Source organism: Dryobates pubescens, chromosome 17 (genome assembly GCF_014839835.1).
Source record: "Dryobates pubescens isolate bDryPub1 chromosome 17, bDryPub1.pri, whole genome shotgun sequence".
NCBI lineage: Eukaryota > Metazoa > Chordata > Aves > Piciformes > Picidae > Dryobates > Dryobates pubescens.
Window position 1 is genome coordinate 23,761,713 of NC_071628.1, and position 277,606 is coordinate 24,039,318.

General features: G+C 58.5%; 5 protein-coding genes across 10 annotated transcripts in view; 3 read left to right on the forward strand and 2 right to left on the reverse strand.

Moving 5' to 3' along the window:
* The window catches only part of ADPGK (ADP dependent glucokinase), a 16,715-nt gene extending 15,245 nt beyond the window's left edge, over positions 1–1,470 (forward strand). For both annotated transcript variants that reach the window (XM_054168832.1, XM_054168834.1), the window contains exon 7: positions 1–1,470. This exon is cut by the window's left edge. In XM_054168832.1, coding sequence (XP_054024807.1) covers positions 1–348 — 348 coding nt within the window. In that variant the 3' untranslated portion in view covers positions 349–1,470.
* Positions 1,471–12,768: 11,298 nt separating this feature from the next.
* On the reverse strand, positions 12,769–92,406 carry BBS4 (Bardet-Biedl syndrome 4). The gene is made up of 16 exons (XM_054168835.1): positions 92,328–92,406; positions 89,604–89,649; positions 57,620–57,699; positions 51,710–51,773; positions 42,726–42,837; positions 40,796–40,868; positions 40,444–40,497; positions 36,535–36,662; positions 34,076–34,130; positions 27,729–27,797; positions 23,106–23,258; positions 22,473–22,644; positions 21,116–21,185; positions 14,966–15,107; positions 14,448–14,658; positions 12,769–12,975 (listed from the first exon to the last, which is right to left on the reverse strand). The coding sequence occupies exons 1-16, from the start codon at positions 92,349–92,351 to the stop codon at positions 12,824–12,826; spliced, it is 1,605 nt and encodes a 534-aa protein (XP_054024810.1). The 5' UTR covers positions 92,352–92,406; the 3' UTR covers positions 12,769–12,823.
* Positions 92,407–95,874: 3,468 nt separating this feature from the next.
* ARIH1 (ariadne RBR E3 ubiquitin protein ligase 1) lies at positions 95,875–190,364 on the reverse strand. The gene is made up of 14 exons (XM_054169059.1): positions 189,901–190,364; positions 143,422–143,489; positions 134,796–134,940; positions 126,855–126,947; positions 126,451–126,506; positions 119,490–119,556; positions 117,965–118,071; positions 116,618–116,660; positions 114,950–115,021; positions 105,516–105,646; positions 105,365–105,422; positions 102,097–102,357; positions 100,601–100,713; positions 95,875–96,355 (listed from the first exon to the last, which is right to left on the reverse strand). The coding sequence occupies exons 1-14, from the start codon at positions 190,261–190,263 to the stop codon at positions 96,271–96,273; spliced, it is 1,662 nt and encodes a 553-aa protein (XP_054025034.1). The 5' UTR covers positions 190,264–190,364; the 3' UTR covers positions 95,875–96,270.
* Positions 190,365–204,194: 13,830 nt separating this feature from the next.
* Positions 204,195–225,989, forward strand: HEXA (hexosaminidase subunit alpha). Its single transcript, XM_054169153.1, has 14 exons — positions 204,195–204,474; positions 214,876–214,974; positions 216,683–216,748; positions 216,890–216,936; positions 217,280–217,390; positions 219,340–219,441; positions 219,899–220,031; positions 221,024–221,204; positions 221,817–221,903; positions 222,174–222,246; positions 222,998–223,178; positions 223,481–223,571; positions 224,590–224,694; positions 225,185–225,989. Exons 1-14 carry the CDS (start codon positions 204,195–204,197, stop codon positions 225,246–225,248), a joined length of 1,620 nt encoding a protein of 539 aa, XP_054025128.1. The 3' UTR covers positions 225,249–225,989.
* Positions 225,990–230,401: 4,412 nt separating this feature from the next.
* The window catches only part of CELF6 (CUGBP Elav-like family member 6), a 55,316-nt gene continuing 8,111 nt past the window's right edge, over positions 230,402–277,606 (forward strand). Inside the window, exons 1-12 of one of the 5 annotated variants that reach the window (XM_054168729.1) lie at positions 230,402–230,694; positions 235,452–235,534; positions 263,298–263,346; positions 265,461–265,586; positions 265,718–265,797; positions 266,293–266,436; positions 267,023–267,167; positions 267,264–267,413; positions 269,286–269,348; positions 270,365–270,445; positions 270,561–270,704; positions 273,536–273,691. In XM_054168729.1, coding sequence (XP_054024704.1) covers positions 230,436–230,694; positions 235,452–235,534; positions 263,298–263,346; positions 265,461–265,586; positions 265,718–265,797; positions 266,293–266,436; positions 267,023–267,167; positions 267,264–267,413; positions 269,286–269,348; positions 270,365–270,445; positions 270,561–270,704; positions 273,536–273,663 — 1,452 coding nt within the window. In that variant the 5' untranslated portion in view covers positions 230,402–230,435 and the 3' untranslated portion in view covers positions 273,664–273,691. Of the gene's footprint in view, positions 230,695–235,451; positions 235,535–256,934; positions 257,044–263,297; positions 263,347–265,457; positions 265,587–265,717; positions 265,798–266,292; positions 266,437–267,022; positions 267,168–267,263; positions 267,414–269,285; positions 269,349–270,364; positions 270,446–270,560; positions 270,705–273,535; positions 273,692–277,606 lie in introns of those variants that run through there. The other 4 variants (XM_054168727.1, XM_054168728.1, XM_054168730.1 and 1 more) reach the window with 4 other exon arrangements.

Genomic DNA, 277,606 nt, shown 5'->3' on the forward strand with positions numbered 1-277,606 from the left:
CACACCCTGGCCTACCACATCCTGGCCACGGTGGACGGCTTCTGGGGCAACCAGGCTGCCGCCGTGGCGGCCGGCGCCAGAGCCGCGGGGACCCAGGCCTGCGCCACCGAGACCATCGACGCCAGCAGAGTCTTCCTGAAGGCTCCCCTGGAGTTTGTGACCTCCCAGCTGGAGGCCCCTGCCAGAGTGTCTTTGAACCCTGACGAGCCGGTGGTGAGCTGGCAGAGGGAGGGCATCTCCTTCCATTTCACCCCCGTGCTGGTCTGCAAGGACCCCGTGCGGACCGTGGGCCTGGGGGACGCCATCTCGGCGGAGGGACTGCTCTACTCCGAAGCATATCCTCAATAGAAGCCTGAGAGCCTCCTTCCTCTCCACTGTGTATGGTGTCCAATAAGCAGGGACTGGGATTGCAGCCAGTGGTGGCACTGAGCAAAACCAGGGTGTGCTGTGTTCTCTGGCTGGGACTGAAAGAGCCAAAGAGTAACTCCAGGCAGCAGCTGTCAGACGCATTCCAGTCGCCTGGGCAGGGGCTCCAGGGCTTCACTTGGAGGTGCACAATGTGAGAACTGGCTTTGCTTTGTCTAAGGATGCTGGGAGGGAGAGGAACATCCCCAGCCCTGCTCAGCCTGGGTGTGCTGGTTGTAACTGAAGGGGCTGTGTGTCTGCCAGCACTGGGAAGTGCAGCAGCCAGGAGAATTCCCTGCCAGGGATCCCAGGGAGAGCTCAGCAGCACTCAGCCCTCTCCCTCTGATAAATCACCAATATTATCTCCTCACAGCACGTTGCTCTGTGGCAAGGGCTGCTCCTTCTGCTTGCTTGGTGTGATGATAGGTGATGAAACCCTTTTACTGATGAAAAATTACCTCTCAGCCTCAGTGCCCCCCCGCCCCCCCCCCCCCCAGCACTGGAGGAAGCCAGAACCCCAAAATGTGATGCACACTGTTACCTACTTGACACTTGGATTATTTGGGGTCTCTCTAGGACTTAGGGCATTTAACTGAGCCTGAGTAACTTCAGTTTCTGTGCAGCTGGAAGTGAAGATAATCAGGGGTTGTATTGAGTGAGACAGCTTTATTTTCTTGCTAGGTAAAGCACAAACCTCTCCCTCTGCTTGCTGTGTGCTGAATACCAAGAGCTGCAGCTGAGGGGCTCCCAGCTGAGGTGCAGTTTGCCCATGGTAGGTGCTTGGATCTGGGTGGGGCTGGAGACTCTCTTTGTTGTTGTTTGAGGATGGCTGTGCAATTTTCTGCCCTCCATTCAGAAGGGCTTCTGAGTTAGAGAAGATCCCAAATGTGCAGCAGCATTTTCCAGGTGAGACTGGAAGAGCTACTTTTAGGGTTTGGGGGTTTGTTGTTTGTTTTTTTAATCTTTGGGTAGGTCACTGAAAGCTTCTTTGCTCTGACAGCCTTTGACATTAAAGAAGTACAACTGTGTGTCCTTGGTAAATGTGTTGCTTAGATTTTGCTTTCCTCCCCCCCAGCTTCATAGTGCCACCAGAATTCATTTTGCTTGTTTGTTTCCAGCATGCTTTTGTCCCCTTCAAGATCTTCAGGCCTAGCTGCACAGGGACCAGACCCATTTTGTCAGCAGCAGTGGAGTCAGTGCTGCACCAGAATTCAGAGGAGGTTGCTTTAGGTCACTCTTTGCACCTGAAGAAAGGTGAGGAGGGTCCCTGGCACTTAGGCTGCAGTGATCCCCTGCAGTAATGCTGTCTGTCAGTGATGTTGGAATGGAATGGTATAGAACAGAATGAACCAGGTTGAAAAAGACCTTGGAGATCACCAAGTCCAACCTATCACCCAGCACCATCTGATCAACTCAACCATGGCACCAAGGGCCTCAGCCAGGCTCTTCCTAAATACCTCCAGTGATGGTGACTCCACCACCTCCCTGGGCAGCACAGCCCAATGGGCAATCATTCTCTCTATGAAGAATTTCTTCCTAACCTCCAGCCTAAACCTCCCCTGGCACAGCTTGAGACTGTGTCCTCTTGTTCTGGGGCTGGGTGCCTGGCAGAAGAGACCAACCCCCAGCTGGCTCCAACCTCCCTGCAGGGAGTTGCAGAGAGCAAGAAGGTCTCCCCTGAGCCTCCTCTTCTGCAGGCTAAGCAAGCCCAGCTCCCTCAGCCTCTCCTGCCAGGGCTGTGCTCCAGACCCCTCCCCAGCCTCCTTGCCCTTCTCTGGACACCTTCAAGTCTCTCAATGGCCTTCTGAAACTGAGGAGCCCAGAGCTGGACACAGGACTCAAGCTGTGGCCTAATCAGTGCTGAGCACAGGGGGAGAGTGACCTCCCTGCTCCTGCTGGCCACACACTTCCTGCTGCAGGCCAGGATGCCCTTGGCCTTCTTGGCCCCCTGGGCACACTGCTGGCTCATGTTCAGCTGCTGTCCACCAGTACCCCCAGCTCCCTCTCTGCCTGGCTGCTCTCAGCCACTCTGCTCTGCTGCTGGGAAATGCCTCCCTGAATGCTCTGGGAGGATGACAATTGGCAGCTGTTGTAACCTGTCCTTAGCACACAGTGCTGGCTCTCCGTGTATTTGAACTGCTGCTTTCCCTCTGAGCAAAGCCTTCTGCTGTGCTCCCCTGCAGCTCATCCCAGCCTCAGCTTGTGCTGGCTCAGCATTGTGTCTGGGAGTCAAAGCATTTCTATCCAGATGACTTTTTTATTAGTACAGAGAAACTGCAGCACAGGACTTGGAGTTCTGCTTTAGTCTTCCTACAGAAAATGGAAATTAAAAACTCCTTTCAGCCAGCTTAGAGCTCTGAGGCCCTCAGCAAGGTCATTTTGCAGCCCTTGGTTGCAGCCTTCTGGCACATTCCCCTCTGGGAGCACCAAAGCCCACACACATCCTGCCAGCTGGGGATCTAATCCTTTGCTTATGCTAGGTCCTGCTTTCCTGAGCCTGGGCCAAGCTCTCTGGATTCTCCAGCTGGAAACCAAACAGAACTAAATACACACAAGCTGTCACCAGCAAGGGTCCTGCTGCTGTCCTTCACTGCTCTGCTCCAAAAACCACTCACAGGGTGGTGAGGCTGATTGGGCTCTGGCACAGCCACGTGGCCAAGTAAGATCAGAACTTGTCCAAGGGTAACTTAACAGCAGTGTTGATTAGTTAGCCCTAAATAGTCTCTTAGTTTCTCTTTGATCTTCCCAGTGAGAGTGGTGAAATACTGCAAGAGGCTGCCCAGGGATGTGGTGGAGGCCACATCTCTGGAGACATTCAACATCAGACTCAGTGTGGCCCTGGGCAGCCTGATCTAGTTGGAGCACCCCAAGTCCTTCTCTCTAGGGCTTCTCTCCAGCTCTTCATCCTCAGCCTGCTTACTGCAGATGACCTTTGAGGGTCCCTTCCAACCCAATGCAATCTGTGAAGCTGTGAAGATAGCTGCTGTGAACAAGGAGGGCCAAGGGGTTTATTGCTCAGGGTTCACAGAGTCGTTTGGGTTGGAAAAGGCCTTCAAGGCCATCCAGTCCAACCATCAGCCCAACACCATCATGACCTCTAAGCCAAGCCCCAAAGCTCCATAGCTAGATGGCTTTTGAACCCCTCCAGGGCTGGGGACTCCACCACCTCCCTGGGCAGCCTCTTCCAACCCCTGACCGCTCTTGCAGCAAAGACACTTTCCCTCATCTCCAACCTCTCCGCCAGGACCCCGGAGACCGCTGGACGCGCCGCGGGGCTTGGCGCAGCCGTCTGCGGCTCGTGATCCCGGCGGCGGCGGCGGCTCGCGCGGCTTCCGTTTCGGCGGGAAGCTCTCCCGCCTCCTAGCCCCTCGTGCTCTGGCTCGGCAGCCACCGCGCGTGGCTGGTCTTTCTGGCCAGCAGGTGCTGTGGCCAGGGCCAGCCGTGGTTGTAACTCACAGCAAAAACGCCCTCAAAACATCAGTGTCGACCCAGACTGAGGTAGAACACAAGCAGGTAGCTGTCCAGGTATCTGGCTGTAGAGAGCGCTGGAGCCTGGCTCTTGAGATGCAGGGTAGTGGGGGCAACTCTTGCATAAGGTGTGAGCAGATCGACTGTCTGCTTAATCTGGTGGCCAGGCTGAAGGATGAGGTTGCCAGCCTTAGAAATGTAAGGGAATGTAGGAAAGAGATGAACCAGAGTAAGCAGGCCCTGCAGGCTCCCCCAGCAGAGGCTGGTTACCCAAAAAGCAGAGGGGAATGGATGCAGGTTGCTCTCAAAAGACACAAAGTAAAACCTCCTTGCCTCCCCTCACCTTCCCCACTGCCCTTGGAAAACAGGTATGGGGCACTGGAGGTCAAGGGTGAGGTGATTCTGATGCTGGAGGACACACCATCTGGGGTTTTCCCTGAGGCTAAACAGCCTAAGGCAAAGCAGCCTCAGGTCAAACAGCCTTCCCCTGGCATCAGGACCTGCTCCCTCAAAAAGAGAGGAGGGTAATTGTTATTGGTGATTCCCTTCTGAGGGGAACAGAGGGCTCCATATGTCGGCCAGACCCTTCTCACAGGGAGGTTTGCTGCCTCCCGGGAGCTCAAGTAAGAGATGTTACCAGAAGGCTGCCTAGCCTGGTGCAGCCCTCTGACTGCTATCCCTTACTAGTTATGCAGTTAGGGAATGATGATGTTGCAACCAGAGCTCCCAGGGCTATCAAGAATGACTTCAGGGCCCTGGGGGATCTCGTTGAGGGGTCAGGGGCACAAATAGTTTTTTCCTCAATACCCTTAGTTGCAGGAGGGAACACCATAAGGAACAGGACAGCAGCCATAGACAACAAGTGGCTTATTGGCTGGTGCAGCCAAAAGAATTTTGGAGTTTTCAATCTTGGAGAACTTTCTACTGCACCAGATCAGCTGGCAACAGCTGGAGCACATCTGTCCCAGAGGAGGGGAAAGATCAGAGTGTACGAGAATGGCCTGGCCCTCAAAGGGAAAAAGGTTCTAGGAAGGGAACAGGCAGGTCTCATAGATAGGGCTTTAAACTAGATTTGAAGGAGGAAGGGGCTGGAACCAGTCCCCCCAGGCAGGAGTCTGGGGGTGATAAGCTGGAGCCAGGGGTGAAACCAGCAGCCCAGGTGAAGTGCATGTACACTAATGCATGAAGTATGGGCAACAAACAAGAGGAGCTGGAAGCCTTGCTGCAGCAGGAAAGTTATGATGTAGTTGCCATCACAGAGACGTGGTGGAGTGACTCACATGAGTGGAGCACTGCAATTGATGGCTACAGGCTCTTCAGGAGAGACAGGCAGGGAAGAAGGGGTGGAGGGGTGGCCCTGTACATCAGGGAGGCACTAGATGCCGTTGAGGTGGAGATCAGGGATGATCTGTTTGAGTGCCTGTGGGCAAGAATTAGAGGAAAGACCAACAGGGCTGACATCCTGGTTGGAGTCTGTTACAGACCACCCAACCAGGAAGAAGAAGTTGATGAAGCATTCTATAGGCAGCTTAAGGCTGTCTCAAGATCTCCTGACCTTGTCCTCATGGGCGACTTCAACCTGCCTGACATCTGCTGGGATCTCAACACAGCAGAGAGGAGACAGTCCAGGAGGTTCTTGGAGTGCATGGAGGACAGCTTCTTATCCCAGGTGCTGAGTGAGCCTACCAGGGGCAAGGCTCTGCTTGACCTCCTCTTCACCACCAGGGCAGGGCTGGTGGGGATGTGGTGGTCGGAGGCTGTTCAGGGGCCAGCGACCACGAGATAATTGAATTCTCAGTACTCAGTCAAGCTGAGAGGCAGCAAGAAGACCTCCACTCTGGACTGCTGGAGGGCAGACTGCAGGTTACTCAGGGAACTAATTCAGAGGGTTCCTTGGGAGAAAGCCCTTAAAAATAAAGGGGTCCAGGAGGGCTGGACCTGCTTCAAGGAAGAACTGATGGAGGCGCAGGGACAGGCTGTGCCAATGTGCCAGAGATGAGCCCCGGGGCAGACGGCCAGCCTGGATGGGTGATGAGCTTCTAATAGAGCTAAGGGAAAAAAAGAGGGTGTATCATCTTTGGAAGAAAGGGGAGGCAACCCATGGAATGTTTAAGGATGTTGCTAGGTCTTGTAGGAAGAAAATTAGGGAGGCAAAAGCACATTTGGAGCTTAGACTGGCCTCTGCTGTGAAGGACAACAAAAAGTCCTCCTATAAATACATTAATAGCAAGAAGAAGGGCAGGGACAACCTCCACTCCTTGGTGGACATGGAGGGGAACATTGTAACAAAGAATGAGGAGAAGGCAGAGTTACTTAACACCTTCTTTGCCTCAATTTTTTCTATCAGGACAGAATGTCTTCCAGACAGCTGGCCTGCAGAGCTGGCAGAAGGAGCCAGGGAGCAGCATAGTTTCCCTATGTTCCAAATTGGGGTAGTTGGTGATCTGCTTAGTCACTTGGATCCCCACAAGTCCATGGGACCAGATGGGATCCATCCCAGGGTGCTGAGAGAGCTGGCAGATGAGCTGCCAAGCCACTCTCCATCATTTTTCAGCAGTCCTGGCTCACTGGAGAGGTCCCAGAGGACTGGAAGCTGCCAACGTGGTGCCCATCCACAAGCAGGGCTGGTTGGATGAGCCAGGGAATTCCAGGCCTGGCAGCCTGACCTCAGTGCCAGGCAAGGCCATGGAACAGGTCATCCTGAGTGCAATCACACAGCACTTAGAGGATGGCCAAGGGCTCGGGCCCAGCCAGCATGGATTTAGGAAGGGCAGGTCCTGCCTGACCAACCTGACCTCCTTCCATGCCCAGGTGACTGCCTGGTGGCTGTGGGGCAGCCTGGGGATGGAGTCTGCCTGGACTTCAGCAAGGCCTTTGCCACCATCCCCCACAGCAACCTCCTGGGCAAGCTGTCAGCCCCTGGCTGGGACAGCAGCTCTCTGAGCTGGGTGAGGAACTGGCTGGAGGCTGAGCCCAGAGAGTGGTGGTGAATGGTGCCACAGCCAGCTGGCAGCCAGGCACCAGTGGTGTGCCCCAGGGAGCAGTGCTGGGCCCCATGCTCTTTAACAGCTTTATTGATGATCTGGATGAGGGCATGGAGTCCATCAGCAGTAAATTTGCTGATGACAGCAAGCTGGGGGCAGGAGTTGAGCTGCTGGAGGGTAGAGAGGCTCTGCAGAGGGACCTTGCCAGGCTGCACAGATGGGCAGAGGCCAAGGGCAGGAGATTGAACACAGCCAAGTGCCAGGGGCTGCACTTTGGCCACAGCAACCCCAGGCAGTGCTACAGGTTGGGGTCAGAGTGGCTGAGAGCAGCCAGGCAGAGAGGGACCTGGGGGTGCTGGTCGATGGTAGGCTGAACATGAGCCAGCAGTGTGCCCAGGGGGCCAAGAAGGCCAATGGCATCCTGGCCTGCATCAGGAAGAGTGTGGCCAGCAGGAGCAGGGAGGTCATTGTGCCCTGTACACTGCACTGGTTAGGCCACACCTTGAGTCCTGTGTCCAGTTCTGGGCCCCTCAGTTTAGGAAGGAGGTTGACTTGCTGGAAGGTGTCCAGAGAAGGGCAACAAGGTTGGGGAGGGGTCTGGAGCACAGCCCTGTGAGGAGAGGCTGAGGGAGCTGGGGTTGCTTAGCCTGGAGAAGAGGAGACTCAGGGGTGACCTTATTGCTCTCTGCAACTGCCTGAAGGGAGGTTGTAGACAGGCAGAGGTTGGTCTCCCAGGCACCCAGCACCAGAACAAGAGGACACAGTCTCAGACTGTGCCAGGGGAGGTTTAGGCTGGATGTTAGGAAGAAGTTCTACACAGAGTGATTGCCCTTTGGAATGGGCTGCCAGGGGAGGTGGTGGAGTCCCCATCCCTGGAGGTGTTCAGGAGGAGACTTGATGGGGTGCTTGGTGCCATGGGTTAGTTGTTTAGGTGGTGTTGGATTGGTTGATGGGTTGGATGTGATGATCTTGAAGGTCTCTTCCAGCCTGGTCTATTCTAAACCCTCCCCTGGCACAGTTTCAGGCCATTTCCTCTCCTCCTGTCACCTGAGATCTCTGCCTAAAAGCTAGACTCTAATTATTAGCATCATTATTATCATCATGAATTCCTCCTTCCTGCCCTTTCCCACCAGCTCATATTTCTCCTTGGCCTGCTGTCAGTGTGCTGTGAGTGGCTGGCACCAGGAGCCCCTGCTCAGGTGACAGCAGCTGGTGGTGGCCAGACTGCTGCCCTGTCCATTCATCTGCCAGGAGCAGGCAGGTGGAGCCCCCCAGCCCCACTTGCCAAGGACAGCTCTTAGCAGGTGTGAGCTGTCTCTCAGCTATGCTCCCTGATGGAGCCTGGAAACAATCTGTGACCATAAAGCAACCCAGCAGCCTGGGCTGGCTTCGTGTCCCACAGGCTGCCAACGTGCTCAGCCTTCCTCTGCCTGCCCAACTCACCCAGGGCTGCAGAGGCTCCTTGCATCCTGCCTGGCCAGACTGCCCCACACTACCCAGCAAAGTGAATCACAGAATCACCAAGCTTGGAAGAGCTTGGAACTCCAACCTCTCACCACAGACCCCATGACTAAACCATGGCTCCAAGTGCCACATCCAATCCCCTCCTGAACACCTCCAGGGATGGGGACTCCACCACCTCCCTGGGCAGCACATCCCAAGGGCTAACAACTCTCTCAGTGAAGAACTTTCTCCTCACCTCCAGCCTAAACTTCCCCTGGCACAGCTTGAGACTGTGTCCTCTTGTTCTGGTGCTGGTCGCTTAAGAGAAGATACCAACTCCCTCCTGGCTCCAACCTCCCTTCAGGTAGTTGTAGAGGGCAATGAGGTCTCCCCTGAGCCTCCTCTTCTCCAGGCTAAGCAAGCCCAGCTCCCTCAGCCTCTCCTCACAGGGCTGTGCTCAAGGCCTCTCCTCAGCCTTGTTGCCCTTCTCTGGACACCTTCAAGTCCTCTTTGTCTTGGGCAAACCTTCCTGAACAGCAGGGAATAGTTAATGGGGGGTGGGTTGGGTCTGTTTGGAGCACCTCTGCTACAAGGACAGGCTGAGGGAGCTGGGGGAGTTCAACCTGGAGAAGAGAAGGCTCCAAGGAGACCTTAGAGCAGCCTGCCAGGACCTGAAGGGGCTCCAAGCAGGCTGCAGAGGGACTGTTCCCAAAGGCCTGCAGGGACAGGACCAGGGACAATGGTTTGAAATGAGAGCAGAGCAGATTGAGATTGGATGTGAGGAACAAGTTCTGCAGCAGGAGGCTGCTGGAACACTGCAGCAGGTTGCCCAGGGAGGTGGTTGAGGCCCCAGCCCTGGAGATATTCAAGGTGAGGCTCAATGAGTCCCTGGGCAACCTGAGCTAGTGGAGGCTGTCCCTGCTGAGTGCAGAGGGGGTTGGACTGGGTGACATTCAGAGGTCCCTTCCAACCCAGACCCATCTATGATTCTGTGCATAGGAGGCACAAAACCAAAGGAGTGACATTTCTGTCAGCTGTGGCCTTTGGTTGGGGCTGGTTCTAGTCAAACAAAGAACTTGTGGGCAGGTGAGGGATTTGTAAGTGAATGTCTCTCATGGCTATAAAAACTCAGCCCTCTTGCACCAGGAAGGAACAGAAAGATTGCCAGAACCCCAAAGCTTCAAAACCAGGCTTGGAGTGATCTCTGCCTTCCCCTGATGCTAGATTGAGACTGGAGAGGAGGAGGAAATTCTTTGCAGTGAGGGTGGGGAGACTCTGGCACAGGCTGCCCAGGGAGGCTGTGGCTGCCTCCTCCCTGGAGGTGTTGAAGGCCAGGCTGGATGAGGCCTTGAGCAACCTGCTGGTGGAAGAGGTCCCTGCCCATGGCAGTGGGGTTGAACCTGGATGATCATGAAGGTCCCTTCCAACCCAACCCATTCTATGAACTCTGCTTGTGCTCCTGTGTTGCTCATGCCTCCAAATCCACTGTGCTGGGTGAGTCAAAGCTCAGCTGGCCCTGTGCAGCCCAGCAGAGGCTGGCACTGCTGAAGATGAGCTCATGCTTGTGAGAGCAGTGGCTCCCTGGACTGGAGCTGCTGCAGCCACCTTGGGTTTGGATTTCTGTCCTTCCCTTGATGACACCTGAGCAGCTTCCCTATTTTCTCCAAGTGTGTTGCTTACTGAAGGTAAGTGGTGGCCTGTTTGGGATGTGTGCCCCACAGCAGGCTGGCAGACTTTGACTGGAGAGGTTTTTCCTCAATGGGAGGAGAAGCTTCTTTAGTCTGAGGGGGCTGGAGCCCTGGAGCAGGCTGCCCAGAGGGGTTGTGAAGGAAAGGCTGAGAGCCCTGGGGCTGAGAGCCTGGAGAGGAGCAGCCCCAGAGGGGATCTGAGCAATGCTCAGCAGGAGCTACAGGGTGGGGGGCAAGAGGCTGGGGCCAGGCTCTGCTCAGTGGTGCCCAAGGACAGGACAAAGGTAATGTGAATAAACTTGAACCCAGGAGGTTCCATCTGAACAGGAGGAGAAACTTCTTTGGTGTGAGGCTGCTGGAGGCCTGGAGCAGGCTGCCCAGAGAGGCTGTGGAGTCTCCTGCTCTGGAGAGCTTCCAACCCCCCCTGGCCATTGTGATCCTGGGCAAGCTGCTGTGGGTGCCCTGCTCTAGCAGGGGTGGTTGGACTGGGTGACCTCCAGTGGTCCCTTCCAGCCCCCCCTTACCCCCTCCTTTGCTCTTTGAACTCTGAGTGAGAAGGGGCAGAAGAAAGCTGTTTGGTGTAGTGGGCAGAGGAAAGTCCTTTGGTGTAGTGTATCCCTTGGCCTGCCCTCATCACTCCTGGCTGCTTTCTGCTCCAGCAAAACCAGCTCTCAGCAAACTCTTGAGTAAAACTTGGTCTTGGACATCAGAGCAGTGATTGTTCTCCTTTCTGCTCAGGGATGATACTGGAAGAAGACCTCATTGTGGCCCTCCAGGATCTGCAGGGGGCTCCAAGAAAGCTGGGGAGGGACTCTTGAGGGTGTCAGGGAGGGATAGGACTGGGAGGGATGGAGCAAAACCAGAAGTGGGGAGATTGAGATTGGCTGTGAGGAAGAAGTTGTTGCCCAGGAGGGTGGTGAGAGCCTGGCACAGGCTGCCCAGGGAGGTGGTGGAAGCCTCCTGCCTGGAGGTGTTTGCAGCCAGGCTGGAGGTGGCTGTGAGCAACCTGCTGTGGTGTGAGGTGTCCCTGCCCAGGGCAGGGGGTTGGAGCTGGCTGGTCCAACCCTGATAATTCCAGGGTTCTGAGAGAGGGGTGGTGGCTCAGATGCATTGGTGTCCCTCTGGCCTATGGCAGCCAACCACAGAGCACTGCTGAAGGATGCTGGGGTCTCCAGAGCCTGGCTCACACTGCTTTGACCTGCTGGCTCCAGAGAGGTTTCCTTGCTGTGGTGGACTGGTGAATTCTGGAGGGGGCCAAGGCAGCAGTGCAGAACTAAAAGCAGGAAGTAGATTCTGGGCAGCCTAAAGTACAAACAGAGCTGAGCCTGAAGGCCCAGCCTGGCTGGGGAAGCGCTTCCCTCCTGGTGGTGTCAGCTTTGTGTGCTTCCCAGTGCCCAGAGGAGGAGGAAAATCAGCTAGATCCAGCTCTGCCATGGCTGGGGGGTGGAAGTGGAGGATCTTTAGGCTCCCTTCCCACCCAAACCATTCTGTGTTTCTGTGAAGTCCTCCCTGTGGCTCCCAAAGTTTTGAGGACCTGTGTCAAGCTCTGCAGCAATCCCAGAGGCAACAGGCTGAGAGCAGCAGGAGGCCAAGACCTTCTCTAGCATCACCTGGGCACTGCACTCCCTTGCCCTGCTCACCCTTGGCTGCTTTCCTGCCTTGGAGCTACCAGAACTGATTTCTCCTAGACTGCAGCTGCAAGGAGGGCACAAGGAAGTCGCTCAGGGCATAGCTGCTGCCAGAGCCAAGCAAGTGAAATCCACACTGGAGCTGACCCTCCTCTTTTCCAAGCTGTTTGCTCTTATTTGCCCTGCAAACCAACCTCTCCCTCTCTGCTGGCCAGCACCAATTCCCAGGGAGAGCTGCAGGCTCACCAGCAGAGCCTCCCTGAGGCTCTCATGCACTCTGCTTCTCAGCAGCAAGCAGGGATGTGGCTGAGCCCTTTGCTGCTGCAGGGAGGCTGCTTGCAGGAGAGCACTTAGCCTTGCTGGGGGCACCTTTGCAACTAGAAGCTCATCCCTGAAGAGAGGCTGGTTTCAAGAAAGAGCTCAGAAGGTGGCCAGTCCCAAAGAGCCAGGCTCAGCTGGCTGCCCCCCACACAGCTGGCAGCAGCTCTGCTTTGGCCACCCACCCTCTGCCAGGCTGCCTGGGACCAGAGCCATCACCTCCAGCCCAACCCCACCGTGCTGAGGGAAGGGTGGGTTTGGAAGTGCCTCTGGTGCCCTGTGTCCAGGACACTGCCCTGCTCAGGAATGCCAGCTCCCAGCTGTTCCAGCTCCTGCTGTCCCCAGCTCCTGCCCTGGAGCAGCAGGGTCTGATGAGCTCCTGTTCCACAGAGAGCCAGGCCGTGCTCTCCAGGCTCTGCACTTGCCCTGCTGAGCTCTGCTACCCTCACCCCCTCTCCCAGTGGCTTCCCACTGCCCTTCCTACAGCCTCTGCAGGCCTTCCTCAGCCACTTAACAAGCTGCAGTGTTTGATGCTCTGTGGGGTCAGGGATGCTAAGTCACTACTGCCAGAGCCTCTAACCCCACTGGGCACCTCAGCATCCATCTGGAGGGCTTACACCCACACAACAGAAACTGCCAACCCTGTGGAGAGATGGAGCTGCAGTCCTTGGTAGTAAGCTCTGACCTAGCAGTAGCTACACAGCAACCTCTTCAGAGTGCTGGAACAACCACCTGGGACAAGGCAGAGACCAAGAGCTACGATCAGGAACAGAAGAGCTGCATTGACACTAACTGGGGCTGAGGCCACCGTGGGGCAGGGGGCAGGGCAGCTGCCTTGCCCCACAGAGCAGGAGGCAGCTCTGGAGATGCTCCTGCACCAGAGCCCATCCTACTCCTCTGCCTCCTGGCTCTGGTGCTTCTCCTTCCTCCCCTCTTCAGCCTCTGTTGGTGCCGAGGTCTCCTCGGGGCTCGTTTCTGAGCCTGATTCTGGCTCCAGCGGCAGCGAGGGAGGCTTGGCAGGAGGAGCTGCAGCTCCAGCACCTGGGGAGAGGACACAGAGTTACTGCATGGGGTCTGGCTGTTCCTTTTGCCCTTCAGGCAGCAAGGGGGTGCAGGACAGCCACAGCTAGGAGAGACCCTCAGCTTTCTCTGCCTAGCAGTAGCTTATCCCAGCTCTTCTGAGAGTTACTCAGCCAGCAACCACACAGTCCCTGCGGTGTGGGGAGAGCCTGGCACAGGCTGCCCAGGGAGGCTGGGGATGCCTCCTCCCTGGAGGTGTTCAAGGCCAGGTTGGATGAGGCCTTGAGCAGCCTGGGCTGGTGGGAGGGGTCCCTGCCCATGGCAGGGGGGTGGAGCTGGATGATCTTTAGGGTTCCTTCCAAGCCAAACCCTTCTGTGACTCCCTGAGTCTCATGCAGCTGCGAGCAGCCACTGCCAGCCTGGGAATTAACTCCTGTCCTGGAAGGGAAAACACTTCCCCTGAAGCTGGTTTATGCTCAAGCTAGAGTCCAGACCACAGCAGTGTTCTCAGTCCACAGCTCTGGCAAACTCAGGAGGAGTTTTCAGGCAGTCAAAGTGGCTCCTGGCAGAACAAAACCAACACAGAACCCTCCCATGCTGAAGCTGTTCCTACACTTAGCTTCAGGCTGACCACTGCTGCTCTGAACAGTGATGCTCTTCTCTGATATGGACAATAAAGCCCTCCAGGCAAACCCTAAACTCCTGCCCCCATTCATTTTCCAGCTTTTCTGGCCAAGCCCTCCCTGCAGGGAAAGGTTTTGGGTTTTTCCCATGCATGAGAGATGGAACAGGTCCTCAGGAGTGCCAAAGAACCAGGCCTGGATTGCACAACCTCTCTCCTGGTTCAGCCCCCAGGCAGCAAGACTCAGAGGGACAGAAAATGAGCAGGATGAGCAACAGCCCAAGCACATTCCTCTTGGAAGCCAAGGGCTGAGAGGAGGTCAGGCACTGGCTGGGGGCTCGGGAGATGGCTGCAGCAGGTACAGCTACCAGCAAAAGCCACCTAAGGCTGAGGCTATCTCCCGAGCAACCTTCAGTGGCCTGCACTAAAGGGCACCCAGCAGGGGAGGGAGCTGGCTGGCTGGCTTCAAAGCAACCCAGCTGCTGTTAATTAATGATAAAGCACTTCAGAAGTGTCCTTCATTTCCCCTCTCTGTGCACTCAGCTCCTGGGCTCTGGCGAAGGAGGCCAAGAGGCTTCTGAAACCAGAGCAAGAGCTCAAGCCCATGCTAATGGGAGCCTTGCCCAGTGTGAGCCAGACAGGGAGACTGTGAGCCAGGCTCCAGTGGCTCTCCACACCCTGCAACTGCACCAGGAGGAGCATCTTCCTTCCACACCTCCTGAGCTCAGGGATCTGCCAAAGCTGTGACCAAAGGCTGAGCTCGCTGCCGTGCCAGCAAACTGGCACCCCCCTAGCACCTGCTGGCTCTGCTCAAAGGAAGAGAGAGGTCTCCCCTCCCCCAGCCCTGCTAAGAGGAGCACAAGAGAGGTACCTGTGGGCAGCTGCATGGTTTTCCCATAGCCTGCAGCTGAGGACATGGCTTGACCCAGGGCCTGGTTAGAGCCCAAAGGCTGCTGAGTGCTGGAGGATTTCCCTGAGCCTGCAGCTTTCTGCTTGGCTTTAGTCTCTTTAGGAGGCTTTGTCCAGAGCAGGCTCTCCCCAGCCTGCAGGGCAATTCCCATCTTCTGGGCAACTTCCACCATCTTCTCAAGAAGCAAAAGAAGAGGAGACCATTGTAACCAGGAATACTGCAGACAGCAACAAAGCCAACCCCACACAACCCAGCCCTAGGACCCCAGAGCTGTGCAGAGGTGCTCCAGGGACACAGCTCTGCTCATTCACTCCCTTAATGAAGAGGGAATCTTGTCTGGCTGGGTGCTGATTGAAGGATTGGGCTTCAAGGAGCAGAAATGCAGCAGCAGCTTTCAGCAGGCTCCACTCAGGGAGCAGAACTTCTGCCCCCATCACTGGGCTGCAGAGTCTCAGCTCCTCCCCATCTGCTGCACCTACCTCAGGGTCAAAGTCAGGAGTGCTGCTCTCCTTCAGGGCATTGACCTTCCTCTCCATCTCCTGGTACTGGCAGAGGGCTCCCTTCTTGTCGCCCTGGTTGTAGAGCAGCACGGCGTAGTTGAGGTTGATGAGGGGGTTGGACCTGCAGCAGGCACACAGAGGGCATCACTGCTCCTCCCTTGAGGAGTGTCAAGGGGCACAGCCTGCACTGGGCTGGAAGGGATCCTCAAAGCTCACCCTGTCCAAACCCCTGCAGGCACCAGGAACACCTCCAACTAGAGCAGTCTGACCTTGACTGTCTGCAGGGATGGGGCCTCCACCACCTCCCTGGGCAGCCTGTGCCAGGGTCTCCCCACTCTCACTGTGCACAGCTCCCTCCTGATGTCCAACCTAAATCTCCCCTGCTCAAGGTCCAAACCACTGCCCCTGGTCCTATCCCCACAGGCCCTTCTGAACAGTCCCTCCCCAGCCTCCCTGCAGGTCCCCTTCAGATCCTGAAATGCAGCTCCAAGGTCTCCCTGGAGCCTTCTCTCCTCCAGACTGATCAGCCCCAATGCTTTCAGCCTGTCCCCACAGGAGAGGAGCTCCAGCACTCTGAGCATCCTGGTGGCCTCCTCTAGACCCTCTCCAGCAGGTGCTGTCCCCGAGCAGCCCAGCCTGGGGACACAACAGAGTCCCACATGCTTGGGGAGGGACCTGGTGCCTGGGCTCAGCAAAGCAGCCCCACATCAGTGACTGCAGATGGCCTCACCCCTGCCAGGCTCTCCTCTGCAGCAGCCACTTTGCATGTAGGAACCATCCCAGGACTGTCTCTGGCGAGTGCCAGGTCACATTCAGGTGAGGTTAAGTGAGAGCTGAGCTCTGCTCTGTCTTCTGGGGGAGCAGCTTGGCATGGACAGAGCACAACAAGCCCACACAGACCACGTTTTCCACAGGAGCTGTTGTCTTCACTAGGACACAGCAGCCCTGCCCAGCAGCTTCCCTTCTGCCATAGCCAGGAGTGTGAGCAAACCACACCAGAGGGGAAGTCTGCAAGTGGCAGCAAGCTGGGAGAGAGTGCTGAGCTGCTGGGGGCCTGGGAGGCTCTGCAGAGGCACCTGGCCGGGGTGCATCAATGTGCCAAGGCCAGTGGGATGAGGTTCAACAAGGCCAAGTGCTGGGTGCTGCACCTGGGTCACAACAACCCCATGAAGGCTCCAGGCTTGGGGCAGAGAGGCTACAAAGCTTCCCAGTGGAAAGGGACCTGGGGGTGTTGGTCAACAGGCAGCTGAAGATGAGCCAGGTGGCCACCAGCATCCTGGCCTGGAGCAGCAATGGTGTGGCCAGCAGGGCAGGGATTGTCCCCCTGCACTCAGCACTGCTGAGCCCACTCCTCAAATCCTGTGTCCAGCTCTGGGCTCCTCAGGTTAGGAAAGAGGTTGAGCTGCTGGAAGGTGTCCAGAGAAGGGCAACAAAGCTGGGGAGGGGTCTGGGGCACAGCCCTGGCAGGAGAGGCTGAGGGAGCTGGGGTTGCTTAGCCTGCAGAAGAGGAGGCTCAGGGGAGACCTTCTTGCTCTCTGCAACTCCCTGCAGGGAGCTTGGAGCCAGCTGGGGGTTGGGCTCTGCTCCCAGGCAGGCAAGCAGCCCCAGAACAAGAGGACACAGTCTCAAGCTGTGCCAGGGGAGGAGGTGGAGGTGAGGAAAAAGTTCTTCCCAGAAAGATAAATTTGCCATTAGGCTGTGCTGCCCAGGGAGGTGGTGGAGTCCCCATGCCTGGAGGTGTTGAAGAGGGGACTGGATGAGGCACTTGGTGCCATGGTTGAGTTGCTCAGATGGTGCTGGGGGAGAGGGTGGACTGGATGAGCTCAAAGGCCTCTTCCAACCTGGTCTATTCTATTCTATTCTATTCTATTCTATTCTATTCTATTCTATTCTATTCTATTCTATTCTATTCTATTCTATTCTATTCTACTCTACTCTGTCCTATTCCTATTCCAGTTCCATTCCATCCCTCAGCACTCTGGATCCCAGCCTGGTTGTGCAGAAGCAGAATGTCACTGGCCCCAGCCCAGGAGCTGGGGTGGAGCTCGTCCAGGCTGCAGGCTGTGCTGGCAGGGCAGGGGCTGGGGCTGGGGCTGGGCAGGGCAGGGCAGGGCAGGGCAGGGCAGGGGCTGGGGCTGGGGCTGGGCAGGGCAGGGCAGGGCAGGGCTGGGCAGGGCTGGGCAGGGCAGGGCAGGCCTGTTGCAGGGCGCAGGGAGGAGCTGCTGCCTGGGCACAGCCGCGGCCGCGGCTCACAGCTCGGAGCTGCTTTGTGCTCTGCTCAGCCAAGGCCAGCGAGCAGCTGGTGCCCTCTCCTGGAGCAGGCCTGGGATCGCTGGAGCCAGCCAAGCACTCCAGCACCCGCGCCCGGGGCCGGCCCCCAGGGGCAGCATCCGGGCGGGGAGTGCAGGAGGGAAAGCTGCTGCTGCCTGCTGCTCAGTCAGTGCAAAGTGTCACCTGCAGGCCATGGTGACCCTCCCTCGGGAAGCCATCACAGGATCACAGACCACAGGGTGTTAGGGGTTGGAAGGGACCCCTGGAGATCCCCAAGTCCAACCCCCTGCCAGAGCAGGAGCAGAGAACCCAGCACAGGTCACACAGAGCACACCCAGCTGGGGCTGGAAAGGCTCCAGAGAAGGAGACTCCACAACCTCTCTGGGCAGCCTGCTCCAGGGCTCTGTGACCTCACAGTGCAGAAGTTCCTCCTCCTGGTGAGGTGGAACCTCCTGTGCTGCAGTTTGTATCCACTGCCCCTTGTCATACAGAATCCCAGACCCCTGGAGCTCAACCAGTCCAAGCTGCTGCTAAAGCACAGAACCCAGCACAGGTCACACAGGAGCACACCCAGCTGGGGCTGGAAAGGCTCCAGAGCAGGAGACTCCACAACCTCTCTGGGCAGCTGAGGTTGGAAGAGACCTTTGAGATCAGCAAGTCCAGCTGCTGGCCTAGGGCTCCCAATCTCAGCCCACTGCTTCTCAGCCACCAAACCACATCCCTCAGGCTTTTGAATCCCTGCAGGGGGCATGGTGACAGCACTGCAAGAAAGCAGAGATCTGACAGCAGTTGTAACTGCTGGCTTGTCCCCAGCTGGAACACTGAGCCCACCACACAAACCCTCCTCACTGCCTTTGCTCATGGACAAGCAGCTGAACAGGAGCCAGCAGTGTGCCCAGGGGGCCAAGAGAGCCAAAGGCCTCCTGGCTGGGATCAGCAATGCTGAGTCCAGCAGCAGGGAGGGGATTGTCCCCTGGGGCTCAGCTCTGGGGAGGCCACACCTGGAGCACTGCATTCAGCTCTGGGCACCTCAGTCCAAGAGAGCTGTGGAGGTGCTGGAGCCAGGGCAGAGGAGGGCAAGGAAGCTGGGAAGGGCCTGGAGAAGAAATCTGCTGGAGAGCAACTGAAGGAGCTGGGGATGGTTGGTGTGAAACAGAGGAGGCTGAGGGGAGGCCTCCTGGCTGTCTACAGCTACCTGCAAGGAGGTTGTGGAGAGGCTGCTGCTGGTCTCTTCTCCCAGGTAATTAGTGCCAGAACAAGAGGGAATGGCCTCAGGCTGCCACTGGGGAGGTTTAGACTGGACAGCAGGAAGAATTTGTTCCCAGCAAGAGTGGTCAGGGGTTGGAATGTGCTGCCCAGGCAGGTGGTGGAGTCACCAACCCTGGATGTGTTTCAAGGTGGTTTGGATGTGGTGCTCAGGGCTATGGTTTAGGGGTGAGCCTTGCAGAGCAGGGTTCTGGGTTGGACTTGGTGATCCTGAGGGTCTGTTCCAGGCTGAATGTTTCTGTGACTGTGAAAGGAAGTAACACATGGTGGGGGGAGAAAAGAGAAACAATCCAAAGCCTCTTTGCTAAAAGGGGGGAAAACCACAGCAAACCCACAAAAAAATTGCCCAGAGCTCCCCAGAGAGGACTGAAGAGCACAGTCCTGGGAACAGCCAGCTCCCAGTCCAGGGAACACCACTAAGCTGATGTGAGGAGCACCATGGCAGAACCACAATCAATAGCTAAAGGAGGCACAGAGAGAGAGGGAGCTAGAACCAGCCCTGAGCAACTCCTTCTTACCAGGAGTCTACCAGGATGCTTCCCAGGCCAGCCCCCAGCAGGGTGCCCAGGCCTGAGGTCCCAGCCCTGCTCTAGAAGTGTTTCTGGCAATGGAAGCAACCATGGCCATGGGCAGCCAGCCAGAGGGCTCAGAACCTGCTAGCTGAGCAAGGTTGTGGGGACAAGAGAGGCTGTGTCCCCAGCAGGGGATTCTGCCCTCTGCTGTGCTCTGCTCAGACCCCCCTGCAGTGCTGGGGCAGCTCTGGAGCCCTCAGCACAGACAGGGACCTGGTGGAGCAGAGCCAGGGGAGGCCACAGCAGTGCTGGCAGGGCTGGAAGCCCTCTGCTGGGAGCCAGGCTGGGAGTTGGGCTTGGGCAGCCTGCAGGGAGAAGGCTCCAGGGAGACCTTGTGGTGGCCTTTGAGTGCTTCAAGAGGGATCAGAGAGCTGGGGGCAGTCTCTGAGCAGGGCCTGATGGGACAGGACAAGGGGGGATGGTTTGAACTGAAAGAGGGAGACTCAGACTGAAGATGAAGAAGAAATGTTTGCCCCTGAGGGTGGTGAGAGCCTGGCCCAGGAGGCTCCATCCCTAGAGCCATGGCCAGTCAAGTTGGTTGTGGCTCTGAGCAACCTGCTCTAGCTGCTGGCTGCAGGGATGAGCTTTAAAGGTGCCTTGCAGCCTGTGGTCCCATGCCCTGGATTCAGGCACACAGAGACAGCTGCAGCAGCCCTGCCAGGCCTGCCCACGGCTCCCAGAGGCACTGCCACCTGCCACTCCCTCTGCCTCTGGGGAGCTTTGACTTTCCCAGGCAGACTGTGGAGCTGCAGCATCAGGGAACTGCCAAAGGCTTCAGCAAAGCTCTGGAGCTGAGCTTGTCCCCATTCTCCAGGAACAAAGCACACTCACCACGGAATGCTCTGAGCAGCCTCCAAGGTCCTGCAGAGCCTTGAGAGCTGTGGGAGGTTGATGAGGAAAGCCAAGGAAAGGAGACAGTGAATCACAGAATGGTGGGGTTGGAAGGGACCTCCAAAGCTCACCCAGTCCAACCCCCTGCACTCAGCAGGGACATCCTCCACTAGATCAGGTTGCCCAGAGCCCTGTCCAGCCTCACCTTGAGTATCTCCAGGGCTGGGGTCTCAGCCACCTCCCTGGGCAGCCTGCTGCAGTGTTCCAGCAGCCTCCTGCTGCAGAACTTGTTCCTCACATCCAATCTCAATCTGCTCTGCTCTCATTGCCCTCTGATGGTGCAGAACTTGCTCCTAACAAGTCAGATGCACTTTGTAATGTTGGTAGGAATGACCAAAGCATAACTTCAAAACTGTCTTTAATCTGTGAGCCCTGGAGCAGGCTGCCCAGATGGGTGGTGGAGACTCCTTCTCTGGAGAGATTCCACAGTCTCACAGTATCACTAAGGTTGGAAGAGACCCCAAGGAGTCCAACCTGTCCCAACAGACCTCACAACTAGCCCATGGCACCAAGTGCCACATCCAATCCCCTCTTGAACACCTCCAGGGACGGTGACTCCACCACCTCCCTGGGCAGCACATCCCAATGACGAACGACTCAGTGAAGAACTTTCTCCTCACCTCGAGCCTAAACCTCCCCTGGCACAGCTTGAGACTGTGTCCTCTTGTTCTGGTGCTGCTTGCCTGGGAGAAGAGACCAACCCCCTCCTGGCCACTGTGATCCTGGGCAAGCTGCTGTGGGTGCCCTGCTCTGGCAGGGGTTTGGACTGGCTGAGCTCCACAGGTCTGGGAGTCTGTAGGCCAAGGGGCAGTGGATGGAAACTCCAGCACAGGAGGTTCCACCTCACCAGGAGGAGGAACTTCTGCACTGTGAGGTCCCAGAGCCCTGGAGCAGGCTGCCCAGAGAGGTTGTGGAGTCTCCTTCTCTGGAGCCTTTCCAGCCCCAGCTGGATGTGTTCCTGTGTGACCTGTGCTGGGTTCTCTGCTCCTGCTCTGGCAGAGGGGTTGGGCTCGAGGATCTCCAGGGGTCCCTTCCCACCCCTAGCATCCTGTGAGCCTGTGAGAGCAGAGCAAGGCACAAAGGCTGCAGGGGGAAGCAGGCAGAGGGAGGCCAGCAGCTGCCAGCTTACCTGTCCAGGGCTGCAGCTTGCTCGTAGGAACGTTTGGCGTTCTCAGCGTCGTCCAGGTTGGTCAGAGCCACTGCACCAAAGCACAACACACACACCTGGCTTGCTGCTGCACAAGGGCATCCCTGGCAGGCTGGGTCTGAGTGCTGGTGGGGCTGCAGGCACTGCTGCTTCTGTCTTGCTCCATCCCAGACAGGCCCAGTGCTGGAAATCCACAGCCACTGCTCAGGCAACCCAAACTCCTAGGTGAAGGGAGGCTTCCCCAGTGTTCAACCTGCAGCTGACTGCAGCTGAACCTTCCTCTTCACCACAGCCTCTTTGTGCCTCTCAGTGAGCTGCTCAGTGCAGCCTTCATCTGATTTCTGTCTACTTCTGCCTCCAAAACCAGAGTCATCGAATCATTTGGGTTGGAAAAGCCCTTTCAGATCATCCACTCCAACCTTTCCAATCTCTAATCCTCTTCTAATCTCCAACCTAAACTTGCCCTGGTGCCACTTAGAATCATAGAATTAGAATCACAGAATGTCAGGGCTGGAAGGGACCCCAAGGCCCAGCCAGCCCCAACCCCCTGCCATGGGCAGGGACACCTCACACCACAGCAGGTTGCTCACAGCCACCTCCAGCCTGGCTGCAAACACCTCCAGGCAGGAGGCTTCCACCACCTCCCTGGGCAGCCTGTGCCAGGCTCTCACCACCCTCCTGGGCAACAACTTCTTCCTCACAGCCAATCTCAATCTCCCCACTTCCAGTGCTGCTCCATCCCCCCCAGTCCTATCCCTCCCTGACACCCTCCAAAGTCCCTCCCCAGCTTTCTTGCAGCCCCCTGCAGATCCTGGAAGGCCACCAGAAGGTCTCCTGGGAGCCTTCTCTTCTCCAGCCTGCACAGCCCCAACTCCCTCAGGCTGTGCTCACAGCAGAGCAGCTCCAGCCCTCTGCTCCTCCTCCTGGCCCTGCTCTGGACACCTTCCAGCCCCTCCAGAGCCTTCCTGGCACAGAGGCTCCAGAGCTGGCCCCAGAGCTCCAGCTGTGGTCTCAGCAGAGTGGAGCAGAGGGGCAGAATCCCCTCCCTGCCCTGCTGGCCACACTTCTCTTGCTGCAGCCCAGGCTCTGCTTGGCTCTCTGGGCTGCAAGTGCTCCCTGCTGGCTCCTGCTGAGCTTCTCCTCCCCCAGCACCCCCAAGGCCTTTCCTTCAGGGCTGCTCTCCAGCCAGTCCCTGCCCAGCCTATAGCAGTGCCTGGGATTGCCCTGACCCAGCTGCAGGACCTTGAGGCCATTTCCTCTTGTGCTATCAGTTGTTCCAAGGGAGAAGAGACCAGCCCCCAGATGCTGCATGCCCCCCTGGGTGCACACAGCTGCATACCTGCAAGCAGCATGTAGAGCTCTCCCATCCTGGGCTTGAAGCTGATGGCAGCACTCAGGAAGTGGAAAGCTGAGGCATACTGCTGCATGGTGAGGTGGACCAAGCCCAGGTTGTACAAGATCTTCCAGTCAAAGGGAGCCAGGTAGTTTGCCCTCTTCAGGCAACTGATGGCCTTCAAGGAAGGAACAGATGTGCTGTAACACAGCCCACCCACCAGAGCAGCCCAGGTGGCCAAGAAGGCCAATGGCATCCTGGCCTGCATCAGGCATAGTGTGGCCAGCAGGAGCCACTACCCTCTAACAGATCAGCTCCTGCCCCCAGCTTGGTGTCCTCTGCAAATTGACTGCTGATGGACTCCATCCCCTCCTCCAGATCCTCAATAAAGATATTGACCAGGCTGGGGCCCAGCACTGATCCCTGTTTACAAAGGGTTGCAGGTCTTGTGGGAATGAAATAACACAGATGACACTTTCTGGTCTAGCCCTGGACCTTCCTGGTCCTCCTGCCAGGTCCTCAGCTCTGTGGCTCTTAAAGGCATCCAGCCTTAGCCCCACGACACCACCCTATGAATCTAGGAGCCATGGTTCTTGCAGCAGGCTCCAGCTGGCAGAGGAAAGGGAGTCAGACACTCACTGCCACGTATTTCTTCTTCCCATAGAAGCACATCCCAATGTTGTTCCACAGCGGGGGGCTCTCGGGCACCGCGCCGGCCACGGCCTTGTACTTGGAGAGGGCAACCTCGAAGTCTCCGTGGGCCTGCATCATGCTGCCAGCTGCCAAGGTAGCCTTGGAGAGAAGAGAAGGGTGGCCAGGTGAGGACCTGTGCCCCCCAGGCACAGCACCAAGATAATGGGATAGCATAGAACAGCACAGAATAGCATAGAATAGCATAGAACAGAATAGAATTCACCAGGTTGGAAAAGACCTCAGAGATCACCAAGTCCAACCTCTCGCCCAGCACCATCTGAGCAACTCAGCCATGGCACCAAGGGCCTCAGCCAGGCTTCTCTTAAACACCTCCAGGGATGGGGACTCCACCACCTCCCTGGGCAGCACATCCCAATGGCCAAACTCTCCCTCTGGGAAGAATTTCTTCCTCATCTCCAGCCTAAACCTCGAATCTTGTCCCAGCATGTGGATGAGTTCCCCTCCTTCAGGAGGCAGACAGAAGCCAAGGCATTAGCCAGGCCAGCAGGCACCCAGCGCAGGCAGTGCTGGTGCAGACACCAAGGATGGCATCATTCTAGCGTCATGCTTTGTATAGGCTGGAGCCAGTTGTCTATGAGAGTGCCCACTGGTCAAACCCAGCCTTGAGGAACCAAGCCTCGAGGCTTGGTGCCATGGGTTAGTTGTTTAGGTGGTGTTGGACTGGTTGATGGGTTGGATGTGATGATCTTGAAGGTCTCTTCCAACCTGGTTTATTCTATGTATTCTATAAGTGTCACCCCAGTTGGCAAACAAGTTGCCCCCTCTTCCACTTTGTCTCTGTGCTTGCTCGAGAGAGCAGCTCTCGAGCCGCAGCCTCTGCCACTGAGCTGATTGTTGTTAGCTTCTGCCATACCTGCACGATACTGAAAGCCTCTGCATGGTGAGAAGCAGTTGGAGAATCATCTCCACAGAGGAGGACCTTCGCTGAGCCCGAGGAGCCCAGCGTCGCCACAGCCAGCCGTACCGACCGGGAGAGCCCACCGTGCCCCCGGAGGAGCCACCGTGCCCCCAGAGGAGCCACCGTGCCACCGGAGGAGCCCACCGTGCCCCCGGAGGAGCCACCGTGCCCCCGGAGGAGCCCACCGTGCCCCTGGAGGAGCCCACCGTGCCCCCGGAGGAGCCACCGTGCCCCCAGAGGAGCCACCGTGCCCCCGGAGGAGCCCACCGTGCCCCCAGAGGAGCCACCGTGCCCCCGGAGGAGCCCACCGTGCCCCCGGAGGAGCCACCGTGCCACCGGAGGAGCCCACCGTGCCCCCGGAGGAGCCACCGTGCCCCCAGAGGAGCCACCGTGCCCCCGGAGGAGCCACCGTGCCACCGGAGGAGCCCACCGTGCCCCCGGAGGAGCCACCGTGCCCCCAGAGGAGCCACCGTGCCCCCGGAGGAGCCACCGTGCCCCCGGAGGAGCCACCGTGCCCCCAGAGGAGCCACCGTGCCCCCGGAGGAGCCCACCGTGCCCCCGGAGGAGCCACCGTGCCCCCGGAGGAGCCCACCGTGCCCCCGGAGGAGCCACCGTGCCCCCGGAGGAGCCCACCGTGCCCCCGGAGGACTGGACCAACCCCCGAGGGTAAGACCTGCCCAGCTGCCGGGGAGAAGGGACTTGATCGAGACCGAGTCCACAGATGCCCAGCCCCGCCGTAGCGGGAGAGGAGCCGCCGCGTGTGCCGCTCTGAGCCCTGTGACGCTCGGGGAAGACCAAAGCACTGTTCGTGCCTACACTGCACCGATCCCGGCACCGCTCCGAGCGTCCTGCTGTTCCTTTAAGCTCAGCAAACGAGAAGCTGCCGCGTAACGCACCGGCAAGCGCCGCGCCGCCCTGCCGTGCCGGCCGACTCCTGCGGGCCGACCCCACGGGCCGACCCCGACCAGGACCGATCCCTGTCGTCTGGAGGGAATCCACCGAGTCCTGAAGGGAACCTGCTTCTGAGCTAAGCCCAGGTTCCATCATTCCCTCTCCACTGCTGCAGAGAGGAGACAATAACCCAGCGCCGCCAACCAACTCGACCGGGAACCAGCCCAGCGACAGTCTCACAGTCTCAGAGTATCACCAAGGTTGGAAGAGACCCCAAGGATCATCAAGTCCAACCTGTCTCCACAGACCTCATGACTAGACCATGGCACCAAGTGCCACATCCTATCCCCTCTTGAACACCTCCAGGGATGGGAACTCCACCACCTCCCTGGGCAGCACATCCCAGTGACGAACGACTCGCTCGGTGAAGAACTTTCTCCTCACCTCCAGCCTAAACTTCCCCTGGCACAGCTGCAGACTGTGTCCTCTTGTTCTGGGGCTGCTTGCCTGGGAGAAGAGACCAACCCCCAGCTGGCTCCAAGCTCCCTGCAGGGAGTTGCAGAGAGCAAGAAGGTCTCCCCTGAGCCTCCTCTTCTGCAGGCTAAGCAAGCCCAGCTCCCTCAGCCTCTCCTGCCAGGGCTGTGCTCCAGACCCCTCCCCAGCCTCCTTGCCCTTCTCTGGACACCTTCAAGTCTCTCAATGTCCTTCTGAAACTGAGGGGCCCAGAACTGGACACAGGACTCAAGGTGTGGCCTAACCAATGCCGAGTCCAGGGGCACAATGACCTCCTGCTGGCCACACTGTTCCTAATGCAGGCCAGTCGCCTGCTGGACCTCCACCTTGCTACAAACAACAGCCACGGAGTATCCCCCACGTGCTGTCCATCCCCTGGCACTCAGTTCAAAGCACCCACGTCCAGCAGAGCAACCTCTGACGCAGAGAGATTATAGCAGTGCTGTGCAGCGCCGGGAGCCGCCCGCGTCCCGCCGAGTCGCCGTCTAGTGGCCAAGCGGCGGAACTGCACCCTGCGTTACATGAACATGCAGATCAGTGAAGCTCTGATCGTAACACTAAGCCACTTGTGGAATGCATTTCACGGAGGGGCACTGGAGCATGCAGATAAGCTGGTGGTTCATTGGTTAGTACTAGTTTGATAATTAAGAAAATATTTTCAGAATTCATATTTCATGCTCATAAATTTAATAACCTCTTCACAACACCTCCCCTGGCACAGCTTGAGACTGTGTCCTCTTGTTCTGGGGCTGCTTGCCTGCCTGGGAGAAGAACCCAACCCCCAGCTGGCTACAACCTCCCTGCAGGCTCCCCTGAGCCTCCTCTCCTGCAGGCTAAGCAAGCCCAGCTCCCTCAGCCTCTCCTCACAGGGCTGAGCTCCAGACCTCTCACATCCTTACCTCCCAGCAGACAGGACAAAAAAGGCAGAGGGAAACTCAGGATGCCTAAAAAAGGGAAGCAGCTTCACCATCAGGAAGGAAAGCCAGATGCCAGGCTCAGCTTCCCAAGCCAGAGCCCAGGAAAATGAAGCAGTGTCTAGAAGCCCTTTCCTTCCAAAGGAAATTCCAGTTGTTAATCCCACCTGGCTCTGCTGCTGCAGGTTAAAGACCAAAGGGATCAATTTCACCCCCAAGTGCTGCCTCCTCCCTTGGCCCTGCCTCCACACATCCCCAAAATGGTAGAGGTTGGAAGGGACCTCTGAAGATCATGAAGTCCAACCCCCCTGCCAGAGCAGCCCACCCAGAGAAGAGCCCCAGAGAGGGACTTCAGAGAAAGCTTTCTGGGAATCCTCCTTTCCAGCCTCTCCAGGATGAGACCAGGATGGCATAGCCCTGATGCTGGAAGGAGCTTTAAGAGCTCACAGAATCACAGAGTGCCAGGGGCTGGAAGGGAGCTCCAAAGCTCATCCAGTCCAAGCCCCCTGCCAGGGCAGGAGCACCCAGGGCAGGTCACACAGGAACACAGCCAGGTGGGGTTGGAATAGCTCCAGAGAGGGAGACTCCACAGCCCCCCTGGGCAGCCTGTGCCAGGGCTCTGTCACCCTCACAGGGGAAAAATTCTTCCTCCTGTTTCCATGGAGCTTCCTCTGCCTCAGCTTCCACCTCTGCCCCTTGGGCTGGCATTGGGCATCCCCCAGCAGAGCCTGGCTCCAGCCTCTGGGCACTCACCCTGCACAGCTTCAGCACCAGCAATGAGGTCACCCTCAGGCTCCTCCTCTCCAAGCTCCAGAGCCTCAGCTCCCTCAGGCTCTCCTCATGAGGAAGATCTTCCACTGCCTTCCTCATCTTTGTGGCTCTGTGCTGGACTCTCTCAAGCAGTTCCCTGAGGTCCTTCCTGAACTGAGGGGCCCAGAACTGGACACAAGATTCCAGCTGTGGCCTCAGCAGGGCAGAGCAGAGGGGGAGGAGAACCTCTCTGACCTACTCCCCACAGCCCTTCTCATCCACCCCAGGATGCCCTTGGCCTTCTTGGCCACCAGAGCTCATTGCTGGCTCACGGTCAACCTCCCACCCACCAGGACCCCAAGGTCCTTTTCCCCTTCCCTGCTCTCCAGCAGCTCAGTGCCCAACCTCTCCTGCTCCATGGGGTTGTTCTTTCCCAGGTGCAAGACTCTGCCCTTGCCCTTGTTGAATTTGCTTCCATCTCTCCCTGCCCAGCTCTCAGCCTGCCCAGGCCTGGCTGGAAGGCAGCACAGCTCTCCTCCAGCCATCAGCATTGAGCTGCTCCCTTTCCACTCCTCAGCATACCTTGTAGTTGCCTGGGTCGTAGGTCAGGGCATTCCCAAGGTGTTCAAAGGCCCTCTGATAATCCCCAAGCTGGGAAAAAGAAGCAAACAAGGATCAGCAACTCAGCATCAGGGAGGGTGGGAAGCAGGGCTGGGGGGGGTCAGGAGCAGCCCCAGACTGCCTGGTTCAGGTGTAACAAATGTTCAGAGCAGTGAATTTCCCCCTGCTGCCATCCCACACAGCTGCTCTTGCTAGCTGAGCTGGAAGATGCAGCCTGAAGCTGTGGCTTGCTGGCCTGGGTTTGCTGTGCTGACCAAAGCAAACATTTCCATGCACTTGGGACTCTTCCTTTTGCCCCACAGGAGCAAGCTCTGAGCTGACAGTCAGAGAATCACAGAATGGTCTGGGTTGGAAGGGAAGTCCAAAGCTCACCCAGTCCAACCCCCCCTGCACTCAGCAGGGACAGCCTCAGCCAGATCAGGTTGCCCTGACCCCAGCCAGCCTCACCTTGAGTACCTCCAGGGATGGAGGCTCAGCCACCTCCCTGGGCAACCTGCTGCAGTGTTCCAGCAGCCTCCTGGTGCAGAACTTGTTCCTCACATCCAATCTCAATCTGCTCTGCTCTGGTTTGAAGCCATTGCCCCTGGTCCTGTCCCTGCAGGCCTTGGAAAACAGTCTCTCTGCAGGAGCCCCCTTCAGGTCCTGGCAGGCTGCTCTGAGGTCTCCCTGGAACCTTCTCTTCTTCAGGCTGAACTCCCCCTGCTCCCTCAGACTGTCCTCACAGAAGAGGTTTCTCCAGAACTCTGATCATCCTTGTGGCCTCCACTGGACCCTCAGCATCAGGTCCATGTCCTTCCTGTGTTGAGGGCTCCAGAGCTGGATGCAATACTCCACATGAGGTCTCACCAGGAGCCTCTCCTGCCAGGGCTGTGCTCCAGACCCCTCCCCAGCCTCCTTGCCCTTCTCTGGACACCTTCAAGTCTCTCAATGGCCTTCTGAAACTGAGGAGCCCAGAGCTGGACACAGGACTCCAGGGGTGGCCTAAGCAGTGCTGAGCCCAGGGCACAATGACCTCCCTGCTGCTGCTGGCCACACTCTGCCTGCTGCAGGCCAGGATGCCCTTGGCCTTCTTGGCCCGCTGGGCACACTGCTGGCTCCTGTTCAGCTGCTGTCCACCAGTACCCCCAGGTCCCTCTCTGCCTGGCTGCTCTCAGCCACTCTGTCCCCAGCCTGCAGCACTGCCTGGGGTTGGTGTGGCCAAAGTGCAGCCCCTGGCACTTGGCTGTGTTCAATCTCCTGCCCTTGGCCTCTGCCCATCTGTGCAGCCTGGCAAGGTCCCTCTGCAGAGCTCTGCTGCTCTCTGACAGCTCAACTCCTGCCCCCAGCTTGGTGTCCTCTGCACATCTCCTGCTGCTGGACTCCATCCCCTCCTCCAGATCATCAATCAAGATATTGAGCAGGCTGGGGCCCAGCACTGCTCCCTGGGGCACACCACTGGTGCCTGGCTGCCAGCTGGCTGTGGCACCATTCACCACCACTCCCTGGGCTTGGCCTCCTCCTTCCTACCTGTGGAGCAATCAGCTCCTCCTTCCCTCACACCCTCCAGCCCCAAGTGCTGAGTTTGCCTTTGTTATTTCAGGGGCTCTCCATTTTCTCCTCTGCTGCCCCTGGATCAGGAAGCCTTTCACTGCTGCCTTTGTTGGAGGGTAACTTACCTCACAGTCACTGCCTCCCTGCCACTGCCTCAATACTACTGCATCACAGCCACTGCCTCACAGTCACTGCCTCACTACCACTGCCTCACAACCACTGCATCACAACCAATGATTCACAGTCACTGCCACACAACCACTGCATCACAGCCACTGCCTCACAGCCACTGCCTCACAGTCACTGCCTCACAATCACTGCCTCACAACCACTGCCATCACAACGAATGATTCACAGTCACTGCCACACAACCACTGCCTCACAACCACTGCCTCACAGTCACTGCCTCACAACCACCGCATCACAACCAATGATTCACAGTCACTGCCACACAACCACTGCCTCACAACCACTGCATCACAGCCACTGCCTCACAGTCACTGCCTCACTGCCTCACAACCACTGCCTCACAACCACTGCATCAAAGTCACTGCCTCAAACTACTGCCTCACAGCCACTGCCTCACAGTCACTGCCTCACAACCACTGCCTCACAGCCACTGCCTCACAGTCACTGCCTCACAACCACTAGATCACAGCCATTGCCTCACAACCACTGCTTCACAGTCACTGCCTCACAACCACTGCAGTCTCACAGTCTCACAGAATCACCAAGGTTGGAAGAGACCTTGAGGATCATCAAGTCCAACCTGTCACCACAGACCTCATGACTAGCCCATGCACCAAGTGCCATGGCACATCCCTCTTGAACACCTCCAGGGATGGGGACTCCACCACCTCCCTGGGCAGCACATCCCAATGACGAACGACTCGCTCGGTGAAGAACTTTCTCCTCACCTCGAGTCTAAACCTCCCCTGGCACAGCTTGAGACTGTGTCCTCTTGTTCTGGTGCTGATTGCCTGGGAGAAGAGACCAAACCCCTCCTGTCTACAACCTCCCTTCAGATAGTTGCAGAGAGCAATATGGTCACCCCTGAGTCTCCTCTTCTCCAGGCTAAGCAACCCCAGCTCCCTCAGCCTCTCCTCACAGGGCTGTGCTCCAGACCTCTGCATCACAGCCACTGCCTCATAACCACTGCCTCACAGCCACTGCCTGACAGCCACTGCCTCACAATCACTGCCTGACAACCACTGCCTGACAGCCACTGCCTCACAGTCACTGCCTGACAACCACTGCCTCACAATCACTGCCTGACAACCACTGCCTGACAGCCACTGCCTCACAGTCACTGCCTCACAGCCACTGCCTGACAGCCACTGCCTCACAGTCACTGCCTCACAGTCTCTGCCTGACAGCCACTGCCTCACAGTCACTGCCTCACAATCACTGCCTGACAACCACTGCCTCACAGTCACTGCCTCACAGTCACTGCCTCACAGTCACTGCCTGACAGCCACTGCCTCACAGTCACTGCCTGACAACCACTGCCTCACAGCCACTGCCTCACAGTCACTGCCTCGCAATCACTGCCTCACAACCACTGCCTCACAGTCACTGCCTCACAGTCACTGCCTCAAACCACTGCCTCACAGTCACTGCCTCACAGTCACTGCCTCACAACCACTGCCTCAGTCACTGCCCCACAACCACTGACTGTCTCAAAACCACTGCCTCAAAACTACTGCCTCACAACTGCTGTCTCACAGTCCCTGCATAACAACCACTGCATCACAGTCACTGCATAACAACCACTGCCTCAAAACTACTGCCTCACAGTCAGTGCCTCACAGTCACCGCCTCACAACCACTGTCTCACAACTACTGCCTCACAGTCACTGCCTCACAACCACTGCCTGGCAAGGTCCCTCTGCAGAGCTCTGCTACCCTCTGACAGCTCAACTCCTGCCCCCAGCTTGGTGTCCTCTGCACATCTCCTGCTGCTGGACTCCATCCCCTCCTCCAGATCATCAATCAAGATATTGAGCAGGCTGGGCCCAGCACTGCTCCCTGGGGCACACCACTGGTGCCTGGCTGCCAGCTGGCTGTGGCACCATTCACCACCACTCCCTGGGCTTGGCCTCCTCCTTCCTACCTGTGGAGCAATCAGCTCCTCCTTCCCTCACACCCTCCAGCCCCAAGTGCTGAGTTTGCCTTTGTTATTTCAGGGGCTCTCCATTTTCTCCTCTGCTGCCCCTGGATCAGGAAGCCTTTCACTGCTGCCTTTGTTGGAGGGTAACTTACCTCACAGTCACTGCCTCCCTGCCACTGCCTCACAACCACTGCATTACAACCAATGCTTCACAGTCACTGCCACACAACCACTGCATAACAATCACTGCATCACAGCCACTGCCTCACAACCACTGCATCACAGCCACTGCATAACAACCACTGCCTCACAGTCACTGCCTCACAGTCACTGCCGCACTACCACTGCATCACAGTCACTGCCTCACAACCACTGCCTCACAACCACTGCCTCAAAATCACTGCCTCAGTCACTGCCTGACAACCACTGCCTCCCGGTCATTGCCTCCCGGTCATTGCCTCACAGTCACTGCCTCACAACCACTGTCTGACGACCACTGCCTCACAGTCACTGCCTCACAGTCACTGCCTGACAACCACTGCCTCACAACCACTGTCTCACAGTCACTGCCTCACAACCACTGTCTGACGACCACTGCCTCACAGTCACTGCCTCACAGTCACTGCCTGACAACCACTGCCTCACAACCACTGTCTCACAGTCACTGCCTCACAGTCACTGCCTCACAGTCACTGCCTGACAACCACTGCCTCACAACCACTGTCTCACAGTCACTGCCTCACAGTCACTGCCTCACAATTACTGCATCACAGCCACTGCCTCACAACTGCTGCCTCACAGTCACTGCATAACAACCACTGCATCACAGTCACTGCCTCACAGTCACTGCCTGGCAAGGTCCCTCTGCAGAGCTCTGCTACCCTCTGACAGCTCAACTCCTGCCCCCAGCTTGTTGTCAGCTGCACCTCTCCTGCTGCTGGACTCCATCCCCTCCTCCAGATCATCAATACAGATATTGAGCAGGCTGGGGCCCAGCACTGCTCCCTGGGGCACACCACTGGTGCCTGGCTGCCAGCTGGCTGTGGCACCATTCACCACCACTCCCTGGGCTTGGCCTCCTCCTTCCTACCTGTGGAGCAATCAGCTCCTCCTTCCCTCACACCCTCCAGCCCCAAGTGCTGAGTTTGCCTTTGTTATTTCAGGGGCTCTCCATTTTCTCCTCTGCTGCCCCTGGATCAGGAAGCCTTTCACTGCTGCCTTTGTTGGAGGGTAACTTGCTAGGCTGCTGCTGCAGAAGGAAGGCAAAGCCTGGTGGTGTTTTGTTAGACTTGGAGGATTTAGAACAGAATTAGGCTGCCTGCCAGCCTGAGTCCCTGCTCTGGCTCAGCTCCAACTTGCTTCTAGCAGCAAAAAGAAGGGAAAACAAAATAACCCCAGAAGATAGAGGGAAACAACTCTGGTGTGGCAAATGTGGTCTGCAGAGAAAAGTGTGCAGGTCAGAGCAGCACTGAATTGCTTGGATTGGAAAAGGCCTCTGAGATCTTCCCCTCCAACCACTCCCTAACTCTTCCAAGGCTGCTGCTAAACCATGGCCCTCAGCACCACCCAGAGAAGTTGTGCAGGCTCCAAGCCTGGAAACCTTCCAAGCCAGGTTGCCTGGGGCTTGGAAACTCCTATTTTAAACCAGCTCCAGGGATGGGGGATTCAAGCACCTCCCTGGGCAGCCTGTGCCACGCTTTGACAACCCTTCCAGTGAAGAAGTTTCTTCCCATGTCCAATCTAAACCTCCCCTGGTGCAACAGTTCCTCTTTTTCCTGGGGAGAAGAGACAGACACCCAAGTCACAGGGAGGTGGATAGAAAGCAACTCCAGCCAGCATCCCTTGGGCCATTTAGATCAGAGAAGAGCAGATTTGGAGGGGATGTTAGGAACAAGTTCTGCACCGTGAGGCAACAGGCTGAGCTTGAGACCCCAGCCCTGGAGATATTCCAGGTGAGGCTCAGCAAGGCTCTGAGCAACCTGAGCTAGTGGAGGATGTCCCTGCTGAGTGCAGGGGGGTTGGAGTGGATGAGCTTTGGAGGTCCCTTCCAACCCAAACCCTGCCAGGATTCTATGTACAGGAGAGACAAAACCAAAGCAGTGACATTTGTCAGCTGTGGGGTTTGTGGTCTGGGTGGTTTGGGGCTGGTTAAAGTTCCTGTAAGAGAGAAGAGTCCTCCCCAGGGCAGGAAGGGTCTGGAGGTTGCTGGAAGGTGTCCAGAGAAGGGCCAGGAGGAGGAGCAGAGGGCTGGAGCTGCTCTGCTGTGAGGACAGACTGAAGGAGTTGGGGTTGTGCAGGCTGGAGAGGAGAAGGCTCCCAGGAGACCTCATTGTGGCCTTCCAGGATCTGCAGGGGGCTGCAAGAAAGCTGGGGAGGGACTTCTGAGGGGGTCAGGGAGGGATAGGACTGGGGGGATGGAGCAAAACCAGAAGTGGGGAGATGGAGATTGGCTGTGAGGAAGAAGTTGTTGCCCAGGAGGGTGGTGAGAGCCTGGTACAGGCTGCCCAGGGAGGTGGTGGAAGCCTCCTGCCTGGAGGTGTTTGCAGCCAGGCTGGAGGTGGCTGTGAGCAACCTGCTGTGGTGTGAGGTGTCCCTGCCCATGGCAGGGGGTTGGGGCTGGCTGAGCCCTGAGCTCCCTTCCAGCCCTGCCAGCTCTGTGACTCAGTACCTGCAGGTAGAGCAGGCCCAGCCTTGTGAGCAGCTCTGTGTTTTCTGGAGAAAACCTGCAAGACAAAAGCCAGGGAGGTTAGAAGCTGCTTCTGAGCCCTTCAGGGGCAAGGGCAAAGAGAGGGATGAGGCTGCTGGCTGCACTGGGTACCACTGCAGGAAAGCAGCACTGCCATGCTGGGGCAAGGCTACACCTCAGCCTTCCAAATGCCTTCTGCACAGAGGTGGGAAGTGAGCACAGCTCTCTGAAACAGAGCTGGATGCATAATGAGATCATCTCAAGCTTCAAATGGAGCCTGCACCAGGGACCTGGAAACACAAAGCTCCCAGAAGCCACCTGCTAAATCCATCCCAAGCCTCTTGGGCCATGGAGGACAGGCAGCCTTCAGCAGTTCTGATGGGTCCTACACACACTCAGCATCAGGCTTTGTATTCACAGCCTCACAGGATGCCAGGGGGTGGAAGGGACCCAAAGAGATCACTGAGTCCAACCCCCTGCCAGAGCAGGAGCAGAGAACCCAGCACAGGTCACACAGGAACACATCCAGATGGGGCTGGAAAGGCTCCAGAGCAGGAGACTCCACAACCTCTCTGGGCAGCCTGCCCCAGGGCTCTGGGACCTCACAGTGCAGAAGTTCCTCCTCCTGGTGAGGTGGAACCTCCTGTGCTGCAGTTTCCATCCATTGCCCCTTGGCCTATCCCAGGGTGCAGTGAGCAGAGCCTGTCCACTCCCTCTTGCCCCCCAGCCCTCAGATATTTACAAACATTGATTAAATCTCCTCTCAGTCTTCTCCTCTCCAGACTAAAACCCCTCAGCCTCTCCTCCCCAGGCAGTGCTGCAGTCCCCCCTGGCAGCCTCTCCAGCAGATCCCTGTCCCTCCTGAACTGGGGAGCCCAAAACTGAGAGCAGTACTCAAGATGAGTTCTCACCAGGGCAGAGCAGAGGGGGACCAAGAGATCCCAGAGCTGGGTTGCCAGCCCAGCTTCAGGCTGCTCTGTGCTCTGCAGCAGCCCCACAGGGCAGGCTGCTGAGACAGCCTCTGCCCCTTCCCTCCTCCCTGCCCAGGCACACCAGGGGAGAAGCACAAAGAAATTACAAGCCAGGGGTGAGGGAAGAAGGGAGGGCAGGGAGGGCACTGAGGTGAGAGATGGGAAGCTGGTAAGATGCTTAGCAAGGATTATTTATGTCATGAATGCTCTAGATTAGACCAAATGTCTGTCCAGCCCCAAGCTGCTGCACACAGCAGCCAAAAGCAGAGGTGGAAGGATGAACTGGAGAGCCTCCAGGGCCTTCCACCGTGCTCCTGCTGCTCCCTGCTGCTGGCCTCCAGCACACAACTACATTCTAACAGCAGTGGTCAAGCAGAGGCTCAGGAATGCCCTAAAGCAAGAGACACTGGTGCTGAGACATGGTGTCAGGGAGGCTGCAAAGCTGCTGAGGGGCCTGGAGCAGCTCTGGGGCTGAGAGCCTGGAGAGGAGCAGCCCCAGAGGGCAGCTGAGCAGTGCTCAGTGAGAGCTAAAGGCTGGGGGGCAAGAGGCTGGGGCCAGGCTCTGCTCAGTGGTGCCCAGGGACAGCACAAGGGGCAGTAGGCACAAAGTGGAACCCAGGAGGTTCCATCTGAGCAGGAGGAGAAACTTCTTTGTTGTGAGGGTGCTGAAGGCCTGGAGCAGGCTGCCCAGAGAGGTTTGGAGTCTCCTGCTCTGGAGAGCTTCCAACCCCCCCTGGGCATTGTGCTCCTGGGCAGGCTGCTGTGGGTGCCCTGCTTGAGCAGGGGGTTGGACTGGGTGAGCTCCAGAGGTGCTTCCAACCCCCCCTGGCTACTGTGCTCCTGGGCAGGCTGCTGTGGGTGCCCTGCTTGAGCAGGGGGTTGGACTGGGTGAGCTCCAGAGGTGCTTCCAACCCTCCCTGGGCATTGTGCTCCTGGGCAGGCTGCTGTGGGTGCCCTGCTTGAGCAGGGGGGGTCGGACTGGGTGAGCTCCAGAGGTGCTTCCAACCCCCCCCACGCTGGGATTCTGTGGGGGAAGCTCACTGTGCACCCACCCCTTTCAAGGCTTCCTCCTCAGCCACACTCAAACCAAGTGCACAGAGCACCTGAGACCCTGCAAGTGATTTCTGAGAGCCAGCCAGGCCCAGGGAGAGCCCTGGGGTCAGATCTTTTTGGTAGATAGCCCTCTGGGACTCACCCAGGCAGTGCTGGGCAGCTTTGCCCCCAGCCATCTGTGTCCATTTGCTTCCCTGCCTTTGTGGGGGGTTTTGCTGGCAGGCCTTCAGGGAGCTGCCCTTCCTCCCTGACACTGTCAGCAGGAGGAGGACTACAGCTGGGAGCAGAGGCAGCTGAAGGGCTCCAAAGTGCCAGCTCTGCACAGAGACACTATCATTATCATGAGGGCTGTTCCAATCATGGCCTCAGCCAGCTCAGCTTCCTCCTGGCACAGGAGGGCAGAGGACTCATCCTTACTCCACAGCTTTCTTGTAGACTTCAATGGCTTTATCTGTCTCCCCCTCCAAGAGGTGAATCTTCCCCAGCATCATGTAAGTCAGATCATGCCTGTTCAGCTCCAGGGCAGTGTTCAGCTGGTCCTGGGCCTGAAAACACACAGCACAGGGAATAACATGAAGTGAAAGCAGTGATTACAGAGACCCCAGCGAAGCAACAGCCCCAGAGCCAGCCCCAGCAGCCAGCAAAAGGCAAGAGCCAGCACCCCCTGAGCTGGGGGGCAGGCTGAGAGCTGGGCACAGGGGAACCAAATGAGGTTCAACAAGGATGAGAGCAGAGTCCTGCCCCTGGGCAGGAAGAATAAACTGCAGCAGTGCAGGCTGGGAGGGGATCTGCTGGAGAGCAGCCCTGGGGGGAAGGAGCTGGGAGTGCAGGGGGGCAGCAAGCTCTGCATGGGGCAGCAATGTGCCCTGGGGGCCAAGAAGGCTAAAGGGGTCCTGGGCTGCATCCAGAGGAGTGTGGGCAGCACGGCCAGGGAGGTTCTCCTCCCCTTCTACTCTGGCCTGGGGAGGCCACACCTGGAATACTGCATCCAGCCCTGGGCTGCCCAGCTCAGGAGGGACAGGGATCTGCTGGAGAGAGTCCAGGGGAGGGCTGTGAGGATGCTGAAGGGACTGCAGCACTGCCTGGGGAGGAGAGGCTGAGAGCCCTGGGGGTGGTTAGCCTGGAGAGGAGAAGGCTGAGAGGGATCTGATCAATGGCTATCAATAGCTGAGGGCTGGGGGTCAGGAGGCAGGGAACAGGGCCAGGCTCTGCTCTCTGTGGCCTGGGATAGGCCAAGGGGCAGTGGATGGGAACTGCAGCACAGGAGGTTCCACCTCACCAGGAGGAGGAACTTCTGCACTGTGAGGTCACAGAGCCCTGGGGCAGGCTGCCCAGAGAGGTTGTGGAGTCTCCTGCTCTGGAGCCTTCCCAGCCCCAGCTGGATGTGTTCCTGAGCTAGATTGTATGGTCCTGCTGGGGCAGGGGGGTTGGACTGGATGATCTCTGTGGGTCCCTTCCCTGACATCCTGGGAGCCCAGAGAGCCCTGCTGGCAAAACCCAGCCCAGAGAAGGGTTGAAACAAGCCCTGCAAGGAGAGCCAAGTGCTGTGAGGGGCAGGAAAAGGCAAGATGGCTTCAAGCCAAGCCAAAGGCAGTGACCTCCCAAGCAGGAGAGGAGCACAGGCCTGGTCCTGCCTTGGAACTGGGTTGGTGTGAGGACAGCTGCAGCTGCAGTGTGTTAGGGCAGCAAGCACACTGCAGTTCAGTCTCCAATGCTGCTTCCAGCAGTGAGCCTGGGTTGACAAGGAGGCAAGAGCAGTGAATCAGCTCCTGGCAGGCACACACCCAGCCCCTCCAGCAGGAGACAGTGGGAGGCACATCTTCCTCTTGCCTCCTCAGGCCTGGCCAGCAGGACAGCAAAGTGTTCTCTGTCTCTGAAATGCTGACACAGGAGAGGAGTTCTGCACTCAGGGGATTCCTGCCAGCAGCTGTTGCCAAGAGCCAGCCCCAAAGGCTTCACTGTCCTTTAGACATCCTCATGGGCATAGATTCACAGATTGGTTTAGGCTGGAAGGGACCTTCAAGATCATCCAATTCCAGCCCCCTGCCATGGGCAGGGACAGCTCCCACCAGCCCAGGCTGCTCAAGGCCTCATCTGTGTGTTCTTTATTAGCTACAAAGCTGAGGAAGTTGGTGCTGCCCACACTGCAGCTTTGCTCTGCTGGGGCTTTGGCTCCAGGCATGGTGCAGAAGGAGCTCCAGGCACAGAAGCAAATCCCTTCCATGGGGGGGAAAAAGATCCCTGCTGCACCTCCAGCAAATCAAGCCCACAACTCTTCCCTGAATCCTGCCAGACCCAAGGGGCTGCAAGTTGCATTCACAGAACCATAGAGAACCACAGGGCTGGAAGGGAGCTCAAGGCTCAGCCAGCCCCAACCCCCTGCCATGGGCAGGGACACCTCACACCACAGCAGGTTGCTCACAGCCACCTCCAGCCTGGCTGCAAACACCTCCAGGCAGGAGGCTTCCACCACCTCCCTGGGCAGCCTGTGCCAGGCTCTCACCACCCTCCTGGGCAACAACTTCTTCCTCACAGCCAATCTCAATCTCCCCACTTCTAGTTTTGCTCCATCCCCCCCAGTCCTATCCCTCCCTGACACCCTCCAAAGTCCCTCCCCAGCTTTCTTGGAGCCCCCTGCAGATCCTGGAAGGCCATCAGAAGGTCTCCTGGGAGCCTTCTCCTCTGCAGCCTGCACAACCCCAACTCCCTCAGGCTGTGCTCACAGCAGAGCAGCTCCAGCCCTCTGCTCCTCCTCCTGGCCCTGCTCTGGACACCTTCCAGCCCCTCCAGAGCCTTCCTGGCACAGAGGCTCCAGAGCTGGCCCCAGAGCTCCAGCTGTGGTCTCAGCAGAGTGGAGCAGAGGGGCAGAATCCCCTCCCTGCCCTGCTGGCCACACTTCTCTTGCTGCAGCCCAGGCTCTGCTTGGCTCTCTGGGCTGCAAGTGCTCCCTGCTGGCTCCTGCTGAGCTTCTCCTCCCCCAGCACCCCCAAGGCCTTTTCTCCAGGGCTGCTCTCCAGCCAGTCCCTGCCCAGCCTGCATCAGTGCCTGGGATTGCCCTGAGCCAGCTGCAGGACCTTGCCCTTGGTCCTGTTGAACCTCCTGAGGTTGTCCTGGGCCCAGGATTTACATTCAGGAACTCTCCTCACAAGGGGCAGCAGTTTGAGCTGAGGAAATGGTCTGGGCCTTTCCCACCACACTTCTCTTTCTCCAAGGAGATGGAAGTGATAAGCTCTGTGGACTGCTGCTCCTCACAAAGCCAGCACTGCTCATGGGCCTGGCTGGAAGAGGCTCAGAAGCAGAAGCAGCTCTTGCTGGAGCACAGCTGCTTCTCTGCCTGCTTGGAGCCTGCTCCTGAGGTTTCTCCAACATCCCCTTCAAAAGCAGGAATGTGCTCTGAAAGATCCCAGCTCAGAGAAAGCCACAGAATCACAGAATTCTTGAGGCTGGAAGAGACCTCTGAGCTCCTCAAGTCCACCCTGTGACCCAGCACCACCACAGCAGCTCAACCATGCCCCAAGTGCCACATCCAAGCTGCTCTTAAACACCTCCAGGGATGGCAACTCCACCACCCCCCTGGGCAGCACATCCCACTCCTGACAAGGCCAAGCACCCTTTCACTCCTCCCCACCTCCACTACCTTGCAGCTGAAGTAACCCAGCAAGAAGGATCTGGAGGGGCTGGAAGGTGTCCAGAGAAGGGCCAGGAGGAGGAGCAGAGGGCTGGAGCTGCTCTGCTGTGAGCACAGCCTGAGGGAGTTGGGGCTGTGCAGGCTGGAGAGGAGAAGGCTCCCAGGAGACCTTCTGATGGCCTTCCAGGATCTGCAGGGGGCTCCAAGAAAGCTGGGGAGGGACTTTGGAGGGTGTCAGGGAGGGATAGGACTGGGGGGGATGGAGCAAAACTGGAAGTGGGGAGATGGAGATTGGCTGTGAGGAAGAAGTTGTTGCCCAGGAGGGTGGTGAGAGCCTGGCACAGGCTGCCCAGGGAGGTGGTGGAAGCCTCCTGCCTGGAGGTGTTTGCAGCCAGGCTGGAGGTGGCTGTGAGCAACCTGCTGTGGTGTGAGGTGTCCCTGCCCATGGCAGGGGGTTGGGGCTGGCTGAGCCTTGAGCTCCCTTCCAAACCCTATCTGTTCTATGATTCCAGCATGCAAATGAACACAGAGACAGCTCACAAAGCTCTGCTCCCAGAAACAGGCCCAGGAGCACAAAACTGCCCTGATGCCTATGCCTGCAAGCACTGAGCCCCTTCCAGCTGCCCAAGGAGGCAGGGAAGTTCCTGGGAAGCCTGCTGCCCATCTCTCAGGGAGGTAGGAGGAGCCCTGTGCATTACCTTGTTGAAGTGTTTCAGGTACATGTAGCACACACCCAGGTTGTGGCTGATCTCCTGCAGGGGAAGAAGAAGAAGCACAAACAAAACCAAACCTGGGGTGAGGCATCAGGTCCAGAGCCTGCCAGTGAGAGCAGCCACCAGGAACCTGCATGAGGAGACTCAGCAGCAGAGAACTGTTTGGCTGCTCCTGTGCCTCACTTCTGGGCTCCAAAGCCAAGGCTGCTTTGGATCCTGATGATGCCTCCCAGCCCAGCAGCTGCTGGGCTGCTCAGTCTGCAGGCAGCATGAGCTCCTCTCTGCCTGCACCAAGCCCCCAGAGCCAGCACCACCTGCAGCCCAGCACCACACTTACCCAGTCCTTCTCATCCAGCTTGGCTGCTTCATTGTACACTTCAATGGCTGCCTTGTGCTTCCCCAGGAGAAACCTGCAAGAGCATGGCCAGCTTGATTGCCCCTGCCCTGCAACCCTGCTGGGCAGCCACCACCTCTGCCAGGGAGGAATGCTGCTGCCTGCAGAGGGCTGCCCTGGGAAGCTCCACTCTCAGCAGGTATTGCACTGCTCCCTTCCAGGCCATCACCCCTGAGAGATGCTGAGGCTCTGGGGATGCAAGGAGTGAATTCCCAGGGCTTTGTCCCATAGAATCACAGAGTTGTCAGGGCTGGAAGGGAGCTCAGGGCTCAGCCAGCCCCAACCCCCTGCCATGGGCAGGGACACCTCACACCACAGCAGGTTGCTCACAGCCACCTCCAGCCTGGCTGCAAACACCTCCAGGCAGGAGGCTTCCACCACCTCCCTGGGCAGCCTGTGCCAGGCTCTCACCACCCTCCTGGGCAACAACTTCTTCCTCACATCCAATCTCAATCTCCCCTCTTCCAGTTTTGCTCCATCCCCCCCAGTCCTATCCCTCCCTGACACCCTCAGAAGTCCCTCCCCAGCTTTCCTGGCGCCCCCTGCAGATCCTGGAAGGCCACAAGATGGTCTCCTGGGAGCCTTCTCCTCTCCAGCCCCAGCTCCCTCAGTCTGTCCTCAGAGCAGAGCAGCTCCAGCCCTCTGCTCATCTCCATAGGCAGGTCAAGAAAAAAGGATGATAGGGAAAAAAAAGAGGAGCTCCACCAGGGCACTCAGAGGCAAAGAGGAGGCTGTAGAGCAGGTTTCCACCTCTCAAGTCAGCACCCTTAGCTCTGCACCCCAAAATCAGTGTGTGACCTCTCTTGCAAAGACAGCACCACAGCAGCCAGGCAGGTAACAGAGGGTTGGCTCCTGAGGGTTGCCCACAACTCTGGAAGTCAACTCCAGTGCTGGTAAGAATAGAACAGAATTCACCAGGTTGGAAAAGAACTTTGAGATCATCCAGTCCAAGCTGTCACCCAGCACCATCTGATCAACTCAGCCATGGCACCAAGGGCCTCAGCCAGGCTCTTCCTAAACACCTCCAGGGATGGGGACTCCACCACCTCCCTGGGCAGCACATCCCCAGGGCCAATCTCTCTGGCTGGGAAGAATTTCTTCCTCCCCTCCAGCCTCAACCTCCCCTGGCACAGCTTGAGACTGTGTCCTCTTGTTCTGGGGCTGCTTGCCTGCCTGGGAGCAGAGCCCAACCCCCAGCTGGCTCCAACCTCCCTGCAGGGAGTTGCAGAGAGCAAGAAGGTCTCCCCTGAGCCTCCTCTTCTGCAGGCTAAGCAAGCCCAGCTCCCTCAGCCTCTCCTGCCAGGGCTGTGCTCCAGACCCCTCCCCAGCCTCCTTGCCCTTCTCTGGACACCTTCAAGTCTCTCAATGTCCTTCTGAAACTGAGGGGCCCAGAGCTGGACACAGGACTCCAGGGGTGGCCTAAGCAGTGCTGAGCCCAGGGCACAATGACCTCCCTGCTGCTGCTGGCCACACTCTGCCTGCTGCAGGCCAGGATGCCCTTGGCCCTCTTGGCCCCCTGGGCACACTGCTGGCTCATGTTCAGCCTGCTATCAACCAGCACCCCCAGGTCCCTCTCTGCCTGGCTGCTCTCAGCCACTCTGTCCCCAGCCTGCAGCACTGCCTGGGGTTGCTGTGGCCAAAGTGCAGCCCCTGGCACTTGGCTGTGTTCAATCTCCTGCCCTTGGCCTCTGCCCATCTGTGCAGCCTGGCAGGGTCCCTCTGCAGAGCCCTTCTGCCCTCTAAGGAGAAAGCATGTTTGGAATTAAGCTGCCTGGGACTTCACATGATGCCTGGGAGGACAAAACCACCACCAAACCAAACCATGGAAGGTGCTGGGTGGCACAGGGAAGAGAAGCAAGGAACCCCCACTCACAGGGACCGTGCCACCTGCTTGAGGTTGTCAGCACTCCGAGGGTTCAGAATGGAACAGGTCTGGAACAGCTCCAGAGATTCCTGGATCTTCCCCTCCAGGCGAAAGATCAAAGCTGGAAGACAACAGAGAGCAGGAAAAGTCCTCCAGGGTCACAGTCACAGAACTGTCAGGGCTGGAAGGGAGCTCAAGGCTCAGCCAGCTCCAACCCCCTGCCATGGCCAGGGACACCTCACACCACAGCAGGTTGCTCACAGCCACCTCCAGCCTGGCTGCAAACACCTCCAAGCAAAGGCTGCCTCTGACAGCAGGGCTGAAGTGGGGGTACAGGCAGGGGATAACAACACCCAACTGACAGCAGCTGTCTCTGAGGGCCAGGAGAACAACACAAGTGAAGGACCTGTGCATGCCTGCAGACATAAAATAGGTTGGGTTGGAAGGGACCTCAAAGCTCATCCAGCTCCAACCCCCTGCCATGAGCAGGGACCCCTCCCCCCAGCCCAGGCTGCTCAAAGCCTCATCCAGCCTGGCCTTGGACACCTCCAGGCAGGAGGCAGCCACAGCCTCCCTGGGCAGCCTGTGCCAGAGTCTCACCACTCTCACTTCAAAGAATTTCTTCCTCCTCTCCACTCTCAGTCTCCTCTCTCCCAGCTCAAAGCCATTTTTCCTCATCCTGCCCCTCCCAGCCCTTGTCCAAAGTCCCTCCCCAGCTCTCCTGGAGCCCCTTCAGGTACTGGAAGGCTGCTCTAAGGTCTCCCTGGAGCCTTCTCTTCTCCAGGCTGAACAGCCCCATCTCTCCCAGCCTGGCCCCACAGGGGAGGTTCTGCAGCCTCTGATCATCCTGGTGGCCTCCTCTGGACCACTCCAGCAGTTCCAGGTCCCTCTTGTGCAGGGGGAACCAGAGCTGTGCTTCAGGTGGATTCTCACGAGAGCAGGGGGGAGCAGAGCTTATTCCTGAGCCCCATTTCTGGGTTTAGGAACAAAGGCAGCTTTAAACCCTGGCCAGCTGCTCTTTGGGATGCAGCCTGCAGTTCTCCTCTGCCCTGCAGCTTGTACAGGCTGCAGGATGTCCTTGGTCAACAACCTCAGCTGCTCCCCACCACAGGACACTGAACACCAAGTTTGGAGGCACAGCTTTTGAGGGCAGGACAGGAGGAGCAAGAGCATGCTGAAAGCAAAGCACTCAGACTACCAGCACCTGAGGCAGGCAGGATGAGGCCTGGAGCAGCCTGGGCTAGCAGAAGGTGTCCATGGCAGGAGGGTTGGAACTGGAGGATCCTGAAGGTCCCTTCCAACCTAAACCTTTCTGTGAGTCTGTGGTCGTTTGAGGCTGTGCCTTTAAGAACAAACACTGCTGGAACACCCTGGCTAATGTTTTTGGTACTAGAACCAAAACATTCTGATATTCTAAACGAATTTCATTGGTTGATAAACAAAAATTCAGCTTTAGATTGTGAAGCGGTTGGAAAATTTTTTTTTTCCCAGTTCAGTTCGGTTTGGGAGTTGGGGGAGTTTGGTGTTTCAGCCTGTTCTCCCTGCCTGCTTCTTCTGCGAACTGCTGGACTTGGCCTTCAGATAAGCAAACACTAATCCTGCATGGGCTTTTGAAGCTTGCTAACAACTCTTTTCCTTAGTAACTTGCCTTTCTCTCTCTCTAACCCCTTTTTGGGGAAAAAGGGAGGTAAGGGGGGGAGAGAGGGGGTTCCAAAGAGGGGATCCCTCCCTGAGGGAGGGATTTTTGTTGTGTTATTTGTCTTTGCTGTGTATTTCTGTGTATATATTGTAAATACCTGTATATATTGTGTTATATATAACCTGCTTTCCATATATGCTTGTAAATATATAGCTTTTGCTCTTCCACTGAGTTAGCTGTGGTTTCTTACTCTGTGGAGGAGGGAGAGCTAAGCCCTCTCTCAACCTACCACATTTATTGGCTGCCCAACTGGGGGCTTGCTGACAAATTAGTTTGATTTATTGCTTGCTTAAGTCGAACGAGCAAACATGAAGGTGTTTTGGCTTTTTGAGCGTCTGTTCTTCTCGGTCTTTGGTGTATTGATCTACAAGTATTGCCTGGGTATGATTATCGATAAGATAGGTAAATATATAATGCAAAAATTATATTTGTGGTTTAAGTACAAGATTCGGCTTCTGTATGATCAGTGCCTGGAATTCTTTTATGTTAAAAAGTACAGGAATGTTACATCTAGCACACTCCCTATTGAGATAAAAGAGTTTAAGATTCCGCTCGGTGAAAGGGTAATTTTAAGTGATGGCTGGGATCCAAAGCTGATTTTCTTGATGTGTGTAGTCCTGCTGATGATGATAATTAATGTGTATTTGTTGGTAGCACTGTACCGGGAGAAAAAAGTGTCCAAGGCATGTTTTGTTATAAAACGGAGGGTTAAGAGACGAAAACGCCACCCTGGCTCTGTTTCAGGAACATCCAGTGAGGATGATAATGGAGAATCTGTGTCAGTTAAAGATAAAGCTAAAAAGTCAATCGGCAAGGCAGCTCTGAATAGCAATGGTGATGATTCTGGCAAGCAGCCAGGGGCTACAGTAGCCCCAAACATGGCGGCTCCTGTGTCCCAGGCAGCCACCATTAACGAGGCAAAGTCATTTCCTCCTTCTTCCATGGCAGGAGCGGAAGCGTCCTCCAAAGCAACTAATCTGTCTCAAAGCTTATCAGCTTCTGATAATAAGGCAGCTGGAAACCCAAACACAGCTCCAGTAAAGCAAGTAGCAGTTTTAACAACAAGGAAGGGTAAGACTAAAGCTGATTCAGGAGCTGACGGGGATGCACAGCAAGGTTCTTCTGCTGGGGAGGAAGAGAAAATCTGTCTTAAAAATATAGCTGAGTTATTGAGATCATCAGAGGATCGAGATGCATCTCTTGGTAGGACAGCAGCTAGTGGTGGTGCCTCTCAGCTTAGAGGGATCCTTGAGAGGTTGTTGGGACCACAAGTTGAGGAACAGGAGGCAGAGGAGCAAGAACAAGATGACATAACCGACTGCTCTTCACCACGTGAGGAGCTTAGAAATGTAAGAAAAGACTATCTCAGAGCAGATAAGGAGCCAGTTCTCGCTTGGCTTGGTAGATGCTATGATACAGGTGCTCCAGCTCTAATGGTTGGAGACAAGTCAGCAGCCCAGCTAGGAACTCTCTCAAAGGATAATGGAATAGATAGACATCTAGGCAAGGCTCTCGGTAAGGTTAATCTGTGGATACGCCTTCTAATGGCGGTTCTCATGAGATACCCTTCCCGAGATGATCTTCCATGGAATCCTAAGCCCTGGACTACCATAGATGAGGGAATCAAGCGTCTGAGAGAATTTGCTGTTAGAGAGGTACTCTATGGTGAACATGAATCTCTGAATCCTGATGATGTTCCTGTAGGAAATGGTCTTACTAAAAAGCTCATCAAGCTTGCTCCTTCCAATTATGCAAACATTCTGGCAAGCAGAATTGTAGCAAGAAATTATGGTGGAGCTCCTCTTACGGTTGGCCAATTCACTGATCAATTGAGACAATTGGATGATAGCATGACACGTGTTTCTTTGGTTTCAGCCATTGAAACTCTGTCTGGAAAACTGGAGAATTGCATGAAAGAGCTGAAGGATGAATTTAAAAACACCATCTCCCAATTGGCACAAAGAGATGATTCCAATTCTTCCTCCAGGTGGGTACAGGTTTCATCTGTGAGGAATAGACATCCTCCAAGGAGGTCATTCCAAAACAGATCAAACCAAAACAGACCACCAAGGCAGTCACGTAGGACTATTTGGATTACCCTGCGTGATCAGTTTGGTGAGAACATGAACAGGTGGGATGGTCAACCAACTTCTAATCTTTTCAGGAGACTGAGAGAACTGCAAAGTGGCAGAACCCGAGGTAGCAATACCAGAAGGGTAGCTGTTACTTCTACAGTTCCCCAGGACAACTCTAGTAGCTCCAACAGTGGCTCCAGTTCTAACACTGCACAGTGTGCTCGTTGCACCTGTGGACATGTTCCCCATAACTAGGGGTGCCCTGCCTCCCGCCAGGGGGAGGAGAGGGGTAATACAGATAACAGAATCTATTGGGATGTGTACATCCAGTGGCCTGGCACTTCACACTTTCAGAAGTACAGGGCCTTGGTTGACACAGGAGCTCAGTGCACCATATTGCCATCAAATTATCAGGGATCAGAGTCCATAACTATTCTGGGAGTCACTGGTGGATCTCAAGAGTTAAGTAAAGTGGAGGTTAATATAAGCTTAACTGGTAAACAATGGAAAAAGCATACAGTTGTGACCGGACCTGATGCACCTTGTATTTTGGGAATTGATTTTCTGAGAGAAGGGCGTTTCAAAGACCCTAAAGGTTACAAATGGGCTTTTGGAGTAGCTTCTGTAGAAATTGATGGACAAAAGCTGAAGCTGTCTGCTAGACCTGAACTCTCTGATGAATCTGCAGTTGTGGGACAACACAAGATTCAGGACATTAAGTTGCCGGTTGCTTCTCGGACTGTGCATCACAGACAATACAGAACCAACCGTGACTCTTTGTTGCCCATTCAGAATCTGATTCGTCAGTTGGAGAGTCAGAAAGTCATCAGCAAAACTCATTCACCTTTCAACAGTCCAGTGTGGCCTGTGCGAAAGCCGAATGGAGACTGGCGTCTGACAGTGGACTACCGAGCCCTGAATGAAGTAACTCCGCCTATGAGTGCAGCAGTACCAGACATGATGGAACTCCAGTATGAGCTGGAATCCAAAGAGGCCAAATGGTATGCTACCATAGACATTGCTAATGCCTTCTTCTCTATTCCCATAGCAGAGGAATGCAGGCCTCAGTTTGCTTTCACCTGGAGAGGAATCCAGTACACTTTCAACAGACTGCCAATGGGCTGGATCCACAGCTCCAGTATCTGTCATGCAGTAATCCATGATGCTCTGGAGGAAGGTGGTGCTCCAGAACACATCCAGTTCATCGATGATATCATCGTCTGGGGTAAAACTGCTGAGGAAGTCTTCGAGAAAGGTAACAAAATCATGGACATTCTCCTGAATGCAGGTTTTGCCATCAAGAGAGACAAAGTGAAAGGTCCTACCACAGAGATCCAGTTTCTGGGAGTGCAGTGGCAGGATGGACGCCGACACATTCCAGTGGATGTGGTAAATAGAGTCTCTACCATGGCAAATCCCACGAACAAGCAAGAAACTCTACGTTTCTTGGGGATAGTGGGATTTTGGAGACTACACATTCCTGGATACAGTCAGATTGTGAAACCTCTGTATGATGTGACTCGAAAGAGGAACAGTTTCCACTGGGGACCTGAACAACAAGCAGCCTTTGACCAGATAAAGCAAGAAGTAGTCCAAGCAGTGGGTCTGGGACCTGTGCGAGATGGTCCAGACATTAAGAACATTTTGTACACGGCTGCAGGTGACAATGGTCCGACCTGGTGCTTGTGGCAAAAAGCTCCAGGTGAGACACGTGGATGACCTCTTGGTTTCTGGAGTCGAGGTTACAGAGGTTCAGAGGCTAATTACACTCCAACAGAGAAAGAGATTCTAGCTGCCTATGAAGGAGTGAAAGCAGCTTCTGAAGTAATTGGAACTGAGTCACAACTTCTCTTAGCTCCCAGATTGCCAGTTTTGAATTGGATGTTCAAAGGCAAAGGTTCCACACCACATCATGCTACAGATTCCACCTGGTCTAAGTGGATGGCCCTGATAACACAGAGAGCTCGAATGGGAAATCTTGAAAGACCTGGTCTGGTGGAGGTGATCTCAAGTTGGCCTGAAGATACCAACTGTGCTAAACCTCCAGAGGAGAGAGTAACTCGTGCTGAGGAAGCTCCTCCTTACAATGACCTTTCTGATGATGAGAAGAAGTATGCTTTGTTCACAGACGGTTCCTGTTGTCTCGTCGGGAACAAGCGAAGGTGGAAGTCTGCCGTGTGGAGTCCAACACGCCGAGTTGCAGAGGCGAAGGATGGAGAAGGAGAATCCAGTCAGTTTGCAGAGGTAAAAGCTGTCCAGCTAGCTCTCGACGTGGCTGAACGTGAGAGATGGCCAAAGCTTTATCTCTACACCGACTCATGGATGGTAGCCAATGCTCTATGGGGTTGGCTAAAGAACTGGAAAAAGAATGGCTGGCAGAGGAAAGGAAAACCCATCTGGGCAGCTGAACTGTGGCAAGACATTGCTGATCGAATCGAGAGAATTCCAGTGAAAGTGAGACACATTGATGCTCACATTCCCAAGAGCAAAGCTACTGAGGAACAGCAGCACAACCATCAGGCAGATCTAGCTGCAAGAGTTTCTCAAGTAGACAAGGACTCTGAACTTGATCTCGACTGGAAACACCGAGGTGAGATATTCTTAGCTCGGTGGGCTCACGATTCGTCAGGACATCAAGGCAGAGATGCAACCTACCAATGGGCTCGTGACAGATCCATAGACATTTCCATGGATGCCATCACACAAGTCATCCATGACTGTGACATTTGTGCTGCTATTAAGCAGGCAAAGAGAATTAAGCCCTTGTGGTATGGTGACAGATGGTCCAAGTACAGGTATGGTGAAGCTTGGCAGATTGACTATATCATTCTACCACGTTCTCGTTCGGGTAAGCAGTACGTGCTTACTATGGTAGAGGCGAACACCGGATGGCTGGAAACTTACGCAGTCCCACATGCAACTGCACGCAACACCATTCTCGGTCTGGAGAGACAGATCCTGTGGAGACACGGAACTCCAGAGAGGATTGAGTCAGACAACGGAACTCACTTCAAGAACAACCTTGTAAAGAGCTGGGCAAAAGAGCACGGTATTGAGTGGATTTTCCATATTCCTTACTATGCACCAGCTGCAGGGAAGATTGAACGCTACAACGGTTTGTTGAAGACCACTCTCAAAGCCATGGGAGGTGGAGCTTTGAAAAACTGGGAGAAACATTTAGCACAAGCAACCTGGCTGGTGAATAGTAGAGGTTCAGTGAACCGAGCTGGACCTGCACATTCTGATCTGCTACAGAAAGTAGAAGGTGATAGAGTTCCTGTTGTTAGGGAAAAGAATCTGTTAGGTAAAACTGTTTGGGTATTTTCGCCCTCAGGAGAGGCTAAACCTGTCCGAGGGGTGGTTTCAGCAGAAGGTCCGGGTCACACTTATTGGGTAATGCAAGAGAATGGTGAAATTCAGTGTATTCCACAACGAGATTTAACTTTAGCTGAGAGAGTTTAATTTCAGAATGTTGTACAGCTACAGCGCGTCCAAAGGAAAGAGTCCCTGAGGAATCTACGGTGCACGAACCCTGAGAACCCTGAGAGCCCTGAGTCAACTGAGAGTCCCTGAGTCCCTGTTTCCCTTTTTCTTCGCTTCGTCTGCGGAGAGACAAACTGTTTTCCATTTTCTTGATTTTGGATTTTCTTGGACTTCTGAATCATCTACATCTGAGTATAGCCGGAATGGACGATGAACTTAACTTACAAACTGTAAATATTGTTCTGGATTGGATGGACAGTACGAACAGCCAATGAAATTGTTTAGAAAGGGGTGGACTGTGGTCGTTTGAGGCTGTGCCTTTAAGAACAAACACTGCTGGAACACCCTGGCTAATGTTTTTGGTACTAGAACCAAAACATTCTGATATTCTAAACGAATTTCATTGGTTGATAAACAAAAATTCAGCTTTAGATTGTGAAGCGGTTGGAAAATTTTTTTCCTCAGTTCAGTTCGGTTTGGGAGTTGGGGGAGTTTGGTGTTTCAGCCTGTTCTCCCTGCCTGCTTCTTCTGCGAACTGCTGGACTTGGCCTTCAGATAAGCAAACACTAATCCTGCATGGGCTTTTGAAGCTTGCTAACAACTCTTTTCCTTAGTAACTTGCCTTTCTCTCTCTCTAACCCCTTTTTGGGGAAAAAGGGAGGTAAGGGGGGGAGAGAGGGGGTTCCAAAGAGGGGATCCCTCCCTGAGGGAGGGATTTTTGTTGTGTTATTTGTCTTTGCTGTGTATTTCTGTGTATATATTGTAAATACCTGTATATATTGTGTTATATATAACCTGCTTTCCATATATGCTTGTAAATATATAGCTTTTGCTCTTCCACTGAGTTAGCTGTGGTTTCTTACTCTGTGGAGGAGGGAGAGCTAAGCCCTCTCTCAACCTACCACAGAGTCCCTGAGCTGTAAGAGAGGAGCTGCCACTGTAACACAACCCAGAACCACAGCATGGGAGTGCCTGGAAGGGACTTCCAGAGACCATCCAGTCCAAGCCCCTGCCAGAGCAGGAGCACCCAGGGCAGGGCACACAGGAGCACAGCCAGGTGAGGCTTGAAAGTCTCCAGAGGAGGACACTCCAGTACCTCCCAGGGCAGCCTGCTCCAGGGCTCTGCCACCCTCACAGTGAAGTTTCTCCTCATGTTGATGTGGAACCTTCTGGGTTCCAGCCTGTTGTTCCTTGTGGGCACCTCTGCACAGAGCCTGGCACCTTCCTCCTGACCCCCACCCTCAGCTATTGATAGACACTGATCAGATCCCTCTCAGCCTTCTCTCCACACTAAACAGCCCCAGGGCTCTCAGTCTCTCTTACAGGGGAGATGCTGAAGTCCCCTGAGCATCCTCCTGGCTGTCCCTTGGACTCTCCCCAGCAGGTCTCTGTCCCTCTTGAACTGGGGAGCCCCAAACTGGACACAGGATTGCAGCTGTGGTCTCAGCAGGGCAGAGCAGAGGGGCAGCAGAACCTCCCCAGCCCTGCTGGCCACAGTTCCCTTGCTGCCCCCCAGGCTCCCCTTGGCTCTCCTGGCCCCCAGGGCACATTGCTGTCCCATGCAGAACTTGCTGCCCACCAGGATCCTGAGCTCCATGGAGCTGCTCTCCAGCAGGACTTCCCCAAGAATGTGCTGGTGCCTTATGATTCAGTCAGCTCTTCCCCCTGCTGCTGGCCACTGTCTCAGAGCTGCAGGAGCTTTGCTTAGCAGCCCTGGGGAGGCTCCTGCCACGTACCTTGAACGTAGACTGCATATTCACACAGCCCATGAGACTCCTGCAGCTGCTCCCTGATCACAGCCTGAAAGGACAAAGAGCAGACACCAAAGGCAACCTCCCTCATTCCAAAGCCTGTTAGCTGCTTCCCCTTTCCCCCCACCCCCATCACTAATCTGCAGCCCAGCAGCTTTCAGATCCATGGCATGAACCCATGACAGTTAAGAACCATTAAAGGTTGGAAGGTCTCCAAGATCATGGAGTCCACCTGCTAGCCAGGCACTGCCAAGTCACCACCAAGCCATGGCCCTGAAGTGCCACATCCACACAGGACTGGTAAGAACCAGAACCACAGAACCATAGAATCAACCAGCTTGGAAAAGCCCTCAGAGATCACCAAGTCCAAGCTGTCACCCAACACCTCCTGACAGCTAAGCCATGGCTCCAAGGGCCACATCCAATCCCCTCTGCAACACCTCCAGGCATGGGGACTCCACCACCTCCCTGGGCAGCACAGCCCAAGGGCCAATTCCTCTTGCTGGCAAGAACTTTCTCCTCCCCTCCAGCCTCAACCTCTCCTGGCACAGCTTGAGACTGTGTCCTCTTGTTCTGGTGCTGCTTGCCTGCCTGGAAAAAGAACCCAACCCCCAGCTGGCTCCAACCTCCCTGCAGGGAGTTGCAGAGAGCAAGAAGGTCTCCCCTGAGCCTCCTCTTCTGCAGGCTAAGCAAGCCCAGCTCCCTCAGCCTCTCCTCCCAGGGCTGTGCTCCAGACCCCTCCCCAGCCTCCTTGCCCTTCTCTGGACACCTTCAAGTCTCTCAATGGCCTTCTGAAACTGAGGAGCCCAGAGCTGGACACAGGACTCCAGGGGTGGCCTAACAAGAAGAATATAAACCCAGCAGGTCTTCCAGTCAGGGCAATGCAATGGAGCTGGTGTCTGACTGACCAAACACCTGGATGTGGAGAGTGCTGCTGTGTTGTGCCTGGGCCCTAAAATCACTCAGATTTCAGTGTGGGGATGGACACAGCAATAGTGATGGACACAGTGGTGGTGATGGACAGAGTGGTGGTGATGGACACAGTGATGGTGATGGACACAGTGATGGTGATGGACAGGGGCTGCACGTTGGCCACAGCCACCCCAGGCAGTGCTGCAGGCTGGGGACAGAGTGGCTGAGAGCAGCCAGGCAGAGAGGGAGCTGGGGGGAGTGGTGGACAGCAGCTGAACAGGAGCCAGCAGTGTGCTCAGGGGGCCAAGAAGGCCAAGGGCATCCTGGCCTGCAGCAGGCAGAGTGTGGCCAGCAGCAGCAGGGAGGTCATTGTGCCCTGGGCTCAGCACTGCTTAGGCCACACCATGAGTCCTGTGTCCAGCTCTGGGCTCCTCAGTTTCAGAAGGCCATTGAGAGACTTGAAGGTGTCCAGAGAAGGGCAAGGAGGCTGGGGAGGGGTCTGGAGCACAGCCCTGGCAGGAGAGGCTGAGGGAGCTGGGCTTGCTTAGCCTGCAGAAGAGGAGGCTCAGGGGAGACCTTCTTGCTCTCTGCAACTCCCTGCAGGGAGGTTGGAGCCAGCTGGGGCTTGGGCTCTTCTGCCAGGCAGGCAAGCAGCCCCAGAACAAGAGGACACAGTCTCAAGCTGTGCCAGGGGGAGGTTGAGGCTGGAGGTGAGGAGAAAGTTCTTCCCAGCAAGAGGAATTGGCCCTTGGGATGTGCTGCCCAGGGAGGTGGTGGAGTCCCCATGCCTGGAGGTGTTGCAGAGGGGATTGGATGTGGCCCTTGGAGCCATGGTTGAGTTGCCAGGAGGTGTTGGGTGACAGCTTGGACTTGATGAGCTCTGAGGTCTTTCCCAACCTGGTTGTTTCTGTGATTGATGACCTTGGAGGTCTTTTCAAACCTTTGTGATTCTGTGATTATGGAGAGCATTCAATTGCCAGAAAGGAAACTGTGGAGAGGAAGGGCAATGGAGAACAAGCCCAGGCTGCTCTCCCCCTGATGACTGATGTTTGACCCAGACATAACCAAGCATGGTCTGAACATGGATGCTCTTTATTGCTCCATCTGCAGAAAGCTGGTGTCTGGGAGCAAGAGAGGGCAACAGAGAGCTATCTTTCAGTCAGATCTGATTAATTCCATAAGCCCTAAAAAAAATCCCTGAGCAAAAGGCCCTGAGCTGGGAAATCTGAGCTGTAATCCCAGGCTCGGGGTTTTCCCTTCCTCCCAAGTTTATTTAACTGGCTGACAGAATTCAGACATCCTGGCAGCAGCCCAAGCAGCCTCAGCCATTTCCATTAATTAAAAGCATCTGCTAATTGCAATAATTCCTTCCTCACAGAGAGGAGAAGCAGCAGAGCTGAGGGGCTTTGCATGCACAGAGATGAGATGGGCGAGGATGGCTGCCGCAGGGCCTGGCCCCGCTCTGCCCTGGCTCCCCCCTGCCTCTGCTGGCCAGGAGAGGCTGCAGGCTCGGCAGGGGATCTGCCCACAGCCCTCCCTGGCAGGAGAGGGCAAGGGAGCAGCCAGGGTTGGGAATCTCTTGCTGTAACAATAATCACAGAACCACAGAACTGTCAGGCTTGAGCTCAAGGCTCAGCCAGCCCCAGCCCCCTGCCATGGGCAGGGACACCTCACACCACAGCAGGTTGCTCACAGCCACCTCCAGCCTGGCTGCAAACACCTCCAGGCAGGAGGCTTCCACCACCTCCCTGGGCAGCCTGTGCCAGGCTCTCACCACCCTCCTGGGCAACAACTTCTTCCTCACAGCCAAGCTCAATCCCCCCACTTCTAGTTCTGCTCCATCCCTCCCAGTCCTATCCCTCCCTGACACCCTCACAAGTCCCTCCCCAGCTTGCTTGGAGCCCTCTGCAGATCCTGGAAGGCCACCAGAAGGTCTCCTGGGAGCCTTCTCCTCTGCAGCCTGCACAACCCCAACTCCCTCAGGCTGTGCTCACAGCAGAGCAGCTCCAGCCCTCTGCTCCTCCTCCTGGCCCTGCTCTGGACACCTTCCAGCCCCTCCAGAGCCTTCCTGGCACAGAGGCTCCAGAGCTGGCCCCAGAGCTCCAGCTGTGGTCTCAGCAGAGTGGAGCAGAGGGGCAGAATCCCCTCCCTGCCCTGCTGGCCACACTTCTCTTGCTGCAGCCCAGGCTCTGCTTGGCTCTCTGGGCTGCAAGTGCTCCCTGCTGGCTCCTGCTGAGCTTCTCCTCCCCCAGCACCCCCAAGGCCTTTTCTTCAGTCTGCTCTCCAGCCAGTCCCTGCCCAGCCTACAGCAGTGCCTGGGATTGCCCTGACCCAGCTGCAGGACCTTGCCCTTGGCCTTGTTGAACCTCATGAGGCTGCCCTGGGCTCAGCTCTGCAGCCTGTCCAGGTCTCTCTGGATGGATCCCTTCCCTCCAGCTGCCTGCTGCCCCACACAGCTGGAAGTGTGCATTCAAAGAGGGCAAAAGCTTGGTGGCACCAAAAGAGATGCAGGAGTAGCACTGGGTATTTAATGCCTTTGCTCTGGGGAGCTCATGGATTCACACAGGGGCTTGGGTTGGAAGAGACCTTCAAGATCACCCAGTGCCAAGCCTCTGACACAAGCAGGGACACCTCCCACCAGCCCAGGCTGCTCAAGGCCTCATCCAGCCTGGCCTGGAACACCTCCAGGCAGGGGACATCTAGATGGGAATGTCCCTGCTTACTGCAGGCTGGTTTGATGAGATGACCATTAAAGGAATGGCTTTGAGCTGGAAGAGGAGAGATGGAGACTGGAGATGAGGAAGCAATTCTTGACAGTGAGGGTGGGGAGACTCTGGCACAGGCTGCCCAGGGAGGCTGTGGACGTCCCCTCCCTGGAGCTGTTCAAGGCCAGGCTGGATGAGGGCTGGGAGGTCTCCCTGCCCATGTTGTGGGGGTTGGAGCTGGATGAGCTTTGAGGTCCCTTCCAACCCAACCCCTTCAACAATCACAGAATCAGCCAGGTTGGGAAAGACCTCCTGAATGCTTTCCTGCTTTGGAATGAACATAGGCTGCCTCCTGTCTCCCCTCTTCCCTTCTCCACACAGGCCAGTGAGGTCCTTCTGATAGAGCAGACTAGACTAGACTAGAGTAGAATTAACCAGGTTGGAAAAGACCTTTGAGATCATTAAGTCCAACCTATCACCTATCAACCAACACCTCCTGACAACCAAACCATGGCTCCAAGTGCCTCATCCAGTCCCCTCTGCAACACCTCCAGGGGTGGGGACTCCACCACCTCCCTGGGCAGCACAGCCCAAGGGCCAATTCCTCTTGCTGGGAAGAATTTCTTCCTCACCTCCAGCCTAAACCTCCCCTGGCACAGCTTGAGACTGTGTCCTCTTGTTCTGGTGCTGGGTGCCTGGGAGAAGAGCCCAAGCCCCAGCTGGCTCCAACCTCCCTGCAGGGAGTTGCAGAGAGCAAGAAGGTCTCCCCTGAGCCTCCTCTTCTGCAGGCTAAGCAAGCCCAGCTCCCTCAGCCTCTCCTGCCAGGGCTGTGCTCCAGACCCCTCCCCAGCCTCCTTGCCCTTCTCTGGACACCTTCAAGTCTCTCAATGGCCTTCTGAAACTGAGGAGCCCAGAGCTGGACACAGGACTCCAGGGGTGGCCTAAGCAGTGCTGAGCCCAGGGCACAATGACCTCCCTGCTGCTGCTGGCCACACTCTGCCTGCTGCAGGCCAGGATGCCCTTGGCCTTCTTGGCCCCCTGGGCACACTGCTGGCTCATGTTCAGCCTACTATCAACCACTCCCCCCAGGTCCCTCTCTGCCTGGCTGCTCTCAGCCACTCTGTCCCCAGCCTGCAGCACTGCCTGGGGTTGCTGTGGCCAAAGTGCAGCCCCTGGCACTTGGCTGTGTTCAATCTCCTGCCCTTGGCCTCTGCCCATCTGTGCAGCCTGGCAAGGTCCCTGTGCAGAGCTCTGCTGCCCTCTGACAGCTCAACTCCTGCCCCCAGCTGGGTGTCCTCTGCACATCTCCTGCTGCTGGACTCCATCCCCTCCTCCAGATCATCAATACAGATATTGAGCAGGATGGGGCCCAGCACTGCTCCCTGGGGCACCCCACTGGTGCCTGGCTGCCAGCTGGCTGTGGCACCATTCACCACCACTCTCTGGGCTCAGCCTCCAGCCAGTTCCTCACCCAGCTCAGAGAGCTGCTGTCCCAGCCAGGGGCTGACAGCTTGGCCAGGAGGTTGCTGTGGGGGATGGTGGCAAAGGCCTTGCTGAAGTCCAGGCAGACCACATCCCCAGCCTGCCCCACAGCCACCTGGGCATGGAAGGAGGTCAGGTTGGTCAGGCAGGACCTGCCCTTCCTAAATCCATGCTGGCTGGGCCTGATCCCTTGGCCATCCTGCAGGTGTGCTGTGATTGCCCCCAAGATGACCTGCTCCATAATCTTGCCTGGCACTGAGGTCAGGCTGCCAGGCCTGGAGTTCCCAGGCTCCTCCATCTGACCCTTCTTGTGGATGGCCATCACACTGGCCAGCTTCCAGTCACCCAGCTGTGCCAGGGGAGGCTCAGGCTGGATGTTAGGAAGAAATTCTTCCCAGACAGAGAGATTGGCCCTTGGGATGTGCTGCCCAGGGAGGTGGTGGAGTCCCCATCCCTGGAGGTGTTTAGGAAGAGCCTGGCTGAGGCACTCAGTGCCATGGTTGAGTTGATCAGATGGTGCTGGCTGATAGGTTGGGCTTGGTGATCTCCAAGGTCGTTTCCAACCTGGCTAATGCTGTGCTCTGTGTTGTGTATCTGGGACCTCTGCAGTGATTCTGTGATCCTGAAGGCTGCCAAGGACTTGAGGGCATTTCAGCTACTTCTTGGTATTTTCCCTTAGTCCTTTATTGCACAAGCAGCCAGGACTGAAGGGTGGTTTGGGAGCTGGCCTGAAAGCTGCCACCCCCTGACCTCACTCAGAGACCTCCTAGTGCCAAGCCCCCGCAGCAGCTCTCACCTTGCACTCCTCGTAGTCCTGGCGGACATAGAGCAGGTAGATCAGCCAGTTCTTCCTCTCCAGGATGGGCAGGTCTGGGGCTGGAAAAGGAAAGCAGACCAGAAGATGGCACAGCAGGCTGAGGAGCAGAGAGCCTGGGCACAGCACCAGGCGGCTTCTGCACCACCTGCCGTGGAAGCTCAGCGCAGCTCCTTCAAGAACCGTGCCTGCGCTGCCTGCTGCAACTCATCAGCTACTGGAAGCCTGGAGTGTGGAGCTAGCAGCAGGGCCTGCTTTTGTTTCACTCCTCACCCTGATGGACAGAATGCCTGCTGCAAGGCAGCAGCAGAAAACCTCTGCCTCAGAAGCCTTGGGCACCGCGCCGGCCACAGCCTTGTACTTGGAGAGGGCAACATCAAAGCCTCCCTGGGCCTGCACCATGCTGCCAGCTGCCAAGGCAGCCCTGGAGAGAAGAGAAGGGTGGCCAGGTGAGGACCTGTGCCCCCCAGGCACAGCACCCAGACAATGGGATGGGATGGGATGGGATGGGATGGGATGGGATGGGATGGGATGGGATGGGATGGGATGGGATGGAATGGAATAGAATAGAATAGAATAGAATAGAATAGAATAGAATAGAATAGAATAGAATAGAATAGAATAGAATAGAATAGAATAGAATAGAATAGAATAGAATAGAATAGAATAGAATAGAATCAACCAGGTTGGAAAAGAACTTTGAGATCATCAAGTCCAAGCTATTACCCAGCACCATCTGATCAACTCAGCCATGGCACCAAGCACCTCATCCACGCTCTTCCTAAACACCTCCAGGCATGGGGACTCCACCACCTCCCTGGGCAGCACAGCCCAAGGGCCAATCTCTCTGTCTGGGAAGAACTTCATCCTACCATCCAGCCTAAACCTCCCCTGGCACAGCTGCAGACTGTGTCCTCTTGTTCTGGGGCTGCTTGCCTGCCTGGCAGAAGAGACCAACCCCCAGCTGGCTACAACCTCCCTTTAGAGAGCAAGAAGGTCTCCCCTGAGCCTCCTCTTCTGCAGGCTAAGCAACCCCAGCTCCCTCAGCCTCTCCTCACAGGGCTGTGCTCCAGACCCCTCCCCAGCTTTGTTGCCCTTCTCTGGACACCTTCCAGCAGCTCAACATCTTTCCTAAACTGAGGAGCCCAGAGCTGGACACAGGACTCCAGGTGAACTAACTCAAGAAGAATGAACTGAAGCCATCTCAGGGGCAAGCAGTCAGCTTCTCCAGGGGCTTTCTTTGAGGGGCTGCCCAGACCAACAGTGAGGAGTAGCTGAGGACTGCAGAATCACCCAGTGAGGGAAAGAAGAGATCTGAGTCCGCTGCTTCCTGCACTGTCCTGATCATAACGTGCCACAGCACTGCTGCAAGGTGACCAGCACCAAAACACCACCACCTCCAAAGCCTTGGGGCATCAGCTGCTTCTGGTGCAGGTACTGCAGCAAGCAGCTCCAGGCAGATCTTACTGAGCCCCAAACACCTGCACAGACTCCTTCTGCTGGATGGAGCTCACCAACTCCTTCAGTACTCCAGCAGAAAAGTGGAGGAGGGCCACAAAGGGCTGGACCTGCTGGAAAGCAGCTCCATGGAGAAGGACCTTAAGAGTCCTGGTGGACAATAAACTATCCACAGGGCAGCAATGTGCCCTCATGGCCAAGAAGGTCAATGGTGTCCTGGGGTGTATGAGGAAGAGTGTGGCCAGCAGGCCAAGGGAGATCCTCCTACCCCTCCACCCTGCCCTAGGGAGGCCACAGCTGGAGGACTGTGTGCAGTTCTGGGCTCCCCAGTCCAAGAGAGACAGGGAACTGCTTACACAGCTGCTGTGGGGCCTGGAGCAGCTCTGGGAGCAGCAAAGGCTGAGAGCCCTGGGGCTGAGAGCCTGGAGGAGAGCAGCCCCAGAGGGGAGCTGAGCAATGCTCAGCAGGAGCTGAAGGGTGGGGGGCAAGAGGCTGGGGCCAGGCTCTCATCGGTGCCCAGGAACAGGACAAAGGGCAAACACTGGAACCCAGGAGGCTCCATCTGAACAGGAGGAGAAACTTCTTTGGTGTGAGGGTGCTGGAGGCCTGGAGCAGGCTGCCCAGAGAGGTTGTGGAGTCTCCTCTGGAGAGATTCCAACCGCCCCTGGCCATTGTGGTGCTGGGCAGGCTGCTGTGGGTGCCCTGCTTTAGCAGGGGGTTGGACTGGCTGAGCTCCAGAGGTGCTTCCAGCCCCCAGCACGCTGGGGTTCTGCCATTTCAACGCTGGTCTGGTGGAATTGGTTCTTTCACACAGCCAAGAGGCAGCCTGGGGGAAATGAGCTGGATTCATGCTTTGGCACTGGGGCAGAAGAATCAAAGGCCTTTAAACTGAACCTCAGTGAGCGGATGAGCGAACTGGGCAATGCACACAACCAGCAGGTTTCAGAGCTGTCACCAGGCTGAGGGTGTAAATGACTGAAGGGGTCACAGCTCAGCTCTTTGAGCCTGCAGAGGGGCTGTGCAGCACCACAGCTCTGAGCTGCTGCTGAGGAAAACACATTTGGTGCGGTGGAGGAGAGAGACTTGGTGGGCCAGCCCTTGCCTGGCGAGGAGCTGGCAGCAGCGGTGACGGCAGATCAGGACTGGATGTTGCTTAGCGATGAATTCACCTCGGGTTGAAAAGTTGAGCAGGCTGCTGTGCATCTCATTAGGGCTGGAAAGGCAGCGAGTGCCTCTGCCCGGGCTGGGCAGCCGAGGGGTAACCATGGCAACGAAAAACCAGCCCCGGGCCGGCAAGTCAGAGCGGCGGCACCAGCGGAGAAGCCAGCGCCGGGCCCGAGGCGGGCGGCAGGCGGGGCCCGGCCCCACCGACACACACAGCCAGCCCCGGCGGGCCGGGCCGCGGCGGGACGGGCAGCAGCTCAGAGCCGCCCCTGCCAGCCGGTGCCAGAGGTCAGCATCCGCCGCAGGAGGCTGCGGCTGGCAGGAGGGAGTCAGGCTGGGAGCCCGGAGCCGTGCGATCGGCATGGAGAGAGGCTGAGCTCTCCTCCTGCCTCTGCCTGGCCACACACACAGCTCAGGCACAGCACCACTGCCAGGCCTGGCAGCGCTGAGAGCACTCAGAACGACCCAAAGTGTGTCCAGAGACGGGCAAGGAGGCTGGGGAGGGGTCTGGGGCACAGCCCTGGCAGGAGAGGCTGAGGGAGCTGGGCTTGCTTAGCCTGCAGAAGAGGAGGCTCAGGGGAGACCTTCTTGCTCTCTGCAACTCCCTGCAGGGAGCTTGGAGCCAGCTGGGGCTTGGGCTCTTCTGCCAAGCACCAAGCCCCAGAACAAGAGGACACAGTCTCAGGCTGTGGCAGGGGAGGTTTAGGCTGGAGGGGAGGAGAAAGTTCTTGCCAGCAAGAGGAATTGGCCCTTGGGATGTGCTGCCCAGGGAGGTGGTGGAGTCCCCATCCCTGGAGGTGTTCAAGAGGGGATTGGATGTGGCCCTTGGAGCCATGGTTTGGTTGTCAGGAGGTGTTGGGTGACAGCTTGGACTTGATGAGCTCTGAGGGCTTTTCCAAGCTGGTAGATTCTGTGATTCTATGCCTCTGAACCTCCTGTGGTGCTGAGGAGCTGTGAAGCCACTGTCCCCTTTGGCAGCTTGTGCAGGGCCCTCACACAGCAGCCTGGCTCTGCAGGGCCCCCGGCACAGCCCTTGCTACCGTGGCAGCAGTGCACACAGATGCTGTTGTTCTCTCTCCACCCGCTCCAGGGCTGCTCCAGGAGAAGACAATTATCCAAAACCTTGGTATCTACAGCAAGAAGAGTTCCCAGCTCCCATCATTCTCCCTTGGCCTCTCTTCTGTGGGGTTACAAAAGCCTGCTCTCATTAAAACAGGGAGCAGGAACCATACAGGTGCTTCAATAGCTGAGCCAAGAGGCAGCCAGCTTCTTTCCAGAGTGTCTTGATTGAATTCCAAGGGGAATCCAGCTGACCCCCCCCTTCCCCAGTGGCCACTGATTGATTGCCCAGCCCTCACCCCAGCAAGGTGATTTTTCTTTCTGACAATGTTCCTTGAAGGAAGCCACTGGAGCAGAAACCCTGACAGCATCAGAGTGAGATCATCAGCTCTGGATCTGTGCTGCACCAGCAGCACTCTTCCCTTCAGTCATCCTCTCAGAGATTGTCCCAAGGGGCTGGGGACAAACCAAACAGCAAAACCCACGATAAAAATCAGCTGCTCCCCTTGGTGCAAACCTCCCTAGGAAATGATTTGGTGTTTGGCATCTCCAGAGTGGGCAACTGGGAGTTAGCAAGCAGGGGGGGTTGGGTTTCACAGAAGGGTTGTGAAACTGCTGCAAGGAGAGAGGAAGGGGAGAAAAGAGGCCCCAGAAGGCTGCTACCATAAAATAACACAATGGGTTGGGTTGGAAGGGACCTTCAAGATCACCCAGTTCCAACCCCCTGCCATGGGCAGGGACACCTCACACCAGCCCAGGCTGCTCAGGGCCTCATCCAGCCTGGCCTTCAACAGCTCCAGGAAGGAGGCAGCCACGAGATGCTGGAGGTGCTGGAAGGTGTCCAGAGCAGGGCCAGGAGGAGGAGCAGAGGGCTGGAGCTGCTCTGCTGTGAGCACAGACTGAGGGAGTTGGGGCTGTGCAGGCTGGAGAGGAGAAGGCTCCCAGGAGACCTTCTGGTGGCCTTCCAGGATCTGCAGGGGGCTCCAAGAAAGCTGAGGAGGGACTTTTGAGGGTGTCAGGGAGTGATAGTGTAGTGTGAGGTGTCCCTGCCCATGGCAGGGGGGTTGGAACTGGATGATCCTCGAGGTCACTTCCAGCCCTGACAAGTTTGTGCTTTCAGCACCCCTGCAGCCATCTGGCAGGTTGTCACCTCAGTTTCTCCAGCCTACAAACTGTCCTCAGCCTGCAGCACCCCAGTGCCCTTCCTGTGGAAAGCACAGGAGAGAGCTGTGGCTCTCTGAGGTGGAGAAGGAGCTCAAGCACACACCTGAATTCTCCAACTGAAAGCCAACAGATTAGACCCCAGCTCTTCTTCCACTCCAGCTCACTGGGAAGAACCTGAGCCTCACTTCACTCCCTGCACCTCCAGCTTTGCAGCCTGGCCTGCTGCAGACTTTGCTGGAACAGTGCAGAGAGGGCAAGGAGGCTGGGGAGGGGTCTGGAGCACAGCCCTGGCAGGAGAGGCTGAGGGAGCTGGGCTTGCTTAGCCTGCAGAAGAGGAGGCTCAGGGGAGACCTTCTTGCTCTCTGCAACTCCCTGCAGGGAGGTTGGAGCCAGCTGGGGCTTGGGCTCTTCTGCCAGGCAGGCAAGCAGCCCCAGAACAAGAGGACACAGTCTGCAGCTGTGCCAGGGGAGGTTTAGGCTGGAGGGGAGGAAGAATTCTACACAGAGAGATTGGCCCTTGGGCTGTGCTGCCCAGGGAGGTGGTGGAGTCCCCATGCCTGGAGGTGTTTAGGCAGAGCCTGGCTGAGGCCCTTGGTGCAATGGCTGAGTTGCTCAGATGGTGCTGGGGAGAGGTTGGACTCAATGATCTCCAAGGTCTTTTCCAACCTGGTGAATTCTGTTCTGTTCTATTCTAAGCAGGAGGAGCAAGCAGCTTGAAGGAAGAGCAGAGAAGCAAAGGATTCAAGCAGAGAGAGAGAAGAACCTGACAGCAGAGCAAAACCCAGAATGACCTAACCCAGACACAAGACACAGCACAAGGAGAGGACAGACAACTCTCCAGAGCAGGCATTAAACTCTGCTCTTTCTGGCTCCACTGTGGCAGGTACCACACACGTGGTGGGGTAAGGCCAGACAAAGAGTCTCATTCAGATCCTGATTCAATTGTCCCTTCCCCAGCTCTGAGTAAAAACTGCTGGCTGGAAAGCAGCCTTCAGGGCTGCTCCAAATTAGTGAACAAGAAGCTCCCTTGCAATATTTTGTAATCATAGATTTGTCAGGGCTGGAAGGGAGCTCAGGGCTCAGCCAGCCCCAACCCCCTGCCATGGGCAGGGACACCTCACACCACAGCAGGTTGCTCACAGCCACCTCCAGCCTGGCTGCAAACACCTCCAGGCAGGAGGCTTCCACCACCTCCCTGGGCAGCCTGTGCCAGGCTCTCACCACCCTCCTGGGGAACAACTTCTTCCTCACAGCCAAGCTCAATCTCCCCACTTCTAGTTGTGTTCCATCCCCCCCAGTCCTATCCCTCCCTGACACCCTCAGAAGCCCCTCCCCAGCTTGCTTGGAGCCCCCTGCAGATCCTGGAAGGCCACCAGAAGGTCTCCTGGGAGCCTTCTCCTCTCCAGCCTGCACAGCTCCAACTCCCTCAGGCTGTGCTCACAGCAGAGCAGCTCCAGCCCTCTGCTCCTCCTCCTGGCCCTGCTCTGGACACCTTCCAGCCCCTCCAGAGCCTTCCTGGCACAGAGGCTCCAGAACTGGCCCCAGAGCTCCAGCTGTGGTCTCAGCAGAGTGGAGCAGAGGGGCAGAATCCCCTCCCTGCCCTGCTGGCCACACTTCTCTTGCTGCAGCCCAGGCTCTGCTTGGCTCTCTGGGCTGCAAGTGCTCCCTGCTGGCTCCTGCTGAGCTTCTCCTCCCCCAGCACCCTAAGGCCTTTCCTTCAGGGCTGCTCTCCAGCCAGTCCCTGCCCAGCCTATAGCAGTGCCTGGGATTGCCCTGACCCAGCTGCAGGACTTTGCCCTTGGCCTTGTTGAACCTCCTGAGGTTGCCCTGGGCTCAGCTCTGCAGCCTGTCCAGGTCCCTCTGGATGGATCCCTTCCCTCCAGCTGCCTGCTGCCCCACACAGCTGGAAGTGTGCAATAAAGTAGGGCAAAAGCTTGGTGGCACCAAAAGAGATGCAGGAGTAGCACTGCAAAACTTCCAGGGATGAGGCTTCCACCACCTCCCTGGGCAGCCTGTGCCAGGCTCTCACCACCCTCCTGGGGAACAACTTCTTCCTGACAGCCAATCTCAATCTCCCCACTTCCAGTTTTGCTCCATCCCCCCAGGCCTATCCCTCCCTGACACCCTCAGAAGTCCCTCCCCAGCACCAAAGAGCAGGAGGTTAGAGTGCATCTTCCCCTGAAGAAATGAACCTCTCTGTATGCAGGGACCTGTTGGAGTGGAGCCAGAGGCTGCCATAATGCTGGCCTGGGAGGCCAGGCTGAGAGTTGGGGTGGTTCAGCCTGGAGAAAAGGCTCCAGGGAGACCTTGTGGTGGCCTTTCAGTGCTTCAAGGGGGATCAGAGAGCTGGGGACAGGCTTTTGAGCAGGGCCTGATGGGACAGGACAAGGGGGGATGGTTTGAACTGAAAGAGGGAGATTCAGAAGGAAGAACTGTCTGGCTCTGAGGGTGGTGAGACCTGGCCCATGCTGTCCAGAGAGGTGGGAGAAGCCTCATCCCTGCAACCACTGCAGGTCAGGTTGTTTTGGGGCTCTGAGCAACCTGCTCTGGCTGTAGATGTCCCTGCTGGCTGCAGGGGGGTTGGATCAGATGATCTTTAAAGGCTCCTTCCAGCCCAGTGCAGTCTGTGATTGTATGAAGCCACAGAGGGAAGCTTTGCTGCAGCTAAAGCAGGAGGTTATCATCTCCCATCAGCAGGCAAGGCTTGCTCTGAGGCACAGAAGCAGGATTGATCTTTTGGGTCAGAGATTAACTTCCCATTTTCAAGTAATGCTTCCCATCAGCTTAACAGCAAGCTGGCAGCAGCATACAGACAAGTCACTGCAGGAGAGCCTCACATCTGAGAGCCAGCACAGGAGAGTCTCTCAGGTCCAGCAGCCACTCAGTTCCCAGCTCAGCCTCCTGGAGACATTTGCTGAGGGCATGGCCAGGGTGACATTGATGCCCCTTGCAGTGCCTGGGGAAGGCACAGAGTGGCTCAGGGAGTGGTTTAGGTTGGAAGGGACCTTCAAGATCATCCAGCTCCAACCCCCCTGCCATGGGCAGGGACCCCTCCCCCCAGCCCAGGCTGCTCAAGGCCTCATTCAGCCTTGAACACCTCCAGACAGGGGACATCCACAGCCTCCCTGGGCAGCCTGTGCCAGAGTCTCCTCACCCTCAATGCAAAGAATTTCCTCCTCATCTCCAGTCTCAATCTCCCCTCTCCCAGCTCAAAGTCAGTGTGCCTCATCCTGGCACCCCCAGCCCTCGTCCAAAGCCCCTCCCCAGCTCTCCTGTAGGCTGTTTTCAGCCAGCTGTGTTTTCAGCCCAAAGCAAAGCTCAGTGACCTCAGAGCCACATTAAATAAACACTGAGAGGAAGGGGAAGATGAAAGCAGTTGTGCACCATCTCCTATTTGCCTTGAGCCTCACATGGTGAGGAATTAGGCTCCCATCTGCAGGGAGGTGCCAGGGAGGTACTGAGCATCTCCTGAACAAATAGAACTCACAACCATGAGGCCCCCAAGAGCTGCCACAAACCAGTGCAGTGCTGCCAGGGAACTGTCTGTGCCCAGAGGAGGCAGGAATAAGGCACAGGCAGTATTTTTAAGCTCTAATATCAAGGGGTTTAGATTTCAGAGTAACAGGCAGAGGAGCATCCTACAAACCCCTCTCCAGGCTTGTGAACAGAGAAATCATAGACTCAAGAAGGCTGGAAAAGACCTCAGAGATCATCCAGTCCAAGCTATCACCCAGCACCATCTGATCCACTCAACCATGGCACCAAGTGCCTCAGCCAGGATCTTAAACACCTCCAGGCATGGGGACTCCACCACCTCCCTGGTGGCCCAAGGGCCAATTCCTCTTGCTGGCAAGAACTTTCTCCTCACCTCCAGCCTAAACCTCCCCTGGCACAGCTGCAGACTGTGTCCTCTTGTTCTGGGGCTGCTTGCCTGCCTGGCAGCAGAGCCCAACCCCCAGCTGGCTCCAACCTCCCTGCAGGGAGTTGCAGAGAGCAAGAAGGTCTCCCCTGAGCCTCCTCTTCTGCAGGCTAAGCAAGCCCAGCTCCCTCAGCCTCTCCTGCCAGGGCTGTGCTCCAGACCCCTCCCCAGCCTCCTTGCCCTTCTCTGGACACCTTCCAGCAGCTCAACCTCTTTCCTAACCTGAGGAGCCCAGAGCTGGACACAGGACTCCAGGTGTGGCCTAACCAAAACCAACCAAACAAAAACTCCTCTTCCTCCCTCAGACACTCAAAGGCTTTCACCTCTGATAGAGTGCTGAGCGTGCTTATGACCCCCCCTTAGCCAGAGGTGTTTCTCTGCCCCCTTTCCTCTGCCCTGGTGAGAGCACATCTGGAGGATTGCATCCAGTTCTGGGCTCCCCAGCTCAGGAGGGGCAGCAAAATCCTGGAGAGTGTCCAGTGGAGGTCATGAGGAAGGTGAAGGAAAGGCTGAGAGCCCTGGGGCTGTTTATCAGAGAAGAGAAGGCTGAGAGGGGATCTGACCAATGTCCATCAGTATCTGAGGGCTGGGGGTCAAGGGGACAGGCTCTTTGCAATGGCCTCCTGTGACAGGACAAGGAGCAATGGACACAAAGTGGAACCCAAGAGAAACTTCTTTGCTGTGAGGGTGTTGGGGGCCAGGAGCAGGCTGCCCAGGGAGGTTGTGGAGTCTCCTGCTCCGGAGACTTTCAAGCCCCACCTGGCTGCGTTCCTGTGTGAGCTGCCCTGGGTGACCCTGCTCTGGGCAGGGGGTTGGACTCAGTGATCCCTTCCAGCCCCTTCCATTCTGTGCTCAAGCCCAGCCACTAACCCCACAAGGCTGCCAAGCCCACCCCACCACATCCAGAAGCCTTTGAAATCCCTCCAGGGCCGGTGACTCAAGCACCTCCGCGGGCAGCCTGTGCCAACAGCGAGGTAAAGCAGAGCAGAGAGCTCTCTGCTGCTGCCTTTCCCCCCTCTCTCTCTTTAATCCCCCTCCCTCTCTCCCCCTGGGCTCCCCCTTTGCAAATCGCTGCTGGGATCCCTTTCAGTCAAGCAATAAACCCACACAGGTCCCTTGCTGCTTCCACTTGGCTGGGGTGAACCAAACTGCTCACCCCCGGCCCTGGTGCTGGCACGGAAGCCACCAGAGCGAGCTGGGATCTTCCTACCCCGGGGTAATGGCTGCAGGACAAGGGGAGGGAGGCTGGGAACCAGCAGCAGGCTTCAACAGCGATGGAAAGGAGGGGGAAAAACATAACCAACCCAACATTACTGACTCTGCACCTCCCCCTGCAGGAGAATTGACCAAGGCCGGAGGGAAGAGCTTAAAATTGTGTCTGGAAGCTGATTCGTAGAGCAGGGTGAAAGGGGCAGGGGTGGGGGGTGGGGGGAAAGGCAATTTCCCACAGCCTCTCTGGGCAGTCTCCAGTCTCACCACCCCTGTACTGAAGAACTTCTCCCTCAGCTCCAGTCTAACCCTGCCCTTCCTCAGCTTCAAACCATTGCCCCTTGGCCTGTCTCTAGACACCCTCAGGAACAGTCCCTCCCCAGCCTTCCAGCAGGATCCCTTCAGGCACTGGATGGCAGCTCTAAGGTCTTCCTTAGGGGACATCCACAGCATCCCTGGGCAACCTGTTCCAGTGCCTCACCACCCTCACCTCCAGGCTCAGACTCCCCTCTCCCAGCTCAAAGCCATTGTCCCTCCTCCTATCATAGAATCAGAGAACCAGAGAATCCCAGGATCAGCCAGGTTGGAAAAGACCTCAGAGCTCATCCAGTCCAACCTATCACCTAATACCTAACACCCCCTGACAACTAAACCATGGCTCCAAGAGCCACATCCAATCCCTTCTTGAACACTTCCAGGCATGGGGACTCCACCACCTCCCTGGGCAGCACAGCCCAAGGGCCAATTCCTCTTGCTGGCAAGAACTTTCTCCTCACCTCCAGCCTAAACCTCCCCTGGCACAGCTGCAGACTGTGTCCTCTTGTTCTGGGGCTGCTTGCCTCCCTGGGAGAAGAGCCTAACCCCCAGCTGGCTCCAACCTCCCTGCAGGGAGTTGCAGAGAGCAAGAAGGTCTCCCCTGAGCCTCCTCTTCTGCAGGCTAACTCCAGCCCTTCTCAAAAGTCCCTCCCCAGCTCTCCTGGAGCCCCTTCAGGTACTGCAAGGCTGCTCTAAGGTCTCCCTGGAGCCTTCCCTTCTCCAGGCTGAACAGCCCCAGCTCCCTCAGCCTGTGCCCACGGGGGAGGTGCTCCTCTGACCATCCTGGTGCCTCCTCTGGACTCCCCCCAGCAGTTCCATGCCCTCCTCACGATGGAGCCACTAGAACTGGACACAGTATTCACGGTGGGCTCTCCCATGTGTGCTGCTCTGGTTTAACCTTAAGTGGGGGAACTGGTAAACAAATACCCTCGTGGGACTTCCCTAAAGCTCCCAGTGAGGTTCCCAGCAGCAGAGCCAGCCTGGTTGCTGGGAAATCTCTGTTAGCAGCAGGTGAGATACCAGACTGCAGGCCTGAGAGTGGGGAGTTAGAGACATGAGCAGAGGCCACTGGATTGATCATCCCCAAAACTGCATTGTGCCTCTCTCCTTCACTCTGCTGAGACCCCACCTGCAGCACTGCCTCCAGTTCTGCTGCCCCCAGCACAAGAAGGACCAGGAGCTGCTGGAGAGGGTGCAAAGGAGGCCATGCAGATGGTCAGAGGGCTGCAGAACCTCCCCTCCTTGTGCTGGGGGCACCAGAACTGGACACAGATCTGCTGAGACCTGTTCCATGTCAGAGACACAACTCAGGAGCATTAATTCTTCCACATTCAAATTTACTACTTCCACAGCAGGAGTTTTGCATTCAGGACAGGAGAGGCCAGGTTATCTCTAGGGGTGTCCCCCAGGGAGCAGTGCTGGGCCCCAGCCTGCTCAATATCTGTATTGATTACCTGGAGGAGGGGATGGAGTCCAGCAGCAGGAGATGTGCAGAGGACAGCAAGCTGGGGGCAGGAGTTGAGCTGTCAGAGGGTAGCAGAGCTCTGCAGAGGGACCTTGCCAGGCTGCACAGATGGGCAGAGGCCAAGGGCAGGAGATTGAACACAGCCAAGTGCCAGGGGCTGCACTTTGGCCACAGCAACCCCAGGCAGTGCTGCAGGCTGGGGACAGAGTGGCTGAGAGCAGCCAGGCAGAGAGGGAGCTGGGGGGAGTGGTGGCCAGCAGCTGAACAGGAGCCAGCAGTGTGTCCAGGGGGCCAAGAAGGCCAAGGGCATCCTGGCCTGCAGCAGGCAGTGTGGCCAGCAGCAGCAGGGAGGTCATTGTGCCCTGGGCTCAGCACTGCTTAGGCCAGCCCTGGAGCCCTGTGTCCAGCTCTGGGCTCCTCAGTTTCAGAAGGCCATTGAGAGACTTGAAGGTGTCCAGGGAAGGGCAAGGAGGCTGGGGAGGGGTCTGGAGCACAGCCCTGGCAGGAGAGGCTGAGGGAGCTGGGCTTGCTTAGCCTGCAGAAGAGGAGGCTCAGGGGAGACCTTCTTGCTCTCTGCAACTCCCTGCAGGGAGGTTGGAGCCAGCTGGGGCTTGGGCTCTTCTCCCAGGTACCCAGCACCAGAACAAGAGGACACAGTCTCAAGCTGTGCCAGGGAAGGTTTAGGCAGGAGGTGAGGAAGAAATTCTTCCCAGACAGAGAGATTGGCCCTTGGGCTGTGCTGCCCAGGGAGGTGGTGGAGTCCCCATGCCTGGAGGTGTTTAGGAAGAGCCTGGCTGAGGCACTTGGTGCCATGGCTGAGTTGATCAGATGGTGCTGGGGGAGAGGTTGGACTGGATGATCTCAAAGTTCTTTTCCAACTTGGTGAATTCTATTCTATTCTATTCTATTCTATTCTATTCTATTCTATTCTATTCTATTCTATTCTATTGCATTCCATTCCATTCCATTCCACTCCACTCCACTCCACTCCATTCCATTCCATTCCATTCCATTCCATTCCATTCCATTCCATTCCATTCCATTCCACTCCACTCCATTCCATTCCATTCCATTCCATTCCACTCCACTCCATTCCATTCCATTCCACTCCACTCCATTCCATTCCACTCCACTCCATTCCATTCCATTCCATCTGGAGGCAGCAAGCCAACAAACCCAAGGCTGAATGCTGAAATACACAAAAGACCCCTGGCCACCTCCCAGGCCTTGCAGAGCAACTTCCAAAGATAAATGTGCCAGTTTAGAGGTGGCAGTAAGTGGCAAGGGGACAGCCAGGTCCTGTAAAGCTGAGCTGCTGTGCTTCACCCTCCTCCTGATCCTACAGCAGCCTCAGACTAGCTCTTGATCACCAAATTATCACAGGACACTGAGATGATGAAGGCTCCCCACAAGAGGTGGCACTTGCATGGCCCTCATGATGTGTGCACCGGGCTGAAGCATGGGCACAGATTGTCCTCTTTGCACATGGTGCCTGCAAAGGACTCTCTGCTCCTGCAGCCCCACAGCTCAGTGCCCACACAAGTGGGCAGAGCTGTGCCAGCACCACTGGGCTGCTGTCTGGAGGAGAAGAGGATGAGATGCTCTGCTGAGAGCTCACCTGCAGCACTGCCTCCAGTTCTGGTGCCCCCAGCACAAGAGGGCCCTGGAACTGCTGGAGAGGGTCCAGAGGAGGCCACCAAGATGATCAGAGGGCTGCAGAGCCTCCCCTGTGGGGACAGGCTGAGAGCTGGGGCTGTTCAGCCTGGAGAAGAGAAGGCTCCAGGGAGACCTCAGAGTAGGCTTCCAGTACCTGATGGGCTCCAGAAAAGCAGGGGAGGGACTTTGGACAAGGGCTGGGAGTGCCAGGCTGAGGGGCAATGGCTTGGAGCTGGGAGAGAGGAGACTGAGACTGGGGATGAGGAAGAAATTCTTGCCAGTGAGGCTGGGGAGACTCTGGCACAGGCTGCCCAGGGAGGCTGTGGCTGCCTCCTCCCTGGAGGTGTTGAAGGCCAGGCTGGATGAGGCCTTGAGCAACCTGTGCTGGTGGGAGGTGTCCCTGCCCATGGCAGGGGGTTGGAACTGGGTGATCTTGGAGGTCCCTTCCACCCAACCCACTGCATGAATCTCTGCAGTCTAAGACCCCATCTAATTACCCTCCCCCCTCCCCCCAAAAAAGAATATATAATTGCTTTTTGCTTTCCCAGCCTCACTGCTGCAAACCAGAGTGCTGCCAGCTCCTGAGCACAGCCACCCCCCTCAGCTGAGAGCTGAGCACATCACTTTCTCCCCTCTAAAGCAGCAACGCAGTCACCAAATGACCAACTAACCCTCCTGCTGGAGGAACCACTTCCCCCCCTCAAGGCTGGAGGTTCAAGGGGGCTCAAAGGCCTTGGCTTGCAGGGGGCCAAAGGGCAATGACTTGGGAGAGAGAGGAACTGCCCCTGCTCTCCCCCAGCCCTGACATCTCCCCCAAGGCCTTTTCTCTCTGACACACTTGAAAGTATTCATTAAGTTAACTCACGGGGGTAGGGTTTTATCTGGATGGCTCAGGCAGCTTCCCGCGCCCCCGGTTCAAAGGCAGCTTTGAAGCCAGCTCAGAGGATGGATTTGTGTTGATTGCAGGAACGGGAGCAGGGGTTTGGAAATGCGCAGTGCTGCAAGGGCCCAGAGGCACCCCCTCGGGGCATGGAGGAGTCAGAACCGCTGCATCAGAACCGCTGCATCAGAACCGCAGCAGCAGAACCACAGCATCAGAACCGCAGCAGCAGAACCACAGCATCAGAACCGCAGCAGCAGAACCACTGCATCAGAACCGCTGCATCAGAACCGCTGCATCAGAACCGCAGCAGCAGAACCGCAGCATCAGAACCACTGCATCAGAACCACTGCATCAGAACCACTGCATCAGAACCGCAGCATCAGAACCGCAGCATCAGAACCGCAGCATCAGAACCACTGCATCAGAACCACTGCATCAGAACCGCTGCATCAGAACCACAGCACCAGAACAGCAGCATCAGAACCACTGCATCAGAACCGCAGCATCAGAACCGCAGCATCAGAACCGCTGCACCAGAACCGCTGCACCAGAACCGCTGCACCAGAACCGCTGCATTAGAACCGCTGCATCAGAACCACTGCATCAGAACCGCTGCACCAGAACCGCTGCATTAGAACCGCTGCATCAGAACCGCTGCATCAGAACCACTGCACCAGAACCGCTGCATCAGAACCACTGCACCAGAACCGCTGCATCAGAACCACTGCATCAGAACCGCAGCAGCAGAACCACAGCATCAGAACCGCAGCAGCAGAACCACTGCATCAGAACCGCAGCATCAGAACCACTGCATCAGAACCGCAGCATCAGAACCACTGCATCAGAACCACTGCATCAGAACCACTGCATCAGAACCACTGCATCAGAACCGCAGCATCAGAACCGCAGCATCAGAACCGCAGCATCAGAACCACTGCATCAGAACCACTGCATCAGAACCGCTGCATCAGAACCACAGCACCAGAACCGCAGCATCAGAACCACTGCATCAGAACCGCAGCATCAGAACCGCAGCATCAGAACCGCAGCATCAGAACCACTGCACCAGAACCGCTGCACCAGAACCGCTGCACCAGAACCGCTGCATTAGAACCGCTGCATCAGAACCACTGCATCAGAACCGCTGCACCAGAACCGCTGCATTAGAACCGCTGCATCAGAACCGCTGCATCAGAACCACTGCACCAGAACCGCAGCATAAGAACCACTGCACCAGAACCGCTGCATCAGAACCACTGCATCAGAACCGCTGCATCAGAACCGCTGCATCAGAACCACTGCACCAGAACCGCTGCATCAGAACCACTGCATCAGAACCGCTGCATCAGAACCGCTGCATCAGAACCGCAGCATCAGAACCACTGCACCAGAACCGCTGCATCAGAACCGCTGCATCAGAACCGCTGCATCAGAACCACTGCACCAGAACCGCAGCATCAGAACCACTGCACCAGAACCGCTGCATCAGAACCACTGCATCAGAACCGCAGCATCAGAACCACTGCACCAGAACCGCAGCATCAGAACCACTGCACCAGAACCGCAGCATCAGAACCACTGCACCAGAACCGCTGCATCAGAACCACTGCATCAGAACCGCTGCATCAGAACCGCTGCATCAGAACCGCAGCATCAGAACCACTGCACCAGAACCGCTGCATCAGAACCGCTGCATCAGAACCGCTGCATCAGAACCGCAGCATCAGAACCGCTGCATCAGAACCGCAGCATCAGAACCACTGCATCAGAACCGCTGCATCAGAACCACTGCATCAGAACCGCAGCATCAGAACCACTGCATCAGAACTGCAGCATCAGAACCACTGCATCAGAACCGCTGCATCAGAACCACTGCATCAGAACCGCTGCACCAGAACTGCTGCATCAGAACCGCAGCATCAGAACCACTGCACCAGAACCGCTGCATCAGAACCACTGCATCAGAACCGCTGCATCAGAACCGCAGCATCAGAACCACTGCACCAGAACCGCTGCATCAGAACCGCAGCATCAGAACCACTGCACCAGAACCGCTGCATCAGAACCGCTGCATCAGAACCACTGCACCAGAACCACTGCATCAGAACCACTGCATCAGAACCGCAGCATCAGAACCACTGCATCAGAACTGCAGCATCAGAACCACTGCATCAGAACCGCTGCATCAGAACCACTGCATCAGAACCGCTGCACCAGAACCGCTGCATCAGAACCGCAGCATCAGAACCACTGCACCAGAACCAGTGCATCAGAACCGCTGCATCAGAACCGCTGCATCAGAACCACTGCATCAGAACCACTGCATCAGAACCGCTGCACCAGAACCGCTGCATCAGAACCGCAGCATCAGAACCACTGTACCAGAACCAGTGCATCAGAACCGCTGCATCAGAACCGCTGCACCAGAACCGCTGCATCAGAACCGCTGCATCAGAACCACTGCATCAGAACCGCAGCATCAGAACCACTGCATCAGAACTGCAGCATCAGAACCACTGCATCAGAACCGCTGCATCAGAACCACTGCATCAGAACCGCTGCACCAGAACCGCTGCATCAGAACCGCTGCATCAGAACCACTGCACCAGAACCGCTGCATCAGAACCGCTGCATCAGAACCAGTGCATCAGAACCGCTGCATCAGAACCACTGCATCAGAACCACTGCATCAGAACTGCAGCATCAGAACCACTGCATCAGAACCGCTGCATCAGAACCACTGCATCAGAACCGCTGCACCAGAACCGCTGCACCAGAACCGCTGCATCAGAACCACTGCATCAGAACCAGTGCATCAGAACCGCTGCATCAGAACCACAGCATCAGAACCACTGCATCAGAACCACTGCATCAGAACCGCTGCATCAGAACCACAGCATCAGAACCACTGCATCAGAACCACTGCATCAGAACCGCAGCACCAGAACCGCAGCATCAGAACCACTGCACCAGAACCGCTGCATCAGAACCGCTGCATCAGAACCGCTGCATCAGAACCCCTGCATCAGAACCGCAGCACCAGAACCGCAGCACCAGAACCGCAGCATCAGAACCGCTGCATCAGAACCCCTGCATCAGAACCGCAGCATCAGAACCGCAGCATCAGAACCGCTGCATCAGAACCCCTGCATCAGAACCGCTGCATCAGAACCGCTGCATCAGAACCGCAGCACCAGAACCGCAGCATCAGAACCGCTGCATCAGAACCGCTGCATCAGAACCGCAGCACCAGAACCGCAGCATCAGAACCGCAGCATCAGAAGCGCAGCACCAGAACCGCAGCACCAGAACCGCAGCATCAGAACCGCTGCATCAGAACCGCTGCATCAGAACCGCAGCATCAGAACCTCAGCACCAGAACCACAGCACCAGAACCACAGCATCAGAACCACAGCACCAGAACCGCAGCACCAGAACCGCAGCATCAGAACCGCAGCATCAGAACCGCAGCATCAGAACCGCAGCATCAGAATCGCAGCATCAGAACCTCAGCACCAGAACCACAGCACCAGAACCACAGCATCAGAACCACAGCACCAGAACCGCAGCACCAGAACCGCAGCACCAGAACCGCAGCATCAGAACCGCAGCACCAGAACCGCAGCACCAGAACCGCAGCACCAGAACCGCAGCATCAGAACCGCAGCATCAGAACCGCAGCATCAGAAGCGCAGCACCAGAACCGCAGCACCAGAACCGCAGCACCAGAACCGCAGCATCAGAACCGCAGCACCAGAACCGCAGCATCAGAACCGCAGCATCAGAACCGCAGCATCAGAAGCGCAGCATCAGAACCTCAGCACCAGAACCACAGCACCAGAACCACAGCATCAGAACCACAGCACCAGAACCGCAGCACCAGAACCGCAGCATCAGAACCGCAGCATCAGAACCGCAGCACCAGAACCGCAGCTTCAGAACCGCAGCATCAGAACCGCAGCATCAGAAGCGCAGCATCAGAAGCGCAGCATCAGAAGCGCAGCATCAGAAGCGCAGCATCAGAACCGCAGCACCAGAACCGCTGCATCAGAACCGCTGCATCAGAACCGCAGCACCAGAACCACAGCATCAGAAGCGCAGCATCAGAAGCGCAGCACCAGAACCGCAGCACCAGAACCACAGCATCAGAACCACAGCATCAGAACCGCAGCACCAGAACCACAGCACCAGAACCGCAGCACCAGAACCACTGCATCAGAACCGCAGCACCAGAACCGCTGCATCAGAACCGCAGCATCAGAACCGCAGCACCAGAACCGCAGCATCAGAACCACAGTATCAGAACAACTGCATCAGAACCACTGCATCAGAAGCGCAGCACCACAACCGCTGCATCAGAACCGCAGCACCAGAACCGCAGCATCAGAACCACTGCATCAGAACCGCAGCACCAGATCCACAGCATCAGAACCGCTGCATCAGAACCAGAGAATCAGAACCTCTCCATCAGATCCACTGCATCAGAACCGCAGCATCAGAACCACTGCATCAGAACTGCAGCATCAGAACCACTGCATCAGAACCGCTGCATCAGAACCGCAGCATCAGAACCGCAGCATCAGAAGCGCAGCATCAGAAGCGCAGCATCAGAACCGCAGCACCAGAACCGCTGCATCAGAACCACTGCACCAGAACCGCTGCATCAGAACCGCTGCATCAGAACCAGTGCATCAGAACCGCTGCATCAGAACCACTGCATCAGAACCACTGCATCAGAACTGCAGCATCAGAACCACTGCATCAGAACCGCTGCATCAGAACCACTGCATCAGAACCGCTGCACCAGAACCGCTGCACCAGAACCGCTGCATCAGAACCACTGCATCAGAACCAGTGCATCAGAACCGCTGCATCAGAACCACAGCATCAGAACCACTGCATCAGAACCAGTGCATCAGAACCGCTGCATCAGAACCACAGCATCAGAACCACTGCATCAAAACCAGTGCATCAGAACCGCTGCATCAGAACCACAGCATCAGAACCACTGCATCAGAACCACTGCATCAGAACCGCAGCACCAGAACCGCAGCATCAGAACCACTGCACCAGAACCAGTGCATCAGAACCGCTGCACCAGAACCGCTGCATCAGAACCACTGCATCAGAACCAGTGCATCAGAACCGCTGCATCAGAACCACAGCATCAGAACCACTGCATCAGAACCAGTGCATCAGAACCGCTGCATCAGAACCACAGCATCAGAACCACTGCATCAGAACCACTGCATCAGAACCGCAGCACCAGAACCGCAGCATCAGAACCGCTGCACCAGAACCGCTGCACCAGAACCGCTGCATCAGAACCGCAGCATCAGAACCGCTGCATCAGAACCGCTGCATCAGAACCCCTGCATCAGAACCGCAGCATCAGAACCGCAGCACCAGAACCGCAGCATCAGAACCGCTGCATCAGAAGCGCTGCATCAGAACCGCTGCATCAGAACCCCTGCATCAGAACCGCAGCACCAGAACCGCAGCACCAGAACCGCAGCACCAGAACCGCAGCATCAGAACCGCTGCATCAGAAGCGCTGCATCAGAACCGCTGCATCAGAACCCCTGCATCAGAACCGCAGCATCAGAACCGCAGCATCAGAACCGCTGCATCAGAACCGCTGCATCAGAACCGCAGCATCAGAACCGCTGCATCAGAACCGCTGCATCAGAACCGCAGCATCAGAACCGCAGCACCAGAACCACAGCACCAGAACCACAGCACCAGAACCGCAGCACCAGAACCACAGCATCAGAACCGCAGCACCAGAACCGCAGCACCAGATCCGCTGCATCAGAACCGCAGCATCAAAACCACAGCATCAGAACCGCTGCATCAGAACCCCTGCATCAGAACCACAGCATCAGAACCGCAGCACCAGATCCGCTGCATCAGAACCGCAGCATCAGAACCGCAGCACCAGAACCGCAGCATCAAAACCACAGCATCAGAACCACTGCATCAGAACCACTGCATCAGAAGCGCAGCACCAGAACCGCTGCATCAGAACCGCAGCACCAGAACCGCAGCATCAGAACCACTGCATCAGAACCGCAGCACCAGATCCACAGCATCAGAACCGCTGCATCAGAACCAGAGAATCAGAACCTCTCCATCAGATCCACTGCATCAGAATCGCTGCACCAGAACCACTGCATCAGATCCACTGCATCGGAACCACTGCATCGGATCCACAGCATCAGAACCACTGCATCAGAACTACAACATCAGATCCACTGCATCGGAACCACTGCATCGGATCCACAGCATCAGAACCAGATCATCAGAACCTCTCCATCAGATCCACTGCATCAGAACCTCAGCACCAGAACCACAGCATCAGAACCACAGCATCAGAACCCCAGCACCAGAACCACAGCACCAGAACCGCAGCACCAGAACCACAGCATCAGAACCGCAGCATCAGAACCACAGCACCAGAACCACAGCATCAGAACCCCAGCACCAGAACCACAGCATCAGAACCACAACACCAGAACCACAGCATCAGAACCGCAGCACCAGAACCGCTGCATCAGAACTGCAGCATCAGAAGCGCAGCATCAGAACCGCTGCATCAGAACCGCAGCATCAGAACCTCAGCACCAGAACCACAGCACCAGAACCGCAGCACCAGAACCGCAGCATCAGAACCGCAGCATCAGAACCTCAGCACCAGAACCACAGCATCAGAACCACAGCATCAGAACCACAGCACCAGAACCGCAGCACCAGAACCGCAGCACCAGAACCGCAGCATCAGAACCGCAGCATCAGAAGCGCAGCATCAGAACCGCAGCATCAGAACCGCAGCATCAGAACCTCAGCACCAGAACCACAGCATCAGAACCGCAGCATCAGAACCGCAGCACCAGAACCGCAGCACCAGAACCGCAGCACCAGAACCGCAGCATCAGAACCGCAGCATCAGAACCGCAGCATCAGAAGCGCAGCATCAGAAGCGCAGCATCAGAACCGCAGCACCAGAACCGCAGCATCAGAACCGCAGCATCAGAACCTCAGCACCAGAACCACAGCATCAGAACCACAGCATCAGAACCACAGCACCAGAACCGCAGCACCAGAACCGCAGCACCAGAACCGCAGCATCAGAACCGCAGCATCAGAAGCGCAGCATCAGAACCGCAGCATCAGAACCTCAGCACCAGAACCACAGCATCAGAACCGCAGCATCAGAACCGCAGCACCAGAACCGCAGCACCAGAACCGCAGCATCAGAACCGCAGCATCAGAAGCGCAGCATCAGAACCGCAGCATCAGAACCGCAGCACCAGAACCGCAGCACCAGAACCGCAGCATCAGAACCGCAGCATCAGAAGCGCAGCATCAGAACCGCAGCATCAGAACCGCAGCACCAGAACCACAGCATCAGAAGCGCAGCATCAGAAGCGCAGCACCAGAACCACAGCACCAGAACCGCAGCATCAGAACCACAGCATCAGAACCGCAGCACCAGAACCACAGCACCAGAACCGCAGCACCAGAACCACTGCATCAGAACCGCAGCACCAGATCCGCTGCATCAGAACCGCAGCATCAGAACCGCAGCACCAGAACCGCAGCATCAGAACCACAGCATCAGAACCACTGCATCAGAACCACTGCATCAGAAGCGCAGCACCAGAACCGCTGCATCAGAACCGCAGCACCAGAACCGCAGCATCAGAACCACTGCATCAGAACCGCAGCACCAGATCCACAGCATCAGAACCGCTGCATCAGAACCAGAGAATCAGAACCTCTCCATCAGATCCACTGCATCAGAATCGCTGCACCAGAACCACTGCATCAGATCCACTGCATCGGAACCACTGCATCGGATCCACAGCATCAGAACCACTGCATCAGAACTACAACATCAGATCCACTGCATCGGAACCACTGCATCGGATCCACAGCATCAGAACCAGATCATCAGAACCTCTCCATCAGATCCACTGCATCAGAACCTCAGCACCAGAACCACAGCATCAGAACCACAGCATCAGAACCCCAGCACCAGAACCACAGCATCAGAACCGCAGCATCAGAACCACAGCACCAGAACCACAGCATCAGAACCCCAGCACCAGAACCACAGCATCAGAACCACAACACCAGAACCACAGCATCAGAACCGCAGCACCAGAACCGCAGCATCAGAACTGCAGCATCAGAAGCGCAGCATCAGAAGCGCAGCATCAGAAGCGCAGCATCAGAACCGCAGCATCAGAACCACAGCACCAGAACCGCAGCACCAGAACCGCAGCATCAGAACCGCAGCATCAGAACCGCAGCATCAGAACCGCAGCACCAGAACCGCAGCACCAGAACCGCAGCATCAGAACCGCAGCACCAGAACCGCAGCATCAGAACCGCAGCACCAGAACCGCAGCATCAGAACCGCAGCACCAGAACCGCAGCATCAGAACCGCAGCATCAGAAGCGCAGCACCAGAACCGCAGCATCAGAACCGCAGCATCAGAACCGCAGCATCAGAACCGCAGCACCAGAACCGCAGCATCAGAACCGCAGCACCAGAACCGCAGCATCAGAACCGCAGCATCAGAAGCGCAGCACCAGAACCGCAGCATCAGAACCGCAGCATCAGAACCACTGCATCAGAACCACTGCATCAGAAGCGCAGCACCAGAACCGCTGCATCAGAACCACTGCATCAGAACCGCAGCACCAGAACCGCAGCATCAGAACCGCTGCATCAGAACCGCAGCACCAGAACCGCAGCATCAGAACCGCAGCATCAGAACCACTGCATCAGAACCACTGCATCAGAAGCGCAGCACCAGAACCGCTGCATCAGAACCGCAGCACCAGAACCGCAGCATCAGAACCACTGCATCAGAACCGCTGCACCAGATCCACAGCATCAGAACCGCTGCATCAGAACCAGAGAATCAGAACCTCTCCATCAGATCCACTGCATCAGAATCGCTGCACCAGAACCACTGCATCAGATCCACTGCATCGGAACCACTGCATCGGATCCACAGCATCAGAACCACTGCATCAGAACTACAGCATCAGATCCACTGCATCGGAACCACTGCATCGGATCCACAGCATCAGAACCAGATCATCAGAACCTCTCCATCAGATCCACTGCATCAGAATCGCTGCACCAGAACCACTGCATCAGAACCACTGCGTCAGATCCACAGCATCAGAAACACTGTGTCAGAACCACTGCGTCAGAACCACTGCCTCACAACTACTGCCTCACAAGCACTGCATCACAATCACTGCCTCACAGCCACTGCCTCACAGTCCCTGCCTCCCCACCACTGCATCATTCTGCTCAGCAAAGCCCTCTGACATCATCCAGCCCAACCATTCTCTGCCTCTGCCAAAGCCACTGCTAAACCCTGGCTCTCAGGACCTCACCTACACCGCTCTGAGCCCCCCAGGGTTGGGGATTCCTCCTCCTCCCCGGGCAGCCTGTGCCAGTCTTTAAGAACCCTTTCAGTGGAGCTGATTCTGATTTCCAACCTAAACCTACCCTGGGGCACCTCGAGGCCATTTCCTCTTGTCCTGTCCCTTGTTATGAAGCAGAGCCCAACCCCCACCTGGCCCCAACCTCCTCTCAGGGAGCTGTGGAGAGCAATGAGTTCTTCTCTCACCCTCCTCTTCTCCAGCCAAAACCCCCCCAGCTCCCTCAGCTGTTCCTCCCCAGCCCTTTTCCCCAGTCCCTTCCCCAGCTTGGTTGCCCTTCTCTGGGCCCACAGTGGCCTTCCTGCCCTTCAGAGTGCTCAAGGTGTTAAGATACTCACTGGATCCCCTAAAATCCCTGCAGGAGCAGAGGGATCCTCACTGGTCCATGGTGTGAGCAACAGCTGCCCAGAGAGAGAGAGCAAGAGCTCTTTGCAGAGGGCACATCCACAGAAGCCACTTATCTTCTAGTGCTTAAGCCAGGAGTTATTTGTTATGCAGCAGCCACACTTGGCCTTCAGCAGAGCCAGACCTTGTCTGGATGACTCCAGGCTTGGGAACCCCCATAGGACTTTTGTCTGCTTTGCAGGTGAGTTCCACTTCCGACTTGCCAGTGAGGGTGGGGAGACCCTGGCCAGGTTGCCACGGGAGGCTGTGGATGCCTCCTCCCTGGTGGTGTTGAAGGTTAACTCTGACATCCTTGAGTGTGGTGCCTCTGCCTTTACAGAAGCCCAGCATGGGGTTTGGGGGTGGGAATCACCTCTGCACATCACCCAGCCCAGCCCCCCTGCTCAAGCAGGGCACCCACAGCAGCCTGCCCAGCGTCACAGTGCTCAGGGGGGGTTGGAAGCTCTCCAGGGAAGGAGACTCCACAACCTCTCTGGGCTGCCTGCTCTGGGGCTCCAGCAGCCTCAGAGAAGTTTCTCCTCCTGTTCAGGGGGAATCTGCTGTGCTGCATTTTGTGCCTGCTGCCCCTTGCCACCCCTCAGGGAGGTGGTTGGTCTCCATCCTGTTCTCTAAAGGTTATGATGCTGATCTCTCCTCATCCTCAGTACCCCCCAGCTTGCTCTGCCTCGCTGTGCAAGTCTCACCTGGGACATTTGGGCCCAGTGTGCATTTGCAGTGTTTGAATTAAACAGCAGGCTGGAGGTGTCTGCCAGGAGCAGCCTTCCAGGGCCTGAAGGGGCTACAAGAAGGGCTGGGGAGGGACAATGGAAAAGGGCTGGGGGTGACAGGAGAAGGGACAGTGGATTGAAACTGGGAGAGGGCAGATTGAGACTAAAGGTGAGGAAGAAATTCTTTGCAGTGAGAGTGGTGAGGCTCTGGCACAGGCTGCCCAGGGAGGCTGTGGCTGCCTCCTGCCTGGAGGTGTTGGAGGCCAGGCTGGATGAGGCTTTGAGCAGCCTGGGCTGGGGGGAGGTGTCCCTGCCCATGGCAGGGGGTTGGAGCTGGCTGAGCTTGAAGGTCCCTTCCAACCCAACCCATTCCATGGATCTATGAATTCTGGATTCTCCTTCTTCACAGTCTCATGGGTTTCTAGCCCAAGTTCTTCCCAGTGAGTGAAGTGAAATCCCCTTTCTGTGCCTTCAACCTGTCACTCTCTAGGTATGGAGGAATCTGCCCTGCTATTAAAAAGCCATCCCTCTGCCTCAGCAAACCAGAGGCCTAATATTTGTGTGGGAAGCCAGATGGGTTTCAAATTGCTCCATTAACCTCTGGACTGTTATTAGACTCACAGGAGCCCACAGCTTCGTTGCTGAACACCTGATTTTTTTCACCCCCCCCCGTGATAAAGAGAAGTAAACTCCTGTTCCATAAAGCCCAGCAACACAAGCTGGTAAAAGCACATCACCACAGCACTGTCAGCTCCCCTGAGCTGGGCTAGGAACTGGCTGGAGGCTGAGCCCAGAGAGTGGTGGTGAATGGTGCCACAGCCAGCTGGCAGCCAGGCACCAGTGGTGTGCCCCAGGGAGCAGTGCTGGGCCCCAGCCTGCTCAATATCTTGATTGATGATCTGGAGGAGGGGATGGAGTCCAGCAGCAGGAGAGGTGCAGCTGACAGCAAGCTGGGGGCAGGAGTTGAGCTGTCAGAGGGCAGCAGAGCTCTGCAGAGGGACCTTGCCAGGCTGCACAGATGGGCAGAGGCCAAGGGCAGCAGATTGAACACAGCCAAGTGCCAGGGGCTGCACTTTGGCCACAGCAACCCCAGGCAGTGCTGCAGGCTGGGGACAGAGTGGCTGAGAGCAGCCAGGCAGAGAGGGACCTGGGGGGAGTGGTGGACAGCAGCTGAAGAGGAGGCAGCAGTGTGCCCAGGGGGCCAAGAAGGCCAAGGGCAGCCTGGCCTGCAGCAGGCAGAGTGTGGCCAGCAGCAGCAGGGAGGTCATTGTGCCCTGGGCTCAGCACTGCTCAGGCCACAGCTGGAGTCCTGTGTCCAGTTCTGGGCTCCTCAGTTTCAGAAGGCCATTGAGAGACTTGAAGGTGTCCAGAGAAGGGCAAGGAGGCTGGGGAGGGGTCTGGAGCACAGCCCTGGCAGGAGAGGCTGAGGGAGCTGGGCTTGCTTAGCCTGCAGAAGAGGAGGCTCAGGGGAGACCTTCTTGCTCTCTGCAACTCCCTGCAGGGAGCTGGGAGCCAGCTGGGGCTTGGGCTCTTCTGCCAGGCAGGCAAGCAGCCCCAGAACAAGAGGACACAGTCTGCAGCTGTGCCAGGGGAGGTTGAGGCTGGAGGGGAGGAAGAAATTCTTCCCAGACAGAGATATTGGCCCTTGGGCTGTGCTGCCCAGGGAGGTGGTGGAGTCCCCATCCCTGGAGGTGCTTAGGAAGAGCCTGGCTGAGGCCCTTGGTGCCATGGCTGAGTTGATCAGATGGTGCTGGGGGACAGGTTGGACTCAATGATCTCCAAGGTCTTTTCCAACCTGGCTAATTCTAGTCTAGTCTAGTCTACTCTATCAGACACTAGAGAAGGACCTCACTGGCCTGTGTGGAGAAGGGAAGGGGGGAGACAGGAGGCAGCCTGTGTGCATTCCAAGCAGGAAAGCATTCAGGAGGGTTTCTGATTAATTGCAAGTGCAGCAGGCAGGTTAGGAGCTCATCTTTGCAGGCTGATGTTTCCACTGCTCCAAGGAGCAGAGCTCCCTTGCTCACAAAGGCCTGCAGGGACAGGACCAGGGCCAATGGCTGCAAACTGGAGAGGGCAGATCGAGATTGGATGTGAGGAACAAGTTCTTTACTACTTGAAAATACAACTCAAATAGAGAAGAGGCAAATCACTGCACCACAGAGCTCCCATGGGGTGTCTGCAAATGGCACCTGGAAGGAAGCTGAGCAGCAGGCCTCCAGCAGAGCTGATGGAGATCTGCCTGGCCCCTCAAAGCTCACTGCCAAATGAAAGCAGGGACACAGAATCATGGATTTGTTTGGATTGGCACAGACCTCCAAGATCACCCAGTCCAACCATCAGCCCAACACCACCATGACCATCAAACCATGGCCCTGAGTGCCGCATGGCTCTTGGGAACCCAACTACCAGGACCACTGTGCTAGATCCTGAAGCACCACACCTGCAGCAGTGCTGACTCCACCACCTCCCTGGGCAGCCTCTGCCAATCCCTGACCCCTCTTGCAGCAAAGAAATCTTTCCTCCTCTCAACCTAAGCCTCCCCTGGCACAATTTCAGGCCACTGCCTCTCCTTCCATCACCTGAGAGCAGAGAGCAGAGCCCAGCCCCCAGCTCACTGCAGCCTCCTCTCAGGGAGCTGGAGACAGCAATGAAGCATCCTCTGAACCTCCAACCCCAGTTCCCTCAGCTGCTCCTCACCAGCCCTGCTCCCCAGACCCTTCACCACCTCTGCTGCCCTGCTCTAGCCCCTCAGTGCTCTTCTTGTGGTGAGGGGCCCAAAACTGAAGCCAGGACTCAAGGTGTGGCCTCCCCAGTGCCGAGCACAGGGCACAGTCACTTCTTTATTCCTGCTGACCACACCATTGCTGATCCAGGCCAGGCTGCTCGTGGCCTTCTTGACCCCCTGGGCACACTGCTGGCATCCAGCAGCCCCAGGCCCTTCTCTGCACAATGAGGCACTTCATGGATGATCTACACCAACCCTATTCAAACAAAGCCCCACAACAGCCATGGGCAAACTGCTGCTGTCCTCTCCTGCCAAACGCCCCCAAAGCAGAGGTGCCACCACCTGTGCTTCCTGCCCCCCTCCCCTGCGTGCCCCCAGCACACAGCCAGGCACCAAGGACACTGTTACATCACTCCCTGTTGCAAAGCTTGCTGCTGCCCTCATTTCCTAAGAGATTAACCCTCAGGCAGCTCAGAGCAGCTTTTGCCCCCTGGATGAAAGGCAGCAGAGTCCAAGAGGAGCTGGCAGAGCAGAAGGGCTGCCGAGGCTCCGCGTCTCAGCGCGAGCCCAGGGCTGCCAGGCACTGGAGGTGCCTCAGCGTCCCCAGACAGAGCACAGAGCTACAAAAGTCACTGCCCAGAGTCCTTTGCCTTCTGCACAGCTAATTCTGAGCTAAGGCTTGTGTAGGAAGAGACATCCAGAGCCACAAGGAACTGCATCCCACGGACCGCTTCCTCCCCTTTGGCATCCAGCTGGAGCAACACCAAAGCCAAATGAAGGCTTCAGCAGCACTGGCTGGGGATGGAGGCAAACCCATTCCCTGCCAGCCTGGGACTTGCAGCCTTAAAAGCTGAGCAAGTGCTGGTGGCAGCATCCATCCAGCTTGGCTTCAGGGCTTCTGATGCAAAATGCTGGAAGGTGTCCAGAGCAGGGCCACGAGGAGGAGCAGAGGGCTGGAGCTGCTCTGCTGTGAGCACAGACTGAGGGAGCTGGGGTTGTGCAGGCTGGAGAAGAGAAGGCTCCCAGGAGACCTTCTGGTGGCCTTCCAGGATCTGCAGGGGGCTCCAAGAAAGCTGGAGAGGGACTTCTGAGGGTGTCAGGGAGGGATAGGACTGGGGAGGATGGAGCAAAACTGGAAGTGGGGAGATTGAGATTGGCTGTGAGGAAGAAGTTGTTGCCCAGGAGGGTGGTGAGAGCCTGGCACAGGCTGCCCAGGGAGGTGGTGGAAGCCTCCTGGCTGGAGGTGTTTGCAGCCAGGCTGGAGGTGGCTGTGAGCAACCTGCTGTGGTGTGAGGTGTCCCTGCCCATGGCAGGGGGTTGGGGCTGGCTGAGCCTTGAGCTCCCTTCCTGCCCTGACAGTTCTGTGATTCTATGCTGAAGAAGGCACAGAAAGGGGATTTCACTTCACTCACTGGGAAGAACTTGGGCTAGAAACCCATGAGACTGTGAAGAAGGAGAATCCAGAATTCATAGATCCATGGAATGGGTTGGGTTGGAAGGGACCTTCAAGATCACCCAGCTCCAACCCCCTGCCATGGGCAGGGACACCTCCCCCCAGCCCAGGCTGCTCAAGGCCTCATCCAGCCTGGCCTTGAACACCTCCAGGCAGGAGGCAGCCACAGCCTCCCTGGGCAGCCTGTGCCAGAGTCTCCCCACCCTCACTGCAAAGAATTTCTCCCTCCTCTCCAGTCTCAATCTCCCCTCCCCCAGCTCAGTGTCATTGTGCCTCATCCTGTCACCCCCAGCCCTTGTCCAAAGCCCCTCCCCAGCTTTCTGAGGATGAGGAGAGATCAGCATCATAACCTTTAGAGAACAGGATGGAGACCAACCACCTCCCTGAGGGGTGGCAAGGGGCAGCAGGCACAAAATGCAGCACAGCAGATTCCACCTGAACAGGAGGAGGAACTTCTCTGAGGCTGCTGGAGCCCCAGAGCAGGCAGCCCAGAGAGGTTGTGGAGTCTCCTTCCCTGGAGAGCTTCCAACCCCCCCTGAGCACTGTGACGCTGGGCAGGCTGCTGTGGGTGCCCTGCTTGAGCAGGGGGGCTGGGCTGGGTGATGTGCAGAGGTGCTTCCCACCCCCAAACCCCATGCTGGGCTTCTGTAAAGGCAGAGGATTAGCCTTCTCTGTGCAGCCTTCTCTGTGCAGCCTTCTCTGTGCAGCCTCTCTGTGCAGCCTCTCTGTGCAGCCTCTCTGTGCAGCCTTCTCTGTGCAGCCTTCCTGTGCAGCCTTCCTGTGCAGCCTTCCTGTGCAGCCTTCTCTGTGCAGCCTCTCTGTGCAGCCTCTCTGTGCAGCCTTCTCTGTGCAGCCTTCTCTGTGCAGCCTCTCTGTGCAGCCTCTCTGTGCAGCCTCTCTGTGCAGCCTCTCTGTGCAGCCTCTCTGTGCAGCCTCTCTGTGCAGCCTTCTCTGTGCAGCCTTCCTGTGCAGCCTCTCTGTGCAGCCTTCCTGTGCAGCCTTCTCTGTGCAGCCTCTCTGTGCAGCCTCTCTGTGCAGCCTTCTCTGTGCAGCCTTCTCTGTGCAGCCTTCTCTGTGCAGCCTCTCTGTGCAGCCTCTCTGTGCAGCCTTCTCTGTGCAGCCTCTCTGTGCAGGAGTCTTTATTTAACTAATTCATGGCCATGCTGGTCTCAGGCTGCTGCTTGGACTTGCTGGCTTTGGAGGCCTTTCCCAGCCAAGGCAATTCTCTGATTCTATGACTACATGCTGGACAACATCCAGCCCATCACTGAGTCTGGCCCCAGCCTCTTGCCCACACCCTGTAGCTCTTGCTGAGCATTGCTCAGCTCCCCTCTGGGGCTGCTCCTCTCCAGGCTCTCAGCGCCAGGGCTCTCAGCCTTTGCTCCTCCCAGAGCTGCTCCAGGCCCCTCAGCAGCTCTGCAGCCTCCACTGGAATCTCTCCAGTAGTTCCCTGTCCATCTTGAACAGGGGAGCCCAGAACTGGACTCAGTACTGCAGATGTGGCCTCACTGGGGCAGAGTGGAGGGGCAGCAGATCCTCCCTTGCCCTGCTGGCCACACTCTTCTTAATGCACTTCTTACAACACTGCAGAGAGGGAAATCCACACACACAAAACCCAACCAAACCTGACTGCAATCAGGCACAGAAGTCTGGTGAGTGAGCAGAGCCACACTGGGAAGGTGAGCTGGGACAGGAGAGCAGGGGAAGGGAGAGGCTGCCACACCAAGTCCTGCTGCAGGCTCTCGTGGATCCCTCACCACCCAGATCTGTGTCAAGTGTTTGGAACTGGCAGCTCAAATTGTGCCTGCTCCACTTCAGATTTCAGAACAACTCCAGCAGAGCCAGGGAGGTTCTCCCCCTCTGCTCTGCCCTGCTGAGACCTCACCTGCAATAATGCAGCCAGTTCTGGGCTGCCCAGGTCAAGAGGGACAGGGATCTGCTGGAGAGAGTCCAAGGGAGGGCTACCAGGATGCTGAAGGGACTGCAGCACTGCCTGGGGAGGAGAGGCTGAGGGCCCTGGAGGGGCTTAGTCTGGAGAGGAGAAGACTGAGAAGAGATCTGATCAATGTCTATCAATAGCTGAGGGCTGGAGGTCAGGAAGGAAGGGACAGGGACAGCCTCTGCTCACTGTGCCCTGGGATAGGACAAGGAGCAATGGATGGAAACTGCATCCATCTCACCAGGAGGAGGAACTTCTGCACTGTGAGGTCCCAGAGCCCTGGAGCAGGCTGCCCAGAGAGGTTGTGGAGTCTCCTTCTCTGGAGCCTTTCCAGCCCCAGCTGGATGTGTTCCTGTGTGACCTGTGCTGGATTCTATGCTCCTGCTTTGGCAGGGGGTTGGACTTGGGGTCTCCAGAGGTCCCTTTCTAACCCCTACCACCCTATGATCTGTGTAATTAACTTCACTGTCGGTGTGAAGACAAAGCAAGCAAACCCAAACCAGCCCCAGCTAAACAAGCTGCAGGCTGAGCAGCCTGAGCTTACCTTCAGACCTCAGAAAATGTGAGGATGATGCTCTTGGGAGCCAAACACTGAGCCTCCTTCCTCTGCCAAGCAAGGAGGCACACAGAGTGTTTGCTCCCCAAGAGCATTCCTACGTCCAGACACTGCTCTGAAGAACTCCAGCCAACAAACTCCTCTTAACATCGGGGCAGCTGAAGGAGCACCCCAGCCAGCAGCAGCTCAGGCAGTGTGTACAGGAGAAAACCAGCGGATTCTGAGCACAAGGGATGCAGGCTGCAACAGCCCAGAGAGCATCATACAGACCCAAGGCACAAGGCCTTGTGCTCAGCAGCTTCCAGCCTGCAGCCTCCTCCTTGCCCGTGGGTGTCTCAGTCCTGCTGAGCAGCTGCACCGCAGCAGGAAGCCAACCCTGCAGCCAGGCTGCCCCGACAGGAAACCATCTCTTGGAGCATACCTTTCTTAGGACGGGGCCGTGGGGGCTCTGAGGCTGCTGGGGAGATCTGAAAAGACAGCAAAGAGGAGCAGTAAATCCCTCAGGCAAGAGCTGGTGGGTGGCTGGTGAGGAGCGGCGGTCACCAGGGGACAGCTCTCTGTAGGATCTCCATCAGTGCTCTGGGGGAGGGGATGAAGGCAGCCTCAGCCAGGCTCTGAGAGACACCAAGCTGGGTGGCAGTGTGCATCTACCCTAGGGTGGGAAGGACCTACAGAGGGGCCTGGCCAGGCTGGATTGCTGTGCCAAGGCCAATGGGATGAGGTTCAGCAAGACCAAGTGCTGGCTGCTGCACCTGGGTCACAGCAACCCCATGAAGGCTCCAGGCTCGGGGCAGAGTGGATGGAATATGCCCTGGTGGGAAAGGACCTGAGGGGGTTGATTGACAGCAGCTGAAGATGAGCCAGCAGTGTGCCCAAGTGGGCAAGAAGGCCACCAGCAGCCTGGCCTGGATCAGCAATGGTGTGGGCAGCAGGAGCAGGGAAGGGATTGTCCCCCTGGACTCAGCACTGATGAGGCCATGCCTCAAGTGCTAGGCTCAGTTTTGGGCCTCTCACTCCAAGAAGGACATTGGGGGGCTGGAGGAGGTCCAGTGAAGGGCAACAGAGCAAGCTGAAAGCAGAGATCTTGTGAGGAGCAGGTGAGGGAAGTGGGGTGGTTTAGCCTGGAGAAAAGGAGGCTGAAGGGAGACCTTCTGGCTCACTACAACTCCCTGAAAAGAGGTTGGAGCATGGTGGGGATTGGTCTCTTCTCCCAAGGAACAAGTCACAGGACAAGAGAAAACAGCCTCCAGTTGCCCCAAGGGCATTCAGGTTGGCCATGAGGAACAATTTCTTCCCTGAAAGGGTTGCCAAGCCCTGGAACAAGCTTGCCCAGGGCAGTGGTGGAGTCTCCATCCCTGGAGGGATTGAAAAGCCCTGGAGATGGGGTGCTGAGGGACATGGTTCAGTGGTGACCTGGATGGAGACTCCATGATCTTGGAGGCCTGTTCCAACTTTAATGATTCTCTGATTCTAGTCTAGAAAACAACCAGCCAGGACAAGTGGCAACCCCCAGAGGAGAGGATGAAACCAGCACCTTGGCCGCTAGGCAAGCTCTGCCCTGCCAAGGGCTGCTCTCCCCTGGCCACAGCTAGGCAGAGATTTTTATCAGGCCTCCAGACAGTGACCACTGCCCTGTAGAAAACACTGAGTCCCTCAGCCTTTTCCTCACCCTTGGCCACTATGCTCCCCCCTGCATCCAGCAAAGGACAGAGGCCTCCCCTCAGCCCTCCTTTTGTCACTGATCTACTTGCAGAAGCGTTTAACAGCTGGACCCAGATGAGTTTCCAGTTGGGCTCTGGCCCTTCTCATTTTCTGCTTGCACAGCCCCAGGACAGCTCTGCAGTCCTCCCAAGTCCTGTTGCTGTTTCACACCAGCCAGCTGGGGGTTGGGCTCTGCTCCCAGGCAGGCAAGCAGCCCCAGAACAAGAGGACACAGTCTCAAGCTGTGCCAGGGGAGGTTTAGGCTGGAGGGGAGGAGAAAGTTCTTCCCAGCAAGAGGAATTGGCCCTTGGGCTGTGCTGCCCAGGGAGGTGGTGGAGTCCCCATCCCTGGAGGTGTTGCAGAGGGGATTGGATGTGGCCCTTGGAGCCATGGTTTGGTTGTCAGGAGGTGTTGGGTGCCAGCTTGATGAGCTCTGAGATCTCCTCCAACCTTATTGATTCTATGATTCTATGACTGAGAGCCAGAACCCAGGCTGCACAGCCCCCAGCCTGCCTGGCAGGCAGAGCCAGGGCGCTCTGCATGTGCTGGAGGCTGAGAAAGGTTTGAGGTTCATGGGTTCACAGAATGGTTTGGGTTGGAAGGGACCTTCAAGATCACCCAGTTCCAACCCCCTGCCATGGGCAGGGACACCTCCCCCCAGCCCAGGCTGCTCAGGGCCTCATCCAGCCTGGCCTTCAACACCTCCCAGGCAGGGGACATCCACAGCCTCCCTGGGCAGCCTGTGCCAAAGTCTCCCCTCACCCACTGCAAAGAATTTCTTCCTCATCTCCAGCCTCAATCTCCCCTCCTCAAACCTCAATCCATTCCCTCTTGTCCTATCTCTCCAAGGCCTTGTCAAAAATCCCTCTCCACCTTTCTTGTAGGCACTCTTCAGGCACTGGAAGGCTGCTGTAAGGTCCCCCTGGAGCCTTCTCTTCTCCAGGCTGAATAGTCCCAACTCTCCCAGCCTTTCACCAGATACACAGACAGACATGAGAGGGGGAGAAGGAGAGGGAGAGGGAGGGGGAGAAGGAGAGGGAGAGGGAGGGGGAGAAGGAGAGGGAGAGGGAGGGGGAGAAGGAGAGGGAGAGGGAGGGGGAGAAGGAGAGGGAGGGGGAGAAGGAGAGGGAGGGGGAGAAGGAGAGGGAGGGGGAGAAGGAGAGGGAGGGGGAGAAGGAGAGGGAGGGGGAGAAGGAGAGGGAGGGGGAGAAGGAGTAAAAGAAAGAGAAGGAAGGAGGGAAAGTGGGGGAGGGAGAGGAGAGAAGGAGAGGAGGCAGAGCCACCACACGTCGGCATTTCCGCCGGCTCCTCAGCCAGGAGCGCACAGGCTCAGACCTCCGTCCCGGCAGCATCCCCTCGCCTGCCCTCAGCCCCCCCGGCCCCACCACCGCCACCCCCCAGCGCTGCCGGGCCGGGCGGGGGGCGGCGGCGGGGAGGAACTCACCGCTGGGTCCCGCGGCTCCGCCATGGCTCCGCTGCCGCCGCGGCGCCGTTACCGCGGGGACGACCTCCGAGCGCTTCCGGGCCAGGCACCGCGGCGCGGGGCCCGACGGGAAGGCACCGGGAGCCCGGAGCCGGCAGCCGGGAGCCCGGAGCCGGCAGCCCCCCGCGCCGGGCTGCGAAAAGCAGCGGAGTGACCGCGCCGGCACAAACCAGACGTTTGTCGGCGGGGCTGGGGGCTCGGATCCCCGCCGCGGCTGCTGCTGCCGCAGCGATCCCAGGCGCCCGAGGCGGCCCCGGCCTGCCGCGGGCTGAGCTGCCGCCGCCCCCGGACGGAGCAGGGAGGCAGGGCTGGGAGGAGATGGTTCTCCATCAGCTTTTGCACAGGGGAGGTCAGGGAGCTGCCGGCCGCGGCGGCTGTGGGTAGGGACGGTGCTGGCGTCCCGCGGGAGGGCTTGGGAGCTGGAGGAGAGCAGCGGCAGCGGCGGGTGGCTGCCGCAGCTCAGGGCCTTCGCAATGCTTCGCTCCAGGCTTGCAGAAGAGCCCTCGGAACTGAAGGCACCGCAGACCTTTAGGTTAGGGCCTGCCCCACTTGCTCCGCGCATGCAGTCGAAAGCCAAGGCGAGGCAAGGCTCCGCGCTTGCAGCCCACCGCGCTCCAGCAGGGCATACAAGGACTGGATGTCATCTTCCGAGCCCCCTTCCAGCCCCTAGCGCTCTGTGATCCTGTGACACGGGGCCGTCAGCAGCACTTTCACACCTGCCGAGCCAAGGGGAAGCCCAAGGAGCCGTGGCTTGCAGGGAGGGACTTGAGAGCAAGCAACGATCCCCTCCACGCAGCCCTGCTCCCATCCCAGCCCTTGCCAGCAGGGAAGTCCCGGGGGCAAGCAAGGTCGGGGCAGGGGCTGAAGGGGAAAGCAGGAACAGAGAAGGGAGCGAACCGTCGGTGTTCCATCAGCGAGGGCGCTGAAGTGACCGAGAGAGATGCCAGCCGGAAACAGCCTTTGGTATCACAGAGCTGCCTGCGACCTGCCTCTTTCCAGCCACCCCCTTCCCAGCTGGCGTCTCCCCCCTTGGGAGCCGGCGGGAGCGGCCGAGGGCTCCGGAGGGGGCTGGCGAAAAATACCACAGGAGGAGTTCCTATACAGGAGTAAATTTAATAAAACCACCACCAATTGTTTACTTTGACATAGCTCTTGTTACAGAAATCATAAAAATGGACTCAGTAGCTAGCTCGTTAGTTCTTGTCCCCCTTTTGAACTGAAAAGAAACACAAAAACCCCCACCCCCAAAACAAAACGAATGCCCCCAACTGCTTGCAACTTCTACTGCACTAGGATGGAGTGTTAAATATTTTGCCAGGACAGGATGCCCAGGAATTGAGCCCCCAAAAAACAAACCCCGAAACACAAAAGACAGTTCCATCATCTTTGCCGTGGTACGACTCGAGTGATCATGTTACGTGAGACAGAACAGCGAGGAGCGGTCCGGTGGGCAGGGGAGAGGGCAGGGGAAGGGGGGAGGAGGGAGAGGAGATCCACAGCCGAAATCTTGCCCTCGAGTCTTTCGAGCAGCGGTGCAGAAAAACCCTCTCCTTTTCCTGCCTCGGAACCAACGAGATGGAAGAGCCGCGGGCACGCAGCCCTCCGCGGCTGTTTGCGCGGCTGGCTACAGCAGGGGTGGGGTTGGGGCAGGCAGCGATGATCCAGGGCCAAAACAAAGGCAAAGCATCCTGAACGGCAGCGTGCGCCGGGCGGGAGCTCCGCACCGGCCGGGAGCTGTGCACCGGCTGGGAGCTCACACCGGGCGGGAGCTGCACACCAGGGAGGAGCTCACACCGGGCGGGAGCTCCGCACCAGGCGGGAGCTCACACCAGGCGGGAGCTGCACACCAGGGAGGAGCTCACACCGGGTGGGACCTCACACTGGGCACAAGCTCCGCACCAGGCGGGAGCTGTGCACCGGCTGGGAGCTCACACCGGGCGGGAGCTGTGCACCGGCTGGGAGCTCACACCGGGCGGGAGCTCCGCACCAGGCAGGAGCTCACACCGGGTGGGAGCTCACACTGGGCACAACCTCCGCACCGGGCGGGAGCTCTGCACCGGGCGGGAGCTCGCACCGGGCGGGAGCTCGCACCGGGCGGGAGCTCCGCACCGGGCGGGAGCTGCGCAACGGGCAGGAGCCCACACCGGGCGGGAGCTCACACCGGGCGGGAGCTGCACACCAGGGAGGAGCTCACACCGGGTGGGACCTCACACTGGGCACAAGCTCCGCACCGGGCGGGAGCTCCGCACCGGGCGGGAGCTGCGCAACGGGCAGGAGCCCACACCGGGTGGGACCTCACACCGGGCAGAAGCTCCTCGCCGGGCGGGAGCTGCGCGCCGGGGGACAGGGCGATGCCTAAACACACAGCAAACCCTGGAGGCCGTGGAAGAAAAGAAGTGCAGGAAGAGGAGAACCCCCAACTTCTCCGGTAGAAGCCTTCTAAAAAAAAACCCCAAAACAACCCCAAAAACCCCAACCCCCAAAAGCCCAAAGAATATGCTCACTACAGCAGCAGCAGCACACGCTCCCCACCCCCATCCCTCCCCACCCCCCGGCCCGGGGCGGAGCGGGGGCGCGGGGGGGGGGCGAGAGAGAGAACCAAACGAAAACCCATCCAGAAAGAAAACCAAACCCAAACGAAACCAAACCAAACCCAAAGGAAGCAAGAAAGCAAAACGAAACGGTTAAAAACAAAACCAAGGGAAAACAACCAAAAGGGAACAGAAAGAAACTGCACAGCAAGTCGACGTCAGCTGGAAGGTTTTTAAAGAATAAATATTTTTTTCTCCTTGTCATTAAACATTATGCAAACACGTGCCACGCTTGCTCTTTGTCCATGCAGATGAGCTATATACAACTCTGAAAAATACTTGTGGTGTCCTCTGTCTGCTTTAAAAGTCATATACAAAGGGGGGGGAGGGGAGGTTGGGTTTCCTCTCTCTTTTGTGTTTTCTCGGTGGGTTTCATAGGTTTTTGTTGTTTGTTTTCCTTGCTGCGTGCCTCCCTCCCCCCCCCCCCCCCACCTCCTTTCTCCCTCCACTTCCCCCTCCCCCCTAAGAATCACCTTTCCAAGGAGCCGATCCACATTCCTCCCTGCAAGGGGGGGCAGAGAGAAAGAGGAGAAGGGGAGGGTGGAGAAGCAGGAGAGAGCCACATCTCCCCCCCCCCCCCCCCCCCGCTCCCCACCCCTCTTCCAAAGCGGATCCAAAGGGTTGGTTTGGACACGAAAAGAGGTGTCAAGAAACTTGGTTTCAATTTCATCTGTTACTACACACAGGAAAAGAGGGAGGGGGGAGGGGAGACCAACCCAAAACAACCCCAAAAAGATAGGAAAGAAGGAGGAGAAGGAGGGGGGTGGAGAAGCAGGAGGGAGCCACATCTCCCCCCCTGCTCCCCACCCCTCTTCCACAGCGGATCCCAAGGGCTGCTTTGGACACGAAAAGCAGTGTCAAGAAACTTGGTTTCAATTTCATCTGTTACTACACACAGGGAAAGGGGGGGAGGGGGGAGGGGGAACCAACCCAAAACAACCCCAAAAAGATAGAAAAGGAAGAGGAGAAGGAAGCTACAGGTTACAAGGTTAAAGTCGGAGGAGGGCTTGGTTGTTTGGTTTTGCTTTCAGCGCCTCTGTCCCACTCCGGCTGGCCGCCTAGAATACTGCTGCACGATGCTGTTATCTACCTCGGGTGCTTGGGTTGGTTGCTTGCTCGCTCCTTGCTTTTTATTTCGATATAATTTACTTCAATTTCCTCTTAACAAAAGAAAAACAAAACGAAAAAAACCACCAAAAGAGCCTCCCGGTGCTACAGACCAGCAGGGGGTGGGGCGGCAGGCGGGAGCGCCTCGGCTGCGGCTTTGATTTGAATCCGGCTGGGAAAGGGGTCTCAGAGTTCGTGTGCCAGGCTCAGTCCTCGATGTACTCCCACAGGTCCTTCTCGTAGCCTTCGTGCACATGCTGCAACAAGACCTTCCGCCGGCTCTCGCAGTATCTGCGGGCGGAGGGGGACACACCGCAGGGGCAGGTGAGGAACCGCAGCAGGCACCGCGGCGCCAGGACCCGGCGCAGATCCTCCCCCGCCACGCCGAGCGGGCACAGGGCATTTGCACCCCATTAACAGCGCTCATTAAGACTTCGTCGGCTCCGGGCACTCAGCTCCGGGGCCCTAATGGAAAAGACCTCAGAGACCATCAAGTCCAAGCTGTCACCCAACACCTCCTGACAACCAAACCATGGCTCCAAGGGCCACATCCAATCCCCTCTGCAACACCTCCAGGGATGGGGACTCCACCACCTCCCTGGGCAGCACAGCCCAAGGGCCAATTAATCTTTCTGGGAAGAACTTTCTCCTCACTTCCAGCCTGAACTTCCCCTGGCACAGCTTGAGACTGTGTCCTCTTGTTCTGGTGCTGCTTGCCTGGGAGCAGAGCCCAACCCCCCTCTGGCTACACAGCCTGCAGATTCAGAGGCTCCCCTGGAGAAGTGCCCCTCCAGTCCCCAGGGCTCTGGAGTCTCACAGAGTGTTAGAGGCTGGAAGGGACCTCCAGAGGCCATCGAGTCCAACCCTCCTGCCAGAGCAGCATCACCCAGGGCAGGTCACACAGGGACTCATCCAGGTGGGTTTGGGAAGTCTCCAGAGGAGACTCCACAACCTCTCAGGGGCTGCAGTTTGCAAAAGCCAAAGCATGGGAGAGCAGTGACACCTGAGGCAGAATGGTTTGGATTGGAAGGGACCTTCAGGATCGTCTACTCCAAGCCCCTGCCGTGGGCAGGGACACCTCCCAGCAGCTCAGGTTGCTCAAGGCCTCATCCAGCCTGGCCTTCAACACCTTCAGGGAAGGGGCATCCAGCACCTCCCTGGGCAGCCTGTGCCAGAGTCTCCCCAGCCTCACTGGAAACAATTTCTTCCTCATCTCCAGCCTCAGTCTCTCCTCTCCCAGCTCAAAGCCACTGCTCCTCATCCTGTCACAACAAACCCCTGTCCAAAGTCCCTCCCCAGCTTTCTTCCAGGCAGAAGATGTAGGAGGAGGCTCTCCTCAGCCATGGGCTGGTGCCTCCTCTGAGCCTTGATTGGGAGCTTGGATGGGAAAAACCTCAGGGCGCTGCCCCCATTTTATTCTCCCCCAAAGCAGTATCCTGGCCTGGCTCAGCAATGCTGTGGCCAGCAGGAGCAGGGAAGGGATTGGCCTCCTAAACTCAGCACTGCTCAGACCACAGCTTGACTTCTGGAGTCAGTTCTGGGGCCTTCATTCCCAAGACATCGAGGGCTGGAGCAGGTCCAGAGAAGGACAACAAATCTGGGGAAGGGTCTGGAGAACAGGGCTGGGGAGGAGCAGCTGAGGGAGCTGGGGGTGTTGAGCCTGGAGCAGAGGAGGCTGAGGGAGACCTCAGTGCTCTCTGTAGCTCCCTGAGAGGAGGTTTGGAGCCAGGTGGGGCTTGGTCTCTTCTCCCAAGTAACAAGTCACAGGACAAGAGGAAATGGCCTCAAGTAGCACCAGGGGAGGTGTAGGTTGGCCACAAGGAACAATTTCTTCCCTGAACAGGGTGCCAAGCTCTTGAACAGGCTGCCCAGGGCAGTAGTGAAGTGCCCATCCCTAGAGGGGATGCCATGGGGATGTGGTGCTGAGGGCCATGGCTCAGTGGTGACCTGGCAGTGCTGGCTGAACTGTTGGACTCAAAGCTCTTAAAGCTCTTTTCCAACTGTAATGGTTCTCCAAACCCCCAGTGGAGACTGAAGCAGCCAAGCTGGCTCCAGACAGGGCTCCTGGTGTGGCTGAGCACAGGTTCTACCTCACATCACACCTCCAGGGGCTCAGAGGGGCACTGCAGCCTGCAGGCCCTCCCCACCCACAGTCCTTTAAACAAAGCTGCAGCTGACCCTGAGGCCAGAGCTGGGCACAGTCCTACCAGCATCTCTGGCACCAAGCACCAGTGCCACCCCAGGGACACAGCAGGAGATGCCACATCCGCTTCAGGGGTGCAAGCAAGTGAGGAGACAGAAGCAGAGCGTTCAGGTTCCAAGAGCAAATCACAGCTAAGCAGCAGGCACTGCTGGCTTAACCCCTGCCCAGCAGGGCACAAGCCTGAGCAGCAGCTGCCCAGGCTCCAGGCTCAGCTGGGCAGCGGACACAAGGTTTGGCAGTGGCCAGCCTGCAGCAGTGTGCTGGGACAGCACAAACTGGAAGCCAGAGCTGAGTTACTGGCTCCTGCTGGGAACTGTGAGGTTGTTTCCAGACATGTGTAGGACAGGGGCCAAGGGGCTCTTGCAGGGGGCAGTGGCCACACAAATCCATCTCCTCCTCTGCACCTGGCTGGAGTGAGCCATCTTGTCCCAGCAGAAAGCTCTCCTTGCTGTCACTGCACACCAGCAGCCTTAGCCTGCAGCCCTCACACTGCTCTCATTCAGTATCTGAGCAGATTTATCTGAACAGCAGTGGTGGCTCTTCTCCTCCCCCTCTGCTCTGCCCTAGGGAGGCCACAGCATCACTCCTGGGTTCCCCAGTTCAAGAGAAACAGGGAACTAACTGGAGAGAGTGCAATGGAGGCTGCAAAGCTGCTGAGGGGCCTGGAGCAGCTCTGGGAGGAGCAAAGGCTGAGAGCCCTGGGGCTGAGAGCCTGGAGCAGAGCAGCCCCAGAGGGGATCTGAGCAATGCTCAGCAAGAGCTAAAGGCTGGGGGGCAAGAGGCTGGGGCCAGGCTCTCTTCAGTGCTGCCCAGGGACAAGACAAAGGGCAATGGGCAGAAACTGGAACCCAGGAGGTTCCAGGAGAACAGGAGGAGAACCTTCTTTGGTGTGAGGCTGCTGGAGGCCTGGAGCAGGCTGCCCAGAGAGGCTGTGGAGTCTCCTGCTCTGGAGAGCTTCCAGCCCCTCCTGGCCATTGTGCTCCTGGGCAGGCTGCTCTGGGCTCAAGCCCCTCCTGAAGTCAGACTGAATGATCTCCAGAGGTCCCTTCCAACCACCACCAGGCTGGGACTCTGGGATTGTCACTGCCCTGAGCCACTGCACACAGTGCCTGTGTTTTCCTGAGGCTTAATCCTGCTTTCTGGAAGGGTTTTTGCAAGCTGAGAGATGAAAACCAAAGGAGTGAGGAGGTCAGGGGCCTGGCAATTTCCAAGAGCTCTTTAAACCCACCACTGTGGAACCAGATGATCTTTAAGGTCCTTTCCAGCCCAAGCCACTCCAGGATTCTGTAACAAATGCAGTGACTCTGGCAAAGTGCCTCAGAGCCAGGAGCCATAATCCTGTGACTCATCCACATCTACAGCTTTGTATTTTTCCACTCTGCAGAAGCAATCCCCCTGGGACTGTAGGAAGCATTGGCATCTGTGCCACCTGCACCCCAGTGCTTCTGGCTCTCCTCCCCTCATCTGGGCAGGTTCCTCTCCCCTCCTTCTTTAAGGGCAGCTTTTCTACACCCACATTTTGCACCAAGGGACCCAACAGGTAAACAGTAAGAGCTGACTGCTCCCTCATGGCCTCTTCTCCCAGGTAACAAGTGATAGGTTGAGAGGAAATGGCCTCAAGTTGCACCAGGGGAGGCTGAGGTTGGACACAAGAAGAACACTTTTCCCTGAAAGGGTTCCCAGGGACTGGCACAGGCTGCCCAGGGAGGTGCTTGAATCCCCATCCCCTGAGGTGTTTCACAGAGCCAGAGCTGTGGTGCTGAGGGCCATGGGTTAGCAGCAGCCTTGGTAGAGTTAGGGATGGCTGGACTGGGTGACCCAACCAAAACCACTCTGTGATTCTATGGCAACTCATCCCAGGCCAAAGCTGTCAGCTTGGACCAAGGAAGTCCCTCCTTGCTCTTTGGCCCTTGCTAGGCAGGTCCCATCTTGCTGCTGGCCATTGCCAGATCCTCCTCCCCAGCAGCACACGAAAAGCTTTTGGCCACAACACTGTTCAGGTGCAGGACTGAATCTCTAGCTACTGCTCAGCAGAGCAGGGCTGGGAGCCCCTCCTTGCAGGCTCTCACCTCCCTGGAGGGCTGCTGCCAGCAGGGGCACAAAAGCACGCTGCCAGCATCGGCGTGAGGGGCTGGCAGGGGACACTGCTGCTGCTCTCAGGGCCTGGCTGATGACCGCAACGCACGGCAGGAGGCCAGCAGCAAACAGCTTCCCAGGGACACGACTGTGGAGCAGACTGTAGCCTGGTGAGTACATGTGCCACCAGCTGACACAGGGGCTGGCTACAAGGGCAGCTGGGGAGCTGTGAGATGGAGGATTAGTGACAGACCAACCTGTACTTGTCCTGCACTTTCTGCTTTATGTCTTGCAGCGAGTCTTGGGATATATCCCGCTCCAGGTACCCAGAAAGCACCTCTGTAGCATTCTCTAAGTCTGCTTGGTTATTCTGCAGAGACCAAACAAAGAGAGAGAAAGGGGTTATGCTGGGGGGAGAAGGAAAGCAAGAGGTCATTTCCAGTCAGTCCTGCAACAAGCAGAGATCTGAGGTGCACTGCGTCACACTGGCAACCTGCTCTGAGCAGCGGGGGAAGCAGCTGCAACCTCCTCATTTCCTCAGCAGAGAATCTCAGAGGAGAATCTGCACATCCTCCCTGAGCCACAAGGCCCTGGCAAGCCCAAAGCAATCCCTTCCCCACCGGGGGCACAGCTCCTCCCCCGCTCAGGCCCTGTCTGCTGTTTTCAGCAGCGCTGGCAAAGCCTCTGCTGACTCCTGCTCCACACAGCAGCAGAGCAGAGCTCACTGCTGCTCAGCACTTCCCTCTGCCCTCTGCTGAGCATCCTGCTTGGTTCTGCACAGAGACCAGCCAAGGCCTGCGCTGAGCCACGGCCACTGTCACCTGTGAAGCACACTGGACCGCTGTGCTTGGACCTTCAAGTGCAGTTTAACAGGAGTGCCCTTGTGTCCTGCTTTGAGGCCAGGCAGATCCTCTCTTGCCCCCAAACAGGAGCAAAAAATGAGACTCACACAAATGGATTGCAGAAGTGATGGGGAGTTCAAGTGGAAAAGCAGGGAGTGTTGTACAGAGAGTACAAGCACAGGGACAAAAGAAACCCAAAGCACAGGGTCCCTTACAGCATGCCCCAAAGCCTCCCAGCACTTCCCTTCCCCCTACCAGAGGGTACACCCAAAACCCCCAGGGCTCTTTCTTCCTCCCCTCCACTCTTAGGCTAATCTCAGCTGGCCAGATCTGAGACTGCCCTTCCCCCTTCTCCTCTTGGCATTAGGCCTAGCCAGGCCTAAGAGGCCTTGAGATGCTCCCCCACCATTACCAGACAGGGAGCATCTCTGACAGGAGTAGGGAGAGAAGAAAGAGGAAGAGAAGGACTTTGCAGGTGGATTTACAGGGAGCAGGATATTATGGGTATGAAATACACTGCTCCCTGTGTCCAGCTGCTGGGCTGGGCCCTCGGGGCACCGGAGGTGTAACTGGTGTGGCAGCAGCAGGAGGCAGCCAGCCTGAACTGCCACACCTTGGCAAAAGAGGCAACAGCAGGGCAGGTCCAACAGCCAGACTGCAGCTTTAGTGCCTGCCCTGCCAGCTCAAGACAGAGCAGAGCCTCTTGTGTGTTGGAGGGCAGCAGCTGGTTCCAGCCGTCCCTGCGGCGCGCAGCAGCGCCCGGCGCCAGCACGGCCTCCGCCTCCGGCGTTAACAGGGGCCCTGGGGTAAAACCCGGGGGGCACGAGCTCCCCCAGCAGCAAACCTCCCCTGCACAGCTCAGCTCCTTCCCCTCAACTCCTGCCAGCCCCGGGGGGAGGGGGTGCTCCTACCTCGAAGATAATGGACTGATTATTCTTTTTGAGGTAGAAGGCAAAGACGTAAGTGTACATGAGAGTGGCACGGCACTGGCAGAGGACGTCCACCGCTTTCTTCAGGAACTGCACCTCGATCCAGGACATGTTGTGCTGCTGCATCTCCTCCATCTTCTGCTTCACCTGGGCGTAGAGCTTGTGCTCGAAGCGCAGGCTCTGCATGTGGTTCATGTAGCGGTTGCAGTAGAACAGGTACCTCTGCAGGGCCGCCCGGGAGCGCTGCGCCGGCCCCGCCGCCCGCGAAGGAAACACAGCGTGAAAACGCGGCAGACAGCCCCGCGCCCCCAGCGGCCCTGCCGGAGCTCTTCCCTCTCCCCTCACACAGAATCACAGAATCCACCAGCTTGGAAAAGGCCTGGGAGATCATCCAGTCCAACCTGTCCCCCAGCACCACCTGAGCAACTCAGCCATGGCACCAAGGGCCTCAGCCAGGCTCTGCCTAAACACCTCCAGGCATGGGGACTCCACCACCTCCCTGGGCAGCACAGCCCAAGGGCCAATCTCTCTGTCGGGGAAGAATTTCTTCCTCCCCTCCAGCCTCAACCTCCCCTGGCACAGCTGCAGACTGTGTCCTCTTGTTCTGGGGCTGCTTGCCTGCCTGGGAGCAGAGCCCAACCCCCAGCTGGCTCCAACCTCCCTGCAGGGAGCTGCAGAGAGCAAGAAGGTCTCCCCTGAGCCTCCTCTTCTGCAGGCTAAGCAAGCCCAGCTCCCTCAGCCTCTCCTGCCAGGGCTGTGCTCCAGACCCCTCCCCAGCCTCCTTGCCCTTCTCTGGACACCTTCAAGTCTCTCAATGGCCTTCTGAAACTGAGGGGCCCAGAGCTGGACACAGGACTCCAGGGGTGGCCTAAGCAGTGCTGAGCCCAGGGCACAATGACCTCCCTGCTGCTGCTGGCCACACTCTGCCTGCTGCAGGCCAGGATGCCCTTGGCCTTCTCAAGTTGGCCAGGCTGGGATGGTGCTGCTCTGTTAACCCTGACACAGTGTGGAGGTGAAAGGCCAGGCCCAGGGCAGCTCACTGCCATGCAGGGGCCCTCCTAGCACAGCTGGGACCTTCTCAACTCCCAGCCTTTACAGGAAATCAGAACCAGGTTCCTAAAGCCTGATCAGGTTTGAGTTTCAGCCTCTCAGCTGCAGTTACAGGCCTTAAATGCAGGACTGGCTGGCACTGGGGAGGCCTCACCTCCAGCACTGTGTGCACCTCTGGGCCCTCACTGCAAGAGAGATCCTGAGGTGCTGGAGCAGGTCCAGAGGAGAGCAATGAGACTGGGGAAGGGACTGGAGGGAAAGTCTGGTGAGGAGAGGCTGAGGGAGCTGCGGGTGTTCAGCCTGGAGGAGGCTCAGGGGGGACCTTCTCACACTCTACAACTACCTGAAGGGAGGTTGTAGTCAGGTGGGGGCCAGGCTCTGCTCCCAGGCAACTTGTGACAGGACAAGAGGCCATGGCCTGAAGCTGTGCCAGGGGAGGCTTAGGTTGGATGTTAGGAAGCACTTCCTGATGGAAAGGGCACTGGGATGTGCTGCCCAGGGAGGTGGTGGAGTCCTCATCCCTGGAGGTGTTCAAGGAGAGGATGGATGTGGCAGTCAGTGCCATGGTCTGGTCAGTGTGGTGGTGCTGGGGCACAAGCTGGACTTGATGATCTCAGAGGCCTGCTCCAGCCTCAAAATTCTGTGATGCTGTGACTCAGTATCAGGACAAACAGCAAGAAGCTGAGTCTCTTTTTCCCCCTTTTTTCCCCCATTTCTGCTAATAAGGGGTTAATTAATTACTGTGCCTGTGCTAAGAGGACCACCTTAGGCTGCTTACAGAGCAGGGGAAAGATGCCATGTGCTAAGTAGTAGGAGAGAACAGGGATGACTCAACACAGCCATTAATCATTTTTTTCTCACTCAGATCAGCTAGGGGAGACAAAAAGACACCATGGGCATGGCTAAACTTGCACCTTCTGGAGGTACAAAGGCAGCACCCAACAGGCAAAGCCAGCCCTGGCTGCAGGGAACACTTTGGTTCTTGGCCATAAGGCAGGACAGAGGCAGGAAAGGGATTTCTGCAAGCTGCAGCCTGCAGTCCCTCCCCCTTCAGAAGGGGTCTGGCTCCATCCACGTTCACAAGGCCAATTCAACAGAGCTGCAACCTCATCTGCAGCTCCCTCTGCCTCAGGCCACCAAGTAGAGTCAGTGGCACAGCAGCAGCCTGGTTTGTTCACATTCAGGTGGTCTGCTGTGCTTAAACACCTCAGCATCCACATGAAGAACTCTGTGACCAAGAGCATTTGCTGAAGGCTGTGAAGATTGTTGCCTCAGACCCACCCCATTATGATGACTTCATGGGAAGGGCTGCTACAGAGCAGGCAAGGCAGCAGGGCAGCTAACAGCTGAGTTAATGCTCTAGAAGCAGGGGCAAGGTGGCTTGGAACTGGGGCAAAGAGGCTCGAAATTGGGGCAAAAAGGCTTGGAACTGGGGCAAAGAGGCTTATCAGAGAGCTGGAACACCTCTGCTGTAAGAACAGAGAGAGCTGGGGTTGTTCAGTCTGGAGAAGAGAAGGCTCTGAGGAGACCTAATTGTGGCCTTCCAGTATCTGAAGGGGCTACAAGAAAGCTGGGGAGGGACTTTGGAGGGTGTCAGGGAGGGATAGGACTGGGGGGGATGGAGCAAAACTAGAAGTGGGGAGATTGAGCTTGGCTGTGAGGAAGAAGTTGTTGGCCAGGAGGGTGGTGAGAGCCTGGCACAGGCTGCCCAGGGAGGTGGTGGAAGCCTCCTGCCTGGAGGTGTTTGCAGCCAGGCTGGAGGTGGCTGTGAGCAACCTGCTGTGGTGTGAGGTGTCCCTGCCCATGGCAGGGGGTTGGAACTGGCTGAGCCTTGAGCTCCCTTCCAACCCTGACAACTCTGTGGTTCTATGAGGTCTGTGGGGACACCAAGGTCTGCAGGTGTGGGGGGTGCCAGGGTGATGAGGTCTGTGGGGACACCACGGTAACAAGGTCTAGAGACACCAAGGTGACCCAGGCTTTGTGAGGTCAGGGGGGTTGGGACTGGCTGATCCTTGAGGTCCCTTCCAACCCTGACAGTTCCATGAGGCTATGAATTGGGCCAGAGAGGCTCATGTCCAAAGCCCCAGGGGAACTTAACTGTGTTCTGGAATTGTGCCTGTATCCAGGGAACTCTTCAGAGCTGAGAAAGCAGCCCAGCAGGGTGGGTGATGCCCCTGATCACCAAAGGTTGTGGGCTCACCTCCTGTGCATCCCTTGCTGCCTTTGCATCATCCTCATTGTAGCGATTGCAGTTGTACCTGTAAGGGGGACAGCGACGGCACAGATCACTCCACAGCGGTGGCCTCCGCCCTGTGCCTTCCTGCCCTGGCCAGCAAGGTTCCTCTACTCACCAGGCAGATCCATGGGGCTCCCAGGGGCCCAGACACACCCAGCAGAACTCGGCTTTGCAGTTCTGGTTCCGGCAGACCATGTGGTTGCAGCCCCCATCCTTCTCGATGGTGACGTGGCATTTGGGGCACTCCTGTGGGCAGGACAGAGCAGGGTCAGCCGGGCAGCACAGCTGGGGCAGCAAGAGAGCATGGCAGCAGAGCATGTCTGGATTGGAAGGCAACTTAAAGCTCATCCAGCTCCAACCCCCTGCCATGGGCAGGGACCCCTCCCACCAGCCCAGCTTGCCCAAGGCCTCATCCAGCCTGGCCTCCAACACCTGCAGGCAGGAGGCAGCCACAGCCTCCCTGGGCAGCCTGTGCCAGGCTCTCCCCAGCCTCCATGCAAAGAATTTCTTTCTCATCTCCGGTCCCAATCTCCCCTCTCCCAGCTCAAAGCCATTGTCCTTCATCCTGTCACCCCCAGCCCATGTCCAAAGTCCCTCCCCAGCTCTCCTGGATCCCTTCAGGTACTGGAGGGCTGCTCTGAGGTCTGCCTGGAGCCTTCTCCTCTCCTGGCTCAACAGCTCTAACTCTCCCAGCCTGTTCTCCCACAGGGGAGGTTCTCCAGCCTCTGATCACCTTGATGGCCTCCTCTAGACCTGCTCCAACAGCTGGATGCCCTTATGTCAAGTGAAACATATCACTGACTTCCTTCTGATCATTGAGCTGCTCTCCTGAGTCAGGCCTTAAAGCATGTCCAAACCTGGAGCAGCCAGCCAGTGAAGAAGCCCTCAGGAACAGCACGTTTTGTCCCTGCTGCTGTCACACTGGAGGGATGATTTCATGACCTCCTCCCAACACCACAGGGTTGTAAACACCCAGAGGAAGGCATCTGCCTTTCCTCACCAAAAGGGTTTGTTGGTCCACTTCAGCGCTCAGACTGAGCAGCACCTAGCAGGGAGCTGGCCTCCTGCTGTTAGCAATCCCAGCCACCTGCAGCTGTAAAATGCCACCCAAAAAAGCACCTGCAAGCATGCAGCAAGGATCTGGCAGGCTTCAAAGGAGCTCCTCTCAGCTAAAAGGACACTGCTCCTCCCAGGGCATTGCCACATTCCCATCAGGTCCTTGCTGGTTTGTTTTCTCCTCTTTTGCTGAAGGCTTCTCTCCCCCAGCCCACGCAGGGCTTCCCTGCCAGGTGTGAGGCCTTGGACAAACAGGAGGACATCAAAAGCAGCACTGCACAAGGGCTCTCTGGGGAATGGGGACTTCTTTCTAACACCAAGAGCACTCTCATCCATCAGCAGCATATGGCTCCTTCAAAGCCTGCTCAGCTCACATGGAGCAGCAAAGACCTTCCTGCAGCATCCCGAGGAGTGCGGGAAGCAGGAATCCGCTGAGCTGCCTCTGCAAGCCCAGGAAGCCAAAGCAGCCCTCCCCTTGCATTGCTCCTGGCCATGGGGCACCTGCCTTGTGCCAGGGGACACATCAGGTTAAAGTCAGGCATCAAATGTAGAGGTTACAACAAAAACCAAACTCAAAACCGAAACCATCTTGGCAGTGGTGCCCAGGGACAGGACAAGGGGCAAGAGACACCAACTGCAACCCAGGAGGTTCCATCCCAACAGGAGGAGAAACTTCTCTGGTGTGAGGCTGCTGGAGGCCTGGAGCAGGCTGCCCAGAGAGGCTGTGGAGTCTCCTGCTCTGGAGAGATTCCAGCCCCCCCTGGGCATTGTGCTGCTGGGCAGCCTGACCTGGGTGACCCTGCTTTAGCAGCGGGGTTGGACTGGATCAGACTGAGGGAGTTGGGGTTGTGCAGGCTGGAGAGGAGAAGGCTCCCAGGAGACCTTCTGGTGGCCTTCCAGGAGCTGCAGGGGGCTCCAAGAAAGCTGGGGAGGGACTTTGGAGGGTGTCAGGGAGGGACAGGACTGGGGGGGATGGAGCAAAACCAGAAGTGGGGAGATTGAGATTGGCTGTGAGGAAGAAGTTGTTGCCCAGGAGGGTGGTGAGAGCCTGGCACAGGCTGCCCAGGGAGGTGGTGGAAGCCTCCTGCCTGGAGGTGTTTGGAGCCAGGCTGGAGGTGGCTGTGAGCAACCTGCTGTGGTGTGAGGTGTCCCTGGCCATGGCAGGGGGTTGGAGCTGGCTGAGCCTTGAGCTCCCTTCCAGCCCTGACATTCTGTGGTTCTATGAGGTCTGTGGGGACACCAAGGTCTGCAGGTGTGGGGGGTGCCAGGGTGATGAGGTCTGTGGGGACACCATGGTAACAAGGTCTAGAGACACCAAGGTGACCCAGGCTTTGTGAGGTCAGGGGGGTTGGGACTGGCTGATCCTTGAGGTCCCTTCCAACCCCAGGGGAACTTAACGATTCTGTGGTTGTACAATTCTAATTTCCAGGTCCCTGCCATGTCCCACCTTGCTGGGAGTCTGTGCAAAAGCCTCTAACTACAGCCCTTTTGTTCCAGGGAATGTTGGCCTTTGAAGCTATCTGTGCCTGACAAGCACCAGGAAGGGACATAGAACAGAACAGAATTCACCAGGTTGGAAAAGACCCTGGAGATCACCAAGCCCAACCTCTCACCCAGCACCATCTGAGCAACTCAGCCATGGCACCAAGGGCCTCAGCCAGGCTCTTCCTAAACCCCCCCAGGGATGGGGACTCCACCACCTCCCTGGGCAGCACAGCCCCAGGGCCAATCTCTTTTTCTATGAAGAATTTCTTCCTAACATCCAACCCAAACCTCCCCTGGCACAGCTTGAGACTGTGTCCTCTTGTTACATTACAGAGGTTGCTGCACAGCTGCACCAAGCTGTGCAGAAGCTGCATATTAACAGCAACTAAGGAAAAGCCAACAGGAAGAACATAGCCAAAAAAAGAAGGCTGGAGAAGGGAAGGCTCCAGGGAGACCTCAGAGCAGCCTTCCAGTACCTGAAGGGATCCAGGAGAGCTGGGGAGGGACTTTGGACAAGGGCTTGGAGTGACAGGATGAGGGGGGTTGGCTTTGAGCTGGAGGAGGGGAAATTGAGACTGGAGATGAGGAAGAAATACCAGCACCAGAACAAGAGGACACAGTCTCAAGCTGTGCCAGGGGAAGTTTAGGCTGGAGGTGAGGAGAAAGTTCTGCACAGAGAGAGTCGTTCGCCATTGGGATGTGCTGCCCAGGGAGGTGGTGGAGTCCCCATGCCTGGAGGGGTTCAGGAGGGGATTGGATGTGGCACTTGGAGCCATGGTTTAGTCATGGGGTCTGTGGTGACAGGTTGGACTTGATGATCTTTGAGGTCTCTTCCAACCTTAGTGATACTGTGAGACTGGGGAGACACTGGCACAGGCTGCCCAGGGAGGTGGTGGCTGCCTCCTGCCTGGAGGTGTTTGCAGCCAGGCTGGAGGTGGCTGTGAGCAACCTGCTGTGGTGTGAGGTGTCCCTGCCCATGGCAGGGGGTTGGAACTGGCTGAGCCTTGAGCTCCCTTCCAGCCCTGACAGTTCTGTGATTCTAATTTCCACATGTCAGAACAAATGTAGGACTTGGGAAAGTGCAGAGGCAGAGCATGTTCAGGCATCACAAAGTGACCTCAGAGGAAGAGCTCTGGGTTCCTGCCATTGAACTTGCTGAGAGGAGGAAAAAACAGCCAGCAGCTTTGTTTTTTTGGAGGAAGAAAACCTGCCAGTTTGCTCAGAATCACAGAGTGTTAGGGGCTGAAGGGACCTCTGGACATCATCCAGTCCAACCCTCCTGCCAGGGCAGGTCACACAGGAACACAGCCAGGTGGGGCTGGAATAGCTCCAGAGACAGAGACTCCACAGCCCCCCTGGGCAGCCTGTGCCAGGGCTCTGTCACCCTCACAGGGGAAAAATTCTTCCTCCTGTTTCCATGGAGCTTCCTCTGCCTCAGCTTCCACCTCTGCCCCTTGTGCTGGCATTGGGCATCCCCCAGCAGAGCCTGGCTCCAGCCTCTGGGCACTCACCCTGCACAGCTTCAGCACCAGCAATGAGGTCACCCTCAGGCTCCTCCTCTCCAAGCTACAGAGCCTCAGCTCCCTCAGGCTCTCCTCATGAGGAAGATCTTCCACTGCCTTCCTCATCTTTGTGGCTCTGTGCTGGACTCTCTCCAGCAGCTCCCTGAGGTCCTTCCTGAACTGAGGGGCCCAGAACTGGACACAAGATTCCAGCTGTGGCCTCAGCAGGGCAGAGCAGAGGGGGGCGAGAACCTCTCTGACCTATTCCCCACAGCCCTTCTAATCCACCCCAGGATGCCCTTGGCCTTCTTGTCCCCAAGAGCACATTGCTGGCTCATGGCCATCCTTCCATCCTCCAGGACCCCCCAGGTCCCATTTGCCTTCAGTGCTCTCCAGCAGGTTTTGTGCACAGGCACTCCAGGCCTGTCAAGGCCAGGAGATGATGAGCTGGTGCCATGCCAGGAGCCAGCAGCTCAGAGGCAGGGGCACTTTTAGTATCAGATAAACAACTTTCATCAACACCAATTTCCCTGCAACAGAAGCAGAGCCCTGGGTGAAGCCTGGCACCATCAGTTATCTCTGTTCCTCTTCCTTCAGCAGTGCAGGCAGCAGAAAGTGCAGCACCACTGAAACTGCACCTCGGAGCCTGCACCTCTGGCCTCGGCCTCGGGGCCTGCACCTGGTTTCCCTTCCTCCTTTCAGGCTCCTCTCAGTCAGCCTGCACAGAATCACAGAATCACCCAGGTTGGAAGAGACCTCAGAGCTCAGCAAGCCCAAGCTGGCACCCAGCACCTCCTGACAGCTCAACCATGGCTCCAAGGGCCACATCCAATCCCCTCTTGAACACCTCCAGGGATGGGGACTCCACACAGAGCACAGGAGCCCCAGATTACTGCACAACTCCAAGCTTTCCACATTCCCTACTCCTCTGAGTGCCCACTGAACAGAAATGGTGGCTGTGGTCTCCACCTAAGCAGACTCCACAGCCTGTGTGGGCAGCCTGCCCCGGGGCTCTGTCACCATCACAGTAAAGCAGTTTCTCCTCCTGCTGAGCTGGGTGCCAGCTGCTGCCTCCTGGCACTGGGCACTACCAAAAAGCAAGTGGCCCCTTCAGCCTGACCCTCCACCTTCCTCTTGTGACAGCTTGGACTTGATGACCTCTGAGGTCTTCTCCAACCTTCTTGATTCTATGGGCAAGGAGGCTGGGGAGGTGTCTGGGGCACAGCCCTGGCAGGAGAGGCTGAGGGAGCTGGGGTTGCTTAGCCTGCAGAAGAGGAGGCTCAGGGGAGACCTTCTTGCTCTCTGCAACTCCCTGCAGGGAGGTTGCAGCCAGCTGGGGGTTGGGCTCTGCTCCCAGGCAGGCAAGCACAGAATTCTTGAGGCTCCACTCTCCTCATTGTGCTGCCACGACCAGCCCAGCGCAAGGACAGATGCAGCTGCGCTCCAGCTCTGCCACTCCTGGCCTCCTGCATCGCCAGGGCCTCCCACAAAGGCAGGGAGGGATTTCCCTCTGCTCCTCTCCCAGCACAGCAGGGTTGTGCTGCTGGCTAACAGGCCCTTGGGTGTCTCCAGGCCTCTGGCCAGGGGCCAGCAGGCAGCTGAGGCAAGAGGAGGTGGTGGCTGGCAGCCCCGCAGCGCTGGGCCCATCTGCTGCTCTCCGGCTGCCAAGCCCTGCTGGCATGTGCTCCACTCCCACTCAGCCCTGCAGCACTGGCAGAGGCACAGAGCAACACAGGCCTGCAGTGGGCTGGGTTGGAAGCTCCAACCCCGCTGCCAGGGGCAGGGACACCTCCCACCGGCCCAGCCTGGAGCCTGGCCATGCTCACAGCTCCTGGCCACGTCCAGGACCCTGCTCCCTGCTGAGAGGTGGGGAAAGAAGACAAGGCTCAGCTCATTCACTGAGTGGTTTGGGTTGGAAGGGACCTTAAAGATCCAGTTCCAAACCCCTGTCATGGGCAGGGACACCTTCCACTAGACCAGGTTGCTCAAGGCCTTGAACACCCCCAGGCAGGAGGCAGCCACAGCCTCCCTGGGCAGCCTGTGCCAGAGTCTCCCCAGCCTCACTTGCAAAGAATTTCTTCCTCATCTCCAGTCTCAGTCTCCCCTCTCCCAGCTCAAAGCCATTGCCCCTCAGCCTGGCACTCCCAGCCCTTGTCAGTCCCTCCCCAGCTCTCCTGGAGCCCCTTTCAGGTACTGGGAGGCTGCTCTAAGGTCTCCCTGGAGCCTTCTCTTATCCAGGCTGAACAGCCCCAACTCTCTCAGCCTGGCCCCACAGGGGAGGCTCTGCAGCCCTCTGGTCATCTTCACAGCCTCCTCTGGACCACTGCAGCAGTTCTCTGTCATTCTTGTGCTGAGGGCCCCAGCACTGGATGCAGTGCTCCAGGTGGGATCTCACCAGAGCAGAGGGGCAGAATCCTCTCCCTGCCCTGCTTGTCACACTGCTTTGGATGAAGCCCAGGATACAAACTTCCACATCCTGCTGCCCACAAGAAGGGAGGGATGATGGCAGGGGTGGGCTGCTTTTCCTGCCAGCCCTCCCATCAGCTGTCCCTAGTGGCAGTCTGGGGAGGGCAGAGCTGCAGTACTGGCCTTGAGGTGACTCAGCCAGCATGGAGGCTGGAAGGCTCCAGGACAGCTGGCTGGCTCAGGTGCCTGGGGTCACTACCCTGATGTTGTATTTCTTCCCACTGCTGCTCTGCAGCTTGGGCTCCAGTGTCTTTTCTTGCTGCAGGAGCATCTCATATGGTATGAGGGGAAGCAGCTCAGGCAGTCATGTCCAAGGACACCAGCTCTGCTGCTGCCACCAGCCTACAGGCACTAACAGATAAGCTGGGCTGATGCCAGCAGGGCTTGCCCATGCTCCTTTCCCTCCCCCCTGCCCTCTGGATGGCTGCCTCCCATAAAAGTCATCTGATCCAGAGTCTGAGTTATGCCCAACCCTCAGCATGGCTCTTGCCTGACAAAGTCTGCTTAAGAACCACAAAACACCCAAGAAGGCTGACACCTTGACAACGTTTCTGCCCATCCTCAGGCCTCTGGGCAAGGGGGCAGCAGACACTGGCACCCTCCTGTCTGACAAAAGGGGCAAGGAGCTACCTGTCTCCAGAAGCCAGCACTGGTGGTACCTCACTCATGTTTGGCCTAGGTGACACAGACACCTGCAGCACTGCAGCCTCCTCAGTAGGCACAGAACCCAGCATGGGAGTGGTTAGAAAGGACCTCCAGAGATCATCCAAGCCAAACCCCTGCCAGAGCAGGAGCCCCCAGGGCAGGGCACACAGGAACACAGCCAGGTGGGGTTTGAAAGTCTTCAGAGGAGACTCCACAAGCTCTCTGCAGCCTGCTCCAGGGCTCCAGCAGCCTCACAGCCAAGAATTTTCTCCTCCTGTTCAGCTGGAACCTCCTGGCTTCCAGTCTGTGCCTGGTGGCCCTGGTCCTGTCAGAGGACACCACTGAAACCCTGGACTTTGGCAGCACAAGCCACAGAAGATGGAGAGTCCCTGTGCCACAGAGCCACAGAATGGTTTGGGTTGGAAAAGACCTTTGAGATTTGAGTCCAACCATCCTCTGCCTCTGGCAAGGCTGGTGCTGAACCACGGCCCTCAGCACCACATCTCTGCCTCTCTGAAACACCTCCAGGGATGGGGATCAACCACCTCCTGGGTAGTTTGTTCTAGTCCTTGAGAACCCTTTCAGTGAAGAAGTTTCTTCTGATGTCCAACCTAAACCTCCCTTGGTGCAACTTCAGGCCAGTTCCTCTTGTCCTAGCGCTTGCCATGACCAAGGTCACACCCCTGAGGGGCAGCAGCAGCTCCTCAGCTGACTTTATAGAGGCTGAACAGGGCTGTGACCATTCTGCCTTCCCCAACATTCCATACCCGAGGCTAAAAGCTGCTCTGCATGCTCCAACCCTCAGCCTCCCCAGGCTACTCAGCTGCTCTTCCTCAGCCTTAGCAATACCTGAAACCCAAGCAAAGCTGGAGCAAATCTCACAGAGTCACAGAATCAGCCAGGTTGGAAAAGACCTCAGAGCTCATCCAGCCCAAGCTGGCACCCAGCACCTCCTGACAGCTCAACCATGGCTCCAAGGGCCACATCCAAGCCCCTCTGCAACACCTCCAGGCATGGGGACTCCACCACCTCCCTGGGCAGCACAGCCCAAGGGCCAATTCCTCTTGCTGGCAAGAACTTTCTCCTCCCCTCCAGCCTAAACCTCCCCTGGCACAGCTTGAGACTGTGTCCTCTTGTTCTGGTACTGCTTGCCTGGGAGAAGAGACCAACCCCTTCCTGGCTACAACCACCTTTCAGGGAGCTGCAGAGAGCAATGAGGTCACCCCTGAGCCTCCTCTTCTGCAGGCTAAGCAGCCCCAGCTCCCTCAGCCTCTCCTGCCAGGGCTGTGCTCCAGACCCCTCCCCAGCCTCCTTGCCCTTCTCTGGACACCTTCAAGTCTCTCAATGGCCTTCTGAAACTGAGGAGCCCAGAGCTGGACAGAGAGGGGCCCAGAGCTGGACAAAGTTCTCCTGCACTTCCTGAGCCCCAAAGTCTCCTTTGAACACAGCCAGCTCAGCCAAAGTCATCCTCACTGCACTGAGCACCTCCAGCCTGCCAGCAGGGCCCAGGCAAGCCTCAGCCCAGAGAGCTGCAGCGTTGCAGGCTGGCTGGGAGGGCTCCTTGCAGCCTGCTGGGTGTGTTTCTGATTGCACCACCATGCAACATTCCAGCTGAATGAAAAGCAGGCAGCCAGCCCCAGAAAGCTGCAGCCTGCTCCAAACAATACCATTAACCACTTACACAACACAGCTAGGGAAACAAAGCAGCCATTTCCTCCTGCTCTCCTCCCCACCTTCTCCCCCCGCTCCTGGATGGGCAGTGGTGAGACCCAGGCCTGCTCCTAACCCCCCTGCTGGCACCTGCTGCTTTTGTTCCCCAGCCCCCAGGCCAACCTCTGCTTTCCTTTGTCCCCAGCCCAGCAGTGCTGATGTTTCAGGCAGCAGTGGGCTAGCCACCAGGCAGGCCCTTACAGAACAGAATCTTCCCAGCTGTTGTGCCAGCTTCTCTCTGTCCCTGGAACCCTGCCCAGCAGCAATGAGCCACTCCTCCAGAGGCCAGCCCAGGGGGTGAAAGGCAGATGGAAATCCTCCCAGCCAACCCAAGCCATGGCTGGCAGGGACACCTTTCACACTCAAAGCAAGGCACAGATCTGCTCAGGGGAGCCACCAGTGCCAGACAGGAGCACACAGACTTCAAACCTGAGCTTCCTCTGGGTCTCCAATGAACTCTTTCTTACAGGAGCAAACTCCTCTTCCCCTGGTCACCTCAGCTGACTGGAGGCAGCAGCCCCTATTTGCTCTTCCAATGGAGAGTGCTGCAGTGTGCTGGGGATTTGGAGGCTTGCCCTGAACTCCTGACATGCAGCAGGAGGAACAAGCCCAGCACAGAGGAGCTAAGCTGCTCCTTGCATGGGAGAAAGCTGCAGAGGAGCCAGCCCCCAGGCCTGCCCCTCACCTTTGTGTTGGCTGCAATCCAATTGGAAGTCTCGCTGTCGTCATCACACTTCTTAATCCATTTCTTCAACCACTGCCAGGAAAAAGTGAAGGAAGAAGAGAGTTACTTTCAGACAGAGGAGCCTGAGGTGCTCCCACACAGCTGCTCACACTCAGGCAAGGTCCACAGCACCCCAGGGGAGGGCTGGAAAGCACTGTGAACAGCACCATCCCGACCCAGGGAGCACAGTCCCCCACACAAGCACTTCAGGCAGCAGTCTGCAGCCCCTCAGTCCATAGGATCACAGAATGGCTCAGGTTGGGAAGGGATCTCAGAGATCAGCTACTGCCCCTGCCATGGGCAGGGATGCCTCTTAACTAGACTCAGCTGCTCAAGGCCTTGGACACCTCCAAGGAAGGGGCAGCCACAACCTCTCTGGGCAGCCTGTTCCAAGGCCTCACCACCCTCACACTGAAGAACTTCTTCCTCAGCTCCAGTCTGACCCTGCTCTGCCTCAGCTTCAAACCATTCCCCCTTAGCCTGGCTCTAGACACCCTCAGGAGCAGTCCCTCTGCAGCCTTCCTGCAGGATCCCTCCAGCTATTGGAAGGCAGCTCTGAGGTCCCCCCAGAGCCTTCTCTTCTCCAGGCTGAACCCCCCCAGCTCCCTCAGCCTGGCCTCAGAGCAGAGCTGCCCCAGCCCTTTGTGGCCTCCTCTGGACTGGCTCCAACAGCTCTGTGTCCTCCTGCTGCTGGGGACAAGAGCAGTGGGTGCAGTGTTCGAGGCTGGGGTCTCACCAGAGCAGAGTAAAGGGGAAGAATCCTCTCCCTTGCCTGTCCTCCTCCAGCTGCAGCCCAGGAGACCACAGTTGAAGCAACACAAACTTCACCTGGGATCTGAACTGCTAAGGCTGCTGTGAGAGGGCTCTGCAGCCAGCAGCCTCCTGTGAAGCTCAGCTTTACTTCACACCAGGTTTCCCTCCAGCTCACAGCACTCTCTCCATGCTTGGCTGTGCTTCCACCTTACTGAGCACGTGGCCACAGGCACTGAGTGCCAAGTCCTCAAAGCACTTGTCAGACAATCCACTGACCACATGGAGCCTGCAAAGATCAGCTAAACCCCACCAGAGGTTTCCCTCCCCTCTGCCCAGGGAGGGGGTGGTGGTTGGGTTTATTCCTCACTAGGAATGCAGGCTGCTCTGTCCCCAAGGCATGAAGTGTGGCTGGCTGTGAGCTCTGCACAGGCCACAGGATCCCAGGCTTGGATACAGCTTCTGACAGCTGCACCAACACTTCCCAAGCTCACTGCACAGCAGCAGGTCCCAGGACCAAGTTCATTCCTGCAGCACAACAAATCACACAGCCCAGAAGCACTGAGCACCCAGAGAAACACCCAGGGCAGGAGTGCTTGCTGGGAAGTGAAACATCCACTCCTGAAGCCCCTTCAATCCTCTTCAGAGGTCCCAGCTGTAACCACCTCCTCCAGACATTTCCCCCTCTGGCCCAGGCACTGCTCCTTCCCAAGGTCCAGCTCTGAGGCACCCAGCAGGGACTGCATGGATTCTTTCCAGGCTATGGTCTGCAGAGGTGAGCTGCAGCAAAGCAGGCTGCTGCAGCCCCACATCTTGCCCTGCAGCTGGCCTCAGACACTCCCCAGTCATGCATTCAGCCAAGCCCTCAGAGGTGCTCACCTTGCACTTCACAGGATCGTGCCAGTTCTCCCCACAGTTAAAGCTGGAAGCAAAAGAAAGGGCAAAGTAAGCCAGGAGGGCAGGGCAGGACACTGGGACTGAGCCAGGGGGACAGCAGCAGGGTGCTCTTCCTGGGCTGCTCTGCTGAAGCCAACCCCAAGCAAGCAGGATTCACATCAAAGCAACAGCCCCCAGCTCTCAAAGCTCTCAGTGGCCATTTCCCAGCAGAGTTCATCCTGATCCATCTGGATTCCCCACGGTGCCTGCAGCCAAGGACCTCACCTGGTCTGAAACCACTCAGCTCAAGGCCACCTCTCAGTGACATTCAGTCTGCTTCCATGGCAAAGGAGGCCCAAGAACCAGAGAATGGGTTGGGCTGGAAGGGACCATCACCATCCTCCAGCTCCAACCCCCTGCCATGGGCAGGGACACCTCCCACCAGCACAGGCTGCTCCAGGCCTCATCCAGCCTGGCCTTCAACACCTCCAGGCAGGAGGCAGCCACAGCCTCCCTGGGCAGCCTGTGCCAGAGTCTCCCCACCCTCACTGGAAACAATTTCTTCCTCATCTCCAGTCTCAAACTGCCCTCTCTCAGTTCAAAGCCACTGCCTCTTTTTCTGTCCCTCCCCAGCTCTCCTGGAGCCCCTTCAGGTACAGCAAGGCTGCTCTGAGGTCTCCCTGGAGCCTTCTCTTCCCCAGGCTGAACAGCCCCAACTCTCCCAGCCTGGCCCCAGAGGGGAGGTTCTCCAGCAGCATCTACCTGGTGATCCACACAGCTCTTCAACTACCTCCAGCTAATCCTGGCTGACCATCTCAGAGAGTCACAAAATCAACCAGCTTGGAAAAGACCTCAGAGATCACCAAGTCCAAGCTGTCACCCAACACCTCCTGACAGCTCAACCATGGCTCCAAGGGCCACATCCAATCCCCTCTTCAACACCTCCAGGGATGGGGACTCCACCACCTCCCTGGGCAGCACAGCCCAAGGGCTAATTCCTCTTTCTGGGAAGAACTTTCTCCTCACCTCCAGCCTAAACCTCCCCTGGCACAGCTGGAGACTGTGTCCTCTTGTTCTGGGGCTGCTTGCCTGCCTGGGAGCAGAGCCCAAGCCCCAGCTGGCTCCAACCTCCCTGCAGGGCGTTGCAGAGAGCAAGAAGGTCTCCCCTGAGCCTCCTCCATGCCAAACACCCCCAGCTCCCCCAGCCTCTCCTCGTGGGGCTTGTGCTCGAGCCCCTCCCTGTGCTGCTGGCCTCACCCCAAGCTCATCCCAGCACAAGCCCTGAGAGAACACAGCCTGCTACAGCCCAAGGCAGTGCCTAAAAAGCCCCCTGCCCCCCTTGCTTCTCACCAGAACTGGCGCCCGCATTTGCAGCGCACAGGCTTCGCATCCGGGTACTGCACTTTGACGACGTGGTGGCAGTCTGGGGCAGGACACCACTTTAACAGTCGATTACACTGGGGGAGAGAGCACACAAAGGGACCCAAAGTAGTAAAAGCCCAGAAGCACAGAATGGTAGGGGGTGAAGGGACCCCTAGAGATCACCCAGTCTGACCCCCAGCCCTCGCCAGAGCAGGATCACCCAGGGCAGGCCAGACGGGAACACAGCCGGGGGGGTTGGGAGCTCTCCAGAGCAGGAGGCTCCACAACCTCTCTGGGCAGCCTGCTCCAGGCCTCCAGCAGCCTCCTGTTTCAGATGGAACCTTCGGGGTTCCAGTTTGTGCTCATTACCCTTTGTCCTATCACTGGGCACCACTGGCTCCAGCCTCTTGCCCCCCACCTTGTAGCTCCTGCTGAGCATTGCTCAGCTGCCCTCCGGGGCTGCTCCTCGCCAGGCTCTCAGCCCCAGGGCTCTCAGCCTTTGCTCCTCCCAGAGCTGCTCCAGGCCCCTCAGCAGCTTTGGACCCTCCCCTGGACTCTCTCCTGCAGTTCCCTGTCTCTCTGGAGCTGGGGAGCCCAGAATTGGCCTCAGTCCTGCAGCTGTGGCCTCGTTCGGGTGTAGGAGAACCTCCCTTGACCTCCCTTGGCCACACTCCCTCACGGACCCCAGGAGAGCATTTGCCTTCCTGGTCACAAGGGCACACTGCTGGCCCAGGGGGAACTTCTTGTGCCTCAGGATTCCTAGCTGCTTTCCAGCAGCTCCCCCCTCAGCTGCACTGCTGGCTGGTGCAGGACCCTACACTTGCCCCTGCTGAAGCTCATGAGGTTCCCCCCGCCAGCTCTGCAGCCTGTCCAGGCCTGCAGCGCCTGAGGGGGTGTCAGGCTCCCTTCCCACCAGCAGCTGGCTGAGGGACCACTCCTTCCCTTCATCCTGGTGGCTGATCAAATGCTCCACAAGACTGCACCCAGGTCTGACCCCTGGGGACCACCATAAGTGACAGGCCTCCAGCTGAGCTGCCCAGCCCAACTCTGATCCCTGTCCTTCAAGCAGTTCTCATCCACCTCCCTTCAGCCACCCCACGCTTCCTGAGCTCACCTGTGAGGATGTTAAGGGAGAGGGCACCAAAAGCCTTGCTGAAGTGGGGGTGCACACCATCCACTGCTCTCCCTCAAGTCCCACCATCAGAGGAGGCCACTGGCCAGTCTGGCAGCCTGCCCTGCTGCTGTCACCAGCTGGGGAGGTGAGGGGACACCAGTGGATGCTGCTCACTGCAGCAAGGCCTCTGACCTCGGCTGTCTGCAGCTGCTTGCTGCCATTCAAGGCCTTGTGGCCTGCAGGTGAAGTGCTTTGCTGCAGCTGCAGCCAGAAGGGCTGCAAAGAATCAGCCCTGCAAAGCCCTGCTCTGCTCCTAGGAGCAGCTCCACTTGTGTGGGCTGCCTCAAGCATCAGGCAAAGCCAAGGCAGAAGGCACCCAAGCCTGGGAGGAACACTCACCTCTACAAAACTATTGGTTATTAAATGCTGGTACTTTAATTTCACCTTGGAGTCTGTGATCAGACGCCTGTGGGAGGCAAGAAACAGACACATTAATGCAGTGGGAAACTCCTTTCCTCCAGGGCCACTCAGTTCAGGCAGGGAAATGGGGCTGGGTGGCTGCTCCCAGGCTGGCAGGGCCCCTGTGCACTTACCTGCTCTCTCTCAGACCAGCCATTAGCAACACCACAGAGTGGAGTTAACTTCTACCCTGGCTTCAGAATCACAGAGCAGAGAGCTCTTTGGCTTGGAAAAGCTCTCTGGGCTCACCCAGTCCAGCCAGCACCCCAACCCCCCCATGGCCACCAAGCCCCAAGTGCCATGGCACACCCAGGGATGGGGCCCCCACCACCTCAGGCCAGAGCTGCTCCCCAGAGCTGCTCCTAACTCACTGCGATGGCAGTGTGTGCAGGCAGGCTGGGAGCACAGGGCAGCTCAGGGGCAGTGCCTCACTGCTGCCCTTGCCTTGCCTGAGAGCAGCCCCCAGAGCCTCACCTTGGCTATGGAACAGCAGCCCAAGCCTCTCACTGCTGCCTCCTTCCCTCTGCCCTGCTGCCTCCTTCCCTCTGCCCTGCTGCCTCCCTCTGCCCTGCTGCCTCCCACCTTCCCTCTGCCCTGCTGCCTGCCTCCCTCTGCCCTGCTGCCTCCCTCCTTCCCTCTGCCCTGCTGCCTGCCTCCCTCTGCCCTGCTGCCTGCCTCTGCCCTGCTGCCTCCCTCCTTCCCTCTGCCCTGCTGCCTGCCTCCCTCTGCCCTGCTGCCTGCCTCTGCCCTGCTGCCTCCCTCCTTCCCTCTGCCCTGCTGCCTGCCTCCCTCTGCCCTGCTGCCTCCCTCTGCCCTGCTGCCTCCCTCCTTCCCTCTGCCCTGCTGCCTGCCTCCCTCTGCCCTGCTGCCTCCCTCTGCCCTGCTGCCTGCCTCTGCCCTGCTGCCTCCCTCCCTCTGCCCTGCTGCCTGCCTCTGCCCTGCTGCCTCCCTCTGCCCTGCTGCCTGCCTCCTTCCCTCTGCCCTGCTGCCTCCCTCTGCCCTGCTGCCTGCCTCTGCCCTGCTGCCTCCCTCCCTCTGCCCTGCTGCCTGCCTCTGCCCTGCTGCCTGCCTCCCTCTGCCCTGCTACCTGCCTCCCTCTGCCCTGCTGCCTCCCTCTGCCCTGCTGCCTCCTTCCCTCTGCCCTGCTGCCTCCCTCTGCCCTGCTGCCTGCCTCCCTCTGCCCTGCTGCCTCCCTCTGCCCTGCTGCCTCCCTCCTTCCCTCTGCCCTGCTGCCTCCCTCTGCCCTGCTGCCTGCCTCCTTCCCTCTGCCCTGCTGCCTGCCTCCCTCTGCCCTGCTGCCTCCCTCTGCCCTGCTGCCTCCCTCCCTCTGCCCTGCTGCCTCCCTCTGCCCTCCTGCCTGCCTCCCTCTGCCCTGCTGCCTCCCTCTGCCCTGCTGCCTCCTTCCCTCTGCCCTGTGCCTGCCTGCCTCTGCCCTGCTGCCTCCCTCCCTCCCTCCGCCCTGCTGCCTGCCTCCCTCTGCCCTGCTGCCTCCCTCCTTCCCTCTGCCCTGCTGCCTCCCTCTGCCCTGCTGCCTCCCTCCTTCCCTCTGCCCTGCTGCCTGCCTCCCTCTGCCCTGCTGCCTCCCTCTGCCCTGCTGCCTGCCTCTGCCCTGCTGCCTCCCTCTGCCCTGCTGCCTGCCTCCCTCTGCCCTGCTGCCTCCCTCCCTCCCTCTGCCCTGCTGCCTCCTTCCCTCTGCCCTGCTGCCTCCCTCTGCCCTGCTGCCTCCCTCTGCCCTGCTGCCTCCCTCCCTCTGCCCTGCTGCCTCCCTCTGCCCTGCTGCCTGCCTCTGCCCTGCCAGCTGGGGCTGTGCTGTCCCCAGAGTGCTGTTAATCCTTCCCTCCTGTGCCCCCAGAGCAGCTGGGTAAGCTTGAAGCAGCAGCTCTTGGAGGTGGCAAGCAGGGGCAGCAGCCAGCCCAGCTCCTTGTGCCAGTGCCTGCTGCTGCCATTGCCTCCCTTGGAAATCAGCACTTCTGGGCCCCCCTGCTGCAGCTCAAGGCACTGAGAGCCACCCCTCACAGCTGCCTGTGAGCTGCCAGTGCTGCTCTCTGCATGACCAAGGCTCCTTCCACAGAACCAGAGGATGGTTTGGCTTGGAAAAGCTCTCTGAGCTCACCCAGTCCAACACCAACCCAACCCCTGCAGGGCCACCAAACCCAGTGCCATGGCCACACAAGCTCTGGAACACCTCCAGGCCTGGGGACTCCATCACCTCCCTGGGCAGCCTCTGCCAGTCCCTGACCACTCCTGCAGCAGGGACATTGCTCCTCCTCTCCAACCTTAACCTCCCCTGGCACAACTTCAGGCCATTGCCTCTGCTTCTGTCAGCTGTGGAGACCAACCCCACCAGGTCTTACAGCAAGCTCCTGCAGGGCCCCAGAAGTGAATCTCCTGGCTTGGGGATTTCTCAAACACTTTCCACAGCAGCCCAAGCAGCAGAGCAAACCATTCCAGGAGCTCCTTCCCACCCCACGTGCACACTTTGTGGCAAAAGCCTCTCTGAAGCCCCAGAGTGACTGTGGTGTGGTGCAGAGCCTTGGCAGACCTGATCTTACCTGGGTCTCAGTGGAGTGCCACAGCTTCATTAAAGTGAATGTTGTGTGAATCTATTCACCACAAACCAAACCTGATGGCAACTCAGCATCACCCAGGCTGTACCCAACACAGGATCACAGAGCTGGCAGGGCTGGAAGGGAGCTCAAGGCTCAGCCAGCTCCAACCCCCTGCCATGGGCAGGGACACCTCACACCACAGCAGGTTGCTCACAGCCACCTCCAGCCTGGCTGCAAACACCTCCAGGCAGGAGGCTGCCACCACCTCCCTGGGCAGCCTGTGCCAGGCTCTCACCACCCTCCTGGCCAACAACTTCTTCCTCACAGCCAATCTCAATCTTCCCACTTCTGGTTTTGCTCCATCCCCCCCAGTCCTGTCACTGACACCCTCCAAAGTCCCTCCCCAGCTTTATTCTAGGCCCCCTTAAGGTAATGGAAGGCTTTAACCTTCACAGCCCCACAGAATGGGAGGGGTTGGAGGAACCTCCAGAGATCATCCAGTCCAAGCTCCTGCCAGAGCAGGGGCAGCCAGGGCAGGGCACACAGGAGCACAGCCAGGTGGGACTGGAAAGGCTCCACAGGAGACTCCACAGCCTCCCTGGGCAGCCTGCTGCAGGCCTCCAGCACCCTCACAGGAAAGAATTTTCTGCTCATTCTGAGGTGCAACCTCCTGGATTCTAGGTTGCATCCATTGTTCCTTGTCCTATCACTGGGCACCACCAAGCAGAGCCTGGCACCTTCACCCTGCCCCCAGCCCTCAGCTATTGACAGACACTGATCAGATCCCTCTCAGCCTTCTCCTCTCCAGACTAAACAGCCCCAGGGCTCTCAGCCTCTCTTCACAGGGGAGATGCTCAAGTCCCATAAGCATCCTTGTAGCCCTCCCTAGCACCTCTTAGGTCTTTTCCAACCTGGCTGTGATTCTTCTCCAGGCTAAACAGCCTCAGGGCTCTCAGCCTTTCTTCAGAGCAGAGGTATCCAAGCCCCCCAGTCACAGGCTCACCCCCAGCATCACAGCTTTCTGTGCTATAAAAGCCACCAAGCAAAGCTAAGGACACTCAGACCTACTGCTGGTACCAGGCAGTAGCAACAGAAACCATAGCAACCAAAGCCAGAGCTGCTCTCCTCCCCTGCCACCCTCTGCTTGCTACAGCTGCCACCACAGCCTGCCCTGGTTCCAGCCACTCTGCTCCACAGGCACTGCCTCAGCAGCTCCCTCCAACTGCTGCAATCAAGAACACCCTCAGGGAATGGCCTGCTGGGAGTGCACAACATCACCCCTGGAGTTCAGGCTGAGCAATCCAGTCACTCAGGAGATTCCATCAGCACCAGCTCAGCCCCACCCAAGGGAGCACAGCCAGGCTCTCCCCTGGACAGGGCACCTGCACAGATTCACACACTGGGGTGGGTTGGAAGGGGCCTGCAACATCAGCCAGTGCCAGCCCCTGCCATGGGCAGGGACACCTCCCACTAGACCTCAAGGCCTCATCCAGCCTGGCCTTCAACACCCCCAGGCAGGAGGCAGCCACAGCCTCCCTGGGCAGCCTGTGCCAGAGTCTCCCCAGCCTCACTGCAAAGAATTTCTTCCTCCTCTCCACTCTCAGTCTCCCCTCTCCCAGCTCAAAGCCATTGTCCTTCATCCTGGCACTCCCAGCCCTTCTCAGAAGTCCCTCCCCAGCTCTCCTGGAGCCCCTTCAGGTACTGGAAGGCTGCTCTAAAGTTTCCCTGGAGCCTTCTCTTCCCCAGGCTGAACAGCCCCAACTCTCCCAGCCTGGCCCACAGGGGAGGCTCTGCAGCCCTCTGATCACCTTGGTGGCCTCCTCTGGCCCCCCTCCAACAGTCCCATGTCCTTCCTGTGCTGGGAGCTCCAGAACTGGAGGCAGTGCTCTTTAATGTCTGCAGGGATGGGGCCTCAACCACTTCCCTGGGCAGCCTGCTCCAGGGTCTCACCACTCCCACTCTCCTCAGCTTCCTCTCATGTCCAGCCTGTGTCTCCCCTGCTCCAGTTTCAAACCAGTGTCCCTCACTCCAAGCCCTTCTGAACAGTCCCTCCCCAGCCTTTCTACAGGTTCCCTTCAGGGACTGCAAGGCTGCTCCAAGGTCTCCCTGGAGCCTTCCCTTCTCCAGGCTGAACAGCCCCAGCTCTCCCAGCCTGTCCCCACAGGGGAGGTTCTGCAGCCTCTGATCATCCTGGTGGCCTCCTCTGCCCCCTCTCCAACAGTCCCATGTCCTTCTTGTGCTGTGAGCTCCAGCACTGCATGCAGTGCTCCAGGTGGGGGTCTGATGAGAGCAGAGCAGAGGGGGAGAATCACTTCCTCATCCTTCCCCTCCTACCCAGCCTACACTTGATGACTAACCCAGAGGGCACAGGACTTCACCACTCTAACAGCAACTGATCCTAAAGCCATCAAATTGCTCTCAATGAGTGAGTCAGGCTGCAGGAAGGAAGGTGAGGGAATAAGCCTCCAGTTAAGAGACTTCTGAGCATGAAGAATGAAAATTAACTTAAGCAAGGCTCAGAATCACAAAGGGGATTACTCATGCAGTAGCTTCACCCAGGACAGAGGAGGAGGAAGCTGATGGAATCCACCAGCAAGGAGCAGCCATCCTGCAGCTGGACAACTTCCTGAGGCACAGCAGCTTCATCACACCCTGCAGACACTGCTTGGGTCTCCTGCCCCTCTGCTGTGACCTGGGGAGGTCACTCCTGGAATACTCTGTCCTGTTTTGGGGTCCCCAGCTCAAGAGAGAAAGAGACCTGTTGGGGAGAGTCTAATGGAGGCTGCAGGGATGCTTGGAGAGCCTGAACACCTCTGCTGTGAGCCTGAGAGCCCTGGGGCTCTTGAGCCTGCAGAGAAGGCTGAGAGGGAGCTGATCAATGTCTATCAACAGCTGAGGGCTGGGGGTCAGGAGGATGCAGCCAGGCTCTGCTGGTGCCCAGTGACAGCATGGGTACAAACTGGAACCCAGGAGGTTCCACCTCAACACCAGGAGAAGCTTCTTTGGTGTGAGGCTGCTGGAGGCCTGGAGCAGGCTGCCAGGGAGGCTGTGGAGTCTCCTGCTCTGGAGAGCTTCCAACCCCTCCTGGCTGTGCTCCTGGGGGCCCTGCCCTGGGTGCCCTGCTCTGGCAGGGGGTTGCACTGGATGGTCTCTGGAGGTCCCTTCCAGCCCCTGGCACTCTGTGATTCTAGAAAGCAGAGCCTGCCCCCACAGAGAGGACTTCTCTCCTCTGAGTCACTGGCTTGCTGAGCCAGTGCCTTGGCCTCGGTAGGAAGTGCTAAACTCCTACAGGGATCAAGGGAAGCACAAAGCACAGAGAGGTGGAACAGGGTTTGGAAGAGCTGCTTGGGGTTTGCTCTGCTGTCACCCTGAGCACACTGACCAAGGAGTCCTTCTTCCATGGGCTGAGGAATGAACTCTTCAGAGCTAAACTCAGCATTAAGAGAGACAGAAACACAGAGTGGTTTGGGTTGGAGAAGGCCTCTGAGACCCCTGAATCCAACCTTCAACCCAACCCCCCCATGGCCATCAGACCCAAGAGGAGACCTCTGAGACCCCTGAATCCAACCTTCAACCCAACCCCCCCATGGCCATCAGACCCTGGCCCCAAGAGCCATGGCCACAGCTTTCTGGAACACCTCCAGGGCTGGGGACTCCACCAGCTCCCTGGGCAGCCTGTGCCAGTCCCTGACCACTCTGCAGCAAAGAAATCTCTCCTCCTCTCCAACCTGAGCCTCCCCTGGCACAATTCCAGGCCACTGCCTCTCCTCCTAGCACCTGACACTAAGAAGAGCCCAACCCCACCTCACTGCAGCCTCCTCTCAGGGAGCTGTGGAGAGCACTGAGGTCTCCCTCAGCCTCTTGTGCTCCAGGCTCAACCTCCCCCCAGCTCCCTCAGCTGCTCCTCCCCAGCCTGCTCCCCAGCCCTTCCCCAGCTTTGCTGCCCTTCTCTGGCCCTGCTCCAGCCTCTCACTGCTGGGATCACAGTAAGAGAGGCCAAGCCTGACCTCTCTGCTGCCTCCAAACCTGTCTGCAGTGGTTTTGAGGCAGGACATTTGGAGAGGATCTGAGTAACCAGATGGGGGAAAATGCAGCCTGGATGTGAGGAAGAAGTTGTTGCCCAGGAGGGTGGTGAGAGCCTGGCACAGGCTGCCCAGGGAGGTGGTGGCAGCCTCCTGCCTGGAGGTGTTTGCAGCCAGGCTGGAGGCGGCTGTGAGCAACCTGCTGTGGTGTGAGGTGTCCCTGCCCATGGCAGGGGGCTGGGGCTGGCTGAGCCTTGAGCCCCCTCCTAGCCCTGGCAGCTCTGTGCCTCTCTGATTCTAAGGCAAGAGGCAGCAGCTCCTCATACTTACATAACTGTGTTGTCATCCACTAAGATATCACAGCCGTGAGCAGGGCACGAGATGGTCTGCAAGGGAACCAAAGCAGCAAGGTCAGGCAGGCAGAGTGCTCAGCCCCTTCCTGCAGCACACAGCTCCCGGGCCACAGCCTCCCCTGCAGGGCAGAGCAAAGGCAGCACAGGGCCCAGCACCACCCCCGGAGCCGCAGGATTGCTCCCACCCACAGCAGGTACCTGCAGCGCCTCCCCCTCCCCCCAGCAAGCTCTCAGGCCTGGGGCTTCCTTCTCGGCCTTCTGGGGGTTTGTTAGGGCTTCAGTAGGGAAGAAGTCTCCCTCCCCCCTGCCCCCTGCCCCCAGCCCCCTGCCCGCTGCCCCCTGCCCCCAGCCCCCAGCCCCAGGCAGGGCCTCGCCGGCTACCTGTCCCATGCCTTCCTCCATAATTTTGGTAGTTAAGTACTCGCTCCAGCACTGCATGCAGAACTTGTGTCCGCACTCCAGGCCAGTGAAGTACTGCAAGGAGGGAAAGAGCGTCAGCCACTGCGCCCGGCACCGCGCCCGGCACCGCGCCCGGCACTGCACCCGGCACCGCACCCGGCACCGCACCCGGCACCGCACCCGGCACCGCACCCGGCACTGCACCGGGCACCGCACCCGGCACCGCACCCGGCACCGCACCCGGCACTGCACCGGGCACCGCACCCGGCACCGCACCCGGCACTGCACCCGGCACCGCACCCGGCACCGCACCCGGCACTGCACCCGGCACCACACCCGGCACCGCACCCGGCACTGCACCCGGCACCGCACCCGGCACCGCACCCGGCACCGCACAGCATCACACACTGCAGCTGCAGCAGCCTGGGGACTCACCCCGGCACTGCACACTGCACTGCACAGCATCACACACTGCAGCTGCAGCAGCCTGGGGACTCACCCCGGCACCGCACCCGGCACCGCACCCGGCACCGCACCCGGCACCGCACCCGGCACCGCGCCCGGCACCGCACCCGGCACCGCACCCGACACCGCACCCGGCACCGCCCAGCATCACACACTGCAGCAGCCTGGGGACTCACCCCGGCACTGCACACTGCACCACACAGCATCACACACTGCAGCTGCAGCAGCCTGGGGACTCACCCTGGCACTGCACACTGCACCGCACAGCATCACACACTGCAGCTGCAGCAGCCTGGGGACTCACCCCGGCACTGCACACTGCACCGCACAGCATCACACACTGCAGCTGCAGCCTGGGGATTCACCCAGGCACTGCACACTGCACCACACAGCATCACACACTGCAGCTGCAGCAGCCTGGGGACTCACCCCAGCACTGCACACTGCACCGCACAGCATCACACACTGCAGCTGCAGCCTGGGGATTCACCCAGGCACTGCACACTGCACCACACAGCATCACACACTGCAGCTGCAGCAGCCTGGGGACTCACCCCGGCACTGCACACTGCACCACACAGCATCACACACTGCAGCTGCAGCAGCCTGGGGACTCACCCCGGCACTGCACACTGCACCACACAGCATCACACACTGCAGCTGCAGCAGCCTGGGGATTCACCCAGGCACTGCACACTGCACCACACAGCATCACACACTGCAGCTGCAGCAGCCTGGGGACTCACCCCGGCACTGCACACTGCACCGCCCAGCATCACACACTGCAGCTGCAGCAGCCTGGGGACTCACCCCGGCACTGCACACTGCACCACACAGCATCACACACTGCAGCTGCAGCAGCCTGGGGACTCACCCCGGCACTGCACACTGCACCACACAGCATCACACACTGCAGCTGCAGCAGCCTGGGGACTCACCCCAGCACTGCACACTGCACCGCACAGCATCACACACTGCAGCTGCAGCAGCCTGGGGATTCACCCAGGCACTGCACACTGCACCACACAGCATCACACACTGCAGCTGCAGCAGCCTGGGGACTCACCCCGGCACTGCACACTGCACCACACAGCATCACACACTGCAGCTGCAGCAGCCTGGGGACTCACCCCGGCACTGCACGCTGCACCGCACAGCATCACACACTGCAGCTGCAGCCTGGGGATTCACCCAGGCACTGCACCCAGCACTGCATTATCATCACACACTGCAGCAGCCACCTGGGGATTCACCTCAGCACTGCACACTGCACCACAGAACATCACACACTGCAGCAGCAGCAGCCTGGGGATTCACCCAGGCACTGCACTCCAGAGCATGCCACACTGCAGCAGCAGCCTGGGGATTCAGCCCAGCACTGCACCCAGAGCATGCCCCACTGCAGCATGACTGCAGCAGCACAGAGTGCTCTGGCTTGCAAGGCACCATTCAGAGTCACTTCTGCAAGCTGCCTGCATTCAGCAGGGCCATCCCCAGCCAGAGCAGGCTGCTCAGGCTGCCATCAAGCCTGACCTTCACTGTCTCCAGGCCACCACCTCCTCCCTGGGCAGCCTGCTGCAGTGCTCCCCAGCCTCACTGTGCAGAACTTCCTCCTCATGCTCAGCCTAACTCTGTCCTGCTCCACTTTCCAAGCACTGGCCCTCATCCCATCCCCACAGCCCCTTCTGAGCAGTCCCTCCCCAGCCTTGCTCCAGGACCCCTTCAGATATTGAAATGCAGCTCTAAGGTCTCCCTGGAGCCTTCTCCTCTCCAGGCTGAGCAGCCCCAGCTCTCCCAGCCTGTCCTCACAGGGGAGGTGCTGCAGGCCTCTGGTCATCTTTGTGGCCAGGAGCAGGACATCCCCCTGGAGCTGGTGGATTCACTCCATCATTGCACCCAACAACAAAGAACAGGCACTGGAGTCTCAGCATGGAGGCAGGATTGGAGGTGAGGTCTGGGCAGAGCAGAGTCCAGGGGCAGGATCCCCTCTGCTGCCCACCCTGCTGTGGCTGCAGCCAGCACACAGCTGCCTCTGGACTGCAGGAGGCTCTGCTGGCTGCTGGGGAGCTGCTCAGCACCCCCAGGGCTCTTTTGCTTTTCTTTAAGATGTTCTGGTGCCTGCTCCCCTCCCCTTGCTGCCCTCCCCTTGCTGCCCTCCCCTTACTCCCCTCCCCTTGCTGCCCTCCCCTTACTCCCCTCCCCTTGCTTCCCTCCCCTTGCTGCCCTCCCCTTGCTGCCCTCCCCTTGCTCCCACTCAGGTGCTGCCCAGAAGTCCAAGCCTAGACACATCAGCCACACACAGCCCTCATTCAGCTCCCTCTTGCCTGGGAACTCAAGAGCTGGGCAAGCAGCCTGGGGGAGCACAGCACAGCAGCAGCAGAACTGTTTGAGCTAGGCTTGGAAGGCCAGGTAAAGCCAGCAGAGATCACAACTGCCAGCTGCAAATGACCACACAAAATCCAAGCAGGCTCAGTGCTGCAGGCAGCAAGCCGGGCAACCTCACCTGCATGGCCAGCCCCATCTGCATGGCCAGCCTCATCTGCCTGAGCAGCCTCCTCTGCATGGCCAGCCTCATCTGCCTGAGCAGCCTCCTCTGCATGGCCAGCCCCATCTGCATGGCCAGCCTCCTCTGCATGGCCAGCCCCACCTGCCTGAGCAGCCTCATCTGCATGGCCAGACCCACCTGCCTGAGCAGCCTCCTCTGCATGGCCAGCCTCCTCTGCCTGAGCAGCCTCCTCTGCATGGCCAGACCCACCTGCCTGAGCAGCCTCCTCTGCATGGCCAGCCTCCTCTGCCTGAGCAGCCTCCTCTGCATGGCCAGACCCACCTGCCTGAGCAGCCTCATCTGCATGGCCAGCCTCCTCTGCCTGGCCAGCCTCATCTGCATGGCCAGCCCCACCTGCCTGAGCAGCCTCATCTGCATGGCCAGCCTCTTCTGCATGGCCAGCCTCATCTGCCTGGCCAGCCTCATCTGCATGGCTGCAGCTGGGGCTGCAGGGGGACACAAGGGCAGGAGCTCAAACACTGAAAGCAAAGCCTGCAGTGAAGTTTAGTCTCTCAGATCATCTGGAGGCTGAGTTACAGCCAGAGGCAGGGGCAAGGCCCATTGGGATGTGCTGCCCAGGGAGGTGGTGGAGTCCCCATCCCTTGAGGTGTTTAGGAAGAGCCTGGCTGAGGCCCTTGGAGCCATGGCTGAGTTGATCAGAGGGTGCTGGGTGAGAGGTTGGACTTGGTGACCTCCAAGGTCTTTTCCAACCTGGTGAATTCTGTTCTGTTCTGTTCCATTCCATCCCATCCCATTCCATCCCATCCCATTCCATTCCATTCCATTCCATCCCATCCCATTCCATTCCATTCCATTCCATTCCACCCCAGCTGAGCACTTGGCTGTCCCCCTGGGCTCTGGTGTGGCAGCTGGGTGCTGCTCCCCTCTGCTTGCACAGGGAAGGTGCTTGCTGGCAGCTCCTTTCCCCAGCCTCAGCACTCTGGGATGTGCACTCATTTGGCAGCCTGCCACCTGCAAAGGCACAGGTCTGAACCTGAGGCTCGGAAAAGCTCTGGTGATGTTGCAGCATGCTGCAGCCTCAGGTTCAGAGCTGTGGACTCAGCTCTGCCTGCTGCTCCCACAGCCCTAGCAGGAAGCACTTCCCACCACAACCTGACCTGAGCAGTCAGCCACAGGTGGGCTGAGCACTTATCCTGCCTGACCAACCTGATCTCCTTCCATGCCCAGGTGATTGCCTGGTGGCTGTGGGGCAGGCTGGGGATGGAGTCTGCCTGGGCTTCAGCAAGGCCTTTGCCACCATCCCCCACAGCAACCTCCAGGGCAAGCTGTCAGCCCCTGGCTGGGACAGCAGCTCTCTGAGCTGGGTGAGGAACTGGCTGGAGGCTGAGCCCAGAGAGTGGTGGTGAATGGTGCCACAGCCAGCTGGCAGCCAGGCACCAGTGGGGTGCCCCAGGGAGCAGTGCTGGGCCCCAGCCTGGTCAATATCTTGATTGATGATCTGGAGGAGGGGATGGAGTCCAGCAGCAGGAGATGTGCAGAGGACACCAAGCTGGGGGCAGGAGTTGAGCTGTCAGAGGGCAGCAGAGCTCTGCAGAGGGACCTTGCCAGGCTGCACAGATGGGCAGAGGCCAAGGGCAGGAGATTGAACACAGCCAAGTGCCAGGGGCTGCACTTTGGCCACAGCAACCCCAGGCAGGGCTGCAGGCTGGGGTCAGAGTGGCTGAGAGCAGCCAGGCAGAGGGGGACATGGGGATACTGGTGGACAGCAGCAAAACAGGAGCCAGCAGTGTGCCCAGGAGGCCAAGAAGGCCAAGGGCATCCTGGCCTGCAGCAGGCAGAGTGTGGCCAGCAGCAGCAGGGAGGTCATTGTGCCCTGGGCTCAGCACTGCTTAGGCCACCCCTGGAGTCCTGTGTCCAGCTCTGGGCTCCTCAGTTTCAGAAGGCCATTGAGAGACTTGAAGGTGTCCAGAGAAGGGCAAGGAGGCTGGGGAGGGGTCTGGAGCACAGCCCTGGCAGGAGAGGCTGAGGGAGCTGGGGTTGCTTAGCCTGCAGAAGAGGAGGCTCAGGGGAGACCTTCTTGCTCTCTGCAACTCCCCGCAGGGAGGTTGGAGCCAGCTGGGGCTTGGGCTCTGCTGCCAGGCAGGCAAGCAGCACCAGAACAGGAGGACACAGTCTCAAGCTGTGCCAGGGGAGGTTTAGGCTGGAGGTGAGGAAGAATTCTACACAGAGAGATTGGCCCTTGGGCTGTGCTGCCCAGGGAGGTGGTGGTGGAGTCCCCATCCCTGGAGGTGTTTAGAAAGAGCCTGGATGAGGCCCTTGGTGCCATGGCTGAGTTGCTCAGATGGTGCTGGGTGAGAGGTTGGACTGGATGAGCTCAAAGGTCATTTCCAACCTGGTGAATTCTGTTCCAGTCTAATCCAAAACTCTGCTTGCTTTGGAACCCAAAAGGTGCAGCACCTGAGCTCAAGGAGAGGAAGCTGACAGCCACAGGGTGCCCAGGCTCAGCCACTCAGTGAGTGCAAAAAAGCAACCTTCTGACTTTTGAGCCATACTGAAGGCATCTGATGCTCCAGCAGACTGTGTCCAAGGGATGTCCCCTGGCAACCAGGGGTATGATGGAAATGCCACAAGAGCTCTGCCCTTCAGGATGCCAGCTGCACACAGCCTGGGACAGCACTGCCCCTCCCCAGAATTAGGACTGCTCCACATCATAAAGCTTGGAAGAACTCTTGAGGAGCAGAGGGCTGCAGCACCTCCCCTGTGGGGGCAGGCTGGGAGAGCTGGGGCTGCTCAGCCTGGAGGAGAGAAGGCTGCAGGGAGACCTCAGAGCTGCATTTCAACAGCTGAAGAGGACCTACAGGCAGGCTGGGGAGGGGCTGCTCAGAAGGGGCTGTGGTGACAGGACAAGGGGCAGTGGTTTGGAAGTGGAGCAGGGCAGAGTTAGGCTGGGCATCAGGATAGGGTCTGCACAGGGAGAGACCCTGGCACAGGCTGCCCAGGGAGGTGGCTGAGGCTTCAGCCCTGGAGCCATTCCAGCTCAGGCTGGATGTGGCCCTGGGCAGCCTGCTCTGGTTGGAGCTGTCCCTGCTGCCTGCAGGGGGCTCGGCCAAGAGGAGCTTTGCAAACGCTTTCCCAGCCAAGGCAGCAGTGACTGTGAGCAGGAGACCAGCTCTGACTCCTGCAGCAAGCACACCCCAGGAAGCTGGAGAGCACAGCTCCTGCTGTCAGGCAGGGCAGGCAGGGAGAGCTGCTAGGTGCCCCCATGGAAGGCAGGCACCACGCTCCCTGGCAGCCTGCAGCTGGTTTCTTGGCTTTGAGGGAGCTCCCCATTGCTGCTGGCTGAGCTGACAGCACATGCCAAGGGAGGAAGCTGACACAAGGCCTGGAGTGGCTTCTGAAGCAGGACAGTGTCAGAGGGGACAGCTCTGCTTTCCCCCTGTCTGTCCTCATCAGCTGGCTCCCCTGGCAAAGCCAAGCAGCAGCAGCAGCACACTGCCAGGGGAGCCCTGGCCCGGCTCTGGGAGCACCATGAAGGGACCAGCTGCTCCAGGCTGGGGTCACCAGGCCCACCCCACTCTGCCTTTGCTCTTCACTTCAGGAATGCTGACATGCCATCTGACACTTCAGGAACGAGGACTAAGTCATCTGGAGGTCCTCACAGAGCAGCTGAGGCTGGGAGGGGCCTTACAGATCATTCTCCAGGCTGAACCACCCCAACTCCCAGCCTGGCTCCCAGCAGAGGGCTTCCAGCCCTGCCAGCACTGCTGTGGCCTCCTCTGGCCCTGCTCCACCAGGTCCCTGTCTGTGCTGAGGGCTCCAGAGCTGCCCCAGCACTGCAGGGGGGTCTGAGCAGAGCAGAAGGGCAGAATCCCCTCCCTGCCCCTGCTGCCCACACTGCTGGGGATCAGTGAGGGGGGAGGGAGGGAGGGAGGAGAGAGGGAGAGAGGGAGAGAGGGAGAGGAGGAAGGGGAGGGGGAGGGGGAGAGGGAGAGAGGGAGAGAGGGAGAGGAGGAAGGGGAGGGGGAGGGGGAGAGGGAGAGAGGGAGAGAGGGAGAGGAGGAAGGGGAGGGGGAGGGGGAGAGGGAGAGAGGGAGAGAGGGAGAGGAGGAAGGGGAGGGGGAGAGGGGGAGAGGGGAGGGAGGGGAGGGAGGGGAGGGAGAGGGAGGAGAGGGAGGAGAGGGAGGGAGAGAGGGAGAGAGGAGAGAGAGGAGAGGGGGAGAGGGGAGAGGGGGAGAGGGGGAGAGGGGGAGAGGGAGGGTCAGGCTCAGTCTCTCAGCCGCTGCAGCCTGGGCCGTGGCCTCCCCGCCGTGCCGGTGCCAGCCGGTGCCCAGCCGGTGCCCAGCCGGTGCCCAGCGCGGCTCTATGGCAGCGAGCAGCCGGAGCTCTGTTTGCCTTTCAGGGCACTGCTGGAGCAACGCCCCCAGGCTGTGCTGCCAGCTGGGCTGGGGAGCAGGGCCAGGCAGGGCCCAGGCAGGAGCCAGGCAGGAGCCAGGCAGGGCCCAGGCAGGCCCAGGCAGGCCCAGGCAGGGCCCAGGCAGGGCCCAGGCAGGCCCAGGCAGGCCCAGGCAGGGCCCAGGCAGGCCCAGGCAGGCCCAGGCAGGGCCCAGGCAGGGCCAGGCAGGGCCCAGGCAGGAGCCAGGCAGGGCCAGGCAGGGCCCAGGCAGGCCCAGGCAGGGCCCAGGCAGGGCCAGGCAGGGCCCAGGCAGGAGCCAGGCAGGGCCAGGCAGGGCCCAGGCAGGGCCCAGGGAGGCCCAGGCAGGCCCAGGCAGGGCCAGGCAGGCCCAGGCAGGCCCAGGCAGGAGCCAGGCAGGGCCCAGGGAGGCCCAGGCAGGCCCAGGCAGGCCCAGGCAGGGCCAGGCAGGGCCAGGCAGGCCCAGGCAGGGCCCAGGCAGGGCCAGGCAGGGCCAGGCAGGCCCAGGCAGGCCCAGGCAGGCTGGCTGGCAGGGACTCACCGAGTTGGGGTAGTTGAGATAGCAGATCTGGCAGGGCATGTCCTGGGCTGAGGAGCGGGTGTTCATCTGGCGCGTCCGGGACTTCTTGCTGGGGTTGATGACGTGGCACTCGGCAAAGAGCTTCTCCAGGTTGCCATCAAAGTACCTGCAGGGCACACACAGCACCAAGCCTTAGCCACCTCCCTCGGGGCCACCTGGCAGACTCCATCTGGGAGCTTGCACAGGCTCACAGGAGGGTAGGGGTTGGAAGGGACCCCTGGAGACCCCCAAGTCCAAGCCCCTGCCAGAGCAGGAGCAGAGAACCCAGCACAGGTCACACAGGAACACATCCAGATGGGGCTGGAAAGGCTCCAGAGAAGGAGAATCTACAACCTCTCTGGGCAGCCTGCTCCAGGGCTCTGGGACCTCACAGTGCAGGAGTTCCTCCTCCTGGTGAGGTGGAACCTCCTGTGCTGCAGTTTCCATCCATTGCCCCTTGGCCTATCCCAGGGCACAGTGAGCAGAGGCTGTCTCTGTCCCTTCCTTCCTGACCCCCAGCCCTCAGCTATTGATAGCCATTGATCAGATCCCTCTCAGCCTTCTCCTCTCCAGACTAACCACCCCCAGGGCCCTCAGCCTCTCCTCCCCAGGCAGTGCTGCAGTCCCTTCAGCATCCTGGTAGCCTCCCTGGGACCCTCTCCAGCAGATCCCTGTCCCTCCTGAGCTGGGCAGCCCAGAGCCGGACAGAGGTTTGGCTGACAGGCTCCCAGCAAGCTCCTCCACCTGGCAGGGAGGACTAAACTTGAAGGAACCATTAGCAGGCAGCTCAGCCTCCTCCTGCCACTGACACCACCACCAGCACATCTCCTGCAGCAGCTGGGAAGAACTCATCAAAGCTGGCAATTAAGCAGCTAATCTCAGCTGCACACACAGCCCTCACCCAAATCCAGCACACACACCCACACCCCTCCTCACCCACCCCACCACCCACAGAAGGGGGCACCTGCCTAGGGAGAGCTCCCACATCTAACCACACTGCAGCCAGGTGAAGAGTTAAAGGTCAGAGAGCTGGGGCTGTGCAGCCTGGAGAAGGCTCCAGCAGCTCCAGAGCAGCCTGCCAGCACCTGCAGGGGCTCCAGGAGAGCTGGGGAGGACTTTGGACAAGGGCTGGGAGGGACAGGATGAGGAACAATGGCTTGGAGCTGGGAGAGGGGAGACTGAGAGTGGGGATGAGGAAGAAATTCTTTGCAGTGAGGGTGGGAAGCCCCTGGCACAGGCTGCCCAGGGAGGCTGTGGCTGCCTCCTGCCTGGAGGTGTTTTAGGCCAGGCTGGATGAGGCCCTGAGCAGCCTGGGCTGGGGGGAGGGGTCCCTGCCCATGGCAGGGGGCTTGGAGCTGGGGATCTTGCAGGTCCCTTCCAACCCAACCCATTGCAGGACTCTCTGATTTAAGGGCACCAGATGCCCTCCAGCAGCCAGCTGTCCCCACAGCCATGCACACAGGCAAGGCTGCAGCTCAGGAGGCTGCCCAAGGGGCAGGCTTCAGCTCAGCACAAGGAGCTCTGAAGGCAGTGGGGAGTTGTGGCACTGAGGCACACAGAGGAGGCTGTGCCACTTCTGCAGTGCTAGCTGAAGGACTTCAGGGCCCTTGTTTGCCTTCAGGACAGCTAGAGACTTTCAGCAAGAGGGGTCAGCACAGCCCCCCTGCAGGCTGGGCTTGGCTGGTTAGGACTCCTGGGCAAATACTGACCCCACCAAGGCTTCCCAGCCTTCAACCTGCTCTCACATGCAGCACCACCCCTTCAGGACACCCCCTTTGAGGAGAGCAGACAGCTGGGAGTGAGGCTGGCCAGGGAGCCAACTGCTGTGCTGCCACTTCAGTGCTGGCACTGGGGGTCAGCTCCACACTCCTGGCAGTGCCAGGGAGCCCTGGTGGGCAGCCTTTGGAGGGTGCAGCTCACACTGGCACCAGCCAGACCTGTGCAAAAGCTGCTCCTCTGAGCAGCCTGGACAAGAGAAGGCTCCAGGCAGACCTTGGAGCAGCCTTCCAGGACCTGAAAGGGGTCTGTGAGAAAGCCAAGCAAGGACCTGATCCAAGGGCCTGGAGTGCCAGGATGAGGAGCAATGGCTCTGAGCTGGACCAGCAGAGACTGAGACAGGAGAGGAGGAAGAAATGTTTCCCAGAGGGGGTGGGGAGGCAGTGGCACAGGCTGCCCAGGGAGGGGGTGGCTGCCCCCTGCCTGGAGGTGTGCAAGGCCAGGCTGGGTGAGGCCTGCAGCAGCCAGGTCTGGTTGAGAGCTGCCCCTGCCCATGGCAGTGGGGTTGGAACTGGGTGAGCCTGAAGGTCCTTTCCAACCCAAACCATTGTGGGATGTTATGATCCATCCAGGCTGCTGCTGCCTCCTGGGGCTAAGGCACTCTGCACACACCATGCCCAGAGCAGACCCCGAGGCACAGCCCTGCCTTACACCCCCCAGGCTCTCACCTCTGCTGGCAAGCCTTTCCCCTCCCCCTCCTCACTCCCTTCCCAGCTCCAGGGGCTGATTTTGCCTCAACTGGCACTACTAAAGGCTTGCTTGGTCCTTAGAGTCATCAAGGTTGCAAAAGATCTTCAGGTCATCCAGCCCAGCAGTAACCCAACTGCCAGGAGCACTGGCCTAGATGTGGTTTGCTTGAGCACCTCCAGGCCTGGGGACCTCCCTGGGTCAGTCCCTGACCACTCTGCAGCAGAGACATTGCTCCTCCACTCCAACCTAAGCCTCCCTGGGCAGCCTCTGCCAGTCCCTGACCACTCTGCAGCAGAGACATTGCTCCTCCACTCCAACCTAAGCCTCCCTGGGCAGCCTCTGCCAGTCCCTGACCACTCTTTCCACAAAGACATTGTTCCTGCTCTCCAGCCTAAGCCTCCCCTGGCACAGTTCCAGGCCATTTCCCCTCCCTCTGTCACCTGAGATTAGGGAGCAGAGCCCAACCCCCAGCTCCCTGCAGCCTCCTCTCAGGGAGCTGCAGAGAGCACTGAGGTCTCCCTCAGCCTCCTCTTGTCCACACTAAACCCTCAGCTCCCTCAGCTGCTCCAACCCCCTCACCAGCCACACTCTTGTCTGGACACACTCCAGCAGCTCAGTGCCCACTGTGGCAGCCAAAGCTCAAGGCAGTACTCAAGGTGTGCCCTCCCCAGTGCCCAGCAGCGGGGCACAGTCACTTCCCTGCTTCCTGCTGGCCACACTGGGCCAGGGCAGGCTGCTGGTGGCCTTCTTGATACCCCCAGGTCGTCTGTGGAGGAGCACAGCACCTTTGGAAGCCTTTGAAACCCTCTGCTCTCTTCTCCCTTTGCAGTGCAGACCAGCAGCACTCCAGCCCTCCTGGCATCTCAGAGCTGCTGTGCTCTCTTCCAACCCAGGCTGGGCTCCATGCTCAAGAGAGACACCTGGGGGGCTGAGCCCAGAGAGTGGTGGTGAATGGTGCCACAGCCAGCTGGCAGCCAGGCACCAGTGGTGTCCCCCAGGGAGCAGTGCTGGGCCCCAGCCTGTTCAATATCTGTATTGATGATCTGGAGGAGGGGATGGAGTCCAGCAGCAGGAGATGTGCAGAGGACACCAAGCTGGGGGCAGGAGTTGAGCTGTCAGAGGGTAGCAGAGCTCTGCAGAGGGACCTTGCCAGGCTGCACAGATGGGCAGAGGCCAAGGGCAGGAGACTGAACACAGCCAAGTGCCAGGGGCTGCACCTTGGCCACAGCAACCCCAGGCAGTGCTGCAGGCTGGGGACAGAGTGGCTGAGAGCAGCCAGGCAGAGAGGGACCTGGGGGGAGTGGTGGACAGCAGCTGAAGAGGAGCCAGCAGTGTGCCCAGGGGGCCAAGAAGGCCAAGGGCATCCTGGCCTGCAGCAGGCAGAGTGTGGCCAGCAGCAGCAGGGAGGTCATTGTGCCCTGGGCTCAGCACTGCTTAGGCCACCCCTGGAGTCCTGTGTCCAGCTCTGGGCTCCTCAGTTTCAGAAGGCCATTGAGAGACTTGAAGGTGTCCAGAGAAGGGCAAGGAGGCTGGGGAGGGGTCTGGAGCACAGCCCTGGCAGGAGAGGCTGAGGGAGCTGGGCTTGCTTAGCCTGCAGAAGAGGAGGCTCAGGGGAGACCTTCTTGCTCTCTGCTACTCCCTGCAGGGAGCTTGGAGCCAGCTGGGGCTTGGGCTCTGCTGCCAGGCAGGCAAGCAGCCCCAGAACAAGAGGACACAGTCTGCAGCTGTGCCAGGGGAGGTTGAGGCTGGAGGTGAGGAAGAAATTCTTCCCAGACAGAGAGATTGGCCCTTGGGCTGTGCTGCCCAGGGAGGTGGTGGAGTCCCCATGCCTGGAGGTGTTTAGGCAGAGCCTGGCTGAGGCCCTTGGTGCCATGGCTGAGTTGATCAGATGGTGCTGGGGGAGAGGTTGGACTTGGTGATGTCAAAGGTCTTTTCCAACCTGATCTATTCTATTCTATTCTATTCTATTCTATTCTATTCTATTCTATTCTATTCTATTCTATTCTATTCTATTCTCCAGCACCCATCCTCTTCATCACCAGCTCTGCTCTTCCACTTCTGGACTGCACAGACACAGCAGTGAATTCCTTTCAGTTTCTGCCCTTTCCTCCCTGCTTCCCAGCACCAAGCCCAGCCCTGCACCAAGGCCTTTTGGCAGGGCTCTGAAGCTGTCCACTCCTCCATCCCCTCCTGCACCAAGGCCTTTTGGCAGGGCTCTGAAGCTGTCCACTCCTTTCTTCCCTCTCAGGTCCCTCCTGCTGCTGCTAACTGCCCAGCCACAGCTCTCTAGATGTCTCCAGCCCTATCCAAGGCAGCATCAAAGACACAAAGCTTTTTCATCCCCCACCCTGTCTCTAGTGCATCCCTTGGGCTATGTACCTCAGTGCAGGAGCATTTGTGAATGCCAGGCAGCCAGCAGAGCTGCAGGGGCAGAGCTCCTCCTGCCACACAGAGTTTCCCACCTGTTAAGCCTCTGCTGAAGAGCACTGAGCATGTACCTGCCCAAAGGAAAGCAGCCAGCCAGGTGCCTGCAGAGCCAGACCCTGAATGGAAGGGGAAGAGGCAATCTGGGCTGGCAGCCAAGCCTCCAGGCCCATCCTGGCATCTGTCCTCTGCTCAGAGGGAGCAGTGACATGTGGCCACCAAGGCAAACGCCTCTGGGGGCTGCACTGCCTCTTGTCTGCACCTCCAGGGACTACAGCAGGTCGTTGGTTGCAGGCTAAAATGCTCTTCTCCTCAGGACATGAGCTGGGGAAGACACATCCAGTGGCTTTTGAGCCTCTTCATCCTGACAGCTTCAGCCCAAAAGCTGCCCCCAGGAGGGACAGATGCCACCAGCCACAGTAAAACTGGAAGGCAATCAAGAGGAGAGTTCTGAGCTCAGGCAGTTCCTTCACTCACTGCTGAGGGTCTGTGGTCAAGCTCTGCCTCCTGGTCTCCTGTCCAGCCCAAGACAGAGGAAAACACAATACTGAGAGCCACAGAATGTTAGAGTGGTTTGGGCTGGGAAAGACCCTTCAAGGTCCTCCACCCCAACCATCCTCTGACTCTGCCAATGCTGGTGCTGAACCACAGCCCTCAGCACCACAGCTGCACAGCTCTGAGACACCCCAGGGATGGGGTTTCAACCACCTCCCTGGGCAGCCTGGGCCAGGCTCTGAGAACTCCTGCAGTCAGGAAAGAGGCTGAGCTGCTGGAAGGGGTCCAGAGAAGGGCAAGGAGGCTGGGGAGGGGTCTGGAGCACAGCCCTGGCAGGAGAGGCTGAGGGAGCTGGGCTTGCTTAGCCTGCAGGAGAGGAGGCTCAGGGGAGACCTTCTTGCTCTCTGCAACTCCCTGCAGGGAGCTTGGAGCCAGCTGGGGCTTGGGCTCTTCTGCCAGGCAAGCAGCCCCAGAACAAGAGGACACAGTCTCAAGCTGTGCCAGGGGAGGTTGAGGCTGGAGGTGAGGAGAAAGTTCTTCCCAGACAGAGAGATTGGCCCTTGGGCTGTGCTGCCCAGGGAGGTGGTGGAGTCCCCATGCCTGGAGGTGTTTAGGCAGAGCCTGGCTGAGGCCCTTGGTGCCATGGCTGAGTTGCTCAGATGGTGCTGGGGAGAGGTTGGACTCAATGATCTCCAAGGTCTTTTCCAACCTGGTGAATTCTGTTCTGTTCTATTCTAAGCAGGAGGAGCAAGCAGCTTGAAGGAAGAGCAAAGAAGCAAAGGATTCAAGCAGGGAGAGAGAAGAACCTGACAGCAGAGCAAAACCCAGAATGACCTAACCCAGACACAAGACAGCACAAGGAGAGGCTGCCCAGGGAGGTGGTGGAAGCCTCCTGCCTGGAGCTGTTTGCAGCCAGGCTGGAGGTGGCTGTGAGCAACCTGCTGTGGTGTGAGGTGTCCCTGCCCATGGCAGGGGGTTGGGGCTGGCTGAGCCTTGAGCTCCCTCTCAGTACTGACAGTTCTGTGATTCCATGATCCTCATTGGGCTGGAAGGGACCTTCAAAGGCCAACTTCTCCAACCTCCTGCAGCCAGCAGGGACATCCTCAACTAGAGCAAGTTGCTCAGAGCCCCAAACTGACCTGACCTGCAGCTCCCACTCTCTGGGCAGCCTGGGACAGGCTCTCAGCACAAACAATTACTTCCTTCTCTCCAGTCTGAGTCTCCTTCTTTCAGTTCAAACCATCCCCCCTTGTCCTGTCCCATCAGGCCCTGCTCAGAGACTGCCCCCAGCTCTCTGATCCCCCTTGAAGCACTCAAAGGCCACCACAAGGTCTCCCTGGAGCCTTCTCTTCTCCAGGCTGAACCACCCCAACTCCCAGCCTGGCTCCCAGCAGAGGGCTTCCAGCCCTGCCAGCACTGCTGTGGCCTCCCCTGGCTCTGCTCCACCAGGTCCCTGCCTGTGCTGAGGGCTCCAGAGCTGCCCCAGCACTGCAGGGGGGTCTGAGCAGAGCACAGCAGAGGGCAGAATCCCCTCCCTGCCCCTGCTTCCCACACTGCTGGGGACCAGCCCAGGGCAGGGCTGGCAGCACACAGTGCTGGCTCATGTCCACCTTGGGCATTAGGAAACAGCTCTTTAGCATGGGGATGATGGCAGAGAGAGGTTGCCCAGAGAGCTGCTGGAGGCCCCAGCAAGAGGAATTGGCTCTGGGGATGTGCTGCCCAGGGAGGTGGTGGAGTCCCCATCCCTGGAGGTGTTCAAGAGGGGACTGGATGTGGCCCTTGGAGCCAGGGTTTGGTTGTCAGGAGGTGCTGGGTGTTAGGTAACAGATTGGACTCTGAGGTCTTTCCCAGCCTGGCTGATTCTGTGACCACCTTGATCTGTGCAACAATCACAGAACCTCCTCAGGCCCAGGGGGCAGGGCTGGGCCTCCTGCTTTGGGCACAGGAGGAGCCCTGCAGAGGGCTCTGTGGAAGCTGCTTGCTGAGCCAGTGGCAGGAAGCAGCTCCAGCTCCTGGGAAGATGTGGGCAGCATTTTCCTGCCATCAGGCAGCAGCAGGACTGTGGCAGGTGTGCAGCTGGCTGACACTCTGCACTCCCCACAGGAGCAAGCCCAGAGAGTGAAGCTCAGTGCTCTGCACTGGCTGTGCACAAAGGTCTCCCTGTGGCCCCTGGAAATGCTGAGGTGTGTGCCAAGGAACTGCCAAAGCCTGCAGGGTAAGGGGTCACATGGAGGTGGCTCACAGCCCCCCCTGGAAGCCCCACAGCTCAGCTCCATTTGGGGCTACATTCTGCCTGCCCTGAAGGAGCTTTGGGTGAGAAGCAGAAAACCACTGAGTCAAGGGCTCCCATCCCAGCACTTACAGAGAGGGAGCTCAGAGGCAACCAAGGAGAGGGAGCTCCACCCTGAGCAAAGCAAGAGAGAGCTGCAGGACCTCCCCTGTGGGGACAGGCTGAGAGCTGGGGCTGCTCAGACCAGAGAAGAGGATCCTAGAATGGCTCAGGTTGGAAGGGCCCTCAAGAGAGATCCACTCTGACCCCCTGGCCATGGGCAGGGACAGCTCTCAGCTAGACTCAGCTGCTCCAGGCCTCATCCAACCTGCCCTGAACACCTCCAGGGAAGGGGCAGCCACAGCCTCCCTGGGCAGCCTGTGCCAGAGCCTCACCACCCTCAGCCTGAAGAACTTCTTCCTCAGCTCCAGTCTGCCCCTGCTCTGCCTCAGCCCCAAACCCTTCCCCCTTGGCCTGGCTCCAGACCCCCTCAGGAGCAGTTCCTCTGCAGCCTCCCTGCAGGCTCCCTTCAGGCACTGCCAGGCAGCTCTAAGGTCCCCCCAGGACCTTCTCTTCTCCAGCTGAACCCCCTCAGCTCCCTCAGCCTGTGCTCCCAGCAGAGCTGCTCCAGCCCTTGGATCTCCTTTGTGCCCTCCTCTGGACCCCATACTTTGGTTTTGTCCTCGTGCTGGAACAGGAGCTTGCTCCTGCTGCAGAGCCTGCTCAGACTGGAAGCTTGCTCTTGCTTCAAGGGGCAGCCAACTCCAAACAGCTCTCTGAAGCCCAAGGCATTAACCCCACTGAAGCAGGGAGCCTTTCCCAGCCTGGGGGGAACACCCAGAGCTTCCACAGGAGCTCCCTTGCCCAGTGTGCTGCTTCCCTCCACTCCCACATTCATCTGGCCCAGGAGTGAAGCAGGATGTGCTGCTGGCTGCTGGGCTGGGTGCTGCTTACCTCTCCATCAGCTTCTCTTTGTCCCAGTTGAAGTGGCTGAGCAGTATTCGAGTGATGGTCGCTGGGTTCTAGAGAAAGGGAGAGAAAGAAGCACTGAATGGCTCTGCTGGCTGCCCCAGCAGCCTGGGAGGACACCCAGCAGGCTCCCAGCAGGCTCCCAGGGAGAGCAGGGTGGCAGTGACAGCCTGGCCAGGCCTTCACGGCAGCTAACACCACAGGGCTCAGCAGAGCCTTCTCTTCTCCAGGCTGAACAGCCCCAGCTCCCCCAGCCTGTCCCCACAGCCTCCTGACCATCCTGGGGGCCTCCTCTGGAGCCTCTCCAGCTGCCCCACGTCTCTCTTGCACTGGGGGCCCCTGAGCCGGACACAGTGCCCCCAGTGAGGTCCCACCAGGGCCCTCTGCGGCGCTCAGCTGCTCCTGAAGCAGCCCCAAGCCCCTCAGGCCCTCTGCAATGATGCAGCCCAGAAAGGTCAGCAACAAAAGCTGCCTTGCACTTCTCTACAGCTGCTTCTCCCTGCTCAGCCTGGATCCCCAGCCCAGGCCTCGGCTCCAGCAGCAAAGGAACCCAGCACACAGCTTCTCTTCCCCCCTGTTGCAGTTTGAGCTGGGTGCCCCCCTGGTGTGTTCACTTCCTGTGTCCAGAAGTCCAGCCCAGAGGGATGGACACAGGAAATTGTGTATTTCCTACCATAATTCTTTGCACCACTATAAGATCCAGTGCGGAGTCTAGCACGCTCTCTTTTCTTCCTCCTCCGCCAGCCGGTAACTGGGGGAGATGTCTGCTGGCTTTGGGCCTGGCTAGGCCCAAGGCCATGGGGGGATGGGCAGTCTCAGGCCTGGCCAGCTGAGACTAGCCCAGCAGAGGGAGGGGGAAGAAGGAGCCCTGAGGGTCTCGGGTGTACCCTCAGGTGGGGATGGGATGCCTCTGGGTTTGCTTTGGGATCTTTGTCACTGCGCTTTGGGTTCTCTGTAACATTCACTGCTTTCCATTTAAACTTTCCTCACTTTTGCAATCCGTTTGTCTGAGTGTTTTATTCCTGCCCGTGGTGGGGAGAGAGGGGGCTGCCTCAACCCAGCACATTCTTGGTAGCAGAGGATGGTTAGCAGGATAGGGGAAGAAGCGGACAGGCCTGTTCCAGGGAGTGAGTTAGTGCTTATCTCTTGGCAAGAAGCCCAGAAGCAGATCCAGCCGAAAGGGACAGCGAAGGAAGGAAGACTGAGAGAAAGTTCCCAGCTCCCCTGGGTCCAATCTCTCCTCCCACAATCCTACCAATGAAATTCGTTTAGAATACCAAAATATTTTACAGACATTTAGCCAGTGTGCCCCTTCCTTAAAGGCACAGCGTCAAACGGCCACACTCCACCCCTTCTAAACAATTTCATTGGTCGTTCGCACTGTCCATCCAATCGGAAACAATATTTACAGCTCGTGAGCAAAGTTCATAGTCCGTTCCGGCTACACTCAGATGTAGATGATTCAGAAGTCCAAACAAGTCAGGAAATAAGAAAATGGAAACCAGCTTGTCTCTCTGCTCTCTGGGCGAGCCAGCCAGGAGAGGAGTTTGTTATTGTGCATTCTGCAGATCGGATTGCAAAAGATAAAGAGAGTTTATATTTAGTTCTGGGCATCGTTCTGGTTCTCTGGCAGTTGGGGCTCAAAGTGTTGTTGTTGTTGGGGCGATTGTGTGAGTTCTCGTGGATTGCCGGGGGACACTTGGTGCGTGGCCGGTGGCACGGAGCCCCTCCTGCTATTTCAAGCAGGGGTGGCTCTTAACCATCGGAACTGGGGCATCGCTTAAGAATGCGGGACCTGCCCCTCCTCCACCTTTACTCTCTGCGGAGCGGCAGAAGCGGCAGGGGGTGAAGTGGCGGAGGGGGCAGCGGCGAGCAGATCAAAGTCAGGTCCGTTCTCGCTGCGGGGTAGGGCCAGCCGCGGCAGAGCGGGCGAGCCCGGCTCCCGATACCCAGGAAGGGCGAACGGGAACTCAGTTCGAAAGCTGTTCTCAAGGGCCCTGGGGACGCGTTTATGGCTTTCTCTGGAGGAGCCGTTTGAATGCCCGAGGGGTGGAGGCGATTTTGATTCTGTACCGCGGCGGTAGAGGTGGCTGGAGCCCTGCCGTGCACTCGGGCTGCGGCGGCTGAGGGCCGAGCCGTGCGCTCGGAGCGGCGGCGGCGGCTCGGGCCGTGCACTCGGAGCGGCGGCGGGGCCAGCCCTGTTCTCTTCCCCGACGTTTTCGGACGAGTTCCGAAAATGGCGCCTAGCACCTGGCTCCACCTCCCTGTTGCAGTTTGAGCTGGGTGCCCCCCTGGTGGGTTCACTTCCTGTGTCCAGAAGTCCAGCCCAGAGGGATGGACACAGGAAATTGTGTATTTCCTACCATAATTCTTTGCACCACTATAAGATCCAGTGCGGAGTCTGGCACTTCCTCTTTCCTTCCCTCTCCGAGACTTGGTAACTGGGGGAGAGATCTCCCGGCCATGGGCCTGATTGGGCCCAAGGCCACAGGGGGATGGGCAGTCTCAGGCCTGGCCAGCTGAGACTAGCCCAGCAGAGGGAGGGGGAAGAAGGAGCCCTGAGGGTCTCGGGTGTACCCTCAGGTGGGGATGGGATGCCTCTGGGTCTGCTTTGGGATCTTTCTTTGTCACTGTGCTTTGGGTTTCTGTAACATTCACTGCTTTCTATTTAAACTTTCATCACTTTTGCAATCCGTTTGTCTGAGTGTTTTATTCCTGCCCGTGGTGGGGAGAGAGGGGGCTGCCTCAACCCAGCACACCCCCCACAAGCACCACAAGCTCCCCAAGCCCAGCCCCCTGGGCTGGCTCAGCACCAGCAGGGCAGCAGCAGCAGGGAGCCTGGGAATGCCTCCCTGAGCTCTGCCATCTGCCAGCCAAGGGGAGGCTGCTCAGGGCAGCCAGAGCCTCTCCCCAAGCCGCTGAGAAGTAGGACACAAAGCAGCAGCCACGTGCAGGGCCTGCAAAGCTGCAGCTGCAGCCTGGAGCTGCCAAAAGCCAAGCCTGCCACCCAGGGCAGGATCCCACCCCAGCCTCGGCCCCAGGCTCCCCAGGCCGAGGCTGGGCCTGGCTGCCCCCTTCTCCTCTGAGCCACAGTCACCTCCCCCCGGCCACAGCTCCTCCGGCTGAGCGAGGGCCTGGGGGCACAGCACAGGCAGGGGGCAGGGGGCAGCAGCCTCAGCAGGGACAGCCCCACAGCCCCTGAGGGGCAGGGGGCAGCAGCCTCAGCAGGGACAGCACCACAGCCCCTGAGGGGCAGGGGGCAGCAGCCTCAGCAGGGACAGCACCACAGCCCCTGAGGGGCAGGGGGCAGCAGCCTCAGCAGGGACAGCACCACAGCCCCTGAGGGGCAGGGGGCAGCAGCCTCAGCAGGGACAGCACCACAGCTCCTGAGGGGCAGGGGGCAGCAGCCTCAGCAGGGACAGCACCACAGCCCCTGAGGGGCAGGGGGGCAGGAAGGGGACACTAAAGCCAGGCTCCCCCCGCAGCAGGCTGCCCCCTGCCTCGCACACAGCCCCCGGGGCCGCAGCAAGGCAGCCTCCCAGCCGGCAGGCTGCTGCAGACAGCGCCCCCCAGAGGCCTCAGCCGGCACAGGGGCTGCCCACAGAGCTGCCAGGGCACAGGGCCACAGCTATGGGGCAGCAGCCCCAGTGAGCCACTGCCAACCTCTGCTGGGAACAGCTGCCAGGGCTGCCTCCAGTGAGCCACTGCCAACCTCTGTGCTGGGAACAGCTGCCAGGGCTGCCTCCAGTGAGCCACTGCCAACCTCTGCTGGGAACAGCTGCCAGGGCTGCCTCCAGTGAGCCACTGCCAACCTCTGTGCTGGGAACAGCTGCCAGGGCTGCCTCCAGTGAGCCACTGCCAACCTCTGTGCTGGGAACAGCTGCCAGGGCTGCCTCCAGTGAGCCACTGCCAACCTCTGCTGGGAACAGCTGCCAGGGCTGCCTCCAGTGAGCCACTGCCAACCTCTGCTGGGAACAGCTGCCAGGGCTGCCTCCAGTGAGCCACTGCCAACCTCTGTGCTGGGAACAGCTGCCAGGGCTGCCTCCAGTGAGCCACTGCCAACCTCTGTGCTGGGAACAGCTGCCAGGGCTGCCTCCAGTGAGCCACTGCCAACCTCTGCTGGGAACAGCTGCCAGGGCTGCCTCCAGGGACAGCCAGCTCTAGCTGCTGCACCCCAGGGGCTGCTGTGCTGACAGCCAGGGACCACCCAGCAGGCCCCCAACCCTCAGCACCCCAAACCCCAGCCACCCAATGCTCAGCACCCCAACCTTCAGCACCCCAACCCTCAGCCCCCAGCCCCCAAACTCTCATCACCCCAACCCCCAGCAACCCAACCCTCAGCCCCCCAGCCCCCAAACTCTCAGCACCCCAACCCCCAGCACCCCAACCTTTAGCACCCCAACCCTCAGCACCCCAGCACCAACTCCCAGCCCCCAACCCTCACCACTCCAGCACCCCAACCCCTCAACCTTCATCACCCCAAGCTTCAGCACTCCAGCACCCCAACCCTCAGCACCCCAGCACAAATCCAGGCTGGGTGAGGAGTGGTTCAAGAGCAGCCTGGAGCAGAAGGCCTTGGGGGTGTCAGTGGGTGCCAAACTCCCCAGGAGCCAGCAGTGGTCCCTGGCAGCCCAGCAGGCAGCTGAGTGCTGAGCTGCAGCCAGGGCAGGGAGAGCAGCAGCACAGGGAGGGGATTCTGCCCCTCTGCTCTGCTCAGAGCCCACCTGCAGCACTGCAAGGCTGCAGTGAGCTGGGGGTTGGGCTCTGCTCCGGGCCTCAGGTGCTAGAAGCAGAGGCAATGGCCTGAAGTTGTGCCAGGGGAGGTTAAGGTTGGAGAGGAGGAACAATGTCCCTGCTGCAGAGTGGTCAGGGACTGGCAGAGGCTGCCCAGGGAGGTGGTGGAGTCCCCAGGCCTGGAGGTGCTCCAGAGCTTGTGTGGCCATGGCACTGGGGCCAGGGTTTGGTGGCCCTGCAGGGGTTGGGTTGCTGGCTGGACTGGACACCTGACCCTGAACACCTGCAGGCAGGGGACAGCCACAGCCTCCCTGGGCAGCCTGTGCCAGAGCCTCCCCACCCCCACTGCAAAGAATTCCTTCCTCCTCTCCAGTCCCACTCTCCTCTCCCAGCTCCAAGCCATTGTCCTCAGCCTGGCACTCCCAGCCCCTGTCCAAAGTCAGTTGGAAGGGGCCTGCAAGATCAGGCAGTGCCAGCCCCTGCCCTGGGCAGGGACCCCTCCCACTGGACCTCAAGGCCTCATCCAGCCTGGCCTCCAACACCCCCAGGCAGGAGGCAGCCACAGCCTCCCTGGGCAGCCTGTGCCAGGCTCTCCCCAGCCTCACTGGCAAGAATTTCTTCCTTATCCCCACTCTCAGTCTCCCCTCTCCCAGCTCAAAGCCATTGTCCTTCATCCTGGCACTCCCAGCCCCTGTCCAGAGTCCCTCCCCAGCTCTCCTGGAGCCCTTCAGGTCCTGGGAGGCTGCTCTGAGGTCTGCCTGGAGCCTTCTCCTCTGCAGGCTGAACAGCCCCAGCTCTGCCAGCCTGCCCCCCCCCCCCTCTGGCCCTGCTGCAGCAGCCCCAGGCCCCTCCTGTGCTGGGGGCAGCAGAACTGGAGGCAGTGCTGCAGGTGGGGTCTCACAGCCAGACTGTACCAAGCCAAGCAGCCAGCCACAGGCAGCAGAAGGCAAACTGCACTGCCCTGCTTGCCTCCAGAGCTGCTGTGCTGCAGAGCTGCTCTGCAGGAGGAATGGGAGGCAGGCAAGGGCAGGGCAGGAGCTGAGGGCAGGGAGCTAGGCAGCCAGGAAGGGCAGGGAGGAAAGCAGCCACTCACTGCAACTCTCCAGGCACTTCTGCTGCTGCCACATCTCCCTGACACAGCAGCACCAAGCTCTGCCCAGGCAAGCACAGCCAGGCCCTCAGCACTGCTCTGGGAGGGCTCACACTGCAGCCAGGCCCCAGCTGGGCCTCACACAGCTGCCCCTGCAGCACAGCTCCCCTGCAGCACAGCTCCCCTGCAGCACAGCTCCCCTGCAGCACAGCCTCCCCTGCAGCACAGCTCCCCTGCAGCACAGCTCCCCTGCAGCACAGCTCCCCTGCAGCACAGCTCCCCTGCAGCACAGCCTCCCCTGCAGCACAGCTCCCCTGCAGCACAGCCTCCCCTGCAGCACAGCCTCCCTGCAGCACAGCTCCCCTGCAGCACAGCTCCCCTGCAGCACAGCCTCCCCTGCAGCACAGCTCCCCTGCAGGCACAGCCTCCCTGCAGCACAGCTCCCCTGCAGCACAGCTCCCCTGCAGCACAGCCTCCCTGCAGCACAGCCTCCCCTGCAGCACAGCTCCCCTGCAGCACAGCTCCCCCTGCAGCACAGCTCCCCTGCAGCACAGCCTCCCCTGCAGCACAGCTCCCCCTGCAGCACAGCCTCCCCTGCAGCACAGCTCCCCTGCAGCACAGCCTCCCCTGCAGCACAGCTCCCCTGCAGCACAGGCCTCCCCTGCAGCACAGCCTCCCCTGCAGCACAGCTCCCCTGCAGCACAGCCTCCCCTGCAGCACAGCTCCCCTGCAGCACAGCTCCCCTGCAGCACAGCCTCCCTGCAGCACAGCCTCCCCTGCAGCACAGCTCCCCTGCAGCACAGCTGCCCCTGCAGCACAGCTCCCCTGCAGCACAGCCTCCCTGCAGCACAGCCTCCCCTGCAGCACAGCTCCCCTGCAGCACAGCTCCCCTGCAGCACAGCTCCCCTGCAGCACAGCCTCCCCTGCAGCACAGCCTCCCTGCAGCACAGCCTCCCCTGCAGCACAGCTCCCCTGCAGCACAGCTCCCCTGCGCACAGCCTCCCCTGCAGCACAGCCTCCTGCCAGCACAGCTCCCCTGCAGCACAGCCTCCCTGCAGCACAGCCTCCCTGCAGCACAGCCTCCCCCTGCAGCACAGCTCCCCTGCAGCACAGCTCCCCTGCAGCACAGCTCCCCCTGCAGCACAGCCTCCCCTGCAGCACAGCTCCCCTGGCAGCACAGCCTCCCCTGCAGCACAGCTCCCCCTGCAGCCCAGCTCCCCTGCAGCACAGCTCCCCTGCAGCACAGCTCCCCTGCAGCACAGCCTCCCTGCAGCAAAGCTCCCCTGCAGCCACAGCTCCCTGCAGCACAGCCTCCCCTGCAGGCACAGCCTCCCCTGCAGCACAGCTCCCCTGCAGCACAGCTCCCCTGCAGCACAGCTCCCCTGCAGCACAGCCTCCCCTGCAGCACTGCTCCCCTGCAGCACAGCTCCCCTGCAGCACAGCCTCCCTGCAGCACAGCCTCCCTGCAGCACAGCTCCCCTGCAGCACAGCCTCCCCTGCAGCACAGCCTCCCCTGCAGCACAGCTCCCCTGCAGCACAGCCTCCCCTGCAGCACAGCTCCCCTGCAGCACAGCCTCCCCTGCAGCACAGCCTCCCCTGCAGCAAAGCTCCCCTGCAGCACAGCTCCCCCTGCAGCACAGCCTCCCCTGCAGCACAGCCTCCCTGCAGCACAGCCTCCCCTGCAGCACAGCCTCCCCTGCAGCACAGCTCCCCTGCAGCACAGCCTCCCCTGCAGCACAGCCTCCCTGCAGCACAGCTCCCCTGCAGCACAGCCTCCCTGCAGCACAGCTCCCCTGCAGCACAGCCTCCCCTGCAGCACAGCTCCCCTGCAGCACAGCCTCCCTGCAGCACAGCCTCCCCTGCAGCACAGCTCCCCTGCAGCACAGCTGCCCCTGCAGCACAGCCTCCCCTGCAGCACAGCCTCCCTGCAGCACAGCCTCCCCTGCAGCACAGCTCCCCTGCAGCACAGCCTCCCCTGCAGCACAGCCTCCCTGCAGCACAGCCTCCCCTGCAGCACAGCTCCCCTGCAGCACAGCCTCCCCTGCAGCACAGCCTCCCCTGCAGCACTGCTCCCCTGCAGCACAGCTCCCCTGCAGCACAGCCTCCCTGCAGCACAGCTCCCCTGCAGCACAGCTCCCCTGCAGCATAGCCTCCCCTGCAGCACAGCTCCCCTGCAGCACAGCCTCCCTGCAGCACAGCTCCCCTGCAGCACAGCCTCCCTGCAGCACAGCTCCCCTGCAGCACAGCCTCCCCTGCAGCACAGCTCCCCTGCAGCACAGCCTCCCCTGCAGCACAGCTCCCCTGCAGCACAGCCTCCCCTGCAGCACAGCCTCCCTGCAGCACAGCCTCCCCTGCAGCACAGCCTCCCTGCAGCACAGCCTCCCCTGCAGCACAGCCTCCCCTGCAGCACAGCTCCCCTGCAGCACAGCTCCCCTGCAGCACAGCTCCCCTGCAGCACAGCCTCCCCTGCAGCACAGCCTCCCCTGCAGCACAGCCTCCCCTGCAGCACAGCTCCCCCTGCAGCACAGCTCCCCTGCAGCACAGCCTCCCCTGCAGCACAGCTCCCCTGCAGCACAGCCTCCCCTGCAGCACAGCCTCCCCTGCAGCACAGCTCCCCTGCAGCACAGCCTCCCTGCAGCACAGCTCCCCTGCAGCACAGCCTCCCCTGCAGCACAGCTCCCCTGCAGCACAGCCTCCCCTGCAGCACAGCTCCCCTGCAGCACAGCCTCCCCTGCAGCACAGCTCCCCTGCAGCACAGCCTCCCCTGCAGCACAGCTCCCCTGCAGCACAGCTCCCCTGCAGCACAGCCTCCCCTGCAGCACAGCCTCCCTGCAGCACAGCCTCCCCTGCAGCACAGCCTCCCCTGCAGCACAGCTCCCCTGCAGCACAGCCTCCCCTGCAGCACAGCCTCCCTGCAGCACAGCTCCCCTGCAGCACAGCCTCCCTGCAGCACAGCTCCCCTGCAGCACAGCCTCCCTGCAGCACAGCTCCCCTGCAGCACAGCGCCCCTGCAGCACAGCCTCCCCTGCAGCACAGCTCCCCTGCAGCACAGCCTCCCTGCAGCACAGCTCCCCTGCAGCACAGCCTCCCCTGCAGCACAGCCTCCCCTGCAGCACAGCTCCCCTGCAGCACAGCCTCCCCTGCAGCACAGCTCCCCTGCAGCACAGCCTCCCCTGCAGCACAGCCTCCCCTGCAGCACAGCTCCCCTGCAGCACAGCCTCCCCTGCAGCACAGCCTCCCCTGCAGCACAGCCTCCCCTGCAGCACAGCCTCCCTGCAGCACAGCTCCCCTGCAGCACAGCCTCCCCTGCAGCACAGCCTCCCCTGCAGCACAGCTCCCCTGCAGCACAGCCTCCCTGCAGCACAGCCTCCCCTGCAGCACAGCTCCCCTGCAGCACAGCTCCCCTGCAGCACAGCCTCCCTGCAGCACAGCCTCCCTGCAGCACAGCTCCCCTGCAGCACAGCTCCCCTGCAGCACAGCCTCCCCTGCAGCACAGCCTCCCCTGCAGCACAGCTCCCCTGCAGCACAGCCTCCCCTGCAGCACAGCCTCCCCTGCAGCACAGCTCCCCTGCAGCACAGCTCCCTCTGCAGCACAGCTCCCCTGCAGCACAGCTCCCCTGCAGCACAGCCTCCCTGCAGCACAGCCTCCCCTGCAGCACAGCTCCCCTGCAGCACAGCCTCCCTGCAGCACAGCCTCCCCTGCAGCACAGCCTCCCTGCAGCACAGCCTCCCTGCAGCACAGCCTCCCCTGCAGCACAGCTCCCCTGCAGCACAGCCTCCCCTGCAGCACAGCCTCCCTGCAGCACAGCCTCCCCTGCAGCACAGCCTCCCCTGCAGCACAGCCTCCCTGCAGCACAGCTCCCCTGCAGCACAGCCTCCCTGCAGCACAGCCTCCCTGCAGCACAGCCTCCCCTGCAGCACAGCTCCCCTGCAGCACAGGTCCCCCTGCAGCACAGCCTCCCCTGCAGCACAGCTCCCCTGCAGCACAGCTCCCCTGCAGCACAGCCTCCCCTGCAGCACAGCCTCCCCTGCAGCACAGCTCCCCTGCAGCACAGCTCCCCTGCAGCACACTCCCCCTGCAGCACAGCCTCCCCTGCAGCACAGCTCCCCTGCAGCACAGCTCCCCTGCAGCACAGCCTCCCCTGCAGCACAGCTCCCCTGCAGCCCAGCTCCCCTGCAGCACAGCTCCCCTGCAGCACAGCTCCCCCTGCAGCACAGCCTCCCTGCAGCACAGCTCCCCCTGCAGCACAGCCTCCCCTGCAGCACAGCCTCCCTGCAGCACAGCCTCCCCTGCAGCACAGCTCCCCTGCAGCACAGCTCCCCTGCAGCACAGCACCCCTGCAGCACAGCTCCCCTGCAGCACAGCTCCCCTGCAGCACAGCTCCCCTGCAGCACAGCTCCCCTGCAGCACAGCCTCCCCTGCAGCACAGCCTCCCCTGCAGCACAGCTCCCCTGCAGCACAGCTCCCCTGCAGCACAGCCTCCCCTGCAGCACAGCTCCCCTGCAGCACAGCTCCCCTGCAGCACACTCCCCCTGCAGCACAGCCTCCCCTGCAGCACAGCTCCCCTGCAGCACAGCTCCCCTGCAGCACAGCCTCCCCTGCAGCACAGCTCCCCTGCAGCCCAGCTCCCCTGCAGCACAGCTCCCCTGCAGCACAGCTCCCCCTGCAGCACAGCCTCCCTGCAGCACAGCTCCCCCTGCAGCACAGCCTCCCCTGCAGCACAGCCTCCCTGCAGCACAGCCTCCCCTGCAGCACAGCTCCCCTGCAGCACAGCTCCCCTGCAGCACAGCTCCCCTGCAGCACAGCTCCCCTGCAGCACAGCCTCCCCTGCAGCACAGCTCCCCTGCAGCACAGCTCCCCTGCAGCACACTCCCCCTGCATGGATTTGCTCTTGCTGTCCCCGGCTGTGTGCTCAGCCCTGGTGGCCCCAGCAGCAGCAGCACATGGAGCTGCTGGAGCCAGCCCAGAGGAGGGCCACAAGGATGATCCAGGGGCTGGAACACCTCTCTGTGGGACAGCCTGGAGGAGACTCTGGGAACCTTGGAGCAGCTTTCCAATAGCTGAAGGGAGCCTGCAGGAAGGCTGCAGAGGAACTGCTCCTGAGGGGGTCTGGAGCCAGAGCCAGGCCAAGGGGGGATGGTTTGAAGCTGAGGCAGAGCAGGGTCAGACTGGAGCTGAGGAAGAAGTTCAGTGTGAGGGTGGTGAGGCTCTGGCACAGGCTGCCCAGGGAGGCTGCGGCTGCCCCTTCCCTGGAGGTGTCCAAGGCCAGGCTGGATGAGGCCTGGAGCAACCTGGGCTTGTTGAGAGCTGTCCCTGCCCATGGCAGGGAGGATCTCTGAGGTCCCTTCCAAACCTGAGCCACTCTGTGATGCTATGATCACAGCTCACAGGATGCCAGGGGTTGGAAGGGACCCCTGGAGATCTTCCAGTCCAAGCCCCTGCCAGAGCAGGAGCACAGAATCCAGCACAGGTCACACAGCAACACATCCAGCTGGGGCTGGAAAGGCTCCAGAGAAGGAGACTCCACAACCCCTCTGGGCAGCCTGCTCCAGGGCTCTGGGACCTCACAGTGCAGAAGTTCCTCCTCCTGGTGAGGTGGAACCTCCTGTGCTGGAGTTTCCATCCACTGGCCTGTCCCAGGGCACAGTGAGCAGAGCCTGCCCCTCCCCCCTGACCCCCAGGCCTCAGCTATTGCTAAACATTGATTAAATCCCCTCTCAGCCTCCTCAGATGCTGCTCTCAGCCCCACCAAAGCAAGCAGCAGACACAGGCATGGGAAAAGCTGCAAAGCTCTGACCTGCCACCAACCATCAGGGAACAGAACTTCATTCAAAGGAATGGGAGAGAAGTGCAGCTTGGCCCCCAACAGCTGAGCCCAGGTCCTTCTGCTGTCACAAGCAGCAAGCCTGACTTGGGAGGAGGAACCTGGCTGCTCTCAACTGAGTGAGGAATTCCAGAGGACCCAGACCCCCTCCCACCACAACCTCAGCAGCAGCATTTGCTGGAGGACAGCTTGCAGCTGCCTTGGTGCTTTCACCCTTCAGCAGGAGCTGGGCAGCTCACTCCTGCAGCTCCTGCTCAGAGCAGCACACAGCTCCCAGCACACACTGGGACCGAGCTCCTGCCTCAGCTTCAGAGCTTGTGGCAGGGAAAAACCATCCCACAGCTTCAGCAAAGTCCTGCCCCACATCCTTGAGCAGGTCCTTATTTCCTTCCCCCACATCTCATGGCTGCCTTTGGGCCCTAAACACAGAGCCACACGAGTGTTAGGCTTGGAAAAGCCTCCTAAGGTCACCCAGTCCAAGCAGCAACCCAGTAGCCCCAGGAGCACCAAACCCTGGCCCCAGGTGCCATGGCCACAGGTTTCCTGAACACCTCCAGGGCTGGGGACTCCACCAGCTCCCTGGGCAGCCTGTGCCAGTCCCTGACCACTCTGCAGCAAAGACATTTGTGCTCCTCTCCAACCTAAGCCTCCCCTGGCACAATTCCAGGCCATTGCCTCTCCTCCTACCCCTGACACTAGGGAGCAGAGCCCAACCCCAGCTCCCTGCAGCCTCCTCTCAGGGAGCTGCAGAGGGCACTGAGGTCTCCCTCAGCCTCCTCTGCTCCAGGCTCAACCCCCCCAGCTCCCTCAGCTGCTCCTCCCCAGCCTGCTCCCCAGCCTGCTCCCCAGCCCTTCCCCAGCTTTGCTGCCCTGCCCTGGATACACTCCAACACCCAGTTGTCCTTCTTGGACTGAGGGGCCCCAAGACCAACCCAGCACTGGAGGTGTGGCCTCTGCAGAGCTAAGCACAGGGCCACAGTCACCTCCCTGGCCACAGGGAGCTGCTGACCCAGCACTGGGCCCAGTGCAGGCAGCTGGTGCAGTGGGGCAGTTTCCAGCCCAGCTGCAGCATCTCCATCCCACAGCAGAGGCTTTTCCAGCCAGGGCACAGCAGCACCAGGCTGCTGCTGCTCCCACCTTGGGTTCCTACACAGCTGCTTCTGCACCCAGGAACCCAAGGGACCCCAGCTCTGGCCAGGCCTCAGGCACCTGCCAAGGCTGCAGCAACACTCAGATTCACAGAAAGGGTTGGGTTGGAAAGGACCTTCAAGCTCAGCCAGTTCCAGCCCCCTGCCACGGGCAGGGACCCCTCCCACCAGCCTGGGCCTCATCCAGCCTGGCCTGGAACAGCTCCAGGGAGGGGGCAGCCACAGCCTCCCTGGGCAGCCTGTGCCAGAGTCCCCAGCAATATGGCAGAGGTGTGGCAGTGACACTGGCCCAGGTTTCCATGCCTCAGGCCCCCAGCAGAAGGAACCTGAGTAGCTTCACCTGGGAGCAGAGAGCAAGAGCCATGCTGGGGCAGCAGCACTGCAAACATCCCAGCAGCCTGGGCCAAGAGCAGAGCACCAGGGGATGCTCCTGCTGCCCTGCCAGCACCAGCAGCAGCCACCAGCACCTCCCAAGGGTGAGAGCTGCCAGGGTGCTGAAGGGACTGCAGTGCTGCCCTGTGGGGAGAGGCTGAGAGCCCTGGGGCTGGTTAGGCTGCACAGAAGAAGACTGAGGAGGAACTTCTTCGCTGTGAGGTCACAGAGCACTGGAACAGGCTGCCCAGAGGGCTTGTGGAGCCTCCTCTGGAGCCTTTCCAGCCCTGCCTGGATGTGTTCCTGTGTGACCTGCCCAACAGAACAGAACAGAACAAACCAGGGTGGAAAAGATAGTTGAGCTCATCCAGTCCAACCTCTCACCCAGCACCATCTGAGCAACTCAGCCATGGCTCCAAGGGCCTCAGCCAGGCTCTTCCTAAACACCTCCAGGCATGGGGACTCCACCACCTCCCTGGGCAGCACAGCCCAAGGGCCAATCTCTCTGGGGAGAATTTCTTCCTCACCTCCAGCCTCAACCTCCCCTGGCACAGCTGCAGACTGTGTCCTCTTGTTCTGGGGCTGGTTACCTGCCTGGCAGCAGAGCCCAAGCCCCAGCTGGCTCCAAGCTCCCTGCAGGGAGCTGCAGAGAGCAAGAAGGTCTCCCCTGAGCCTCCTCTCCTGCAGGCTAAGCAAGCCCAGCTCCCTCAGCCTCTCCTGCCAGGGCTGTGCTCCAGACCCCTCCCCAGCCTCCTTGCCCTTCTCTGGACACCTTCAAGTCTCTCAATGGCCTTCTGAAACTGAGGAGCCCAGAGCTGGACACAGGACTCCAGGGGTGGCCTAAGCAGTGCTCAGCCCAGGGCACAATGACCTCCCTGCTGCTGCTGGCCACACTCTGCCTGAGGCAGGCCCTAGAGTCTGTGGCCCTGCTCTGACAGTGGGGATGGACTCAGTGACCTTCAGAGGTCCCTTTGAGCTCCTAACACCCTGTGAGCGCTCCGCCAGTCCCATGCAGGTGAACCTGGCCACCAGCACAGAGAGCAGGAGGTGGTTTCAAGCAGCCCTCAGCCCCAGGCGCGCTGCAGGCAGGGCGGCAGTGGCAGGGCAGCAGCGGCAGGGCGGCAGCCGAAGGGTGGCAGCCGAAGGGCGGCAGCCGCAGGGTGGCAGCCGCAGGGTGGCAGTGGCAGGGTGGCAGCAGCAGGGCGGCAGCTGCAGGGTGCCAGCCGCAGGGTGGCAGAGGCAGAGTGGCAGTGGCAGGGTGGCAGCGGCAGGGCGGCAGCGGCAGGGTGCCAGCCAAAGGGTGGCAGAGGCAGAGTGGCAGTGGCAGGGTGGCAGCGGCAGGGTGGCAGCGGCAGGGTGCCAGCCGAAGGGTGGCAGAGGCAGAGTGGCAGTGGCAGGGTGGCAGCGGCAGGGCGGCAGCGGCAGGGTGGCAGCGGCAGGGCGGCAGCGGCAGGGTGCCAGCCAAAGGGTGGCAGAGGCAGAGTGGCAGTGGCAGGGTGGCAGCGGCAGGGTGGCAGCGGCAGGGTGCCAGCCGAAGGGTGGCAGAGGCAGAGTGGCAGTGGCAGGGTGGCAGCAGCAGGGCGGCAGCAGCAGGGCGGCAGTGGCAGAGTGGCAGTGGCAGGGTGGCAGTGGCAGGGCGGCAGCCACAGGGTGCCAGCCGCAGGGTGGCAGAGGCAGAGTGGCAGTGGCAGGGTGGCAGCGGCAGGGCGGCAGCGGCAGGGTGCCAGCCAAAGGGTGGCAGAGGCAGAGTGGCAGTGGCAGGGTGGCAGCGGCAGGGTGGCAGCGGCAGGGTGCCAGCCGAAGGGTGGCAGAGGCAGAGTGGCAGTGGCAGGGTGGCAGCGGCAGGGCGGCAGCGGCAGGGTGGCAGCGGCAGGGCGGCAGCGGCAGGGTGCCAGCCAAAGGGTGGCAGAGGCAGAGTGGCAGTGGCAGGGTGGCAGCGGCAGGGTGGCAGCGGCAGGGTGCCAGCCGAAGGGTGGCAGAGGCAGAGTGGCAGTGGCAGGGTGGCAGCAGCAGGGCGGCAGCAGCAGGGCGGCAGTGGCAGAGTGGCAGTGGCAGGGTGGCAGTGGCAGGGCGGCAGCCACAGGGTGCCAGCCGCAGGGTGGCAGAGGCAGAGTGGCAGTGGCAGGGTGGCAGTGGCAGGGCGGCAGCGGCAGGGCGGCAGCGGCAGGGTGCCAGCCGCAGGGTGGCAGAGGCAGAGTGGCAGAGGCAGAGTGGCAGTGGCAGGGTGGCAGTGGCAGGGTGGCAGCGGCAGGGCGGCAGGGCGACAGCCGCAGGGTGCCAGCCGCAGGGTGGCAGAGGCAGAGTGGCAGCGGCAGGGTGGCAGCAGCAGGGCGGCAGGGCGGCAGCGGCAGGGTGCCAGCCGCAGGGTGCCAGCCGCAGGGTGCCAGCCGCAGGGCCGCGCTGCTCTGCCCTCCCTCGTGCGGACCCAGCCCCAGCTCTTCTTGCAGGGGACACCCACAGGAAGCCCTGCAAGCACAAAACCTCCCTTGGAGCAGCTTCAGAAGACCTCCAGGAACCAAATGCAGAAGAGGAGATCCAAGTGCTGCTGAGCCCCTGCAGGACCTGATCTGCAGAGGCTACCTTCACACTCCCCAGCTCCTGAACACCACCAGCCAGGCACCCCTGCTGGAAAACCTTCCTGTCACCTCATATCCCCTGGCTTGATTGCAGGCAGAACATGAGAGGGCTCTCGTGGGGAGGACAGCAGCTCAGCAGATCACTCTGCCAGCAGGGCTCTCGTGGGGAGGACAGCAGCTCAGCAGATCACTCTGCCAGCAGGGCTCTCGTGGGGAGGACAGCAGCTCAGCAGATCACTCTGCCTGCAGGGCTCTCGTGGGGAGGACAGCAGCTCAGCAGATCACTCTGCCAGCAGGGCTCTCGTGGGGAGGACAGCAGCTCAGCAGATCACTCTGCCTGCAGGGCTCTCGTGGGGAGGACAGCAGCTCAGCAGATCACTCTGCCAGCAGGGCTCTTGTGGGGAGGACAGCAGCTCAGCAGATCACTCTGCCAGCAGGGCTCTCGTGGGGAGGACAGCAGCTCAGCAGATCACTCTGCCTGCAGGGCTCTCGTGGGGAGGACAGCAGCTCAGCAGATCACTCTGCCTGCAGGGCTCTCGTGGGGAGGACAGCAGCTCAGCAGATCACTCTGCCTGCAGGGCTCTCGTGGGGAGGACAGCAGCTCAGCAGATCACTCTGCCAGCAGGGCTCTCGTGGGGAGGACAGCAGCTCAGCAGATCACTCTGCCTGCAGGGCTCTCGTGGGGAGGACAGCAGCTCAGCAGATCACTCTGCCTGCAGGGCTCTCGTGGGGAGGACAGCAGCTCAGCAGATCACTCTGCCAGCAGCTGTCCAGCCTCTCCTCCTCTGCCATCCCCCACAGCCTCAGGCAAGGTGCAGAGCGTGGGCCCTGCCCGAGCCACGCCGTGGGCCTGGAAGCGGCCAGGGCTGGCTGGGGTCCTGAGCAGCCCGGGCTGGGGGAGGGGTCCCTGGGTCCCATGGCAGGGGGATTGGAACTGGATGACTTTTAAGGTCCCTTCCAACCCCACCCATTCTAGGACTCTGATCATGAGGGCAGTACAACACAGACCTGAGATACCTCTCATCTTCCCTCCAGCTCTTCCAAGCAGCTCCAACAGAACCAGCGCTGGTCCGTGCCTGGGGACCCCCTGAGGCCATGGTCCTGCAGCCTCACTGAACCACTGAGTGACTTCTTCCAATCACCCCCCTCTGACCCCCCCAGGGACCTCCCCATGGCCTCTTTCTGGCAGCTCCAAGCAGCTGTGCATGAAGTCAGGCTGCTTGCCTGCCACAGGCCCAGACACCGCTGCCGCTGGCCAGAGCAGTGCCAGCAGCAGCCCAGGAGAGGAGATTCTGCCCCTCTGCTCTGCTGAGGCCTCGCCTGGAGCTCTGTGTCCAGCTATGGGGTCCCCAGCACCAGAGAGACAAGGACCTGCTGGAGTGGGTGCAGAGCAGGGGCCATGAGGATGAGCAGAGGGCTGGAGACCTTCTATGAAGCCAGGCTGGGAGAGTTTGGGCTGTTCAGCCTGGAGAAGAGAAGGCTCCAGGGGGGCCTCAGAGCTTTCAGAATTTGAGGGGAACCTACATCTCAATGTCTGAAGGAGACACAAAGGAAGGCAGGAGAGGGACTGTTTAGAAGGAGCAGGGGAGAATTAGGTTGGACATCAGGGGAAGGTCTTCACAATGAGAGTGAGGGAACACTGGAACAGGCTGCCCAGGGAGGTGGTGGAGGCCCCAGCCCTGGAGACATTCAAGATCAGACTTGATGAGGCCCTGAGCAACCTGATGTGGTTGGAGATGTCCCTGCTGACTGCAGGGGGTAGACAGGATGACCTCTGAGGGTCCCTTCCAGCCCAGTGCAATCTGTCAGTGTTTGAACTGCTGGCCCCCAGCTGTCATTTACCACTCCTCTGTAACTCCCCATTAGCACCCACAGCAGGCTTCAGCTTGGCTGTTGATCACCTCCTCAACTCCCTCCCATCCTCCACCTCATTAAGCTCCCTTCAGACATGCTCTCCTGATGCTGGCAGCGAGGCCATCACCTGCTGGCACCCCGGGGCAGCCGGGTGCCCTGCCTGGCTTTGGGGGCTTCCAGCTCCGCTGAGTGCACTGCTTCAGCAGAGGAACACAACAAAAAGCAACTCTGGAGAAAACTCTATTAGCTCAGTTAATTGCTTCAGGAGAGAGAAATGAAGCAGGCAGCTGGCTCCACATCCTCTCTGAGCCCTCTGGAAGGCTCTCAGGCTAAGGACTGGGAGGCACCGCCAAGCTGCGGCGGCCGACAGAGCTTCCGAGGCCCAGGGGAGGAGGGAGTGCAACCCTGAAGCACCAACTCCAGGATGAATTAGCAAAATGGGAGAGGTACAAACTGAACCCACACTGCCATGCCTGCACAGACAAGCTCTGCCACACTGCTCCAACAGTGCTGGGCAGCCCTGCCCCTTGGCTGCCTGCAGAAGCTCCACCACCAAGCCAGCCTCAGGAGGTTCAACAAGACCAAGGGCAGGGTCCTGCAGCTGGGTGGAGGCAATCCCAGGCACAAATCCAGGCTGGGCAGGGACTGGCTGGAAAGCAGCCCTGAGGAGAGAGACTTGGGGGTGCTGGGGGAGGAGAAGCTCAGCAGGAGCTCTCAGTGTGCACTTGCAGCCCAGGGAGCCAAGCAGAGCCTGGGCTGCAGCAAGAGAAGTGTGGCCAGCAGGGCAGGGAGGGGATTCTGCCCCTCTGCTCAGCTCTGGGGAGACCCCACCTGAAGTACTGCCTCCAGTGCTGGAGCCCCTAGGACAAGAGGGATCTGGAGGTGCTGGAAGGTGTCCAGAGAAGGGCCAGGAGGATGAGCAGAGGGCTGGAGCTGCTCTGCTGTGAGGACAGACTGAGAGAGTTGGGGTTGTGCAGGCTGGAGAGGAGGAGGCTCCAGGGAGACCTAACAGCAGCCTGCCAGGACCTGAAGGGGGCTCCAGGAAGGCTGGAAAGAGACTGTTTCCCAAGGCCTGCAGGGACAGGACCAGGGACAATGGCTTCAAACTGGAGCAGAGCAGACTGAGATTGGATGTGAGGAACAAGTTCTGCACCTGGCTGCTGGAACCCTGGAACAGGCTGCCCAGGGAGGTGGTTGGGGTCCCATCCCTGGAGATAGTCAAGGTGAGGCCCTGATCCAGTTGGGGCTGTCCCTGCTGACTGCAGGGGGGGTTGGGCTGCATGACCTTTGGAGGTCCCTTCTGGCCTGGACCCTTCTATGACTCTAAGAGCAAAGACTGAGAGGCACAGAGCTCCTGCAAATCTGAGCCACTCATGCCACTGTCCCCTCCTTGAGAGGCCTCCAGCCATGCAGGCTGCCACAAGCCATTCCTGGCCTCTTGAGGTTCAGCAGTGCTCTTGGGTTGGTGCCCACAAGTGCAGAGAATCCCAGCAGGGCCAGCAAGGACCTTTCAGATCACTGAGTCCAACCAGCAACACAGCCCCAGCAAGCCTGCTGCTAAACCCTGTCCCTCAGCACCACAGCCAGAAGGCTCTTGAAGCCCTCCAGGGGTGGGGTCTCCACCGCTGCCCTGGGCACTCAACAACCCTTCTGCTAAAGAAACTTTTCCTAACATCCAACCTAAACCTCCCCTGCTTCAGCTGAGGCTGCTTCCTATTGTCCTGGCAGAAGAGCCCAACCCCCTGCAGGCTCCAACCTCCTTGCAGGGAGCTGCAGCAAGCCAGAAGGTCTCCCATCAGCCTCCTTTCCTCCACACTGAACAGTCCCCAGCCCTGCCCTCCACACCCTTGCCCAGCTTTGTTGCCCTTCTCTGCACCTGCCCCAGCACCTCAATGTGCAGAGGACACCAAGCTGGGGGCAGGAGTTGAGCTGTCAGAGGGGAGCAGAGCTCTGCAGAGGGACCTTGCCAGGCTGCACAGATGGGCAGAGGCCAAGGGCAGGAGATTGAACACAGCCAAGTGCCAGGGGCTGCACTTTGGCCACAGCAACCCCAGGCAGGGCTGCAGGCTGGGGACAGAGTGGCTGAGAGCAGCCAGGCAGAGAGGGACCTGAGTGGTGGAGAGCAGCTGAACAGGAGCCAGCAGTGTGCCCAGGGGGCCAAGAAGGCCAAGGGCATCCTGGCCTGCAGCAGGCAGAGTGTGGCCAGCAGCAGCAGGGAGGTCATTGTGCCCTGGGCTCAGCACTGCTTAGGCCACCCCTGGAGTCCTGTGTGCAGCTCTGGGCTCCTCAGTTTCAGAAGGCCATTGAGAGACTTGAAGGTGTCCAGAGAAGGGTAAGGAGGCTGGGGAGGGGTCTGGAGCACAGCCCTGGCAGGAGAGGCTGAGGGAGCTGGGCTTGCTTAGCCTGCAGAAGAGGAGGCTCAGGGGAGACCTTCTTGCTCTCTGCAACTCCCTGCAGGGAGCTTGGAGCCAGCTGGGGGTAGGGCTCTGCTGCCAGGCAGGCAAGCAGCCCCAGAACAAGAGGACACAGTCTCATGCTGTGCCAGGGGAGGTTGAGGCTGGAGGGGAGGAAGAAATTCTTCCCAGACAGAGAGATTGGCCCTTGGGCTGTGCTGCCCAGGGAGGTGGTGGAGTCCCCATGCCTGGAGGTGTTTAGGCAGAGCCTGGCTGAGGCCCTTGGTGCCATGGCTGAGTTGATCAGATGGTGCTGGGGACAGGTTGGACTGGATGATCTCCAAGGCCTTTTCCAACCTGGCTAATTCTGTTCAATGTCCTTCTCAGAGTGAGGGATCCATAACTGAACTCAGCACTGAGGGTTGACCTCAGCAGTGCTGACAACCAGTGGGCAATCACCTTCTTGGTCCTGCTGGCCACACCATTCTTCAATCCAGACCAGAGAGCTGCTGGCCTCCTTGGCCACCTGGGCAGCCCCTGGCTCACCTTCAGCCAGCTGATGGCCAGCAGCCCCAGGCCCTTTTCCAGGGGGCAGTGTCCAGCCCTGCTGCCCCAAGCCTGGAGCCCTTGTGGGGCTGGGTGGCTGCTGCACAGGAGCTGTCATCCCAAGGGTTTCTCTCCTCCCAGCACAGGAGCCAAACCCAGCAAACCTGTGCAAGCCACAGGTGCCACAGCTGGAGTTTGTGAGGCTGAGGGACTACAGCTGCCACACTGAGAAAGCAGTGGAGTGGGAGCAGGGGTGCCAGAGGATGCTTCAGGAGGGGATTATTCAACCCACTGCCTGCCACTCAGGATTGTGCCTTGAAAGAGGAGAAGGTGATGGCATCAGTTCCAGGTTGCTATCTCAGCAGCTCCTCAGCATCTCCCACAGCCAAGGAAGGAAAGAGCCCACAGCACTGCAGCTGGGCTATGGACAAGGTGCTGCTGAAAGCCCCAGAGAGGTTTTGGCTGCCTTGAATGGAAAGGACCTGAAGGTGCAGTCTGAGCCTCTGGTACCTGCAGAAAAGCTCAGGCTGGAAGGGACCTCAGAGATCATCCATTCCAACCCCACACCATGGGCAGACACCTCTGGGAGCAGGGAAGGCAAGAGGCTGGGGCCAGACTCTTGTCAGTGGTGCTCAGTGACAGGACCAGAGGCATCAGGCCCCAGAGAGGAGCTGAGCAGTGCTCAGTGAGAGCTAAAGGCTGGGGGGCAAGAGGCTGGCGCCAGGCTCTTTGCAGTGGTGCCCAGGGACAGCACAAGGGGCAAGAGGCACAAACTGGAACCCAGGAGGTTCCATTTGAAGAGGAGGAGACACTTGTTTGGTGTGAGGGTGCTGGAGGCCTGGAGCAGGCTGCCCAGAGAGGCTGTGGAGCCTCCTGCTCTGGAGAGCTTCCAACCCCCCCTGGGCATTGCAGTCCTGGGCAGGCTGCTGTGGGTGCCCTGCTTGAGCAGAGGGGCAGGGCTGGAGGGGCTGCAGGGATCCCTTCCAAGCAGCACCAGGCTGGGATGTGGGGATCCTGCCAATCACTCTGCAGAGTGGCCCTCAGCAACAGCACCCCAGGAGCCTGGCCAGGGAGGGAGAAGCTCTTCTCTTTCTCTCAGTTCTTGCACTAGTGCTGGGAGTGGCAGGTGTCAGCTCAGCTCCACATCAGCCTGGCAGAAGCACAACAGCCCAAAGCACCACATCTGGCTTCCAGGGCAGTGCTGTCTTCAGCCACAGCCTCTGGCTGAACGACCTCATTGCTGGGAAAGGAGAGGTTTATGCCTGGGTGAGCTACAGAACCTGTCCTGTTTGCAGGCTGAAACTGACTGGGAAGGCTCTGTAGTCTGGAGAGGGCTGAGAGGGGACTGAGTGTTTATGAACAGCTGAGGGCTGGGGAGCAAGAGGCAGGGGCCAGGCTCTGCCACTGCACCCTGGGACAGGCCAAGGGGCAATGGATGTAAGCTGCAGCACAGGAGACTCCACATGGGGAGAGACTTCTGCACTGTGAGGTCCCAGAGCTCTGGAGCAGGCTGCCCAGAGAGGCTGTGGAGTCTCCTGCTCTGGAGATGGATGCAAGGATGCACTGCTGTGCAGCCTGTGCTGGATCCTCTGCTCCTCTCTGGCAGGGGTTGGACTGGGAGATCTCCAGAGGTCCCTTCCAACCCCTGGCATCCTGTGAGCTGTGACTAAAGCTGAAGGAGGAGCTCCACAACTGCTTCTTCCTTTTTTTTGTAGGCACCTCACGGGGTCTCAAAAGAGGCAATGGCATCCTGGCCTGCAGCAGGCAGAGTGTGGCCAGCAGGAGCAGGGAGGTCATTGTGCCCTGGGCTCAGCACTGCTTAGGCCACCCCTGGAGTCCTGTGGCCAGCTCTGGGCTCCTCAGTTTCAGAAGGCCACTGAGAGACTTGAAGGTGTCCAGAGAAGGGCAAGGAGGCTGGGGAGGGGTCTGGAGCACAGCCCTGGCAGGAGAGGCTGAGGGAGCTGGGCTTGCTTAGCCTGCAGAAGAGGAGGCTCAGGGGAGACCTTCTTGCTCTCTGCAACTCCCTGCAGGGAGCTTGGAGCCAGCTGGGGCTTGGGCTCTTCTCCCAGGCACCCAGCCCCAGAACAAGAGGACACAGTCTCAAGCTGTGCCAGGGGAGGTTTAGGCTGGAGGTGAGGAGAAAGTTCTTCCCAGACAGAGAGATTGGCCCTTGGGCTGTGCTGCCCAGGGAGGTGGTGGAGTCCCCATCCCTGGAGGTGTTTAGGCAGAGCCTGGCTGAGGCCCTTGGTGCCATGGCTGAGTTGATCAGAGGGTGCTGGGGCCAGGCTGGACTTGATCTCTGAGGTCTTTTCCATCCTTGCTGAGTCTGTGATCCCTTCTCCTCACCCCCCACACACCAGTACTTCAGTGTCAGTCTTTCACCACAGCCAGCACTGGGCATGGGCAGATTCTGCTCCAGAGGCAGGTTCAGCCACAGGGCTGTATCCATTCCCCAGGCTGGATGGGCCAGCAGCACACTGGGCCTGCTCCTCCACATCAGGGAGCAAAGCTGCTGCCCCTGCTGCCTCTGGCTCCAGCAGCTCACACGCAGCAAAGAGCTTGGCCCAGCCCTGGGCAGGGCAATGCCTACTGGTCCAGCATCAGCTGGGACCTCCCCTGGGGTCCTGGAACAATCTCTGAGCAGGAAATGTCTATCCCACTTTGAAAACCCCTGCAGAGTGCTCCCTAGGCAGCACTCTGTGATGCCAGGAGGCTGGGTTTGCCTGGGATGACCTGGGGGGGGCAAGGAAATGCTGACATCATTTGTGTGGGGTAGGAACCAGGCAGCCTCAGAGGATGAGAATGTTTCTGACACAGCACCACAGCACTGCTGAGAGGGAACTTCCCACCAACCTGTGCTCCCTGTCCACAGGCAGGTTGCACAGCAGGACTCCCCAGATGCTCAAACCTGGGCCAAGAGGACAACTCCTGCCTTTCCTGGCTTAAGTCTCATAAACTCTCTGCAAAGAGGCCTCACATTGCTCTTTTCTTGGTCTCCAAGGTCCTTCCAGATCCCACTGTCCTTTCTCTGGTCTCCAAGGTCCTTCCAGATGCTCATGAAAGAAAGGATCAGGCCACAAGCATGTTCAGCCCCAGTGTCTCTCTCAAAGAGAAGAACAGAATTCACCAGGTTGGAAAAGACTTTGGAGATCATCCAGTCCAAGCTATCCCCCAGCACCATCTGATCAACTCAGCCATGGCACCAAGGGCCTCAGCCAGGCTCTGCCTAAACACCTCCAGTGAGGGTGACTCCACCACCTCCCTGGGCAGCACAGCCCAGTGGCCAAATGCTGGCTCAGTCTCAAAGCTGTTGGGTGATCTGTCTCCCACCTGCTTCTGTTCCTGGGTGCTAATGGAAAACATCCATTCTGTGCCAGCACCTTCAAGCACAGAGTTGTTCATCTCCTGCAGAAAAGGCTCCAGGGAGACCTTAGAGCAGCCCCCCAGGACCTGAAGGGGACTACCAGAATGCTGGGGAGGGCCTTTGGACAAGGGCTCAGAGTGCCAGGACAAGGGGAGCTTCCAGCTCTGAGCTGGGAGAGGGGAGACTGAGACTGGGGATGAGGAAGAAATTGTTGGCAGTGAGGGTGGGGAGACTCTGGCACAGGCTGCCCAGGGAGGCTGTGGCTGCCTCCTGCCTGGGGGTGTTCAGGGCCAGGCTGGATGAGGCCCGGAGCAGCCTGGGCTGGTGGGAGGGGTCCCTGCCCATGGCAGGGGGGGTAGAACTGGATGGTCTTGAAGGTCCCTTCCAACCCAAGGCATTCTGTAAGTCTCAGAAGACAACATCATGCCCCCAGACTGCACATCATGCCCAGGCAGCTGCTGACCCCTCAGAAGCAGCTGCTGGCAGGCTGAGCCTGTGCACAGAGCCTGGCCAGGGCAGCGCCAGCACGGCCACCGGCTGCTCCCCAGCCGGCAGCTCCGGGGGCTCAGCCACACAGCCCCAAGAGGCCAGGCTGCCCCAGGAGCTCAGGCAGAGCTCCCAGGCCCCAGCTCCCTGGGGGCAGAACACTCACCATGCCAAGGCCTTAAGGCAGCTCGGCTGTGGCGTGCACCCTGCCCCCGCCGCGGCAGGCTGGCATCAGCGTCCCGAGGGGCAGGGAGCAGGAGAAAGGTGCAGGCCACGAGCAGCACCCACGAAGCATCAGGAAGTTCAAGCTGCACCATGACAGCCAGACAAAAGCCAGCCACGTCCCAGCTGCTCTCCTGGCAACCAGCAGGTGGGCTCAGCTGGGGTTTGCTGCAGGCAGTGTTAACCCCTTCAGCCACAGCCTGACACAGCCCCACGGGCTGAGCCGAACAGCTTTAGCCACAGGCACTTCAGGAGAGCTTCAGAGGGCTCCTAAGGAGGGGGAAAAAACCAATCCTTGCTATTCCTCCATCTTATCTTTCTCCTCCAGGCCTCTGCTTTGGTCAGCACCCAAGCACGAGGCATTTCTCCTCCTGACTCTGCCCCTTGCTGCTTCTGACTGTGTGCCCTCCCCAAAGCAGCAGCCCCCCCTGCAAAGCACCCCCCCTGCAGCACAGTCACCCACTCAAAGCACCACCACCCTGGAGTGCTTCAGGGAAGCCCAAAGCAAGCTGCTGAGGGGCCTGGAGCAGCTCTGGGAGCAGCAAAGGCTGAGAGCCCTGGGGCTGAGAGCCTGGAGAGGAGCAGCCCCAGAGGGCAGCTGAGCAATGCTCAGCAGGAGCTACAGGGTGGGGGGCAAGAGGTTGGGGCCAGGCTCTGCTCAGTGGTGCCCAGGGACAGCACAAGGGGCAATGGGCACAAACTGGAACCCAGGAGGCTCCATCTGAAGAGCAAGAGAAACTTCTTTGGTGTGAGGCTGCTGGAGGCCTGGAGCAGGCTGCCCAGAGAGGCTGTGGAGTCTCCTGCTGGGGAGGGGAGGGGAGGGGAGGGGAGGGGAGGGGAGGGGAGGGGAGGGGAGGGGAGGGGAGGGGAGGGGAGGGGAGGGGAGGGGAGGGGAGGGGAGGGGAGGGGAGGGGAGGGGAGGGGAGGGGAGGGGAGGGGACCAGGCTGGAAGAGGGGACCAGGCTGGAAGAGGGGACCAGGCTGGAAGAGGGGACCAGGCTGGAAGAGGGGACCAGGCTGGAAGAGGGGACCAGGCTGGAAGAGGGGACCAGGCTGGAAGAGACCTTCCAGATCACCGTGTCCAACCTATCACCCAACACCACCTAATCATCTCCACCATGGCACCAAGCTCCCTGTCAAGCCTCCCCCTGAACACCTCCAAAGCTGCCTGGCCCCTGTGCTCCTGGGCAGGCTGCTCTGAGTGGCCCTACCTGAGCAGAAGGCTTGGACTGGCTGAGCTCCAGAGGACCCTTCCAAGCCCCCACCATGCTGTGAAAGAGAACAAGCAGCAGCTCCCTGGGGCTGACTTCATGTCCCCTGCAGCACACCAGTGCCAGGAAGCTGTCCAGTGTCACACACTTGGCTAAGGGAAGCCCTTGGGTGCCCCAGGCTGGACACCAGCACGGCAGTCAGTCACCACGCACAAGGTGGACTCAACCCACATCCTCCTGCAGCAATCCAGCTCCATGACTGGATTCCAGGTCTCACTGCCACCTTCCCCTCTGACAGCAGCCCCTGTCCATGCATCACCCCTGTAGGAGAAGACAGAAACTCTGAATCACAGAATGGTTGCCAGAGATCAACCCCAAAGCCCTGCCAAAGCAGGGCCCCTGAGGGCAGGTCACACAGGTGGGGTTTGGAGATCTCCACAGAAGGAGACCTCCACAGCCTCTCTGGGCAGCCTGCTCCAGGGCTCCAGCACCCTCACAGCAAAGAAGTTTCTCCTCCCGTTGAGGTGGAACCTCCTGCGACTGAGTTTACATCCCCTGACCCTCCTCCCAGCACTGGGGATCACTGCCGGCCTGGCTCCGGCCTCCTGACAGCCCCCCTGCAGAGATCTGGAGACACTGATCAGAGCCCTCTCAGCCTTCCCTTCTCCAGGCCAAACAGCCCCAGGGCTCTCAGCCTCTCCTCCTAAGAGAGATGTTCAATGCCTTCATCATCCCCAAATTAGAGTGCAAGCCAAAACAGGAAGAGCTTAACCCTTTGAAGCCTTTGAGGCATTTCCTGGCAGAGTACCCCCGGCAGACATGAAGTCATCCTGACACAGGGCAGCAGAGCCACCCTGCTGCCCCTGCCCTGCTCTGCCACTCTCAGTCTGAGTTAGCCACTTGAACACAGCCAGGAGAGCACTGCCTGTGCAGCAGGGTCCTGGGGTGGAACTTCAGAACCACAGAGCTGGCAGGGCTGGAAGGGAGCTCAAGGCTCAGCCAGCCCCAACCCCCTGCCATGGGCAGGGACACCTCACACCACAGCAGGTTGCTCACAGCCACCTCCAGCCTGGCTGCAAACACCTCCAGGCAGGAGGCTTCCACCACCTCCCTGGGCAGCCTGTGCCAGGCTCTCACCACCCTCCTGGGGAACAACTTCTTCCTCACAGCTAATCTCAATCTCCCCACTTCTAGTTGTGCTCCATCCCCCCCAGTCCTATCCCTCCCTGACCCCCTCAGAAGTCCCTCCCCAGCTTTCTTGGAGCCCCCTGCAGATCCTGGAAGGCCACCAGAAGGTCTCCTGGGAGCCTTCTCCTCTCCAGCCTGCACAGCCCCAACTCCCTCAGGCTGTGCTCACAGCAGAGCAGCTCCAGCCCTCTGCTCCTCCTCCTGGCCCTGCTCTGGACACCTTCCAGCCCCTCCAGAGCCTTCCTGGCACAGAGGCTCCAGAGCTGGCCCCAGAGCTCCAGCTGTGGGCTCAGCAGAGTGGAGCAGAGGGGCAGAATCCCCTCCCTGCCCTGCTGGCCACACTTCTCTTGCTGCAGCCCAGGCTCTGCTTGGCTCTCTGGGCTGCAACACCTCAGGCAACAGCTTGCCAGTGGCAGAAGGCCCAGGGCAGATGTGGTTGGAGCTTGGATCAGCTCCCTGCACCGAGGCAGCTGTACCTGCAGGAGCACTTTCCTCTGCACCAGGAGAGGCTGCCAGGCTGCTCTGCCCCACAAGCCTCTGGAGGTTCAGCCCATGTCTCAAATGATGACTTTGCACTTAGCACTGACCACATTCTGCTCCTTTAGTCCCTGTTAGCTTTACAGCCAAGAAAGCAGCCCCCTGGCAGCATCCTGGGTTAGGAGCTGGGATTCTGGCTGCAAGAAGTAATTCTGCCTGCTCACACCCCAAAACTTTTCCTTCTGAGGCCTCTGGGGAAGCTGCTTCTGAAGCAAGGCTGCTGTGGAGGCAAGAAGGGGTCTGGCAAGCCTCTTGCTCTTTCTCATTCCCATCCTTTAAGAAGGGATCTCTGAAACTCTAACTGCTGCAGGGATTTAGTTCTGAAGTGCCTGAGCTCCCCTGAGTTAAGACTTGGGCCTGGCAGCATTGGACTCAAAGACCTTGGAGGTCTCTTCCAGCCTTAGTGACTTGGAAAATTCTCTGCTGGGATTCAGTAGAGAACACAGCACAAGGCCCAGCTGGGAGAGCAGGAAGCAGCACAGCAGAGAGGGCTGAAACATCTCTGTGAGGACAGACTGAGAAGTGGGGCTTCCTGCTTTGGAGAGGAGCAGCCTGAGGGGGACCTCACCAGTGCTGAGCAATACTTCAAGGGTGGGGGGCAGGAGGGTGGGACCAGGCTTTGTGCTCTGGTGCCCAGGGCCAGGGCAAAGGGTAACAAGTGCAAGCTTGAACATACAAGTTCCATCCAAACACGAGGAGGAACTTGTTTAAGGGTGATGGAGCCCTGAGCAGGCTGCCCAGGGAGCTGGTGGAGTCTCTGGAGACATTCAAAAGCTGAGTGGATGTGTCCCTGCATGGCCCTCCTGAGGTGGCCCTGCCTTGGCAAGGGGCTGGACTCCATCTCCAGAGCTCCCTTCGAAGCCCTGTCACTCTGGGATGCTCCTCAGATGAGGACACCCAGCCCAGCAGCGAGCACCTCGTGGGCCTCAAGGTGCCACACCAGTTTCTGGGTCATGTCTGAGGCCATCTCCAGCTCCCCAGCTCAGAATCCCCAGCTGCAGGCAGAGTGTTTTCCATTTCCAAGCTGCCAGAGGCCAGGCCTGCAGCAGGGCACGCTCGACCTGTGCTGCCCCCCACAGCCACCCTGGCCCTCACACCAGCTGCCATCATCCAGCATCCCAAAAGGAGCAGAGCACTCCCTCCAGGATTAAGCTCAGCACCATTAACACATCAGGAAGTCTCCACCACCGTTTTCCCAAGGCAGATAAAGAGCATGGCTATTAGAGAGCACACTGAAGTGTGTATGAAAGATGCAGGAAGGCAAGAGGAGCCCCTCAGAGGCAGCCCTGCTGCCAGGAGGGGCAGGGCTCAGTGCCAAAGAGCTCAGGCAGTTCCTCAGCAGCTCTCCACAGCACCCAGAAAAGATTCCCTGACCCTCCTGCAGCTCTGCCAGGTGGCACTTTGTCCCCAAACCCTCAGCCTCCCACAGAGCCAACCCCCACAGCCCCTGAACAGGGGACCCCAGCAGGAGCTGCAGATGAGGGGAGCAGTGCTGGGCCCAGCCTGCTCAATATCTGTATTGATGAGCTGGAGGAGGGGATGGAGTCCAGCAGCAGGAGAGGTGCAGAGGACACCAAGCTGGGGGCAGGAGTTGAGCTGTCAGAGGGCAGCAGAGCTCTGCAGAGGGACCTTGCCAGGCTGCACAGATGGGCAGAGGCCAAGGACAGGAGATTGAACACAGCCAAGTGCCAGGGGCTGCACTTTGGCCACAGCAACCCCAGGCAGTGCCACAGGCTGGGGACAGAGTGGCTGAGAGCAGCCAGGCAGAGAGGGACCTGGGGGTACTGGTGGACAGCAGCTGAACAGGAGCCAGCAGTGTGCCCAGGGGGCCAAGAAGGCCAAGGGCATCCTGGCCTGCAGCAGGCAGAGTGTGGCCAGCAGCAGCAGGGAGGTCATTGTGCCCTGGGCTCAGCACTGCTGAGGCCACCCCTGGAGTCCTGTGTCCAGCTCTGGGCTCCTCAGTTTCAGAAGGCCATTGAGAGACTTGAAGGTGTCCAGAGAAGGGCAAGGAGGCTGGGGAGGGGTCTGGAGCACAGCCCTGGCAGGAGAGGCTGAGGGAGCTGGGCTTGCTTAGCCTGCAGAAGAGGAGGCTCAGGGGAGACCTTCTTGCTCTCTGCAACTCCCTGCAGGGAGGTTGGAGCCAGCTGGGGGTTGGGCTCTGCTCCCAGGCAAGCAGCCCCAGAACAAGAGGACACAGTCTCAAGCTGTGCCAGGGGAGGTTTAGGCTGGAGGGGAGGAAGAAATTCTTCCCAGAGAGATTGGCCCTTGGGCTGTGCTGCCCAGGGAGGTGGTGGAGTCCCCATGCCTGGAGGTGTTTAGGCAGAGCCTGGCTGAGGCCCTTGGTGCCATGGCTGAGCTGCTCAGATGGTGCTAGGTGAGAGGTTGGACTGGATGATCTCCAAGGCCTCTTCCAACCTGGTTAATTCTGTCTATCTGATAGGAGTGCAGAATGAGAAGCCTCATTCCTCCCTTTGAGGCTTCCTGGAGCCTGCCAGAGCTCCCAGAAGAGAAGTGGAGCTGCCAGCTAAGAGCTGGGAGTGCTCTTCCTCCTGGCCTCTCAACAAAAAGTTGCTGCTCAGCCTACTTCAGATAAACCTGGATCAGCAAAGCTCTGTCACTTCTGAGCACCTACTCTGCAGCCTAACCTCACCAGGCCTTGGGAGGCATCTTCAGTTAACCCCTCAGGACAAGGCCCTTCCCACACCTTTACTCTTCTTCCCAGAAGCAGTCCTTAACTCCTCCTCTTTCCACACCATTCCTTCCACTTCCCTAGTGCTCAGCCCCCTGAGCCTGAGTGTGGACAATTAGGAGTGAAGTGACTGGGAAGCCAGTCTCCCCCAGGAGGGTGGTGAGGCACTGAAACAGCTTGCCCAGAGCTGTGGAGGCTCCAAGCCTGGCAGAGTTGAGAGCCAGAGAGGAAGGGGCCTTGAGCAAGCTGGGCCAGCAGGAGGGGTCCCAGCCCTCTGCAGGAGGGGTCCCAGCCCTCTGCAGGAGGGGTCCCAGCCCTCTGCAGGAGGGGTCCCAGCCCTCTGCAGGAGGGGTCCCTGCTCTCTGCAGGAGGGGTCCCTGCCCTCTGCAGGAGGGGTCCCAGCCCTCAGCAGGAGGGGTCCCTGCCCTCAGCAGGAGGGGTCCCTGCCCTCTGCAGGAGGGGTCCCAGCCCTCAGCAGGAGGGGTCCCTGCCCTCTGCAGGAGGGGTCCCAGCCCTCTGCAGGAGGGGTCCCTGCTCTCTGCAGGAGGGGTCCCAGCCCTCAGCAGGAGGGGTCCCTGCCCTCAGCAGGAGGGGTCCCTGCTCTCTGCAGGAGGGGTCCCAGCCCTCAGCAGGAGGGGTCCCTGCCCTCAGCAGGAGGGGTCCCTGCCCTCTGCAGGAGGGGTCCCTGCCCTCTGCAGGAGGGGTCCCAGCCCTCTGCAGGAGGGGTCCCAGCCCTCTGCAGGAGGGGTCCCTGCCCTCTGCAGGAGGGAGGGCTGGGCCTGGGCCACTCACAGAATGCTTTGAGTTCAAGGCACCTTACAGATCACTTAGCTCTACTTGCCCTTGGAGGCCTTTGGCAACCCCAAGCACACTGATTGCTGCCCCCACTCAGCACAGCTCACTGCAAGCTGCCTGCCTCCCCCCTGAGCTCTCCTGCATTCCCCCATCCCCCTCTGCACGCTGATGCTGTTTGGGTTTGGCTGCACAGAACAGGAGCAACCCAAAGTGCTGAGCTGCAGAGGGCCCCAGGGCTGTGCAGAGCTCCCTGGATGTGCAGCAGGCATCTCTCATTCTCCCTGCAGCCCCAAGAGGCCACAGAAATGCTCTCCTCAGCTGCAGGCACAACCACATTTCCTTTGCTGAGAGCCCAGGGCTGAGCAATCCAACCACCACCACTTCTGGCCCTTGGGACCACAGAATGGCTCCAGCTGGAAGGGACCTCAGTGCTCACCTGCTCCAACCCCCCCACCCCAACACCTCCAACCCCAGAGCTGCCTCAGGCAGCTGCAGAGGGCACCAAGGCCTCCCCTCAGCCTCCTCCTCTACTATTCAAAGCATCCTCACCATGCCAGGCACTGGCTGTGGGGACTGTTGGAAGCCTTGAGTCAGTCTGGGCCTGGTGGATTCCTGCCTGTGCTTGGAGCTCCTGATGTTGAGCTGGGATGGAAAGGAATGCTCTGAGCCCTCCCCACGGAGTGCTGCTCAGCAGGTGAGGCTCACAGGTAGCTTAGTTTGGTGCCTGTGCTTCAGGAGGCTCCAGGGTCTGAGATGGCCCTGCAGCTGCAGAGCCCCTTCCCAGGAGGGCCCCTGCTGCCTCGGCTCAGCTGCTGAGCAGCTCCTGCTGGGCTGCAGAGGGCTCTGCTGTGGCAAGGGCTGGAGCCACAGGCCTCTGCTGCAGCCAGCTGCCCCCTGCTTCCTGCTTGCTTCAGGAGACCAAGAGCTGCTGCCCAGGGGCAGGAGCCATGCCAGAGCCTCATGCAGATGCTCTCAGCAGTGTCTAAGTCCCTTGGAACAGGGCAAAAGCTGAGAAGCTATTTCAGGGCTTCCCAAAGCTGTGCTGCTTCCTGCTGCAGCTGAGCTCCCTGCCTTGGCAGGTGGCCTGGCAGGAGCCCTGCCCTGCCCAGCTGCTTGGGCAGCTCTGGAGAGCTGTGGGATGGATTCATGCATCTGTGGACTGGCTTGGAAGGCACCTTGAAGACCAGCTGGTGCCACCCCCCTGCCAGGGGCAAGGACACCTCCCACCAGCCCAGCTTGCCCAAGGCCTCATCCAGCCTGGCCTGGAACACCCCCAGGCAGGAGGCAGCCACAGCCTCCCTGGGCAACCTGTGCCAGGGGCTTCCCACCCTCACTGCAAAGAATTTCTTCCTCATCTCCAGTCTCAATCTCTCCTCTTCCAGCTCAAAGCCACTGCCCCTCATCCTGCCAGCAGTCCCATCCTGGCTTCCTTGTAGGCATCCTTCAGGTACTGCTCAGTCTGGAGAGGAGAAGGCTCCCAGGAGACCTAATTGTGGCCTTCCAGGATCTGCAGGGGGCTCCAAGAAAGCTGGGGAGGGACTTCTGAGGGTGTCAGGGAGGGATAGGACTTGGGGGGATGGAGCAAAACTAGAAGTGGGGAGATTGAGATTGGCTGTGAGGAAGAAGTTGTTGCCCAGGAGGGTGGTGAGAGCCTGGCACAGGCTGCCCAGGGAGGTGGTGGAAGCCTCCTGCCTGGAGGTGTTTGCAGCCAGGCTGGAGGTGGCTGTGAGCAACCTGCTGTGGTGTGAGGTGTCCCTGCCCATGGCAGGGGGTTGGAGCTGGCTGAGCCTTGAGCTCCCTTCCAGCCCTGACATTCTGTGGTTCTATGAGGCCTGTGGGGACACCAAGGTCTGCAGGTCTGGGGGGTACCAGGGTGATGAGGCCTGTGGGGACACCATGGTAATGAGGTCCAGAGACACCAAGGTGACCCAGGCTTTGTGAGGTCACCAAGGTGACCCCAGCCTACAGGGCCCCTGTGGGGACAGGGCTGCAGCCTTGGTGGCAGCAGAGCAGACAGGGCAGTGACACACAGTGCTCAGCCCTCCCTGGCAGGCCTGTGGGCAGGGAAGCTGGGCCAAGGCCATGGGGGACAGCATCCAAGGGGACAGCAGGAAGGGGTGTCCTGTGCTGGCATGAGGCAGGACACAGAGCTGGCCCCAGGACAAAGCCCTCTTGCTCCAGGCACTCTGCAGCTTCAGTCACCTCTCAGCCAACCCCCTGAGCTGGGATGTCAGAGCCTGACTCTCATCTGGGAGCTGCAGTGCTGGAAGTCAGAAGCTTGGATGTTTGCTTATTGTCTTTCCAGCCCTTCAGACAAATAGTCTGTGCTTGGAGCACCATTTGTACCACTGCAGGCTGGGGCCTGACCTGTTGCAGAGCAGTGCAGGGGAAAGGGAGCTGGGGATTCTGGTGGACAGCAGGATGCCCATGAGCCAGCAATGTGCCCTGGTGGCCAAGAAGGCCAATGGCAGCCTGGGCTGTATAGGAGGGCTGTGGTGAGTAGGTCAAGAGAGGTTCTCCTGCCCCTCTGCTCTGCCTGGTGAGGCCACAGCTGGAATCTTGTGTCCAGTTCTGGACCCCTCAGTTCAGGAAGGACCTCAGGGAACTGCTGGAGAGAGTCCAGCACAGAGCCACAGAGCTGCTGCAGGCAGTGGAACATCTCCCTGTGAGGCCAGGCTGAGGGAGCTGGGGCTTGGAGCAGAGGAGCCTGGGGGTGCCCTCAGTGCTGGGATAAAGCTGTGCAGGGCAGTGTCAGGAGGAAGGAGCCAGGCTCTGCTCAGGGGTGGCCAAGCACAGCACAAGGGGCACTGGGGGCAGGCTGGAGCAGAGGAGGCTCCATGGGAACAGAAGGGAAAACTTTGTCCCTGTGAGGGTGCTGGAGCCTGGAGCAGGCTGCCCAGAGAGGTTTGGAGTCTCCTGCCCTGGAGGATTCCAAACCATCCCAGGTGTGCTCCTGGCTGGCTTGCTCTGGGTGATCTTTGGAGGTCCCCTCCAACCCCTTCATGAGCTGAAGGCTGCAGGCTCTAAACTCTTTGTTCTGCTGTGGATAAGCAGGATGGAGTAGGAGCTCCTGCTCAGGAGGCTTTGGCACAGCTGAAGGGCCCTTGAAGTGGAGGAGCCCAGCTGAAAACAGCAGCAGCAGAGCCTCTGCAAGGGCACCTGGAGAGAGCTGGCCAAAGAACTGCCTGCTTTGGGTGGCAGTTCAGGGAGGTTGGGTGTTGTGGCTCAAACTTAGCATCTGCCCTGCTGGGTAAGGAGAAGGCACAAGAGAGGCTCCCTGCCAAGACAAAGAAGTGAACATGAGAAGTGGTTCTGCAAGCTGCTGCTGCTTCCTGCCTGGGATGAGCAAGCCAGGTCAGCCTCTGGAGAGGCTCTTGGGTAAGCTCTGGGAGTCTGCTACCCTGGAGTGTGTGGAGTCAGCTGTGGGGAGTGTCCTAGCCTGGCAGGGAGCATCTGACCTGTTTACTTCAGCAGAACTCTGTCAGGAGCCCCAGAAGGAAGGAGGTGGTGGCTGAAGAACCCTATGATAGAGGGGGGGTGGGGACATGCTGGAGCTTTAGCATCCCTGTGCTGCCTGGATGGCTGTGTGGGAGCTGAGGAAACAGCTCCTGAGTAGGGAAGGACTTCACTCTGACTAACTTCCTTTGGGGTTTTTCCTTGGTTTTCTGAGCTGCTTCTGCTAGGATCCCATTGCTGCTTGGCCTCAAACACCAAACTTCAGCCCTTGTGGTGCTCTGAGTTGCCCTCCTCGCTCAAGGCCAGGCTGGATGAGGCCTTGGGCAAGCTGGGCTGGTGGGAGGTGTCCCTGCACATGGCAGGGAGGTTAGAACTGGAGGAGCTTCAAGGTCCCTTCCAGCCCAAGCCACTCTAAGAGTGAAGCCAAGCAGTGCTTTCTGGGGGGCAGCCACAGCCATGCCCCTGGTGCAGGAGCATGTTGTGGCTGTCCCAGGCCAGGCTGGATGAGGCCTTGGGCAAGCTGGGCTGGTGGGAGGTGTCCTTGCCCCTGGCAGGGGGGTGGCACCAGCTGGTCTTCAAGGTGCCTTCCAAGCCAGTCCACAGATGCATGAATCCATCCCACAGCTCTCCAGAGCTGCCCAAGCAGCTGGGCAGGGCAGGGCTCCTGCCAGGCCACCTGCCAAGGCAGGGAGCTCAGCTGCAGCAGGAAGCAGCACAGCTTTGGGAAGCCCTGAAATAGCTTCTCAGCTTTTGCCCTGTTCCAAGGGACTTAGACACTGCTGAGAGCATCTGCATGAGGCTCTGGCATGGCTCCTGCCCCTGGGCAGCAGCTCTTGGTCTCCTGAAGCAAGCAGGAAGCAGGGGGCAGCTGGCTGCAGCAGAGGCCTGTGGCTCCAGCCCTTGCCACAGCAGAGCCCTCTGCAGCCCAGCAGGAGCTGCTCAGCAGCTGAGCCGAGGCAGCAGGGGCCCTCCTGGGAAGGGGCTCTGCAGCTGCAGGGCCATCTCAGACCCTGGAGCCTCCTGAAGCACAGGCACCAAACTAAGCTACCTGTGAGCCTCACCTGCTGAGCAGCACTCCGTGGGGAGGGCTCAGAGCATTCCTTTCCATCCCAGCTCAACATCAGGAGCTCCAAGCACAGGCAGGAATCCACCAGGCCCAGACTGACTCAAGGCTTCCAACAGTCCCCACAGCCAGTGCCTGGCATGGTGAGGACCAGGGGGGCTCTCCCCCCCAGCTCATGCAGGATCACACAATGTCAGGGCTGGGAAGGGACCTCTAGAGGTCCAAGCCTGCTGCCAAAGCTGCATCACCTCTGGCAGGTCACACAGGAATGCATCCAGGCAGGTTGTTGAAGTGGCCAGAGCAGGAGACTCCACAGCCTCTCTGGACAGTCCTCTCCAGGGCTCCAGCACCCTCACACCACTGAAGTGTCTCCTCATGTTGAGGTGGAACCTCCTGGGTTCCAGCTGGTGCCTGTTGCTCCTTGTCCTATCCCTGGGCACCACCAGTAGGAGCCTGGCACCTTCATCCTGACCCCCAGCCCTCAGATGTTGATAGCCTTTGGTAAGCTCCCTCTCAGGCTTCTCTTCTCCAGTCTAAACAGCCCCAAGCCTCTCAGTCTTCCTCCACAGCAGTCCCTTCATCATCCTCATAGCCTCCATCAGACTCTCCCCAGCACATCCCTGTCCCTCTTAAAGTGATGAGCCCAAAACTGAGTGCTCATCCTGCTGGAGGCTCCTGTGCTGACACCAGGCAAGCTGGGCAGGTCTCTCCAGCACACAGGCAGCTGCCCCGAATGCACCACATGGCCATGAAGCCTCCACCTTTGTACCGGGGAGGAGGCTGCAACTGCCTTGCAGCTGCTGAAGATCCGGAAGGAGCTGATGAAAGCCAGCAGCACTGGGCACAGGCAAGAGCCTCCCAGCATCCCTGAGGGCTGCAGCACAGCCAGCACTGGAACAGCACTTGCAGCAAATTCAGATCCCTCTCACCCCAGAAACGCAGAGGGCAAGAAGCATGAGCAGGGCTGGCAGGGACTGAGCCCCGAGGAGAGCAGCTGCAGCCTCAGCAGGGACACCCCATGGGAAGCCACAGGAGCAGAGGGTTGGAAGGGAAGCCTGACAGAGTCCACATCCCCTCCCCAGCACAGCAGGATCACCTAGGGCAGGCCACACAGAACACAGGATCACAGAACTGTCAGGGCTGGAAGGGAGCCCAAGGCTCAGCCAGCCCCAACCCCCTGCCATGGGCAGGGACACCTCACACCACAGCAGGTTGCTCACAGCCACCTCCAGCCTGGCTGCAAACACCTCCAGGCAGGAGGCTTCCACCACCTCCCTGGGCAGCCTGTGCCAGGCTCTCACCACCCTCCTGGGCAACAACTTCTTCCTCACAGCCAATCTCAATCTCCCCACTTCTGGTTTTGCTCCATCCCCCCCAGTCCTGTCCCTCCCTGACACCCTCCAAAGTCCCTCCCCAGCTTTCTTGGAGCCCTCTGCAGATCCTGGAAGGCCACAATGAGGTCTCCTGGGAGCCTTCTCCTCTCCAGCCTGCACAGCCCCAACTCCCTCACTCTGTCATAGAATCAATAAGGTTGGAAAAGACCTCAGAGATCCTCAAGTCCAAGCTGTCACCCAACACCTCCTGACAGCTAAACCATGGCTCCAATCCCCTCTTCAACACCTCCAGGGATGGGGACTCCACCACCTCCCTGGGCAGCACAGCCCAAGGGCCAATTCCTCTTGCTGGCAAGAACTTTCTCCTCCCCTCCAGCCTCAACCTCCCCTGGCACAGCTGCAGACTGTGTCCTCTTGTTCTGGGGCTGCTTGCCTGCCTGGCAGAAGAGCCCAACCCCCAGCTGGCTCCAAGCTCCCTGCAGGGAGTTGCAGAGAGCAAGAAGGTCTCCCCTGAGCCTCCTCTTCTGCAGGCTGAGCAAGCCCAGCTCCCTCAGCCTCTCTTTGTAGGGCTTGTGTCCTCACAGGAGAGGAGCTCCAGGCCTCTAATCATCCTCATGGCCCTTCATCAAGACCAGGCTTGAAAGTTTCCAGGAAAGACTTCACCACCTCTGTGGGCAGCTCTTGTGCCAAAACCTGACTGCTCTCCCCAGTTACCAACTGCTCCAAATGGCCTTCCCTCAGAGGAGGGAGGAGCAGCTGTGTGCTCCAAGAAGGAGAGACTCCTCCCAATGATTTCTGTATAAAATCACTGTCACAACACCAGCACAGCCTGGTGATCACTTCCCTGCACTGCTCTGCTGCCTCTGACACCCAGCAGCAGAACCACTCTCCCTGAGAAGCTCAGCAGGAGCCAGCAGGGAGCACTTGCAGCCCAGAGAGCCAAGCAGAGCCTGGGCTGCAGCAAGAGAAGTGTGGCCAGCAGGGCCAGGGAGGGGATTCTGCCCCTCTGCTCCACTCTGCTGAGACCACAGCTGCAGCTCTGGGGCCAGCTCTGGAGCCTCTGTGCCAGGAAGGCTCTGGCGGGGCTGGAAGGTGTCCAGAGCAGGGCCAGGAGGAGGAGCAGAGGGCTGGAGCTGCTCTGCTGTGAGCACAGCCTGAGGGAGTTGGGGCTGTGCAGGCTGGAGAGGAGAAGGCTCCCAGGAGACCTAATTGTGGCCTTCCAGGATCTGCAGGGGGCTGCAAGAAAGCTGGGGAGGGACTTCTGAGGGGGTCAGGGAGGGATAGGACTGGGGGGGATGGAGCAAAACCAGAAGTGGGGAGATTGAGATTGGCTGTGAGGAAGAAGTTGTTGCCCAGGAGGGTGGTGAGAGCCTGGCACAGGCTGCCCAGGGAGGTGGTGGAAGCCTCCTGCCTGGAGGTGTTTGCAGCCAGGCTGGAGGTGGCTGTGAGCAACCTGCTGTGGTGTGAGGTGTCCCTGCCCATGGCAGGGGGTTGGGGCTGGCTGAGCCTTGAGCTCCCTTCCAGCCCTGCCAGCTCTGTGATTCAGGGAGCAAAGGGGAAGAGAGATCCTTTGTAAACTAGAGGAGTGAAAGCACCTCAGCAGGTGCCACTGGGCAGCTACTGCAGAGGGAGCTACTCTTGATTACAAGTTAACACCAGCACTTCAAACACAGAATTCTACAGTGGGGTGGAATGGAACTTAAAGCTCACCCAGTTCCACCCCCCTGCCATGGGCAGGGACACCTCCCATCAGCCCAGCTTGCTGGAAGCCCTGAACACCTCCAGGTAGGAGGCAGCCACAGCCTCCTGGGCAACCTGTGCCAGGCTCTCCCCATCCTCACTGCAAAGAACTTCTTCCTCATCTCCAGTCTCAATCTCCCCTTTTCCAACTTAAATCCATGCTGAGGTCTTTCAGGTCTCAGGTTTAATCCCAGGGAGAGGACTCTCTGTGCCCCTAAGTTTAGCACTGATCCCCAAACAGCATTAAAATTGAAAAAACAAAGTGAATTGGTTTTGGACCAGCCCCAGGAGTGCCCTACCCTTCCCCCCAGCACCACAAAGCCCTCTCCTCTCAGAGCAGCCTGGCAGAACTGGGGCTCTTCAGCCTGGAGCAGAGAAGCAGCAGAGACCTTAGAGCTGTGTTTCAGTACCTGAAGGAGATCTACAGCAAGGCTGGGGAGGGACTGTTCAGAAGGGGCTGGGGTGGTTGGACAAGGGGCAATGGTTGGAAACTGGGGCAGGACAGACTTAGTTTGGACATCAGGAGGAAGTTCTGCACAATGAGAGGTGAGACACTGGAACAGGCTGCCCAGGAATGTGGCTGAAGCTCCATTCCTGAAAGCTTTCAAGATCAGAGCTGCTGGGCCCCAGGGGCAGCCTGCTGCAGCTGGAGGTGTCCCTGCTGAGCACAGGGGGTGGGCAGGACGACCTTGGAGGGTCCCTTCCCACCCAAAGCAATCTGCCTAAAAACACCAGGAGCACCAGCACCTTCAGGATTCACTTCCTAGGGTGAACCCCTGCAAGGCTAAAGCGAGGAGGAGTCAGAGTTTGTGCTAAGCAGCAGTGTCAGCTCTGGGCTGCAATGATGATTTCAGCCCCAGGAATAGTTCCTGTTTCACACCCCGGGCCGCCAACGCCGCAGCCCCAGCGAGGCCTCCCCCGTGGCACCAGGGCTTCCATCCCCTAGCACAAAACCCTCCTGGCTTTGCATGGCAAGCACAGGCCTGTGCTCCCCAAACCCCCAGCAAACAGCACCCACTCTGCTAACCACCTGCTCCTGCCTTGGAGGAAGGAGTGCCTTCAGGGAGCTGCACCACCAAGCGTTTCCAGTCTCACCTGGCAAACCTCCCCAGCCAAGCAGTGCCCCGAGAGGGACTCCTGGACACTTATGGGGGAGACTGAGGAAAGCAGCAGCACAGCTGTGTGCTCCTGGCCAGCCCAGTGAGATTTACATCTGACCTAACAGAAATGGAAGCCTGGGACAAGCCAGAGGTTGGGAAAGCCCTCCAAGAGCCACTCCAGCTGTCACCCCTGCGCTGCCGAGTCCGCCGCTCAAGCACCGTGCTCAGCGCCACAGCTCTGCCTCCTCCAGACCCCCCCAGGGCTGGGGCTTCAACCACCTCCCTGGGCAGGCTGGGCCAGGGCTTAGCTTAACCACTCTCTCAGGGAAGAAATTGTTCCTCCTGGCCAGCCCACACCTCCCCTGGCACAACTTACAGCCTTTTCCTCTCATCCTGTCACTTGTTACTAGGGAGCAGAGCCCAGCCCCTACCTGGCTGCAGCCTCCTCTCAGGGAGCTGTAGAGAGCAATGAGGCCTCCCCCCAGCCTCCTCTTCTCCACACTAAACAACCCCTCACCTGCCCCTCCCCAGCCCTGCTCTCCAGACCCTTCCCCAGCTTTGATGCCCTTCTCTGAATGCACTCCAAGCCCTCAGTGTCCTCCCTGGAGCGAGGGGCCCAAAACTGAACTCTGTGTGGGAGGTCACTCAATGGCTCACTACAGCACACTATTCAATCACTCTGGAGGCTTAAGAGACAAACCAAGGCTTTGCTACCTATAAACACTGACATTTCAAGTACTCCTAAGGGGGAGAATGTAATTTTGAATCATCTACAGAATGATAGCTGCTGGCAGGCCAGGAACAGCCACCATGGCACTCCCAAAAGCTGTAGAGGTGACCCTGCTCTGGCAGGGGGGTTGGGCTAGATGATCCTTCCAGGTCCCTTCCAGCCCCTGTGATTCTGTGCAAGGCTGGCTGCCTGCAGCCCCTCAGGAATGCTTTGTCAGAGGGCAGTTTTCTCCATCCTTTGGAACTATCAAGTGCATTCCTACCCTAATGAAACACCTTGTAAATGCCACATGACAGCAAGCCCCAGCTGAACAAAGCACTTCCTTCCAGCAGCACAACACGGAGGGAGGGCCCCAGCAGCAATTTTGTCAGCAAATCACTAAACCACACAATAAGAGGTTCTAGAGGCTTGCAAATTCACCCCATGCAGGCAGCACAAGCAGCCCCAAGTGCAAGAAGCAGCAGCCTGAAGTGCTTCTGCCCACAGACTCCTACCTCATGCTTGTCAAGCAGCTTCAAGCGCTCCGAGTTTCCAAGCTGCCTTCTCCCGACGCTCACCACCCGGTCTGAAACACGACCCTGGGTGACAGCAGCAGTCCCTGCTGCTCTCTGGCAACTCCTTCCTATTTGGAACGTTTTGGAGAGCAGGTCTTCTGAGGAGGGGCTGAGGGAGCTGGGCTTTCTTAGCCTGGAGAAGAGGAGGCTCAGAGGAGACCTCATTGCTCTCTGCCCTGAACAGAGGTTGGACAAGGTGGCTGTTGGTCTCTCCTCCCTAGTACCAAGTGATAGGATGTCAGGAAATGGCCTCAAGTTGCCCCAGGGCAAGTTTAGGTTGGACACAAGATGACATTTCCTCCCTGGGCAGTGCTTGAGAATCCTTCCAGGGAAGTGGTTGAATCCCCATCCCTGGAGGTGTTTGGAAGCTGTGGTGCTGAGGGCCACGGGTTAGCATCAGCAGAGCTAGGGAGTGGTTGTTCTTCCTGACCTCAAAGCTCTTCTCCAACCAAAACAATTCTCTGATTCCATTTGGAGCACACTGCTCACAGCTCTGAATGACACCAGCACCAGGGAGATGTCCTAAGCTACAAGTGGACATCAGGAGGTGTTACCCAAGCAAAGCCATTGCTGGGCAAGACCTCTTTTGCCAAGCAACAAAGGGTTCGTGCTCGCCACAGCAGAGCTGGGACCCTCTGGGCTCTGTCTGCACTGCCTCAGCTCCACTGGCCTCTGCCTCAACACACTCAGCAAACACAGTGGCCTGGGCTTTGCCCTCAGTTTAAAGGCAAAGGTTTTATCCAGCAAAGACCTGACCTTACTTCCCAATCAGATTTTATTCAGCCTCAGAGTGTAAAGGACAAACCTGGATTGGTGACAAATGCTGCAGTCTAACACATCACCTGCTCTGCTCTGAAGAGCCTCATTCTAAAGCCTATCTAAACCAGAAAAGGTATTTTTGAACTAGGATAACTCTGCTTGGATTCAGTGATGCCACCAGCTTGGAGCCTGGCCATGCTCACAGCTCCTGGCCACATCCAGGATCCTCTTCCCTGCTGTGAGGTGGGGAAAAAAGAAAAGGCTCAGCTCATTCACAGGGTGGTTTGGGTTGGAAGGGACCTTAAAGATGTAGTTCCAACCTCCCTGCCATAGACAGGGACACCTTCCTCTACACCAGGTTGCTCAAGGCCTTGAACACCTCCAGGGAAGGGGCATCCACAGCCTCCCTGGGCAACCTGTGCCAGAGTCTCCCCAGCTTCCATGCAAAGACTTTCTTCCTCATCTCCAGTCTCAGTCTCCCCTCTTCCAGCTCAAAGCCATTGTCCCTCATCCTAGCACTCCCAGCCCTTGGCAGAATCCCCCCCAGCTCTCCTGTAGCCCCCTTCAGGTACTGGAAGGCTGCTCTGAGGTCTCCCTGGAGCCTTCTCTTCTCCAGGCTGAGCAGCCCCAACTCCCTCAGCCTGTCCCCACAGGGGAGGTTCTTCAGCCCTCTGATCATCTTAGTGGCCTCCTGGGGACCCACTCCAGCAGTTTGATGCCCCCCTCGTGCTGGAGGCACCAGAACTGGATGCAGTGCTGCAGGTGGGGTCTCAGCAGAGCACAGGGGGAGAGTCCCCTGCCTCATCCTGCTGGTCACACTGCTTTGGATGCAGCCCAACACTCAGCTGCCTGCTGGGCTGCTCAGCAACCGTCACCAGCTCCCTTTTCTGCACTTGGTTTTAAACATCAGCCACCTTGGAGCTCCACCCCACTATTTTCAACACCTGGCCATGACAAAGGCCAGAAAGAATGAGCATGGTCAGTGAGGTGGGAATGATGTCACTGGAATGCTGCCCAAGAAGGTGGCGAAGAAAGGGGAAACGAACCCAACCCAAGTCCCGCAATCAGGCAAGCTCACCACGAGGCAAAGGAGGACTCCTCAAGGGCCAAGCAAGGCTCCAGGGGCACAGCTCATCACGTGCTCTACTCAGAACAGAAGTAAACATGCTTTTAAACAGCCTTCAAGTGTGTGGTGAGGAGATGCAGAGCGAGGCTGGAAGCAGCAGTCCGGCACCAAAAGCAGCGGGAACGGCGGCAGCGAGTTACCAGGGACAGAGGCTCAGGGAGGAAGAGCATGGGGCAGATGTTCAGCTGGGGGCAAAATGCCTTTGAGAGGAGAAAGCTTTTGCTCAGAACCACCCCTACAGCCAGGTTTTCACAGCTGTTGGGTAACTCATGCCGCCAGCAGCTGGAAATCCACCAGGAATCCGCCTGTTTACTCTGACAACTGAAAACCAGAGGAACACCTCCAGTGCCTCCCTGCTCTGCACCACCACAGGGCTGGAGTGGAAGGGATCCTCTGCTGCAAAGTGGGCTTTAGGACTCTCAGCCAAGCTGCAGCACAAGGTTCAGGGGCTCATGCACAGCCCTGTTTCTGCATTTAGAAAGGAAGGGTAATTCTTATTGTGGCAGACACAGAGGCAACACAGATTAAAAGCACCATGCCAACACTGTGCAAAACTCATCACCCCAAACCCTGCTTTTTCCTTGTCTGAGCACAAGCAAACAAAGCACTCTGAGTGTCTGAGTGAGTCTGAGCCTACCCCACAGCTTCAGTGGTCTTAGAAGGCCAAGCAATAAAGAAGACAGCAGCTCTGCAGCGAGTGGCCACCCTCAGGAGCCTGCTGCCAGGCTCTGGCACCAGGAAGTTCACCACAGCTTAGCTGCCGCTTCTGCAAAGTCTCCAGCACACCCAAGCCCTGGCCTGAGGAGTCCATGGTTTGGCTTTATGGCTTGTACTTGAAATGACTCAATGAGATGAGAGAAAGAACTTCAGTTAGTCACTCTCAGCATTAATTCTATCAGCTCATAAACTGCTTGGCCATTTAATATGGAGAGCTACACCTACCACGGCTCAGCTAGCCCCTTGCAGATACTTCACAGCTCACTGAGAGCTTTTCCTCTCCCTGCAGCTGCAAAGATAGCAGCTGAAAAACAACAGCCTATTTATACCTGACTGCTGGTCAGAAGAAGAGTCCTGTCACTGCTCAGAAGGCACAAAACCTGCAGCTGAAGTTCTCAGGTATGGGGCACCTCTGCATTACATCCTAGCTTGAGCAAGTAAGGTCTCAAGCACTCCAAAACATAACCACAACCACCATCATCTGATGGTTCCACCAAGAACCCAGCACAGCCACAGCTGAGACCAAAGCCATCCAGCACTCGCCTGGAACAAGTGAATCACAGTACTGCAACCCAGGATCCGCAGCAGGGTCCTGAGCCAATGTGACTCCAGAAAAGGTTTAGTGAACCAGAAAAGCAGCAGCAGCAATCCTGGTTGGGTGCCAAAAGCAAGGAAATAAACACACCAGAGCCCTGGAAGACTTCACCACCAGCAAGAGAGGCGAGGACAGGCAAACCCTGAAGCAGCAGCGGCTGAATTTGGTTCACTTACCTCTGAACAGGCTAGAGCCCTAATGGCAGTAAGCTGGCATTTAAAAGCCATTCAGAGCAACTGAATGTTTTTCTACTCTCTTCTGATACGTTCCAGGGCTTAAGCTGATTGGAGGTGCTGAGTTTACCCACGCCACTCTACATAAACTGGCCTTCTGCACTCTGCTCTGGGCGACCAGGAATAACCCCTGCAGACCCAGCAGAAACAACCACAGCGCGAGCAGCAGCCACGGCCCTTCCGTGGAGGCACTTAGCAAGGCTCCTGCAGAGCCCAACACAGCCAAGTCCATCCCAGGGGCAGGCCTCCCACTGCCCCCACAGCTACAGGAGCAGGAGAAGGGGTCTCATTACCCACACTGCCTTCCCTCCACAAGTTCTGCTACTCGGAGGGCAAGCACAAAGTGGGACAGCTGAGGGGCAGCGTAAGAGTCGGGGGGGAAGCCCCACAGAGCAGAAGCCAGGAGCCTGCCTAAGAAACCAGCTCATGAAGAGCCTGTTGGTGAGTCCACCACGCCAGCCAGGGTTGCAGACCACCCCAGGAGCAGGAATACTCCTCCCTGGCAGGAACTTTTCCACCACTTTGCTTATGCAAAGCTAGGCCAAACAGCAGAATCACTTCAATGCAATGGGCACGGGTCATGTTTTTCAGCCTTAGTCATGAAACACTGACTCACCACCTCAAGAGCTGTTTCAGAGCCTAAAAACTTTTGAAGTCACCAACTGCTTGCAGGTCTGTTTGCCACTTGTTTCCCTCCCTACATTAGGATCAATAACCAGCAGCAAAGAAACAGCCCTGCTTAACCACGAGATCTTCTTTAGCTGCAGCTAATCAGCTAAGCTGGAGAGGCTCCTCTCTTCAGCTTTACAGGGAGAGCACCAGTATTAAAGGTACCAGCTCGAATTTGACTTAAGAAAGGGCCATTTGCTAATTCGGTATGCAAATACCTTCACAGCTGCCTGCATTAAGCTCCACCGAAGCCCCAGTGGATGCACAGCACGGAGAGCAACAACGTTGCACAGCTGCTCTTCCAGCCGCTGCCGGGCAAAAGCATCTGCTAAAGCACCTCGCGTTTGAAGGGATTCACCGACACCGGGAGTACAACCACCCAGCAAAACAACTCCTTTCTTGGGCACCGTTTAACCTTCTCACACCATCCCTGTTTGCATACTGGGAAGCTTCCCCTTTTTAACCACTCTGACTGACACCGAATCGAGGGGAACAAAAGAAAACCCGAGCACTCTGGTCACCTGCAGGGAAAACAGAAAGAGAGTGAACTGCCTCAGAAACTTCACGGTGAGCAGGAGCAAAACTCTGCCCTGCCCACTTCGAAAGGGACACCAGACAGCTTAAATGACTTGATTACCGGGGTTTTTTTCCTCCAAGAGCCAACAGACAAGACCGAGATGCTTTCAGGTGAGGACAGTAAAATGGCATTTCGATCTCGATTTCCACTTCAAAGCAGCGAGCTTAAAAACTGGGGGGTGAGAAAGTTACCGTTTCGAAGCGACTGCTCGCAGCCCTCCTGGCCTACACTGAAAATAAACACACACGGTTCGGCCCTGCGAGCAGGAGAAGAGCGTCTGTGTGTGGCAGGGGGGAAGGGAAGGGAGAAGGCGACAAAACCAAAGCAGTGCCTGGCTGCCTCTCCTCGAATTCCTGAGCTTGCCACCGGCTCACCGGATTACCCAAAGAACTGGAGGGGCTAAAATCCTCCCTAGGCAGGGCTGAAGGTGGAGAGGAAGAAAGGCAAAACACAGATTGCTGCCCACCGGCTGGAGACCACACAAAGAAGAGCTCTTTTAAAGCCAAAGGCCTCGGTCCCGAGGCTTCCACGGAAGGAAGCGAGCTCCTGGCCTGCCACGAGGGGCCTCCTCGGGGCAAGGAGATACCGGGGAATCCCCTTCTCCACCCGGGAAGGAGCTACGCGCTCCCTCGCAGGGTACGTGTGGAGGGTATCTAGGCCGCAGGAGGGCCGGGGCCGGCGGCCGGAGCGAGGGAGGCCGGTTGGCTGCGCGGCCCGCGCCGCCTCCCCCCCACCCCCCAGCCTCCTTCCCGGTCCCGCTCCCGGCCCCGGGGCTTCGCACCTGGATAACCTCGTTGACCTCCCGGATGCACTCCACCATGTGCTGCAGGATCTGTTCGGCCGTCAGCACTTCGTAGCGATAATCCTCCTCCTGGTCGGGGCCGCCGCCGCCTCCGGGGCCCGGCCCGCCGCCTAGGCCGCCTCCACCACCGCCACCGCCGGGGCCCAGCCCTCCCGTGTCACCGCCTAACAGCCCGTCGCGCTCTCCGCCGACGCGCAGCCCGGGCTCCACCAGCTCCACTTCGTCCAAGTTATCGTCGGGCTCGTCCTCCTCCTCGTCCTCCTCGTCCTCCTCCGCGCCGCTGTCCTCGCTGCACTCCTCGTCCTCGTCGAACTCGTAGTTGTAACCCTCGTCCGAGTCCATGGCGAGGGCGGTGAAGAAACGGTGGCGGCTCCCGCGGCGCCGCCCCCCCTTAACCCACCCCGCCGGCCTGCCTGGCGCCCGCCGCCGCCCCCCCCCACCTCCGGCGCTGGCCCCGGCCCCGCCGCGCCTCAGCCGCCGCCAACAAAGGGACGCGGCCGACCCGCTCCGTCACCGCGCGCCGCGCACGCACGGCACGTCACGCCGCGCCGCGTGACGCAACGCCGCCGCGCCTGCGCCGCAACCGCCACCTCCCACCCGCCGCGCCGGCGGCCATCTTGAGTGCGCGCCACACACACACCCCCACACACACCCCCCAGACCCCGCCCTCCCTCTGCCGCCATCTTGAGTGTGGCGCGGCGCCATGCTGAGTGCGGCGGGCTTCAGCGGCGGCGGGGGCAGGGCGGGGAAGAAGGGTTTTACCGGCTTCCACTGTTATCGACCCGCGTCAGGGTGCTGCGGGGTGGTGGGGAAGCGTGCGGCGGAGGTGGGAGCGCGGAGCCCTCCCGAGATGATGACCTGTCAGCTGAGCACAGCGGGAGGGCCCTCGGCGCCGCCATTACGCAAAGAGCGGTGCCCTGCCTGCGGGCGGCAACCTCGGAGGGAAACGGCAGGGAAAATAGGTTGTTCTGCCACAAAAATCACAAGAAAATGGCACCGAGCCCCTCCGGGCAAACGTTGCCGTGAGGCCACGGGATAAACGTGTGCTTCGGAGCAGACCCCAGCCCTGCGGGGTGGCAGCGCCGTGCTCCAGCTCTGCCCTCTGGTCAGCAGAGCTAACACCACCCAGTTTTGTTCCGTGGTGCTGGGCTCCATTCCCTTTCTTCCCTGGCAACTTGGCATCTTGCAGGGGAGGAGAATACAGACCATAAACAGCCCTTTTTCCTCTCTTGCAGCTGACCAGAGCCAAGCCTGGGGCTGGGGAGAGCTCCAGGGAAGGCAGGGACGTGGTGCCAGCGCTATTCCCGGGCAGCTTTGTCCCTGCCAGGGCTGCTCTCTGGGACACTGAGCTGCCAGCGAAGAGCAGGGTGAGCGCTGGGGTGCTGCAGGGGTTGAGCACCCTCCTGCTGGAAGGGGTCCAGAGAAGGGCAACAAAGCTGGGGAGGGGTCTGGAGCACAGCCCTGGCAGGAGAGGCTGAGGGAGCTGGGCTTGCTTAGCCTGCAGAAGAGGAGGCTCAGGGGAGACCTTCTTGCTGTCTACAACTACCTGAAGGGAGGTTGGAGCCAGCTTGGGGTTGGGCTCTTCTCCCAGGCAAGCAGCCCCAGAACAAGAGGACACAGTCTCAAGCTGTGCCAGGGGAGGTTTAGGCTGGAGGTTAGGAAGAAATTCTTCATAGAGAGATTGCCCATTGGGCTGTGCTGCCCAGGGAGGTGGTGGAGTCACCATCACTGGAGGTGTTTAGGAGGAGACTGGATGGAGTGCTTGGTGCCATGGTTGAGTTGATCAGATGGTGTTGGATGATGGGTCGGACACGATGATCTCGAAGGTCTCTTCCAGCCTGGTTCATTCTATTCTATTCTACCCTTTGCCTCAGGCTTTCCTTGCCAGCGTGGCAGCACAGCCACCTCTGCCTCCAGTGCCAGCCATGCTCAGCCTGGCACGGGGGAGGCGAGCTGGGCTCATTGTTTGCAGCCGTTTGGGGAGCGCCAGGGACTCCGGTTGGCTTGGAAACAGGGCTGCAGCCTGGCCCAGAGGAGAGCCAGCTGCTGCTAACCCCTCTGCTGCTATTCACCACAGATGAGAGAGCAGCATGGCCCCAGGAGGGCTCCAGGGCCACCCTCTCTATGCCACGGCCATAATCCTCCACTTCCTCGCACCCCAGGGAATTGTTTCTTCCTGGGGTGAAGTGGGGCCCTTCTGAGGGGGTGACATTATTCACCCTCCACCGGGTGAAGATGCCCTCATGCCCAGAGGGTGGAGGAGAGTCAGCCCTGCGCTATGTGGTGTGGGTGTGAAGAGCTCCCTCGGCTCCTTGGGGCAGGAGTCACCGCGGCGCAGACGGCGCCCAGCGCGGTGGGATCCTGCTTCCTGCTGCTGCTTCCATGCCAATACCTTGTGGAACAGGCAGAAAATGAGCAGCTGCCTCTGAAAGGCTGTTTCTTTTCTGGTGGAGCACAGGAAGCATGATGGCCACAGCAGCAGGGGTTTAAGCTCAGGGTGACGCAGGCAGCTGCCCTTGGGGATCCAAGCGGATTAAGTGTCCGACAGCCCCGAGAGCTGCTTCTAGAAACTTCACTGGGTACCAGTCTGCATCTTCAGACACACAGGCAGCTTCCAACATGCCTTTGGGGTGTTTAGTAGCACTGCAGCCCCTTCCAGCAGGCTCTCTTGGGTTGCACCCACCTGCTGCCTCCCCCAGACAGTGGTAGTGCAGAGCCATCCCCATCGGGTGGCAGCCTGTAGTGCCTCAGCTCTGCCTGGCTCAGGAGAGGCGCAGGGGGCTGTGGGCTGGGCACACAGGCCACCTCACACCAAGCTACCCAGTAAATAAAGCCAGTTGCCTAATCACCCTTTGTATGTGGAATGGCAAAGGCCTCAGCATTAATTGTCCTGCCCTACATAAACGTAAACAGCTCCATCTCTGTTCAGCTCCAGGCTTACCAGCTGCACACTGCCCAGGCTGCTCCCACTTCACACAGGGAATCACAGAACCATCAGGGCTGGAAGGGACCTCAAGGCTCAGCCAGTCCCAACCCCCTGCCATGGCCAGGGACACCTCACAGCACAGCAGGTTGCTCACAGCCACCTCCAGCCTGGCTGCAAACACCTCCAGGCAGGAGGCTTCCACCACCTCCCTGAGCAGCCTGTGCCAGGCTCTCACCACCCTCCTGGGCAACAACTTCTTCCTCACAGCCAATCTCAATCTCCCCACTTCTAGTTTTGCTCCATCCCCCCCAGTCCTATCCCTCCCTGACACCCTCCAAAGTCCCTCCCCAGCTTTCTTGCAGCCCCCTGCAGATCCTGGAAGGCCACAATTAGGTCTCCTCAGAGCCTTTTTTTCTCCAGCCTGCACAGCCCCAACTCCCTCAGTCTGTGCTCACAGCAGAGCAGCTCCAGCCCTCTGCTCCTCCTCCTGGCCCTGCTCTGGACACCTTCCAGCCCCTCCAGAGCCTTCCTGTAAGAAGGGGCTCCAGAACTGGACACAGTGCTGCAGGTGGAGCCTTGGAGGCTCAGTTGGTCACTCCACACCTCATCCTCCAAGGGGGACCTTGTGTCAGCACTCAGGACTCTGTGCTGGCACTGTGCCCCCCAGCCGGTGCCATGTGAGCCGGCACAGAGCAGCAGCACATCTGCCCAGCGGCCACCACGGGGCCCAGAAAGGCGCTGAGCAGCCGAGGCGGGGGGGGGGTTGCTTTATCAGAGCTCTGCAGCTCCCCAGAGCCTGCACTTGACGCAAAACCAGGTCCAGCTCTTGGCCGAGGTGACCTTCCCCCCGGCACGGGGTTATCAGTCTGTTTGGCAGCCGGTTCTTCGCGGCTGGCCCAGGGCTGGCTGTGGTGGGGCTGGGGGCTGTGGTGGTGCTGGGGCACGGCCAAGGACCGGGCCCCCCCGGGTGCCCCTCCGCGCCCCTGCCACGGTGCTCCCAGCGCCTCCCCGCTGCCCTCTCCTGGCCCCTGCCGAGGCTGCAGAGCGCCCGAGCTCCAAGCCCTGCCGGGTGAGCTCTTAGAACTCTGGAACTGTTGAGTCATTAAGGTTGGAAGAGACGTCAAAGATCACCCAGTCCAACCGTCAGTACAGCTCCACCGTGCCCACGAAACCACGTCCCCAAGGGCCACCTCTGCAGGGGGTTTCAACACCTGCAGGGATGGTGACTCCACCACCTCCCTGGGCAGCCTCTGCCGGTGCTCAAATCACTCCTCAGTGAGGAAGTTCTCCCCTAATATCCAATCTAAACTTCCCCTGGTGCAACTCAATAGCACTTCCTCTCCTCCTAGCCCTAATTACTCGGGACAAGAGACCAACACCCACCTCACTCTTCAAGGCAGTGGTAGAGAGTGAGGAGGTCTCCCCTCAGCCTCCTTTTCTCCAGACTAAACAACCCCAATTCCCTCAGCTGCTCCTTACAAGACCTGTGCTCTAGACCCTTCCCCAGCTTTGCTGCCCTGCTCTGGGCACACTCCAGCACCTCAGCATTCTTGTAGTGAGGGGCCCAAAACTGAACCCAGGATTCAAGGTGTGACTTCACCAGTGCCAAGTACAAGGGGACAAGCACTGCCCTGCTCCTGCTGGCCACGCCACTGCTGATCCTGGCCTTGTTGGCCAGCTGGGCACAGCCTGGCTTTCAACCAGCCCCTCCAGGTCCTCTTCTGCTGGGCAGTTTCCAGCCACTCTGCCCCCAGCCTGTGACCCAAGGGCAGCAGCTGGGACTTGGTCTGTTAGACCAAGCCATGGCCTTGCACAGGCCTTCAGAACCCAAGGGGAAGAGCAGCACAGAGCACAGCCCCTCAGAAACACAATTAACCCTCCTTGGGCCCCTTTCTCATATAACCCCTGGAACAAACAGCTGTTAATTGTGAAAGGAGGTTGGGGGGTGGGGGGGTGTTGGGCTCTTCTCCCTAGTCTCAGGTGATAGAAGGAGAGGCAATGGCCTGAAATTGAGCCAGGGGAGGGTTAGGCTGGAGAAAAGGAAAAAGATTCTTTGCTTCAAGAGTGGTCAGGGATTGGAAGAGGCTGCCCAGGGAGGTGGTGGAGTCCCCAGCCCTGGAGGGGTTCAAGAAGCTGTAGATGTGGTGCTTCAGGACACAGTTTAGTAGTCATGGAAGCTGGGTTATGGTTGGGCTCGATGGTCTCAGAGGCCTTTTCCAACCTTCATGATTCTGTGACTCCATGAAACCTGCCATCCTGCAGACACTGGAAGGTGCTTCTCCTCCTGTAGTCTCAACCATAGCTTTCCCAGCAGTGAGACAGGGATCAGCATTCCACTGCTGCTTACCCCTCACTGAAACCAGCAGTTCTTCTCAAGAATACTCTTGGGTGGGAAATCTGAGCCTTGCCTTTTGCAAAAGGTCTTTCTTGCACTACAAAGTTTCCTACCCAATGGTCACATATGGAGCCCTCAGCACCCAGTGGCTCCTCACAGCTGGTTTGCAAAAGGTACCTGGGGTAATCCCAGGCACTGCTATAGGCTGGGCAGGGACTGGCTGGAGAGCAGCCCTGGAGCAAAGGCCTTGGGGCTGCTGGGTGAGGAGAAGCTCAGCAGGAGCCAGCAGGGAGCACTTGCAGCCCGGAGAGCCAAGCAGAGCCTGGGCTGCAGCAAGAGAAGTGTGGCCAGCAGGGCAGGGAGGGGATTCTGCCCCTCTGCTCCACTCTGCTGAGACCACAGCTGGAGCTCTGGGGCCAGCTCTGGAGCCTCTGTGCCAGGAAGGCTCTGGAGGGGCTGGAAGGTGTCCAGAGCAGGGCCAGGAGGAGGAGCAGAGGGCTGGAGCTGCTCTGCTGTGAGCACAGCCTGAGGGAGTTGGGGTTGTGCAGGCTGGAGAGGAGAAGGCTCTGAGACTTATTTGTAACTTTAGCGTGTCTGAAAGGGGCTCCAAGAAAGCTGGGGAGGGACTTCTGAGGGTGTCAGGGAGGGATAGGACTTGGGGGGGTGGAGCAAAACTAGAAGTAGGGAGATTGAGCTTGGCTGTGAGGAAGAAGTTGTTCCCCAGGAGGGTGGTGAGAGCCTGGCACAGGCTGCCCAGGGAGGTGATGGAAGCCTCCTGCCTGGAGGTGTTTGCAGCCAGGCTGGAGGTGGCTGTGAGCAACCTGCTGTGGTGTGAGGTGTCCCTGCCCATGGCAGGGGGTTGGGGCTGGCTGAGCCCTGAGCTCCCTTCCAGCCCTGTGATTCTATGGAAAGCAGGGCTGCTGCCCCCAGCTCATCCCAAGAGCATCTGCACTGCTCCTGGGTATTTCAGGACTCCAGCTACCCAGGACCACTGAGAAATGCTCTCTTCCTATTCTGAAAGAATGATTTAGATCTCTATGGGCACCTGGCCCTTATTCATTTTATTCCTGCAAGAGTTTTACTCCCCAGGTGGTTCTGGTACCTATTCATGCTGCTGCTGGTGAGATTAAAACATTGCACTGCCACAGATCAGTACAGGTTGGGGACTGAGCTGCTGAAAAGCAGTGAAGGGGAAAAGGACCTGGGGGTCCTAGTGGATGGAAAATTAACCATGGGCCAGCAATGTGCTCTTGTGGCCAAGAAGGCCAAGGGCATCCTGGGGTGGATTAGAAGGGCTGTGGTGAGGAGGTCAAGAGAGGTTCTCCTCCCCCTTTGCTCTGCCCTGCTGAGGCCACAGCTGGAATCTTGTGTCCAGTTCTGGGCCCCTCAGTTCAAGAAGGACCTCAGGGAACTCCTTGAAAGAGTCCAGCACAGAGCCACAAAGATGAGGAAGGCAGTGGAAGATCTTCCTTATGAGGAGAGCCTGAGGGAGCTGAGGCTCTGTAGCTTGGAGAGGAGGAGCCTGAGGGTGACCTCATTGCTGGTGCTGAAGCTGTGCAGGGTGAGTGCCCAGAGGCTGGAGCCAGGCTCTGCTGGGGGATGCCCAATGCCAGCACAAGGGGCAATAGGTAGAAGCCATGGAAACATGAGGAAAAATCTTTTCCCTGTGAGGGTGACAGAGCCCTGGAGCAGGCTGCCCAGGGGTTGTGGAGTCTCCCTCTCTGGAGATACTCAAACCCCATTTCTGTGTGACCTGCTCTAGGTGATGCTGCTCTGGCAGGGGAGTTGGACTGGATGAGCTTTGGAGGTCCCTTCCAGCCCCCAACACTCTGTGATCCCCTTGCTCCCACTTCATGGAGCACACAGAGAGGGGCTGCACAGCAGCAGGGCCTCAGTGCACCAGGAGTCCGTCACCCCGCAGCCGCCGATCGATTCCGGCTCAGCCCTGCAGCCCTCACTGAGAGCACTGGAGGATGGCAGCCACAAACACTCAGCTGCCACAGTCACTCACAGCACCTCCCCAGGACAAGCCCTGCTTCCTGAGACCAAAATGATGTCAAGGTGCTGGTACCACAGCTCACCACAGCCACCCCTGGGCTCCTGCTCCGTAAGGTCCACCCAAGGATTTGGACTTGAGCCAGGGGGAGGATGTCTGGGACAAGCTCTTCTCCTCCCTCACCAGAGACACACAGAGCTCCAGCACTGGGGGAGGGGAAATCTGGGAGATGTCTTGATGCCTTGGCCTTGATGTGGGGAACCTGCACATCCACTGAAAACCTCAACCATGAGCATGGGCCGAGACACCCCCTGGATCACCGCTGGCTGTTCAGCCACCCCTAAGCTGTGTGAGGTGGAGATAGGCCAGAGGGGAAAAGGCTTTGCCAGTAGCAGCAGCAGTGAAAACACCACGGGGCTGAGCTTGCCAGGAGCCCAAATTCTTCAGAGTGATGAACACACCTGGAACAAAGGTGCAACATCTGATACAAAGTGGTGGTACAAAGCCAGGAGAAGTGGCTGCCACCCCCTCAGGCTGTGCTGCCCTCCAGCCAGACCTGGGCAGGCTGCAGAGCTGGGCAGAGGAACCTCATGAAGCTCAACAAGGGCAAGTGTAGGGTCCTGTCCCCGGGGAGGAACAACCTCCTGCAGCAGGACAGCTGAGGGGGGACCTGCTGCAAAGCAGCCCTAAGGAGAAGGACCTGGGAGTGCTGGTGGGCAACAAGTTCCCCATGAGCCAGCAATGTGCCCTCATGGCCAAGAAGGCCAATGGTCTCCTGGGGTGCATGAAGAGTGTGGCCAGCAGGTCAAGGGAGATCCTCCTACCCCTCCACTCTGCCCTGCTGAGGCCACATTTGGTGTCCTGTGTCCATTTTTGGGCTTCCCAGTATAAAAGAGAGGCAACTACTGGAGAGAGTCCAGGGGAGGGTCCAAAGCTGCTGGGGGGCCTGGAGCAGCTCTGGGAGCAGCAAAGGCTGAGAGCCCTGGGGCTGAGAGCCTGGAGGAGAGCAGCCCAGGAGGGGAGCTGAGCAATGCTCAGCAAGAGCTACAGGGTGGAGGGCAAGAGGTTGGGGCCAGGCTCTGCTCAGTGGTGCCCAGGGACAGGACAAGGAGCAGTGGGCACAAACTGGAACCCAGGAGGTTCCATCTGAAGAGGAAGAGAAACTTATTTGGTGTGAGGCTGCTGGAGGCCTGAAGCAGGCTGCCCAGAGAGGCTGTGGAGTCTCCTTCCTGGAGAGATTGCAACCCCACCTGGACATTGCAATCCTGGATGGACAACCTGCTGTGGGTGACCCTTCTTTAGTATGGGAGGTTGTGCTGCACGATCTCCAAGAGGTCCTTCCCAACCCCCACCATTCCGTGACCTCACCTCAAGCTTTTGGTCTTAAATGCTGCCTCTAAGGTCATAATTGTTGTAATATTCCTCTCTGCCATAACCCAACTCCTGCCTGCTAGCTCAGAGCCTCCCAGACCTTGCTCCCCTTACGTGTGCTCTCCCATCTGAAGATGTCCCTTCTGCTCAGCTCCATCTGTGCTGAGAAATTCATTTACTGCATGCATCTGCCAGTTCCCTTCGATGGCAGCAGCTAGCATGAGACGTGGTGGCCAGGGTGGATGCAGAGAGAGATGAAACAGAGTCATCCTGTGCTTTGAGCAGCACCAGGCTACATGATTATGGCTCCAAAAGCACCCCCAGAAGCATGGATTTTCCCCTGGGCTGACCTGCTAGAGAAGGAGCTGGCTGGTGAGGACAGCCTGGATGTGCATTTAGGAACATCTCTTGACTTTGTGCACATGGTAAAGCTCCAGTAATCATCACAGAAACACCCAGGTTGGAAAAGCCCCTCAGGATCACCATGTCCAACCCAGAACCCTACTCTACAAGCCTCACCCCTAAAACCATATCCCCAAGCACCACATCCAAACCACCTTTAAACACCTCCAGGGCTGGTGACTCCACCACCTCCCTGGGCAGCCTCTACTAATCCCTGACCACTCTTGCAGCAAAGAGCCCAACCCCCACCTCACTCCAAGCTCCATTCAGGGAGATGTAGAGAGCAAAGAGGTCTCCCTTCACCCTCCTCTGCTTCAGACTGAGCAACCCCAGTTCTCTCACAAGATTAGTTCACATGGAGCAGCCACAAGCTAGAAGAGCAAATACATCAGCAGCTGATACCAGCACCTGTGTGACACTGCTGCTCAGGATCATCCCTGGAACGTGCTACAGGAGGCTTCACACCAGCAAAGAAGCCCCAGACCACCACCACAAATAAGGGCACTTCAACAAAGAAGTGGCTGCAAGCCTCATGGTTGCAATCCAAATACTCTAATTCTTTTACCAAGGATGAAAGTGGAGGTGAACAAGCAAATGGACAGAGGAAGTTTGCCCAGAGAGCTGCTGAGAGGTCAAAATTCCACTCAGAGGTCTGCAGCCAGTTGCAGGTGTTTCCAGAATCACAGAATGTTAGGGGTTGGAAGGGACCTCCAGAGATCACCCAGTCCAACCCCCCTGCCAGAACAGCATCACCTAGGGCAGGTCACACAGGAACACATCCAGGTGGGTTTGGAATCTCTCCAGAGCAGGAGACTCCACAACCTCTCTGGGCAGCGTGCTCCAGGCCTCCAGCACCCTCACAGTGAAGAAGTTTCTCCTCATGTTGAGGTGAAATCTTCTATGGTCAATCTTGTACCTGTTGTTCCTTATCCTGTCAGTGGGCACCACCAAACAGAGCCTGGCACTTTGCTCCTGACACCCTGCAGCAGCTTTCTCACCCAAACCATGCTCCCAAATCAGATTCTTAGTCTAGATTAACACCAGCCAGCTCCAGCTGAGCTTCTCTGAGTCATCCCTTGGAGACATCAAGTTCCCAAAAATAGCAACAGCAACAGAATCCACAGAATGCTGAACTGCTGGGATATTTGGCCTGAGAGCCACCATCACAGTGCTTTACATGAGGATGGCCAACTCGCTGCCCTCCCCACAGCGCGGGCAGGACTCGCTGCCCCCACAGCGCTTCGGCCTCTGGGTCCCGGGCAGCACCGCCCTGCCGCTGCCTGATGAGCCACAAACCCTCTCAGGGCTGGGCTTTGTTTCTTCCCCTGCCACTTGAAGGCAGTGAAACTACTCACAGAGAAGTCCAGAGGGTGTGGGATTCATCAGGGCTGTCCAAAAACCAGAGAATCATAGAACCAGTAAGGTTGGAAAAGACCTCAGAGATCCTCAAGTCCAACCTCTCACCCAGCACCTCCTGACAACCAAACCATGGCTCCAAGGGCCACATCCAGTCCCCTCTTCAACACCTCCAGGCATGGGGACTCCACCACCTCCCTGGGCAGCACAGCCCAGTGGCCAACAACTCTCTCAGTGAAGAACTTTCTACTCACCTCCAGCCTAAACTTCCCCTGGCACAGCTTGAGACTGTGTCCTCTTGTTCTGGTGCTGCTTGCCTGCCTGGCAGAAGAGCCCAACCCCCAGTTGGCTCCAACCTCCCTGCAGGGAGTTGCAGAGAGCAAGAAGGTCTCCCCTGAGCCTCCTCTTCTGCAGGCTAAGCAAGCCCAGCTCCCTCAGCCTCTCCTGCCAGGGCTGTGCTCAAGGCCTCTCCCCAGCCTCCTTGCCCCTCTCTGGACACATTCAAGTGTCTCGATGTCCTTCTTACATTGAGGAGCCCAGTGGTGACTGCTGGTGCCTCAGGGGCTTGCAGGGGGAAAGGCAGCAGACCCCACCCAGGACTGTGGTGGTTTTGTGTAGGCCAGCAGCAGCCTTGATGCGAGCAGAGGTAACCATGAACACAAAGAATGAGAAGGTCACTTCCACACAGGTCCAACACAGGCTGGGCTGTAGGTGTTGTCCTCCATGTGCCTTCTTGCCACGTGATGTGGATGGTCCTGGAGCAAGGGTGCTCAAGTCAGAAGAGCCCTGAGGCCACAGCTTGCCCTGTGCCACTATGCTGAACTGGGGTCTTACCACCTCTCTGTCAAGAAAAAAGAGAGAGATTGTCAGAAGCCTGAGAGGCTTTAATGTCCTGTCAGCTTCACCTGGGACCTCCACCCATTAGTCATTGCTTCAAGAGCTCCATTTAAGCTGAGGTCTGTGTGCCCCCTCGCTGCCTCCACCATGCTCTGCTCACCTGGCTGTGGGGTTCCACCCAGCTGGGGAGGATGCCTGGCCCACGCTGTGCCTGTCTTTTGTTCCCAGCTCACGTTCCCTGAGGTGGATGGGAGGTCTACAGGGTTGTAGAAGGATGCAGTGCTGTGTAGGTGTTGTTCACATGGCAGCACCATCTGGCTCTCTTTGGCCCTACTCCTGATGGAAACCAGCTCCCTTATCTAGAGGTGACCCTTAGCCCCCTCCCAGCCCCCTGCCACTCGAGAGCCCCTAGGAGTTTTCACCAGTCTCATTAAATTGCCACAAACCCATTTAGACTCTAACCTAACTGTGGTCTTCTGCCTGACATCCCCACAGCTTCTCCATCTCCAGGACATTCCCCAAACCTTCCCTGGTACCTCGTAGGCTTCTTCAGCTCTGGTGAGCACTTCCCTTCAGCCCCACAGAAACTCCCCCGTGTCCTCCCCTCTCTTCTCCTTTAAGCATCAGTCCCCAGCTTTGGCTGCTCCTTTGGCAGCTCCTTGAGGGCTTTTCTGCAGGGTGCCTTTTCCAGTCCAGCGTGTTCATGCTGCTCACGTGAGGGACAATCCTTTACATTCCCCACCAGGCCTCTCCACGCTTGTGTCCTGCTCGTGCACAGTGCTTTTCCCATCTCACGCTGGCGCGTTGTCTCCGTTGTCGTGCCTGCTCCCACGGCATTTGTTTCCTTTCCTGCCTGCTCCTTATGCTGGTGGCTTGTCTCCTGATAGGCAGCCTGGAGTGTGCTGGTAGCTTCACCGCTTGCTCAGGAGGGCTGGGACACAACAGGTGTTTAATAATCTGCTGGAGCTGGCTCCTGTGCAGGAGCTGGTAGGGTTGTGCTGGCAATTGGATGGGTAAGACCTGGGCTTAAGGGTCCTTATTTGACTTGGGAATTGCTGAGGAATGCAGAGGTGGGAGGGAGGAGGCAACACAAAAGAGTTCAGCTGAGGTTGAGGGTGGCCTAGCAAAAGCCAACCCCCGGGTGGAAAGCCACTCTGTTAACACTTCACTGTGAGGCTCCTCCATGAGACTGAGCTCTTTTTTGTACATCCTAACCAGTATTTGACCCACAACCTGTACAATACTCCCGAAAGCCAAGGGCTGGCTTGCATCCAGTGTTGCTCCTGGGGATGTATGGTACCAGCAAAAGGTGCCAGGACCCAAGGTGGGTCCAAAGCAGGAGCGTGCTCAGCCACACAGCTGGAAACAGATGGGGGTCAAATGTTGTAAATCCTTAATCATTTAAAATGTAAATTAATTGATTTAAGCAGGATGCCCCTGCTTACTGCAGGGAGGTTGGCCTGGATGACCTCTAGAGGTCCCTTCCAGCCCAGTGCCTTCTATGATCAGAGGATGTTCGGGGCTGGAAGAGACCCCTGGAGATCCCCAAGTCCAAGCCCCTGCCAGAGCAGGAGCAGAGAACCCAGCACAGGTCACACAGGAACACATCCAGCTGGGGCTGGAAAGGCTCCAGAGAAGGAGACTCCACAACCTCTCTGGGCAGCCTGCTCCAGGGCTCTGGGACCTCACAGTGCAGAAGTTCCTCCTCATGCTGAGGTAGAATAGAATAGAATAGAACAGAAAAAAACAGGTTGGAAGGGACCTTCAAGATCATCATGTCCAACCTATCTACTAATCCAACACCACCTAATCAACTAAACCATGGCAACAAGCACCCCATCAAGTCTCCTCCTGAACACCTCCAGTGATGGTGACTTCCTAACATCCAGCCTAAACCTCCCCTGGCACAGCCTGAGACTGTGTCCTCTTGTTCTGGTGCTGGTTGCCTGGGACTAACCTCTGCCTGTCTACAACCTCCCTTCAGGTAGCTGTAGAGAGCAATAAGGTCACCCCTGAGTCTCCTCTTCTCCAGGCTAAGCAACCCCAGCTCCCTCAGCCTCTCCTCACAGGGCTGTGTTCCAAACCCCTCCCCAACTTTGTTGCACTTCTCTGGACACCTTCCAGCAAGTCAACCTCCTTCCTAAACTGAGGAGCCCAGAACTGGACACAGGACTCAAGGTGCAGCCTAACCAGTGCAGTGTACAGGGGCAGAATGACCTCCCTGCTCCTGCTGGCCACACTCTTCCTGATGCAGGCCAGGATGCCATTGGCCCTCCTGGCTGCCTGGGCACACTGCAGGCTCATGTTCAGCCTACCATCGACCAGCACCCCCAGGTCCCTCTCTGCCTGGCTGCTCTCAGCCACTCTGACCCCAGCCTGTAGCTCTGCATGGGGTTGTTGTGGCCAATGTGCAGCCCCTGGCACTTGGATGTGTTCAATCTCCTGCCCTTGGACTCTGCCCATCTGTGCAGCCTGTCGAGGTCCCTCTGCAGAGCCTCTCTACCCTCCAGCAGATCAACTCCTGCCCCCAGCTTGGTGTCGTCCACAAATTTACTGATGATGGATCCTCCTGTGCTGGAGTTTATATCCATCGCCCCTTGTCCTATCACAGGGTGCAGTGAGCAGAGCCTCTCCCCTCCCTCTTGACCCCCAGCCCTCAGCTATTGATAGACATTGATCAGATCTCCTCTCAGTCTTCTCCTCTCCAGACTAAGGCCCTCCAGGGCTCAGCCTCTCCTCAGCAGCAGTGCTGCAGTCCCTCAATCATCCTTGCAGCCCTCCCCTGGACTCTCTCCAGCAGATCCCTGTCCCTCCTGAGCTGGGGAGCTGCTGGCACTCCCCCTGGGCGTCCTCTGGGGGCAGGGAGCAAGGCAGCAGGGCTCTGAGCGTCGAGGACGAAATGCCCCCGGGGCGGGGTGTGGGGGGCGGTGCCGCCGGCGGCCCCGTCCCGTCCCGTCCCGCCGCGTCCCGTCGGGGCCGCGCTGCCATTTCGCGGGCGTCCCTGGCGCGGCGGGCGGCGCTCTGCCGGCGCTGAGGCGGCGGGGCGCGACATGGCGGCGGGGCCGGCGCCGCTGCCGCTGCCGATGCTGCTGCCGCTGCTGCTGCCGCTGCTGCTGCTGCTGCCGCCCCTGCTGCTGGAGCCGGCGGGCGCCGTGTGGCCGCAGCCCCAGCTGCAGCGCTCCGCGCCGGGCGGCGGCCGCTGCCCGCTGCCTCCCCGCCGCTTCCGCTTCGCCTACGCCGCCGGCTCGGCCGTGGGGCCGGGCTGCGCCGTGCTGGAGGCGGCCTTCCAGCGCTACTGGGCGCTGCTCTTCGCGGCCGCCCGCCCGACCGGTGAGGCGGGGCGGGGGCTGCCGGCGGGGCCGGGGCGGGGGGCGAGCGAGCGCCGGGGCCTTTCTCCGGGGCCTTTCTCCGTGCCGTTCTTCGGAAGGAACAAAACACCACCAACCAAGCCCAGAGGCGATGCCGGGCTTGGTGCTGGGGGCAGAAGCAGGGGGTCCTGCGGCCAGCTGCTCTGTAGCCATCCCCCTGAGCTTCCTCCGCGCCGCGGGGGCTGCCGGCCAGGGCAGGCGCTGGCCCTGGGCCCCTGCTACAGCGGCTGGAGTGGAGGCTTGCAGCAGAAGGGCAGCGTTGGGCTGGTTCCTGCAGGCAGGAATCGGGAATAAAATCCAGTCCTGTTGGGCAACAGCGAGCACTAACTCTTGCGTTTCCTCCAAGGCGTCAGGCGAGTGCCTGCTGCTGCAGGGGGGTTGAACTCGGTGATCCTCACGGGTTTCTCCCAACCCCTGCTATGCTGTGGTTCTGCGAGGTGTTTGTCTCTTACTTGTATCTTCTGATCGCCTTTCAGCTCCCCACTGCTCCGTTTGACTTCCTTTTCTTGCTGCTGCCGGTGTTGCAAGGGCTCCAGCTTCAGAGCTTTCTGCAGGGCTTGGCTCTTTTCTTCTCCAGCAGCTCTTGGTGTCCAGTCTGAAGCTCTGCCTTGAGGAAAGACTCTTTACTGCTGCTTCCTGCGTGTTTCCTCCAAGTCCGTACCCGTGCCGTGGGGCTCTGCCGGCGCTGAGCTGCTGAGCGTCCTGAGGCAGCACGGCTCTTCTGCCAGGGAGGCAGTGAGCAGCTCTTGAACGCATCCTGAAATTGTAGAGTAGGTTGAGACAAGGCAAAAGCTTCGAGCCCCTGGGGCTTGGTTTGTGACAGGTTGTAAAGGCTTCTTGCAACCCAGACTTCATCATGGTAGTGCCTCCTGCTAGCCTGCGATGAGCTGCAGGGAGCTGCCTGGCCCTGCTCACAGAGGCAAACGCCGGCTGGGGAGCTGGGTGCCTGCGTGGGTCTGTGGCAGCGTGAAGCACTCTATGTGGGGAACAGAAAATGCTTCATTCATCAGAAAAAGAGTTAGGAACTCTGCCTGGGTGTTTTAAATGTCAGTGTGAACTCTGCTGCCACTGATGAAAGCAGGGAAGGGTAGAGCTGCTGGAAGCTGCTCTGCTATAGGAAGGCTGGGGAATATCTCCCTCTCTGGAGATAGTCAAAACCCACCTGGATGCATTCCTGTGTGATCTGGTGTAGGTGATCCTGTGCTGGCAGGGGGGTTGGACTGGTTGATCTTCCGAGGTCCCAGCCCTTAACGTTCTGTGATTCTGTGTGAGTGCCTGGTGCTTTGACAGATGCTGAGAAGAACCCATGTAGCTTGGTTTGTTACTTGAGCTTTTGGAAGTGTCTGAGCTGTCAAACGGAGTCAGGGAGCAGTATAGTTCTCCTGCAGTCCAGGAGGAAGTAGTTAGAGACCTGCTTAGCCACTTGGATCCCCACAGGTCCATGGGACCGGATGGGATCCATCCTAGGGTGCTGAGAGAGCTGGCAGATGAGCTGCCAAGCCACTATCCATCATTTTCCAGCAGTCCTGGCTCACTGGACAGGTCCCAGATGAGTGGAAGCTGCCAACGTGGTGCCCATCCACAAGCAGGGCCGGTTGGAGGAGCCAAGGAATTCCAGGCCTGGCAGCCTGACCTCAGTGCCAGGCAAGGCCATGGAACAGGGCATCCTGAGTGCAATCACACAGCACTTACAGGATGGCCAAGGGCTCAGGCCCAGCCAGCATGGATTTAGGAAGGGCAGGTCCTGCCTGACCAACCTGACCTCCTTCCATGCCCAGGTGACTGCCTGGTGGCTGTGGGGCAGGCTGGGGATGGAGTCTGCCTGGACTTCAGCAAAGCCTTGGCCACCATCCCCCACAGCAAACTCCTGGCCAAGCTGTCAGCCCCTGGCTGGGACAGCAGCTCTCTGAGCTGGGTGAGGAACTGGCTGGAGGCTGAGCCCAGAGAGTGGTGGTGAATGGTGCCACAGCCAGCTGGCAGCCAGGCACCAGTGGCATCCCCCAGGGATCAGTGCTGGGCCCCAGCCTGTTCAATATCTTTATTGATGATCTGGAGGAGGAGATTGAGTAAATCAGTAAATTGGCAGATGAGAGCAAGCTGGGGGCAGGAGTTGAGCTGTCAGAGGGTAGGAGAGCTCTGCAGAGGGACCTGGACAGGCTGGGCAGATGGGCAGAGGCCAACAGGATGGTATTGAACAAGTCCAAGTGCCAGGGGTGGCACTTTAGCCACACCAGCCCCAGGCAGTGCTGCAGGCTGGGGTCAGAGTGGCTGAGAGCAGCCAGGCAGAAAGGGACCTGGGGGGAGTGGTTGATAGTAGGCTAATCATGAGCCAGCAGTGTGCCCAGGTGGCCAAGGAGGCCAATGGCATCCTGGCCTGCATCAGGAAGAGTGTGGCCAGCAGCAGCAGGGAGGTCATTGTGCCCTGGACTCAGCACTGCTTAGGCCACCCCTGGAGTCCTGTGTCCAGCTCTGGGCTCCTCAGTTTCAGAAGGCCATTGAGAGACTTGAAGGTGTCCAGAGAAGGGCAAGGAGGCTGGGGAGGGGTCTGGAGCACAGCCCTGGCAGGAGAGGCTGAGGGAGCTGGGCTTGCTTAGCCTGCAGAAGAGGAGGCTCAGGGGAGACCTTCTTGCTCTCTGCAACTCCCTGCAGGGAGGTTGGAGCCAGCTGGGGGTTGGGTTCTTTTTCCAGGCAGGCAAGCAGCACCAGAACAAGAGGACACAGCCTGCAGCTGTGCCAGGGGAGGTTTAAGCTGGATGTTAGGACAAAGTTCTTCCCAGAAAGAGAGATTGGCCCTTGGGCTGTGCTGCCCAGGGAGGTGGTGGAGTCCCCATCCCTGGAAGTGTTTAGAAAGAGCCTGAATGAGGCACTTGGTGCCATGGCTGAGTTGATTAGATAGTCCTGGGTGATTGGTTGGACTTTATGATCTCAAAGGTCATTTCCAACCTGGTGAATTCTGTTCTATTCTAAATCATAGATTTGTCAGGGCTGGAAGGGACCTCAAGGCTCAGCCAGCTCCAACCCCCTGCCATGGGCAGGGACACCTCACACCACAGCAGGTTGCTCACAGCCACCTCCAGCCTGGCTCCAAACACCTCCAGGCAGGAGGCTTCCACCACCTCCCTGGGAAGCCTGTGCCAGGCTCTCACCACCCTCCTGGGCAACAACTTCTTCCTCACAGCCAATCTCAATCTCCCCACTTCTGGTTTTGCTCCATCCCCCCCAGTCCTATCCCTCCCTGACACCCTCAGAAGTCCCTCCCCAGCTTTCTTGGAGCCCCCTTCAGATCCTGGAAGGCCACAATTAGGTCTCCTGGGAGCCTTCTCTTCTCCAGACTGAGCAGCCCTCCGTCTGTCTCCCAAATCTTGAGCTGGGAGCTGGGCAGCCTTCTCTCATTTGTTTTCTTTTTTTGTTGTTGTTGGTTTTTTCCTTTTTGCTGATAGGAACTTGAGCCTCAAGCAGCTGACAGAATTACTCACCTTTTCCTGCTCCTCTCAGAGGGGGAATGTGACCCTTGCATCACTCGGAGCAACGCTGTGTGATCACAAGATCAAGCTTGTACTCATCGCTCTCCACACGCCCTGCTTTATGATGCTCAAACTACATGATTAAGGCTTTTTTTTCCCCCTCTCCACTCTTTGCCTTCCTTTTTTTGCCTTTTTTTTTTCACATGAGTGGTTGGTAAGAACAGGCAGTGGAAACCCTGGATGGAAGAAAATAGTTTCTATTAATAGAGCAAATAAATGACAGAAAGTGTTTGCTGCCTAGTTCAGAAAGCTGCTATGTCAGTTGAAAGAGCAAACAAGATTATGCCCAAACTTGGTATTCATCCTGGGCTTCGAGCATGAAAGACTAATGTAAGTCAGGAGGGGGGGGAAGGGGGGGTCTGTGGTCAAGCCACTCCTCAAAATAGGGCTAAACCTGGAGTTGGAGCCAACTTTGCAGTGGGGTCAAGCTTCTCAGGGCTATGTCCAGCTGAAACTGTGGTAGATTCAGATTGGATGTGAGGAAGAAGTTGTTCCCCAGGAGGGTGGTGAGAGTCTGGCACAGGCTGCCCAGGGAGGTGGTGGAAGCCTCCTGCCTGGAGGTGTTTGCAGCCAGGCTGGAGGTGGCTGTGAGCAACCTGCTGTGGTGTGAGGTGTCCCTGCCCATGGCAGGGGGTTGGAGCTGGCTGAGCCTTGAGGTCCCTTCCAGCCCTGACAATTCCATGATTCTGTGATTTCTGGAGAAGGAAAACTAAGCCCTTGCTGAAGTGTTTGACCACCCTCAGGGTGGTCTCTAATCTTCTCCAGAGGTTCAAAACCTGCCTAGAGGCTATCCTGGGCAATCTGCTCTGCATGAATCTGCTGTAGCAGGAGTGTTGAACTACATGATCCCCAGAGGTCCCTTCCAGCCCCCCACTATGGAATTCTGCTGCTGGGATTTCCCCTGTGTCCTGTCATTAAGCCCGGCAGCTCTGAACCAAGTCAGAGAGACCCAGCTGGAACCCTCTACCCCTGATGGCGCTACTGCTGCTAACCTGCCATGATCAGGGTGGTAGAGTCCTTGTCTTATAGTCCACGACTGCAGTTAACTGGATGTGCACCTTCATGGTGCCCTTTTGAACCATGAACTTGCACTTGTGGTGATGAGTCCTGGATCCCTGCTGCACCCATCTGCATTATTGCCTTCCAGGTGCACTCTGCATTGCCTTCCAGGTGTGCTCTGCGTTACCCTCCAGGTGCACTCAGGTGCGCTCCGTGTCGCCTTTGTGGTGTGCTCTGGTGCGCTTCATGTTGCCTTCCAGGCACACTCTGCATTGACTTCCTGGTGCGCTCCGGTGTGCTCTGCATCACCTTTGTGGTGTGCTCCATGTTTCCTTCATGGTGTGCTCTGGTGTGCTCCCCATCACCTTTGTGGTGTGCTCCATGTTTCCTTCATGGTGCACTCTGGTGTGCTCCCCATCACCTTTGTGGTGTGCTCCATGTTTCCTTCGTGGTGCACTCTGGTGTGCTCCCCATCACCTTTGTGGTGCGCTCCGCGTTGCCTTCATGGTGCTCTCTGGTGTGCTCCCCATCACCTTTGTGGTGTGCTCCATGTTTCCTTCCTGGTGCGCTCTGGTGTGCTCCCCATCGCCTTTGTGGTGTGCTCCGCGTTGCCTTCATGGTGCACTCTGGTGTGCTCCCCATCACCTTTGTGGTGTGCTCCATGTTTCCTTCATGGTGCACTCTGGTGTGCTCCCCATCACCTTTGTGGTGTGCTCCATGTTTCCTTCATGGTGCACTCTGGTGTGCTCCCCATCACCTTTGTGGTGTGCTCCATGTTTCCTTCATGGTGCACTCTGGTGTGCTCCCCATCACCTTTGTGGTGTGCTCCATGTTTCCTTCATGGTGCACTCTGGTGTGCTCCCCATCACCTTTGTGGTGCGCTGCTCTCCTTCATGGTGCACTCTGGTGTGCTCCCCATCACCTTTGTGGTGCGCTGCTCTCCTTCATGGTGCGCTCTGGTGTGCTCCCCATCACCTTTGTGGTGTGCTCCGCGTTGCCTTCATGGTGCACTCTGGTGTGCTCCCCATCACCTTTGTGGTGTGCTCCATGTTTCCTTCATGGTGCACTCTGGTGTGCTCCCCATCACCTTTGTGGTGTGCTCCATGTTTCCTTCATGGTGCTCTCTGGTGTGCTCCCCATCACCTTTGTGGTGTGCTCCATGTTTCCTTCATGGTGCACTCTGGTGTGCTCCCCATCACCTTTGTGGTGTGCTCCATGTTTCCTTCATGGTGCACTCTGGTGTGCTCCCCATCACCTTTGTGGTGCGCTGCTCTCCTTCATGGTGCACTCTGGTGTGCTCCCCATCACCTTTGTGGTGCGCTGCTCTCCTTCATGGTGCGCTCTGGTGTGCTCCCCATCACCTTTGTGGTGTGCTCCGCGTTGCCTTCATGGTGCACTCTGGTGTGCTCCCCATCACCTTTGTGGTGTGCTCCATGTTTCCTTCATGGTGCACTCTGGTGTGCTCCCCATCACCTTTGTGGTGTGCTCCATGTTTCCTTCATGGTGCACTCTGGTGTGCTCCCCATCACCTTTGTGGTGCGCTGCTCTCCTTCATGGTGCACTCTGGTGTTCTCCCCATCACCTTAGTGGTGTGCTCCATGTTTCCTTCATGGTGCACTCTGGTGTGCTCCCCATCACCTTTGTGGTGTGCTCCATGTTTCCTTCATGATGCTCTCTGGTGTGCTCCCCATCACCTTTGTGGTGTGCTCCATGTTTCCTTCATGATGCTCTCTGGTGTGCTCCCCATCACCTTTGTGGTGTGCTCCATGTTTCCTTCATGGTGCGCTCTGGTGTGCTCCCCATCACCTTTGTGGTGTGCTCCATGTTTCCTTCATGATGCTCTCTGGTGTGCTCCTATCACCTTCATGGTGTGCTCCATGTTTCCTTCATGGTGCTCTCTGGTGTGCCCCCCATCACCTTTCTGGTGCGCTCCATGTTTCCTTCATGGTGCACTCTGGTGTGCTCCCCATCACCTTTGTGGTGTGCTCCATGTTTCCTTCATGATGCTCTCTGGTGTGCTCCCCATCACCTTCATGGTGTGCTCCATGTTTCCTTCATGGTGCACTCTGGTGTGCTTCCCATCACCTTTGTGGTGTGCTCCATGTTTCCTTCATGATGCTCTCTGGTGTGCTCCCCATCACCTTCATGGTGTGCTCCATGTTTCCTTCATGATGCTCTCTGGTGTGCTCCCCATCACCTTTGTGGTGTGCTCCATGTTTCCTTCATGGTGCACTCTGGTGTGCTCCCCATCACCTTTGTGGTGTGCTCCATGTTTCCTTCATGGTGCGCTCTGGTGTGCTCCCCATCACCTTTGTGGTCCACTCCGCGTTGCCTTCATGGTGCACTCTGGTGTGCTCCCCATGACCTTTGTGGTGCGCTCCTTTCCTTCATGGTGTGCTCTGGTGTGCTCTGCATTGCCTTCCAGCTGTGTTCCGCATCATCTTCATGGTGTGCTCTGGTGTGCTCTGCATTGCCTTCCAGCTGTGTTCCACATCATCTTCATGGTGTGCTCTGGTGTGCTCTGCATTGCCTTCCAGCTGTGCTGCGCATCATCTTCATGGTGTGCTCTGGTGTGCTCTGCATTACCTTCCAGCTGTGCTCCGCATCATCTTCATGGTACTCTCTGGCATGCTCTGCATTACCTTCCAGCTGTGCTCCGCATCATCTTCATGGTGTGCTCTGGTGTGCTCTGCATTGCCTTCCAGCTGTGTTCCGCATCATCTTCATGGTGTGCTCTGGTGTGCTCTGCATTGCCTTCCAGCTGTGCTGCGCATCATCTTCATGGTGTGCTCTGGTGTGCTCTGCATTGCCTTCCAGCTGTGCTGCGCATCATCTTCATGGTGTGCTCTGGTGTGCTCTGCATTGCCTTCCAGCTGTGCTGCGCATCATCTTCATGGTGCTCTCTGGTGCACTCTGCGTTGCCTTCCTGTACTCTCTGCATTGCCTTGGTATGATGGTGGTGGTGCCTGCCTTGCTTCTTGGCCAGGGGAGGCTGTCTGCAGGTCTGGCAAGGTCTCCCTGAGGGGATTCAAACTCGGGTGCTGGTGGTGGGAGCAGTTCTGTGAAGGCTTCTCACCAGAATGAGCGTTCCCTGTGTCCTCAGAGTCGCGAGTGGCTGTCCCTGGTGTGCTGCAGTCTGGCAGAGCAGAGGGAGCAGGGCTTGCTGTGCTGACATTCCAGCTCACACATCTGCCAGGTTGCCTTGGCTACCAGCTCAGCTGTGGTGGAGAGGGAAGCTCAGAACACAGGCCTGTCTTCCAGCTCTTTCCCGCCTCTCCCTGCAGAGGATTTGCCATTCCTTGATGGAGGAATGGCAGGGGGGGTTCTGGCTCCTGGAGCCGTGGAGCACAGGCTCTCAGCATTTCAGCCAGGTGCTGGTGGTGCCATGGTGTCTCCTTGGTGCCATGGTCTCTCTCCTTGGTGCCGTGGTCTCTCCTTGGTGCCGTGGTCTCTCCTTGGGGCCGTGGTCTCTCTCCTTGGTGCCGTGGTCTCTCTCCTTGGTGCCGTGGTCTCTCCTTGGTGCCGTGGTCTCTCCTTGGTGCCGTGGTCTCTCCTTGGTGCCGTGGTCTCTCTCCTTGGTGCCGTGGTCTCTCCTTGGTGCCGTGGTCTCTCTCCTTGGTGCCATGGTCTCTCTCCTTGGTGCCATGGTCTCTCTCCTTGGTGCCGTGGTCTCTCTCCTCGGTGCCATGGTCTCTCTGCTTGGTGCCATGGTCTCTCTCCTTGGTGCCGTGGTCTCTCTCCTTGGTGCCGTGGTCTCTCTGCTTGGTGCCATGGTCTCTCTCCTTGGTGCCGTGGTCTCTCTCCTCGGTGCCATGGTCTCTCCTTGGTGCCGTGGTCTCTCTCCTTGGTGCCATGGTCTCTCCTTGGTGCCGTGGTCTCTCTGCTTGGTGCCGTGGTCTCTCTCCTTGGTGCCATGGTCTCTCTCCTTGGTGCCGTGGTCTCTCTCCTTGGTGCCGTGGTCTCTCTCCTTGGTGCCGTGGTCTCTCTCCTTGGTGCCGTGGTCTCTCCTTGGTGCCGTGGTCTCTCTCCTTGGTGCCGTGGTCTCTCTCCTTGGTGCCATGGTCTCTCCTTGGTGCCGTGGTCTCTCTCCTTGGTGCCATGGTCTCTCCTTGGTGCCGTGGTCTCTCCTCGGTGCCGTGGTCTCTCTCCTTGGTGCCGTGGTCTCTCCTCGGTGCCGTGGTCTCTCTCCTTGGTGCCGTGGTCTCTCCTTGGTGCCGTGGTCTCTCCTTGGTGCCGTGGTCTCTCTCCTTGGTGCCGTGGTCTCTCTCCTTGGTGTCGTGGTCTCTCCTTGGTGCCGTGGTCTCTCTCCTCGGTGCCGTGGTCTCTCCTTGGTGCCGTGGTCTCTCTCCTTGGTGCCGTGGTCTCTCTCCTTGGTGCCGTGGTCTCTCTCCTTGGTGTCGTGGTCTCTCCTTGGTGCCGTGGTCTCTCTGCTTGGTGCCGTGGTCTCTCCTTGGTGCCGTGGTCTCTCCTTGGTGCCGTGGTCTCTCTCCTTGGTGCCGTGGTCTCTCCTTGGTGCCGTGGTCTCTCTGCTTGGTGCCGTGGTCTCTCTGCTTGGTGCCGTGGTCTCCCCTCGGTGCTGTGGTCTCTCCTTGGTGCCGTGGTCTCTCTCCTTGGTGCTGTGGTCTCTGCTTCGTGCTGTGGTCTCTCTCCTTGGTGCTGTGGTCTCTCATTGGTGCTGTGGTGTCTGCTTCATGCGGTGGTCTCCCCTCAGTGCCGTGGTCTCCCCTCGGTGCCGTGGTCTCTCCTCGGTGCCGTGGTCTCTCTCCTTGGTGCCGTGGTCTCTGCTTCATGCGGTGGTCTCTCTCCTTGGTGCTGTGGTCTCTCATTGGTGCCGTGGTCTCTGCTTCATGCGGTGGTCTCTCTCCTTGGTGCTGTGGTCTCTCTCCTTGCTCCAGGCTCATTCAAAGCCCATTTGTTTATGTTTAGTGACTATGCTGAGTGTTGGCTGATCCTAGGAGTGCTGGGGGGGATGTGGGCATGGACCCCCCCTGCTAGCCCTTGTTCCCTCTCGGCAGTGACTGCTGTAAGTAGGTCTTCAAGGCTGAACAGCTCTCTTGGGAGTTGGTGGAGCCACTCCAGTGAGACCTTGGGCCTGTGTATCTTTGGAAGTGCTCCTTCAGATCATAGGGAAGCATGGCCAGAGCTCCTGCTTGGGCTCTGAACCTGACAGGGCTTCTTTTCCTGCTTGCTACACCTGGGACCTGCTCTGCAGAAGTAGGTTTGGAGCCCCCCCTGTGCTGGGCAAGACCCTTTGGTGGCCTCTCCCTGAGCCCCAGTTCTGCCTCGTGCTTGGATTCTCTCTCCGTGGTTTGTCACGGTGCTTCGCTGCCTTGCCTCAGGAGGGTGGGTTGGGAGCAGAGCTCCTGGTGCTGTAGCTTACTCCCAGTGCTGGGAGAGTTGGGAGACAGGAAGCTCTTCACACACCCACCACCCCCATCCCCACCTACCCCCCGCTTGGCAATGGGAGTAGTCACGACTGTTGCTTAGAGCAGGAGTTGATGTCCAGGAAGCCTTGGAGGCTGCTGCTAGACCTTACTCTGATGTCTTTCTTCTTTCATCTGCTCCTTTAAGCTTCCACAGCAGAGCCTTCCCTGGTTTGGGGGGGGGTTTGGTTTGTTTTTTCCATCAGCAGACCTTCTCTGTGTGGAAGGTTGGGATCAGCTCATGTGCTGATAGCCTGTGTTGAAGGAAGCCCTTGCTGAGCCGCTCTGTGCCTGCTCTGGGATGAAGCAGGGTGCTGTTAAAAGTCCACATACTGCTGGGCTTCCCTTGGTGGTGGGCCGGAAGCAGGGGAAAGAGACAGGAGGAGGTTCATGGCAATGCTTCTGTGTCCTTTGCAGAGAATGAGCCTCCCTGGGAGACACCCTGCACTCAGCTCCTCGTCTCTGTTGCCACCCCAGGCTGTGATGGCTTTCCCAGCCTGGACTCCAAGGAGAGCTGTGAGTATTGGGGCTGGGAGTGGGAGGATGTGGCTCGAGCAGGAGTGTGGCTGTTTCTGTGCCAGTCAGTTGGAAGGGGCCCTGTGCAGCACAGTTTGGGAGGCAGCAGTTGTAGAATCATGGAACCACAGGTTTGGGTTGTAAGGGACCTGAAAGATCATCCAGGCCCAGCCTGCCCTCTGACAACACCTACTAGACCAGGTTGCTCAGGGCCCCATCCACCTGGAACACTTCCAAAGCTGGAGCCTCCACAGCTTCTCTGGGCAGCCTGTTCCAGTGCCCCACTGCCTCCATGGGGAGGAATTTCCTCCTAATGCCTGCTCTAAATCCAGCTGTTTCCAGTGTGAAGCTGTCACCTCTTCTCCTGCCACTACAGGCCTTGGCAAAACCTTCCTCTCCAGCTCTCCTGTAGCTGTCTTCACATACTGGGAGGCTGCTGTGAGGTCTCCCTGGAGCACTTTTGTTTTCTTTTCCAAGCTGAACAGTGCCAGCTCTCTCCTCCTGTCCTCACAGGAGAGGTGCTCCAGCCCTTGGATCATATCCATGGCCTCCTCTGGGCCTGCTTGTGTTGGGGGCTCCAGAGCTGGCCCCAGCACTGCAGGTGGCATCTCAGCAGAGCACAGCAGAAGGGCAGAATCCTCTCCCTGCCCCTGCTGCCCACCCTGCTGGGGATCAGCCCAGGACAGGGCTGGCTGTGGGCTGGGAGTGCACTTTGCTGGCTTATGTTGAGCTTCTTGTCACCCAGCACCCCCAAGTCCTTCTCCTCAGCACTGCTCTCTGTCCATTCTCTGCCCAGCCTGGCTTTGTGCTTATGATTCTCCAACCCAGGTGCAGGATCTTGAGCTTGGCTTTGTTAGACTTCATGAAGCTGGCACTGGGCCACCTCTCCAGCATGTCCAGGTCCCCCTGGATGGATCCCCTTCTCTCCAGCGTGTTAACCACACCACACAGCTTGGTGTCATCTGCAGACTTGCTGAGGGTGCCTCAGTTCCACTGTGTTGCCAACAAAGTGTTAAATGCTCTGGGCCTAGAACCAAGCCCTGAGGAGCAGCACTCTTCACTTCTCTCCACTTAGACATCAAGCCACTGACCATCACTCTTGAGTGTGACCATGAAGCTAATTCTCACTGTATGAGTGAGAAAGTGGGGGAGGGCAGGGGCAATGTACCTGAGGAGGGTGTCCAGAGGAGGGCAATGAAGCTGGGGAAGGGTCTGGAGAAAAGGGCTGGGGAGGAGCAGCTGAGGGAGCTGGGGGTGTTCAGTGTGGGGAAAAGGAGGCTGAGGGAGACCTCAGTGCTCTCTACAACCCCTGAAAGGAGGCTGCAGTGAGGTGGGGGTTGGGCTCTGCTCCCTAGTCTCAGGTGATGGAAGGTGAGACAATGGCCTGAAATTGTGGCAGGGGAGGGTTAGAGGGAGATGAGGACAAATTTCTTTGCTGCAGGAGTGGTCAGGGATTGGAAGAGGCTGCCCGGGGAGGTGGTGGAGTCCCCAGCCCTGGAGGTGTTCAAGAAATGTGTGGCCATGGCACTTGGGGCCAGGGTTTGATGACCATGGGGGGGTTGGGTTGCTGGATTTGGCTTTTCCAACCCAGTGATTCTGTTAAAGCACTGGGAGAGGTTTAGGACAAAACCAGCCCCCCAGAGGCAGTGCCCTGGGCTCTTGGGCTGCAGTCCTCCATCCAGAGCATGGCCCTGGTGCTGTGTTTCAGATCAGCTCTCTGTCTCGGAAGGCTCCATGCTGCTCTCTGCGGACACCGTCTGGGGAGCTCTCAGAGGTGAGCAGTGCCTGCTGGGGGCCATGCCAGCCCTCCCTGCCTCAGGCCTATGGGGAGGGCTCTCCTTCCATAGGCTTAGTTGTTAATTGAGCTTTGGGGCCCTCTGTGCTGAGAAAGGGACTGTCTGTGGTTTCCCTGCAGGCCTGGAAACCTTCAGCCAGCTGGTTGGGAGAGATGAGAACGGCATGGTGAGTCCTGGCCTCACCTCCTGGGCACAGGCAGCTCTCCATAGTGATCCTGCCTCCAAGGGGACAGGCTGAGGGTTGCCAGGATGCTTGGCACGAGGAGGGTGTCAGCAGTGCAGCACAGCCTCCCCAAGGGCTGAGCAGAGATCCCTGAATCCAGCCAGATCGCTGCCTTCTGAGCAGGCAGAGCGCTGCAGCTTTCCCTGACTAGCTGGCACCCTGGGCAGTGAGAGACCCCTCCTCATCCTGTCAGCCCTGGGGACAAAGGGGGCCCTGATTGTCTCCTGCTGATGTCTGTGCTGCCCCAAGGCCCTGCTCACTTCTTCCTCCTCTCCTCTGCCTGCAGTACTACATCAACCAGACAGAAATTGTGGACTTCCCTCGCTTCCCTCACCGGGGCCTGTTGCTGGACACCTCTCGTCACTACCTGCCCCTGAGAGCCATCCTGGAGACTCTGGTAGGGTGCCTGGACTGGGACATGAGGTGGTTTATTTGGGGGTCCCTTCCTCTGTGACAACTGAGGGCTCCTTCAGTGTCCTGTGGGGCTTTCCTGTTTCGAGCTGCTACTTTCCAAACATCCTAGGAGCTCCCTGATGCGTAGGCCACTGCATCTCCATCCCAGTGAGGAGGAGCTTGTCCCTCCTAGGATTCCGGGACAAAACTGGCTTGTGTGTCCCCAGGTGGAGCAGCAGGCTGGGGTGGGGTGGCAGAGTGACCTCAATTCTTACTAAACAGATGTGCCTCATGGGAAAATGCTTCCATGCTGTAGGTTCTTCCCAGGGCCATGGCTGAGTGCTCCTGGTGTACCTCACAGCTGGTTCCTCTGAGTGGGAAATAGGATCAGAAAGAAAATCCTGATGCTGTGTCTGGGATTATCATAGAATTGTCAGGGTTGGAAGGGAGCTCAAGGCTCAGCCAGCCCCAACCCCCTGCCATGGGCAGGGACACCTCACACCGCAGCAGGTTGCTCACAGCCACCTCCAGCCTGGCTGCAAACACCTCCAGGCAGGAGGCTGCCACCACCTCCCTGGGCAGCCTGTGCCAGCGTGGTGGTTTAAGCCTTAACTGTTAAGAGTTAAGAGCTCAGATGGGGGCAAGGCTGAGACTCTCTCCCCCACTTCCCCTTCCTCGCTCCCAACAGGGAGGGGGGAAAAAAAGAAGGAGCAAATCCACCAAGCAATAATTTGGAGTCAGCTTGGAAGAAGAGAGGTAAAGAGTTTTCTTTAAACAATATGTATATAACACTAACAGGTAAGGGTCACAAGGGCAAGGAGCAAGGATGGGTGGGAGCAGGGCAAAGAAGAATAACACAAAACCAGTCTCTCTCTGAAGAGGCACAGAGGCAGCAGGGAGAAGGAGCAGGCCCGACCACGTGGCAGAGGAGCAGGAGGGCAGCCACAGTAGCTCTCATCCAGGAGAGGCAGGAGCCAAAAGGAGAACTAATGACCCCAATGCCTTCCCTTTTCTGGGCAGGGAGGGAGGAGTGGAACAGACTCAGTTTCCCAGGGGGAAAACACCCTGCAGGGAGGGCAAAGCACTCTCAAGCCCTCCCCTCTTTGTTTTCAGAAAGGGCATTAACCCCCCACAGCCAGGCTCTCACCACCCTCCTGGGGAACAACTTCTTCCTCACAGCCAATCTCAATCTCCCCACTTACAGTTTTGCTCCATCCTCCCCCACTCCCTGACACCCTCAAAAGTCCCTCCCCAGCTTTCTTGGAGTCCCTTTCAGACACTGTAAAGCCACAAATAAGTCTCCTGGGAGCCTTCTCTTCTCCAGCCTGCACAACCCCAGCTCCCTCAGTCTGTGCTCACAGCAGAGCAGCTCCAGCCCTCTGCTCCTCCTCCTGGCCCTTCTCTGGACACACTCCAGCAATCCCCACCTGGATATGCTCCTCCAATCCCCATCACTTCCCAATGCTGCTTTGTTTCTGAGGCAAGGGGAAATGCTGGCTGCTTCCCAGCCACTCTAGGTAAAGGTGTGGGGTGGTTCTGTGTTTACCTCACACAGAATTAAACTTCCAGGCCTCCACCAGTGGCTCAGGACATCAGGGGTTTTATTGTGAGCAGAAGCACTGCTGACCCTCTGCAGCTCTTCGTGATGCTGCTGTGTTTGAAGAGAGGTGTCTGGATCCTTCATGGATCCTCAAGAGCTTTTAGGAACAGTGCCTTGTGCTTGTCTCCTTTCTGTGGCAAGCTAGGTGACCTTTCAGGAGAGTCACAGAATGGGTTGGGTTGGAAGAGACCTTATAGATCATCCAGTCCCAACACTGCTGCCATGGGCAGAGACACCTTCCACTAGCCCAGGTTGCCCAAGGCCTCATCCAAGCTGGCCTTGAACACCTCCAGGGTGGGGGCATGGCCAAAGAAGGAGAAGGCCTATTGGTTGGTGTCCCTGTTGCTCCCCAGGATGTCATGGCTTACAACAAGTTCAACGTGTTCCACTGGCACATTGTGGATGACCCATCCTTCCCCTACGAGAGCTCAACCTTCCCAGAGCTCAGCAAGCAGGTAAGGGGACTGGAGCACTGCCTGTGAGGAGAGGCTGAGAGCCCTGGAGAAGAGCAGACTGAGAGGGGATTTAAGCAGTGTTTATCAATATCTGAGGGCTGGGGGTCAGGAGGGAGGGGAGAGGCTCTGCTCGCTTGCACCTGGGGTAGGCCAAGGGGCAATGGATACAAACTGCAGCACAGGAGGTTCCACCTCACCAGGAGGAGGAACTTCTGCACTGTGAGGTCCCAGAGCCCTGGAGCAGGCTGCCCAGAGAGGTTGTGGAGTCTCCTCCTCTGGAGCCTTTCCAGCCCCATCTGGCTGTGTTGCTGTGTGCCCTGAGCTGGGTTCTGTGCTTCTGCTCTGGCAGGGATGACCTGCAGAGGTCCCTTCTAACCCCTAGCATCCTGTGAGCCTGCCCACCGTCTGGGTGAGCAGAGCACCTGGGCAGGGCAGTGAGGTTTCCCTGTCGCTGCAGGGAGCCTTCAACGCCGTGACTCACACCTACAGCGCCAGCGACGTGCGGAGGGTGCTGGAGCACGCCCGGCTGCGCGGCATCAGGGTGCTGCCCGAGTTCGACACTCCCGGACACAGCCTCTCCTGGGGCCCCGGTGAGGAGGAGGCCCTGCTGCCGGGCTGGGAAGCGCCGGCAGGAAGGGGCTCCGCGGCCGAGCAGCTGCGGCCCCCAGGCCGGGGCCAAGGAGGAGCAGAAACCGGCGGCGGGCAGCAGGGGTGGTGCAGCTGCTGGGATGATAGCCGAAGGGAAGGAGGTTGCAGCTCTTCTGCTTTGGGGGAATGTCTGCTCTGCCAAAACCACCAGCGTGGGGGATTGCAAGGATCTCAAGAGGAGAGGCTGCTGAAAGCCCTGGGGATGTTGAGCCTGGGGAACAGCTGCCCCAGAGGCAATCTGCTCAAGAGGAATAGCTGAAGTGGGGGAGCAAACTCTTCTCAGCGGTGCCCAGGGACAGGACAAGGAGCAGTGGGCATAACCTGGAACCCAGGAGGTTCCATCTGAACAGGGGGAGAAACTTCTTTGGTGTGAGGGTGCTGGAGGCCTGGAGCAGGCTGCCCAGAGAGGTTGTGGAGTCTCCTCTGGAGAGATTCCAGCCCCCCCTGGCCATTGTGATCCTGGGCAGCCTGCTCTGAGTGACTCTGCTTTAGCAGAAGGGTTGGAGTGGATGATCTCCAGAGGTCCTTTCCAACCCCCATCATATGTGAAAGGAAAAAAACAGCTCCCTTGGGCTGGCTTCATCTCCCCAGCACCACACAAATGCCATGAAGCTGTCTCGGGTATGAGAGGCTGGGGCCAGGCTCTGCTCAGTGGTGCCCAGGGACAGGACAAGGGGCAGTGGGCACAAACTGGAACCCAGGAGGTTCCATCTGAACAGGAGGAGAAACTTCTTTGCTGCAAGTGTGCTGGAGCAATGGTTATGCCTCTTGCACCATGCCTTAGTAGAAGCCCCAGGATCTGGCAGAAGACCTTCCAGGTCTACTGTCTCCTGGCAAGCCCTGGGCTGCTCTGAGGAGAATCTGGGTGGGGGTCTACAGGGTGATATGCCCACTCTAGTCTGCTCCTCACTGCCCTGTGTTTGTTACAACCCAGGTGCTCCAGGCCTCCTGACTCCCTGCTATTTGGGCAAGAGTCCTTCTGGGACCTATGGGCCCATCAACCCCATCCTTAACAGCACCTATGAGTTTGTGAGCAGCTTGTTCAAGGAGGTCAGCACCGTGTTCCCAGACTTCTTTCTGCACCTTGGTGGTGATGAGGTGGACTTCACATGCTGGTGAGTCAGAGATCAGTGTGGATGGGGCCTGAGGGGAGGCCCTCTACAGCTCCCTGAATGGAGGTTGCAGTGAGGTGGGGGTTGGTCTCTTCTCCCTAGCATCAGGTGATGGAAGGAGAGGCAATGGCCTGAAATTGTGCCAGGGGAGGGTTAGGTTGGAGATGAGGAAAAAATTCTTTGCTGCAAGAGTGGTCAGGGGTTGGAAGAGGCTGCCCAAGGGGGTGGTGGAGTCCCCAGCCCTGGAGTGTTTAAAGGTTGCTTGGAGATAGGGTTTAGGGGTGAAGCCCATAGGGTAGGGCTCTGGGTTGACTTGGTGATCCTGAGGGTCTTTTCCAACCTGAATGTTTCTGTGATTCTGTGATGATTCTGGTTCTGAGGGGAGGTGTCTGGGACTGAAATCTCAGCCCTTTTTGGTCGTGATCCTCTGCAGATCCTTGGTGTCCTGCTCTCCTAGGTTCTCTGTGTTGGTTCTCAGGGGTTTCTGTGCTCATGGTGGTGCTGGTGGCAGCAGGGCCACAACTCTTTGGACTGATGTGGGCTGGATTTGGCTGCATCTTGGCCTTACTCCAGCTCAGCTTGCAGTGCTTTTATTACCTTCCCTTTGCTCCCCAGGAAATCCAATCCCCAAATCAGTGCTTTCATGAAGGAGATGGGCTTTGGGGAAGACTACAAGAAACTGGAGTCATACTACATCCAGAGGTAAGGCCAGTTGCATCCTGGGCCTGCAGGTGTGTGAGCAGCACAGGTCTCCTGCTGCCTTGGGGACACCAGATCCCCTTTCCAGGAGCACAGCCTAGCAGGCATGTCTCCCTGAGCCCCAAAAGAGAAGCCTAGCTGTGCTTTGTGGGGAGAGTGAGCACACCAAGCCCTGGGCTGAGGGAGAGCTTTCTCCCTTCTCCTTTAGCAGGACTTTCCCATCCCACTGTGGGTGTTGGGGTGACCCCAAACTCTCTACTCTTTCCACTCCAGGCTTCTGGACATCGTCTCTTCCATTGGCAAAGGTTCCATAGTGTGGCAGGAGGTGTTTGATAATGGGGTGAAGGTGAGAGCCACCTGCTTTCCCTCAGGCAGATCCCTCTGCTGGGCTGGACAGTGCTGAGGCTGGTGGGGGCTACTCTGTTAATGGGACATCTGGAGGTGGTGCTGCCAGTGAGCTGCCCTCCTGGTGGCTTTGTCACACTGCTGTCAACCCTGAGTTGATGGGTTTTAAACCTGCCCAGGACCCTCTGCAAGGGGACTTACCCCTCCCTCTGTTCCTTCTGTTGCAAGAGAAGGCTCCCAGGAGACCTAATTGTGGCCTTCCAGGATCTGAAGGGGGCTCCAAGAAAGCTGGGGAGGGTGTTTTTGAGGGTGTCAGGGAGGGATAGGACTGGGGGGGATGGAGCAAAACCAGAAGTGAGGAGATTGAGATTGGCTGTGAGGAAGAAGTTGTTGCCCAGGAGGGTGGTGAGAGCCTGGCACAGGCTGCCCAGGGAGGTGGTGGAAGCCTCCTGCCTGGAGGTGTTTGCAGCCAGGCTGGAGGTGGCTGTGAGCAACCTGCTGTGGTGTGAGGTGTCCCTGCCCATGGCAGGGGGTTGGAGCTGGCTGAGCCTTGGGGTCCCTTCCAGCCCTGACAATGCTGTGATTCTGTGACTCTGCAAACCAGATGGAAGTGGTTTGGCAGTCAAGCTGCAGCCTGCCTCAGTTTGCCTTTGGGGGTGCTGTGGGTGGGTCAGGGTGCTCTGCTTGTGGGGGGAGGCAGTGCTGTTGTTCCTGCCCTCAGCCTGTGCCTGGGGTTGGTGTGTGCCCCTCAGGTGAGGCCAGACACCATCATCCACGTGTGGAAGGAGAGCTCCCCGCCCTACCTGGAGGAGCTGGCCAATGTCACCAGGGCAGGCTACCCAGCCCTGCTCTCTGCCCCCTGGTACCTCAACCGCATCTCCTACGGGCAGGACTGGATGGCAGCCTACCAGGTGGAGCCCTTGAAGTTTGAAGGTGTGTTCCTTGTGTCCCCGTGTCCCCTTCCCATATGGCAGCTGACTTGTGTCTGGGAGGCAGCAGCGGGGCTGGCTGTCTCCCTGATCCCCTCTGGCTGCTGCAGTGTGGAGGTGCCGGCGTGGCTGTGTCCTTGCTTCCTGTGCTAGGTGCGGGCCTTGATCCCGGCAGAAAACACTTCTGCTCTCCCCCAGCCTGGGCTTTGAAGTGAGGGCTGCCAAACGGGCTGGGGGTTGCCTCTGTAGCTGAGCCACTTGCTGCTTGTGTCCCCATGGTCAGCTGAGCGCTGTGTCCCCTGGCAGGCAGCCCTGAGCAGAAGGATCGGGTGCTCGGCGGAGAGGCCTGCATGTGGGGAGAGTATGTGGACGTCACTAACCTCACCCCCAGGCTCTGGTAAGAGGAGAGGAGGGGAGGTTGGCTCTAGGAGCATGGGGCAGGGTTCAGGCTGCTTCCCTTCACCACTCAGTGATGTGTGCCCAACGCTGCGGGTTTGCTCTGCGTGTGCTGCTTGTCCTTGTCCCCTGGCAGCGCCTCTCGACTGAGGGTCTGTCAGACTCTAACCTCACTCAGAGTCCTCTAACCTCCTGGAATCATTGAGCCATCAGGGTTGGGAAGGAGCTTTAAGAATATCAAGTCCAACTGTTAGCCCAGCAAGGCCAGGTCACCACTCAACCATGTCCCTCAGCACCACATCCCCAGGGACAGTGACTCCACCACTTCCCTAGGCAGCCAGTTCTAAGGCTTGACAACCCTTTCAGGGGAGAAACCATTCCTCATGTCCAGCCTGACCCCCCCCTGCTGCAACCTGAGGCCATTCCCTCTTGTCCTACCACCTGTTTCTTGGGAGGAGAGACCAACCCCCATCTCACTCCAGCCTCCTTTCAGGGAGCAAGGAGGGCTCCCTCAGCCTCCTTTCCTCCAGACTAAACCACCCCAGTTCCCTCAGCCCCTTTTCAGAAGTCCTATTCTCCAGACCCTTCACCAGTTCAGCTTCCTTGCCCTTCTCTGGCCCTGCTGCAGCCCCTCAATGTCCTTCTTGGAGTGAGGGACCCAAAACTGAACCCAGTATTCGGGGTACAGCCTCACCAGTGCTGAGTCCAGGGGAATGATCCCTTCCCTGCTCCTGCTGGCCACACCATTGCTGATCCAGGCCAGGATGCTGGTGGCCTTGGCCAGCTGAGCACAGAGCTGTGTGCATGCTCCTGTGCAACCTGCTGCTGCAGTCTCTGTCCTCTCCCCCTGGTCCACTCCTGCTCTGTGTGTCCAGAGTGGATCTTTTAAGACCCAGCAGCCATGTGCCTTCGTGTGCTGAAGGACATCAGTCAGGAGCACCTCTGGGAGCTGAGGATGTTGTGTAAGAAGCTTTCAAGCTCCTCCCTGACCCGTCTGCCCCTGTCCCTCCTTCCTGAAGGCCGAGAGCCGGGGCGGTAGCCGAGCGGCTGTGGAGCAACGCAACCGTCAGGGACCTGCAGGACGCCTACCTGCGGCTGGCCGACTTCCGCTGCAAGCTCCTGGGGTAACCGTCCCTCCTCAGCAGGCTGCCACCTCATGGGGGCACCACAGAGGCCACCCTCTCTGGGGTCCCACCCTGGGGAGGGCAGCAAGGGGGAAAGTGGGCTGCAGATGACCCTTGTCGCTCTGGAAAGCCCTGAGCTTTCCTCCCGCCTGTGTGTGGGCAGAGCTTGCTTGGTGCCGCACTGGAAGAGAGCCCCAGCTGCCAGCCTGGGCTCCAGCGAGGGGAGGCCTTTGTGCGGAGCAAGAAGGGGACCCAGCAGCTCTTGCTTCCTGCAGCACCAGCTTTCCCAGGAAACCTGCCCTTACCCTGCACTCCTTGGAGGGGAGAGCAAAACCCAAGTCTATAAGCACAGGATGAAAAGCTCTCCCTCCTTGTCACCCTTGAACAGGGGGCCTGGGTGGGCACCCCGTGCTGCTCTACCTGCTCCAGCCTGACCGTGCCCTCTCCATGATGCCCTCTCCATGATGCCCTCTCTCTGCTCTCTCTCCAGGCGTGGTGTCCAGGCACAGCCTCTCTACACAGGATACTGTGAACATGAATTTGGTGGGTTCTGAGGGGAGGGTCCCTCTGCCCTTGGGTGCTGTGCACACAGGAGGAACCATTCCCCCTCTCTCCGGAGCTGCTGGCCTCCCAGAGGGGCCCTTCCCACCTCCCCACCCCCAGCTCCTGCTCTGCTTTGATGAACTTTTTTTCTCCCCATGGTGTGCACTCTTCACCTCTTTTTCTGTCTTTATGTCTTTAAATCTATAAATAAATGACCCCAGAGAGGGAAAAGGTGCTGCCTTTGCATGCTCAGCTGGGGCTGGGGAGACTGTGCCAGGGCTACTGTGAGCAGGAGATGGGTAGGCCTTGCTCCAGAGAGAAGCATCCTTGCTCTTGGAGAAGCATCCTTTGGCTCTGGTGCTTGCTGGGTGTCTGCTCAGCTGGAGGAACTGTGTTTAGCCTCTGCTGCTGTCTCAGGATCCGTCCCTGCAGAGAGATGATGAGGTGTGAGTGCTCCTCCAGTGTTCCTGCCTTCACTTCTCAGTGTCCACACCTGATCGTGCCAGGAGGCTACCGTGTGGTGACCTTAGTTGTGCTTCTGGGGCCTTCCATGCAGCAGCCTGGCTCAGCATTGTGGTAGTGCTGTCCTTGTCTCTGTCTCCCCTCTCCTGCCTGCAAGCCATCATCTCTGCTGCCCCAAACCTTGGCTGCTGCCACCTCCTCCTCTGGGTTCTCCACAGAAGAAGAAACCCTGAAGCCTGTCCAAGGAGACTTCAAACCCATTGAGCTGAGCATGATGGGGATGTTACAGAGTCACTCAGCTCTTCCATCAGCTTTCACCTCTGCTCAGGGCATGGCCAACAGATTCATCCTCTCCTGCTCTGCTGTCCTTGGGCTGGGAAGCTTGCAGCACAGAAGGCCAATGACATGCAGGGCTGCATCAAAAGATGTGTTGCCAGCAGATCCAGAGAGGTGATTCTGCCACATTGCTCTGGTGAGACCTCTGTGTGCAGGTCTGGAGCCCTCCATACAGGAAGGGCCTGGACCTGACGGAGAGGGTCCAGAGGAGGCCACAAGAATGATCAGGGGGCTGAAGCAGCTCTGCTGTGAGGACAGCCTGAGGGAGCTGGAGGTGTTCAGCCTGGAGAAGAGGAGGCTCCAGGGAGACCTGATAGCAGCCTGCCAGTAAATGATGGGATGGAGGAAGACTGTTTGCAAAGGCTGCAGGGACAGGACCAGGGGCAATGGCTTCAAACTGAAGCAGAGCAGATTGAGATTGGATGTGAGGAACAAGTTGTGTACCATGAGGGTGATGGAACACTGGAACAGGTTGCCTGGGGAGGTGGCTGGGGCCCTGTCCCTGGAGATACTCAAGGTGAGGCTCAACAGGGCTCTGGGAAACCTGATTTAGCTGAGGATGTCCCTGCTGACTGGGGGGGAGGTTGGACTGGATGATCTTTGGAGGTCCCTTCCAGCCTGGATCATTCTATGATTCTGTGAGCTTCAGGTCTCCTACATCCAGAAGGGTTGGGTTTGGATAGAGTTTTCCTTGGAGGAGAGAGGGGTGGTCTTGTCCCTTGACTGTCAGGGTTGCTGAACTGCCCAGCTGGATCTCTTGGGGAGAAATGCTGGTTGTCCGAGTCTTCGGATTTAAACAAGTGAGAGCTGCTGTTGGAGCTGGAAGCCTTCTGTTGAAATTAAAGAGATGGAATTCATTTTGAATTAAAACCACATAAATGGTTGTTGACTCTCACACTTCTTTACCTTACTCCCTGGAAGTGATACATCATGGAGGGTGAGAGGGGAGGATCGTGAGGCCTGACCCCTCCAGACCAGGGAAGTTCAGATTCGGGGAAAAGATAGAGGTTTGTCCTCTCTTCTCAGCGTGGGAGGGGAGCAGCCTCTGCCTTGTACCCTGGGGGAATGTGCTCCTCTGCTTCCTCCAGGTCTGCAGGGAGCACTCCTCTCCCTTCTCTCTGGAGTTTTGGTGTCACTTCTGCCCTGGCCCTGTGTTTCAGGCTGAGCAGAGGGAGCCAGCAGTGCCAATCAGCAAATGATCAGAAGCTCCTGCCCCGGGGAGGATGTCCTGTGCTCTGGCCCCGCTTCTGCTGCTGTCACCCAGCACCCCCATGGCATCTCTTGGACTTGGCTCTGGGAAGCATTGCTCTACAGCCCACATGCCTCAGGTATTTGTGGAGCAGAAGCTTTATCTCCTGGCCCAGATTGGTGACCTCCAGTGCTAGGCTCCAGGCCTGCCAGCCCTGGGGGTCTGCTCCCTCGCTGCACGGCTGCTCTGAGGACGGCACAGCTGACTTGCCATGAACTGCTCTTGGTGCCCTGGGGGGGTGCCATGCACAGAGGCAGGGGGGTAATAGCACCTCCTATTTTTTTTAAGTTGTGGCTTTTCCTTTTTTTTCTCCTTTCCTCTTGCCCAGGAGGGTGTTAATTGGTGCCTTCCCCAGGTGCTTTTGTCACTGTGGGGAGCTGCTGCCCCTGAGACTGGGCAAGGGGAGCCTGGCCCTAGGGGTAGAGTACTCTGCAGGCCAAGGGGCTCTTCACCATACCCCAGCTCCCTGCCTTCACCCCCTGTCACAGAACCATAGAATTGTCAGGGTTGGAAGGGAGCTCAAGGCTCAGCCAGCTCCAGCCCCCTGCCATGGGCAGGGACACCTCACACCACAGCAGGTTGCTCACAGCCACCTCCAGCCTGGCTGCAAACACCTCCAGGCAGGAGGCTTCCACCACCTCCCTGGGCAGCCTGTGCCAGGCTCTCACCACCCTCCTGGGGAAGACTTTCCTTCTGTCCCCACAGCTCAGGGATGGGTGCTCCAACCTGCAGGGCCTGGGCTGCTCCAGCACCGGTGGGGCTGCCCTAGGGGGACGCCCCCCAACCCCACACCTTCCACCAGACTTATTTATAACCCGGGTTAAACAGCAGCCCACAATCCTCCTTTCTGGAACGTCACCACCACCCTCCCCCCAGATCGCCATCCTGGGGGGAGCGGGGGGAGCCTTGGCTCCACCTTCAGCCCGCTTCGTGCCGGGATCCCCGGCGGCGGGGCAGGATGCCCCTGCCGGGCCCCGGCGTGGCCCCGCCGCCCGGCCCCTTCCTTCCAGAGCAGCTATTTTGGTCGCGGAAGGCTTGCGGGGAGCAGGGAACAGGCACTGTGTGAATCACTCGGGGCCAACGGGTTTAAAAATAAACCCAAGCGGCGGCGAGGAGCAGCCGACCGGCCCCCAACGTGCGGCAGGAGTACAGCTCCCTGCCGCCCGAGCCCACCCCTGGGTGCCCACCTGGCTCATGGCAGGAGTACAGCTCCCTGCCGCCCGAGCCCACCCCTGGGTGCCCACCTGGCTCATGGCAGGAGTACACTACTGCCACCCAAACCCACCCCTGGGTGCCCACCTGGCTCATGGCAGGAGTACAGCTCCCTGCTGCCCGAGCCCACCCCTGGGTGCCCACCTGGCTCATGGCAGGAGTACACTACTGCCACCCAAACCCACCCCTGGGTGCCCACCTGGCTCATGGCAGGAGTACAGCTCCCTGCCGCCCGAGCCCACCCCTGGGTGCCCACCTGGCTCATGGCAGGAGTACACTACTGCCACCCAAACCCACCCATGGGTGCCCACCTGGCTCATGGCAGGAGTACACTAATGCCACCCAAACCCACCCATGGGTGCTCACATGGCATGTTTATGGGCACCAGCACATGGACCCACTCACATGCTTGCACACATATGCACATGGGTCCTTGCACACAGGTACAACTACTCACATGTCTGTACATATGTGTGCTGAGCCAGCAGTGTGCCCAGGGGCCCAAGAAGGCCAAGGGCATCCTGGCCTGCATCAGGAAGAGTGTGGCCAGCAGGAGCAGGGAGGTCATTGTGCCCTGGACACAGCACTGCTTAGGCCACACCTTGAGTCCTGTGTCCAGCTCTGGGCTCCTCAAGTCAGGAAAGAGGTTGAGCTGCTGGAAGGTGTCCAGAGAAGGGCAACAAAGCTGGGGAGGGGTCTGGAGCACAGCCCTGGCAGGAGAGGCTGAGGGAGCTGGGCTTGCATAGCCTGCAGAAGAGAAGGCTCAGGGGAGACCTTCTTGCTCTCTGCAACTCCCTGCAGGGAGGTTGGAGCCAGCTGGGGCTTGGGCTCTGCTCCCAGGCAGGCAAGCAGCTCCAGAACAGGAGGACACAGTCTCAAGCTGTGCCAGGGGAAGTTTAGGCTGGAGGTGAGGAAGAAACTCTTCCCAGACAGAGAGATTGGCCCTTGGGCTGTGCTGCCCAGGGAGGTGGTGGAGTCCCCATCCCTGGAGGTGTTTAGGCAGAGCCTGGCTGAGGCCCTTGGTGCCATGGCTGAGTTGATCAGATGGTGCTGGATGAGAGGTTGGACTGGATGATCTCAAAGGTCTTTTCCAACCTGGTTAATTATCCTGCATTCTGTGTTCTGCACACGCACTTGCACACACACGGGTGCCTCCGGACAGGCATGCTCTCACCACCACGTGCACACGCTTGCACACACCTCCACATGTTCTCACCTGCACACACGGACATGCACACCCCCCCCTGCACAGGCTTAGCATAGACACGCACGCATACTCACACACTTACACATGCGTGGCAGCGGCCCGGGGGAAGCCGGCGCTCCCTGCTGCTGCTCTGGCTGTGATTAATTAACGCCCGCAGCAGGTATGGAAGCCCTGCGGTCTAATTACAGACATTTCAGGTGCTGAGGGGCACGGGAGGGAGGCGCTTCTCTCCTCCTCCCCCAATTTGGGGCAGCCCCAAGGGGCCAAGCGGGGCAGCATGGGGGCGAGAAATGCTACGACGTAGGCCAGCTGCCCCTCGAGAGGCTTTTCCGCGCGTTCAAAGCCCGCTCCGTGGGGGCTGCCGGCGGGGATGAGCGCGACTGTTAACCCTGGAGCCTACTGAGAGCCGCGGGGAGCAGGGCCCGGCCCCTCGGCCCGCCCCGCCGCGGGGGTGGGGGCGGCCCGCCAGGGGGCAGCAGAGGGCGGGCCCGGCGCGCCCCGCCCCGCCCTCAGCCTCCGCTGGCGATTGGCCGCCGCTGCCTCATTATGCTAATGAGCGTGCGTCTGGCCGGGGGCAGGGCGGGCTGTGGCGTCACAGGGGTGGGTGGGGCGCTGCGAGCAGCCAGGCCCGGGCCGAGCCGAGCGGTTCCGAACGGTTCCGAGTGGGGCGGGGCGGGGCGGGGCGGCGGGCGCCTCCCGCAGCGGCGGCGGCGGCGGCGGCGGTGCGGGGCCATGGCCGCGGCGGGCAGCGGCGTGGCGGCGGCGGCGGCGGAGGCGGGGGCGGCGTTCAGCACCGCGAACAGCGGCCGGGTGAACGGGCTGAGCCGCCCGCCCGGCGCCATCGCCATGAAGGATCACGACGCCATCAAGCTGTTCGTGGGGCAGATCCCGCGCAACCTGGAGGAGAGCGACCTCAAGCCGCTCTTCGAGGAGTTCGGCCGCATCTACGAGCTCACCGTCCTCAAGGATCGCTTCACCGGCATGCACAAAGGTACGGGGGGCAGCCTGGCGCGGGGGGACCCCTCAGGCGGGACACCCTGAGGTGGAGCATCCCGCTGCGGAGCACCCCTGAAGCCAGGAAAGCCTGAGGTGGGACACCCCTGAGGTGAGACACCTCGAGGCAGAAGTACCCCTGAAGCGGGACACCCCCGAGGTAGAGGTACCCTGGAGGTGAGACTCCCCTGAGGTGGGACACCCCTCAGGCAGTGGGATACCTGGGATACATGGGATACCTGGAGGTAAGACATGCCTCAGGTGTGGGGCACCCCTGAGGTGGGGTGCGTCGAGGTGGGGCACCCCCAAGGCAGAGGTACCTCCGAAGCGGGATGCGCTGAGGTGGGGCAGCCACACAGTGAGGTGGAACAGCCTGAGGTGCGACGTCCCTGATCTGGAGGTACCCATGGTGGGGAGGCTCTCTGGGCCCGGGCATCTCTGAGGTAGGGGCAACCCTGAGATGGAGGTACCCCCTCAAGTAGGACACCCTGAGGTGAGGAGCTTCTCGGTTGGGGCACCCAAGTGTGGAGCATCTCTGGGTTGAGATACCTGTGAAGTGGGGACGCCCCTGATGTGAAGGTACCAGTGAGGTGGAGAGCCCTGAGGTGGAGGTATGCCTGAGGCTGGGCACCCTGGTATGGGGTACCTCTAAGCTGGAGGTACCCTATTATGAGGCACCTCAATACGGAGCGTCTCTGACGTGAAGGTACCCCTGAGGTGGAGACGCTTTGGTATTGGTCAGCCTTGTGTGGTCACTCTGGTATGGGGCATCACAGTAGGGGCATCCTGATGTGTGCCCCCTTAAGACTGGGGTACCCCTAAAGCACCTAAGGTGGAAGTATCCCTAGGATGGGGACACCTGCCTGAAGTGGGATCACCTGCTTGGGATTCAGATGCCTGCCTGGGGTTGGGAGCTGCCATCTGCCTTGGGGTCAAAGCACCCCAGGCCTGGGAACATCCCAGTGGTGCTTAGAACACCCACTGGGTGGGGGGCACCTGCCTGGCATTGGAGTACCTGCATGAATTTCAGCCCTGGAATGGAGGCACCCATCTTGGATACGGACACCCCCCATGGATGGGGCACCCATCTGCTCACTCCTTGCCTTCACCATGTCCCAAGCCTCTGTGACTTGGCAGAACCCCCCAGGGTCACTGCTGGCCTGGCTGCCACCCTGGCATGGGGTGTAGAGCATCTGTCACCTTGAGCCCTGTCACAGCGAGGGGCTCACGCATGCACCGCCGAGGTCTTCGTTGGCCCCACATCTGTGAGCTGGGATCCACGGGGCTGGAGCAGGGGCAGGGCACCCCAGGTGTCACCTGGACAGGATCCTCCAGACACTGTCACCGAGCCCCTGTGCCACGGGCGATGCCCGCTTCGGCCAGGGAGCCGAAATGCGCAGCTGACAGCTCCCACTGCCTCGGTGCCCTTTGGCCATGGAGTTTTCACCTGGACTCCATCCTTCTCAGCCGCCAGAACACCTCCAAAGCCGTTTCAGTGCCCAAACAAGGGGACTGGCAACTCGCAGCCCCCCCTCGGGCTCTTCCTCCGGCGCAAGGCTTCAACTGCTGCGGCCCAGAGCTGGGGATTTGCTTGCGGCCGCTCCTGTGATTTGAATGGCATCCACCCTCCCCGCCGGCCTCCGGAGCGGCACCGCTGCCTCCCCGGCCCTCCCGAACTTCTCCACAGCACCCAGGCGCCGGCCACCTTGTTGCCTGCAGGAGAAGAGGGGGGAAAAATAAGAAAGGAAGAGCAGGGAGGAGGAAGCCAACAGGATTCCAGCTTGGTAAACACTGGAAATGGCACCGGGACTGAGGCGAGCTCCAGCGCTGGCCTCTGCTCTCCGCTCCCCGCGGGATAATGGTTAACCAGGGGGGGATCTCTCCTTGCTCCCCGTGAGGGCAGATGTCCCCAGCGCCCCAAAGCGGCCGAGGGGCCGCACCCTTGGGGTGGGGGTGGGGGGGGTGTGTGTCCCCTACCACCACCCCCAGCTGCCACGCTCCCTCTCCTCCCAGGCACACTGATTGTACTTATTAAGAGTTATTAATACTTAATCAGCTGGCGGATTTAATTGTGCCAATATTAAAAATGCATCAATGTCAATTTTATTCATTAAATATTTACTTTGTTGAAGGGAAACTGTTTTGCTGCTGTTTTAATATCACTTTTGGATGTGACCCTAGCAAATTGTAAGGGGGGGAGGGGAGGGGGAGAGCCCTCGGGGAGGGAGCAGCCTGGCGGCAGCGGCAATGGGGAACCCAGGATGCTCCCGCGGGGACGGCAGAGAACCGAACCCCGGGCTCCCGAGGCTCGCTCGTCGTCAGCAGCTCGGGGCGAGCCAGCGGCTCGGCAGCGTGAGTCAGCGTGGGAAAACCTCACCCCAGGCGGATTCCTTCTTCCCGAAGCAGCGCGATGCCGGAGGAGCTGGAGCGCTTGGCCTCGCCGGGCTCACCCCGAGGAGGATAAGAAGCATGGCGGCGAGCGAGCCGCGGGACGGGCGGCCTCGACGCCCGGAGAGCTGCTTCCCACCGGGCTTCGGCTGCGCCTCTCCCGGCGGCCTGGGGCCGGAGCGCCGCTGCCGGGGTGCTGCCTGCTCCTTCTCGCGTCCCGCCGCCCTTCCGCAGCCGGATCGCTCATCCTGGGTTTGGGGCTGAGCTCTGGGTGCTGCCTGCAGCGGTGCTCACCTTGGGTGCCAGGGTGCTGGTGTGCAGGATCATAGCGTGCTGATATCCTGGATGTCAGGTTGCTAGGATACCAGGATGCCAGGATGCTGCTAGTACGCTGCGTGTCAGGGAGCCAGGGTAGTGGATGTTAGGGTGCCAGACTAGCGGCGTGCTGGAAGTCAGGGTGCTGGACTGATGGATGCCACAGTGCCAGGTTGCCAAGTGCCAAGGTGCTAGGGTGATGAAGTGCTGGATGTCAGAATGCCACAATGCTGGATGCTAGGGTGCTGGACTGCTGGATGCCACAGTGCCAGACTGCCAAACGCCAGGGTGCTGGAGTGCTGGATATCAGAGTGCCAGAATGCTGGATGCCAGGGTGCCATAGTGCTACTCTGCTGAGTATCAGGGTGCTGGATGCCAGTTTGCAGGGTGCTAGGTGCAAGGGCATCAGGATGCTGAAATGTTGTGTGCCAGGGTGCTGATTATCAGGGACCAGGTTGCCAGGACACCACCATGCTGAGGTGCTGGATGCCACGGTGTTACTGTCCTTGGGTGCTGGATGCCAGTGTGCCATGGTGTGGCATGCAAGAGCGTTCACTGCCAGGGGCACTGGAGTGCTGGGGTGCTGTGTGCCAGGGTGATATGGTGCTGGTGTGCTGGATAATAGGGTTCAGGGGCCAGGATACCAGAATGAGAGTGTCAGGGCACCAAGAAATCAGGGTGCTGGCACGCTGTGTGCCAGGTTGCCATGGTGCCATTGTACTGGATAACAGGGTCCAGAGTGCCAGGATATGGGAATGCCAGGGTGCTGAGGAGCTGGATGTTGTGGGCCAGGTTGCCAGGACACCAGGATGCCAGGGTGGTGGTTGCACAGGTATTGAGTGCCCAAACACCAGTGTGCCAGATGCCACAGTGCCAGGGTGCTGGATGACAGAGTGTTGAGTGCCAGGGTACTAAGGTGCTAGGGTGCTGGATGCCATGGTGCCAGATGTCACAGTGCCAGGGTTCTGGGTGCCAGGGTGCTATGGTGCCAGCGTACTGGATGATAGAGTCCAGGGTGCCAGGATGCCAGGGTGCTGAGGTGCTGGATGCCAGGGCATAAGGATACCAGGTTGCAGGCATGATGTATGTCAGGTTGCCATGGTGCCAGTGTGCTGAATAACAGGGCCCAGGGTGCCAGGATACCAGGATGTCAAGGTGCTGGGGTACTGGATGCCACAGTGCCAGGGTGCTTGGGTCCTGGCTGCTATGATGGCTGCACAGATATTGAGTGCCCAAGCACCAGTGTGCCAGATGCCATGGTGGCAGGGTGCCAGATGTCATAGTGCCAGGGTGCCATGGTGCTAGTATACTGGATAATAGGGCCCAGGATGCCAGAGTACCAGGGTGCTGAGGTGCTGGATCCCATGATGCCAGGGTCATCAGGTGCTGGATGCCAGGGCACCAGGGTACCAGGGTGTTGGTGCACTATGTGCCAGGTTGCCATGGTGTCAGTGTGCTGAATAACAGGGCCCAGGGTGCCAGGATACAAGGACATCAAGGTGCTGGGTACAACAGTGCCAGGGTGCTTGGGTCCTGGCTGCACAGATATTGAGTGCCCAAGCACCAGCATGTCAGATGCCACAGTGCCAGCATGCTTGGGTCCTGGCTGCACAGATATTGAGTGCCCAAGCACCAGCATGTCAGATGCCACAGTGCCAGCATGCTTGGGTCCTGGCTGCACAGATATTGAGTGCCCAAGCGCCAGTGTGCCAGGGTGCTGAGGTGCTGGATGCCAGAGCATTGAGTACCAGTATCACAGTCTCACAGTATCACCAAGGTTGGAAGAGACCTCGAGGATCATCGAGTCCAACCTGTCACCACAGACCTCATGACCAGGCCATGGCACCAAGTGCCACATCCAATCCCCTCTTGAACACCTCCTGGGATGGTGACTCCACCACCTCCCTGGGTTACCAAGGTAACAGGGTTCCAGGTGCCACAGTGCCAGGGTGCTGGGTGTTAGGGTGCTGAGACACCTCTCAGACCCCAGGTGCCCAGGGCTTTGCAGTGGGGCCAGGCTGGCCACTGATGCCCTCTCCCTTGTCTCCGCAGGCTGTGCCTTCCTCACCTACTGCGCCCGTGACTCAGCCCTGAAGGCACAGAGCGCCCTCCACGAGCAGAAGACGCTGCCAGGGGTGAGTGAGGCTGGGGTTGGGGGAGCCTGGGGGCAGCAGCTGGGGGCAGGGCTGCCAGTGTGACACCCAGCTGGGGGCACCGTGCCAGTGTGACATGCAGCCGGGGGTACCCTGCCGGTGTGACACCCAGGCGGGGGCACAGTGCCAGTGTGATACCCAGCCGGGGGTACCCTGCCGGTGTTACACCCAGCCAGGAGCAGCGCTGCTGGTGTGATACCCAGCTGGGGGCACCGTGCTGGTGTGATACCCAGCTAGGGGCACCGTGCCGCTGTGACACCCAGCCAGGAGCAGCGCTGCTGGTGTGATACCCAGCTGGGGGCACCGTGCTGGTGTGATACCCAGCTAGGGGCACCGTGCCGGTGTGACACCCAGCCAGGAGCAGCGCTGCTGGTGTGACACCCAGCCAGGAGCAGCGCTGCTGGTGTGATACCCAGCTGGGGGCACCGTGCCGGTGTGACACCCAGCCGGGGGCACCGTGCCGGTGTGACACCCAGCTGGGGGCACTGTGCCGCTGTGACACCCAGCCAGGAGCAGCGCTGCTGGTGTGATACCCAGCTGGGGGCACCGTGCTGGTGTGATACCCAGCCGGGGGCACTGTGCCGCTGTGACACCCAGCCAGGAGCAGCGCTGCTGGTGTGATACCCAGCTGGGGGCACCGTGCTGGTGTGACACCCAGCCAGGAGCAGCGCTGCTGGTGTGATACCCAGCTGGGGGCACCGTGCCGGTGTGACACCCAGCCAGGAGCAGCGCTGCTGGTGTGATACCCAGCTGGGGGCACCATGCCGGTGTGACACCCAGCTGGGGGCACCGTGCCACTGTGACACCCAGCCGGGAGCAGCGCTGCCGCTGTGACACCCAGCCGGGGGCACCGTGCCGGTGTGACACCCAGCTGGGAGCACCGTGCTGGTGTGATACCCAGCTGGGGGCACCGTGCCTCTGTGACACCCAGCCGGGGGCACCATGCCGGTGTGACACCCAGCCAGGAGCAGCGCTGCCGCTGTGACACCCAGCTGGGGGCACCGTGCCGGTGTGACACCCAGCTGGGGGCACCGTGCCGGTGTGACACCCAGCCAGGAGCAGCGCTGCCGGTGTGACACCCAGCCGGGAGCAGCGCTGCCGCTGTGACACCCAGCCGGGGGCACCGTGCCGGTGTGACACCCAGCCAGGAGCAGCGCTGCCTCTGTGACACCCAGCTGGGGGCACCGTGCTGGTGTGACACCCAGCCAGGAGCAGCGCTGCCGGTGTGACACCCAGCCGGGGGCACCATGCCGGTGTGACACCCAGCCGGGGGCACTGTGCCACTGTGACACCAGGCGGGGGCAGCGCTGCCGCTGTGACACCCAGCCGGGGGCACCATGCCGGTGTGACACCCAGCCAGGAGCAGCGCTGCCTCTGTGACACCCAGCTGGGGGCACCGTGCCGGTGTGACACCCAGCCGGGGGCAGCACTGCCGGTGTGACACCCAGCTGGGGGCACCATGCCGGTGTGACACCCAGCTGGGGGCACCGTGCTGGTGTGACACCCAGCCAGGAGCAGCGCTGCTGGTGTGACACCCAGCTGGGGGCACCATGCCGCTGTGACACCCAGCCGGGGGCACCGTGCCGGTGTGACACCCAGCCAGGAGCAGCGCTGCCGGTGTGACACCCAGCTGGGGGCACCGTGCCGGTGTGACACCCAGCTGGGGGCACCGTGCTGGTGTGACACCCAGCCAGGAGCAGCGCTGCTGGTGTGACACCCAGCTGGGGGCACCGTGCCGGTGTGACACCCAGCTGGGGGCACCGTGCCGCTGTGACACCCAGGCGGGGGCAGCGCTGCCGCTGTGACACCCAGGCGGGGGCAGCGCTGCCGCTGTGACACCCAGGCGGGGGCACCGTGCCGGTGTGCCCCCAGGCGGGGGCAGCGCTGCCGCTGTGACACCAGGCGGGGGCACCGTGCCGGTGTGCCCCCAGGCGGGGGCGCGGAGGCGCTGTGACACCAGGCGGGGGCACCCTGCCGGTGTGCCCCCAGGCGGGAGCAGCGCTGCCGCTGTGACACCAGGCGGGGGCACCGTGCCGGTGTGCCCCCAGGCGGGAGCAGTACTGCCGCTGTGACACCAGGCGGGGGCACCGTGCCGGTGTGCCCCCAGGCGGGGGCGCGGAGGCGCTGTGACACCAGGCGGGGGCACCGTGCCGGTGTGCCCCCAGGCGGGAGCAGTACTGCCGCTGTGACACCCAGGCGGGGGCACCGTGCCGGTGTGCCCCCAGGCGGGGGCAGCGCTGCCGCTGTGACACCCAGGCGGGGGCACCCTGCCGGTGTGCCCCCAGGCGGGGGCACCCTGCCGCTGTGACACCCAGGCGGGGGCACCGTGCCGGTGTGCCCCCAGGCGGGGGCGCGGAGGCGCTGTGACACCAGGCGGGGGCACCGTGCCGGTGTGCCCCCAGGCGGGAGCAGCGCTGCCGCTGTGACACCAGGCGGGGGCACCGTGCCGGTGTGCCCCCAGGCGGGGGCGCGGAGGCGCTGTGCCCCCAGGCGGGGGCACCGTGCCGGTGTGCCCCCAGGCGGGGGCGCGGAGGCGCTGTGCCGCGGCCGCGGAGGCCGGCTGGATCGCTTCTCGCGGCGCGGCGTTTCTGCGGGCTCAGAGCTCCCCAGCTTAACAAAGTGAGAATAAATATTTAACTCTTCGCCTAAATACAAATCGATAGGGGCCGCCGGGGGGGGGCAAGCAGCGGGGCCTGCGGAGCGCACCGGCGGCGGGCGGAGCTGGCGGCGGACGGGGCCGGCGGGGAGGCGGCTCCCTGAGCCACGCTTGAGCTCCGAGCGCTCACGCTGCCGTCGGTAGGCTCAGGAGTTAACAGCCCCGAGCAGGCAGCCGGAAGGAGTGCGAGGCCAGGCCCGGCGGGCGGGGCAGGAGGCTGGGGGTGTCCCTCCCTTCTCACGCATCCCCTGCCCGCTACACACACCCCTGAGCTCCATCACCCCAGAGCTGAGCTCTCAGCCCCTATAGCAGTGCACTCACCCTATAGCTGTGCTCACCCTATAGCTGTGTGCTCACTCTATAGCTCTGCTCACCCTATAGCTGTGCACTTACCCTATAGCTGTGATCACCACATAGCTGTGCTTCACCCTATAGCTGTGTGCTCACTCTATAGCTGTGCTCACTCTATAGCTGTACTCACCTTATAGTTGTGCAATCACACTCTAGCTATTCTCCCACCCTATAGCTGTGCTCTCACTCTATAGCTGTGCTCTCACCATATAGCTGTGCAGTCACCCTATAGCTGTGCTCCCACCCTATAGCTGTACTGTCACTCTATAGCTGTGCACTCACCCTATAGCTGTACTCTCCACCCTAAAGCTTTGCTCACCCTATAGCTATGCTCTCACCCTATAGCTGTGCTCTCACCCTATAGCTGTGCTCCCAACCTATACCTTTGCACTCAACCTAGAGCTGTGCTCCCAACCCTATTGCTGTGCTTACGCTATAACTATGATGTCAACCTGTAGTTGTGCTCACCCAATAGCTGTGCACTCACCCTGTAGCTGTGCACTCACTCTATAGGTGTGCTCTCACCCTATAGCTGTGCTCTCACTCTATAGCTGTGCTCTCACCCTATAGCTGTGCACTCACTCTAGAGCTGTGCTCTGACCCTATAGCTGTGCACACATACCCTATAGCTGTGCTCTCACCCTATAGCTGTGCTCTCACTCTATAGCTGTGCTCTCACCATATAGCTGTGCTCCCAACCTATAGCTGTGGTCTCAACCTAGAGCTGTGCTCCCAACCCTATTGCTGTGCTTACGCTATAACTATGATGTCAACCTGTAGTTGTGCTCACCCTATAGCTGTGCTCTCACCCTATAGCTGTGCACTCACTCTATAGCTGTGCTATCACCCTATAGCTGTGCTCTCACCCTATAGCTGTGCACTCACTCTATAGCTGTGCTATCACCCTATAGCTGTGCTCTCACCCTATAGCTCAGCTCTCACTCTATAGCTGTGCTATCACCCTATAGCTGTGCACTCACCCTATAGATGAGCTCTCACTCTATAGCTGTGCTCTCACCCTATAGCTGTGCACTCACTCTATAGCTGTGCTATCACCCTATAGCTGTGCTCTCACTCTATAGCTGTGCTCTCACCATATAGCTGTGCTCCCAACCTATAGCTGTGGTCTCAACCTAGAGCTGTGCTCCCAACCCTATTGCTGTGCTTACGCTATAACTATGATGTCAACCTGTAGTTGTGCTCACCCTATAGCTGTGCTCTCACCCTATAGCTGTGCACTCATACCCTATAGCTGTGCACTCACCCTATAGCTGTGCTCTCACCCTATAGCTGTGCACTCATACCCTATAGCTGTGCGCTCATCCTATAGCTGTGCTCTCACTCTATATAATGTGCTCTCACCATATAGCTATGCTCTCACCCTATATCTGTGCACTCAGTCTATAGCTGTTATTACCCTATAGCTGTGCTCTCAACCTGTAGGTGTGCTCACCCTATAGCTGTGCACTCACCCTATAGCTCTTGCACACTATACAGCTGTGCTCTCACCCTATAGCTGTTGCACACCGTATATCTGTGCTCTCACCCTATACCTATGCTGTCACTCTATAGCTGTGCTCTCAACCCTATAGCTGTGTTCGCCCTACAGCTGTGCTCTCACCCTATAGCTGTACTCCCTACCTATAGCTGTGTTCTCACCCTATAGCTGTGCTCTCACCCTATAGCTGTGCTCTCACTCTAGAGCTGTACTCCCTACCTATAGCTGTGCTCTCACCCTATAGCTGTGCTTGCAACCCTATTGCTGTGCTTACGCTATAACTATGCAGACTACCTGGAGGTGCACTCACCCTATAGCTGTGCACTCACCCTATAGCTGTGCTCTCACCCTATAGCTGTGCTCTCACTCTATATCTGTGCACTCACCCTATAGCTGTGCTCTCACCCTATAGCTGTGCACTCAGTCTATAACTGTTCTTACCCCATAGCTGTGCTCTCAACCTGTAGGTGTGCTCACCCTATAGCTGTGCACTCACCCTATAGCTCTTGCACACTCTATAGCTGTGCTCTCACCTTATAGCTGTTGTACACCGGATATCTGTGATCACACCCTATACCTATGCACTCACCCTATAGCTGTGCCCTCACCCTATAGCTGTGCACTCACCCTATAGCTGTGCACTCACCCTATAGCTGTGCTCTCACTCTATACTGTGCTCTCACCATATAGCTGTGCAGTCACCCTATAGCTGTGCTCCCTCCCTATAGCTGTACTGTCACTCTGTAGCTGTGCACTCAACCTATTGCTGTGCACTCACCCTATAGCTGTACTCTCCACCCTATAGCTTTGCTCACCCTATTGCTGTGCTCACCCTATAGCTGTTCTCTCACTCTATAGCTGTGCTCTCACCCTATAGCTGTGCTCTCACTCTATAGCTGTGCTCTCACCCTATAGCTGTGCTCTCACCCTATAGCTGTGCTCACCCTATAGCTGTGCTCTCACTCTATAGCTGTGCACTCACCCTATAGCTGTGCTCTCATCCTATAGCTGTGCTCTCACTCTATAGCTGTGCACTCATACCCTATAGCTGTGCACTCACCCTATGGCTGTGCTCTCACCCTATAGCTGTGCTCTCATCCTATAGCTGTGCTCTCACTCTATAGCTGTGCACTCATACCTTATAGCTGTGGAGTCACCCTATGGCTCTGCGCTCACTCTATAGCTGTGCTCTAATTCTATATAATGTGCTCACCATATAGCTGTGCACTCACCCTATAGCTGTGCTCTCACCCTATAGCTGTGCACTCACCCTATAGCTGTGCTCACCCTATAGCTGTGCTCTCACTCTATATAATGTGCTCACCCTATAGCTGTGCTCTCACTCTATAGCTGTGCACTCACCCTATAGCTGTGCTCTCACCCTATAGCTGTGCTCTCACTCTATAGCTGTGCACTCACCCTATAGCTGTGCTCTCACCCTATAGCTGTGCTCTCACCCTATACCTATGCACTCACCCTATAGCTGTGCTCTCACCCTATACCTATGCACTCACCCTATAGCTGTGCTCTCACCCTATAGCTGTGCACTCACCCTATAGCTGTGCTCTCACCCTATACCTATGCACTCACCCTATAGCTGTGCACTCACCCTATAGCTGTGCTCTTACTCTATAGCTGTGCACTCACCCTATAGCTGTGCACTCACTCTATAGCTGTGCTCTCACCCTATAGCTGTGCACTCACCCTATAGCTGTGCACTCACCCTATAGCTGTGCTCTTACTCTATAGCTGTGCACTCACCCTATAGCTGTGCACTCACTCTATAGCTGTGCTCTCACCCTATAGCTGTGCTCTCACCCTATAGCTGTGCACTCACCCTATAGCTGTGCTCTCACCCTATAGCTGTTGCACACCGGATATCTGTGCTCTCACCCTATACCTATGCTGTCACTCTATAGCTGTGCTCTCAACCCTATAGCTGTGTTCGCCCTACAGCTGTGCTCTCACCCTATAGCTGTACTCCCTACCTATAGCTGTGCTCTCACCCTATAGCTGTGCTCTCACCCTATAGCTGTACTCCCTACCTATAGCTGTGCTCTCACCCTATAGCTGTGCTCTCACCCTATAGCTGTGCTCTCACTCTACAGCTGTGCTCCCTACCTATAGCTGTGCTCTCACCCTATAGCTGTGCTCTCACCCTATAGCTGTGCTCTCACTCTATAGCTGTGCTCTCACCCTATAGCTGTGCTTGCAACCCTATTGCTGTGCTTACGCTATAACTATGCAGACAACCTGGAGGTGCACTCACCCTATAGCTGTGCACTCACCCTATAGCTGTGCTCTCACTCTATACTGTGCTCTCACCATATAGCTGTGCAGTCACCCTATAGCTGTGCTCCCTCCCTATAGCTGTACTGTCACTCTGTAGCTGTGCACTCAACCTATTGCTGTGCACTCACCCTATAGCTGTACTCTCCACCCTATAGCTTTGCTCACCCTATTGCTGTGCTCACCGTATAGCTGTTCTCTCACTCTATAGCTGTGCACACATACCCTATAGCTGTGCTCTCACCCTATAGCTGTGCTCTCACTCTATAGCTGTGCTCTCACCCTATAGCTGTGCTCTCACCCTATAGCTGTGCTCACCTTATAGCTGTGCTCTCACTCTATATAATGTGCTCACCCTATAGCTGTGCTCTCACTCTATAGCTGTGCGCTCACCCTATAGCTGTGCACTCACCCTATAGCTGTGCTCTCACCCTATGGCTGTTGCACACCGTATATCTGTGCTCTCACCCTATACCTATGAACTCACCCTATAGCTGTGCTCTCACCCTATACCTATGCACTCACCCTATAGCTGTGCACTCACCCTATAGCTGTGCTCTCACTCTATAGCTGTGCACTCACCCTATAGCTGTGCACTCACCCTATAGCTGTGCTCTCACTCTATAGCTGTGCACTCACCCTATAGCTGTTGCACACCGTATATCTGTGCTCTCACCCTATACCTATGCACTCACCCTATAGCTGTGCTCTCACCCTATACCTATGCACTCACCCTATAGCTGTGCTCTCACCCTATAGCTGTGCACTCACCCTATAGCTGTGCTCTCACCCTATACCTATGCACTCACCCTATAGCTGTGCACTCACCCTATAGCTGTGCTCTTACTCTATAGCTGTGCACTCACCCTATAGCTGTGCACTCACTCTATAGCTGTGCTCTCACCCTATAGCTGTGCACTCACCCTATAGCTGTGCTCTCACCCTATAGCTGTTGCACACCGGATATCTGTGCTCTCACCCTATACCTATGCTGTCACTCTATAGCTGTGCTCTCAACCCTATAGCTGTGTTCGCCCTACAGCTGTGCTCTCACCCTATAGCTGTACTCCCTACCTATAGCTGTGTTCTCACCCTATAGCTGTGCTCTCACCCTATAGCTGTGCTCTCACCCTATAGCTGTACTCCCTACCTATAGCTGTGCTCTCACTCTATAGCTGTGCTCTCACCCTATAGCTGTGCTCTCACTCTATAGCTGTGTTCTCACCCTATAGCTGTGCTCTCACCCTATAGCTGTGCTCTCACTCTAGAGCTGTACTCCCTACCTATAGCTGTGCTCTCACCCTATAGCTGTGCTCTCACTCTACAGCTGTACTCCCTACCTATAGCTGTGCTCTCACCCTATAGCTGTGCTCGCAACCCTATTGCTGTGCTCTCACTCTATACTGTGCTCTCACCATATAGCTGTGCAGTCACCCTATAGCTGTGCTCCCTCCCTATAGCTGTACTGTCACTCTGTAGCTGTGCACTCAACCTATTGCTGTGCACTCACCCTATAGCTGTACTCTCCACCCTATAGCTTTGCTCACCCTATTGCTGTGCTCACCGTATAGCTGTTCTCTCACTCTATAGCTGTGCACACATACCCTATAGCTGTGCTCTCACCCTATAGCTGTGCTCTCACTCTATAGCTGTGCTCTCACCCTATAGCTGTGCTCTCACCCTATAGCTGTGCTCACCCTATAGCTGTGCTCTCACTCTATATAATGTGCTCACCCTATAGCTGTGCTCTCACTCTATAGCTGTGCGCTCACCCTATAGCTGTGCACTCACCCTATAGCTGTGCTCTCACCCTATGGCTGTTGCACACCGTATATCTGTGCTCTCACCCTATACCTATGAACTCACCCTATAGCTGTGCTCTCACCCTATACCTATGCACTCACCCTATAGCTGTGCACTCACCCTATAGCTGTGCTCTCACTCTATAGCTGTGCACTCACCCTATAGCTGTGCACTCACCCTATAGCTGTGCTCTCACTCTATAGCTGTGCACTCACCCTATAGCTGTGCACTCACCCTATAGCTGTGCTCTCACCCTATACCTATGCACTCACCCTATAGCTGTGCTCTCATCCTATAGCTGTGCTCTCACTCTATAGCTGTGCACTCATACCCTATAGATGTGGAGTCACCCTATGGCTCTGCTCTCACTCTATAGCTGTGCTCTCATTCTATATAATGTGCTCACCCTATAGCTGTGCTCTCACCCTATAGCTGTACTCCCTACCTATAGCTGTGCTCTCACCCTATAGCTGTGCTCTCACTCTACAGCTGTGCTCCCTACCTATAGCTGTGCTCTCACCCTATAGCTGTGCTCTGACTCTACAGCTGTGCTCCCTACCTATAGCTGTGCTCTCACCCTATAGCTGTGCTCTCACTCTACAGCTGTGCTCCCTACCTATAGCTGTGCTCTCACCCTATAGCTGTGCTTGCAACCCTATTGCTGTGCTTACGCTATAACTATGCAGACAACCTGGAGGTGCACTCACCCTATAGCTGTGCACTCACCCTATAGCTGTGCTCTCACTCTATACTGTGCTCTCACCATATAGCTGTGCAGTCACCCTATAGCTGTGCTCCCTCCCTATAGCTGTACTGTCACTCTGTAGCTGTGCACTCAACCTATTGCTGTGCACTCACCCTATAGCTGTACTCTCCACCCTATAACTTTGCTCACCCTATTGCTGTGCTCACCGTATAGCTGTTCTCTCACTCTATAGCTGTGCACACATACCCTATAGCTGTGCTCTCACCCTATAGCTGTGCTCTCACTCTATAGCTGTGCTCTCACCCTATAGCTGTGCTCTCACCCTATAGCTGTGCTCACCCTATAGCTGTGCTCTCACTCTATATAATGTGCTCACCCTGTAGCTGTGCTCTCACTCTATAGCTGTGCGCTCACCCTATAGCTGTGTACTCACCCTATAGCTGTGCTCTCACCCTATGGCTGTTGCACACCGTATATCTGTGCTCTCACCCTATACCTATGAACTCACCCTATAGCTGTGCTCTCACCCTATACCTATGCACTCACCCTATAGCTGTGCACTCACCCTATAGCTGTGCTCTCACTCTATAGCTGTGCACTCACCCTATAGCTGTGCACTCACCCTATAGCTGTGCTCTCACTCTATAGCTGTGCACTCACCCTATAGCTGTGCACTCACCCTATAGCTGTGCTCTCACCCTATACCTATGCACTCACCCTATAGCTGTGCTCTCATCCTATAGCTGTGCTCTCACTCTATAGCTGTGCACTCATACCCTATAGATGTGGAGTCACCCTATGGCTCTGCTCTCACTCTATAGCTGTGCTCTCATTCTATATAATGTGCTCACCCTATAGCTGTGCTCACCCTATAGCTGTGCTCTCACTCTATAGCTGTGCACTCACCCTATAGCTGTGCTCTCATTCTATATAATGTGCTCACCCTATAGCTGTGCTCACCCTATAGCTGTGCTCTCACTCTATATAATGTGCTCACCCTATAGCTGTGCTCTCACCCTATAGCTGTGCTCTCACCCTATAGCTGTGCTCTCACCCTATGGCTGTTGCACACCGTATATCTGTGCTCTCACCCTATACCTATGAACTCACCCTATAGCTGTGCTCTCACCCTATACCTATGCACTCACCCTATAGCTGTGCACTCACCCTATAGCTGTGCTCTCACTCTATAGCTGTGCACTCACCCTATAGCTGTGCACTCACCCTATAGCTGTGCTCTCACTCTATAGCTGTGCACTCACCCTATAGCTGTTGCACACCGTATATCTGTGCTCTCACCCTATACCTATGCACTCACCCTATAGCTGTGCTCTCACCCTATACCTATGCACTCACCCTATAGCTGTGCTCTCACCCTATAGCTGTGCACTCACCCTATAGCTGTGCTCTCACCCTATACCTATGCACTCACCCTATAGCTGTGCACTCACCCTATAGCTGTGCTCTTACTCTATAGCTGTGCACTCACCCTATAGCTGTGCACTCACTCTATAGCTGTGCTCTCACCCTATAGCTGTGCACTCACCCTATAGCTGTGCTCTCACCCTATAGCTGTTGCACACCGGATATCTGTGCTCTCACCCTATACCTATGCTGTCACTCTATAGCTGTGCTCTCAACCCTATAGCTGTGTTCGCCCTACAGCTGTGCTCTCACCCTATAGCTGTACTCCCTACCTATAGCTGTGTTCTCACCCTATAGCTGTGCTCTCACCCTATAGCTGTGCTCTCACCCTATAGCTGTACTCCCTACCTATAGCTGTGCTCTCACCCTATAGCTGTGCTCTCACCCTATAGCTGTACTCCCTACCTATAGCTGTGTTCTCACCCTATAGCTGTGCTCTCACCCTATAGCTGTGCTCTCACCCTATAGCTGTACTCCCTACCTATAGCTGTGTTCTCACCCTATAGCTGTGCTCTCACCCTATAGCTGTGCTCTCACCCTATAGCTGTACTCCCTACCTATAGCTGTGCTCTCACCCTATAGCTGTGCTCTGACTCTACAGCTGTGCTCCCTACCTATAGCTGTGCTCTCACTCTATAGCTGTGCTCTCACCCTATAGCTGTGCTCTCACTCTATAGCTGTGTTCTCACCCTATAGCTGTGCTCTCACCCTATAGCTGTGCTCTCACTCTAGAGCTGTACTCCCTACCTATAGCTGTGCTCTCACCCTATAGCTGTGCTCTCACTCTAGAGCTGTACTCCCTACCTATAGCTGTGCTCTCACCCTATAGCTGTGCTCGCAACCCTATTGCTGTGCTTACGCTATAACTATGCAGACAACCTGGAGGTGCACTCACCCTATAGCTGTGCACTCACCCTATAGCTGTGCACTCACCCTATAGCTGTGCTCTCACTCTATACTGTGCTCTCACCATATACCTATGCACTCACCCTATAGCTGTGCACTCACCCTATAGCTGTGCTCTCACTCTATAGCTGTGCACTCACCCTATAGCTGTGCACTCACCCTATAGCTGTGCTCTCACTCTATAGCTGTGCACTCACCCTATAGCTGTGCACTCACCCTATAGCTGTGCTCTCACCCTATACCTATGCACTCACCCTATAGCTGTGCTCTCATCCTATAGCTGTGCTCTCACTCTATAGCTGTGCACTCATACCCTATAGATGTGGAGTCACCCTATGGCTCTGCTCTCACTCTATAGCTGTGCTCTCATTCTATATAATGTGCTCACCCTATAGCTGTGCTCACCCTATAGCTGTGCTCTCACTCTATAGCTGTGCACTCACCCTATAGCTGTGCTCTCATTCTATATAATGTGCTCACCCTATAGCTGTGCTCACCCTATAGCTGTGCTCTCACTCTATATAATGTGCTCACCCTATAGCTGTGCTCTCACCCTATAGCTGTGCTCTCACCCTATAGCTGTGCTCTCACCCTATGGCTGTTGCACACCGTATATCTGTGCTCTCACCCTATACCTATGAACTCACCCTATAGCTGTGCTCTCACCCTATACCTATGCACTCACCCTATAGCTGTGCACTCACCCTATAGCTGTGCTCTCACTCTATAGCTGTGCACTCACCCTATAGCTGTGCACTCACCCTATAGCTGTGCTCTCACTCTATAGCTACACTCTCACCCTATAGCTGTGCTCACCCTATAGCTGTGCCCTCACCCTATATCTGTGCTCACCCTATAGCTGTGCTCTCACCCTATACCTGTTGCACACCGTATATCTGTGCTCTCACGCTATACCTATGATGTCACTCTATAGCTATGCTCTCACTCTATAGCTGTGCTCTCACCCTATAGCTGTGCTCTCACCCTGTAGCTCTGCACTCACCCTATAGCTGTGCTCTCACTCTATAGCTATGCTCTCACTCTATAGCTGTGCTCTCACCCTATAGCTGTGCTCTCACCCTGTAGCTCTGCACTCACCCTATAGCTGTGCTCTCACTCTATAGCTATGCTCTCACTCTATAGCTGTGCTCTCACCCTATAGCTGTGCTCTCATCCTATAGCTGTGCTCTCACCCTATAGCTGTGCACTCAGTCTACAGCTGTTCTTACCCTATAGCTGTGCTCTCAACCTGTAGGAGCACTAACCCTATAGCTGTGCTCTCACCCTATAGCTGTGCTCTCATCCTATAGCTATGCTCTCACCCTATAGCTGTGCACTCAGTCTACAGCTGTTCTTACCCTATAGCTGTGCTCTCAACCTGTAGGAGCACTAACCCTATAGCTGTGCACTCACCCTATAGCTCTTGCACACTCTATAGCTGTGCTCTCACCCTATAGCTGTTGCACACCGTATATCTGTGCTCTCACCCTATACCTATGCTGTCACTCTATAGCTGTGCTCTCAACCCTATAGCTGTGTTCGCCCTACAGCTGTGCTCTCACCCTATAGCTGTACTCCCTACCTATAGCTGTGCTCTCACCCTATAGCTGTGCTCTCACTCTAGAGCTGTACTCCCTACCTATAGCTGTGCTCTCACCCTATAGCTGTGCTCTCACTCTATACTGTGCTCTCACCATATAGCTGTGCAGTCACCCTATAGCTGTGCTCCCTCCCTATAGCTGTACTGTCACTCTGTAGCTGTGCACTCAACCTATTGCTGTGCACTCACCCTATAGCTGTACTCTCCACCCTATAGCTTTGCTCACCGTATTGCTGTGCTCACCCTATAGCTGTGCTCTCACTCTATAGCTGTGCTCTCACCCTATAGCTGTGCACTCACCCTATAGCTGTGCTCTCACCCTATAGCTGTGCTCACCCTATAGCTGTGCTCTCACTCTATATAATGTGCTCACCCTATAGCTGTGCTCTCACTCTATAGCTGTGCACTCACCCTATAGCTGTGCTCTCATCCTATAGCTGTGTTCTCACTCTATAGCTGTGTACTGATACCCTATAGCTGTGCACTCACCCTATGGCTGTGCTCTCACTCTATGGCTGTGCTCTCACCCTATTGCTGTGCTCTCACCCTATAGCTGTGCTCTCATCCTATAGCTGTGCTCTCACTCTATAGCTGTGCACTCATACCCTATAGCTGTGGAGTCACCCTATGGCTCTGCTCTCACTCTATAGCTGTGCTCTCACTCTATATAATGTGCTCACCCTATAGCTGTGCTCTCACCCTATAGCTGTGCACTCACCCTATAGCTGTGCTCACCCTATAGCTGTGCTCTCACTCTATATAATGTGCTCACCCTATAGCTGTGCTCTCACTCTATAGCTGTGCTCTCACCCTATAGCTGTGCTCTCACTCTATAGCTGTGCACTCACTCTATAGCTGTGCACTCACCCTATAGCTGTTGCACACCGTATATCTGTGCTCTCACCCTATACCTATGCACTCACCCTATAGCTGTGCTCTCACTCTATACCTATGCACTCACCCTATAGCTGTGCTCTCACCCTATAGCTGTGCACTCACCCTATACCTATGCAGTCACCCTAGAGCTGTGCTCTCACCCTATAGCTGTGCTCTCACCCTATAGCTGTGCACTCACCCTATAGCTGTGCTCTCACCCTATACCTATGCACTCACCCTATAGCTGTGCACTCAGTCTACAGCTGTGCTCTCACCCTATAGCTGTGCACTCACCCTATAGCTGTACTCTCACTCTATAGCTATGCTCTCACCCTATAGCTGTGCTCACCCTATAGCTGTGCCCTCACCCTATAGCTGTGCTCACCCTATAGCTGTGCTCTCACCCTATACCTGTTGCACACCGTATATCTGTGCTCTCACCCTATACCTATGATGTCACTCTATAGCTGTGCTCTCACTCTATAGCTGTGCTCTCACCCTATAGCTGTGCTCTCTTCCTATAGCTATGCTCTCACCCTATAGCTGTGCACTCAGTCTACAGCTGTTCTTACGCTATAGCTGTGCTCTCAACCTGTAGGTGCACTCACCCTATAGCTGTGCACTCACCCTATAGCTCTTACACACTCAACAGCTGTGCTCTCACCCTATAGCTGTTGCACACCGTATATCTGTGCTCTCACCCTATACCTATGCTGTCACTCTATAGCTGTGCTCTCAACCCTATAGCTGTGTTCGCCCTACAGCTGTGCTCTCACCCTACAGCTGTACTCCCTACCTATAGCTGTGTTCTCACCCTATAGCTGTGCTCTCACTCTAGAGCTGTACTCCCTACCTATAGCTGTGCTCTCACCCTATAGCTGTACTGTCCACCCTATAGCTTTGCTCAGCCTATATCTCTGCTCACCCTATAGCTCTGCTCTCACTCTATAGCTGTGCTCCCAACCATATAGCTGTGCTCACCCTATAGCTGTGCTCACCCTGTAGCTGTGCACTGACTCTGTAGATGTGCTCTCACCCTATAGCTGTGCTCTCACCCTATAGCTGTGCACTCACTCTATAGCTGTGCTATCACCCTATAGCTGTGCTCTCACCCTATAGCTGTGCACTCACTCTATAGCTGTGCTATCACCCTATAGCTGTGCTCTCACTCTATAGCTGTGCTCTCACTCTATAGCTGAGCTCTCAACCCTATACCTGAGCTCTCAACCCTATAGCTGTGCACTCACCCTATGGCTGTGCTCTCACTCTATGGCTGTGCTCTCAGCCTATAGCTGTGCTCTCACCCTATAGCTGTGCTCTCATCCTATAGCTGTGCTCTCACTCTATATAATGTGCTCACCCTATAGCTGTGCTCTCACCCTATAGCTGTGCTCTCACTCTATAGCTATACTCCCTACCTATAGCTGTGCTCTCACCCTATAGCTGTGCTCTCACTCTATAGCTGTACTCCCTACCTATAGCTGTGCACTCACCCTATAGCTGTGCACTCACCCTATAGCTGTGCTCTCACTCTATAGATGTACTCCCTACCTATAGCTGTGCTCTCACCCTATAGCTGTGCTCTCACTCTAGAGCTGTACTCCCTACCTATAGCTGTGCTCTCACCCTATAGCTGTGCTCGCAACCCTATTGCAGTGCTTACGCTATAACTATGCAGACAACCTGGAGGTGCACTCACCCTATAGCTGTGCACTCACCCTATAGCTGTGCACTCACCCTATAGCTGTGCTCTCACTCTATACTGTGCTCTCACCATATAGCTGTGCAGTCACCCTATAGCTGTGCTCCCTCCCTATAGCTGTACTGTCACTCTGTAGCTGTGCACTCAACCTATTGCTGTGCACTCACCCTATAGCTGTACTCTCCACCCTATAGCTTTGCTCACCCTATTGCTGTGCTCACCCTATAGCTGTGCTCTCACTCTATGGCTGTGCTCTCACCCTATAGCTGTGCTCTCACCCTATAGCTGTGCTCTCTTCCTATAGCTATGCTCTCACCCTGTAGCTGTGCACTCAGTCTACAGCTGTTCTTACCCTATAGCTGTGCTCTCAACCTGTAGGAGCACTAACCCTATAGCTGTGCACTCACCCTATAGCTCTTGCACACTCTATAGCTGTGCACTCACCCTATAGCTGTGCTCTCACCCTATAGCTGTTGCACACCGTATATCTGTGCTCTCACCCTATACCTATGCTGTCACTCTATACCTGTGCTCTCAACCCTATAGCTGTGTTCGCCCTACAGATGTGCTCTCACCCTACAGCTGTACTGTCCACCCTATAGCTTTGCTCAGCCTATATCTCTGCTCACCCTATAGCTGTGCACTCACTCTATAGCTGTGCTATCACCCTATAGCTGTGCTCTCACCCTATAGCTGTGCACTCACTCTATAGCTGTGCTCTCACCCTATAGCTGAGCTCTCACCCTATAGCTGTGCTCTCACTCTATAGCTGTACTCCCTACCTATAGCTGTGTTCTCACCCTATAGCTGTGCTCTCACCCTATAGCTGTGCTCTCACTCTAGAGCTGTACTCCCTACCTATAGCTGTGCTCTCACCCTATAGCTGTGCACTCACCCTATAGCTGTGCTCTCACTCTATACTGTGCTCTCACCATATAGCTGTGCAGTCACCCTATAGCTGTGCTCCCTCCCTATAGCTGTACTGTCACTCTGTAGCTGTGCACTCAACCTATTGCTGTGCACTCACCCTATAGCTGTACTCTCCACCCTATAGCTTTGCTCACCCTATTGCTGTGCTCACCCTATAGCTGTTCTCTCACTCTATACCTGTGCTCTCACCCTATAGCTGTGCTCTCACCCTGTAGCTCTGCACTCACCCTATAGCTGTGCTCTCACTCTATAGCTGTGCTCTCACCCTATAGCTGTGCTCTCACTCTATAGCTGTTCACTCACCCTATAGCTGTGCACTCACCCTATAGCTGTGCTCTCACTCTATAGCTGTGCTCTCACCCTATAGCTGTGCTCTCATCCTATAGCTGTGCTCTCACTCTATAGCTGTGCACTCATACCCTATAGTTGTGCACTCACCCTATGGCTGTGCTCTCACTCTATGGCTGTGCTCTCACCCTATAGCTGTGCTCTCATCCTATAGCTATGCTCTCACCCTATAGCTGTGCACTCAGTCTACAGCTGTGCTCTCACCCTATAGCTGTGCTTTCACTCTATAGCTGTGCTCTCACCCTATAGCTATGCTCTCACTCTGTGGCTGTGCTCTCACCCTATAGCTCTGCACTCACTCTATAGCTGTGCTCTCACTCTATAGCTGTGCACTCACCCTATAGCTGTGCTCTCAACCATATAGCTGTGCTCACCCTATAGCTGTGCTCACCCTATAGCTGTGCTCTCACCCTATAGCTGTGCTCTCACTCTATAGCTGTGCTCTCACCCTATAGCTGTGCACTCACCCTATAGCTGTGCTCTCACCCTATAGCTGTGCTCTTACCCTATAGCTCTGCACTCACTCTATAGCTGTGCACTCACCCTATAGCTGTGCTCTCACTCTATAGCTGTGCTCTCACCCTATAGCTGTGCTCTCACTCTATAGCTGTACTCTCATCCTATAGCTGTGCTCTCAGTCTATAGCTGTGCACTCATACCCTATAACTGTGCTCTCACCCTATAGCTGTGCACTCACCCTATAGCTGTGCACTCACCCTGTAGCTGTGCACTCACCCTATAGCTGTGCTCTCACCTATAGCTGTGCACTCACCCAGTAGCTGTGCTCTCACTCTATAGCTGGGCACTCCACCCTATAGCTTTGCTCTCACCCTACAGCTGTACTCTCCAGCCTATGGCTTTGCTCACCCTATAGCTGTGCTCTTACCCTATAGCTGTGCTCTCATCCTATAGCTGTGCTCTCACCCTATAGCTGTGCACTCAGTCTATAACTGTTCTTACCCCATAGCTGTGCTCTCAACCTGTAGGTGTGCTCACCCTATAGCTGTGCACTCACCCTATAGCTCTTGCACACTCTATCGCTGTGCTCTCACCTTATAGCTGTTGTACACCGGATATCTGTGATCACACCCTATACCTATGCACTCACCCTATAGCTGTGCCCTCACCCTATAGCTGTGCACTCACCCTATAGCTGTGCCCTCACCCTATAGCTGTGCTCTCACCCTAGAGCTGTGCTCTCACTCTATAGCTGTGCTCTCAACCCTATAGCTCTGCTCTCACTCTATAGTTGTGCTCTCAGCCCTATAGCTCTGCACGCCCTGTAGCTTTGCTCTCACCCTATAGCTGTGCTCACCCTAGAGCTGTGCACTCACCCTATAGCTGTGCCCTCACCCTATAGCTGTGCTCTCACTCTATAGCTGTGCTCTCAACCCTATAGCTGTGCTCACAACCCTACAGCTGTGCTCACCCTATAGCTGAGCTCTCAACCCTATAGCTGTGCTCACCCTATAGCTGTGCTCTCAACCCTATAGCTGTTCCCTCAACCCTATAGCTGTTCCCTCACCCTATAGCCATGCTCTCACCCTAAGCTGTGCTCTCCACCCTATAGCTGTGCTCTCACCCTATAGCTGTGCTCTCACTCTATAGCTCTGCTCACCCTTTAGCTATGCTCTCACCCTATAGCTGTGCACTCACCCTATAGCTGTGTTCTCACCCTATAGCTGTGCACTCACCCTATAGCTGTGTTCTCACCCTATAGCTGTGCACTCACCCTGTAGCTATGCTCTCACCCTATAGCTGTGCCCTCACCCTATAGCTGTGCACTCACTCTATAGCTGTGTTCTCACCCTATAGCTGTGCACTCACCCTATAGCTGTGTTCTCACCCTATAGCTGTGCACTCACCCTATAGCTGTGCACTCACCCTATAGCTATGCTCTCACCCTATAGCTGTGCTCTCACCCTATAGCTGTGCCCTCACTCTATAGCTGTGCTCTCACTCTATAGCTGTGCTCTCACTCTATATCTGTGCACTCACCCTATAGCTGTGCTCTCACCCTATAGCTGTGCCCTCACCCTATAGCTGTGCTCTCACCCTATAGCTGTGCACTCACCCTATAGCTGTGCTCTCACCCTATAGCTCTGCCCTCACTCTATAGCTGTGCTCTCACCCTATAGCTGTGCTCTCACTCTATATCTGTGCTCTCACCCTATAGCTGTGCTCTCACCCTATAGCTGTGCCCTCACTCTATAGCTGTGCTCTCACCCTATAGCTGTGCTCTCACTCTATATCTGTGCCCTCACCCTATAGCTGTGCTCTCACCCTATAGCTGTGCTCTCACTCTATATCTGTGCAGTCACCCTATAGCTGTGCTCTCACCCTATAGCTGTGCTCTCACTCTATATCTGTGCACTCACCCTATAGCTGTGCTCTCACCCTATAGCTGTGCTCTCACTCTATATCTGTGCACTCACCCTATAGCTGTGCTCTCACCCTATAGCTGTGCTCTCACTCTATATCTGTGCAGTCACCCTATAGCTGTGCTCTCACCCTATAGCTGTGCACTCACCCTATAGCTGTGCTCTCACTCTATAGCTGTGCTCTCATCCTATAGCTATGCTCTCACCCTATCGCTGTGGTCGCCCTATAGCTATGCTCTCACCCTATCGCTGTGCTCACCCTATAGCTGTGCCCTCATCCTATAGCTGTGCTCACCCTATAGCTGTGCACTCACCCTATAGCTATGCTCTCACCCTGTAGCTGTGCTCTCACTCTATAGCTGTGCTCTCACCCTATAGCTATGCTCTCACCCTATCGCTGTGCTCACCCTATAGCTGTGCCCTCACCCTATAGCTGTGCTCACCCTATAGCTATGCTCTCACCCTGTAGCTGTGCTCACCCTATAGCTGTGCCCTCACCCTATAGCTGTGCTCACCCTATAGCTATGCTCTCACCCTATAGCTTTGCTCAACCTATAGCTGTGCCCTCACCCTATAGCTGTGCTCACCCTATAGCTATGCTCTCACCCTATCGCTGTGCTCACTCTATAGCTGTGCTCTCACCCTATCGCTGTGCTCAACCTATAGCTGTGCTCTCACCCTATAGCTGTGCTCAACCTATAGCCATGCTCTCACCCTATAGCTGTGCCCTCACTATAGCTGTGCTCTCACCCTATAGCTGTGCTCTCACTCTATAGCTCTGCTCACCCTTTAGCTATACTCTCACCCTAAGCTGTGCTCTCCACCCTATAGCTGTGCTCTCACTCTATAGCTGTGCTCTCACCCTATAGCTGTGCTCTCACTCTATAGCTGTGCACTCACCCTATATCTGTGCACTCACCCTATAGCTGTGCTCTCACCCTATAGCTGTGCCCTCACCCTATAGCTGTGCTCTCACCCTATAGCTGTGCACTCACCCTATAGCTGTGCTCTCACCCTATAGCTGTGCCCTCACTCTATAGCTGTGCTCTCACCCTATAGCTGTGCTCTCACTCTATATCTGTGCACTCACCCTATAGCTGTGCTCTCACCCTATAGCTGTGCTCTCACTCTATATCTGTGCACTCACCCTATAGCTGTGCTCTCACCCTATAGCTGTGCTCTCACTCTATAGCTGTGCTCTCACACTATAGCTGTGCTCTCACCCTATAGCTGTGCTCTCACTCTATAGCTGTGCTCTCACCCTATAGCTATGCTCTCACCCTATTGCTGTGGTCGCCCTATAGCTGTGCCCTCACCCTATAGCTGTGCCCTCACCCTATAGCTGTGCTCACCCTATAGCTATGCTCTCACCCTATAGCTGTGCTCACCCTATAGCTGTGCCCTCACCCTATAGCTGTGCTCACCCTATAGCTATGCTCTCACCCTATAGCTGTGCTCAACCTATAGCTGTGCTCTCACCCTATAGCTCTTGTCCCCCTATGTCTCTTCTCCCCCTCTGTCTGTGCTTTCAGCCCCTCCGCTGCGCCCTGCCCTGGAGCTGTCTCTCCCTGGCAGTGTGCATCCCCATGCCCCTGCATGCCCTCTGCGCTGTGCCCCCAGCCCCGTGCTCCCCGACCCCGGCCCATGCCCCGCCCCCCTGCTCGGGTGGGCGTGTCTCCTGCACATCTCCTCCGCCCGGCTCGCTTCGGCTCGCCTCGGCTCGCCTCGGCTCGGCTCGGCCCGGCTCGGCTCGGCTCGGCCCGGCTCGTCGGGACTGCTGCCGCCCCTCCCCGCGCTCCGCCTCCCGCGCGCCGCTGCGCGAGCCGAGCCGAAAGCGGGCCGGACCGAGCCGAGCCGAGCCGCCTCGGGTGGAGCCGTGTAGGGCCGGCCTGAAGCGAGGCGAGCCGAGCCGAGCCGAGCCGGGCCGGGTCGGGCCATGCAGCTGCCGCAGGTGCCGGCTCCCGGGCCGCGGCCGCCCGTGCTGTGGGTGCCCAGCGGGTCCAAGATCCTCTGCATCGAGGTAGGGCCCCGCCTTTGTCTGCCGCCGGCTCGGCTCGGCTCGCCTCGGCTGGGCTCGGCTCGGGCAGGGAGTCTCGGCGTGCGCGGGGGCATCCGCACCCCCAGGGGTGATGGGGGTGGGGAGCTCTTCCCGGGGATGTGTGCACCCAGGGATGCTGGGGGTGAGGAGAGCGCATCTGCTGCCAGGGGTCGGGGGGTTCGGTGGTCAGGGTGTATCTGAACCTGGGGATGGGGGTGTTGGTGGTCGGGGTGTCTCTGAACCTAGTGGTGGGGGTGTTGGTGGTCAGGGTGTCTCTGAACCTGGGGATGGGGACAGTGTTGGTGGTCAGGGTGTACTGAATCTAGCGATGCCGGTGTTGGTCACCAGGGTATATCTTGAAGTAGGGATGGGGGTCCTGGTCATCAGGATGTATTTGCTTCCAGGGCCAGGGGGTGGTTAGTGAACAGGGTGCATCTGAACATAGAGATGGGGGTGTGGGTGAGGAGGGTGTACCTGCTCCCAGGGATGGGGGTGTGTGGATGTGGGTGTTGGTGAGGAGGGTGTACCTGCTCCCAGCGGTGGGGATGAGGGGCTGTTGGTGATGAGAGTGTATCTGCTCACAAGAATGGGGGGAGGGTGCTGGAGGGAGGGTGGTTTTGCACCCATGAATGGGGAGGTGTTGGTGAGGAGGATGTTTTTACACCCATGAATTGGGAGATGTTGTGTGGAGGGTGGTTTTGCAGCCATGAATGGGGGGTGTTGGTGGAGAGGATGTTTTTACACCCATGAATGGGGGATGTTGGTGCTCAGGGTGTATCTGCAGCCAGGACTGGGGGTAGGGCAGTGATGGTGCTCAGGGTGTATCTGTGCACAGGGTGTATCTGTGCACAGGGCTGGGGGTAGGGCAGTGATGGTGCTCAGGGTGTATGTGCAGCTGGGGCTGGGGGTAGAGGAGTGCTCAGGGTGTATCTGCAGCCAGGGCTGGGGTGCATGTGCTGGCAGGGTGGCTGTTGGTGGCGAGGGTGTGTTTGCACACAGCGGGGTGTGTGTTGATGTATCTGCAGCCTTGCATGGGGAGGGTGTTGGCGGCGGGGGTGTTGGTGAGCAGGGTGTACCTGGGCACAGGGATGCTGTGTGTGTGAGTGGGTATGGCTGAGGAGGGTGTTATCTGCACGCTGAGCTGGGGGGTGGTGGGCAGGGTGTATTTGCAGGCAGATGGATTGTGTGGAGAGGGTGTACCTGCACCGGGGGTGTTTGTGTGCTGGCTGCAGGGTGTATTTTTCCAGGCTGGGCTGGGCTGTGTGTGTGTTGGTGTTGTGTGTGTTGATGTCGTGCGTGTGCTTGCAAGTGTGCAAGAGATTGTGTTGGGGAGGGGGTCGTGCCCACAGATGGTGCAGAGGGCTGCAGAGGTGCACGGGCCGGGGGTGTGAGCTTGCCCCCGGGGGGTGCTGGGGAGGGGTTGGGGGAAGGTTGCACCCGGGGCTGGTGGGTGGGCGTGCGAGGTGGCCGTGCGGGTGCCGGCAGGCGCTCAGGGGGTCTCTGCGCCCGGCGGTGGTGGGGGCGGTGCTGTTGTGCCCGGGGGGTGCCAGCAGGGAGCGGAGTGTGTGCGCACGCCGGGCTTGCGTGGTGCCCGGCGCGCGTGGGTGGCAGCGAGGATGTGGAGTGGGTGCCGCCGTGGGGCCGGCTGCCGGCCGTGCACCCTGGGGCGCTGCCTGCGGCCCTGCAGGGCTCAGCGCTGCGGGGAGGGTGCCGTGGGTGTCGAGCGGGTGTGCGGCTGCGGGCGGCCGGGGGGCACACGAGGACTCCGGGCTGGGGGCGGGCACGGGGCTGTGGCGGTGCGTGGCGGCACGTGGGGCCGCGCGGGGGGGTGAGGGGGGTGGGCAGGCACGCGGCGGGGGGTGCGGGACCGTGAGGCGCGGGCGCCGTGCGCGGGGCCGCGTCGGGGTGCGGGAGCGCGGCCGCAGGGCACGGGGCGCTGCGCCTGGCCTGCAGGGTGCCCGTGCGGGGCTGCTGTGCGGGGCTGTGGCTGCCCTGAGGCCAGCAGTGTCCCCTCACTGGCAGCGTACCACTCGCGGCTCCCGCAGGGTGTTCCCGTGGAGGAGTGGCTGCCTGTACCCTGGTGCTTGTCTCCCTGGGCAGTGCCACGGGCAGCAGGCTCCTATGGGTGCCCACTGTTCCAGCAGCACCCAGTGCCTCCATCTTGGTTCACTGGAATGTGTGGTGGCCTGCTGGATCCTGTGGCTGTTGGGTGCAAGGAGTAGGAGGGTGACACCAGGGAAGGAACGAGGGGCAGAAGTGACCTTGTGCCGTGGGGCAGGCCCCCTGGCAGTCATTCGCAGGATCACAGAATTGTTAGGGTTGGAAGGGAGCTCAAGGATCAGCCAGTTCCAACCCCACTGCTATGGGCAGGGAAACCTCACACCAGAGCAGGTTGCCTGCCCTTAAAAACCTTCAGGGATGAGGCTTCTACCCAGACTGGCTCTCCTTGGTGCCCAGGCTGCTGCAGAGCTCCAAGTTTGGCTGGAGCACAACCTTGCCCAAGAGCTCAGGTTGTGGTTTAGCAACCAGTGGTGACTGCCTCGGGCTGTAGCACACTGGTGGCTTGGCCATGGGGTGCTGTAGCTGGGGCTCTGTGGGACACCCATGGGGGATGGCACTGGTGGGTGCTAGGACACCCCAGACAGGGTTTTCTGTAACCCTTGGGGTGTGTGAGGAAGGCTCAGGGGACTGGGGTGGGGGTTGGGGGATGGGTGGGTGGATGTGTGGGTGCTGTGGAGATGGAAAGGAGGGTGGGAGGGAGGTGAGAGCTGGGCAGGTGCAATGGTGCTATAGGTGTGACTGGGTGTTGGAGGTGGAGGGATGGGTGTTGGGGGCATGCATGGGTGTTGGGGACATGGATGGGTGTTGGGGGCATGGATGGGTGTTGGGGAGATGGATGGGTGTTGGGGAGACGGATGGGTGTTGGGATGGATGAGGGTTGGGGAGATGGATGAGTGCTGCAGACACAGATGGGTGTTGGGGACATGGATGGGTATTGGGGACATGGATGAGTGTTGGGGACATGGATGGGTGTTTGGGACACAGATGAGTGTTGGGGACATGGATGGGAGTTGGGGAGACGGGTGTTGGGGACATGGATGGGTGTTTGGGACACAGATGGGTGTTGGGGACATGGATGGGTGTTGGGGACACAGATGAGTGTTGGGGACATGGATGGGTGTTGGGGACATGGATGGGTGTTGGGGACACAGATGAGTGTTGGGGACATGGATGGGTGTTGGGGACACAGATGGGTGTTGGGGACATGGATGGGTGTTTGGGACACAGATGGGTGTTGGGATGGATGAGTGTTGGGGACACAGATGGGTGTTGGGATGGATGAGTGTTGGGGACATGGATGAGTGTTGCAGACACAGATGGGTGTTGGGGAGATGGATGGGTGTTGGGGAGATGGATGGGTGTTGGGATGGATGAGTGTTGGGGACATGGATGGGTGTTGGGGACATGGATGGGTGTTGGGGACACAGATGAGTGTTGGGGACACAGATGGGTGTTGGGGACATGGATGGGTGTTGGGGACACAGATGAGTGTTGGGGACATGGATGAGTGTTGGGGACACAGATGGGTGTTGGGGACACAGATGGGTGTTGGGGACACAGATGGGTGTTGGGGACATGGATGGGTGTTGGGGACATGGATGGGTGTTGGGGACACAGATGGGTGTTGGGGACATGGATGGGTGTTGGGGACACGGATGGGTGTTGGGGACATGGATGGGTGTTGGGGACATGGACGAGTGTTGGGGACATGGATGGGTGTTGGGGACACAGATGGGTGTTGGGGACATGGACGGGTGTTGGGGACACAGATGAGTGTTGGGGACATGGATGGGTGTTGGGGACATGGATGGGTGTTGGGGACACGGATGGGTGTTGGGGACATGGATGGGTGTTGGGGACATGGATGGGTGTTGGGGACACAGATGGGTGTTGGGATGGATGAGTGTTGGGGACATGGATGAGTGTTGCAGACACAGATGGGTGTTGGGGAGATGGATGGGTGTTGGGGACATGGAAGGGTGTTGGGATGGATGAGTGTTGGGGACACAGATGGGTGTTGGGATGGATGAGTGTTGGGGACATGGATGAGACTTGGGGACACAGATGAGTGTGGGGATGCATGAGTGTTGGGGATGGGGATGGGTGTTGGGGACATGGATGAGTGGGACATGGATGAGTGTTGGGGATGGGGATGGGTGTTGGGATGGATGGATGTTGAGGACACAGATGGGTGTTGGGATGGATGAGTGGCACCTGGCTGTGTGTTGGGATGGGGATGGGTGTTGGGATGGATGAGTGTTGTGTGGTGGGAGGACGGATGAGTGCTGTGGGGATGGATGGGTGCCACAGGGATGGGTATTGGGGGTACTCGATGGGTGAATCTCAGGGGGAGGTGGGGGTGTGGGTGATGGTTTGGGTGTCAGGGCTGAGTGAAGGACGGCTGGCTGGGGGGGTGGATGTCTGGGTGTTTTTTTGGGTGCCAGAGGACGGCTGGGAAAGGCTGTTGGGCAGCCATGGGTGACTGTGTGGGCCATGGGGAAGCGGTGCAGGGATGCCCTGGAGTCAGACAGATGGGAGGCCTGGGCGCCCACGCCGTCCACCTGTGCGGGGGGAAACCGAGCATGCCGGGGGCGGCTGCGGGGCGGCGGCAGGGGGCCAGCGGGCCGGGGCGGCTGATCCGCGGCACGGCGCGGCACGGCGCGGCGGCCGCGGGGTAGGTTAGCTGCTCCCCGAGGGCTGGCGTTTATAAACATCAGCCGCTCGCGGAGAATCGATGGAGTTTAATAAGCGGCGAGCGGAGACGGCAGGCAGAGCCCAGCCAGGCTCTGCGGCTCCCCAAACGTTCGGCTAAATCCCACGCCCTGCCTGCCTGCTGCCTGCCTGCTGCCTTCATTGCGTTCATCGTACGGCAGCGGCCACGCGAAAGTCACTCCACCGAAGGCCATCACGGTGGCAAATGCGACTGGCAGCCTGGTGGAAGCTGGGCAGGCCCCCCAGCCCCCCCCCAAGATAACGGGAGCCCCTCCTCCCGGACAGAGCATGGGGAGATGTTGTTGTCTCACCGGGACCCTGCCCCGGTGCAAAGGATGGGGGGGTGGTTTGTGGGGAACCGGTGGACACGATGGGTCCCCACGAGGACGGGTAGGTGGCTCCTGCGTCCCTCGGTGCCACCCCACGGCTGACTCAGTCCCCTCCGTGGACCATCCTAGGCTCAGCGCTGACATTTCTCCCCGCGTTTCCCTGGAGACGAGGCGGTTGCTGTGGAAACCTCCCTCCTTCTCCTTCCTTACCCATCCTCTTCCTCGGCCTGGGGGCTGAGGCGGGCAGGAGGGGGGGTGGGGATCTCACGTTGTCCCCACCCAGCCTTTAAATTTGAGGATGCCAGCGGAGGGGTGCACGGGGACAGCGCCGGGGGGGGAGGGTTTGGGGCGCAGGCAGCCCCCGGCGTGGGTGCGAGCGGAGCCGAGCGGCGGGGCGGGGGCGGGGGCGCGGCGCGGGGCGGGGGCGCGCACAGCCGCCCCGTCATGCGTGACATCCCGGCGTTGCCGTGACGACCCCATCGAGCACATGTGCCCGGGCTCCCGCAGCAGCGCGGGGGAAGCACGCCTGTTGCCCTGGCAACGGCCATCATTGTGCCGGTTTGCTGCTAAAAGAGGAGGAGGGGGGAGGGAAAGAAGGGCTGGGGGAAGAGAGGAGGAGAAACGGCTCGGTGGGGCAGCGGGCCCGGGGCTGCGTGTTTCGGCCCGGGGCTGCGAATGCCGGCCTGGTGCGTCCTGCCCCGCACACGCCTGGCACCCTTGTGGGCACGCTCCAGGCCGACACGCCGGAGGAGGACGAAATTGGGTGAGAGCCGGGCAAAGGAGAAGGGGTGAGGGTGCTGCCGGAGGGGCCGGGGCTCCCTGGGCACTGCTGCCGCCTCTGCAGTCCTTTGCAGTCGAGGAAAGCAGGCAGGCAGCCAAGGCTGGCACCGCTGGCCCGGTGGGCGCCTGCGGCACCGGGTACCTCTCCGACCCTAGGCTGTGGCATTGCCCTCTGCCCGCAGCAGCCCCAGCTCAGCGTGGCCACGAGACCCAGCTCTCTTCTTGCAGGTCCCTCCTCTGTTCCCCTGCCTCCTGTGCCAGGCTGGTACCAAATCCTGCAACCCCCCCATGGAAAGGGGCTGGGCAGGGCCATGGCACCACCACTGACAGCCTGCTGCCGTTTGTGTCTTGCAGATGAACCGCCCCATCCAGGTGAAGCCAGCTGACAGTGAGGGCCGAGGAGGTAGGTTCCCCCCTTCCCCAGCCGCCTGGTGTGGGCAGGGGCACTCAGGGTCACCCAGGGAGACACAGTGACGTCACAAGAGACTGATGGGAGGAGGTAGGTTTGCAGAGAAACCTGCCAAAGGTGGTGGTGGCATCTGAACTGGAGTGCCCACCGCATGTGAGCTGTGCTCTCCCTGCCTGGCCAGCTGGGAGGAGCATCCTGCCACCATGCTGAGAACATCCTGACATCGTCCCTGACATCATACCATGCACATCTTGATGTCATGCTATGGGTATCCTGGCATCATGCTGGGCAGAGTGTCAGGCAGCTGCCCCATGACAGCCCCTTCATTTATCAAGCCTCCCAACTACCTGCCTGGAGCTACCTGGCAGAGTTCATAGAGTCACAGAGTGCTTTGGGTTGGAAGGGACCTGAAAGATCATCTGTTTTCAATCCCCCTGCCCTGGGCAGGGACACCTCCCACCAGCCCAGGCTGCTCAAGGCCTCATCCAGCCTAGCCTTGAACACTTCCAGGCAGGAGGCAGCCACAGCCTCCCTGGCAACCTGTGCCAGTGTCTCCCCACCCTCACTGCAAAGAATTTCTTCCTCATCTCCAGTCTCAAATCTCCCCTCTCCCAGCTTCAATACATTCCCTTCCCAGCAGGAGATGGCTGCACATTGCCCCAGGCCCCTCTCAAACACGAGCTGCCACCCTTCGTTTCCCCCCTCCAAACCCTCCATGGACACTTGCAGCATTTCCAGGCTGAGTCGGTACTTTGGGCAAGCTGGCAGGAACTGGATCAAAACCCTGGTGCTGGGAGCAAGGGCAGGATCCTGATGGTGAGCTGCCTGCCCTCAGCCCCGGGACGGCTAGGATAGGGGTGCCCCTCTTCCCAGCACAACGTTGAACACAGCACAAGCCGCTCCCGGGGGGTCCAGCCGGTAAACCACACACTTGAAGGAGCCTCACTGGGGAAGGAGTCAAAACTGATGGGCGAGCTCAGGGCACCCAGCTCCAGCCCTCTCACCCAGGAGGCAACGCTGGGCCACCGAACCAAACTGAACCAAACCAAACCAAACCAAACCGAACCAAACCAAACTGAACCAAATCGAACCAAACCGAACGGAACCAAACTAAACCAAACCAAACTAAACCAAATCAAACTAAACCAAATCGAACCAAACCAAACCGAACCAAACCGAACGGAACCAAACTAAACCAAACCAAACTAAACCAAATCAAACCAAACCGAACGGAACCAAACTAAACCAAACCAAACTAAACCAAATCGAACCAAACCGAACGGAACCAAACTAAACCAAACCAAACTAAACCAAATCGAACCAAACCGAACGGAACCAAACTAAACCAAACTAAACTAAACCAAATCAAACCAAACCAAACCGAACGGAACCAAACTAAACCAAACCAAACTGAACCAAATCGAACCAAACCAAACTGAACCCAACCCTGGGCTGGGGAGGTGGTTTATGTTTAACTAGACAACAGCCCAGCCCTGCTGCCTTACCTCATCTCCCTGGTACCTGAGCGGGCAGGGCATTAATTGCTCCTGCCGTTATTTATTCCTTTCCTGGGCAACGCTCTTGACAGGGCACCTTATTTCCTGTGCCAGCTGCCATCAGCAGGCGGTGGGAGCGGACAGATGCTGGCAATAATCATGAAGCTCTCATTATTTGCTCTCCCTTCCCTCCTGTTGGGGTTATTTGTATGTCCCACCCCCGACCCTGGGCAGGGCTGGAGGCTGCAGGTTGTGCTGCCAGGCGATGGCTGTGGCTCTGGGGGCTCTGTCACCTGGCTGCAGCCCCCCAATCGGTGCTGTGGGCAGCCCACTTCTCCCTCTCCAGCTCTGGGCCGGGAAGTGGGAGCCAGCTCTTCCCAGCCTCACTGCTAAGGAAAGGCTTATCCCACCCCGAGTGTTTTGTAGGAGGGAGATAAGCCCTGCGATACAAACACCCGGCTCGGCACAGCTCCCTGCCCGGGCTCCGGGGTCTCCCGGCTTTTCCTCTGCCTCACACCGCTGGCAGGCACACTAGAGACGAAGGCACGAGGGGACAGGGATGGGGAGTGACACGCTGCTGCTCACTGCCGGGCTCGGGTTTGTTTCCAGAAGACAGGAAGCTCTTTGTGGGCATGCTGGGGAAGCAGCAGAGCGAGGATGACGTCCGGCGCCTCTTCGAGCCCTTCGGCCAGATCGAGGAGTGCACCATCCTCCGGGGGCCCGACGGTGCCAGCAAAGGTGGGCTCCGGCGAGCCGGGGGAGCACCCCGTGGGGCCCACGGAGTGTGGGAGCCTGCTGGCTAGACAGTGCTGGCTCCCACCACAGCCGAATCCAACCTCCTCCCCCCCGTGTCCCCTCTCTGCTGGCAGGTTGTGCCTTTGTGAAGTACGGCAGCCACGCCGAGGCCCAGGCTGCCATCAACAGCCTGCACGGCAGCCAAACCATGCCGGTAAGTGCCAGGCTCTCGCCCTGCCCCGTTTGACCCCGTGCTGCCTTGCCTGATCCAATCACCGGCTAATTTGATCCTCTGTCTAATTGGATCAGAATCCAGCAGACGGGCAATTTGTTGGCCAGATCACCCCGAGGCTCAGCCGAGCCCGGGCGCCGAGCCCCGGGCAGGGGGTGGTGGGCGCGCAGGGCTAATTCCCTGGGCGCTAGAGAGAAAGGAAAGGGGCTCTGCTTAATTAACGCCGAAGGTCAGGAGTGGGAACGAGGAGGGGAGGAAGGAAACAGAGGTCAGGGAGCCGCCGCCGGGGAGAGCGAGAGAAAAAAAGGAGCTATAATTAAACCTCCCATCGATTGCTGCTCGCCGCTGCCAAGCCGAGCTGCGTCCCCGGGGCCCCGCACGCTGGCGGCGGATCCCTCCCTCCACGGAGCAGGGAGGAGCTTTCCAGGGGCGTTGTCGAGGTCTCACCACCTTCCCTGCCCGCCCCCGCCGTCCCAGGGCGCCTCGTCCAGCCTGGTGGTGAAGTTCGCGGACACGGACAAGGAGCGGACCCTGCGGCGGATGCATCAGATGGCAGGGCAGCTGGGCATCTTCAACCCCATGACCATCCAGTTCGGCGCCTACGGAGCCTACACGCAAGCGGTAGGGGCTGGCGCCGGGCAGGACCTGGGCGGGGGGAGGGGGTGGGTTCTGGGGGAGCCCCACGAGTCGGGGCGGGGGCCGGTTTTATCTGTGTGGGGTTGGATTGGTGCCAGCGGGTGCCTGTCAGGCTTGGTGTGGCAGCGTTGAGGGGCACAGCAGAAGGCTTTGCTCCCCCCCAGGTGAGGCTGGCATGTCTGTAGGGCACTCAGACCTCCTTTAGTGCAACCTGGAGCTCCTCCTGTGCCCGGCTCTGGGGGGTGGGTGAGGGTTATTCCTCCAAGCCCCCCATACAGGGGTGCTGAGAGGGGATGCTAACTGCTCTTCCCCTGCTACTGGTGCCTGTCAGGCTTGGTGTGGCAGTGCTGAGTGGCACAGCAGAAGGCTTTGCTCCCCACTGGGTGAGGCTGGCATGGCTGTAGGGCACTCAGACCTCCTTTAGCACCACCTGGAACTCCTCCTGTGCCCAGCGCCGGGGGTGGGTGAAGGTTATCTCTCCCGTATGGGTGCTGAGAGGGGATGCTAACTACCCCTCCTGCCTTGTCTCCCACTCCCCCTTCTCTCTGCCTCCCCCTCCCCTGCTCTGAAGATCATGCAGCAGCAGGCGGCCCTGATGGCAGCGGCGCAGGGGACCTGCCTGAACCCCATGGCCGCCATCGCCGCCGCCCAGATGCAGCAGATGGCCGCCTTCAACGTCAGCGGGCTGGTGGCTGCCCCGCTCACCCCCTCTTCAGGTGCCACCTTCCCTCCCTCTGCTCGCCCCTCCCGCTCGGAGCAGGGGGCGAGGGTGCTGACACCCCCTCCCCCCTCCTCTCCCCACCCCGCCGCAGGTACCAGCACCCCCCCGGGGATCAGCACGGCGCCCGTGCCCAGCATCGCTACGCCCATCGGGGTCAACGGCTTCAGCCCCCTGCCGCCGCAGACCAACGGGCAGCCCGCCTCCGACACCATCTACACCAACGGCATCCACCCCTACCCAGGTGACCTGCCCCGCGCCCCCGCCGGGCCGGCAGCGGGGCGGCTCGCGGGGGGCACGCCAGGGGCGCTTCGTAGAGGCACAGATGGGCTCAGCAGGACCTGAGCTGTCACAGGGTCACAGAATCCGTCACAGAATGGTCCAGGCTGGAAGGGACCTCCGAAGCTCATCCAGTCTGACCTCCCCCACACTCGGCAGGGACATCCTCAGCTAAATCAGGTTTCCCAGAGCCCTGTTGAGCCTCACCTTGAGTATCTCCAGGGACAGGGCCCCAGCCACCTCCCCAGGCAACCTGTTCCAGTGTTCCACCACCCTCCTGGTGCAGGACTTGTTCCTCACATCCAATCTCAATCTGCTCTGCTCCAGTTTGAAGCCATTGCCCCTGGTCTTGTTCCTGCAGGCCTTGGAAAATAGTCTCTTTCCAGCCTTCCTGGAGCCCCCTACAGGTACCGGCAGGCTGCTGTTAGGTCTCCCTGGAGCCTTCTCTTCTTCAGGCTGAACACCCACAGCTCCCTCAGCCTGTCCTCACAGCAGAGCTGCTCCAACCCCCTGTCATTTTTGTGGCCCCAGTACAAACCCTCTCTTCCTCAAGGCGCAGAAGGAGTAGGAACCATCTTCCTGCTTTGAGAATCACAGAATTGTTAGGTCTGGAAGGGACCTCCAGTTCCAACCCCCCTGCCATGGGCAGGGACACCTCACACCACAGCAGGTTGCTCACAGCCACCTCCAGCCTGGCTGCAAACACCTCCAGGCAGGAGGCTTCCACCACCTCCCTGGGCAGCCTGTGCCAGGCTCTCACCACCCTCCTGGGGATCAACTTCTTCCTCACAGCCAATCTCAATCTCCCCACTTCTAGTTGTGCTCCATCTCCTCCAGTCCTATCCCTCCCTGACACCCTCCAAAGTCCCTCCCCAGCTTTCTTGTAGGCTCCTTTCAGATCCTGGAAGGCCACCAGAAGGTCTCCTTCTCCAGAAGCAGCACCCAAGTCCCTGGAGCTCTGAAACCTCCATTAACTGAGTGTGGGTGAAGCAGGGGCTGCAGGTGCCAACATCCAGAGCTTGGCTTAGCAGTTGACATCTGGAATAGGAGGAAGCTCTCCTCCAACACAGGCTGGTGCCTCCCCTGAGCCATGATCAGGAGTTGGCTGGGCAAAACCTCAGGGTGCTGCCCCCAGTTTATTCCCATCCAAACCAGAATCCTGGCCTGGATCAGCAATGGTGTGGCCAGCAGGAGCAGGGCAGGGATTGTTCCCTGGTACTCAGCACTGCTGAGACCACAACTTGACTACTGGGTTCAGTTTTGGGGACCTCACTCCAAGAAAGACATGGAGGTGCTGGAGCAGGGCCAGAGTAGGGCAACACAGCTGGAAAAGGGGCTGGGGAGGGACCTGGGGTTGTTTAGTCTGGAGAAAAGGAGGCTGAGGGGAGACCTTCTGGCTCTCTACAACTCCCTGGAATGAGGCTGGAGCCAGGTGGGGGTCAGTCTCCTCTCCCAAGGAACAAGGGACAGGACAAGAGGAAACTGTCTCAAGTTGCACCAGCGGAGGCTTAGGTTGGCCATGAGGAACAATTTCTTCCCCAAAAGGGTTGTCAAGGCCTGGCACAGGCTGCCCAGGGCAGTGGTGGAGTCTCCATCCCTGAAGGGGTTTAAAAGCTGTGGAGATGTGGTGCTGAGGGCCATGGGTTAGCGGTGCCCTGGCAGTGATGGGTTCAGGGTTGGACTTGCTGTGAGTCTCACCACACTGGCTGGAGCAGCTGTACACCCATCCCTACCAAATTCCCTCCTGCCCTGGCATGGTTGCTCTCCCTGGGAGCTGCCCAGGCCCAGGCTCCTCTTGCTCATTCTCTCTTCCTTCTCCTCTCTTTTCTCTCCCCAGCTCAAAGCCCCACGGTGGCAGATCCCCTCCAGCAGGCCTACGCAGGCATGCAGCACTATGCAGGTCTCAAACTTTGCTTTGTCCTCCTTCCCTCTCTCTCTTCTTTGCTCCTCAGCCTGATTTTTGGTAGTGGGGATCATCACCTTAGCGTCTGAACCGCAGGACTGGGGCACCGTGCCCAGGTGGTGGGCGTGGGGGGCTGTGCCCCTGCAGGAGCTCTGGGGGTGACGCTGATGCAGGGCACTATCCCCTCGTCCCCAGCAGCACAGATGTGCTCCCAGCACACATCTGCAGGGAGGAAAGTGAGTGTTAATGCTCATGGGGCTGAGATGACTCCGTGGGGGAGAGCTGGTGGCTGTACCTAGGAGAGAGGGTGAGGTCTGGGTGGTGATGGAGGGCTGGCCCCGTGCTGGATCCTGCTGGGAGAGGTGGCCATGGAGGCACCAAGACAGCAAAACCCCTTGGGATGGTGGTTGTGTGGCCAAGCCTGACAGGCTGGGCCTCAGAGAGAAAGGAATCAAAGCAGCCTGTGGAGGAACACTGAGCCCAGCAGGTGGTGAGTTAGGAGCACTGGCAGTGACTCTCAGATTTCCTACAGAGAAACCAAGCTTTGATCCCAAACTGTTGGTTGTTTTTTTCCAACCAAAAGTGTTGGCTTTCCTCAGCTTGGAGACTGCATTCCTGCTGCCACCAAGGCCTGCAGCTCTGTCACCACAGAGTCCCTGTAGCCTGGGTCACCTTGGCAGCCCCAGAAAACCTGGGTCACCTTGGTGTCTCCAGACCTCATTACCGTGGTGTCTCCACAGACTCCATCACCCTGGTATCCCCCCAGACCTGCAGACCTTGGTGTCCCCACAGGCATGCTTGTCTTGGTGTCCCCATATCCCCTGCCCACTCAGCATCCATCTGGTGATGCAGCCTCCATCACCTGGGAGAGAGCCATTCCTGCATCGGGGTGGGAAGGCCCAAGCCAGCAGCCCCGGGGCAGCTCCCTCAAGGGTGAGAGTGGGGGACAGGGCTGTCTGCAGCCCGTGGCAGGGCTGGGGTGGGGTCTCATGGCTGTGTTTGTGTCCCTCCAGCAGCATACCCCACCGCCTACGCACCCATCAGCCAAGCCTTCCCCCAGCAAGCTCCCCTCATCCCGCAGCAGCAGCGAGAAGGTGAGGGCCGGAGGGGGGCTCCTTGCGGCGGGGGCCGGCGGCTCCTCCCCCCCCCCTCCCCCCAGCGGTGAGCCCTGCCTGACCTGTGCCTGTCCTTTGTGTCCCCCTCCCCCAGGTCCCGAGGGCTGTAACCTGTTCATTTATCACCTGCCCCAGGAGTTCGGGGACGCGGAGCTCACGCAGATGTTCTTGCCCTTTGGCAACGTCATCTCTGCCAAAGTCTTTGTGGACCGTGCCACCAACCAGAGCAAATGCTTTGGTGAGTCCTGCCCCCTGCTCTCCCCCACAGTCCCCACTCAGGGCTCCAGCCCTCCCTGGTGGCCCGGCTTGGCAGTCCAGCCCTTCTCAGCGTCCTGCCTCGGGGCTGGCACTTCCCAGCGTCTCATCTCGGGGGTCTGACTACCCAACAGCTCACCCTGCTGGCCCAGCTCCAGGATCCATCTCCCCTCTACATCCCAGCTCAGGGGTTCAGCTCACCCTGCTGGCCCAGGGTGTATCCATCTCTCCTCCACACCCCAGCTTGGAGCCCCAGCTCTCCCTGACACTTTAGCCTTGCTCTCTATGGTCTCCAGCTGTCTCTTCCCAGCATCCTAGCTCAGGGTTCTGTCTCCTCCCAGTGTCCCAGCTCAGGGGTCCAGCTCTCTCCAAAGACTCATCTTGGGGTCTGTCTGGATCTCCCTAGTGTCCCCAATTCAGGGTTTGGTTTTCCCTGGTGTCCAGCTCAGAGATGCAGCTCTCCCTGGTGTACCCAGTTCAGGCATCCAGCTCTCCCCAGCACCCCAGCTCAGTGTCTGGCTTTGCCTGGTCTCCAGCTCAGGGATCCAGCTCTCCCTGATGTCCTAGCTCAGAGGTTCTGCTCTCCTCAACATTCCCAGCTCAGGCATCTGGCTCTGACATCCCAGCTCAGGGGGTTGGCTGAGAGGTGACTGAAGCTGCAGAGTGGCTGGAGCAAGAGGGCTTTGTCCTGGGGCCAGCTCTGTGTCCTGCCTCATGCCAGCACAGGACACCCCTTCCTGCTGTCCCCTTGGATGCTGTCCCCCATGGCCTTGGCCCAGCTTCCCTGCCCACAGGCCTGCCAGGGAGGGCTGAGCACTGTGTGTCACTGCCCTGTCTGCTCTGCTGCCACCAAGGCTGCAGCCCTGTCCCCACAGGGGCCCTGTAGGCTGGGGTCACCTTGGTGACCTCACAAAGCCTTGGTCACCTTGGTGTCTCTGGACCTCATTACCATGGTGTCCCCACAGGCCTCATCACCCTGGTACCCCCCAGACCTGCAGACCTTGGTGTCCCCACAGGCCTCATAGAACCACAGAATGTCAGGGCTGGAAGGGAGCTCAAGGCTCAGCCAGCTCCAACCCCCTGCCATGGGCAGGGACACCTCACACCACAGCAGGTTGCTCACAGCCACCTCCAGCCTGGCTGCAAACACCTCCAGGCAGGAGGCTTCCACCACCTCCCTGGGCAGCCTGTGCCAGGCTCTCACCACCCTCCTGGGCAACAACTTCTTCCTCACATCCAATCTCAATCTCCCCACTTCTAGTTTTGCTCCATCCCCCCCAGTCCTATCACTCCCTGACCCCCTCAAAAGTCCCTCCCCAGCTTTCTTGGAGCCCCCTGCAGATCCTGGAAGGCCACAATGAGGTCTCCTGGGAGCCTTCTCCTCTCCAGCCTGCACAGCCCCAGCTCCCTCAGTCTGTGCTCACAGCAGAGCAGCTCCAGCCCCCTGCTCATCCTTGTGGCCCTTCCAGCACCCTGGTACCACCCCAGACCTGCAGACCTTGGTGTTCCCACAGATGTGCTTGTCCTGGTGTCCCCATATCCCCTGTCAACTCAGCATCCATGGGGGCTCCATCACCCATCTGATGATGCAGACTCCCTCAGCCAGGTGTCCCCTGAGCCCTCACCTCCCATCCTTCTGTCTCCACAGCCTCCCTCCCTTTAGTGTCCCTGCAGGCCTCATCACTTGAATAGACTGTGTCACCCCAGCACCCCCACAGCTCCTCAGTGTCCCTACCAACCACTCCAGTGTCCCTGGGGACCCAACGGTCTCGGTGCCCCCACAGGTGCCAGCAGCCCCTCACCCAGTGCCTTGCAGTCAGGGGTTGTGCTGTGCCCTCCTCTCCCAGCGCCCCCAGCCCCGGGGGCTTGGCAAAGGCCCTGGGCAGGGTGTGAGTGGCAGGCTGGGAGGTGACCAGGTCACTACCACCCTCCCCAGCCCCGGGGGCTCGGCAGGGGCAGGGTGTGGGCGGCAGGCCGGGAGGTGACCAGGTCACTACCACCCTCCCCAGCCCCGGGGGCTCGGCAGGGGCAGGGTGTGGGCTGCAGGCCGGGAGGTGACCAGGTCACTACCACCCTCCCCAGCCCCGGGGGCTCGGCAGGGGCAGGGTGTGGGCTGCAGGCCGGGAGGTGACCAGGTCACTACCACCCTCCCCAGCCCCGGGGGCTCGGCAGGGGTAGGGTGTGAGTGGCAGGCTGGGAGGTGACCAGGTCACTACCACCCTCCCCAGCCCCGGGGGCTCGGCAGGGGCAGGGTGTGGGTGGCAGGCCGGGAGGTGACCAGGTCACTACCACCCTCCCCAGCCCCGGGGGCTCGGCAGGGGCAGGGTGTGGGCGGCAGGCCGGGAGGTGACCAGGTCAGTACCACCCTCCCCAGCCCCGGGGGCTCGGCAGGGGCGGGGTGTGGGCGGCAGGCCGGGAGGTGACCAGGTCAGTACCACCCTCCCCAGCCCCGGGGGCTCGGCAGGGGCAGGGTGTGGGCGGCAGGCCGGGAGGTGACCAGGTCAGTACCACCCTCCCCAGCCCCGGGGGCTCGGCAGGGGCAGGGTGTGGGCGGCAGGCCGGGAGGTGACCAGGTCAGTACCACCCTCCCCAGCCCCGGGGGCTCGGCAGGGGCAGGGTGTGGGTGGCAGGCCGGGAGGTGACCAGGTCAGTACCACCCTCCCCAGCCCCGGGGGCTCGGCAGGGGCAGGGTGTGGGCTGCAGGCCGGGAGGTGACCAGGTCAGTACCACCCTCCCCAGCCCCGGGGGCTCGGCAGGGGCAGGGTGTGGGCTGCAGGCCGGGAGGTGACGCAGCGCTGTGTGCCCCGGGGCCAGGGTTCGTCAGCTTCGACAATCCGACCAGCGCTCAGGCAGCCATCCAGGCCATGAACGGCTTCCAGATCGGCATGAAGAGGCTAAAAGTGCAGCTAAAGAGGCCGAAAGATGCCAACAGACCCTACTGACCCCTGCTCACCTCGGCCCTGCGCACAGGTACCTGCCCTGCTCCCGGGGGCTGCCCATGGCGCTGGGCTGGCTGGGGGTGGGCTCCGGCGTGTGCAGGGGGCTCTGCTCTCGGGGCTGGCAGAGTGTGTGTGCAAACTGGCATCTGGGGCCTTCCCTCCCTCTCTCCAGCTTCCCTTCCATCTCTCTCCATTCCTCCTTCCCTTCATCCTTCCCTCTGGCCCTCTCCCCAGCCCTCTCTCTGTTCTTCCTTCCCTCTGTCCCTTTCTTCATCCAGCCTTCTTTCCTTCCTTCCATCCCTCTCCCTGTCCCTCTCTCCAGCCTTCCTTCCCTCCCTCCCTTTTCATCCTTTCCTGTTGTAGTGGTTTGAGCCTTAACTGGGAGTTAAAAGCCCAGACGGGGGAAAGGCTGAGACTCTCTCCCCCACTCCCCTCTCCTCCCCCCAAACAGAGAGGGGAAAAAAAAGGGTAAGGAGCAAATCCACTAAACAATAATCTGGAGTTGGCTTGGAAGGAGAGAGGTGAAGAACTTTCTTTAAACGATATACATATATATCTATAACAATAACAGGAAAGGTTCACAAGGGCAAGGAACAAGGATGGATGGGAGGGGGACAAGAATAATACAAAACCAGTCTCTCTCTGAGGAGGTGCAGAGGCAGCAGGGAGAAGGATCAGGTCCAGCCACGTGGCTGAGGAGCAGGAGGGCAGCTGCAGCAGCTCTCATCCAGCAGAGGCAGGAGCCAAAAGGAGGCCAACCGCTACGATGTCCTGCTTGTTATACCCTAGCTGGGCAGGGAGCGGGAGTGGAACAGACTCAGCTTCCCAGGGGAAAACGCCCTGCAGGGAGGGTAAAGTACCCCAAGCCCTCCCCCTGCTTTGGTTTTTGTTTTCAGAATGGGTGTTAACCCCACCACAATCCACCCCTCTGCTGCACTTCCTCTCTCCTGCCTCAGCCCCTTCATGCAATCTTGACACGTGGGATTTGAATCCTTGGCGCAAGTCCCTTGTTATCCCGGCTCGCTCTCTCCCAGGGCAGTGTCTCTCTCTCTGGTGCTGGTCAGTGTAGGTGTGCTTGAACTGGGCAGGCATGTGGAGAAGAATCAGGAATCAGTCTGTCTTTGAAAGGGAAATTAAAACATCAGGAACAGTCCGCTGCTGTAGGGACATCAGGAATAGTCCAATGCTGTAAGGACATCAGGAACAGGTGAGGTGAGATGATGCAGGAGCTCTCTGGGTTGGTGTGCAGTGTGTACATCGAGTCCTGGATGCTAGGCCAGTATTAAGCTAGGAGGGAGAAACTTAGAACAACTTATAACTATTCACACAGTGACTGTAATGCATTGATGAGTGTTGCCTCCTCTGAGCCCATCCCCTCTCAGCCAGAGTCACATTCACTGTGGGGTACACTGCATGTCCCCAGTTTCTAACATAACCCAGTATGTGTGACCAGGACCCTCAGCTGAGACCACCCCTCGGGTTGGTTTGCCCCCACCAGCAGCAGGGAAAACCCACACTGACTTCCCCAGCAGGTTCTCCTCAGCAATCACAGGAACTCCATCTCCATCCACTGTTTGCAGCAGGTCAGACTGGGCAGGACCAGCTCGCTTCACAGCTCCTCTGCTGCTCACTAACCAAGTGGCCTGAGCTGGGTGTCTTTCCCAGTTCCTGAAGGCTCCACCACCATGGCTTTTAGGGTGGTCTTTAGCAAACCAGTGCAGTGCTCGACCTTCCCTGCAGCTGGTGCATGGTATGGGATGTGGTAAAGCCACTCAATGCCATGGTCCTTTGCCCAGTCCCTTAGGCGATGGTTCCTGAAGTGGGTTCCATTGTCTGATTCAATCCTCCCAGGGTGCCGTGTCTCCACAGGACATGTCTCTCTAGGCCCAGGATGGTGTTGGGATCAGTGGCATGAGGTACTGGGTAGGTCTCCAGCTACCCTGTACTTGCCTCCACCATGGTCAGTACGTACTGCTTGCCGCTGTGAGACCGAGGCAGGGTGATGTAGTCGATCTGCCAGGCCTCTCCGTACTGATATGTCGACCATCTCCCCCCATCCCACAGAGGCTTCATGCGCTTGGCCTGCTTGCTGGCAGCACAGATGTCACACTCATGGATGACCTGTGAGATGGCCTCCATAGAGATGTCCATGGACCTGTCCTGAGCCCACCGGGATGTGGCATCTCTCCCTTGGTGGCCAGAAGTGTCCTGGGCCCAGCAGGCTAAGAACAGCTCGCCCTTGTGTTCCCAGGCGAAGTCTGTTTGGGAGATGTTAGCAGCCAGCTCTGCTTGGTGGTTGTGCTGGTGCTCCTCTGTGGCTCTGCTCTTGGGGATGTGTGCATCCATGTGCCGTACCTTGCTTGGCAGCCTGTCCAGGCGGGCAGCGCTGTCTTGCCACAGATCAGCGGCCCGAAGAGGCTTCCCTTTCCTCTGCCCCTTTCTTAAAGGCACAGTGTCAAACGGCCACACACCCGTTCCTCCTCCACTCCTTCAGCCACCCCCACCAGGCACTGGCTACCATCCAGGAGTCAGTGTAGAGGTACAGCCCTGGCCAGCTCTCTCGTTCTGCTATATCCAGGGCCAGCTGGACAGCTTTTACCTCTGCGTACTGACTGGATTCACCTTCTCCATCCCTTGCTTCTGCCACTTGCCTTGTCGGGCTCCAGACAGCTGCCTTCCATCTCCGCTTGCTGCCCACAAGCCGGCAGGACCCATCGGTAAATAGAGCATAGCCCTTCTCATGGTCAGGGAGATCATTGTATGGGGGAGCCTCCTCAGCATGGCTCACTGTCTGCTCTGGTGGCATTCCCAAGTCAGCACCCTCTGGCCAATTGGTGACCACTTCCACTATGCCAGGGCGTTCAAAGCTCCCCATCCGAGCTCGCTGAGTTATCAGGGCCATCCACTTACTCCAGGTAGCATCTGTGGCATGGTGTGGGGTTGAGCCTCTTCCTTTGAACATCCAGGTCAGGACTGGAAGCCTTGGAGCTAGAAATAGAGGTGACTCAGTCCCAATGACCTCAGAGGCAGCCTGGACACCCTCATAGGCAGCTAGGATTTCCTTCTCTGTCGAGGTGTAGTTGGCCTCGGAGCCTTTGTACCCCTTCCTCCAGAAACCTAGGGGCCTGCCCCTGGCTTCACCAGGGGCCTTCTGCCACAAGCTCCACATAGGATCATTCTCACCGGCCGCAGTGTACAGCACATTCTTGATCTCTGGTCCAGTCTGAACAGGTCCCAGAGCCATAGCCTGGACCACCTCTCGTTTGATCTGCTCAAATGCCACCTGCTGCTCAGGTCCCCACACAAAATCATTTTTCTTCCCTGTGACATGGCTTCACAATTTGGCTGTACCCAGGAATGTGCATTTTCCAGAAGCCCCCAAGCCCCCCAAAAGGACTGTGTCTCTTGCTTGTTCGTGGGCTGCACCATAGTGGCTACCCTGTTCACCACCTCCTGAGGGATGTGGCGATGGCCATCTTGCCATTGAACACCCAGGAACTGGATCTCCCTGGTAGGCCCTTTTACTTTGCTTCTCTTGATGGCAAAGCCAGCCTCCAGCAGGATATTGATTATCCTTTTACCCTTCTGGTAGACTTCCTCTGCTGTCTCACCCCATACAATGATGCCATCGATGAACTGCAGGTGCTCAGGGGCTCCACCTTTCTCTAAGGCAGTCTGTATCACCTCATGGCAGATGGTTGAGCTATGGACCCAGCCCTGAGGCAACTGATTCCATTGATACTGTACCTTCCTCCAGGTGAAAGCAAACTGTGGCCTGCATTCTCCTGCAATGGGAATGGAGAAAAAGGCATTAGCAATGTCAATCGTGGCATACCACTTGGCCGCCTTCGATTCCAGCTCGTACTGCAGCTCCAGCATGTCTGGCACGGCAGCGCTGATCGGAGGAGTCACTTCATTCAGGCCACAGTAGTCCATGGTCAGTCTC

Excerpts from the sequence above, each read along its gene's own strand:
- ARIH1 (XM_054169059.1), bottom strand. The coding sequence starts at position 190,263 with ATGGACTCGGACGAGGGTTACAACTACGAGTTCGACGAGGACGAGGAG. Across the intron at positions 118,072-119,489 it reads TAACCAATAGTTTTGTAGAG|TGTAATCGACTGTTAAAGTG; the intron begins GTGAGTGTTCCT and ends TCTCTCCCCCAG. Across the intron at positions 105,647-114,949 it reads GGATTGCAGCCAACACAAAG|GAGTGCCCCAAATGCCACGT; the intron begins GTGAGGGGCAGG and ends TCCTGCCCACAG.
- HEXA (XM_054169153.1), top strand. The coding sequence starts at position 204,195 with ATGGCGGCGGGGCCGGCGCCGCTGCCGCTGCCGATGCTGCTGCCGCTG. Across the intron at positions 222,247-222,997 it reads TGTTTGATAATGGGGTGAAG|GTGAGGCCAGACACCATCAT; the intron begins GTGAGAGCCACC and ends TGTGCCCCTCAG. Across the intron at positions 223,572-224,589 it reads AACCTCACCCCCAGGCTCTG|GCCGAGAGCCGGGGCGGTAG; the intron begins GTAAGAGGAGAG and ends TCCTTCCTGAAG.
- BBS4 (XM_054168835.1), bottom strand. The coding sequence starts at position 92,351 with ATGGCGGAGCCGCGGGACCCAGCG. Across the intron at positions 42,838-51,709 it reads ATATGCAGTCTACGTTCAAG|CTTTGATCTTTCGCCTGGAG; the intron begins GTACGTGGCAGG and ends GTTGTCTTCCAG. Across the intron at positions 40,498-40,795 it reads AGCTGGATGAGAAGGACTGG|GAGATCAGCCACAACCTGGG; the intron begins GTAAGTGTGGTG and ends CTTCCCCTGCAG.